Source organism: Nelumbo nucifera, chromosome 3 (assembly GCF_055504915.1).
Source record: "Nelumbo nucifera cultivar China Antique chromosome 3, China Antique-T2T, whole genome shotgun sequence".
NCBI lineage: Eukaryota > Viridiplantae > Streptophyta > Magnoliopsida > Proteales > Nelumbonaceae > Nelumbo > Nelumbo nucifera.
The window spans coordinates 100,861,377-101,149,734 of record NC_142651.1 but is presented as its reverse complement, the minus strand read 5'-3'; the positions used below and the strand labels follow the sequence as shown (position 1 = coordinate 101,149,734).

The 288,358-nt window shown below is 39.1% G+C and overlaps 8 protein-coding genes and 3 non-coding genes across 31 annotated transcripts; 7 read left to right on the top strand and 4 right to left on the bottom strand.

Moving 5' to 3' along the window:
- Positions 1-10,829: 10,829 nt before the first annotated feature.
- LOC104599025 (cysteine-tryptophan domain-containing zinc finger protein 7-like) lies at positions 10,830-35,088 on the bottom strand. Of its 4 annotated transcripts, none has more exons than XM_088900940.1 (14): positions 34,549-35,088; positions 33,453-33,525; positions 33,204-33,337; positions 32,656-33,063; positions 31,164-32,551; positions 29,748-30,211; positions 27,648-29,650; positions 27,389-27,546; positions 23,637-23,797; positions 15,538-15,698; positions 13,206-13,640; positions 12,506-12,684; positions 12,285-12,398; positions 10,830-11,156 (listed from the first exon to the last, which is right to left on the bottom strand). In XM_088900940.1, the coding sequence occupies exons 1-11, from the start codon at positions 34,702-34,704 to the stop codon at positions 13,446-13,448; spliced, it is 5,301 nt and encodes a 1,766-aa protein (XP_088757066.1). In that variant the 5' UTR covers positions 34,705-35,088; the 3' UTR covers positions 10,830-11,156; positions 12,285-12,398; positions 12,506-12,684; positions 13,206-13,445. The 4 variants fall into 4 exon arrangements, with proteins under 4 accessions (XP_088757066.1, XP_088757067.1, XP_088757064.1 ...); XM_088900941.1 differs by having other exon boundaries at positions 12,575-12,684; XM_088900939.1 differs by having other exon boundaries at positions 10,918-11,156; positions 12,506-13,640.
- Positions 35,089-49,729: 14,641 nt separating this feature from the next.
- LOC104599026 (sucrose nonfermenting 4-like protein) lies at positions 49,730-90,540 on the top strand. Of its 4 annotated transcripts, none has more exons than XM_088900765.1 (14): positions 49,963-50,964; positions 51,135-51,222; positions 55,766-55,808; positions 55,949-56,140; positions 57,627-57,734; positions 57,843-57,902; positions 64,180-64,269; positions 75,391-75,525; positions 77,158-77,302; positions 77,375-77,545; positions 86,458-86,521; positions 86,635-86,704; positions 89,686-89,803; positions 89,908-90,540. In XM_088900765.1, exons 3-14 carry the CDS (start codon positions 55,806-55,808, stop codon positions 89,997-89,999), a joined length of 1,248 nt encoding a protein of 415 aa, XP_088756891.1. In that variant the 5' UTR covers positions 49,963-50,964; positions 51,135-51,222; positions 55,766-55,805; the 3' UTR covers positions 90,000-90,540. The 4 variants fall into 4 exon arrangements, with proteins under 4 accessions (XP_010259698.1, XP_010259697.1, XP_088756891.1 ...); XM_088900764.1 differs by having other exon boundaries at positions 50,022-50,964; positions 57,600-57,734; XM_010261396.3 differs by lacking the exon at positions 55,766-55,808 and having other exon boundaries at positions 49,730-50,964.
- Positions 90,541-103,786: 13,246 nt separating this feature from the next.
- TBL13 (TRICHOME BIREFRINGENCE-LIKE 13) lies at positions 103,787-217,280 on the bottom strand. Of its 6 annotated transcripts, none has more exons than XM_088901570.1 (8): positions 216,750-217,227; positions 216,274-216,591; positions 215,632-215,809; positions 198,678-198,818; positions 176,672-176,792; positions 145,829-145,963; positions 107,852-108,110; positions 103,888-104,455 (listed from the first exon to the last, which is right to left on the bottom strand). In XM_088901570.1, the coding sequence occupies exons 2-8, from the start codon at positions 216,566-216,568 to the stop codon at positions 104,415-104,417; spliced, it is 1,170 nt and encodes a 389-aa protein (XP_088757696.1). In that variant the 5' UTR covers positions 216,569-216,591; positions 216,750-217,227; the 3' UTR covers positions 103,888-104,414. The 6 variants fall into 6 exon arrangements, with proteins under 6 accessions (XP_088757694.1, XP_088757696.1, XP_088757697.1 ...); XM_088901571.1 differs by having other exon boundaries at positions 216,755-216,895; XM_088901568.1 differs by having other exon boundaries at positions 103,787-104,455; positions 107,848-108,110; positions 216,274-217,280.
- Positions 217,281-226,531: 9,251 nt separating this feature from the next.
- Positions 226,532-239,590, top strand: EMB269 (GTP1/OBG family protein). 8 transcript variants are annotated; one of them, XR_734171.3, is made up of 8 exons: positions 226,534-227,627; positions 229,347-229,620; positions 233,056-233,344; positions 234,814-234,973; positions 236,368-236,476; positions 236,781-236,922; positions 237,028-237,117; positions 239,122-239,590. XR_734171.3 is itself a non-coding variant. In XM_010249560.3 (7 exons), exons 1-6 carry the CDS (start codon positions 226,621-226,623, stop codon positions 236,874-236,876), a joined length of 1,935 nt encoding a protein of 644 aa, XP_010247862.1. In that variant the 5' UTR covers positions 226,534-226,620; the 3' UTR covers positions 236,877-236,922; positions 239,122-239,590. The 8 variants fall into 8 exon arrangements, 5 of the variants coding, with proteins under 5 accessions (XP_088755691.1, XP_010247862.1, XP_088755690.1 ...); XR_016083389.1 differs by lacking the exon at positions 239,122-239,590 and adding an exon at positions 237,648-238,139; XR_016083388.1 differs by having other exon boundaries at positions 236,781-237,117.
- A 3,970-nt stretch (positions 239,591-243,560) lies between these two features.
- Positions 243,561-243,634, top strand: TRNAN-GUU (transfer RNA asparagine (anticodon GUU)). The gene has a single exon. It is a non-coding gene; the product is annotated as a tRNA-Asn (tRNA).
- Positions 243,635-243,714: 80 nt separating this feature from the next.
- Positions 243,715-243,786, top strand: TRNAQ-CUG (transfer RNA glutamine (anticodon CUG)). The gene has a single exon. It is a non-coding gene; the product is annotated as a tRNA-Gln (tRNA).
- A 5,313-nt stretch (positions 243,787-249,099) lies between these two features.
- TRNAQ-CUG (transfer RNA glutamine (anticodon CUG)) lies at positions 249,100-249,171 on the top strand. Its single transcript has one exon. It is a non-coding gene; the product is annotated as a tRNA-Gln (tRNA).
- Positions 249,172-254,236: 5,065 nt separating this feature from the next.
- Positions 254,237-255,596, top strand: LOC148801782 (BTB/POZ domain-containing protein At1g03010-like). Its single transcript, XM_088902040.1, has 2 exons — positions 254,237-254,880; positions 254,972-255,596. The coding sequence occupies exons 1-2, from the start codon at positions 254,461-254,463 to the stop codon at positions 255,509-255,511; spliced, it is 960 nt and encodes a 319-aa protein (XP_088758166.1). The 5' UTR covers positions 254,237-254,460; the 3' UTR covers positions 255,512-255,596.
- Positions 255,597-268,611: 13,015 nt separating this feature from the next.
- Positions 268,612-270,234, top strand: LOC148801781 (pectinesterase PPME1-like). Its single transcript, XM_088901106.1, has 4 exons — positions 268,612-269,068; positions 269,183-269,395; positions 269,509-269,741; positions 269,866-270,234. Exons 1-4 carry the CDS (start codon positions 268,649-268,651, stop codon positions 270,026-270,028), a joined length of 1,029 nt encoding a protein of 342 aa, XP_088757232.1. The 5' UTR covers positions 268,612-268,648; the 3' UTR covers positions 270,029-270,234.
- Positions 270,235-274,645: 4,411 nt separating this feature from the next.
- Positions 274,646-276,228, bottom strand: LOC104587615 (pectinesterase PPME1-like). The gene is made up of 4 exons (XM_010245299.2): positions 275,771-276,228; positions 275,444-275,656; positions 275,098-275,330; positions 274,646-274,973 (listed from the first exon to the last, which is right to left on the bottom strand). The coding sequence occupies exons 1-4, from the start codon at positions 276,188-276,190 to the stop codon at positions 274,811-274,813; spliced, it is 1,029 nt and encodes a 342-aa protein (XP_010243601.2). The 5' UTR covers positions 276,191-276,228; the 3' UTR covers positions 274,646-274,810.
- Positions 276,229-279,662: 3,434 nt separating this feature from the next.
- Positions 279,663-283,778, bottom strand: LOC104587574 (BTB/POZ domain-containing protein At1g03010-like). Of its 3 annotated transcripts, none has more exons than XM_088901341.1 (4): positions 283,567-283,778; positions 281,781-281,847; positions 280,382-281,575; positions 279,663-280,290 (listed from the first exon to the last, which is right to left on the bottom strand). In XM_088901341.1, exons 1-4 carry the CDS (start codon positions 283,656-283,658, stop codon positions 279,751-279,753), a joined length of 1,893 nt encoding a protein of 630 aa, XP_088757467.1. In that variant the 5' UTR covers positions 283,659-283,778; the 3' UTR covers positions 279,663-279,750. The 3 variants fall into 3 exon arrangements, with proteins under 3 accessions (XP_088757467.1, XP_088757468.1, XP_088757470.1); XM_088901342.1 differs by lacking the exon at positions 283,567-283,778 and adding an exon at positions 281,955-282,394; XM_088901344.1 differs by lacking the exon at positions 283,567-283,778 and adding an exon at positions 282,044-282,095.
- Between the last annotated feature and the right edge of the window lie 4,580 nt (positions 283,779-288,358).

Sequence of the window (288,358 nt, the reverse complement as noted above, 5' to 3'; positions counted from 1 at the left end):
ACCTCATCCAACGAAGGCCCTCCTCCTCGTTCTCCATCTCGGCACCTGCACCAAAAGCGAGAACTCAGTCAGGACAAGTTGCAAGCTCGGAGAAGAGAAAATCAACAAGTGAACTGAAGTGACAAAATAGACTGACCTCCCCGTTCATTATCTCGGCACGGATCAACATCAAGAAGGATGTATAGAGCATTACGTTGATCTCTTCAATCACGTTTATGGTCGCACTCTCCTCCCCGGTAAGTCAAGACCACTTGAGCTGTGGCACCTTAGTCCTTGACTCCTAGAGTGCAGCCGGAAGGGGTGAACCCCCGGGGCAGCACACAAAGAAGAACCCCTCCCTCCAGTGCTTCACCGAGGATGGGGCCCCGACCAATACATTGATGCGCTGCCTGGCTGAGAAATAGTAGTAGCCCTACTGGTGATGCTTTAGTTAGAGGAAATAGCTCACCATCTCCAGGGTAAGCTCGACATCATGGACAAAGCAGTACGACATAAGGCCGATCAAAAATCTAAAAGAGTTTGGCATCAACTGCACTGGCAGTACCCGATTCCATTGGAACACCTCGACAACTCCCTCATGCACAGGGAACCTCAACCTAGCCTCCAGACTCTTCTCATACACACAAAGCTCGCCTGGTTGAGCGTCTATGGGCCGCTCACCAGCCCGTGGACACCTTAGCTCGCACCGTCGGGAATGCAATACAAGGCTCGAATCCAAACCATGTCCCCGGGATTAAAACAACAAGGCGTGGTCCCAAATCAGCGGCTAACCCGCGTAGGAAGCTCTACATCCACGCTCAATGGCCCAGCCTCAGCCACCTCAGCCTCGGTGACTCTCCTAGAATCTACCCCCTCAAAGTCTTCAGCCACAGTCCCCTGATCCCCGACTATGCCACGGTCCCCTTTGAAATCATGTGTGATGCCTCTGATTATGCCATCGGAGCTATTTTGGGACAAAGGGTGAATAAACGTCCTGTAGTAATCTATTATGCAAGTCGTACCCTCTCGAAAGCCCAATTGAATTATAACACCATAGAGAAAGAACTATTAGCTATTGTATTTGCTCTGCAAAAATTTTGCCCTTACCTATTAGGCATTTTGGTTGTTGTATACTCTGATCACTCGGCCCTAAGACATCTGCTGTCAAAAAACGAGGCCAAACCCAGGCTCATCAGATGGATCCTTCTATTGTAAGAATTTGACCTTGAGAATCGGGACAAAAAGGGGTCCGAAAATGTGGTAGCTGACCATCTGTCCCAAATTTAAATTGAAAAAAGCGAGCCCGTTCATGACTATTCCTTCCCAGATGAGCACCTCTTAATTGTCTCTCACAATGCTCCCCCGTGGTATGCTCATATTGTCAATTACTTAGCAGTAGGTAAAATTCCCGAGGGGTGGTCTAAGAATGAGAAAGATAGATTCTTTTCTCAACTCAAATACTACCTCTGGGAAGATACCGAGCTATTTCGTATCTGTTCGGATCAAGTAATCCGGCGTTGTGTCCCCGAGTTTGAACACCAAAGCATCCTCAACTTTTATCACACTCTCGCTTGTAGGGGCACTTTTTGGGAAAGAAAACTGTGGCCAAGGTTCTACAGAGTGGTTTTTACTAGCCAAGTTTATTTAAAGATGCCCATGTCTTTAGCCAAAATTGCCTAAGATGCCAATCTGTCGGGAATATGTTCCGTAGAGACATGATGGCACTTAACTCTATTCTAGCTGTAGAAATCTTTGATGTTTGGGTTATTGATTTCATGGGACCATACCTGCCATCATCTGGTCACGAATACATCTTAGTGGCCGTTGATTATGTATCAAAATGGATTGAGGCGATGGAAAGTCGAACCAATGATCACAAAGTCGTCATGAAATTTGTTCAAAAGAATATTTTCTCTAGATTTGGGTGTTCGTGGGCAATCATCAGTGATGGGGGATTGCACTTTACTAATGCGCAATTTCGTGCTTTGCTCCGCAAATACAGAATCACCCATAAGATAGCAACCCCCTACCATCCCCAAACAAATGGTCAAGTGGAAGTGTCCAATAGGGAAATTAAAAGTATTCTACAAAAGTCCATTAGGCCCGACTGAATCAGCCCCTTTGTCGGACAAAGGTAATGATCGGGGATGCACTCTCTCTAATGGAAACCAATATTGTTGGCAGCTGATTTCAATCGTTGAAAATTGTTTTGCAAAATATATTTTATATACGGATATAAATATATATATATATTATGGTTTCAAAATGTTTGCAAAAGGTTTTAATTCCCGGGATCCATGTGAGTAGAGAGTGCAACACTGTTCCTTGCAGCCGAGGGAGAGGTCCTCCCTTGTCAGGCAGTATTTGATCATTATTTGATGAGAGGTTAAGTGTAAGACCATTGAAGGTAATACCTGATGGGCTAATCTTGCATTTTCCCACAGTCCCTGGGTTTTTATAAGGTGACTTGGCCTAGGGACCACTTAGTGTAAGTGTTGGGCCCATTAGGAGTCCATGTGATGGGCTTCAGGGGGTTCACTGTCTTTTCAGTGAATTCAGCCAAGCCTTGTAACAAAAGCTGGGCTGAACCCATGTGGCTGATGTGTAGATCAATGTTTGGGTCCCACGCCATACAAAGAAGCCCAACTGGGTAGCAGGTTGGAAGCAATTTTAGCACTTAGACTTACTGGGCCTAATGCCCATTTCGAACTGGCCTAGTTTGACTAGTTAAATAAGGGGGTGGATCCAGGATTAAATCAGCAGATAGGATAGGGTCTTACCCTATCCACTCAGAGAGTCCATATCTGAATTCAGATATGGAAACCTCCTAACGAGATTAGGAGAGAGCTGATCTAATCTGCAGATAAGATAAGGGCTTATCCTTATCTCTTAAAGAGAACTCCTTATCCAAATACAGATTTGGATTAGGAAACTCCTAATGAGATTAGGAGCTCTCTTTAAGGCTATAAAAGGAGGAGGGGGTGAACCATTCAGATCATCCTCAACATCCCAAGCTTCTAGAGATCAGATCTCTAGAACACCTATAGAGAAGACAGCAACAGTGTGACTATGCCATCTTCTCCCTGTGTTTCCTCCAGTTGCCGCCATACTGGCAGTTCAATCTCCTTCCTTTGTAGGAGCGATCAAGAGGTGTCTTGATATCAGCCTTTGGAGAAAGGTTGGCCAGAAGTCGTGCTCACTGCCTCCATTGAATTCTTGTTGAAGAATTTGGTTTGTTGGATGGACCCTGCTGATTCTGCTCCACCATACGTTGTATCATCTTTAGCGGTAGCAGTCTTTGGAGTCTTTCTTTGGGCGTGAACACCTTCTTTGGGAGATATTGCATCTTCTTATTAGGTATATCCCTCTCCTACTGTTCTGGTTCAGATCTGGTTCGGTTCTTGGTTCAAGATTGATCCTTGAAAAATACAGTTTTTCTAAAACATGGAATGTGATTCCCATATGGGAGAGAGAAAATTTTTGAAATTTCACCCTACCTTCCTGCAGGGTTTGGCCATCCATATGATGGATCTCTCATCCCTTCAGGTGGGACGGGTCGTTTATTGTAGAAAAAGTGTTTCCGTATGGTGCAGTTAAAATTGTTGATCCAAAGAATGGAAGCACATTCAAAGTCAATGGTCAAAGACTTAAACCAAATGTGGAAGGAGTCTCTAAGAGTGGAAAGGTTGAGAACTTTAGTCTGAGTGATCCAATTGCGTCTGGCTGAAGACGTTAAACTTAGCACTGGTTGGGAGGCAACCCAATGAAATTTTATTTTAGTTGTCTTGTTAGAGTTTTGTCTTTTCTTTTGAATAAGTTTTAGAATTCAGTTGGCAAATCCTGAACCCCTGTTGAATCCTAACCTCTTGACTGTTTCCTTTGGCCCAAGTCCCTTTACAGTCATGCCACTAGGGACAATGGCACTTAAGTTGGGGTAAGGAAAGAGGGAGAAAAAAATAATAAAATTAATAAGAGCTAAGCCTTTAGAAATGCTGAACTAAAAATTTTACTGAGAAAATTTTTAAGTTTTTCCATTAAAAGAGATTCCTAAACCGAAAAAGTTGAGGAAACTGATAGAAGAATATTGAATTTTGTAAAAATTGGTACCAAGTTATAGGAGTCAAAATTGGTTTTATTTGAATATTGTCAAAACCGTTTAGAAATTGGAAAATACTCCCAAATTTGCCCCCGGTAGGATAAGAAGAGAAAGATTGAGAAATTAGACAAAACTTCTTCAAGTCATTAGAGACAGTGGACTACCTTGAATAGTGTTTCCAAAAAAAATAAAAATAAAAGGTCAATGAACACCCTAAACTTAGTAACCAGGTTTCTTCATCTAAGTCAAGTGTTGAGATTCGCGCCAAACGGAAAAGGGAATGCCAATGACAATCATTTAACACTTAGTAATAAGGTCTCTTCACCTAAGGCAAGTGTCGAGACTCGCGTCAAACGGTAGAAGGTAGCAATAAAAATAAGTGTGTGTCTCAAACTTCAAGGGTAGAAATCCATTGTCAGAAATGATAAGAAGAATACCTGTCCAATTTTGAAATCAATCTCAAATTCTCTTGACAAACTACAAATGGAAGAGTATACAAGATTTTTAAGCTAACTTTCTGAAATATTCAAAACAAGACAGTTTTACCCCTTCAGCCCAATACTTATTTATACAAAGTTTGAGAATTCTGGAATCATGACACTTGGCTGATTTTGTCAAGGATGATCTTGCTTTGGTAATGACTTCTTTTTATACTCAATAGGATTTTAAGGCTACGTTGCTAAGGGACTAGCAATGATCAAGTTGGGGGTGTGATAACTCTGTATTTTGATGCCTTAAGGGCATCATTTCAGAGGTATTTTAGGCCTTAGAATAGTCAACATGTGCCCTTTTCCCAATTAAATTCAATATTGTGACATCTGAGAGTCCCTGTACAAATCCTGGGGAAAAATAGGAAAGTTTCAGGGCAGAAATGCAGTTTTTGGGAAGCTGGTGTGAATTCCAGCTGAGAGATATTTTCCAAACCCAGATAGGTGCCCCTCCTACTGTATTAGCATACTCCCCTCTCCTTAGCAAACCCAAGGGCGCTTCCCCACTCATTCTTTTCACCTCTAACAAACACTATCCGACCAAGTGTCCCGGGGGTAGTTCTACAACAGAAGAAACCCGTGCGGCGTTCAGGCCAAGGCAGGCCAGGACAAGCCTTAAGTGTACTTGGAGGGTAGGAGTTGCCCGATGAGATGGCTCCACCAAGGTCAGTAGCACTGGATCATTGACCTCAAGTCGCATGGCCAGGGCACTCGGCTGGCTCTGGGCGGTCCACGGGATGCGCCACTTACGTACTAAAGGGGGACGGCCATGATGTGACACAACTATGCGCCGAAGAGGTGACTGGGCACCGTTGTGATGGGTCTCCTGTACGCCGATAATGTAGGCACCTGTGTGCCATGATGATAGGCAACCGCTGGACCAGAATACAGCCGTGCGCTAGGGGCAACAGGATAGCTCATTCAGCTTGGGCAAGGTGCTGGCGTGGTGAAGGGTCATGGTTGAGCCAGGCCCGCATGCCAAGCCTCCCTTGAGTGTTGGTAGCGCAGTGCCGGTCCATGCACTGTCCCCATGAACATGTGTGCGCCCATGAGGAACCCTGGTACCCATGCTAGCCATTAACCAGGGCCGCCCCGCAAGGGAAGTTGGTCTAGGAGTGCCAAGGTTAGGCACCCAAGGAGGTCGACCACCCCTCCTCAAAGAGTACATTAAGCTTTTGGTGGTCTGCCTGAAGATAACATCAATTCTCTCAAAAATCTTATAAGCGAAAATGACGGTGATGTCCCTTAACGTAAGCCTGCCAAGCGTAGGCAAGGCTAAGCCTGTGTCAGACCGTAACAGGCTCCCCCACTCAATCCATTGTCGTCCTTGACAATGGCTCTTTTTGTGAATGGGCGTTTGTGTCCCGCGCCATCCACTTTTGTGCCAGTTCCTAGGCTCGCCTGGCCAACCCGGGTCTCGCCTATATTGGTGTCCACTTATGGGGACGGAACCATTTCACCATGCCGGCCTACCTGGACTTCACCCCCTGTGTTGAGGTTACTCAAACCGCGCAATTGCTATGCCGTTGAACTGTGTGAAAGAAGGGCCCTCAAAGAAATTGGATGTGTGTGCTTCGCGGAGGTCCGCCCCATGTATCATCTTTACCTCAAGGCTCGACCGTCTTCTTGGTAGCTTTTCGGTGGTGCTACCGAACACGCTGATAGGTCTACTCCTGCTGTTGGTGATGTGTCATGGGTACCCTTTCACCATGCTGGCCTGCAGACTTCACCTCGCCATGTGCGGGTTACTCAAACCTAGTCAATGGCTTATGCTCTCTTGGCCCTCGAAAGTACAATTCACCTCGCCGGTTCGGGCTACATCTTCTCTCCGAGGGGGCCCCAATGTGCTATTGCCTCAAGGAGATCTGACCGCTTTGTGTGCGAGTGTGGCAACTTTTACCCATGATGTTGTCGAACATGCACTCGCCTTGTGATGTGCGATGTTGCTGCGAATGTTCCGCCTGTTGATGAACTGAGCATGTCCTCCGATGCATTGCCGATGTAGGGCCGCCATGCTCCAACGGCTAGTGTACCCACATTCCTATCATTCCAATATTGTGGCTTCAACCGATGACCCATTCTGTGCAAAACTGCCACTTCAATGATATTCCTTGGCCAACCATCGACACCAACCAATTTCGGACTATTGTCCCCGCCTTAGTAGTGCCTCAGACAAAGCTATGGAACAATGGCTCATCTGTCATGAAACCAAGATGTAGGCGCACCGCCCACAACTCACTAAAATGAACAGCAACTGATGTCCGTGAGGAAGCATGGCACTCCCCCACTCAAACCACCACAATATGCCTTCCACAAAAAGGCTTACGCGTCTGCCCCCGCATGAGCACATCAACCAATGCATCTGCCCCCGCAAGGGTGTTGTTTTGGGGTCATTGGAATGGGAACACAATGAATGGCCTCTTACCAGGCCTGATGTGCATTGCTTGCTTGAACCCAAGTGGAAGTGCCTAGGGACCGCACCCCACGATGTGCTGCTTGTCAAGATGACCGCTTCAACTGGCTCTTGGCTAATCTGCTCTGATACCAACTGCGGAAGCAATTGGCTAACTTGTTCTGATACCAACTATCACGAGGATAGTTCTACAACGGAAGAAACTCGTGCGGCGTCCAGGACAAGCCTTAATTGTGCTTGGAGGCTAGGAGTTGCCCGATGAGATGGCTTCACCAAGGTCAGTAGCACTGGATCATGACCTCAAGTCGCATGGCCGGGGCACTCGGCTGGCTCTGGCCGATCCATGGGAGGCGTCACTTACGTGCTAAAGGGGGACGGCCATGATGTGAGCCGACTGTGCGCCAAAGAGGTGACTGGGCATCATTGTGATGGGTCTCCTGTATGCCGATGATGTAGGCACCTATGTGCCATGATGATAGGCAACCATTGGGCCGGAACACACCCGTGCGCTAGGGTCAACGGGATAGCTCATTCAACTTGGACAAGGGGTTGGCGTGGTGAAGGGTCATGGTTGAGACAGGTCTGCATGCCAAGCCTCCCTTGAGTGTCGGTAGCGTAGTGCCGGTCCATGCACTGTCCCCATGAGCATGTGTGCGCCCATGAGGAACCCTGGTAGTCATGCTAGCCATTAACCAGGGCCGCCCCGCAAGGGAAGTTGGTCTAGGAGTGCCAAGGTTAGGCACCCAAGGAGGTCGACCACCCCTCCTCAAAGAGTACATTAAGCTTTTGGTTATCTGCCTGAAGATAACATGAATTCTCCCAAAAATCTTACAGGCAAAAATGACGATGATGTCCCTTAACGTAAGCCTGCCAAGCGTAGGCAAGGCTAAGCCTGTGTCAGACCGTAACACTAAGCTATCAAATCTCCACCCTCCACTCTCTCCTAATCTCTAATCTCAACCATCCAAGCCTTGGCAGCCCCTCATACCCTTAGATCACTCCCTATACAGCATCCTAGCCTTACACGTCACTCCTTAAACACCAACCAATCACATTTCTCTATCTCTAGGCGCCCAAATCTACTCCCTCCATTCTGGGCGCCCAAATCTCAACCCTACATAATATTGGGCACCCTCTCCTTCTCTTCTCAGCCTTATGATCACCTTAGGGCAATCCTAACCCTCCATTCTCAACCCTAGGGCGCCCATACCTCTACAAAAACCCAGTTGCCGCCCCTCTCTTTCTCACAAATCCCAGTTTTGTCCACCCCTCTCTATAAAATGGACCACAAGGGCCCTGGAGAAGGGTTTGTCAATTCACCCAGTTCACAAGGCTAAGGTTTCTTGAGGAGTTCAAGGGCTATAGATGGGAAGAACGCCCAGATCTTGTCAGGAAGGGTTCCTGCAAGCAATCCAGCCAATCTGCAACTATAGCCATTGGATTTAATCAACCATCCATTTCGTTTTCTTTATTTTCTTTTATGTTATTTTGGTTGGATTCTGCCCCCAGGTAAGACGGAAGGTTGTTCTTGAGAAGTTCAAGGGTAGAGGAAGAGGAGAATGCCCAGGCAAGAGGAGGGGTTCCTGCTTGCAGTTCGCCTAGCCACTACTACCACCTCTGGATCCAGATCCCAACCAGTTTCCCATAGTTTTAGATTTACTTTTTACGCGTGTTTTTATTTTCCGTTCTTTAATTTCTAGTTTTTATTTTATTTCTGCAATTTATTTTTATCAAATTTAATTTTTGTCTTCCTTTCTGCAGATCTGAAATTCGGTCAGGTAAGATGGAAGGCCCAGCTCGAGGAGTTCGAGGGTCAAAGGATAGATCCGGAGACTACTACCTCTAACCGAGTTGCAATTTTTTTATTTAGTTCTTTTATTTTTGTTACTTATTTATTTTTCTACAATTTTTATTTTCAGCATTGTTAGAATTTTATTTTAATGGATTCAAATTCAGTTAATTAAATTTTGTGTTTCTACAATCTCAAATCTTGTTATTTTGTCTGGATTGAAGTACGTAACAATTTTTCCCTGCTTCCCTGTGGATACAACCCATTTCTCACCATTAACTGCGTTTTGTAATTATTTTGAGAATTGGAAAATTTATAAATATTGAAACTGGTGTTCTGAAGTGGTTAACGACACGCTTCCGGACACACCAAGCACTCTTAAGTGATTTCTCTTACAAATGACGAAGGAGAAATGCTCTTCTCCCCATATTTATAGGACCCCCAATGGTCTTGATCAAAGCAAGATTGATGGCGGAGATCAAACGCCGCTCTGACAAGCCTGGGAAGACCAATCGACACCTCTGCCCTTCGCACGCGCATAACCTTGGGAAGCAAAGTGACACTTCTGACAACCCGTTTCAGAGATAGTGCGACCATCAACCTGGTCGGATCATCCTAGAAGAACCGGTCCAACCTTGGGCCACACGAACCGGACTAGAAGCTCAACCAGACTTCAACTTTGAGTTCCTCAGCCGAGGACTAAAGCTCTCTTCCAACACGAACCGGACCAGAAGCTCAACCATACTTCAACTTTGAGTTCCTCAGCCGAGGACTAAAGCTCTCTTCCGTGCTACACCTTGGCCGAGCACTTTACTCCTCGACTTCGGAACTGGGGGAGTGGCGTTCGGGTTATGGTTGAGATGGCTCTGGATGCCACGTGGCACCTACGTGATTGCCTCATCTCCCCGGCCATGTCAGCACCACACCGCATCCGCGACCCACATTATCTCCTTGGCCACGTCAGTATCATGTCATCTCCGCGGCCCCACTCTACCTTTCCAGCCATGACGACTCCACATCAAGTGGATAAGCACGACCAAGACAGAAGAGCAGATGAGGACAACTCTACTGGAGATTAGGCCTTATCCCGAAGACCCCAACGGTTAACCTCATCCCAACAAGGTAAAGGATTTTCGGCTATAAAAAGGTACCTCCCACTCAAGGTAAAGGATCCGACTTTTGACTCCCATACTATTACTCTGCTCAGACTAGCACTGTTTTATAACTACTCAGCCCGACCGCCCACTTCGTCTACTGACTTGAGCGTCGGAGTACCTACCCGGGGATAAGTCCTTGGGCCTCTGACTTGTTTCTTACTTGTAGATTTTGGTGCATGGCTTCATTTTTCTACCTCGGCTCTGCCCAGTTGGCAAGGATTATCTGACCATAACCTCAGTTCTTGCACTAGCTAGGATCGAACAGCATCAGTTAGCTAATTTCAATAACTCCAAAAGACATTACTCCAATCCATAAGAGAAGACAACAGCCCCTACATAAGATATCACATCTATGAGTAGAACAAAGGATTGCAACTGAACAGTTGACAACAACCAATTTTCCTAGTAGGTAAGTAAGCTAAATGTGATTTCACGAAACAGGTGTGGCGAATTGTGAGCGAGTGGCTTTCAATTCCACCAAATAATGGTTCTTCTTTTAACCAATGGTGGTTAAGCTTTGACGATGTGCACCACTCTAATTTTAATAGTGAGGGCAGAGAAAAGATTGCTTGTTTACTTTTGTTCATCTGGAAAAACAAGAATGAAAAGTGCTTTAATGATAAAACTACTAATCCCCAATTATAAGTAGATAGAGCTGTGAATTATTGGCATGAGTTGAAGAGTAATGCTTTAGTGAGAACAATGCCAATAGTAAGAAATGTCTTTGTATTGGCTGGTCCAGTCCAAATCAAACCGAGTCTTGTCTAATTGTATCTTTAGTGGTCTTGATCTCATTTGTCTAGCTGATTTGTGGGGAAGAGCTACCCCCCCCCCCCCGGTCTTGTGTAGCTACTCTGATTTCCCATTAAAAATAAATAAATAAAAACGTAAGCTAAACCTCAGGTTCACATCCTTCAATAAACATGGTGTATGCGTATGAAACAACCAAGCTACAGAATGTATCATACAGAAATGGTGGCACAATTGCAAACATCTTCACAAAAGTAGATCCAGATTTTCTTTTCTTGTTATATAAAAATAAATAAAAAATAAAAAATCAATATTGTTGGCTTGTTGCTATGATACATAGGCAGAGGAGAGCGATCAAAATCATAGTAGTGCTTTCTCGTACACAAATCATACAAAGGAAACACTTTATGGAGGTCCACCAAGGCAACAATCGCACTTTGCTACTGCCTACTGCCACCATCGTCACTGCAATCCATTTTCCTTCCTGAAACAAAAACTTAGACATGTCAGTAATATCTTTGCTCACTTCAGAGAAGCATTATATAAGGAGTTAATATTTGTAGAAGACTAATACTAAGCTTAACAAGATTCAGCAGTCACATATCCAAATTCAGCAATCACGTGTTCAACTTGTAGATGCTTAATAGACGTCAGATTGGAATTATCTAGTATATTTGGTTCCAGTTGTTTTGATTAGGGAGGAGAAAGAGTATCCAACTTTCCACCAGCTTCTTTCCAACATGAACATGTTACAAAGAGGATTGAACATGTTGAACATGTTGAAGGTTCATTTGTCCAGTCAATGGGATGATAACCAAATCAACAGTTTTTAAGGACCTGATGGACTGGAGTTGAACCAGCCTGGCTATTCTTCCAAGTTACGTATTGAAAAGTCCGACCTTCCAGGACAAAGACACTCTGAAAACTATGTATGGTAGACAGGATTTACATCAACTTTCCAAGTCTCTTCACACATAAATACAATTATGGGTGGTAGCAATAGTTTCTAACTTTCTATTGCAGCTGCTATCTAAAGGAATGGCAATAGAGCACATTAATCCAGTATAATGTTCATATATAGTGTTTCTAGTATTTAAGGGGTAAACAACCGCTATCCGCCCCTGAAGGCCTTCACTTTGCCTCCTCTCCGACAAAAAAGGACCCCCTGATTGCACACTTCCCAATACCATCCACTAACAGCCGGACCAATAGTTGGTCCCACTACACAAGTCCTCATGCTTGTAGGACAAAACAACAAAGTGCACTACATAAATAAACCAACTTTACATACAAAGAACACACATGTTTCATTGTCAGGTTATCCCTACAAAAGGTCACCTACGGGAAAAACTTTGGCTTTGTAAAAAAACAGCATGGGCTGTTTTGGGAGCCTGATGTGAATGACCTCTCATAATGAGTGTGGGTAAAATAGTATTTACACCCAATACTTTTTTGGTTGAAAAAACAAATGAGGACCTGAATTAGCTAAGGTGTCATGCGTAGAGGCTTCCAAAACAGCCCGGGCAGTTTTTTTCCAAAGAGCCAAAGTGATCTAGGTACTACAGAATTTCAGCAAGTTCGGAATAATGTCAATAGGAAGTGCAGATTTTACCTCTTTTATCATCACAACCAATCATTGTCAGGTTATCCACACCAATGGAACAGTTGTGTGGCATCAGCATGTCTCGAATAGAGTATAATGATATACAAGTAGAGAGAAATTACCCTGAAAAAAACAAAATAATTAAAAGTTAGCACATGAATTATGCTGGTGGAGAGAAAAAAATATCTAAAGACGCCACCAATTGCACAGTTGTTAGAGTTCCGCTAAACCTCTAGTTGAAGAGCAAGACTCGAGTGCTACCAGTGAGTTCTCCTATAACCTAAACATCATACTCGTACCTACAAAGCCCTCCCTCTCTCTCTAATACGAATGTATATTTACAATCCTACTCTCTTTTATCATCAGAACCAATCATTTGGATTGCAACAACAGATGGTCATAAGGCAACCTACAGACAAATAAAAAAACAGTTAATAGTAAATAAAACAGGCAGATAAAAAGATAGAAAGCACCAGCATAGAGAATTACATGTTAAAGCAACATACTCAAGGTCACCTCTTCTATTGCCTTTGGGCATGCAAGATATGGTACAACAAGAATTCAAAAGCAAGAATTTATACATCTACGCTTGGAAATTCTTAACAGGTAGGCAACCTCTACTGAATCATTCATTTTTTCATTCTCAAATAAATTCAAAAATACAAAAAAGGGACAAAATTTGACACCCTTCACGGATGGTGAGAAAAATGGCAAAAATCAGAACTAGCTAAATCAGTGTTCAGGCCACCTTTAGCTGATTTCCTAAATCCTAATGGGTTTAGAATCTGTCAATCATCTACAGCTATGACCCAGATGGAGCCATAAAACATCATTTCTGCATCTCCTCCAACCCTTGTGGCAGAAGCTTTGACATATAAACAGAGAAATTTGCCCTCCCAATCTTCAAAACTTATTGGTTGACATCCTTACCCTTGTGAAAAACCAGCCAAAGGCTCACAAAGAATATGAAAACTGCAAATCAAAGTCATTTTGTACACATTGTACAGAGAAGCTCAGTCAGAAGAACCCTTTCCTCCACAAAGAATTGCTTTATATGGCCAGGGGGTCCAGCTCCGCTTCTTTTCTTTTCCTCAAGGCTTATGGAGGAAACAGATCAAAGAAGCTCAATATATTCACAGAGATGAAATAATCTCTACCACCACTAACACATCAATGGTTAATAGCCTCCATGGAAACCCGTACAAGACGTAGAAAACCCTCCACATCATGAAAGCTGAAATCAAGGACTCGCTTAACAGAGGAAATAGCTTCCACATATTGTCCCTCTTCCCCGTGTACACTAGCAGCTGCAAAAGCATTCTGTGCCTTCCTTGATGCTTCCATTGCTGATGCTGCTTCTTTAGCCTACAATTGAATTTCAAGGCAATTAAACACTTAACAAACATAAAGAGCAGAGTTTATATATATAAAGCAATCTTCTTTTTTGGATCAGTATATCAATGAAGCAATCAAAATTAACCATTGAGTCAAAAACCTTACCAACAGGACGAGTGGATTTTGTGAAAGTGCATGGGGATGGGATCCAATATTTAGTGATTCCACCTAAGTTTAATAATATAGTGCAAATACTATGGTTTCAGCAGAAAACATTTCGCTGCCCAGACTGCAGAGAATGATACTGTTAACATACAGCCAAAATAAACATGGGTTGTTTTTTATTTTTTAATTAAAAAATTACAAAACCTTTGGATGAAAATGAAAAGACATCTGTCATGACATCATGTTGTGCACTCTGAGTGGGCAACGAAGTTTATCCCTGACATAAGTTATTACATCCAATTAGATAGTCCAGAAAATACTATGAATCTTGTAACACATCTTGGCATGACAACAGGTGCCAGAATGGAAAGTAAAGAAAGGAGGTTTAAGAACCCTTCAGAAATGTCCAATGCTCGCAGAGATTAAAGGATAGAAACCTCAAGGTGCCCAAATTTGTACTCCATTTTGCAACTTTACTCAAATTTTAGTATGAGATGCAAGTTAATACTCGTTTATTCAACATTGTTCCACTCACTTGTACAAGTTACGCATGTCAAATGTTCTCCAATCAGTAAAGCTACACATATATACAAGCAAAAAGGGTTAGTCTTAGGCCTTGGTCTTGTGCAAGCAGGGGGTAAGGTGCTTTCTCAACTCCCCCCCCCCAGTAGTTTTCACCCTTCCACTTGGTAGAAGAAGGCAAACAAAAGTTGCCCTTGTTTTCTTCACCTATTTTTTTTTATGAATAAATTGGATAAATTTTCTTCACCTATTTTAGTATCAGAGTTTCTCTTCACTATGGTCAAATTATTCAAGTCACTTCACATCATATACTAGACAAATTGTTCCACCTCCCAAACCCACTTAAAAACATTTATTCCACCATCAAGGTAAAATGCAACAATACGTAAGAACATCAAACACAAAGATTCAACCCACCAACCAACCTACTAAGCAGAAATTTTTCCCCTTTTTGCTATACCAAAGGCATAACTTTTTTTTATAATTACCTTAAATTTTTTTTCCTTGGATAAGAAGGGATTAGTGATAAAAAGATTTTAATTAAGTATATACAGCCCCCTACACCCTACACTTGTGCTCCCCTAGACAGAAAATCTCTGAGCCTCAGCCCCCTAAACCCCTTAAGCACAAGAAAGTCCAAACCATCAAAAAACTACCAACAGCCACAAACAATTAATACAGGCCATTACTCTCAAAATTTCTCCTGTAGTTTTTTGAAATCTAAAATTTCCCAGTTATGTTCCTTCTATGAGGCCCAACAAATAGGTAATAAGGCCAAACAAACCATAAGATGGCATCCTTACTGCAAAAGGGTGGTAGGACATGAAAAAGAAAATAATCTTAAAAGGAAGAAAGCGGTTGTACAGGAAATAAATAAATAATTCACTAATTACACGGATGCTTGCCAGATTAACACAATAATCATGGAGTTGCACCGACTACCCCTATGGTTTAGATGATCTAAGAAGAACCCCTATTTAACAAGAATAACCACATAAATCTTCAACCTGAGGAATCTCTCACCCAAATAGACCTAGAATACCCCCCTTTTCTCTATTGATAATGACCCTTTTAGCCCAATGCATTTAGTGTTCAAGATATCCATGTGAACTGGCATCTCTAAAGGGACTGGATTCACATATTTCTATCAAATCTCCTCTTCTTCCATGAAGCTCTACATATATAGACTGTAGAGATGAAGTAAAGACCATAGAACATAAATGACAATGAGTATACTTACAAAGTTGAGAAGCCCCTCAAATCTTGGACGGTTGCGTGCAACAATCACATGGTTTCCACCAAAATGAGGTGAATTAGTACTCTTGGTTGAAGCAATTTTATCCTGCACCCCTTGGTGGGTTAAATTATCAACATCTGAAGCAGATGATGAGGGAGATTCTCCTGAAGAATAAACAAAAATGTAATATAGGTGGCAATAATACCAATAAAATCCTTAAACTTATTGCATAAAAGAAAAAGAGAATGGCACATATTACAGATGAATAGACGTGAATATTGAACAAATATAGAATCTCTTTTATGGTTTTTTTTGTTCTAACAACCCTTAAACTTCGCAGAAAAAACACTTTAGACCCTAAACAATTAGAAGGGCCATTTTTTAAGAGAAGATAAAGTATAAATGTATTAATATGAACAAAACACAGCAAGATGGTATACTCAGGGACCCTCAAAACATGTCCCCTCTGACCTTGACCCCCCCATCCGGCTCTACAAAAAGATTGTCATTTACAAAAAAGGAATCAAAACCCACACCCTTAAACAACCTATGATCAGCCAACCATGAATACATCTTTCCCAAATTATTCTGAGAATAGCATCAGCAGAACTAGACTTGTTTTTGAAGACCCTTGCATTCCTCTCTTGCCAAAGACACCAAAATACCACTGCTGGGGTATCATCTTTCCTCTTTGGTGCAGACCTTCCACCCTCCAGCCTCTTACAAACTCAATTGATCCTGGACAACAATTTTGTTCTTCAAATAAACATGAAATTCTGCTCCAAATCCCATGAGAGAAACTATGATGCAGCAAAAGATGATCTACAGTTTCCTGCTGTCCTTCACACATTACACACCCGTCTGAATCCAACACAAAGACTTTCTTATCAGCAACACAGAATTGATTCATTAATTAAAAAATCAAGTACAACAAGAAGTTGTGGGCGGACAGGCAGTCCAAATTGTCCCACTAAATACATTGCAGACACAAGTAAACCCAAAAGAAAATCCCATTAATTAAAACACAGTCCAAAGGGTAACCCAACAGAAACATCTCTGATCCCTTGTTTGTTTTCTGAAAACAGGATTTGGCTCAGGATTGCCCATTTTTACTTCCAGGGTTTCTCTGCCTACTAAATAGAACATAGCCCAAAACATAGATTGTCTTTGAACTCCTTGCTTAGCTAGTCCATCAGCCATGCTGTTAGCTGATCTTCTAATCCATCTTATTTGAATCACCATGTCTTTTTAGGCCTGTTTGAAGCGCCTGAACTCATTCCTTAAATACCAAATTATTCCTTCCCCTTTCTTCAGCCAGTTCACCACAGTTTTTGAATCCCCTTCAACAATCAACCTATCAGTGCCCATTTCTTTGGCTTTTTCAACACCAAACACAGCTGCCTTCATTTCTGAGCTCACCACACAACCATGCAGAAAAGGACCTGAGAACATGGCTAGCATATTTCCATTCTCTTACCTTATTATCCCACCAATTCCCAATGGCCCCAGATTTCCCAAACAGCTGCCATCAAAATTTAGTTTCTTCCACCCAACATCTGGAGGGGAACAGGATTCATTCACAATGGGTTTCCTAGGTGCAGTCTTTGCAATTGTTCCCCATAACCTGAAAAAGTCTTATGTCTTAAAATCAGCAAAAAAAAATTAGTGTTTTCACCCAATGCACCACCCTTGGAGTTATCACTTCAATCACAGTTTCTTTGCTTCTTTCTGTCATCAAAGATGCTCATAGCTCTTTCTTCCCAAATTGTCCAAGCAACTGCTGCTCTAGTGCATCATCCCATAATTCTGCCCCTCCTTTTAGAACACCTGAATAAGTGACAGCTAAAGAAGCTTTCCAGATTAGTAGGAGGAGACCAGCTGCATCCAAACAGAGAGGACAACCACTCCCAAATGAAATTAGCAGAAGGACAAGATATTAAAAGATGAAAGGCAGTCTCACCATGCACCTTACATAAGGAGCACCAATTTGGTCTTTTCTCTGAAGCAATTCACAGGTATTGATGGAGCCAAGGAACACTTCCCAACAAAAAGCACTGACTTTAGGAGGAATGGGTCGAAGCCAAATCTCCTTGATAGGGAAAGAATGAGATGAGAATGTGGCAACAAGAGAGTTCAAGAAAGATTTGCAAGAGAAGGACCCGGACTGATTGAGTGCCCAAACTCTAGAATTTGAGCCACTGTCCCCCAAAACCACTGAGTTCAGCAAATTAACCAAAGCAGAGACACTAGACAATTCAGCTTCTCTCAGATTTCTAACAACATCCAGATTCCAATTCAAGTTTGAAGGTGAAGAGGAAGAGCTAATAAAATCACTAATGGTTTTTCCTTCAAGACTGGAAAGAGCAAAAAGGGAGGGGAACACCTCGGACAGGGGGGAATCCCCAACACAAAGCCTTTCCGTGCCAGGTTGTCCCGTGTGAGTAATCTGTTAAGGTAGGCGGACAATACAAAAAAGGAAATCTTTGAACGCAGATTTTTACTCCAAATGATGTGAGCTGGGACTGGATGTCCTTCTGCATTATCCATTGCCTTAAAAAAGAACTTAAAAAGTGAAAACTCCAAACTTCTCCCATTTCCAAATTCTTCTGTCAGACCTGTCAGCCTCCACCTGTGTATCATACTGCTGTAGTAACTATGACTGAGCATTAATCAGTTAAAACCAACCCCAAAATTTTGGTTTCGGTTTTCAGGTTTAGAAATTCGGTTAACCAAAACAAACCGAATTTTATTATCTATAATATATATTAACATATAATACATATATAATATGTATAAAATTTATTATATTGTACTATATTATGTATTAAAATATATCATTTATTATATACATTATATAATATATATTTTTTAATATATAATATATCATACATTAAAATATACACTATAATATATATTAAAATATATAGTGTTGAACTTCGGTTTAACCAAAATAACCGAAAACCGAAAAAAATCAGTTTCAGTTATTTTGTTTTTCTATTTCGGTTTCGGTTCGGTTTTTCATTTAAAATTTCAGTTTTAAAAATTTTGATTTATTCGGTTCGGTTTTTAACCAAATAAACCGCTTGCTCACCACTAGTAGTAACCCCATCCACACATCCACTTCCCAATCATTTAAATTCCTCCTGAATTGTGGAGCCTAAACTATGTTACCTTCTTGAATCTGCAAGCAATCAGAAATTTTGACTTCTCTGTTCATTGCAATTTCAAACAGAGCTGGGAAACTCTCAGGGCATGTTCGTTTGCTCTGAAGTCTGACATCTGAAAGTGCAATAATTAAATTAAGAGGTATATTGGTATTGGTGAACTTTTCTTTCCTCTGAACTCTGAATGCAGAGAATGTTGTTCTAAATTCTGAATTCTAAAAATTATCAAATATCCATTTTGACCCTATATTGGTATTGGTGAATTATTCTCTTTTTTGGGGTATCATTGGAAAACAAAAAGTTGTATGATTGCACCTTAAGAGATGAGAGATAAGAGGAAACGAAAAACCATTTTTCTCTTAAAGTTAAAAGAATCCTTTTAAGAAATAAGAGTTAAGAGGAAACGAACAGGCCCTCAGCCAAGGACCTCTCTCCATACCATACATCCTTGCAAACTTTGACATGTTCCACATTTCCTATTTTGAATTTCACTCCATTTACAAACAAGTTATATGCCTTTTCATTCCTTCCAAGCTGAGCACCCATAGGATTGGTTTGAACCGGCTCCCACCCCAAATCCTTTCACCATATTTGGCCTGCACCACTTTTTTCCACAGCCCTCCTTCCCCAAATCTCCAAAACCACTTCCCTAGCAGAGCAGCATTAACATTCTTCACCCTTTTAACACCCAGCCCCCCTTGAGATTTGGGCCTGCAGAATTCACCAAGTGGTATTTCTTTCCCCCTTTCCAACCTCTCCAAAGAAAATCCCTCATTTTCTTTTCAAATGCATGCCATTTCTTCCAGGATTGGATATAAAGATATAAAATATAAAGGGATTTAAGATAACACACTTTTTGCCAAGGTAATTTTGTCTTCGTAGGGCAGGTACTTGGCTTTCCAGGAGGCCAATCTTTGTTCATGTCTTTTCACAATTGGCTCCCAAATTGTTTTAGAGTTGCATCTTGCTTCCAGAGAAATTCCCAAGAATTCTAAGGTCAACTTCCCCACTATGCAACCCCAGATCTCTGCCCAACTAGTCACCCCATGCACCTCTCCCACAGCTACTAGCTCACTTCTGCGCTAGTTTACTTGCAGCCCCAAGACTACTTCAAAACATTTCAACATAAGCATTACAAATTGCAACTATTAGCATCACAAAAAATGAGTGGGTCATCAGCATATCTATACTATTATTAAAAGTACGAATGAGGGTGTGGAACTTGTCATGAATAAAATGCCCATATTTATGTATTTAGTCCATCTCTAATTATAAGGGTTGAAAATGTAATTTCGATTAATGCTTTTCTCCTCATTTAATCTCCTCTCATTAAGTCTTATATTTAAGTTAGTAACTCCCATTCTCTCTTATTAAATCCTATATTTAAGTTATTTTTCACTAACAAATGCTACAAATTAAATCTCTGTCCAATACTTTTAACAATATAAACCCGTAGATTTTAAAACTTACTCAAAAATAAACCATTCTTTATCGAAGTGATGACTAAGACTTTCAACCATCCGAATCAAAATGGTCAACCCATGAAGTCATAGCTAGATAATAAAATTTGTAAATAGGAATAGATATAGAAAATGTCAAAAATCTAAAAAAATTACACATTTATGATATTTTTATTAATCAAATTAAAAAAAAGTGTAATAAACAAGTATTATTTTTACTAACGATAAAAATGAAAAACATAATCTAAAACTAACCAATAATGAAATTATTTTCCTTATTGACGGAAACCAATAGTTCAACTTTTGGGTCAAATATGTCAATGTATAATGTCATAATCAATTAATAAAAACTAATAAAATATAAAGCCCAAAAATGAAAAAAAAATACATAAACTTCACAAAAAAAGTTTTGGGCATATTATAGAAAAATTGAATACATTTAAAATTCTATATTTACATTACTATTAATCCCCATATAATTGTGAGGTTTAAAATGTAATTTGAACTACTTTTCACCTCATTCAATTCCCTCTCTTTAAATCGTACACTTTTTTATCAATCAAAAAAAAAAATCTTACACTTTTTTTTTATAAATGAACAAAAAAAAAGATACACTAGGAAGATAAAACATTACAAAAGAAGAGTCCAACCAACCTAGTAGACTCAGTGTTTTAAAAGCACAAGGTGCAAAAAAGGCGCAAGGGCCATTTTGCGCCTGAGGCGCAAGGCGAGGCACGCGCCTTTTTGAGGCAAGGTGCACAATTTAAAAAAAAATGCAAAAAAATCAAAAAATTATAAAACATAATATTAATAAAAATATTAACTTAAGTTTTAAAATAAATGTTTTAAAAAACCTATTATATAAAATTAAAATACATAAATATAATATGTAAAGCATATTCAAATGAGAATTTAAAAATGAAATCAAACATATAAAACATTTTCAAGCATATAAAACCCACAATCTCTTTTTTTTTCTCAATTGCATCAAGTAGCCAATGTGATATATTACATTCCTAATTCCATGCCCCAACGGCCAAACTCAAAAAAAGGGAAAAATAGGCAAATTTTCAAAAGGCACACGCCTGGGCTAAGCCGCAAGGCGCACCAGGCATGCGCCTTTTGAATGGGCTGCGCCTAGGACCTGGGCGAGGCACCTACCCTAAAATGCGCCTCACCTAAGCGCCTAGGCACGCCTTTTAAATCACTGGGTAGACTTCTCAACAATACCCAAACCTTTGCACACCAATATGAGGTGTTTACATATTTTGGATTCAGATTTTAGAAATTGCATCCGATTAATAATGAAACACAAAAAATAAAAAATTACATGAATTTGATAGAAAATTTTGGATACATTATTACTATCATTATCATCATCCAGAATTGTCACGTGCACACTTACTAGTTAAAGTAAATTCACCTCAACCTTCTCATTGCCTACTAAAAGTCATTCTATGAATCCACCAACACCACCCATTTCCACCAATTTGCAGAGGCCTTCCATGACACAAAGAAAAAGGAAAGGGGGTAGTGGATCCCCTTGCCCAATTCCCCTCAAGCTTCTAAAATTCCCATGCCGTCTTCCATTCACCTAAACTAAGAAGGAAGGAGTGTTAATACATACCTTCATCCAGTTTTTCCATTTGAAGCCAAAATTCATCCTCCTAAGTACGTAGTTCAAGAAGCTCCAATTCACATGATAATACGCTTTCTCTAAATCCATCTTACAAAGCAGGCCACCCCTCCCACTTCTTAGCCTTGAATCGATTAAGTCATTTGCTATTAAAACCCCATCAACCATCAATCTATTTTCCACAAACGCCCCTTGGCATTCTGAAATTATCAATGTTTTAAAAGCGCAAGGCGCAAAAAAGGCGTAGGGATCAATTTGCGCCCGAGGTGCAAGGCACAAAAGTTAAAAAAAATGCCAATTTTTTAAAAATGCCCAAAAAAATTCAAAAAAAAATGCAAAAGAAATTAAACATAGTATTAGTAAAGAATATAAACTAAAATTTTAAAATAAATGTTTTAAAAAAGTAAAAAAAAGACCTATTGTCTAAAATTAAAATACAAAATACATAAACGAAACATGTAAAGCATATTCAAATGAGAATTTAAAAATAAAATCAAACATATAAAACATTTTCAAGCATGTAAAACCCACAATCTCTTTTATACCTCAATTGCATTACTTCAAATAGCTAATGTGATGTAAAACATATTACATTCCTGATGCTACAAGCCACCTAGGTCCTATGGAAAAGGTCAATAAGTAACCGAAAACGTGTACTCAAACCCATGGATTCAGCAACATTAGAATCACATTTAGCCAAAACCTAGTTCTTAATTCGTGAAATCATTAAAGAAGAAGAAGAAGCCACAAAAACCAAGAGCATTGAAGAACAAAATTTAAAAACCTTTACGACAGTGGTTTTCTATTCACTTACAGACACCATGTGAACGAATCAGTGGTTTTCAATTAGAAGAATAATTTCCTAAAGCAATTGCAGCTAATTATGATTCTGGGATCGTAAAGAGTATGAAACCCAAGTTCAATGTGAACATAATCCTCTAGAACTCTAAAAGTCACTACCTGCACATGAGAGATAACTTGGGTTGTTCAAGCTTTCGATAGATTTGTTATTGCTTAGAACATGCTGGGTATTGTGGATAGGTGTTTTACCAAAGAGAAGCTTTTATTCTTCATCAAGTATGAACATATGAGAATTTCAAGTGGGACCAACCTATAATTTCCCAGATTTTTTACTTAAGCAATGCCACATAACCAGACCTTATTATTTTAATATTTGTCTAAATAGCCGTCAACAATGTCTCTAACATCATACGTTTTTTACTTGACATGGCCTTCCATCATAGTTTGAGGGCAAAATGGCCCTTTTAATTCTTAAGGGTTTAAAGTGGTGTTTTTGGGCAAAATTCAAGGGTTGTCAGAGGAAAAAAATCCGAAAAGAAAACAAGTAAAAAACCATCGCCGGCAATCACAACAAGGCAATGACTGTTTGAACTTATACTTTTTTCCAGTAACTGGTGAATTTCATTAAAGCAATCAGTGTATAGATTATAGAATATAAAACATATTATATATTTCTAAGATTTGAACCTTGGTCACCTAGGTCACTAATGGAACAACCCAACCGTTGCACCAAGGCCCACCCTCGTACTAAGAGGGAAACAATCTCAGAATTTTTAAACCATTGCCAACTTCTAACTATATAATCAATATCTGATATTCTTCTTTTGTATCAGCCAATTATATGAGCAGTGACATGTTTGAAAAGAAAAAAGATCTTTTATGAGCTGTGTATCATCACACTTTTTATTTTCTAGGCATTTCCTCTTTTTGGCACCCCAATTTTTAGGTGAGAGGACTATACGGTACTCCTTAAAATAATAAAAAGGCCAAAAAAGACATGGTATATTGTAAGTTCCAAAATCATGGGAGTAGTTTAAATACCTGGAGGAACCATTTGCAGAGCACCATGCAACTCAGTTTGGTCTTTACTTGCAGTAGAGTGTTTGAAATAAATGACCTTCATGTATGCCACCTCCATACACTTGTAAGCCAGAGAGGCAGCAGCCATGTCTTTGTATTTTTCATATTCACGAGCACAAAATCTAGAATTTATAAAAATAGACTGCCAGTGAGGAGACAAGTACTGATATGTAATGATGCAGAAATATAAACTTCTGATTACAATAAATTGAGTTCTTTATCTGAATTTGACCAATTGCAAAGCATAGAATTATCTCTTTCTACTATATAGCCTTAATAATTGGAACTAAAACTGAGTCAAGGATGTCAGATTATCTAGTTCCATTCTTTCGATACATACTATACACAAAATTCACATGATCTAACCAACTAGCTACACATATAAGAACTTCTAAATCACTAACTAAGAATTTATCCTCATTTCAAATCTGGTGAAATCAATATCTAAGAATTTGTTAAACCATTGCTAACTTCTAAATATATAATACAAGGTAAATGAAGAGAAGTTCCACTGGTTGTCCCACAAGAACTGACAAGAGGATGAAAATGAGCTTAAATGGAGCTTACAAGTTTGGGCTGGTAAGAATGGTTTTTTGACTACTTAGAGAGGACTGAAGAAATTAGGAATGAAAAAAATCCCTAGGGAAATCAAGGAAAACATCAAAAAAGGAAGATGAGGAAAAAATTTTAGAATATAATATACAAAAAACACAAATACAAGAAGAAAACAAACCAGAATTATAAGGCAATTAGAAAGAATTTTGACCTTAGGACCACCCTGAATTCTTGGCCATTACCCAAAAATTTCAGCTGAATCTGATGCTGACCACATGTCCACCTTAAACAGCTTGAAGAAATAGGAACAAATTGGGTTTATAAAACTGCATTGGAACAACAGGTGACTAATATTTTCTTCTCCAGCCCAGTGTTTTAAAAGCGCAAGGTGCAAAATTATAAAAAAAAATGCTAAAAAATAAAAAAAAGTCCAAAAAATTCAAAAAAATACTAAACATAATATTAATAAAAAAATATAAACTTAAATTCTAAAATAATGTTTTAAAAAACCTATTATCTAAAATTAAAGTACATAAACATAAGATGTAATTTTGTAAAGCATATTCAAATGAGAATTTAAAAATAAAATCAAACATATAAAACATTTTCAAGCATTTAAAACCTCTAATCTCTTTTTTCACTCAATTGCATTACTTCACGTAGCTAATGTAATGTAAAACATATAGCATTCCTGATTCTACGGGCCGCCTTCGTGCCACGCCCCTCCAGGCAAGCCTAAACAAGTCCACATTAGCTCTTAAATTCTTAGTTTTCACACAAAAAAATAATGATTTTATAGTTTTACTTGTTTTTTAAGAAGACATTTTATTAGGATGAATGAATGAACAACATTACCAATGAGGCGCGAGGCGCATCAGGTGCACGCCTAGGCACACCAGGCGGGCGCCTTTTGAAAGGACTGCGCCTAGGACCTAGGCGAGCCGCATGCCCTGAAATGCGCCTCACCTATGCGCCTAGGCACACCTGAGCCACACCTTTTAAATCACTGCTCCAGCCAAACACAACACATCTGCTTGAAAACTGAAATCACTGTTTTCAAAACCGGACAGTCAAACCGGAAAAACCGGGAACCGGTCACCTGACCGGTTCCGTTTTCCTCCAAAACCGCTTTATCCCCCAAAACCGTTGATTTTGGTCAGCAAACCACTGAACCGGCTGGTTAACCGATTGAACCATTCGAACGGTTTTGACCGTTTTCCAATTTTTTAATTTTTATTTTTCTGTCAGAACAGCCGACCGTTCGGATCCGTTCGAACCGGTAACCGGACCCCTGACCGGTTCGTTTTTAAAAACCTCTGGCGCCAGGCAAAGGCTTCCACTCTTGGGGGCACTGGTTTCCCCCACACTCCCCGAATTGAATCAACTTCCACCGGATTTCTGATCAATATAGAGTACATCAACTTGACTGTAAACTTCCCATCCTTGCACTCTTTCCACCACCTGATGTCTGCAGCTGAGGGATTAATTTCCATTCACTGCAATTTTGACAGTAGTTACAAACACTCCTCTGGCTACATCTCCCAGTTGAATAGAGGCCTTCTAAAATTTGAAGTCCAAACCACTGATCCATTAATTGTTTCGTAACAATCAGAAATAGGCACTCCCTTCTGACCCAAATTGTATAGTCTTGGGCATATCCCACCAAAATTCCCAATTCCTGACCAATCAACCTCCCAAAACTTTGTGCTAGACCCACTCCCCACCTTCCAAGAATAAAAAAAAAACATCAAAGAGTTGAAACTCGTTATCTCTTTCCATACACTAACTCCATAAGATTGTCTCACTTCCTTTGAATCCCACCAAAAATTCACCACCCAATACTTACAAGGAACCACTCTCCTCCAAAGTGCCCCTCTCTCCCTCCCAAACCTCACACCCACTTCCCCAACAAAGCTTTGATGAAAACTCCCACCCTCCTCACCCCAAGACCCCCCTCTGTTTTAGGTTTACACACCACCTCCCATTTGACCAAATGAAGTTTCTATTTTTCAGTCCTAACACTCCATAGAAACTCGCTCTGTGGAGTATTTAGAGATTGTGAAAAAATGATTTTAGCCTTAATCTAGACCTGTTGAAAGTAACGGCAGTTGTACACAGACTGAAACTGGCCAAATCTCTAGGTATAGAAATCTAATGGTGAAAGGGGACGGTCAATTGTCATGGGCTGGCTAAACAAGAGGAGGATGGAATCATGGAAATACTAATACATAAGAAACAGGTTGAATAGCTATGGAGATGAATATAAGCCACACATAGGTTGCAAAATCTGCTAATAGATTAGCTGATAGGTTAGCAAGACAAGGGATTAACAGAAATCAGTTGTACTAGCGATTGATCTACCAGGAAGGGTTGGTAATAAAAGGAAACAAGTTCATGGTTAGTGCGGGCTGGGCACATTTATGGATGCTATATTCTTTCTTTCATATTAATAAAATTTTAACACTTACTGGAGAAAACAATGCTAAGCACGCTTACATTTTTTCACTAAGCAAAACTAAAGTAGAAGATGTGGAAAACCGGCAAAAGAAAGAATTCAAGGGTGTTAAACCATGCCTATTATCCTACCACAGTACCACAACAGAGGAAAATTAGTGAACATAGGCGAGCAGCACATGAATGTCCCATGAAAATTAGTGAACCATGCCTATTGTCTTTTTTACTGCAAATCAATGTCCCATGGAGGGGACAACTAAATAGCATACAACTCTATACCATGATTCAAAAGAAATTACGAAGTTTAAGTCAGATATCAGACAAATAGTTTCAGATTTTTGCCAAGATATGCTCAATTTCAATGAATTTACTACGGCAAGAAACTAAAAATACAGATACAACCTACGAGTACAACGAAAATGCAAATTTCTAGCCTCGGAAGCAATTTACAATAATATCAGGAAGGATGATTTGCAAAGATTTTTTTCAAGTAGGTAAGGTATTGTCTATAAATTTAGAGAACAACAATCAACCTTACAGGCCAGTGCAAAGGGTTTAGTTGCAAAGATGCAAGGCAAACCAAACAAAAACAGAAGTTGTCAATAACATTGACTATGAACCCTATTCATTTTTTCAGAAGCAAAATGTTAAAAATTACACACAAGAAGCAAACAATTTCCTGCAGTATTGACAATTAAACTTACTCGCACAGTGCAGCAGTAGAACTATAAATATGCATGGACTGATTCTGCTCCCCATATCTTATATTCTCAATGCTACACTCCAAAAGGGAGGCCCCATGAAGAAACTTCAGAGCTGCCTGGAAGTATAACCCAGTAGCTTCAACGTATGATGCAGAGTTCTACAGAAGATAGTTTAATCAGAAGTTAGAACAAAGGAAACGGACATAAAATAATGAAGCTTGCAGCAAAGAAAAATGACACAGGATTTAGTGTAAAACACCTTAAGCCTATCAGCAGTGTGTTTAAGATTCTTGGCTTCTTTCAAGGCATTAATAGCAGCAGCCTGACTGGAAGAATCCTTTCGAAGCGGACTTGGAGCATCAAGATCCCTGACTCCAATTCCATTAGGTGTGGCATACCTCACATTATTAGAATGAGACCCATTCTGGTTATCAGGTTTCCTGGGGTGTTTTGGAGCTTTCAATGCCTCGCCACCACCAGAGGCATCAACTGGAAACACCACTGATCCACTTCCTGTCTGGGAACCAGGTGCAATTCGACCACACAGAGACTGTGGTTCTTGTTTATCTCCAGAATGTGTTAACAAGTGTGACTTCCCTCTCCCTGACGGAATTTCCATTCGGTCAGTTCTATCTGAGGAAATCCAGTTTGAAGATCGTTCGCCCTCACGCTCCTGCAGCATGTTCTGCTGGATGATTGGCTTCCCATCCTTGCTGCCATTAGGATCCAATTTTGCACCTGAACCTTCATGGACACCATGTTTTGACTGGTTCTCTCTTCTACTACTTTCACTAGACCATTTTCCTACATGATCATGCTTACCTGAGTGACCTTTCTCATCCTTGTCAGGTTTCATGCCACACTTCTCCATAAAGTTGTATTTCCCATCCCTCATTTCTTCGTGGGAAGGTGAACAATCATGAGATTCAGGCTCTCCCACATATCTAGAGCTTTTCATTGAATATAATTCTTCCTGCTCACTGAAAGAATCAGGGACCCTGACCTTTCCTTTTTCGAAATCAGATTTTGAATTTCTATGCTTGTCTTTAGACCGAGAAGAGCCTTTACCAGATTTCCGTGGGACCAAACCATTTGAATGGTAGTGACTATTATTAGCTCTCTCCTCATGGCAATGGTTATCCTGGTCTAGGTTATCAGGACCGCCATTGACCAAATGGGTGCTTCCAAATTTGGAAGAAGGTTCAGCCTGGTTTTTTATTTTGCCACTCAAAGCATCCCTATCCTGCTGCACAGAAGATTCCAATGATCTATGATGAGTGCCAGAGGAAGTTTTCTCCTTCTTTACTATTCCAGATCGATGACTCCCACCATCACCACCCTCACCATCAGAGCATCTTCTCGGGCTACCCATGCCAGAAACCCCAAAATTAGATGTTTCATCTTTCAAAGAAACATTTCTTTTTACTGGCATAAGTTTGTCAGGATTAAAAATCCTCAAAGGGGATGAAGAAACAGACTCCACAGGAGAGCCTTTAACTTCTTGGAAGTTGCTTTTAGTTTTACGTGAGCCTGAGACCTTTGATGAGCTAGAAGTGGCAGCAACAGAAGGTTGTCCAAACCCTGAATCCCTTTTCAATGAATCTTGTTGACCCTGTAGTGGTTCCTTTTCAATACAACTTATGCCTTCCTCTTCCATTCCATCAACTGGTTGATCTCGACTTCCAGACAAGATTATCCGGGTCACCTTTCCTTTTTTATCTTTTCTGCCTTCGCTCTTACTTGTACTGGATTCCCTTCCATCAGATTTGGACAACCTAATTTTCTTGTCCTTTCTCAGTTCACTCTCACTAGTTTCCACCTTCATAGGAACCCCACTGTCTTGTGGATGATGTGCACTAGTTGGCAGTGCCTCTGAGTAACTCTGACTCCCTTGCCACTCTTTCCCTTTCCTCTTCTTTGCAGCCATATCCATTTTATTGTTTTTGCCCATATCCAAAGATCCTCCATCCAAAGAAACCTGAAAATGGTCATTTGGTTTCTTTACAGAAGCTAGTGAACCATCTTTTGCATTACACTTTGAGTCCTTAGAAGATGAAAATTTGTTGTATTTCTGTAGATCCTTTCCAAGCACCTTTGTTGGTAAACTACCACTTGAGCATGGGAACACTCTCCCCATGGCCCCACCATGGTCAGAATTTCTATCTTCATCAGCATAATATGCACCTTCTTTCTTGGTTTTTTTAGAAGCTCTAAGACCCTCTTGATCAGACTCCCTCTTATTTTTCATGTGCTTGCCATCACCTGCCGTAATATATAATATCAAAAAGTAATTACATAACTGCAAGTAAGGGGGATTAAATTTAAGTGTGTCAAAGAAATGCAAGCTTCTAGGGCATACCTCCATCTGAATAGTGTTCCGGTAGTTTGTACTTCTCTTTCTGTTTATGCATATGCTTTTCTCCAGCAAAGTCACCTGACTTATTTGATTGCTGAAATCCAGGCCTGTTTGCCAGACTGGATTCCAAAGGAGAGTTGGTCACATCATTTAAGCTTCTGCTTTTCACAGAGGACTGCTGATTCTTCTTTGATGAATTTGAAAAGTTTATGACACTTGTACTGTTAGATATACTAGCTTCTTTTAGCCCATGTTTCTTCTTACCCCCAGCAGATAAACCAACCAAACTAGAATCCTGATTGTTTTGACCAAGATTCTGCACATCAACCAAGTTTACACCTGTTGCCACTATATTGGGCTGAGCTTGCAAATTGTTTTGGTTTCCAAGGAGAGCAAAGGGGGCTTGGTATGCTTGCACAGCTTTTGTTGTCTCTTCTTCACTGATGTTACATCGGTTCATTCCAGGCCTAGAAACCAAGTTTAATAGTGTAATAGTTAGTCCAAATTGGAAAAGGAACAAGGGGGGAAGGCAGTCCAATAAACGAATTTATCACTAGGGAAAATAAACTAACTGCTGCACATGAATGATTTCATAGACCTTTTAACCATAAAATAGGATTCAAGATTCTCTGGTGGAACATCTCTAGAATATATGGCATTAGAAAAATAACAATCAAACTGGGTATGGAACATCTCTAGAATATATGGCATTAGCAAAATAACAATCAAACTGGGTACTCCCAACCATCCAACCAAATGGCAAAAAAAAAATCATTAACAGCTGAAATTTTATTAATATGGATAATTCCTCACCACATGAACAATTTTGGCAATACAAAATGCCAATATTGTTGCTTGGTGAGGACCACAGCACCACTACTGAGGTAGCCAGACCTTAATTGTTCCCCTGCTCTTGAAGAACTAACTTTAGGTCTAACTGCTGATCAGTATTTTTAAAACACCTAGTAAGCCTTGGCACTAGTGCAGTCAAAACGCAAACCAAGAAGCTAAGCAGTAAGCACCAAGCAATATCCAATGACTTGAACAAATAGAACAAAATATATTATAATTATGTAAGATATATACTGAACTAAAACAAGTGCACATACATAATAAAAGTAAATATGTATATGTTTATGCATGTTTAACAGTTAAATCATAAATATTACAGTGTGAAGAGCCCCTAGGGAACAAATTGAGAGCAACACACTGAAGGCCATTTCAGTGTTCAATTTGAGGACAAGGAAAATATAAGTCTTGAACTTCGGAGTGGAATTTTATATAAACTAACTTAAAATGTTTTTATTTGATATTCCCATCATATTACTCAGTTCCAGACTAACCCTTACATTTATTAATCCGGGCATGCAGGTTACAATATAATAATGGAGCCTAGAACACTATTAGAAAGGAACTTACAGCCAGGTAAGCATGCTACACTTCCACTTCTTGGGAAGGTGTTCAGGCTCAATACCATATGGCAAGAGTCGCCACTTCTGACATTTATCACAACAAACCCAGTTATCTTGTATAAGCACAGCAGCTACAGTTGCAGAAGCCCCATCAGAAATGGGTCCATTTTCTACCAAAGCAGGAGCAGTCATTGGAGCTGCCTTCTGATGTTCAACATGGGTCAGTGAGCTATCAGGTTTTTTACCAATTGATCGCTCTTTTGTTTTGTCAGCAGATGTTTGGAATTCCTTATCAAAAGCCTCGGTTTTTTTATTCTTCTGCCTATCTTTAAAAGGCATTTCTACTGAGTCCAATCTGCACTCTGATTGTTCCACTTTTACATCACCAAGTACATCTCTATAACCATCTCTTATCTTTCCCTTTTCCTTGTGCAATTTTGTACCATCTATTTTACTTTTAGATGAGTAATCACCAGTGGAAGTATTCTTCCTTTTCTCTTTTACTACAGAACCAGAATCAACCCTTAATCTTTCTTTATGGAGATCTGCAGGTGGGATGCCATTACTTTGGCTTCCCTTTGATTTCCTTTTGCCCCCAGAGGATGATTGCTCCTTCCATTGAGGTATATTAGCCCCATCCTGCTCCTGGGATGTAGATTTCAGACCAACTTTTTGTTTTGGAGGATTTACAGATCCACCATTTAGATCTTTCCCTCCCTTCAATGCATCAGATTCAACTTTAGATGTGCCACATACACTCTCATCTTTGCTCCTATCCTTCTTACGTTCAAATGAAGCATCCTTGTAAAAGCTGTCTTTTTTATCTTCGCAAACTTTGTCTGTTGAAGACATTTTTAAACTGCGCTTCTCAACCCTGTTTAGATCCTGACTGGAAGCCAATTCCAATCCTTCCTCCTTCGCAAAATCAGGTGAGAAGTACTTGTCCTTTACCACATCCTTATTGGCTTCTCTGGAAATATCAGATGCCTTAAAAACACCTTTTGCTGTTTCTCCAATAGGGCATTTTAAATTGGATATAATTGAAATCTTCAAGGCATTAGAAACAAGCTCCCTTCCTGCAGGGGTCTCTATATCTATTTCTTTCTTCAAGAGAGCACTAATATCATTGCTAGAATCCTTAGCGTTCTCATTTTTCACTTCTACAGATCTCCCATTTTTCTCCACTGGCTTCATTTTCTTATCACCCAATAATTTCCCATCCCGCCTCATGGAAGAAGGGTCATCTGCTTCCATCAAAGAATTATCTCTGCTACCCTTCCGGGCAGGCCCAACTCTACCATCTCCAAGAAGCTTTTCCTTTTCCATCAGGTGGAGCAGACTATCAGGAAGAGGTGACAACAATTGGCCACCAGGGACTGAAAAAGATGTCATGATCTGCTTGCAAAATCAATAAGGCCAAGAAAAGAAAAACTTCCTGATCACTTGAATGCCACCCACAAACCTGTATAATAAAGACAAGAAAATGCAAGAACATTTACCTGAAGTATTCTCATGGGAGATTTGTCGAGAGAGTCGTGAGACTCTGGAGATATACCTCCACTTTCAGCAGGACTGTCCTCAAATGATGAAGATGGAGAAATATCAAGGCCAAGGCCACTGTAGATTTCAGCATTTTTTCGAGCAGCCAAGTTATCAGGGCCCACTTTAATGCGAACCTTTAGTGTTTTCTGGTCACTTGAATTAATCGGAACCGACCTATGCGGAGGTTCTTGGTTTGGAGTATGTTCCCCTGCATCCCTTGTAGAATATGAGCATGGATCTCTTTTGACTGAATTATCAACAGATGAAGCCCTTGAAATGGATGGTGGTACAGTGCTCAAGGAAGCACGTTCAGGCCTCTCCTGGGAGGATGCACTTGATGGGACTGTGGAGTTTTGACAGCCAACCTGTATGGTAGCATGACATGCAGTGCTCCAATAAAATTGAAATTGCTCATCCAGCAAAGGTACCAATCTCATATATCTCATTCCTATGGAATGAAAAAAATAAATGGAAGAAATTTCATTGCAAATTTAAAAACTTATACCTCCGACAGGAAGTTGTTTGGTGACCTTGGAGCACTATAATTCTGAACTTTCTCTGGACTCCTTGGATGAGACAAGATAGAAGGAGAGCGCTGATATGTAGGTAAGAATGAACCATAACCACCAAATTTTGCCCCTGTCAAAATGAATAAAAATCATAAATTCCAAACCATCATCAAGAAGTATGAAGAAAATAACTATGCTAGTATTTGGGTTCTGTACAATCTATACTTCAGTCATGGGTGACTTACCCAAATTCTCTGCAGAAACTCCACCTTCAAAATCTTTTTGAAAATGTCCCAAAACATCTTGAAGTTTCTCATCCTTCATATTATACATCCAAAAAAACAATTTCTTAATGTTGCCAGTGAAAAAATGCAAATGAATAGTGACCAAAAAAAACCATATTCAGAAATAGATAAATGCCAATCAGACGTCCAGAAGACCATGTATATTAAAAAACTGAAATTGCATTCATTAAAACTTCAATCCTGACAGAAGTAAACTAGTCAAGCTCACTGCTTCACGAATACCACCATGCACATGGAATACGAAATGGCACACCAGTAGGCGTATAAAGAAGCAATACATATTTGATGTGCCTCTTAAGTAGAAAGGAAAAATAAATAAATAAATGACAAAGCATTTAAAAATCTGGCACAGAGAACCATAAAAGTCTCCATAGTTCTAGAAGAAAAGCGCATAATTCATTTTGGGTGTCAGATAGAGGGCGCTACACGTTATGGTTTGATTTTGTAAACATCAGTTCTAATGATGCTTAAACCAAACAAAATTGTTTCCCTAACTTCAACACTGATTGAAGAGAGGACATTTCCGAAATTGTTTTCTCTGACTCCATAACTAAGCAAAGAAAGAACTTGTTCTGATGATTCTCGATAAAACCACAGAGAGGAGCATTTGCGGAACTTAACGAGAAAAGCAAAGTAAGAGCTCGCATGTTCCATTTCCAGGACATTATCGTTTTAAATAACTCTAATGCCTAAACTTCAAAAAAATAAAACAAACAACAATGAATTATTTCAATACATTAGGAAAGAGAAAAAAAAAAACTCTAAACTTGTGAAAAAAGAAAGCAGACCTTGTATAACCAGAAAACATGAATCAAAATATCAAACAATGGGTCAAAAGTTTGAAAACGTGAGAAAACATCATCCAAGACGATATGAAGAATTCAATGTTTTACGAGATCAATCCAGAGCATTCAAAAAGGGGAAGCAAAAACAAGTTCTTAGCAAAACAGAGATATTCAATCGTGGAATTCCCGTAAAAAAAAATAAGAAAATAATCAAACTATCTTCGAAGTAGAGACATGAATAATCTTCTTACGATGTAAGAGAGAGCCACATCAGGGTCGATGCTTGTGTCGCCGCCCTGATAATAGCAAGCCTCGCCTTCTTCAAGCTCAGTCTCTTCCATCTCCCCTCCAACACCAAAACCCAAACCTAACCCCTTCCTCCCATCCCTACTCCCCACGGAGAGCATCAAAAATCCGCTCCGTAAACCCTCAATTTCCCTCAAAAGTAACCCCCTTCCCTAAAATCCGACATCACTCAAATGTGTAAAATATCTCGAACCTACCACAGAAAACCAAAACCCATAAAAACCCATCAAAGAAATCTTCCAAATCCTGCATGATCGGAAAGAATCGTAATCCCTCATCGGAACCACCAAACCCACCGGCAGATACCAAAAAACAACCGAGATCACGATCTCTGTCAACACCCGATTAGTTCCAAATCCCCTCCTCGCCAAAGATTGTCCCAAACGGTCTCGCGAGCTCTAATCGGTTCGCGTAATACTCTGGTTGAGTTTTGACGTCCAACAAAGGAACAGCCGAAGAGCCGTCTTTTCTTTTTGTTTATTTCCTTTTTCTCTTCTTTTCCGCTCCGAGGAAATTAACCCCGCAGAGAGCAACAGACCGATCTAACCAGGAGACAAAAGGGGAAAATAGGGTTTTTACCATTTTTTTTGTTTTTCCTCTATTTCCTTAATCCCTATTTTATTTCCCATCGACTTTGCCTCTTTTTTTCTTTATTTATTTATTATTTATTTTATATTTTTTCCGTTTCCGTTGAACCGTGATCTTTGACGGAGATGTCTGAGACACTCGCTAACTCAAATTGACGAAAACACCCTCGCAATTGTGCGATTCTATGTGGAATAGCCGCCTTTGACAAAAAAGAGGACAATAGTGTCATCATGTCATCAAAAAGGTTTATGGTTTTTTATCGTAATAATCGAAAGATTTATGGGCGAATTTGTTCCGTCACCCTCCTAACTTCTAAGTCCTGACTTGTGGAACACTTTAGTTGTTGTATATGTGCATGCCTAAATTACTATAGTCTGATCCGCATGGGCTGAACTCTATGTCAGACTCATCTGGTCAACGGGTCAACCCCTGGAAACAAATATTTATCAATTAGTTTATCTGATTGATCACATGTTATTCCAAGTTCCAGTGAAATCCAAATGAAATGTCATATAATATATATATACAAATATTTTAATGAGTATTGACAAGTTTTTCTAAAAATATCTATACATCAAAAGAAAATGTTTGAGCTTTTAGGAGATTGTTTTTAGATATTATTGGAATCATCCAAATCAAAATCAATTTGAATGGACCAACAGGAGATATTGAATTGGACCAACTCAGACTTAATGGTCCAAAGTATTGGGTTGGATTGGACCTAGTTCATTTATAATGAATTTATAGTAGATTGAGTTGGATTGAGCCAATACGTGGTTCATTGATAAAAGATAAGAATATAAGTGTCAACAAAGTTAGAACTTAGAATTAATCTAAATTAAAATAAAATTGAATAGATAGAACAGTCCAAACATTTAATTGAACCAGTCCAAAATGGTTCATAATATTTATTGGATTGAATTGATCCTAGTTCATTTGTAATAGATTCATATTGGACTGGATCGGATTAGACCAAATACATTCCAATTGACATCTCTAGCACGTGCAATTAAATCGCAATGATATAAATCAATATTGCATATCAACTTTAACTTTGGTGGATGTAAAATTTAAAGAATAAATGTTAGTCCTATATCATACATACAAATATGAATTGAGCCACACTAACATGTGTGGACCAATCATTAAGCTAAAGCATTTAAATAAGTAAAGTAAAAACATATTTTTAAACTTTAATGTCTCTTCTTATTTTCATCCTTTTTTATGTAGACATATAAATATCATGTGCCATTGTATTGATGAAGCTAATGGCAACTAATCCATCAAATGATGATGATAAGAAATATGCATCATTTGCGTGGAATGTAAGGGGACGATAAGGTGGTGGGGTTTGGAAGTATTGGTGAGAATGATGGCTATTCTGGCTATTCCACTAATCGGTATGGTTTGTTTGGTTTGTCCTTTTGATTGGCCTGTTTATAACTAATTTTGCTTTAATTATTAATTTGTTCATTCACCATTTGTCATTTGTTAGATGTTTACAAAAGTTTTATTTGCTTTTTGTTATCTCTTCCAAGACTTTTAATAAAATCCCTTACATACATATTTAAATTGAAACTATGAACTGTGATGGTTACTATACCGTGTTAACGTGTTAATGTAATAAAGCCAGGGATTAAACTATTCAACTATTTTACCCAACTAAGAGATCACAATGGATTTAAAATTTCCATAGGACACCTAAGTAATTGCTATGAAATACAATGCAATGTAGCAAAATAAAAAGGTTCAGTTTCATTAGAATATTTTTTCTTGTGACCATTTTTGTATGCACCTCACCTTCTAAAATTGAAAGAAAAAAAATGATACATGTAGTTTGAATGCATATATATTTGCAAAATCCATAAGATGTATCTAAAACTCTTGTTTATGCCTCTACAATCCCACTATAAAGGCTTTTACCATTTTGGTTTGGATAAGAAGAAAATGATAGATAATTAAACAATCAAGCATACATATAACTATTGTGACTATGTGGTATGATAAATTTCAAATTAAATCATATAAATTGCTTGATTTAAATAATAAATGTATATTTGAACCATGATTTGTCGTTGTATTTAAATTTTATATGCTTTAAGTTTTGCCTTAAATATTCATCTTGTTTATCCCAACCCAAGCCCGAGCCTGACCTGATGATGTTTTATATAATAAAAATAGATATTACATATTTTTCTTTATTCCTCTTATCTTTTTTCAAGCCATAGTGATATTCTTTTAGTACTTTGTTGGGTTTTGAGGGCACTTAATGTAAATAATTTAGTTTTATTGTTGAGTAAAAAAAAACGTCTTCTTTAGGCTGATCAAGATATAGGTCCAACTCGTGAGCATGTTTAATTGTTAACCAATAAAATAAAAATTATTGACATATAATAGGTGTTTTGTTAAATTGATTCATTAAGTTTCAGTATCTTAATTCAATTGGCGTACAAGATTGCAATTGTACAAGTATAATCCTACCTAACAAGGCATCTCCTAATGCTTTCAATCAATAATTGACCTAACTAGCCAAACTAATGGTTTTATGATCATGTCATAAGTTTAATTAAAGTTCACATCCAACTCACTAGATTACCTAAAAAATAGACTATTGTCTTGGTCAATGGCATATCATCTCTAAACAACTGAATTAATGACTCATTTAACTTTCTCAATGAGTTATAGAGTTTCATTTCTATGTAACTAAGTAATGTTTATTAAAATGGATCTCTCAAACCCTAAGAGTCCATGTATATTGTATTTATATAAAAATGATTTACATGTGCGGACTATAAAATTTGAATTTGAATTTGAACATCTATAATATATGACAAAGGTTAAGTCTATCTATATGAAGAGGGTTGAGCCAAACTAGTGGTTTTATGAACATGCCATAATTTTGATTAAAGTTCACATCAAACTCACTAAATTACCTAAAAAAGAGACTATGGTTTGGGTCAATGGCATGGCATCTCTAAACAATTGAACTAATGACTCATTTGAATTTCTCAATGAGTTGTAGAGTTTCATGTCTATGTAATAGGGTAATGTTTATTGAAATAGATCTCTCAAACCTCGAGAATCCATATATATTGTATTTATATAAATATGATTTACATGCGGGGACTATACAATTTGAATTCAAATTTGAACATATATAATATGTGACAATGAGATAAGGTTAAGCCTATCTATATGAAGATGGTTGAATTGGTGTAAGAGTCCCATAGAAATTGGTGACTTCATTGTGATCCCTAACACTCCAACTGAAACTAGGTTGGGCTAATCATAAATTTAGACTAAAGGAAATCAAATAGAGAACCATTGGGCAATTTAATGAAAACCTCAACAATTTAAGCTTAAACGCGTGAATTTTGGACCTAAATAGAAACAAATGCAACATGCTCTTAAACAAAATGGTTATCTAGCTCAATGTTTTTAATGTGAGTGTGAACTACTAGTTGGTAGAGAGGAATATGGCACCCAAATTGTCATAACACAACTCGAAGAGCATAAGAAAGTGGAAAACCAATCCCTTTGAGCAACATTTTAATCCAAAGAAAATCAATATGCATTAACTATACTTTAATACTTCGACTCTATATTGGAGCAAGTGATGTTGTTTTGTTTTATTGAATTTTATGCAATTATATTTGTTGGAAAACGTGGGGTTACAGGTTCAGATATGAAAATAGAATTGTATATATTCTTAGGATTGTGGAATGATTGATTTATAAAGTTTTTTCTTTCTATTTTTGTACTTTCTATTTTCTCTTCTTTCTATTTTTTCTTCTTTCTATTTTATTTTCTTTCTTTCTATTTATTGCAGCAGCTTATTGTATAAATATGCCATTCTACCATTCCAAAACATGGTATCAGAGCTCTAGGTTTGTCAACCTTGAGATTTTTTCAGCCTTCATTGCCAGTTTTTTGTGTTTTTCTCTTATGGCCTTTAGTGTTGATCTGTAACCAGAAGTGTTCCTTTATTCTCCTTTCCTGCTGGTCTTATTTTTCCTCCATTAACAATGTCCGACATGATTGCAACAAGTGTTCCCGTCCAAACCGATGAAAGAGCAACAAACTCTCATCCTCACACTGGTGATTTACAGAATATTCAGGCAACATATAGACTGAATGGCCAGAATTACTTGAAGTGGTCACAACTAGTGCGTACCTATTTGAAGGGAAAAGGAAAAATTAGTCACCTCCTTGGAACATGAGACTAGGTATGGGCATGAAGTAACAAAAAACATGTTTAATTGTAGTCCAATGTTCATATCAACCTTCATTAATTGGCACGCTTTATTTACAAAGAAGTGTAAACTTAAGTATGTAATGAGTAGTAATAGTAGTAGTAGTAAGCTTAGTAATGGCCATTATGGAAGAAGAACAAAGCTTTGCTTCATGCATGTTAATGCAATCAAGTAGGTCATTTGAATATTTGTGTTGAGATAAATGTAACTCTTCATAGGAATGGTGAGATTTGATTCCAAGAAATAAAATGACATGTCTACATTATGGAAAAAAGGTTAAGATAAATTCTAAAATAATAGAAGCAACAACAATAAAAAAAAGAGGAAAATCTCATGTTGATATTGTCATCAACATAGACTAATAATAAAATAGAGTTAGTAGATGTGTGCTTGTAAAAAAGTATTGTTTCTGTCAATTCTAAAATTATAGAAGCAGCAACAATAAAAAAAAATCTCATTATGATATTATCATCAACATAGAGCTATAATAAAACAAAGTCAATAGATGTGTGCTCGTAAAAGATTACTACTTTAGCCCTTGAACCAAAAAATCTTGTCGAGCTTATAAACATGGTGTGAGAAGTGAGGGTTGATAAAACCAATTAATTGCTCCATATAAGCATTATTCTCTAGCATGCCATGAAGTCTATTCATAATTAACTTTGTCTTATTGAGTAAATCCCTTTTTCACCAAATATGTCTTGAAGCGCTCAACATTGCCATTGCATTTTCGTTTAATGCATAACCCTTTTTTTTCAAATGATATTGAGTTTGGAATGAAAAGGCACCAAACTCCACATGTGATTATTTATAATAGCTTTATATTCTTCAAGCATGAAAAGTTTCCATCAAAGGTTACATTGTGTCTAGGTATAAGAGGAGACTTAAGCTTCTAAGAGATGGGAAACAATCATGACATAACCATGAATTTGGTTTAATAATACATAAACCGGGCTAGAGTAACCATGGGGTGGTTAACTATGGAAAGTAGTTATTGGTTTGATGGGAGGAGCCATGGACAAGGGAGGACTCAATGCAACAAGTCTAGCTAATAGTGGAATGGATAGGCTAAGGTATAATGTGAGTGACTAGTGGTGGAACTAATGAAGTGAAAGGGCAATAAGAAGGTTCAATTGTGTTTGTTGAATGGAAAACCAACTTCATTGAATGTGACATTGTGAAAAAATGTAAACCCTAGTAGATGATAGATAGAGAAACTCGTAACATATATTTAAAGGATAACAACTAAAAAATACACAATGTAAACACCTGAAAACTAACTTGTTTGATATGTAAGTGTATATGTATATGTAGTAAGTACACCCAAATACAAGAAGCAAGGAGTAATCGTGTTCATTGTGAAATAAGGGCCCATTTGGTTCACAAGAAGTTAGGGTATAGAATCATAATCAAAATGGCTCATTCCAATTCCAATTGTTTGGTTGGGCAAAATTGGAATACCATTCCCATTCCTAATGGAAGGGCATTCCCCCAATTGATGGAATGGCCATTCCCTTCCTCTCCCTTGGGAATGAATTACCTTTTTAGTTGATACCAATTCTCATTCTGATTCCTGTATGAACCAAACAGGTTATGGGAATAAACAATTACAATTCTAAGACTGTAAGACTTTGATTCCAATTTTGATTCTAATGGATTTCAATTCTGACTATGAACTAAACAAATCCATGTCCATAATAGGGATAAGAAGCCAAATGATAAGGTAAATAATAGTAAAGAAAGCAACAACCTCATAAAAAAGGTGGCACATGACCATTGGCCAGTAAAATCAACCCAATTTCAACGGCACCATGGTGCATACATTTAAAACAACACCATTCTACTCATGCATATGGAGACATAATAGATGATTTGAAATACCAATATTGGATAATAAAAAAGCAAAGTGGTTTATATTTGGTACCACTATTAGTTTGTATGCATTTGATATTGCAACTAAACATGTAATACATCTAATAGATATTTCATACTCCATTATAGCCATCATAAGAATGCAATTTGTTGAGACTAGAGGTTATATAATGTGTTAATCTAGAGTCTTGGTACCAATTTGGGGTCATGTGCATTGTTAATGCAGTTATTTAAAGCCATTAATACAAGCCTATTAATGTTAGTACAATGATTTTTTTTTGTGAAAGTTGGAAACCAATCATTTATTTCATGGCTAAGCAATAAAATATTTAGAATTAATAATAACTTTACACAATCCATCTAAGACAAGGCCAATCTAAGTAAGTTAAGAAAGAAAGAGATGTAATGGATTAGCCACCCCTCTCTTGAGTCATTGTCAATGCCAATTTCCCTTCCTACCTTTTCAACAACTAAAATTTAGGGATTAGATTGAGAACTTGCATTCTTTGATGACATGAATATGCAAGGTGACTATGAAATCCTCCCTCTCCACTTCTAGGCCAGGCCCTTTTTAGATGTAAGGGCATAAGCAAAAGGGTGACAAAGTACATCCTCATCCATTTTCTACCAGGACTCCCACATTTGGATTCGACTGTCTAACTAGAGCAATTGAGAGAGTAAAGGTGTCACCTCCGTCAAATATATGAGAATGTAGATACTCCCAAACTTAAAGGAATGAAGCAAAAAGTAAGCATAACACCAAATACCAAATGGAAAAATTATAGTTTGAAATAAAAAACTATGTGCTGGAGAGCATTAAAGCTATCAATTGGAAGTGACATGGTGAAGTAATAATAGACATTCCTTTAACTTTAGAACAAGGGAATAATAGAATGCCAAAACAGTGAAACTAGTAAAGTGGTCATATTAAAGATATCAAGAAATGAAAATAATTTATTAGCGGAACTAAGAACTTGAGCACCACAACTTATTCTAAATGTGAATTAAAAAGAAAGAAAAATGTATGAAGTCAAAAGTTTACGTCTTATTGCCTTTGACCAAAACGAAAACATTGTTGAGGGCTAAATTGAATGCTAGTGAGATGTCACCAATAACAATAGCAAGATAAACAATGGGTTTAACAACTGTAACTAAATGAATATAATCTTTATTTCCGTTACCTCTATATTATATCTTTGTTGCTCTCTTCAATATGGAGCCTTTTCTCCACTCTTTCTCTCTCACTCTGCAATTTATCTCGACCTCTATATTCCTTCATCTGCTCAATAACCCCTCTAGACTTCTCTTCGCTATCAGTATCTCCCTTTTCTCTTCACTCTTTATTCTTTCCATTTCAACTTCACAAACCCCTTTTGCTCCTATTCAAGAGCCTCTCTTGCTTCTCCTCACCCAAGAACCTCTTTTATTGGGAATGATGCATCCCGTTTATAATGAGAAGGGGGATTAAAAAACATTCAAAACAATAAGGGAGGATTTTGGTGGGTTAGTATTTTGAGAGGTAAGGGGGGGTTTGATAACTTGAGGTTTGAAAATTGTGATTTAGAGTTAAAAGGGTAACTTGGTAATTTATGATTCAAACGACAATTAGGTAATTTAGTGTTTGAACAAATATTTTGATAATATGGGCTTAGAGGGGTGTTTTGTAATTTAGGGTTTTACATGGTATTTTTATCATTTGAATTTGGAGTGTAGGGGTGCAAATGGATCGGATCATGATCTAATCTGAAAACTGGTCATATTTTTTGTCATATTTAGATAGCCCTCCATCGGATTTTTGGATCAGGTCAGATCGGATTTGAATGCCCCCGTCCGACCCACCTGTAGATATGTATATATTTATAAACATATTTACTTATAAAAAGGCATGTATATATTAATATATTTATCTATAAATATCTTTATATTGCATTTTTTTGTAAATTTTTTAAAAAGACACGTACATATTAATATATATGATGAAAATAGTTTAAAAATACATGTATTTGTTTGTTTTTTATATGAATGCTTATGTTATTTTAACAGTTTATAATTTTTTTTATAATCTAAATTGGATCAGATCATGTGCAAATATCCAACGTCCTCAACGGATTCATATTCGACTACAATTTATGAGATCTGGTCAAATCTTTGAATCAAATTGTATTTGGGTATACCATGATTTGAATCTGATCCAATTTATTTTTCATCCCTTCTGGATGGTGTTTGATAATTCGGGTTCATAGAGGGTATTTTGGGGGGTTCAAAGGGTAATTTCATAATTTGGGTTTAGAATGGTATTTTCATAATTTTAGCTTGGAGGGTGTTTTGATAATTTGGAATGAGGGGGTATTTTTGGCTTTAAGGGTTTCGGATAAACTAGGTCACTAAATTGAATCTTTAGTTGGTTGTAACAAAAGTATGGACTTTAGATTTAATGTTTGATGCGAAAATTTTAAGGTTTTAAGTTTGATGATCATGGTGTGGAGGGGGTCGATCAGGGTCATTAGATTGGACATCATGCAATGTCAACGATGAATTTTGAGAACTTTGGGTTAAGAATTGGAATCTTAACCCAACTCCGGGGATGAGTTGGGGATCATATAGTGGATCGATAAAAAATCGGGCGCTAAGCAAATTTGGAACACAATAGATCCATCTTGAGAGTCTTGACTTAGTCCATTATTTGGCCGATGTCCATTATAGTTGCCATTGTGCTGGTTCATTTGGTTGGAATTTTGCTACTTGTAGTTAGGGGAGTTACCACCATAATGCAAGTTACTAGTAGCTTCTTATTAGATGTCATCACATGTTTCGCTTCTTTAGAATATAGGTCATCAACTGTAGATGCGATGAAGACCCTTGAAGATATAATGTATAAGGTTAGTTTTCAAATGTCAAGTAGTGTACTACAACTAATGAATTTAATATGCTCTTAATCTTCTGCCTACAATCAACCATGGACTATGAGCCCTTCTTAACATGTATCAATTTCAATATCAGGTTGTGGATATATGTCACTTACTTGTCCTTATTACTGATCATATTTTTGTTGGCAAAACAAATTAGTGGTGATTGTCACTTCTTGATATTGATTTTAATGGATTTTTCACACGTGTATATCCATCTATAAAGACTATAACATAAAATGATCAAAACCAATACAAACCGAAGTTATGTATATGAGGTAAAAGGGATTTATTAAAGAAAAGATTGATGCATTAGCACTCTCAAAGCATTAATTGGATCAAATAAAACTAAACATATCACACTTCATCACGCACAAGCAAGTATAAGCTAGTTCTGATCTAAAATCACTAACTTAAAGAAAAATAAAATAAAATAAAATAAACTAAAAAAAAACAAACAAGGCTACGAGAAAATGTGACAATGGAAATCATGCCTCTGTAATCAAATTTGAAGAAACCTACACCCAACTGAGGACCAAAATCAAAGTTGTGCAGAACTAAACAATTATATCCTAAACAATATTAACTTTAACAACACATGAAGCATAGTAAAATCTAGGTTAGATTGGGCTGAAGAACAGATATACTGGGGTGAGTTTGATGGAACCTACTCCATCGGTCTGTTCCCCAACCTCTAATCGTCTTTGATAGAGATGAAACAAGAAGATTGAGTTTGTAGTTACCTGAGAATGTATTGGCCGATTGGTTAATGCTACAGATGGGAATTCCAGTGAAATCGATGTACTCTAGGGTCGTTATCAGATTATAGAGGTCAAGTGGATCCTGCTTCCGCTTTCTAAGTACGAGCAAGCTGAAAATGGGTTCTGCAACTTGCTTGATTCAGGCTCATGGAATCGGGAAGGTCTTGGTTTGCTACCTAATGCGAGAGCAGGACAAGAGAAGAAACCACCGTAAATAGTGGAGAAAGGAGAAGCGATGCCGAAAATGACGGGGTCTTTACTAGATCTGGTAGAAAACGATGTTTTGCCGATGACTGTATGCTCTGTCGGATTCGTAGGTAGCGACGACCGTAGCAAGGAAGGACGATTTTGTTGGATTCGTAAGTAGAAGCATAGAGAGATCTAATGGAGGGGGTTTTGCCGCTACAACTGGTTCGAATCCGCCGCTGCGGTGATGAACGGAAATAGAGAAAGGAGGAGGAAGAAGAAGAAAGAAGAAAAAAGAAAAAAGAAGAATGAAGAATGAAAAGAGAGAGGTCGGAGTGAAGAGGAGAGGCATGGGGATTGTCGCTTGCCGCTCACTAGTTTCGTTTGAATAGGGGAGAGAATAGGGAAATGAATGACAATGGAAGAAGAAGAAGGATAAGAAGAATAATAATAATAAGAAGAAGATGATGATGATGAAGGGGGAGGAGGATAAGGAGAAGAAGAAAACAGAGAGAGAGCAATAGACAGGGATCAGTGGAGAGAGATTTCCGCCGCTCCGCCACTATATATCTAAGGGTCAGGGAGAGTGAACAGTGTATTAGCCTTAGTGAGAAAGATAGGTTCAATCTTATATTAGGGCTAAGGGGCAATTTTGTAAATTCAGGAAAATTTAAGGGTGTTTTAGTAATTTGAAAAAAGTGAGGTCAAACCGGGTCTAAAAGGGTTAGGCTGGGTTTTTGGTTCAATGGTGGGGATTTATGGGTTAAAACAAAAGGGTTGAGATGGGTCTGAGTGTTGAAGAGGTTTGTGTGAGCGGATTAACGAGATAAACCAAAATGGAATCTTTTTAGATGGAAGGGTAAATGAGGGTATTTTTGAATGAAATTTCTTTGGATGGGGTTTTTGGGCATTATGAGTTGATTGGTGGGGTTAGATTGGCCCAACTGGGCTCGGATTGGGCAGATCTGGAAATGGTTCAATTCGGTTAATCTAGGGGCCTCGAAATATAATCTTTGTGTGATCGAGGGGCAAACAAGGTTTGTTTTGGATGAAATTTCATATGGTAGGGTTTTTGGGCAATCTAATGTGATTGGTAAGGTTAAATTAGGCCAACTAGGCCCGAATTGGGCTGATTTTGAATCTGGTCCATCTGGAGCCTTAAAATTGAATCTTGGTGCGATAGAGGGTACGCAAAGGTGTTTTTGGATGAAATTTTTATAGGTGGGTATTTGGAGGTGTCTTGGATCTAATGATAGGTCTGATCAGTCTTAGAGGGTCAGGATCGTAAGAATTTGGGTCAATGGGATGTTTCGGAGTGGAATCTTAGTTTAATAGAGGGACAAATGTGGGAATCTAGGGTTAAAATTTCATGGGCAGGTGTTTTGGTGTGTCCGGAGTCTAAAGGTGTGGTCTGATTGGTTCGGGTGTGTTAAGATCAAGGTAATCTGTGTTCTGAGTGTTTAGGATAACGAGGGTCGGGTGCAGACACCATGTTTGTACATTGGACATGGGCACACGTGTTCGAAAAATGAATAGTGCTCGTAACAATAATTATTGTGAGGAGATTTCTCATCATAAAAAACGACAAATTTTCACTTCATAGAATCACTCATATTGGGTTGGGATTTTATCTAGGACTGAACTAATTCTAAAAAGCAATCGAACCTAAACATGATTTTCATCTCGATAATTGTGGGAATCGCTAGAAACGATTCTCCAGATGGATGCCAAACATGAAATCACTTATAGCTACTTCCACCCATGTACTTTTTTGGGCCATCTCTTGCCCATATAGTTCATCTTTAAATTACAACATATTAAGTTATTTCTAATGACTTCATTTCTTTAACCCTACCCTTTGTGCTTTTTCCACTCATCCATCTTAACATACATATTTTAGCCATACTTATTTGTTGACATGTTATTTCTTGATTGCTGAACTTTATACTCCATACAACATAGGCTACATACCAAACCATATAAATGTTTTATAAAACTTTCATTTTATCTAATTGGTATTCATCTATTACATAAGATTTTACGTGCGCCCCTTCATATTATCCACCCACCTTATTTCTATGGATAAACATCATCTTCAATCTCTTATTTATTGGTAAGAATTATTGAGACAAGGTATTAGAAAAATGTCATATTGTACTATTGACATGCAATCATAAGTATATTATTATCATATTAATCTCCATTTCAATAACAAGAAGAATAAAGGAAAATGATTATTCTTTTTTAGGCTGCATTTGGAAGCAATCTAAAATGTCATCGATGTAAAAGTTGATGCCAGTTTGGTTTTGTCGACGATTGGATGGAATGTAAATTAAGATAAATGTAAAACTCCAATTCGGTTTAGATTTGTTGGCATTTGGATGTAGTGGGGTTTTACGTCGTAAATTGATGTAAAACCTCATCAAAGGTAAAGTTTTACATCGATTATCGATGTAAATACTACATCAATATAAGCAATGTTAAAATTCAACACATTTCTCCATGCTTTTTTAAGCTTAATGGTAAACTTTTTTACGGTTCGGTGTAAAACCTCATCGATGTACTTTTACATCAATGAGGTTTTACATCGCTTCCAAACGCAACCTTATGTGTTGTATTTAGTTGTAAACATATTTTTTTCCTTAAAAAATGAGTATTAATTGTAACCAAGGATTAAAATATTGGCACGATATGCACAATACGGGGCGTATGTATCGATATGGAAGGATATGAGATACGCCACCGTATTGGCACGTAGCGCATAGTATCGGCCGATACGATACTATACCGTGTTTAGTTGTAAACATTTTTTTCCTAAAAATTGAGTACTAATTGTAACCAAGGATTAAAATATCAACACGATATGCACGATACAGGGTGTATGTATCGGTATTGGTATGGGAGGTTACAAGATGCGACAAAACTGGTGGCACTATATAGTACCAGTCGTGCGTATCGGTCCGATACGCCACCATATCGGCATGTAGCGCATAGTATTGACCAATATAGAGCGTATACAAAATTGCTTCATTAGAAAAGGGGATTAATGTGATTCGATCCTTGAAACCCAAATCGCCTAGCATCCAATGATAATAAGTGAAATCAATTATTTTTATTAAAATTAATTCTTACATTTAATCAAAACAAATAGTATATTCAATAACTCAAAGTACAAATTGACAAGAATAATATTGAAAATTACTATTTTATAGACTAATTAAATAAAAAAATTATGAAATCTGCATATATATAAATGATTTTTAAGTTCAATAAATTTATACAAATAAAAATATTATTAATAGAATAATTATCTTAATACTTTATTTTTGTAGACTTGATAAATTATAATATTAATTTTATAAATTATTAATTATTATTTTAATTTGCATTAAATAACAAATTATTTATTATTACAAAGGAAAAACATTGTTTACAAAATATTTGAGAATATAATATAAATTGAATAATTAATACTAGAATAATTATTTTAGTAATTAAAATTTATGAATTTTCATATGATATGCATCATCAAAATTTTAATCAATTTGGTATGTTTTAAGTTAAGATTACATATTTTTATAAATTATTAATTGATAATTTCATTTAGATTTTTATATAAACACTTTTGTTGTTTAAAAAAATGCAAGTATTATTTACTGAAAATTTGTAAATTAATTTTTAGTTTATTTTTTGTTGATGTTAAAAATAAAAAATAATAAAATAAAAATAATTGATATAATAATTAAAATATAATGGTTGCATATGTTTTATGCCTTTGATTTTAATAAAAATAAAAATTGATGCATTATCAATAAAATTGTATAATATCTATGCATCCCATTATATCAACAATAATATATTTATTTAGATATACCATTAAAATATACAATTTTTTTTATGTATTTATACATTGTTCAGTCATTTTAACATTAAACTTGAAGTTATTAATATAATTATTGAAATTGTATGCATTTCCTTAGCGTATCCAAGCATTTCTATATTTTTTGTTTGTATTTATGTGTTTCTCAAGCATATTCATATCCAAATTATCCGATATGATACCCAATATCGATACTTTAATCCTTAATTGTAACAAAAGCCACTTTGTATTGAATAGAAGATGTTGCATTTCATTCATATTTTACAACATAGTGTGTTTATAACAATTATTCCGGTGGGAACGTGGGATCTTTTATCCATTGCAAAAAAAGAAAAAAAAATCCAGTGGCAGAAGTGTAGCCTACATTAACTAAATGATCCAATCCAACGGTTTAAAATTAAGGGCAGCTCCTTTAGCCCTGATGCTCTCATCAGAACCTTTTTATTTTTCCTTAGCGGAGCTGCCCGGGAATCACGGTCAGTCTAACATGGACAGGGTCGAGGCTTGTATACTTTAGGGTCCCATCGATGGGCCGAGCTTGGAAGTGCACAACAACGGTACGATGAGATTGATGTCTGCCCAACCAGGTCTGTTTTTCATTGCCCGCTGCCCGTTCTCAAACCCTCAGTCTATTTTTTTGGCCCTAGTATTTATTCTCCCTCTCACTGGACGTTTTGTTTTGGGAAAGGGGGTTGAGAAGAGAAAGACATCGATTTTTTTTTAAATATATATTTTTTCTAAATCACTTTTTAATTTGCATATATTTACTGCTGTTGTTCTTTGCTTTTTTAATTTAATAATTTTAATTTCCACGTCTTTATTTTGTCATCTCTTCTTATTAATACTAATATTAATATTCATATTATTATTTGACATCTCTTCTTATTAATACTAATATTAATATTCATATTATTATTCTTATTATTATGTTCTTATTTTCACTAAGAATCAGCAGAGCTTTGAGATCCAACAATGTCGAATATCCAGTGAGATTTCTCTATCGTCTTCCTCTGGGTTAGCTTATTCTAGGGTTAGGGTTCTTCGTTCTGCTTTTTGGGCGTTTTCCTAAAAGGGAAACTTTTTCTTCGCATATTTTTCATTGGGGTGGGGGTTCGGATGCCGGTATTTTAGGGTTTGAGATTTGGTTGCCTGGGCCTGGGTACGGTGCAGATCAAGAGAGTATTCTCTTTGGCTGATTTAAACTGATTCAGTTTCGTGGATTGGCTATATAGTGGTTACAGAGCTTTTGCAAATCGAGGGTCGTGCGTGGTTCAGGTGTTTGATTTGGTGGGCTTTGGGATGAATCCGGAAGGGAAAACGGGGGAATTAGGGTTATCGGATGTTTGATATGAACTGTTTGTATGACAGGAATTGTAGGGTTTGACGCGCTGCTGTCGTTTTTTCGGTGTTCCGGCGTTGAAGTTCGCGGGTTTGACTGTGATTGTTGGTTGCGTTAGAAGTTTTCTGGCGAGACCGGTTCGATTTGCTGGCCCGTAATGTATCATTACTGAGGGGTCCTCTGCGGTGGTGTGGAGGATCCCTGTTGGACGGAGTTAAGATCACTGTTTTTAATCGTGGGATTGGACTTTGGATGGGCTTTGCTTATACAGTTGACATGGGGGGTGTTTAATTTTTGGCAGTTTATTAATGTGAAAAGGTTGTATATGTCTACAAGATGGTTGTGTGAATTGGGTGTTTCTGCATTTTACGGAGAGCAACCAAAATAAGGGGACTATTGATTTGTCTTTTTGAGGATTGGTTTTCGCATATTTCTGCATAAGATTGGAGAAATGTACTCTTCGGGTACAGATTCTGTGCCGGAAGCTAGTGGGGTTGCTGGTACAACCTTAGTTCCCATGAGGTTTGTGTGGCCTTATGGGGGAAGAAGAGTATTCCTCAGCGGTTCTTTCACTAGGTGAGATTTGAATAATCATATTTTTGTATTAATTTGGGGTTTCTTGTTGTTCCAGATTTGATGCGGTTTCAACTTGGTTATCCAGCAGAAAATTGTTCATCTGAAGCCAATGAGTATTTTTTGTTCTGTTATCTGTTTAAGAGGTTATAATCGGTAACTATCCCTTTCAGGTGGTCTGAACATTTGCTGATGTCCCCTGTCGAGGGTTGTCCCACTGTATTTCAGGCTATTTGCAGTTTAACACCAGGACATCACCAGGTAATTTTACATGAGCATGTTCTTAATTATTGTCACGATTCCTCCATTTAATGCAAGGTAGCTGCTCTCTATCAAATCTAATAATAAGTATGAAAACTTAAGAGAGTTGGCAGTTTGATCTTGTTCTTAACCGTTTGCAATTGTATAGACTTTTCCTTGTAAATCCTGTACCCGTGTGGATTCTTCAAGACACTCAATTGTTGTTCTTCTATAGTTGCTTATTTACAATTTCACTGGATGAACATACCACGTTCATACATCACCTTAATGGAAAAACTTAAATCAAATAAAACATAATTTGCAAAAACGATAATGGTTTATGGTAGATTGCTCACATAAAAGTATTCCCATTACTTAAAACTTAAAACAACTTATCGTATTTATTAGGGCCATGAAAATTGATTCATTTGGTTTACCTTAAAAGACATGGTATGATACTCTGTATCAAGATGATAACTAGATTTTGGGTCCAGAATATCTTATAGAATTGAATCAACATACTTTGATAAGGAAGAAAAGATTTGGGAATTATTATGAAGAACTTCACATAATCACACTTGTCAAGAAACAACATGCCCAATAAAAAAATGAGTGTGGCAGAATTCCATATGCTAACATGGATGAACAGAAAAACTAGAAAGGATAGGGTCAGAAACGAAGTAATTCGAAGGAACCTAGGAGTCACTCCAATTGGCAATAAAATGAGAGAAAGTAGACTTAGATGGTTTGATCACATGTATAAAAGACCACCTACAGCAGCTGTAATAAAAGAGTGATCTGTTACAAGTTGAAGGAGCTAGAAGGACTTGGGGCAGACCAAAAAGGACATGGGTCAAGGTAGTGAGAAATGATTTAAGCGCTCATAATTTAACAATGGATATGTACTTACGTGGGTAAGGAGATCAGCAAATGGTTTTTCTGATGCCCTAGCAAAACAAGGAACTGCAAGGGAGAGTCTTTTTTGGGCAGTGCTGTAATGTTTGATGTTTATTGGATCAACCTTTTCTAATAAGGGTTGAATTTTGTATTTCAGGTTAATTTATCTCTAATGAAAGTTATCGTTTCTGATAAAAAAAATGAATATGTACTGACAAAAAAGAAAAAAAAAACAATGGGTATGCCATTAAGCAGGTCAGAATTTCGAAACAGGATCCATGTAGCCGACCATACATAGTTGGGCTAATAAGGTTTAAATAATGATGATGATGTTATTTTTAAAGAAAAAGGCCTAGATGATGATGACAGCAATGATTATCAAGAACTTCACATTCTTTATTGTAGCCTGAACTTGAAAAGTTGTTATCATTCCTTTTTTTTAAGATGAAATGTTGAATTATACCAATTTAATTAGCTGCTAAATATAAATCAAGGATTAAGGTATCGATATCGGGTATCATATCAGACCACTTGGATTCGGATATGGATACATTTTGGAAGTGCATGGATACGGACGGAAAAATATGGATACGCCAAAAAATGCATATAAATTCCATAAACATATTAATAACATTATTTTTAAGATCACCATTCATTCATAAAAAAAATATTTTTAAGATCAAAATAGCCATAATTAATGTATAGATACACAAAAAATGTATATTCTAAAGGTATATGTGAAGAAATATACTACAATTCATATAGTGGGATGCATAAAAATCATAAAATTTTATTGATATTATATCAATCAAGAATCCGGGAACATATTATATATATTTTTTAAAAATTAATACATGCGCAAAGCTATTATTATGTTATTTTCTATTGAACTTCAAGGCACAAAACATATGCAACTATTATATGTGAATTATTATATTGATTATTTTCTATTTTACTATTTTTAATTTTGATTATTAACCAAAAGTCAACTAAAAATTAATTCTCAAATGTTTAGTTAACAATATTTTTATTTTTGTAAACAATAAACACATTATTATAAAATGTAATTAAAATATAAATTAAAAATTTATAAAAATATATAATATTAACTTAAAATATATCAAATATATTAAATTTTCTAAGATACACATCATATGCAAATTCATAATTTTTAATTGCTAAAATAATTATTCCATTATTTATATTTTTATTTCCATAAATTTTGAGATAAAAATCATTTTTTGGTATAAATTTAGATTAATGGATTTGACAAATTCAATTGATATTATATTCTCGAGGTTTTTGTAAATAATATTTTTATTTTTAAAAATAATATATATATATATATACTTTTACTTAGTTCAAATTAAAATATTAATTAATAATTTATAAAATTTTAAGATGCATGTCATGCTCAAATTTATAAATATTAAGTACTAAAATAATTATTCTATTATTAATATCTTTTTTTTGTATAAATTCTTGATATTTTACAAATTTTTGATATAAATGTGGACTTAAGAAATTATTTATTCTATTAGTTTATAAAATATTAGTTTTGAATATTTTTTTTTATTTTGTTGGAATTGTTAAACACAAATGTAATTTTTCCGCATTACATGTGGACACTAGAATAGAAAAAAGTTATTTTATTTCATCAAATTTGATAAGTTGAAACGTGGCTTAGTGGATCAAGCGCGCAGTTGAGTCTTTAACGCTTGGTGATTTTTGTCCGAATCACGCCAGGCACATTTTTATAGAAAACGCATACGCAGAAAATATGCCGATCCGTATCGGCCATATCGGTGTGTATCGGTCGATACAACACGATACGAGCCGGTACAAATGCGTATCTCTCTGATATGCGTGATTCGGGATACAGGTTCAGTCATAACATATCCCGTATCCCCTCAGGTACCAATATAATACGCCCCGTATCAGACGTATCATATCGATATTTAAATCCTTGATTTAAATATGCTCATTACAAGCAAATTACTTTAACATCTTAGATGCGTTCCCTTATTATTATTTTTTGGATGGATAACTTGAAAAATTTATTAAAATAAGGCAAAAGAATAGGGAATAATCTACTAGTGGAAAATTGGCAAAACACCCCTCAACTACAATGTGAGACCCCACTCCGCAATCAAATAGGAAATATCAGCAATATAGGAATGCAAAAATAGACTTGTAAGATGGCAATTGTAACTCAAGATATATCAATTTATTGAAGATCCATATTACATTTTTTTTTTCATAAAAGAGAAAATTACTAATTTGTCAAATAAAACAGATATTATCTATATCAGGTTTCCCCAAAGAGGGTAGTTAGCCACAACCAACCAAGTAACAAGATACAATAACAGCCCTTTTAACTCCTTAACCCCAATATATTTGATCCCTAGACATATTACATGAGATTGGGGGGGGGGGCATTCCTGTTTTGCAATTGTGTGTAGTCAAGCTTCAATTACTAATTTGCAAACTATTGTTTTAATTGTAACTTGTCCAGGGTGAATGCCCAGTCACTCAAAACATAGTTCTGGAGTCTGGACATATTACAGCCCTTTTAACTCCCTTAATCCCAATACATTTGATCCCTAGACATATTACATGACATTATGGGGGGCATTCCTGTTTTGCAATTGTGTGCAGTCAAGCTTCAATTACTAATTTGCAAACTATTGTTTTAATTATTAACTTGCGCAGGGTGAGTGCCCAGTCAATCAAAACATAGTTCTGGACAAATCGATATGGGTTTGTCCAATCCGGGAAATATCTCATATTCATGCCTCTTTCTTGTATTCTCTGAAATGGGTACCTTGGGTAAAATGAAGGGCCCCTGTGCCATAGGTCAAAGGTAGAAGGATTTGTTGAAGTCAGTTCAAAATGTTCTAAACTTTTGGGGCTACTCAGGGGTTTCAGGGATCTTGATCAAACATTATATTTTTGACTGATCAGTTCAAAATGATTTAATTGGAATTGCTGATAAAAATGCTTTAATTGGAATTAATTCATACATTGGATTCCAAATAGTGAGCTCCTAAAGCTCTTTTCCCTGACATACTATCTAAACATTATCCTAAATGACACATCTAAGTTTGTCTCTTAATTGGCATGATTGGGTGAAGAAAAAAGGTGGTCCTTGTGTAAATAATAGTAGGTTTTAAAATTTTTATCCTGAACAAAGTGCTTAACAGCACTTGGTAGCAAAATTTAGTCTCTGTGAATTTGATGGATGTACCAGATATGCATTACTATGATGATATGTGGTGGCTTTCATTGATATGATTTGTCAGTTGTGGTGATTAATAACAATCTTGTAGTATTCCCCTATGGATGTACATTTTTGCAGTCACTGATTCTTTTGTTTTTTTTGTTTTTAATTTGGTTATATATGTTTCATAATGCTCAGTTAAATCGGAATTGCAATACATACTAATAAAAGTCCATGTTACTATCTTCTAAAACCTTACTTTTATTTCTTTTTACCCAACTTTTCTTGTATAATATTTATGGGATGATTAAATCAACTCAACAAATCCAGATGCCAATTATCTGGTGTTGGGTTGATGGGATGGGTCTCACTTGTTGTCATTTATATTCAATAAAATGATATGCTTATGAACTGGTAGAAATTCTTTGAATTTATTTAACCATACAGGATTCTCTCAATTTCATAAGCTGCTGGGGTATTGCCAAGAATGGTGAGTAGTACTACGACAAGATCATTATATCTGGTGATTTTGATGGATAGGATGATGTCTGCATGCATATACATTTCTGTGCCTTTGTGCACATCTAATTCTCAAAGTTTCTTTTCTTTTTAAATGCCCTTTACATGCAGTACAAGTTTTTAGTCGATGAAGAATGGCGGCATGATGAACATCAACCTTATATAAATGGAATTTATGGGATAGTGAATACTGTTACTGTCCTATTATCTAGGGAGCCTGACTCTATTCCTTCAATCTTAAGTCCTGACATGCCTGGAACCAGGACCCACATGGATGTGGATAATGATGTGTTTCAGCGTGTGGTAAGTATATTATAACACTTCATTTGTTGAGGTTGTAACTAGATAGATGGAACTCTTAGCCTCCATTTCGGATCCCCTACAAGATTGTACTCTAGATTTCATTCTGGATTTTTTTTTGGTATTTTCTGTGTTCTTTATTTTAAACAATAATGATGAAGTTTGAATTATATGCATGATAGAAATACAACAACAGGGATGATTCAAGGTGAGAATTAATAGAAAAAAGGTTCATCTCAAAGCTGCAGCTTGTAGAAAGATACATGGCAATGATGACTGGCTGTACATCTTTTCTTTGCAAACTCTGATCTTCAAATTCATCAGCTACTAGCAAGTAAACCCATGCAATGCGTGGGGTTGAATAGAGATTTGGTTAGGTTTGGGTTGGAAAATTTAGGTTTTGACATCAGTTTGGGTCCAAGCCAGGGTCCATTTGTAGGGTTAGTCTTGAGTTGGCCTTTAGCTCAACCCAACCTATTATAAACCCATTCTTTATTGAGAGAGTCAAAAGGGGTCAAGAGAAACTTAAGAGGAAAGAAGGGATTTAATGGAGGAGGGGAGATGTTACAGACATTAATTATTGGGAGATAGAGAGATGTCAGAGTGATCTTATTACAGAGAACAATGATGAGTTTTATTAGAGAAAATTAAGATCTTAGAGGATTTTTATTGTGACTTATTATGTTTTTACTATTTAGCAATTTAATTTAGAAATAGATAACTGCATGTGTGAAAAATGAGCAGAGAAGGAAGTACATGCGAGCTCTATGGTGAGAGGACTCTTGGCTTGCCCTATTTCTTCTTTCTAATATAGATATAGATAGCTTTTCGTTCCTTTGGAATCCATTTCAAAATAGTGCCACTTCATCCAAAAACTGTCTTATTTTGTTGTGTATAAGATAATCACTTTGGATGTTTTCCAAGTCCTTTGTTCCATATAATAAAGTTAGCTAAATTATTATCCCAAAGCACTTTTGGTTTTTATTCTTTCTGTTCAGTGTTTATAGTAACCATTTACCATGTACATCATTGTTCTCATTAAGAGTTGAAGGTAATCGCAGTCCATTTGTGGTTCTGAGGTAATTGGACTTAAAATTTGCAACTCTAGGTGTGTATTATAAAATCCAACATTTTTTGTTAAGATTTCTATGACATAAGTTACACGTTTTGTCTTTTCTTCCTGACTAGTAACTACATTCAACCTCTGTTGTAATTTCATTATATTCCCATTACTTAAATTAGTTCAAGGTAAACATATAGTTTATGATCAAAAGAAGGATAAAAGAAGTAATTGCATGTGTTAGCACACAAATTTTCACAACCAATGGAAGGTATTTTTTTAATATATGATAAGATTACCTTATTTTTGATAGAAGGCTGAAAATGTGGACAACGGTGGTTAAAATGTGTCAAATAATTTATTTTGTTATTTTTCTGTATGTTATTATGCGATACGGAACAGGTCACATTGTCAGATGGTGCCCTGCAGGAGGCAGTGCCAAGGATTTCGGAGGCTGATATAGAGGTCTCTCGGCAACGTATTTCTTTATTCTTGTCTACACATACAGCGTATGAGTTGCTTCCTGAGTCAGGCAAGGTTTGGATACTTCACCCATCTTTATGACCTTTCATTTTGAAATTTGAATCTGCCTGCTTCAAACTGGTCAGGATTCATTATTATCTGATTACATGTCCAATATCACAGGTCATTGCCTTGGAAGTGAATTTGCCTGTGAAACAAGCATTCCATATTCTCTATGAGCAGGTATTTTTCTCATTGTTTCAAGGTTGGAATTATGTAGTTGTACTTTTTCTAAGTTGTTCTCTGCTGCCTTTCCCCTTACATGGTATGAATGCTTCTTTTTTTGAATGAAAAACAACTGTTTTCTACCATATATTAAAAGAAAAGATTGTAGATGAGGGGATGTACAAGCATGCACAGTATATGAACAATAAGACAGCTCACTCCTAAACAAAAAACTATCCAAGCAAGGTGTTATCTGTATGCAAAAAGTCCCTCTGTGTCTTTCTATTGGCTTTGATTTTGTCAGAACCCTCCATTTCTTCAAGTGTTAGAGAAACACAACCTTGAGAACAGGAACATTTTTCGTGGAGCATTTGGAGTAAACGATATGCAAGGATATTTGATAATGAGAATTGACAGGTGGAGGCTGTAAAGCTGATAGAGACATGGGTTTCTCACTTGGATTTTAAAGGAACTTCCTAAAACTTCATTGTTGCTTATCTCTCTGCTAAACTCAATCACCAAGACCTTCAGCTGTTAGGATAAGAGATGAAAGAGGAATAAGGCAGTTTTTGAGTGTGGACAAGGAATAGAGATTAGAGAATAGGAAATCTCAAAGAAAGAGGTGATTCTCACCGCCAAAGGTCCTCCCAAAAATTGATGTAGTCACCCTTTCCAGGGGACATGGTGAGTTTCCGCTCACCTCAGAAACCTCTTCGAGGGAGGCTTGACCTTCTGAAACAGAATATGGAGAGAAAAGAGAGAAGGGAGGGAAGGAAGAAACTGGAATCAGGGAGAGGAAAATTAAGGGAGAATCATTCATTTCTTTCATTATGTGATGATGGCCTTATATAGCTGGCCTACAGGTGTAATATCAGAGGGAATATCCTCTGATTTCTGAATAACTAACTCTGGCAGATAACATGGGTGGAATATCTTTAGGTGGCAGAGTAACCAACTCTGAGTGTAACTAATTCTGGGGCTCTGCCGCCTGGCTCCTCTGTCTTCTTGTGAATGGCTGATAGGTGGTGGCTTGCTCCACTCCCCTAGTGGGTTCTGGAGGGGGTGTTTGGGTCTCAACGTTCCTCCCCCCTTAGCACTGACCTTGCCCTCAAGGTCTAGGTTGGGAAACCTCTCATTCAGCCTTAGATAAGGTTCCCATGTGGCCTCTTCTGGAGGCAGACCGGCCCATTCAACCTTGGCTTTTGGCACCACCTGCCCTCCTCGCCGAACCCATTGGAAATCCACAATCTTGACAGGCTCCGTGTAAATGTCCCCTTCATCTGTAAATTGGGGTAAGTTGGGTGAGATAGGAGTATGATTCCCCACAGCTTTCCTGAGAAGTGAGATGTGAAACACCGGGTGTAGCTTCGAGGTAGCAGGGAGGTTCAATCTGTAAGCAACAAGGCCCACTCTCTCCAGCACCTTATAGGGCCCATAATATCTGGGAGCTAGCTTGTGCCAAGCCCGTCTCATCACTGAGACCTGGCGGTAAGGTTGGAGCTTAAGGTGGACAAAATCACCTACCTGAAACTCTAGTGGGCGGTGGTGAGAGTCATAGTAGGCCTTCATCTTTTGCTGGGCTTTAGTCAAGTTGGCCTTGAGCAGTCTAAGGATCTCATCTCTTGCCAGTAGGCGAGTCTCTACTTCTGCCATCTTAGCCGACCCAAATTCATAAGGTAATATGGGAGGAGGTTCTCTGCCATATAGAGCCTTGAAGGGTGTCATTCCTGCTGCTGACTGATAAGTTGTGTTGTACCAGTATTCTGCCCACGGAAGCCAGTGAGCCCACTGTTTGGGCTTCTCCCCTATGAAGCACCTTAGGTAGGCTTCTAAGCACCGATTAAGAACTTCAGTCTGTCCATCCGTCTGGGGGTGGTAACTTGTGGATGGGTGCAGTTGGGTTCCTTGCAATCGGAAGTATTCCTTCCAGAATGAACTCAGGAAGGCAGGGTCACGGTCCGATACAATGGATCTTTTGTCCTATGCAATTTGGCGACGTACCGTATGAAGATGTCAGCCATCGTTGCTGCGGTGTAAGGGTGAGGCAGGGCAGAGAAATGGCTATACTTGGTGAGATGGTCAACTACTACCATGATAACTTCCTTCCCTAAAGAACGGGGAAGTTCGGTGATGTAGTCCATGGAGAGGTCTTCCCATACTTGCTTTGGAATCTTGAGGGGCTGTAGGAGGCCCACGGGAGACTGTGAGGAGTATTTCTGCCGTTGACAAGTCTGGCATTCAGATACATAGTGTAACACGTCCTTGCGCATACTTACCCAATGGTAGTGGCTGCTGAGCCTCTTTAGAGTCCTTAGCACTCCTGAATGTTTTCCCAAGGAGGAATCATGAAACAACTTCAATAGTTCAGTTTTGTGCCTGGAATTTGGAGCAATCACGAACCATCCCTTAAAGAAGAGGTCTGGTCCCACAATTTGGTACCCTGCAACCTGGGAAGGGTTATGCCTCAATTTTTTACTAATGTCCTGCAGCTGCGGATCAGTCCTTGCTTTTTGCCTTATGGTTTCAAACAAGGGAAAACTGGGCTGAGGGTAGGTTAGTTGAGCCAGCTCTTCTACTCGTGATAAGGCATCAGCTACCCTGTTAGCAGGCCCAGGTTTGCACTCTATTCGGTAGTCGAAGCCCATCAGTTTACTAAGCCACTTTTGCTGCTCTGGGGTGTGCACTCTTTGTTCTGCTATACACTTCAGACTTCGTTGGTCTGACCTTATGATAAATTGGCGTCCCAATAGATATGTACGCCATTTATGGACTGCCATTACCACTGCCATCATCTCCTTGACATAAGTGGACTGGTTCTGGTGGGCGGCTGATAAGGCCTTGCTGAAGTAAGCAATGGGCTGTCCCTTCTGCATCAGGACGACCCCCACTCCTGCACCTGAGGCATCACACTCAATCTCAAAGGGCTGAGTGAAATCTGGAAGAGTAAGGACTGCAGGGCTCGAAACTGCTGTCTTCAAGTCTTCAAAGGCCCATTGGGCTTCATCAGCCCATCTGAAAGAATCCTTCTTCAACAGGCGCGTTAGAGGGGCGGCCATGAGCCCATACCCCTTAATGAAACGCCTATAATACCCTGTAAGCCCAAGGAAACCCCTGAGAGCTTTTACAGTAGTGGGCTTGGGCCATTTTTGGATGGCATTTATCTTTTCTGGGTCTGCCATGACCCGCCCTGCTGCAACCACATGGCCTAAGTATTGTATCTGTTTTTGTCCAAAAGAACACTTGGTCATTTTGGCATGTAACTGATGTTCCTTTAGAGTGGTGAGGGTAAGTTTCAGATGTTCCATATGGGTGCCCCAGTCCTTGCTATAAACCAGAATGTCATCGAAGAATACTAAAACAAATTGCCTTAAGAAAGGCCTGAAAATGTCATTCATAAGGGCCTGGAAGGTGGAGGGCGTTGGTGAGCCCAACTACCATTCTTCTTTTTTATTAGGAGTACAGGGGATGAAAATGGGCTGGTGCTGGTTTGTATATGCCCTTTGTTCATTAGCTCTCTTACCGCCTTCTCAATTTCTAGCTTCTGGAAATAGGGGTATCTATATGGCCTCACATTGGCCGGTTTAGAATTTGGTAAGAGGGGTAACTGATGGTCATGGGCCCGGGGTGGAGGTAATTGGCTTGGTTCCTTGAACACATCAACAAACTGATCGAGTATCGATCGTAGTGCCTCGTGTTGGGCTTCCGTGGGTTGGTCACAGCCTTGATTGTTTAAAGTTGGAACTGTGGGCTGCATGCCTAAGTGCATAAATAAGGGCTGTCTAGTATCCTTGGAGGCCCGTAATATGGAAGCTACAGTATCACCGTGGGGACTCGGAGGCCGCACCCCTTGTAGATGGCAAGTCTGACCATCCTGATAAAAGTCCATTGTCATTTTGGCCCAATCACACAGTGCCGGCCCTAGGCCACGTAACCAATGAATTCACAGAATAATATCAGCCCCTGAGAAATCCAATGGGTGGAGATCTACCACGAAATAGTGGCCTTGTATAAGGATCTTTTCCTTCTTGCACACACCATCACATGTCAACTGACTTCCATTAGCCACATAGATCGAAAAGAGTGGAGTGGGTTGTATAGACATACCTAGTTGCCTTGCTAATCGGCAAGTGATGAAATTCAGGGTAGAGCCACTGTCAATCAAGATCATCACAGATCGGCCCACCAACCTTCCTTCTACTCGCATGGACTGAAGAGGGTTGAGGCCCATGAGGGCGTGTAAGGAGATCTCGGCTCCCACCGGTTCTGGTTCAACTGAGATCAGTTCACAGTCTTCTACGTTTTCTTCCGGTTCTTCCTCTGTCTGAAGGAGAAACACTCGCTGGACGCAACACTTATGGCTCGGTCCAAACTTGTCATCACAATTGTAACAGAGGCCCTTCTCGCGTCGGGCCTGCATCTCAGCCCATGAGAGGCGCTTGAAGGGCACAGTGGGCCTGGGCAAAATGGGCTTCTGAGAATCCCCAACTTGTTTCATGGGTTGCTGTTCGGTTCGCTGGGGAGCCCTCACATTCGGGTAGGAAGGCTTGCTGGTTCTGCGCATGCTATCCATCTTCTCTTCTTGTAGGCGAGCAATACCCACCGCCGCCATGACTGTCGCTGGTCGAAGAGCTCTCACTTCCAGGCGGATGTCTTCTCTGAGACCTCCCACGAAACACCCTACCAAGGCCTTCTCCGGCCATCCATGTACCCTGGTCGCCATTCTTTCGAACTCGAGCTGGTAGTCTGCTACTGTCCCGGTCTGTTTTAGTCGAGTGAGGAGTTCGTCGTAATCCACGAACGCCGTCGGCCCAAAACGGATGCACAGGGCTTTCGTGAACTCCGCCCAAGTTACCTGAGGATGGGTTTGTCGATACCATTGGAGCCAGAGAATAGCGCCTCCTTCTAGGTGAATGGAAGCGATGGCGACGCGCTGGTGTGCAGGGGTTTCATGATACTCGAAGAATCTCTCTGCTCTGAAAATCCAAGGAATGGGATCTCCACCGGAATAGTTGGGAAAATTGATTTTAGTAACCTTTCCGGCGGGGTAACCCCCAGTTCCCTTGCTATCGGAAACAAAGGCGTCGGCCCCTGTTGGATGACTGGTCTCGCCGGATTGTTGTTGGGAGGCGAGGTTAGAGATGTCCACCTTGAGATCCCTGAGTCCGTTCAGTACCTGATGGAACCCAATCTCAAGTTGGTCGACTCTATCTTCCACGGTAGAGGATCTTGTCTGTGGCATAGCTGGTCTGCAACCTTGCTCTGATACCAACTTGGTGAGTTTCCGCTCACCTCGGAGACCTCTTCGAGGGAGGCTTGACCTCCTGAAACAGAAGATGGAGAGAAAAGAGAGAAGGGAGGGAAGGAAGAAACTGGAATCAGGGAGAGGAAAATTAAGGGAGAATCATTCATTCCTTTCATTATGTGATGATGGCCTTGTATAGCTGGCCTACAGGTGTAATATCAGAGGGAATATCCTCTGATTTCTGAATAACTAACTCTGGCAGATAACATGGGTGGAATATCTTCAGGTGGCAGAGTAACCAACTCTGAGTGTAACTAATTCTGGGGCTCTGCCGCCTGGCTCCTCTGTCTTCTTGTGAATGGCTGATAGGTGGTGGCCTGCTCCACTCCCCTAGTGGGTTCTGGAGGGGGTGTTTGGGTCTCAACAGGACATGTGTTTTCTGGTGAGTGTTGGGCTGTTTTTTTTTGTACCATGCCCGTATAACTACAATCTGGGAATGAGGTTTCTTTGCATTTATTGATCTGGTTTCAGCATTACTAATACTAAGGATTAGTCTTAGAAAGAACAAGATCATTTTTTAGTGGATAATGAAAAATTTGGAACAAATTCAGTATATGAAGGTCTGGTTTGCTAAAAAGCTGAAAATTGTTATAGAAGGATCAAGGCCTTTTACATTTCTGTAGAATTGGACTTCCGCCATTGCTTCACTCCTGACACTACATTCCACTTTGTGTTCACGTTTGTGCACTGGATGTTTGTTTTCCTTGTTCTCTTGGTTCTTCCTTTCCACGTTAGAGTAGGATGGTATGATGTATCTGTAATTTGGAGTTTGGATCCTTATTAAAAAGTGCTGGATGCATCACAGTTCTTGGAACTAATATCATTGCCAATGGGTTCATCTAGGGTTCTGAAGCCCTTTTATTTATATTCTGATCTGGTTTGTAAGGCTTTCTTTTCCATTTTATCTTTTTAAGCTTTAGATATGTTTTTTACATATATATTTTGCTAATAAATAGCTTAGGTATAATTTTTTCTGAGTTAAGCAATTTCCAGGGAATTTCTGTGGCGCCTCTATGGGACTTCTCCAAGGGGCAATTTGTTGGAGTTCTTAGTGCATCTGACTTCATCTTGATTTTGAAAGAGGTATGCTTAAAAATTTCTCATTCTGTTTCTTCAGATGCAATTTGTATGGAAAATACAAATCTTTCCAACTGACTGTATTTTTACTTTTGAGGTGTCCCATAGACTTCATTACTGATAATGAAGTTTAACTTGACTTATATTTTACCTAGCTATGGTAGCATACATACTTCAGAAAATTGCTTTCCTTGATGGAAAATGATAATGTTCTTTTATGGTTGTGGGGATCAACAAATTTTGGAAGTATGATTGTTTGTTTATTGCAAAATTTTGTCTTAGTTTGTGAGAAACCCTTTTGTTTGATGATCTATTTGGATCACTTCTTAAAAATTAAAATTGTACTGAAAGGGTATGCATAGAATTGAAGGCAGAAGTCTAGCCATGCTCAAGTACATCATCATGAAGATTATTCAGTTTGATAACAATTTGTTTGCTTATTGCAAAACTTTGCCTTAGTTCTTGAGAAATTCTTTTGTTTGATGATCTATTTGGATCACTTCTTAAAGTTCTCTTAATAGGATAAATTTAGAATTGAAAGCAGAAATGTAGTCATGCTGAAGTACAACATCATGAAGATAATTCAGTTTGATAACGAGGTGTTGGGATTATTGGGATGTGAATAGACCTGTTCATGGGCCGGGCCGGGCTCGGGCCGAGCTTTTACTTGTCATTAAGGGAAATATGCTAGGCCCGAGCCCGAGCAACGGGCCTATAACTTGGGCCCGAGCCCGGCTCTAATAAAAAGCCCGAAGCCCAACCTAATAAAAAAAAACAATTTTCCCTATTCAAATTAGAATTAAAAATTCAGATAGTTTTTTTTCCTATTTAAATGAACAATGGGCCTACAAGATGGTTTTTTTCCCCTTTCTTTTATATTTTAAAACATAGTTTTACATTCTTAAATAAAAAAATTTATTCAAATGGACATAATCACATTACTCACTTTAAGTCTAATATTAGGTCGGGCTGGGCCGGGCTATTTTGACAAAACCCGAGCCTGGCTCGAATTTATTGTGGGCCAGGCTTTTTGGCCCGAATTTAAGCCCGCGGGCCTATAACCATGTTCAAGCCCATTTGGGGGTCGGGCCGGGCCGGGCCACCCGGCCCATGAACAGGTCTAGATGTGAAGTGTTAATCCTTATTTAGTACTTGCCAGTTATTCATTCCTTGTGTTTGTTTTGTTTTGAAGCTATTTGTTTTTCTATTGTTCTCCTAAAGCTAATTAACTTATTTCTGGTAGAGTCAGATCGAGACAGAGAGAGCAACACTTGGTGGGTTTGTCAAAAGTGACAGTCGACACCCAAAGAATGATATTTATATTAGAAAGATAAAAAGGCAAATCTGCCCCTAGTATACATAGGTTAGTGTACAAAACAAGCTATTATACAAGAAAGAAAGTAAAAGTACAAAAATTGCCCCCGGCTAACTCTCTTTATCTCTACACTTCCCCTCAAATTGATGCCTAGGAATAAGCATCAGTTTGTCCATGAGAAATATATGTTGAGTTCGGGTCGTTGCCTTTGTCAATAAACTTGCAAGTTGGAGGACGGAGGACAAATGTGGAAGAGAGATAATACTCGCAAGAAGTAGATTGCAAATGAAGTGGCATTCAACTTCGATATGTTTTGTACTCTCATGGAATACAGAGTTGGGTGCAATTTTGATTGCACTTACATTGTTTGCAAAGAGAGGAACTAAGGGTGATGGCTCATCGAGAATGTCTTGTAGGAGAGAGCCCGGAGCCATATAATTTCACTACACACTGAGGACATGGCACTGTATTCAGCTTTAGTGGAAGATTTGGATACGGTGGATTGTTTCTTGCACTTTCATGAGATGAGGGAGTTCCACAAGAATACACACCAACCTATAGTGGATTGTCGGGTGTTTGGGCATCCGGTCCTATCAGAATCCGCATAAGCAATGAGGCTAATGTAGGATGGAGAGGAGAAGAATATGCCGTGAGATAAAGTCCCCCTCACATACCTAATAATCCGATGGACTGCAAGCAAATGTGGTTTTCTTGGTGATGACACAAATTAGCTCACAAGTTGGACTGCATAAAATATATCTGACTGAGTCATGGTAAGATAGATTAGATTGCCTACTAGTTGATGATAGAGAGTAGGGTCTTTAAGGGGAGAACCATCATCCTTACTAAAGTTTAGATTTCGTTCCAATGTAGTATCAACCATCTTGGAATCACTGAGGTTGGCTCTAACAAGATCAGCCGCATATTTATGTTGGTTGACAAAGTAATCCTGAGAATTACAACTTAAAGCCCCAAAAAATAAATTAGAGGACCCAAGTACTTCATCTTTAAAGATTCACTGAGTAGTTGTTTCAAATCAACAACTCCTACATCATTCCCCATATTGAGTATATCGTCAACATAGAGAAGTAGGACTGCCACCCCTGCTGCCGGTGTAAGTTACAGAGAGAATGATCTGAAGAGCTTTGGATAAAGTTGGCATTAGTGATAACAGATCTGAATCTCTCAAACCAGGCTCTAGGAGCTTGTTTGAGACCACATATGGACTTATTTAGGCGGCAAACAAGCTGTGGATCTGTGCAATATCTAGGAGGAGGCTTCATATACAATATCTCCTTCAATTCCACATGTAGGAATGCATTCTTTACGTCCATCTGATCAATTGTCCACTGTTTTGCAACAGATATAGCGAACAAGAGTCGTACAATGGTCATTTTTGCTATAGGAGCAGTCTCCTCATAATCTATCCCATACTCTTGTTTATAACCTTGTGTAACAAGCCTATCGTTGTACCTATCTAGGCTTCCATCAAACTTCAATTTCACAGAGTAAACCCAATGACTCACAATGAGAGAGGCTTCAGGTGGAGCTTTTAACCAGGTCCTAGGTGTCATTATCAAGAAGGGCTTGGATCTCAGAGTCCATGGTATCCTTCTAGTGTGGAATTGCTACAACTTGTTGGTAAGACCTGAGAATGTTTGTGGTGGATAAAACAACAGAAAAAGAGCTATAGTTTGGTGAAAAACCATAGTGATCAGGTGGGCGAAAAATTCTAGAGGAATGGTGCAAAGTGGGTGCAATGGGTTCAGGTGGAGGTTCAGATGAACTTACACAGGTATAGATGGAGTGATTGGATCAGTAGCTGGCGGTAGAGAGGAGAGGGGCATTGAGACTGATGTAGACTGTTGCCTCCTGAAGTAAGTCTAAAGTTTCTACATAGGTGATGCTGGTGCACTTGGAATATCTGTAGAATCAAAGCTGTGCAACAAAGAGGTAGATGAAGCAGGGAATTTAACATGTTCAAAGAACGACACATTCTCAAGAAAAATTACATTACGAGAAATTCGAATGCGACGAGTTGAAGGATCATAACAAAGAAATCCCTTGTGATTAGGGCTGTACACCACAAAGGCACACAAAGCTGGTTGTGCAGTTAGCTGTGTGTGTTCATGGGGTGGAAGGTGAACAAACTAGACAACCAAAAACTCTGAGCATAGATATGGTTGGAGGTTTGTGAAAGAGGGACTGAAAAGGTGAAGTGTTGTTTAGGACAATTGAAGGAAGATAGTTTATGAGATACACAACAATATTGGTTGCCTGCACCCAAAACCAAGAGGGTTCTGACTACACAAAATATTTTTTGGATTGAATTCCTTGTTGTTTCAAGTAGGTTTGAAAATCTCCATCAAAGTACTCTCCCCCTGAATCAGACTGTAGTACACATATCTTGGCATCAAACTAGGTAGCAACATAAGCCTAACATTGTTTGAAACTTTGAATGCAGAATAAACTTCTGATTTCTTGCAAAGAAAGTAAACAAAGTGCAATCATCAATAAAAGTTACAAAATATTTGTATCCCAATCTAGAAATAACTGTAGACGACCATACATCACTATGCATTAAATAAAAAGGAACTGTAGGATGTTTTGAATGAGCAAGAAATGGTAAGATATGGCTCTTTTTTTGATGAATGGTAAAATATAGCTCTTGCATAAACCACAAGTAATGCATGATTTATTAACATTTTTAAAAGTAGCAATAGAAATTGGTAAACTGCTAGAAGCAAACAACTGATCAAGTTTCTTAGAGAAAGGGTGACTAAGGCATTTATGCCACAAGTGCCAATCATTATTATAATTAAAAGACTCAAAACCAGAAGTAGTAGAAAGCAAGCAAGAAGTAAAAATAGAATCGACCTTCTTCTTCTTCTCAAACTCCCGAGTAAATAGCTGACCCCATCTAAGGCCCTTCCCCTTTACCTCCCAGTTTGCTGGTCCTGTATCAAACAATCATTAGAGGAAAACAAAGACAGTGTTACCATCTTTTATAAGTTGGCTAACAAAAATCAAATTAGTAGTTAACTTGGGTACAGATAAGGTTTTGGGTAGGTGAAAAGAGGAACACTTAAAGGTAGATAAATGTAAATCACCACAACTAACTATATCTAATTTTTCACCATTTGTAGTAACAATGTGTTTATTAGGGAGATGGGGTTTGGGATAATGACCAAAAGTGGCTCCCGTCATGTAGTTAGAGGCGCTAGATTCAATAGTCCAAGGATGATTTGATGAAGGGTAGTAGGTAGGAGATTTACCAGACAGACCAATAGCAGAAAAGGTGGAAGAGGTGATTGAGGACATGAGCTGCCGAAACCTTTCTTTAGACATACCACTAGAAGTATCATTCTGTCCAGCCACTAAAGCAATAGAAGAGGAGGCATCTGAACTCTCTATAGAAGTCTGATAGGCCTCATAGGTTACTTTTTTCTGATTTGATCCACCCCTTTTTTGGGGTTGAGTGGGACATTCTGTAATGATATGTTCGGACTGTTTGCAATAAGTACATGTGTTCTTCTTCTTATAGTGTGAGTCAACACGCTCAAACTCCTTGCATTCATAGCATTGTACTCGGGGAAAATCCTTCTTCCCCTTAGGTTTTGTTGCAAGAAAAACAATATCTTTATTTGAATCCTTCCTTCCATCAAGAGTAGTCGTGTAACAAACTTGGTTTTTGCTCTCATGATTTCCCCAGGGATGATATCTAGATCAGGAAGAGTCCCTCGACTAAGAATATTGGATATGACAACTTCAAATTAAGGTTTGAGATGCATTAGGAAATGTAGAGGTGTAAATTGGGCCGTGCCACCCGCTCCTTGCCATCGCCCGACATGACGGACTTGAGGTTTCAGGTCCTTGTGCTGGCCCAGCTTAGCCTATAGGCCATCCCATATATAATTTTATATATATTATAATATGTTTGTTATATTATACAATGTATTAATATATATAGTTTTATTTTCAATTTTGTTATATTATTTGATTTTATTATTGCATATATGAATAGTTGTAAACATCAAAATTCATATAAAATAAAATAGATATTTTTTAATTTTTTGTCTATTTTTTAATTTATGTTAAAATTTTCATTACTTTTTTCAAAATAAAAAAAAAGGCTTGGCTTGGTTCGTGGCCTGACCTTGCCCAAGACTTGGCCCATAGACTAGCCTGACCCATGGCCCGGCACGGGCCCACATGGGCTTAGGCTGTGGGCCATGCCAGACCGACCCCCCAAAGTATCCCAGGGGAGGGAAAGCACGATCTGTCTCGGCCCGCGGGTCGGCACGACACGACCCGCACTTTGCACGAGCCGCAGGCGGGCCATGATGTGCCGGCCTAGCATGACCTGATTTACACCTCTAAGGAAATGCATGATCTTCCTTCTATCAAAGCTCTTTCATAAACTTAACACAACAATCTAAGGGATCCTTTCCCACATCCCATGCGCACTAGCTCATACTCCATCCATAGATTAATAAATCCTGCATGGTATTCCTGGACTTCCCTTTTTGCTTGATGATATGAAAATATATCAACTTCTATTTGGTACTGTCTAGAGGTGTTTGATTGTTGACATATTTTCTCAAGGTACTCGTACATTGAAGGGATGAGAGATCCATCCCATGGACGCCCAAAGATTGCGGAATAAGGGGCGAATTTCAAAAATTTTCTCTCCCTTCAAATGGGAATCACATTCCCTATTTTAGAAAATCATATTTTCAAGGATCATTCTTGAACCACGAACTAAACTAGATCTGAACCAAAAGGTGTAGGAGAGGATTATACTTGATACGGAGAAGTAGTATCTCCCAACGAAGGTGTTCACGCCCAAGGAAGGATAAAAAAACTGTTCCCATTGAAGATGGCGCAGTGCAGGATGGAGCAGAATCAACAGTGTTCTTTTCCAAGAACTCTATCCTTCGCAAGGATCCGCAGGATGGCACGTGAGCACAACTTCCTATCAAATCTTCCTCCAAGAACTGATGTCAAGATCCAATCTTGACTTCTCCCACAACTGGAGATTGAACTGGCAAACAGGGCAGCAAGAGCAGGGAGGCGGCAAGAGAGTATTCGCAGGGTGCAGAATTCTCTCTTCTTGATTTCAGCACTAAAGAAAATCTGATGTTATGTCTAAAGGCTGCCGCCCCCTCCTTTTGTTAACCTAAAAGATCAGCTCCTAATCCCATTAGGAGCTGCTTATCCAAATCATATTTGGATCAGCCTTCTCTTCAGGTGATAAGGATAAACCCTTATCTTATCCGCAGATTAGATTAGCTTTCTCCTAATCTCATTAGGAGGTTTCTAGATCTGAATCACATTCAGATCTGGACTCTCTGAGTGGATAGGGTCAAGACCCAATCCTATCTGCTAATTCATCTCAGAATTCACCCCTTTAATTAACTAGATAAATAGCCCAGTTCGAAATGGGCTTTAGGCCCATTAAGCTTATGTGCTCACTTAACCTTCCTAACTGCTGCCCAGTTGGGCTTCCTTGTATGGCGTGGGACCCAAGCATTGATCTACACATCAGCCACATGGGTTTGGCCCAGCCTTTGTTACAAGGCCTGGCCGAATACACTGTTAAGGACAGTGCACCCATGAAACCCATCAAATGGGCTCTATGGGCGCAACACTTACCCTAAGTGGTCCCTGGGCCAAGTCACCTTGTAACACCTAGGGACTGTGGGCAGATGCAAGATTAGCCCATCAGGTATTATCCTCAATGGTCTTACACTTTACCTCTCAGCCCATAATGATCAAACACTGCCCGACAAGGGAGGACTTCTCCCTCGACTGCAAGGAACAGTGTTGCATTCTCTACTTGTATGGATCCCGGGAATTAAAACCTTTTTGCAAACATTTGAGAAATCATAATATATATACTTTTATATCTCATATAAAATATACTTTGCAAAACAAATCTCAACGGTTGAAATCGGTTGCTGGCAGTCTTGGTTTCCATCAGTGAGAGTGCAGCCCCGATCATTACCTTTGTCCGACAAAGGGGCTGATCCTGTCACTATGATCACCCACTCAGATGAATCCTTGGACTGTCCCAACATACCCAGGTTTTGACCCTTGCTAAGGATCTCATTGATTGGTACATCAAAGACAGCCCAATCCGACACTTAGTGCAGTATCATAATCGAGTCTAGGGGTCGGGTGTAACTTTCCAGTTTTGCCCATCAATCTCCAAGGTCCAGGGCAATACTAGAAATCTGGTCCAGTTCAAAGATTCAATTAATCCTACATTGTATGTGCCTAGGGTCTCACCCTGGCAGCTGAGACAGGCTACTCCAACCGACTTGGTGGCACCACAGTGTCAGCCTTGTCAGGATAGGTCTCCTCAGACCGATCCACTGGCTGTGAACATTCTAAACTAACACGAGTCTCATTAAGTGTTTAGTTTAAGGGTATTACACAGAAACATACCAAGGGAACATGAATCAAATATGCACTTTTATTCATTTACAATAAACTAATAAAGTACATCATTCTGATTGAAGCTAAGGGCATAAAAACTGTCTAACATAATCTCACATGCAGTTCGGTATCCCCTCATACGCAAGGTTTAAAATTTTGATACAGTACGCTTGATACGGGGCGTATCATATCGTATCTTTCAAAGTAAGATACGAGATACGGTAGGAAATCGAGAGTTGCATCTCTTTTCTTCCGTATCGACACCGTATCGCCCGTTTCGGTGCCATATTGGTTGATACGCTACCGATACAGGGGGCATATCGACTGATACACACCCAAAACGATATAGGCGGAGTTTAAAATCTTCGAAGTGGAGAAAGGAGGCTTTTTTCTACCGAAAAAAGCCTTCTCTCCCTCCCAAACCACTCCAAACCTCTCACATACTTACCTAGACTGCTAGATCTACAAAAAAAAAAAAACAACAACAAAAACACATCAAACTTGAAGATTTGGGAAAATTTTTGAAGTTTTGGAAAGTATTGCGAAAAAAGGTGAGTTTTTCATTTTTTTTTTCATTTAGTCTCTTTGATTTGTTATTTCTTTCTTGGTTGAATTCTTGGAAGTGCTCTAAACTTACTTGATCTACATTTCCCATGTCAAAAATCACAATTTTTTTTATTATATGTGTAGATCTATGGATTTTTATGAATAAATATGGAAAAATAAAAATAAAGAAAAAAATAAAAAAAAAATGTTTGTTTTTTTATTTGAATGTAAGCACTTAATATGTTAGAAACCTATGGATGATCTACCATATCCATGTAAGATTTGAAATTTTCTATGTAATATTTGTTTTTTTAATTTTTTGTAATTTTCGGAAATAAAAAATAATATTAATTAATTAATTTTTTTTTGTCCATAATGATTGAATGTGTTGTAGATCAATGGCTAATCTATCATATCCATAGATCATTTGTTATTTTGGCATTTATTCTTTAAATATATTATTTTTTTTGAATTTTTTTGTAATTTTCAGAATTAAAAATAAATATTAATTAATTATTTTTTATTATGATTTGTCCATTAACACTGAATATATTCTTAATATATGGCTGATCTATCATATCCATAGATCATTTTACATTTATCATTCAAATATGATTTTTTTTTGTAATTTTCAGAATTAAAAATAAATATTAATTAATTATTTTTTATTATGATTTGTCCATAAACACTGAATATATTCTTAATATATGGCTGATCTATCATATTCATAGATCATTTTACATTTATCATTCAAATATGTTTATTTTATTTTATTTTGTAATTTTCCGAATTAATAATAAATATTAATTAATTATTTTTTATTATGATTTGTCCATAAACACTGAATATATTCTTAATATATGGCTGGTCTATCATGTCCATAGATCATTTGACATTTATATGATTTTGTTTTGTAATTTTCAGAATTAAAAATAGAAATTAATTAATTATTTTTTATTATGACTTGTCCATAAACCACTGAATATATTCTTAATATATGGCTGATCTATCATATCCATAGATCATTTGACATTTTTCATTCAAATATGATTTTTTTGAATTTTTTTATTTTCAGAATTAAAAGTAAATATTAATTACTTATTTTTATTATGATTTATCCATAAACACTGAATATATTCTTAATATATGGCTGATCTATCATATCCATAGATCATTTGACATTTATCTTTCAAATATGATTTTTTTTGTAATTTTCAGAATTAAAAATAATATTAATTAATTATTTTTTTATTATGACTTGTCCATAAACACTGAATATATTCTTAATATATGGCTGATCTATCATATCCATAGTTCATTTGACATTTATTATTAAAATATAATTTTTTTTGTAATTTTCAGAAAATAATAATAAATAATATTTAATTACATTTTGTTATGATATAGCCCTAACTCTAAGGACTGAATATATTTTTAATATATGGCTGATCCATCAATTTTATAATTAAAAAATGAAGGTATGTTTTACACTTCTGTTACTAAATTTTTTTTCTTTAATTTTAGATATTAATATTTTGTGTTGAATTGAGTTATTAAATATTGATGTAATTATAATTTTAATAAACATTGTTTAGATGTTCACATATGTTGAGTACTTGAGTATGATGCGGTTCCTCATAAATTCTATTAAAATATATTAATTTAATGTATATATCTTATTAAAGCCTTATATTTAGTGTTATTACTGTATTTTTATGCTATATTGAAGTTTTTATAGTGTTCCTATGCGTATCTTAATTTTTCTTCGATATGCATTCGTATTCAAAGCGTATCTCGACACGTATCTTAAAATTGCCTTCTTGATACGCTAAGCGTATCTGATACTTTGAACCTTGCTCATAGAAATTGCAATATCAGTTTCAACTGATCCTAGGATCCATGATGCAATTTTTTGCATTATCAATTTTCCATTGATTAAGAGTCTTAATATCTGAATCATCAGGTTTAGCTACAGTACAGATCCATCCAAGTATCCCCAAAGTCCCTTTGCCTTAACATGGAATTGAAAGTTAAACTTCCACAAAACATATTTCATACCATTGAACTTGATAGGGAGAACATCCATTCTTTCTGACACCATTAAAAAGGACAAAGAACAGCAGTGCACACTTCCAAAATAGTAGATAGACTTCAAGTCAGAAGGTAGAGAGACAGAGAGAAGTACCTTTCAATAGATGTTTAGAAAAGGAAATTGTGATAGTCTGCTGAACCCAGAAGTAGATCGAAACCCTTCTAGATCAAAACTGATCCAAACCAAACCAAAGAACATCAATCAATCTCCTATAGACAACACCAGATCTAAAGATTCAGGCCAATCTGATGGCACAGCAGTCCAGAGAACTGGTCTGTATAGTTGTGATCAAAGCAGCCCTTGAAAAGGGATTCAAGGGCACTCGAAGGCTTCCCAAATACTGTTAGGGAGGCCCAAAATGGACAGAGAGAACGCTAATAAAAAAGAAGCTTTATGCAAATCAGATCGTGGCTTTCTCTGATACCATGCCAGAGAGAGAGAGAGAGAGAGGCAGGGGCTTCCCTCCCTGCTCCTCTTTTTGCTTCTCGTTTTGAATGCATGAGCAAGTTTTAACACTTTTATGTTTGCTCGTTTTACATGTCAGATGGGCTAATATTCTTGGAAGATGCTTGAATATTTTGGCTGCTGTTTTTTCTGAAAATAGCATTCTTTTTATTCTTTGTTATATAGATTATTTTTATCCTTTATATTGCCTCTTTACTATTTTCATTGTGTGCCATTCAGAAGGTCAAAGTCCTTGATGTGTAGTGCTATGTAACCTTTTCAATTGCAGCTTGGAAGTCATGGATCGAATCTGACCGAGGAAGAACTTGAGACACACACTATATCTGCTTGGAAAGAAGGAAAGATGTTTCTTGATAGACAGGTTGATGGGCATGGGAGAGCATTACCAAGGCGTCTAATCCATGTGAGTGCTTAAGCCTTGATGTGGTATTAATCCCGCATTCTTTATTATTCATATGGTTTTCACTGGTGCAGGACAATGGAACTTAAAATTGATTTTATTCTAGGCTTAAGCAATTTCATTTTTTACATAAATTTTAATAAGTATGCATAAATTTTATGATCACCAAAAATTGGTGGTGTAACCTCACAATAGTTTTTGTGATTTTATACATTTCATTAAGAGCAAATATTTTCTCATAGTTGTGTCTGTGTTGATGAATAATTGAATGTATGTCATTAATAAGAAACCACCATGCCGCTCACCAAGGTGGGCAGCAGGCCAAAGAGTACATAATAACTTTCCACAAATGGATCCTCAAAACAGAAAAAATGAAAACAAGTTTTTATGGATTACAACGTCTTGTTCCCTCATCCAACAGATAATAGTTTGACAATCTCCCTCCACTTCCACATCCTCCATTCCATAGTTGTCAAGGCGACAAGGCGCCCTTGGAGGCTCGCCTCGCCCAGGCACCAAGCAGTTTTGCATACTGTGTAATAAAATACTTTTTTTATATTGTTATTTATTTTGAGATTATAATTATAAAATAGACATTATTAAAGAAAAACATTCATTTTTTGTGTTTATAAACTAATTTTTTTTATTATTTTCTTATTTGGTAGGGTTTAATCAACACAAACATTCCTAACTGCTGTATTGAACCCTCAATGACTTCAAAATCTGAACCAATAAGTAAGGGAAGAACTTAAAATTTTGTCTAATCAACACATTTCTTCTTCTTCTTCCACCTTTTCTTTTCTTCTTTTCCTATAACAAAAATAGGGGTTCAGCCCCTATATTTTTTGAATTTTTTTTCCTTTCTTCTCATAAATATGTTGATTTTCTAGACTTAAACATGAAGTTTATAATTTTCTTATGAAAATTATGGATAGTTATTAAAGAAAGTTGGTTATGGAACCTAGGGAACTACCCTAGGATATGTGGTTTTTACTTAAAAAAATCCTGGCGCCTTGAAAACTATGTTTTATTTCCATGCAGCACCATCAGTTTTAACCCTTGAATTAGACCCAACATTTCAGCCAGCTAAGCTGAGAAGCTAAGAATTATGATGCCACAATGATCCCTAACAGCTCTCCCTACACCAATGGGTTCACCCCTGAGGGGTGAGGCAGAGATCAATGGATATACCTCTGAGTGACTTGATGCAAATTGAAGGTTCTTAAGGTAAAATGCAATAGATGAAGCTTGATAGTTGATTCAGGTGTTGAGAAGAGAGCAAACTTCTGATACTGTGTTAACAGAGGATGGTCTTTAGATATAGTGAAACACGGTGACTTAAATCCTGCTTAAATGGGGTATGGCAGATGACAATGATATTCCAGCTGAATGTGGTCTTTAGATATAGTGGAATATAGGGAAGGACTTTTACAACAATTCCTGCTTAAGTGAGGTATGTTAGATGATTATGATATTCCAACTGAATGCCAAGTTAGTAAAATATGAAATGTTGGAGAAATTTTCTTTGCTCATTTTCTGTAAAATTCATTAGCTATGTTCTATTTCTGGAATATGAACATGTGGTATTTTCAATGGAATATTCAAAGTTCTTCTGGCATGTTTATGTATGTACAGGCTGGACCATATGATTCTTTAAAAGATGTTGCCTTGAAACTTCTAAGAAATGAGGTGGCAACAGTTCCTATTATCCATTCTACTTCTCAGGATGGTTCATTTCCACAACTATTGCATCTTGCTTCCTTGTCAGGAATACTGAAATGTAAGTTTTATTTTTTGGTTTACTAATTGATGAGGAATGCTCTATTGCTGACTTAAAACTTGTAATTTGCAGGTATTTGCAGGCATTTTAGACACTCTTCCAGCTCCTTGCCAATCCTGCAACAGCCTATTTGTTCAATTCCTTTGGGTACATGGGTTCCAAAAATTGGGGAATCAAGACGGCCATTAGCAATGTTGAGACCAAATGCATCTCTTAGTGCTGCATTATCTCTATTAATTCAAGGTAGCTTTCTCTTTTTCTTGTTTTTTTTACCTATGCTTATGGTTATTAATTTGTTAAATTCTTGGAGTTTAATGCGCTGAATTCTGTTTCATGTCTCATATACTTGTGTCTTTTCATCAAACACCTTACTACCAGTTGGGTTTATGGTGCTTCACTTCAAGTTATACAACAATGTTTTTTTGGTTTTTCTGTGTACATTTTTTATGCTTTAAAAGAATTAAGGACTAGTTTTTTCATTTTTCTTTGATCAATAACTGTAATTTTCATTCAAGTATAAGAGTAGGAGTACAAGACAGAGAAGGCAGTGAGAGATAAGCTCTCTTGTCTTTCCCCTCAAAGTAAAAACAAAAGTTTACAACTGTGCTCAAAATAATTGATTTCTCTCCACTCTTTGTTTGGCTAGAGCGTCAGTCATAGAGTTTGCAGTTCTTTTCACCCATTGAAACCTAAAATCCATATTCCTAGTAATCCATCAAAGTTTCTTCTTCTCATTGTTGTTATGTTGTACCTCCACATCCTAGCTTCTTCTCTCTGTAACACTGAAACACTAGTGGCTCTGGTTGGGAACTAGTAGCGAATTGGGTTTGGGTGCTACCAGATTTTGATCTAATCAGTAGATCAGAGATGGGGGAGAATGATTGATCTTGAAATTTATTTGCTGTAATATGGAGTAGTTTTTGTTCTTAGTTAGAGTTTGTTTTGATGTGTCTAGTGAGGTTCCATCTTGTCACTTATGGATTGTAACTCACTTTTTTTTTGATTAATGAATTTTCACTCTCTTCAAAAAAAGAAAAAAAGCTTCCTCTCTCTGCAGCCACATCACAACCCTTTTGGAATCCTGCCCTCTGTAGTACCCCTTCCATCAAAGCCATTACTTCAGCCCTTAAAGAGTCTTCCTCACCAGCTGGGCCCAAAAATAAAGCAATAACCTTATCTTCGTTATCCCCGAGAACCCCTCCAATTCTAGACAAAGTCAGATTGCCCTAGTTCAATCAAAGTTTAATGTGATAAATCCTCTTTCTGATGGTGACCAAACAGAACTGATAACTTGCTTATTAGAAGTTGAATCCGCCACCTCCTTCCAATTTCTAATGATATCATCGAAGGACATATGTGAGAAAGCATCCATGGATTTAAGCTAGAGAGCCACTCTAATCAAAATAGTTTCAATTAAAGCTTCCTTTCTTCTTTCCTTTTCCTTAAAAATTCTTGCGTTCCTTTCTATCCACAGTGGCCAGCAAATTGCTGCTCTACCCCACCTCCACATATGTTTTCCTTTTTTTGTTGGACATGGAAATGCTGTTGTGGCAAAGAGATCTTTTGACATTATTCGGAGGAGTCCACTTGCACCCAAATAGAGAGTAAAGCCATTCCCAAATTCCTATAACAAAGGAACAGGTATTAAATAAATGATTACAATTCTCACTGTTAGCCTTGTAGAGGGTACAACAACGAGGAGATAATCAATTATTTTTCATTGAACACACTCCTTTTGAGAATAGTGTGAATGATGTTTGTTATTGTGAAGTCATATTCTCTACTTGTATAGCAACGAGTTCATGGCTTGATGAATCTTACCAGAGTGATGTTTTTTCTGTTTATTTCTTTCGATAGTTAAGTGAGGTAGTGTATACTAAATAATCAGGAAAAGGGCCATTTGAACTTGTATATGGGGACTATGGTTAATGAAACAGAACTATATACAATGAATCCATGTTTTGCCTTTTATACATCAAAGGAGGGATTAAAAAAGGTTTATATTTATTTTTACAATTGGAATGCTTGTTTGATATGAAGGAAGTTTAATGGGCTCTTTCTGTGCTTGATAGGCTAGTTACAATCAATATATTTAGGCTTAGATTTGATTTGGATGTTATTCTATCACCTTTGAAGCTAGCATTGAGAATTGGCAGATAATCCCAATTGTTCGCACTTACAGAGGTAAGTTTGAACAACTCAAGGGGGTTTGGGGGAGCCTTCGAAGGCACTTGGGGTGAGGCGGTGGAAGTAAGGTTTAAAATGTTCATGTTGGTGGAAATATCTATCATTAAATGGAGAGGTTCGTGGAAGCAAAGCAAGATGGAAGAAAGTTCTGAAAGTTGAAGCTAAGGACTTTTTATTTGAAGAGATGGGGATCAAAGGGTTGCTGAGCATGAAGATCCCAGGAGGTAAAGAAGGCTACTGTCTTGCTGGTGGGACTTGAAGTGATAGAATGGCTTAAGGAGTTTGTGATGGGAGCAAGCTCCAAAGGTAAGCAAACAAACTATAGGGCGCTTAGTTTAGAAGGAAGAAGAAGGTACGGGGTGTAATGTAAAAAGAATGCCAAAGGTTTGTTTATTGCACTTCAGGAACGTTTTTGGGAAGGATGCAGCTAGGGTGCTTCCATGAAGGAAGAAAGGGTCAAGGCTGGAAGCAAGTTGCAGGGTTGCTTGGTGATTTCCTACTCCAATTGGAAAAGATTGAAACACTAGTAGGGAAGGAGCAAAGTCTGGTAGTTGTAGAGAAGGAAGAGGAAACTTCAAATTGATAACAAATGGTGGAAAGGAGGAATAGGGAAGAAAGTTTGTGGTCAAGAAATCAGCCCAACTGGAAGATTGGTAGAGGTGATCTTGTGAGAGTTAAAGTTGAAAGAATCAATTGTTATTACCCCTTTTAATAAGTGTAAGGCTTTGCTTGAAGTGGATGAAATTAAAGTTGAAGCCATGGCGTTAAGTTTTTAGTTGGAGGCAGGTGCCTTCACAGTTTCAAAGTGGGTTCCTCTTTCAAATACTAAAAACCATAGTATTGAGGACGGTGTTATTGTTCTTTTTCTAGGTCTGCCATTCCACCTTTGGAGGGATGATGTGTTACAGTCAAGAGCTTCGATTTGTATTTGCTAGATTAGATTGAGTCTTCAATTACGATCTCCACTCTATAGCTCTCAAGTTAAGTGGAGTTAAACCTAATGATATCCCAAGAAGGGTAGTGGTAGTAAACTAGTAATAGATGGACTTTCTTACCTTGTTTGGATGGTGTTCTCCATTGAAGTGCAACTGTGGAAGGAGGGCCGCGGGGTGGAAGAATAAGAGACCTAAATTGAGGAACTTGATGGGAAGGAAGCCCAAAGATCAATGGGTGAGTTAGAGCGAGAGGTGTGCTGGAAACTCAAGAAGAATTGGAAGAAGTCCTATTAAGAGATGAGTTTTCATGGAGGCAAAAATAATAGACATAAGTGGATTAAGGAAGGGGATGGGTACACTAAGTACTTCCATGCCTTGGCCAATGGAAGGAGGAAGAACTTTGTGGGTAAGTTAGAGGTCAATGGGGAAGAGTTCACTTCAAGTGGAGATAGCTAGAATCTTTGTGTAACACTTCAACTCTTGCTTTAGACGACCCTTGAACTCTAGGCAAAGCCTGGAAGATCCGGAGTGGTCAAGGTTGGATGAAGAAAGTTCTCGATGGCTTGAGAGAAGTTTTGAGAAAGAAGAGATAAAAAGCGGTTTTCTCAATGGACAAATAAAGCTCTAGATCCAGATGGTTTCACGATGGCCTAATACCAAGATTGTTGGGATGTGATTAAAGATTATCTGCTTGAGGTCTTTTCAGAGTTTGCCAAGGTTTTTAAAACCGAATCGGACAACGAACTGTTAAGGGGTCTGGTTCTCGGGTCGAATGGTCCGACTGTTCGAACCGAACGGATGACCCATTTTGACAAAAGAAAAAAATAATAAAAGGCGGACAAAAACCGCTGGACGGTTCGAACAATTTGATCTCTCGGGTCAGCGATTTGCTGACCAAATCAATGGTTTTTGGCCAAAAAGACAGTTCTGGGGTAAAACGGAACCGGTTAGGTGACCGGTTCCTGGTTTTTCCAGTCCGGTCCGGTTTTGAAAACCATGGAGTTTGTAGATAGGCATAGAGTTAGTGTAGGGGTCAATGCTACCTTCTTAGTGCTCATCCCTAAGAAATCTAAAGCCACACCCTAAGGATTTAGGCCCATTAGTTTAGTTACTAGTATCTAAAAAGTTTTGGCTAAGGTATTGTCCTTGAGGTTTAGAAAGGTGCTTCCCAATTTAATTAGTCAAGCTCAAGGAGTGTTTGTGCAAGGAAAACAAATTTATAATCATATCTTTATTGCTAATGAGTGCATGGAGGATATGAGGAGATTTGGTTGTCAGGGACTTGTGTGTAAGCTTGACTTAGAAAAAGACTATGGCCTGCTGGATTGATTCTTTCTCCTAGAGTTGCTTGAGTTTTGTGGTTTCGGGGATAGATGGTGTGATTACTCAGTTCTGGTCAATGGTGTGGGCAAGGATTACTCAGTTCTGGTCAATGGTGTGGCCAAGAAAAAGACTTGGGGTGCTTAAATTCTTGTCATTACTCAGTTCTGGTCAATGGTGTGGGCAAGGATTTTTTTTTTTCAAACGTGTAGAGGTTTGACACAAGGTGACACACTCCCTCCCTTCCTTTTTACCCTGGTAGCTGATGTGTTTAGTCACCTAATCTCAAAAGTTGATAGGGTGGAAGTTATTAGGGTATTCGCAAATCCAAAGGAGAGTCACTTTTGGATTCTGGTACTCACAAAATTTGAAAAAAGGTTGGCAACATGGAAAAAGAACTACATCTTTGTGGGAGGGAGTTACCTTGATTAAAGCCACACTAGCTAACTTACCAATGTACTTTCTCTGTCTTCAAAATCACTTCTAGGGAAGTTGATGAAAAATTTCCTATGTGAGTCGGGGATCAGAAGAAGGATCACTTGATAAAGTGGAAGGTTGTTTGTCAACCTAAAGAGGAGGGTGGACTTGGATTTGGGAATCTAACTTGCAAAAATGTGGCCTTGTTGGAGAAATGGTTATGGAGGTGGCCATTGGGGGGGGGGGGGAGAGAGAGAGAGAGAGGTGTTATGGCAGGTACTTGATAGTATTTATGGTCGTTCAAATAATGGCTGGAACCTGGGACGCTGGTGTATCTCAACAGGCTACTTTGGCTTTGCCTTGGAAAACTATTGCTATTATCCTTAGTTTCACAACTTCATAAGGTCTGGTGTTTGCTTTGGAAGTTTAGTATTGTTTTAGGATGATGTTTGGGTGGGCAGTTGAGCTCTAAAGGATCGTTTTCCCTCCCTATACTTTATTTCTCTTTACAAAAAAAGAAACTGTCTCTATTCCAGAGAGGATTAAAAGATGATGAGCTTGTTAGTGTTTTAGATCTTCTACTTACTCTTGGTGATGTTTGTCTAGAATCTTCCAAATCAGATGGAAGAGTTTGGTCTCCCTCTCCGAACGGTTCGTTTTCAGTTGCTTCCTTCATCAAGTCCCTTTGTTCTAACCCAACCTCCTTGGGTTTTCCAGTAAATGAAGTTTGGCATAGGCCTATCCCCCTAAGGTTTCTGTTTTTTGTTGGGGAGTTTTTCATGGGAAAATTAATACTTTAGATAATGTGTAGAGGAAGGGACTTTTTATGTGTTTGTCTCTGATCTAGTGTGTTCTTTGCAAATCAACTGGTGAAGACTACTATTATTTACTAATTTCCTGCTCCTTTGCTGTGGCTATTTGGAATTGGGATTTTTATCTTTTTGGGTGTAGGTGGAATCTGTCATTAGAAGCCAGACTATTGCTCGAGTCCTCAACTTTTGCTTGGCGTACAAAAAGAGGGAGGGTAATGGTAGAAATGCATTAGATCAGCTTCTTTGTGGACACTTTGGGAGGAAAGGAATGCAAGGATTTTTCATGATAAGGAAAGAACTTTGACAAAGGTTAAGGATTGTAGTTTGACTAGGACAATACACTGGTTATAGACTACAACTTCTTTTCAGTCCTACTCCTTTGATGAGTTGTGGAGAAGTTGGACAGAAGTGTTTAGTAGCTCCTCTTGCAAGAGGAGTATCATTATAGATTGGTCTCATCTGCCTGAAGGTTTTATCAAATTAAACTTTGATGAAATAATCAAGGTAACCCTAGTTTGTTTGGTATTGGAGGGGTTCTAAGAGATAAGGATGGCAATATCTTAGTTTTGTTCTCGTGACTTGTGGGTAGAGGCACCTTTAAAAGGGCTGAATTAATGGCAGTCTTACAAGGGGTTTGACTAGCTAGTCAACTTACTCTGGAAAATCTAATAATTGAAGGTGACTCTAAGGTGGTTATTCGATGGTTGTTGGCTCCGGACTTGGCTGCTTGGGTTTCTAGTGATATTACAAAGAAAGGCAGTTGGCTAACAAGACCTATGAATGTGAGATGCCAATGGGTGAGAAGACCTCTGTTCTGGTGTAATAGACTTTTCTTTGTTTCTTAATGGATGTATTTTTAGCCTTTGTTTTAGAGTAAGACTGCATCTCGTGCCTTACTATGGGATGCTTGTAACAGTCCTATCTTTTGATTATTGAATTAATATTTTTTCAATTATCAAAAAAATCCAATTTCCTATGATTTATGCACTTTCCAACTACATCTGAATCCATATCTAAGTTTGTGGCTTTCTTTGCTTCAGGTTTAAATTGGGAGTTTGGATTTAGAAGAGGTCTTGGGGAAGTTGAATGTGAATCCCTCATCCTTCTTTTGGTCAGACTTGATTCAATGTTTTTTTTTTGGATCAAAGTGTGGAGGACAGTAGGGTGTGTTCAATTTCTCCGGTTGGCTCTTTTACCCATATTTAGTCAACTTTTTAATACAGCCTAATACATTGGGGGTTAACTTTCCAGTGAAAGAAATTTGGAGCAAGCCTATCCCTCCTAAAATTTAGGCCCTTTGTTGGGAGGTCTTCCTTGGAAAGATTAACACCTATGATGTGCTGTAGAAAAGAAGGCCAAACAAGTGCCTTTACCCTACCCTCACATGTGTACCCTTTGGAAAGACAATGGTGAAACTATTACCCATATTTTTATATCCTGTCCTTTTGTGCTTTTTATTTGGGAGTGTCTTTGTTCATTCTTTGGGTGTGAGGAATCCTCCTCAGGATGTGGTGGGTCTCTTTTATCCAATTTTCTTGAATATTACTATGGGAAGCAATGAGGGCGGCTGTGATATGGACTATTTTGGAAGAAAGAGATGGGAGAATTTTAAATGAAAGGAGTAGGCCTGAGGCTGAAATCATTGACATAATTAAAATAGAAGCTGCACACTCCCGACTACCAATTATATAAAAGCTGCTCACTCAAGAAAAGGAAAGACTAGTTATGGACTGGAAACTCCCGACTACCAATTTTATTTAACTTTGATGTAAAGTTTTATAAGTAATCTTGGTGTGGCTGGGCTAGGAGGCGTCTTTTGAGATCCATAAGGAAATGTGCTAGCTTTGTACTCAGGATCTACAGGGTATGGTGACACACTGACAGTATAAGTGCTCAGCTTAGTACATGGATTAAAGTTTGCTAAGCAATTTGGATTCCACAATCTAGAGGTGGAAGGGGATTCTTAGGTGGTCATTTTTTGGACAAAAGATGCAGCACCCAAATCCCTTGGGTCTTTAGACATATGTTTTGGGGGATTCAAAACATTAAAGGGGACTAAATGTTTCTTTCAACTGTCTGAGAACAACAAATGGAGTGGTAGATACACTAGCTAAACAAGGGTCTATTAGACAATAAATGTTTTGGGAAAAATTGTAAACTGCTGTTGCTTGGGGTGGAAAATTACTCCCACCCTGTTCTAATCTTGACGTTTGCCTAAATAAATTTCTTTCTAATGATAAAAAAACGATGCATAGGTAGACCCTTCTAAATTATCATCTTGTTCTAAATAATCAAAACTACATGATAGAGTGAGTTCAAGCAAATTTAAATTCATAGAAAGTGCAAACGATTCTAATAAACCAACCAAATAATGCATCATACAATAGAAGACTAAGACTTAACTTCATGTTTGAACTTTGAAAGAATTTCAAGCTGGCTCAAAGTGATGATCGTATCCATTAGGTGGCCAATAACATTGATACCAAAAACCTAAAATATTGTTGCCAACTTTTGTTATAATACTATTGGGGGGAACATGCCGATTCTAGTAATATTTGTTGTCAGTAACCTATGAAGCAAAAAAATGCCAAAAAAAGCAAAAGAATATTAAACATAATATTAATAAGAAATATAACTTAAATTTTAAAATTAATGTTTTAAAAAACCTATTACCAAAAATTAAAATACATAAACATAACATGTAAAGCATATTCAAATGAAAATTTAAAAATAAAATCAAACACATACAACATTTTCAATTATGTAAAGCCCACAATCTCTTTTTTTTTTCCCTCAATTGCATTACTTCAAGTAGCTAATGTGATGTAAAACATATTACATTCCTGATTCTATGAGCCACCATTGTGCCATGCCGCTCAAGGCAAGCCCAAACAAGTCCATGTTAAGGTCTTAAATTCTTTTTTTTTTTTTTTCTTTCAATTGCATTACTTCAAGTAGCTAATGTGATGTAAAACATATTACATTCCTGATTCTATGAGCCACCATTGTGCCATGCCCTTTGAGGCAAGCCCAAACAAGTCCATGTTAAGGTCTTAAATTCTTAGTTCTCAAACAAAAATTAATGATTTTATGATTTTAATTGCTTTTTAAGAAGATATTTTAGTTGGATGAATGAATGAACAACATTAGCAAATAGGGGGTTCTTGGAGCTTTGGTGCGTGGCACAGGGGTCTGGGGTGGAGCCCTTGGCCCAATGGCTAGGTTCAGAAATAGCAAAAAAGCGTAAAATTTTCAAAAGGGGCACGCCTAGGCTAAGGTGCATCAGGCACACACCTAGGCGTACCAGGCGTGTGCCTTTTGAACGTGCTGCGCCTAGGAGCTAGGACATGGGCGAGGCACCTACCCTAAAATGTGCCTTGCCTGTGCGCCTAGGCACGCCTTTTAAATCACTGTTTAGCAGGGTGTCTTATCATAGTTTTTCTGTTTCTGCTTTTCTTATGTCACTGTATTTTTCTCTTTGCAGCTCAAGTTAGTTCAATACCAATAGTTGATGATAATGACTCACTACTAGATATATATTCTCGAAGGTAATCTCTCTTTCCTACTTATAAGATGTTGCTTTTTCTTTTGTGCCTAAGCTCTAGATTCAGTCTTCAGCTATTCTTCTGTATTAATCGATATTTCTTTATTTCCTTTACAGTGATATAACTGCTTTGGCCAAAGATAGAGCTTATGCACAGATCCAGCTTGATGAAATGACTATCCATCAGGTATTTGGAATACCTTACAGTCTACTCCATCTTAATTGCTTTGATTCATCTTGAAAGTGGGTAGATTGTGAAGGAGTATTGTCATCAATCATAAAAGAAGATTATAATTTTCTTGTGCCATGCCAATTGCAGTCATTTTATAGGGTTATGAATCTAGACTCGGACTTTTTTACATGCCTACGAGAGGAAGGGCATTCTTCAGACAATGTTAAATTTATGAGATGCTACTTCCATGTGCTGTGTGACCTTGCACTGGCTCCTTAAGCATCCAAGGATCCCCCTTGGTTGCAGCCATTAGGTCTATGGTTTTCTGGAATGTGGTGATGTAGAGGTTCTCTTAGATGCTATTTGCATGTAAAAAGAACTGAATTTCCTTTGTGAAATCCATATTGTTGCATCTCCTGTTCCACATTTTTCCTGGTTAAGTGACCCAATTAAAATGATTGAGGACCCGTTTGGTTTGCAGGAATAGGGGTATGCAATCGGAATCGGAATGGACTATTTCGGTTCCAACTGTTTGCTTGTGCAGAATCGGAATCCCATTCCCATTCCCATTCCTGCTGGAGTGGCATTCCCCCATTTGAGGGAATGGTCATTCCCTGCCCCTCCCTTGGGAATGAAATCCCATTCCTGCTGATTTTAATTTTCATTCCCATTCCTGTCTGAACCAAACAGACTATGGGAATAGACCATTCCAATTCCGACTGTGAACCAAACGGACCCTGAGAAAGTGGAGGAAATAATTAGGTACTTTTTTGGAATCAGGGAACCAAGAAGCACTACATGGTTGGCTTAGAGCTTTGGTTAGGGAAGGCAAATCCATTGGAATCAGCCTGAACTGCTCATTCAGGTGGATCCCTAGATCGGCTAACACCCTAGCTGACAGCTTAGCTATAGCATGAGTAGACCTGTTCATGGGCCGGGCCGGTCTCGGGCCGGGCTTTTACTGTGTATTAACAAATTTTTCTAAGGCCCGAGCCCGAGCCTGGCCCTCATAAAAAGCTCAAAGCCCGAGCCTGGGCCTGGGCCCGAAATTTAGCCTATTCTATTACTATTATTAATGTTGAAGCGGCTGAATAGAGAGAGAGATTGAAATTATAAAGAAAAGAATAAAAATATATATATATTAAATTATAAATATATATTTTAATAAATATTATATTATTTATATATTTTATATAATATATAAAATACATATTATATATTTTATAAAATATATAATACTAAGTTGGGCTCGGGCTGGGCTTTTTTGACAAATCCTGAGCCCGGCCCGGAACACAGTTGGGCTTACTGTGTTAGGCCCGAGGTCAGGCCCGCGGGCCTTATTATATGACCAAGCCCGGCCGGGGTGCAGGCCGGGCCAGGCTGGGCTGTCTGGCTACCCGGCCCATGAACAGGTCTAAGCATGTACACGGATTCATTTGGGGAATTCCAGGGTCAGGAGTTTATCTGTAACTCTAAAATGTAGAGATTCTCACTGTACATGTGTGCTTTGATGTGTCAGTTTTCTTTAGATTTGGTGGTTTATTTATACCATCCATATAAAGAACATGAAGCATGTAAATTTAGAGGGGATATTAGGTGCCAATCTCAACTTTTAAGGGAATGAATCCATGTCATCATAGATTAGACAAGTGTAGAATGATTTACTAGTGAAAGTTTTGCGAAAGTTTGGTGTCCAAACCTTCTCATCTTCCTCTCCTGGTTCTGTAGTAGTCTAATTTAGTTTCAAAAGAGAACCTCTAGAGGATGGTCTTCCCAATTGGTAACATGGAGTTGAAGACCACAGTATCTTCTATCATGTTGATATGAGAAGCTTTCTTTGCTGACCATCAACCATTTTCACTGTCAAAACTTAACTTAAGAGTCAAAAAGGTCCAGTCCATCCCTATCCTTAGCAAGATCAAACTTATTATTTGGGCTTTACATTATGGCAGTAAGAAGATGATGCCACTATTATATTGATGATTAAATCCTTTTATGCTTATCTCGGGAAACTTGGACCGGTAGAAGCTTTTCTGGTGCTGTCAGGCCCTTATCCATGCCAAAATGTGCCTAGCTTATTCTCTGAACAGAGAGAGCATGCTCAGCTTAGAAATCCAATGATCCCGTGCTGATATTTGTCAGCCTTTCATGGTTATATTGTTCCTGATCAAGTATTTGGGATGTTTTGAGATCGATAGTTGGGGTATGTTAAATTATAGTGTTTATTGCAGGGTCCTTTTAGTCTTTTTCTATTCATTTATGTTTCTCATTGTTTCTTTCTTAGCTCACTTAATCAAGGGTAATAATGTAATTATGAATATTCATTAACATAAATAATAAAATGGGTTGCAGTTGAGACTCTCAAATTCTTCTGTCTTCAGCCCTATTTCCTTTTCAATCTTCTTCTCTTCTATTTCTCTTTGTCCTGGGATTCTCCTAGGATTTTTCTCCATTTATTTTGTGTTTTTTACAGGTCTGATCACAGGGTGTTCTCTGCTGCAATATCTTTCTTTCATTAATGATTTGTTTTAATTTTTATTATCAAAAAAGGGTAGCATCCCTGACTGCTATTATATTGTGTTCGATGGCATCCATTCTTTTTGTTGTTGCATTCAAATAGAAGAAAAATGTTGGATGTCATTCTAGATATTTGTTTTTTCTTTAGTCTCGTATGCTTTTGGTGGGTAAAAACTATATTGTCTTAATGCATTCCAAATATCAAAGGTTATTGGACCTCTAAGGAGCCAAATTACTAGGATCATGGGAATCATGGTCTGAACTACGAAATTAGCTGTGTACTATGAACTATTTACAGCTTAGTTGCCTCTGGTTGGTGTTCACATTGTTTTAGATATTCTGAATTGTCTAATTTCAGAATACTTGTTTCTTTGGTGAGATGAAGAAATTGAAGTTTAGTCCTAATAACAAGGAATAGATATAAACAATTAACCATGTATCTGAGAACTCGATTCCTTTCTTGCCCTTGTTTATTGTAGGCGCTGCAACTGGGACAAGATGGAAATTCTCCTTATGGCTTCTTCAACGGCCAGAGATGTCAAATGTGTCTGCGTACTGATCCTCTGCATAAAGTGATGGAACGGTTGTCAAATCCAGGTGAACCTTTTTCATACTTTTTTTTCTATTATTTCCCAAGTGTTAATTGTTCATGACTGGCTCTTTATTGGAATCTTCAACCCCCAAATTATTTGTGGGTTCAGGAGTGAGGCGGCTTGTAATTGTCGAGGCTGGCAGCAAACGTGTAGAAGGTATTGTTTCCTTGAGTGACGTGTTCAGGCTGTTGCTTGGTTAGCTGGAAGTACCGTGTAAGAATTTCATAATAGGAGTGCCCTGGTGTTAATTGGAGAACCTACAATCTATGGTGTCATTCATTACTCGTCCTGGCCTTTTTCTGTGCATGCCTCACTGTTGTTCGTGGGCGATGGATGGTCTCATTTATTTTGGAATCTTTGATTGGATGGGCCTCAGGTTCGAGAGCCTGGTCTTTATTAGGATAAAAGGCTGTAGAGGTCTGTAACTTGAGGGGATTCATTTTTTTTTTCCTTTTTTCCCTTCCCTTTTTCATTCTCCCCTAACCCTAATTATTATCAACTCAATTCTGCTGCTGATATGGTTGCCCTGTCTGCTCATAGTTTACCTACTACTAACAGAAAGTAGGAAGAAATGTGAAAACAAACTCAACGACATTGGTGACGGGTTGTCATGATGCTATCTATGCCATTCACTGTAGTAGTGGTCATGGTTTATGCCGTTACATGGGAATTAATATTGTGGGTAAAGGGATCATTTGTCTATTCATTACAAGTCAGGTGTTTTGTGCTTCTTTTGTTTTCTCCAGTATGAGTATGATAATGAATTGCTTGCAACTTTGAATTTGGAAATCACGAGGAGGCCGACTACGGGAAAAAAAGGAACATGGGTCACTTGACATTTAATGCAGTATTATTACCCAATATTTTTCTTTCATGTTGAATTCAATCTCCCCCAAGCGTTGTGTAGTTTATAACCTCATTTCCTGTGATTCAGGCAAGTCTCAAGTTATAACCAAGTAACAGAAAGCAATTTTATGACATGTATCACAATTCTCGTTATGTTTTGAATGCGCATGGATACCTGGGAAACATTAAGAAAATTGAAATAAATTTAAAAAATATAACATTAAGTATTAATTTTAGATGATCATGAGTAAGTCTACACGCACAAGGATAAATACTTTTCGTCGAGGTTCAACGTGGCCATGCGCAATGGTCTTGGTTAAAAAAAATTGAAGTTTCAAGAACTGAGCCATGGCAATTTTAGGAAGGTTATTACTTATTAATCTAATTTCTAGCATTTCATTTATCTGTTGATTACAAAACCTATACGCATCCTATGATACCCACCGATATGGTGCAATACATTTTATTTTTTTTCCTCCAAGGGGCTACACCCATCCCCCAAACCCATAAAACCCCCAACTCAAGTGCAGGCAGCATTGAATGCTGCTTTTAATAGTTTACGTTAAATGTGAACTTGTGGGTGGCACTTGATAAACATTGAAGAAAATTACATTATTAAAGAAGGTTACACTATTTGATGTGATAATCTTGTAATCCCTATAGGGGATATCTTCCTGAAAGCAAAGTTTCAGGAAGAGAGTGAGAAAGGTCCTTCATTAGAGGTGAGTGAGAGGATGGGAAGAGGAAGCGACACAGTTTTAGGTGGCGAGTAGGTGGAAGTCAGTACTGGACATTGAAGTGAAGAAACTTCTCCTGGAAAGCGGAAAGGCAAGAGGTAGAAATCTCTTAAAGGTAAGAGAAGGTAGGAGGGCGACGATAATTCAACTGGAGGAAGCATTCCCCTGGCTGAAAGGTTTCATCGATGGAGTACTCCAATCCGTAAAAAATGTAGGGTGGAGAAATCTATTGGAATTGGAAAGGAAGAAATTTGTAGTGGAACTAAGATGCAATAGGAAAGGATGGTTCATTACCATCATCGAGTATTTTGGGGACCGGAAACAAATGGTCTGCTTACCGGAAGGGAAGAATACACGAGGTTTGATAAATTTCGCGGCTGAGTTACAAAAGTACTTGGCTATGATCGATAACCATCTGCAAATGAAACACAAACAAGAACAGAGCAAAGATGAGAGTATGCATAAGACCTCGAGTCAGGCACTGAAATAGGACTCCTTCAGCTACGGAAAGGTAGTAGCATTCTTAGGCAAGGGTTTGAAAGTCTGGTTTAAGGCTGAGAAGGATGAGTGGGAGAAGAAGATGGTGATTACAACCAGCAATAATGTACAGGATTGGAGGAAGGTGTTGGAAGCTGTGGTGTGTTACACAGTTATGCCCTTAGCTCCAATCAGATTGATGTATCTTTTGACATTTATTGTAAATGAATAAAGTACATAATTGATTCATGTTATTGTGGTGTGTTTCTGTGTAATACCCTTTAACTAGACACTTATGCCCTTAGTTCCAATCAGAAGATTGATGTATCTTTTGACATTTATTGTCGATGAATAAAGTACATAATTGATTCATGTCATTGTGGTGTGTTTCTGTGTAATACCCTTAAACTGAATACTTATGAGACTCATGTTAGTTTAGAAACTTCACATCCGTTGGATAGATTTGGGGAGATTTATCCTGCCAAGGCTGACACTAATGTACCGCCAAGTTGGTTGGGGTGGCTTGTCTCAGCTACCAGGGTGAGACCTGAGGTACATGTAGTGTGATTTTTCTTGAAACCCTGAACCAGACCAAATTCCAGTATTGTCCTGGACTTTGGAGATAGATGGGCAAAACTGAAATGTTACAACTGACCCTTAGACTCGATTATGGTACTGCACTGGGTGTCAGATTGGGCTGTCTTTGATATGCCAATTAGTGAGATCCTTAGAGGGGGTTAAAACTTGGGTATGTTGGGACAGTCTGAGAATTCACTTGAGTGAATGATCATAGTGACAGGATCATCCCCTTTGTCGGACAAAGTGAATGATCGGGGAAGGCACTATCTCTGATGGAAACCTAAATTGCTAGTAGTTTAGGTTTTAATATATATATATATATATATATATATATATATATAATGTTTGCAAAATGTTTTAATTCCCGAGATCCATGTGAGTAGAGAGTACAACACTGTACCTTGCAGCCGAGGGAGAGGTCCTCTCTTGTTGGGTAGTGTTTGATCATTATGGGCTGAGAGGTTAAGTGTAAGACCATTGAGGGTAATACCTGATGGGCTAATCTTGCATCTGCCCACAGTTCTTGGGTTTTATAAGGTGGCTGGATCCAAGAACCTTTTAGGGTAAATGTTGGGCCCATTAAGAGCACATGGTGATGGACTCAAGGGTTCACTGTCTTTTATAGTGAATTCGGCCAGGCCTTGTAACAGAGGCTAGGCTGAACCCATGTGGCTGATGTGTAGATCAATATTAGGATCCCATGCCATACAAAGAGAGCCAACTGGGCAGCAGGTTAAAGAGTAAGTGAGAAAATAAGCTTAATGGGCTTAAGGTCCAATTCGAACTAGGCTTAATTTAGTTAATTAAAAGGGGGTTAATTTAGTTTTAAACTGATTAGGATTAGCTTAAGGATAAGATAAGTCTTATCCATTTAAGAGTCTAGATCCAAATATATGATTTGGATTAGGAAACTCTCTCATAATTAGATTACGAGGCTGATCTAGAGAAGTCTATAAATAGGGGGCGAATTCTTTAGATTACACACAACAGTAAACTGCAGAATTCTTCCCTAGTTATTGTCGCCCCTACCTAGTTCAATCTCCATTTGTGGATCTGATCAAGAAGAGTTCTTGATATTGCTTATTGGTAGAAGAGGCAATATGAAGTCATGCTCACCAGCCCTTGCTTAATTCTTGCTGAAGAATTCAGGTTCTTGGTAAAGAACCATGTTGCTGATCCTGCTTCACTACACACTCTGTCATCTACAATGAAAGCGGGTTTTGGTTTTATCTTTGGGCGTGAACACCTACCTGCATTGGGAGTTACTGCTACTTCATATCAAGTATATCCCTCACTTCCTATTGGTTTCATATTTGGTCCGTTTTGGATTCAAGAACAAATGTTGAAAATGCAACTTTCTAAATTAGGGAATGTGATTCCTGGATGGGAGAAAAGAAATTTTTTGAAATTTTGCCCAACCTTCCTGCAAGGTTTGGCCATCCATATGATGGATCTCCCATCCCTTCATGGTGAACAATCTGAAGCTAGATGTGAAGGTATCCTTAAAGCCATTTTCAAACCGGAATGCAGTCTTAGAAATTGAAGACCGAAAAAATAGAGTTTTCACAGCTTTTGAATGGGAAGATGGGTTGATATACGTACAAAAATAGAAACCTATGTGTAATGAGTTGGTGCCTCCCAGAGGGAGCTTCACACTAAAAATGGTTGGACTCCCATTTCACCTCTGGAATGAATCTAACCTGGACAATATAGTAAAGATGTTGGGTGGGGTGGTGGAGGAAATCAATATGGAAAATTTTCGAGCTGTGGAGGTTAGGGTTAAGGGGGTGGAACCAGAATCAGTCCCAAGGGTAGTCAAAATGTTGGTTGATGAAGTCTGGTATAAGATCTGACTGGTTTTAGAGAAGGAAGTGGAGCTCTAGGGGCGAAGCACGATGGAAGAAGATGAAGGTGACGTGGCGGGATGGTTCACAGGTGGCAACCATGGGTTGGAGGGAATGGAGGTTGACCAGCAGCGGTCTAAGGAGGAAACTGGAAAGGCGTAGGTGGGAAATCAAGAGACACACAAACTAATTAAGGAAAATATTTTAAAAAATGCAAGAGAGTCCATCCGAGGCTACATCAAGCGGTTCAACGATGCATGCATGCAGATACCGTGCCTAGACCCTGTAGTGCGCCTTGCAGCAGCCAAGAAGGGCGTGACGCACAAGGAATTCAAGTGGCACATGGTTGTCAACCAACCGGCGACCATAACTGAATTCCTCAAGCTCGCAGACAGGTTCATAGCCACGGAAGAGGAGATCAACCAGAAGGGCGAGAGTGCGCCCGAAAAGAGAAAGAGAAAAGGGGAACTTTCCAGCCAAGGAGACAGCTGAAAGAAGAAGGATTTAGCTCGGGGGGCAAAGCCGAGTCAGCCATTCCAAGCCCCTGTAGCGGACCGAACTGACTACACCCCATTGAATGCTAAGCAGGCCGAAATCCTGATGGCAATCAAGGATGCCCCGTACGTGAAGTGGCCACCCCACCTGAGGGGGAATCCTAATGAAAGAAATAAAAATTTATATTGCAGATTTCATAGAGACCACGGTCATAGTACTGAGAACTGTAAGAATCTCTGCGACGAGATAGAGGAAATCATTCGTCGTGGATATCTAAGGAATTTTGTACAAAGTAATAGTAATAATAATAATAATAATAATAATAATAATAATAATAATAATAATAATAATAATAATAATAATAATAATAATAATAATAATAAAGCAGGTTGGCAAGGGAAGCACGGTAAGGATGCTCCCGAGTCCAGCAGCAGGCCGGCAGAGCAGTCACAGAGGCAGCCCCCAGAAGAGAGGCCAGTTCAGGGCACCATTCACATGATAGTTGGAGGCTCGATCGTTGCGGGTTGTACCTCGGCGGCAGCTCGAACATCAGTTCGCGAAGCTACCAGAGAAGAACATAATCCTCCGAAATGGCCAAAGACAGAGGAGCCGATCTTCTTCATGGAGGACGATGCGCACGGGGTCCACTACCCCCACGATGATGCGCTCGTCATAAAAGTAAAGATCAATGATTTCGAGGTCAGGCGTGTCCTCGTTAATTCAGGTAGCTCGGCGGATATCCTCTTCAAAGTCACGTTCGACCAGCTTCAGCTGCAGGGAAGTAACTTGAGGCCCGCGAATACTCCCTTGGTAGGCTTCAGCGGAGAAGAAGTTAGGCCCTTGGGGAAAATAACAATACCAATGGAAGTCGACACATGGCCCAACGTAGTAAGACTCAACCATGACTTCTTAGTGGTCGCGACCCCCTCCCCTACAACGCCATAATAGGCCGGCCGATCACCCATGCCCTATGGGCGGTGGTCTCCACTTATTATTTGGCGATGAAGTTCCCTACAGACTTCGGAGTGGGGGTAGCGTGGGGCGACCAACTTGAGTCTCGCAAGTGCTATGTCGCCGCCCTCAAGGGAAAGACCATGGTAGCCGAAAACCTCGAACTGGAGTGAACTATAGAGCAAGACGAAGAACGAGCTGCACCCATGGAAGAAACAATTGCTATTCCAACCTCAACAGAAGACCCAGCTCGGAAACTTCAGATCGGTGTTTCAGTCCAAGAACCCCTACGATCAGAACTAGTAAGTTTCCTACTTCAAAACTTAGATGTTTTTGCATGGTTCGTGACAGAGATGCCTGGCATAGACCCTAATCTCATAACTCACAAACTCAATACTGGTCCTGTAGTTAGGCCCGTTAGACAAAAGAAACACAACCTAGCCCCAGATCAGGATGGACCCGGCGGACGAAGAAAAGACTGCCTTCATAACAGAGTTTGGTATGTATTGTTATGTAGACGACATGGTCGTCAAAACCCAATTCTCACATGAATTAATACAAGACTTACATTCTATCTTTCAAATTCTACGACAATTTAACATGAAGTTAAATTCAAACAAGTGTGTCTTTGATGTTACCTCGGGTAAATTCCTAGGGTACATCGTCAACCGGCGCGGCATTGAAGCCAACCCGGATAAAATTAAGGCCACCCTAGATATGAGACCACCCTGGAAATTGAAGAAGGTTCAGAGGTTGAATGGCCGCATAGCCACCTTGAGCCGCTTTATGTCCAAATTGGCAGACCACTGTCTGCCTTTCTTTAAGGCAATTAAAAGCAAAGGGTTTGAGTGGACCCAAGACTGCTAGCTCGTGTTTGACGAGCTCAAGAAATACCTCACTAGTGTACCAATCTTAACCCGGCCCGAAGAGGGCGATGTTTTAGAGTTGTACCTCTCGGCAAGTGACGAAGTGTAAGCTCGGTACTGATAAAGGAAGTAGATCGGGTCCAACGACCCATCTACTATGTTAGTAAAGTATTGCAGGGAGCAGAGACGAGATACCCAGAGATAGAGAAGCTAACCTACGCACTAGTCATCACAGCTCGAAATCTCCGCCCGTACTTTCAAGCTCATACTGTTATCGTCCTCACCAACAAACCTCTGAGGCAAGTCTTAGTTAAGCCCGAGGTCTCTGGTCGACTGACGAAGTGGGCCGTTGAGCTCAGCGAGTACGACCTCCAATACAAGCCGCGAACTGCTATTAAGGCCTGAAGTGCACTTTTAGCAGATTTCATTGCAGAGTGCACTTTCAGCTCCAAAGTCCCCAGGCCGGTTGAGCACGAGGCCCCCAGTTCGGGCAAGCCCAGAGCTCCCAAGCTGGTTGAGTCCGAGCCCCGTGAGGTAGCAGCTAGTGCGGCATCTCTTCTAGTTAGGCCAAGCGCGAACTGGGATGAGGAGCCCTGGATCCTTCACGTAGATGGCTCCTCTAACTAGCAGGGCAACGGAGCCGGAATAGTTCTGCATGGCCCAAGTGGCACAAAATTGGAGTACGCACTACGCTTCGAGTTCGCAGCTTCCAACAATGAAGCGGAGTACGAAGCGTTGATAGCCGGGCTAGCTTTATCCAGAGAAGTAAGAGCCAAGCATATCGTCATCTGTAGTGATTCCCAGCTCGTAGTCAACCAAGTCACAGGAGATTACGAAGCTCGTGAACCAACCATGATCCTGATCTGCAGATAAGATAAGGGATAAGCCTTATCACTTAAAGAGTCCGGATCCCAATAAAGATTTGGATCAAGAAACTCCTAATCAGATTAGGAGATTAACTCTTTAAGGTATATATAAAGGAGGAGGGTGAACTAGAATAAGACACACAGTTTGACTGACTTTTCTACATTCAGTTCTCTCTTTGCTTTTACCGCCCTATCCTATTTGATCTCCACCTCTTGGAGTGATCAAGATTGGATCTTGATATTGTTTCTTGGTGGAAGAAACAATCTTGAAGCTGTGCTCACATCCCTACACAATTCTTGCTGAAGAATCCCCTTGCTAATCCTGTTTCACCCTAAGTTGTGCCATGTTCAGTGGAGGAAGGATCTGGTACCCTCTTTGGGCGTGAACACCTACGTTGGGAGGAGATTTTTGCATGGATTCCGTATCAGTAGACCTGTTCATGGGCTAGGCCAGGCCGGGCTCAAGCTGGGCTTTCATTCTGTATTAACAAATTTTTCTAAGGCCCGAGCCCGGGCCGACCATCGGGCCTACAACTTGGGCCCAAGCCCAAAGCCTGGGCCTGGGCCCGAGCCCGAAATTTAGCCCATGCTGTTACTATTGCTAAAGCGGCTGAATAGAGATAGATAGATAGATAGATAGATAGAGAGAGAGAGAGAGAGAGAGAGAGAGAGAGATTATAAAAAGAAAAATAAAAAATGTATATATTAAATTATAAATATATATTTCAATAAATATTATATTATTTATATATTTTATATAATATATAAAATAAATATTATGTATTTTATAAAACATATAAAATACATATTATGTATTTTATAAAATATATAATGTTGAGTCGGGCCGGGCTTTTTTGACAAATCCCGAGCCCGGCCCGAAACATAGTCAGTCTTACTATGTTAGGCCCGAGGTTAGGCCCGCGGGCCTAATTACATGACCAAGCCTGACCGGGGTGCGGGCCGAGCCATCGGGCTACCCGACCCATGAATAGGTCTACGTATCAGGTATTCCTCTCCCTAATCTTGGTTTCAGATTTGGTCCAGTTTGTTTCTAGAATGAAACTTGAAAAATGCAGTTTTTCTAAATCAGGGATTAGGATTCCCAGATGGGAGAAAGAAATTTTGAAATTTCGCCCAGCCACCCTGCATAGTTCGGCCATCCATATGATGGATCTCCCATCCCTTCAATTAGCTGGAATGTGAGGGGACTGGGTAGTGCAAGGAAGAGAGCAGTAATAAAGGAGGCAATCCGGAAAATAAACCCATATGTGGTACTCCTACAGGAAACTAAAAGAGCAGAGTTTGACATTAAACGGGCTAAGAGTTTGTGGCGAGGTAGGGGATAAGTTGGGCGGGTTTACCTTCATGGGGCTCAATAGGGGGTATTGTGACAATGTGGAAGGAGGCAGTTAAAGGGTTAGAGGAATTGAGAGGATATCAAATTTAGGCAAGTGAAAGACGGATTTGAATGGGTGATAACCAATGTGTGTGGGCCAAATGATTACAGAGAAAAGAGGTTACTATGGGAAGAGCTAACTGACATAAGGGGTCTGTGGGATGGGCCGTGGTGCTTAGGAGGTGATTTCAATGTAATCAGATTTGTGGAAAAAAGAAACAACCCAAGATAGAGAACTACCACAAGTATGAGGAGATTTAACCAATTCATCGAGGCCTTTGATCTAAAGGAAATCCCATTATCACAAAGGTGTTATACATGGTCCAATCTTCAAACCAATCCAATTTTCTCTAAGTTGGATAGATTCCTATTTTCAAATGATTTAGAGGAATATTGGGGGGAATCTGAACTCTAAAGCACTTCCGAGGGTGACCTCCGATCATTGGCCTATTGTACTTTGCAAGGAGGAGGTGAGAAATGCAGGTCCTGCTCCATTTAGATTTGAAAACATGTGGTTAGAGCACTCGGAGTTCATTAAGAAAGTAGAAGAGTGGTGGTCTGAAAGTAATCCTGTAGTGGTGTGGTGTGGAATGCAGTTTCATGAAAAACTCCAATACCTAAAAGGAAGAATCAAGGAATGGAATCTATTAGAGTTCGGGAGATTGGAGGAAAGAAAGTAGAGTGCGATCTTAGAAATCGAAGATCTGGACAACAAAGAAGGGAAAGGCAACCTAACTGTAGAGGATAACAAAGATGGAGATTGCGTAAACAGTTAGAGGATTATAGTCTTTAGGAGGAAATAAGTTGGAGGTAGAAGTCAAGATGCAAGTGGCTAAAAGAGGGGGATAGGAACACTAGGTTCTTTCATGCCTTGGCAAGTGGCAGAAGGAGAAGAAATTTCACTACAAGTTTGGAGATTGAAGGGGAATCTATCACAAGTCAAAGAGAAATTGCAAAAGCATTTGCAGATCATTTTAGGCATATATTTAGAAGGCCCCTGAATAAAAGGGTGTGGCTGGAAGGATTGGATTGGCCAACACTAAAGAGAGAAGATAGGGAGTGGCTGGAAAAGAAGTTTGAGTTGGAAGAAATAAAAGAGATGGTTTTCTCAATGGATAGATCAAAGGCTCCAGGCCCAAATGGTTTTACGATGGCTTTTTACCAGGACTGATGGGAGATAATAATGGAGGACTTAATGTTGGTATTTGATGAATTCCATACCAGAGGAGTAATCAACCCTGGGTTAAACTCCACCTTCCTTGCTTTGGTCCCCAAGAAAAGTGATGCAAATACTCCAAATGATTACAGGCCGATCAGTCTAGTAAATAGCCTTTACAAGATCATCACTAAGGTGCTGTCCCTTAGAGTTAGAAAGGTGCTTCCAGCTATCATATCTAGCAATAAAGAAGCGTTTGTGAAGGGGAGGCAAATAATAAATCAGATACTGGTAGCAAATGAGAGTTTAGAGGACTATAAGAGATCGAGGAGAAGAGGTGTGGTCTGTAAATTAGATCTGGAAAAGGTGTATGACTTGGTTGATTGGTCTTTTTTATTGGAGGTGATGATTAACTTTGGCTTTGGAGATATCTGGTGTAAATGGGTGATGGGTTTCATTAAAGATTGCCATTATTCCATTTTGGTGAATGGGACAACAGTGGACTATTTCCTAGCCTTGAGGGGGACTAGACAAGGTGACCCCTTATCCCCTTTCTTGTTTACATTGGTAGCAAAAGTGTTGGGGGGACTAATTTCTAAAGCAGATTCCAGGGGGTTAATAAGAGGGTGGAGAGTTGGAAGAGATAGTATACCATTTACACATCTACCATTTGCAGATGACATAATTTTGTTTTGTGAAGGAGGGGATATCAATTGGATTAGGAACTTGAAGCTCACTATACAACTTGTTGAGCAGATGTCAAACCTGAGGGTGAACTTTGAGAAAAGTTGTATAGTTGGAGTCAATATGGGGGAAGGGGAGATTGGTGAGTATGCAAACATGCTGGAATGTGTAGTCTCTAATTGGCCATTAAATTACCTTGGTCTACCTTTGGGGGATAATCCTCAGAAAGGTGATTTTTGGGCCCCTGTTGTGGAGAAATTTGAAAAGAGACTTGCTAATTGGAAGAAAAACTATTTGTCTCTTGGAGGGAGAATCACTTTAATAAGGTTTACTCTGGCTAACCTCCATGTTTATTTTTTGTTAGTTTTTAAGATTCTGGCTAAGGTGGCTAGTAGACTGGATAAACTAATGAGAGACTTTCTTTGGGAGCCAGGGGAGGAGAAGAAGGTTCATAGGGTTAGGTGGAAGATAGTATGTAGGGGCAAAAAGGAGGGAGGTTTGGGGATTGGGAACATTAGAGCTAGGAATTTAGCATTACTAGGGAAATGGTTGTGGAGGTTCTCGGTGGAGAAAGAAAAATTGTGGGTTAAGATAATGTGAAGTATACATGGGCTGGTAGACAATGGATGAGATTCTGGGATTCTAGTTAGGGCCACAACAACTTCTCCTTGGAAAGCAATTCAAGCCATTTTGCCCTTGTTCTCTCCATGGATCAAGTATGATTTGCACTCGGGTAACCTCATTAAATTTTGGGAACATGTCTGGGTTTGGGACTTCTCATTGAAAGATAAATTTTTAAGCCTTTATGCTATCTCTACCTTTAAAAATGAACCAGTTTCCTCATTTCTTGTTCCTTCTAATTCACCTTCTGGGTTTGGATGGAATTTCAGTCTGAGAAGAGATGTCAGGGACACTGAGTTAGCCTGTACTTTAGCCTTACTTTCCATTCTTGAAGGAGTTTTCATTGAGCCAGTAAAGCCTGATAGCAGAATATGGACACTCACTCCCTCGGGTTATTACACTTGTGCCTCCTTCTTTAGAGCACTGTTACCCTCTCCTCTGGTTGGATTATCTTTTCCTGTCAAAGATGTATGGTGTCGACCTATACCTCCAAAGGTTGGGAGCTTCTGTTGGGAAGCTTTTTTGGAAAGAGTTAATACAAGGGATCTACTCCAAAGAAAAAGACCCAACAATTGTTTATCTCCTCACTGGTGTGTTCTCTGTAAATCTGATGGTGAGTCTAGATACCATTTACTAATTTCTTGTCAGTTTGTTAAGGTTATTTGGGAATGGTTTACTTCTTTGTTTGGGTGCAGATGGACTCCTCCTTTGAATGTGCAAAGCTTATTTACTTCCATGCCCAACTAGCCAACCAAAATGGCCAAGATCATGTGGAGATGTGGTAGGGTTGCGATATATTGGACTGTTTGGGAGGAAAGAAACTCAAGAATATTCTTAGATAAGGAGAGAAGTATGGATGAAATCCTTGAGACAATCCACATCAGGATGATACATTGGTTGATAACATTGAAATTGTTTAAAGTGTTCTCAGTTGATAAGATGATAAGGAGCTGGAAGGAGATTGCAAAAACAGGCTCAAGCAGGAAGAACATAAACTTTTACTGGACACCTCCACCTCATGGGTTCACCAAATTGAATTTCGATGGTAATAGCATAAGCAATTCAGAGCCTTTTGGAATAGGGGGAGTAATAAGGGATGAAGCAGGAAATTTGTTGGCTATGTACTTTGGTCCGATTGGGGTAGGAGACTCTTTGAGGGCTGAGATTCTAAGAGCTATTGAAGGGATACAAAGGGCCAAATAACAAAATATTAAAAAGCTGATTATAGAAGGTGATTCTAAAATTGAGGTGAATTGGCTATCAGAGGACAGTTCTATGCTCTGGAGATACAACAATGAAAAGAAGAAATTCAAGTGGTTCACAAGGACATGAAAATACATTATACATGGATAAAGAGAATTACAAATGCATTGATAGATGGTTTAGCTAAACAAGGGGTAAACAGGAATATTATGTTCTGGGCTGTTTTGTAATTGTAATTGTAATTGCTTCATGGTCAGAATGTACCTTAGGTAGTTGGGAGTTAAAGACTATTTAGCTCCCTCCTTTGTAATTCTGATTATCTAATTCCTTACTAATAAAAGTTCATTGTTATTGATAAAAAAAGGATAAACATCGAAGAAAATAGAGTAACTAAAATAGTTATTTATATATCTTTAGGGTACACTTTTGGGTGGCACTTGGTAAACATTGAAGAAAATGGAGTAACTAAAATAGTTATTTATACATCTTTAGGGTAAATCTATGACGCTGGAAAGGTATGATACTGGAAGTGCTTTGACCAATCAAGAACCTCTGAACTTTGATGATTATCACCTGGTATGGTTTCCACCTTTATGATACTGGTTGGCAGTTTATTAAGCTCTTCTGTTATTATGTGTTTTTGGTATCATGGTTGAACCCACCATATTAAATTTCTAAAATGTGATGGTATAATAATAGAAGACCAGATCTGCTGATTACAACACATTAGCCACATTCACAAAACCACACATCAGGAATATTGAAGATCTGAATTACAATAGATGTTCTTGATGCGCGGCTGTATGCGGCTAGCAATGTGTTGTGGTTAGCAGATTCAACTCTTATAATAGAACTTCGATCAATCAATAGCCCCGTAACTTTTATTGAATACAGACTAAGTTGCTACCGACTTTATGAGTTTGGTTCATCGGTTTTTGTTTTTTGGGTATCATGCTTTTTCAGTATCATAATTGGGCTTTTGTTTTGATATTTATAAATAAAATTTGTAATAATTTTTTAACATTTATTAATAGACATAGTCCAAGAAGAGAAAATGGTTGAATGCTAAGATTTTTATTGGTTTTAAAACAAAGAAAACTAAAACTTTTTTATTTTTTAAATTAATTACTTTTAACTTTTAAAATACATGTTCTAAAAAACCATGGATAGTTGGATTCAGGACTAGGTTATCGTTTATCATTGTCGTTGCTTTCTGCTTGTAATTGGGCAAGGTCACTCATCTGGGTCAGACAATATACACCAAAATAAAAAAGAAGCCATAAATGAATTGACAAAAACATTTGAAGAGACAAAATTCTTCTACAAATCAAAAAACAAAACAGAAAAATAGTGAATCAAACTTGGGGTTGTAGTACAAGCAGCAGCAGGAATAATCCCGCCTTTGCATTTTTCTTTTGATAAGTAAAAGAAGATTTCATTAACTTAAGAGGCATTATAAGCATCCCAAGAAGAGGCGTGAGATGCAGCCTCTCGCAAAAGTCTATAACAAAACAATTACAATTGATCCCAGTACAAACAACCCCTATTGGCCTCTTGTTTGGCTAGTGTATCAGCGCAAACATTGTCCAACCTTCTCATCCATTGTATTCTCAATACTCCCACCTCTGCATTACATCATAGATGCTATATTATCCGTATTCCTCTTTGAGCAAGTGGAACATACCGGCAGTTGTCTTCTGCTCTTTCCAGTTAATGTTGGATAATCTCTGTAGGTGTTTGATCATGATGCAAAACAACTTCCAGACTTCCAATTTCCACATCTCCCTTGTTGCTTTGTGGGTCAGAGTGGTCACTCCACACCACTAAGAAACTCAACTCTTCAAGACATTGAGTGGGTCATGTCTAATACAGTCTGATTTATCTTGCAAATCTTTCACCAAGCAGACATTTCCAGATGAGGATTATTCTTGATATCTGTGAAGGAAAGCAACATCATAACTGAAGATTGAAGATCATTCTCAAATATAGCATTGTGTGGCAGTGGCAATAGGTGGATCAAACATGTCCAGTGGAGATGATGGCAAGGTCTTTTGTCAATTCTAGATAGAGACATTGTGTTAATAAAAAAAATTTCCTTGTGCCACTCGGGGAACCTGGGATGACACAACGTTCCAGATATGTGGTGGATAATGCTCTATTGTCTGAAATCTTTTTTCTTCCATTTTTTTACATGGATATGTTGATTTTCTATGTTTTAAATGAAGTATATATATATATATATATATATATATATATATTATGGAGATTCTAGACAATTAATAGTAAAAGATGGCTCTTTCTTGCTATGGAACTTGAGGATTACCCTAAGGGCCTGTTCGTTTCCTCTTAACTCTCATCTCTTAAGAGGAATCTTTTAACTTTAAGAGAAAAATGGTTGTTCGTTTCCTCTTATCTCTTACCTCTTAAAGTGCAACCATACAACTTATTGTTTTTCAATGATACCCCCAAAAAAGACAACAAAAAACTCTCATATGGGGTCAAAATAGATATATGATAATTTTCAGAATTCAGAACATTCTCTGCATCCAGAGAGGAAAGAAAAATTCACCAATACCAATATACCTCTGAATGTAATTATTGCACTTTCAGATGTCAGATTTCAGAGCAAACAAACAGGCTCTAAGATTCATAGTTTTTATTCACAAAAACCCATCACCTAAGTTAATAGGCGACACTTAATAGTGAAAGATGGGTTTTATTAAAAAAAAAAAACCTCATCACCTAGCCTTGCCTCGATTCCTTGAAAGCTATGCCTCTAAGGTCCACTCCCTTTGACAATCAAGAAATAAAAATATAGCTTAGCATGTAGAGCAATGAGTTCACATGGTCACAACACTTTCTTTTGCCCCTCCAATGAAACACAACATGATATCAACCAAATGAATAACCAAATCACTCACTGAGTGCTTGCATGGGTGATTTGGCTTCAATATGTTCACATGGTCACAATACTTACTTGCAGCCCTCTAACAAGACATAGACAAGCTATTAAAAACAAAAAATCAAATTATCTAGTGAGTGCATCCTACTGTTGCTACCCCAAATGAACTCGCTAACAAATGAAACAATAGAGGTTACCTCTAGGGTTTACCGCCTTACTATTTTTTTTTGATCAATAACTGAAAACTTGCATTAAATAAAATTATCATAGTAAGGTTTACTGCCTTACTATGACAATTTAGAAATACCAAGGTAGCCTAACATGTTGAATGATGGGTTAACACAACCACAATACTTTAATTCAACCCTCCAATGAAATGCAAGCATGCTATCAATCAAATGAAAAGAAAAAGAAAAAACAAAATCACTGAATGAGTGCATGCCTAGGTGATTTGATTTTGATGAGTTCACATAGCCAAAACACTTCCTTGAAACCCTACAATCAAACATAAGCGTTTTAAGAACGACCCACTAGCCTAGGAAGAAAAATAGAAGGTATACTACCTTATTATGTCAATCATGAAATGCCAAGGTATCCTAACATGTGTTGTGATGTGTTCACATAGTCACAATACCCTAACATGATATCAATCAAAAGAAAAACCAAATCACTCATGCCTGGGAGAATTGATTTCAATGAGTTCATGTAGCCACAACACTTTCTTGTGACCCTTAAAGAAGTCATGGACATGCTAATAATCAAATTTAAAACCAAATCACCTTGTGAGTGCATGCCTTGGTGATTTGGTTTTGATTAGTCTGCATGGTCACAACACTTTTTTGCAACCCTCCAATAAAATGTAAACATTCTATCAATCAAATGAAAGACAAATTACTCATTGAGTGCATGCTTATTGTTGTTACCCCAAATGATACATGAACTACCCGCTTATCATATGAAAAAATGGAGATTACCTCTAGGATTCACTACCTCACTAGGAATATCAAGAAATATAAAGGTAGCCTAACATGTGGAGCAATGCGTTCAAATAATCACAACACTTTCTTGTGGCCTCTAAAAAAACCCAGACATACTAAAGTCAAAGGATAAATCAAATCACCCTTTGAGTACATGCCTAGGTGATTTGGTTTTCATGAATTCACATAGTCACAACAATTTCTTGTGACCATCCAATAAAACTCAAACATGTTGGTATCAATCAAATGAAAAACCAAATAACCCAACAAAGGCATGTCTGTTAGTGAAACACCACATGATACAAGAACAATCCACTATCATATAAAATAGACTACTTCTAGGATATACTATGACAATTAGGTAATACCAAGGTAGCTTAACATGTTTAAGTGACGCCTAGGCAATAAGATGCTCATGGAGGGTTGCCTCAATTGCCAAGATATTTTTACACGGTGCTCTTGGATATTTTTATATTCTAATTTTCTTTTTATTATTTTTCTTATTTGTTAGGGTTTAATCAAGATGTATACTATCCTGAACCTCGAAGACTTCAAAACATGAACTAATAAGCATGGAAGAACTCAAAATTTTGTCCAATCAACACATTGATTTTTCTTCTTCTTTCATCTTTTTTCACCATTCTTCTTTTCCTAGGACAAAAGTAGAAGCTTAGACCCTCTATTTTCTGAAACTTCTTTTTTTTTTGATAACTATTTTTCTGAATTTTCTTTTCTTTCTCCCACTTTTTTCATGAATATGTTGATTTTCCATGTTTTAAATGAAGTTTATACTTTTTTTTATGAAGATTATAGACAATTAGTAGTGAAATATGGTTGTTACTTGCTATGGAGCCTAGGGAATTACCCTAGGGTTCATGATTTTTATTCAAAAAATCCCATTTGCCTAGGCAAAGGCAACAAGCCCCCCCACCTAGCCTCGCCTTGGCACCTTGAAAACTATGATTGGGACTTGGAATTTGATCAGTCCATCTTAAGATCTACAAAGCTAATAATTAAAATAATCATCGTCATTTAAGCCTTATCCCAACTATATGGGGTCAGCTATTGGCCTATGGATAACAGTTCACATAACTTTTTCCATGCAGTCTTCAAGCATCTTATATATACCAACTTCCAATGGTAGGCTGAACCTATATTGCAATTAGACACTTGTGGAAGATCACCATGTTAGATACTCCAAAAAAGGTGATAGGGTTCACTTAAGCAGGGGATTTTTCATGGTTCAGTTTAGCAGGTCATCATCTTTTCAGTGTTTGACACATTGGTACACCCCATTTTAAATTTCATCAAGCTTCAAAAGCTTGAGGAAAGATCCAAAGGTGCTTCCAAACTTCCAAATCATCCCACTAAGTAAAAGAAAAGACAAAAGAAAATAATTACTTTCAAACAACATGATCAACTAGGATGCAAAAGAAATAGCATTTTACCTACTTCCACCATGAATGCTGTTCAAATGTGCCACAAGCAAGTCATTCCAAGAATCTGTAATTCCTGGCAAGCACCAATGCATGCAATCATCATGTTTCTTGCCACCTGTAGTTGATGGATGGGCATCTGCTCTGAACTCACTCATGTGGGTGATATCCAGGATGTGGAAACTGGAACCTTCTAAGGCCTTGAACAAATGCTGGTTCACCAGGCGTGCCTCCACATTTGTTCCATTGTTCTCTAAGGAGAAAAGTTGTTCAACCTGCAATAGAGATTCTCAAAGGTTCAAATACTTGGGTAAACATTCTTTTTCAGGTTTCTTCCTTCCAGCAATAAATTTAGAAGATGTAAGATATATATATATATATATATATATATATATATATATTATATATATATATATACACACACATATGTGTATGTATGTATGTATGTATGTCTGTGTGTGTGTGTGTGTGTGTGTGGTTAGGTAAGAAAGGTCTCAAGGCTTAATCACAAGAATTGTAGATTTATCCCAAAATGGTGAAAGTTTTCAAATTGTGGAAAATAGGTCTAGGTTGGAATTTATCAATGAAATTTGTATGTAGTTTTGTCTTAAGATAGAATGTAAGGGGTGACCAAGTTTGGTTAGGTCTGTCCTTTTATGCATGATATATTCCAGACCTAACCAAACTTGGTCACCCCTTACATTCTATCTAAGGCAAAACTACATACAAAATTCCCTGCGAGTTTGGGAGCTCCCTTAGCCCATCAGGTTGAGTTAACCAATTGGGCCTATCCAACACCACTGGCCCAGGCAACCTTTCCACATTTCTCACCTTGGGGCCCCTAAACCACTACTCATTTGGGGTCACCCGAGCTTGGAGAGCAAACTAGACCTTGCGCTCCCAACCTCGAAGAGACCTTCCTTTCAGCACTTGAGAAGGCCCGACCCAACCTCTCCTCTTGACCACCCACTTCAGTAGACCTCCCCAAACCCTTCAGACCAGCACCACCTGGAGAAGAAATGTGTCCCACTCCCAACTCCTTTAAGCAGTTCTTAATCTTTAAGCAAATTTAGTGCTTCTCCCCCTTTGGCCACCAAATTTAACATTTGAATTGCTTGTCTCTCCCTGATCGCCTCCAAACTGTTTGATGTAAATTTTATCGAATGGCTGGAAGCCTGGAACTAGTTTCCTTCAAAGAACACCCCACCTCCATAGGAGTAGCCCTACCCATCCAGTACTTTTCCAGTACAGAAATCTCTGCCACCACCAGACCATCTTCCTTCCTTCCGGCACCTCCAAGGTTGCACTCTCCCCGCATAGAATTAGCCAATGTTCACCTTTGAAAATTACGGCCAACGTAGCCCACCCAAAGCACCTGACTGCAAACCTCCCTTAGAAGGCATGTGCTTCTTCAGATTAACACATGGTCTTTTTTCCTACCAAATCCACATCGAGAAGACAACATCACCTGCCACAAGGTCCACTTTCTTTAGGACAGCACTGCCCATTTTTGCCCTTATTCTAACCCATTCAAAAGTGCAAAGCTCCTCTGGTCAAGGTTTAAAGTATTGATATGTCTGATATGCACGGATAGGCGTATTGGGCGTTTCGATACTTCATAACCTTTGTTTTTAGTTTTTCTTTTCAAAGTTGTGGGGGTCGGTTTTATGCTTGCCTACCCCTTGAAAGTGGCCAGATTCTGAAAGACCCCTTATTTGGGGTTTCAGGGAGCTACTGATACGATACAAATATACAATACACCCAATACGGGGTGTATCATATTGAAGTTTTGAACCTTGCCTCTGGTGAATCATCAATCTCAAGGAAGCCCCCACAGAGATCTCCTAATGCCTTCATAACACCCAAACACCATAGAACTAGAGGAGCCCAAAAACACTAGTCCAGATAGAGTCTAGTTTGTCTTCCACTCCTTCAGATTCTAGTAAGAAACAACCTGCACTTACTCCCACAGATCTAATAGTAAGGAATTCTCCCCCATTTTTCAGGGACCGTCCTGTAACACCTAGTTTGACTTCCAAACCAAAGGCAAAATAAACAAAAAGAGGCCCTGAATCAACTTTTTAACTTGAACTCCAGGCACTTGCACCCACACTCGATTGGCCCAGTTCTTCACTTCCTCTACCCCTACTACGGTTTCAAACCTTCCCACTAAACAACCTTTGAGAAACTCCCTCCTTGCCTCCACTCTCCTCTTCATTGTTTCAAGGAACCAATTTTCTCCATCCATTCAAATAAACATCTCCCCAAAATCCGACCAAGCACCAACGATAACGATTAACTGCATAAATAAAAGAAAAGTTTTGCCTCATTCCTACTCCACTTCTACCCTTGTTGTACCATGAGTCTACCCCCAACCATATCTTTTTTGGGCCCCCCGAAACCTCCCCTACCCACCATATCTTTCCTCCTGAAAAAACCTTATCGCCAAAACCCCCCACACAAAGCTACTGTCCTCCAAGACAACATTAACTTCTCTCAACCAAGCAAGATGACAAAGAGCATTCCCTGCAACGTTTGTCTGACTAGCTTCCATTGGTCTTTGGTCATCGATCATATCAAGCACAAACCTTGCTAGTTGCTACAATACCACAAGCCCCATAGAGAACATGCTGTTAGAATGCTCGAGTCAGGGGTATTTTGGTCATTCTGGTGTATCTTCTTGAAAGTGAAAGGTCTATTGTATCTGAGTTTAAGTTATGTGTCCCATCTTCTATGAGGGACAAAATTGTCTTTCTTGTAACTCTAAGTTTATGAATAAAATTCAAGTGGGTCGGCTAGGAGAGTGAATTTTCACATTCTCTCTAGTCTGGCCGAATACACTTCTTCTCTCCTTCCTCTTCTTCTTTCTCTTTTCTTTCTTCTTTCTTCTTCTCTACTTTGACCTAGAATCAACTAGGGTTTATTCACATGGTATCAGAGCTGTAAGGTCGTATCCTCACTTCTTTCTTGCTGCTGTTCTCTTTCTGGGTTCGCCGCCAACCTTCACAGTCATCTTCTTCTTTCCGGACTGACCTGAGTGGAGGTTCGATAAGGGGCTGAAAAGGAGCTGTCGTTTTGTGGGCCTGGAGGTGAGAATGCCTCCGGTCTTTGCTGTGGTAGTCGTTGGAGTGGTATATTAAACCCTCTATTCAGTATCGAAGAGGGCTGAATGTGGACATGTATGAACACTACTGTTGCTTGTCCAAGTAAGGGACTGTGAATGTTTTCTTTTTGCTTCAAAAGTTGGTTGTGGTGATACTTGGTGTGACTGATATGCATTTCAGTCGTGTTCCTCTGCATTTCTCTTCATATGTATGCTGAAAGAAGAGTTGTCGACTGCTGAAGTTCACAACAGCAGTAGATTGGTGGTGGTTGTGTCGTGGTGATTGGTGTATCTATGTTTCTAAATATTTAAAAGTTGATCTCCGGGACCTTGTGTGTAATTAGTTCTGCAGTGTGCAGCCCAAGTGTTTGATGTGAAGACTGAGTGATTTCAGCCTTAGTGTGTGGTGTGTAATGTGTATTTAAAGAAGCTGGAGTTAGTGGTGTTATAAGTGAGATAAGCCTTGTGAAAGAGTGTGAGGTTGTGTTGTGTATTTGAAGGTGAAATAATTAAGATGGCTTCATTTGAAAATGGGAATGATAACAAAACAGGTGTCATGCTTTCTCCTGACTATCTAAGTGTTCAAATGACATCCATCAAGTCGAATGGTGAGAATTATGTACCATGGGCAAAATCTGTGGAGGTGTTCTTGAAGGCCAAGAGGAAGGTAAAACATGTAAGAGAGGAGAAACCTTCCTCTGATTCCCCTGGGTTCGGTGACTGGGAACAAGAAGATGCACAAATAATGACATGGCTCTGGAACAACATGGAACCAAAGATTAGTGTGAACTTCATGTTCCTAGATACAACTAAGGAAATCTGGGATGATGCTAAGAAGTTGTACTCTGGACAAGACAATACAACTAGGGTGTATTCAATTTGAAGCAAGGAGTCAAAGCTTGGAAGAGTACTATGCAAGTTTGAGGAACATTCGTAATGAGCTCTGTTAGTAAACCCTAGCAGATTCTAGGTTGACGTAGAGAAGATGAAAGAAAAGAGAAAGAAGAAGAAGAAGAAGAAGAAGAAGAAGAAGAAGAAGAAGAAGAAAGAAAGGTTCGGCCAGATTAGAAGAGAGTCAAAATCACACTCCCCTAGCTGACCCACTTGTATTTATTCAAAAACATAGAGTTACAGGAAAGACCATTTTGTCCCTCATAGAAGATGGGACACATAACTTAAACTCAGATACAATAGACCTTTCACTCTCAAGCAAATAATCCAGAATGACCAAAATACCCCTGACTCGAGCATTCTAACACTCCCCCTCAAGCTAGAGAGTATATATCATATAGTCCCAGCTTGTTACAAATGTAATCTATTCTTCCCCGAGACAATCCCTTTGTGAGGAGATCTGCCCACTGATTTCCTGAGCTCACATGAGATGTGGTTATCACCTCACTTATCACTTTATCTCTTACAAAGTGATAATCAACCTCAATATGCTTAGTTCTCTCATGAAAGACGGGATTGGAAGAGATGTGAACAGCAGCTTGGTTATCACAGTATAATTTCATGGGTTTGTCAATTGAGAATCCCATCTCTTGAAGCAAGTTCTTCAACCATACTAGCTCACATGTGGTATGGGCCATAGCCCTGTACTCTGCTTCTGCACTACTTGCCACCACTGTTTGTTTCTTGCTCTTCCAAGTTACAAGATTGCCACCGAGGAAGGTACAATACCTTGTAGTTGATCTCCTGTCTGATATAGAACCAGCCCAGTCAGCATCTGTGTACCCTATTATCTCAAGAGTTCCTCCACTTTGGTATAACAAACCACGACCTGGAGCACCTTTTAGGTACCTAACAATTCTCAGAGGATGTTGCATAAACTAGCTCACCACACTCACAGCAAATGATATATCTGGTCGGGTAATGGTCAGGTAGTTCAATTTGCCCACCAACCTTCTGTATCTTCCAGGATCATCAAACTCTTCACCCGCATCAACACTCAGCTTGGCATTGAGTTCCATAGGAGTCTCTGCTGGTTTAGCACCTAACAACCCTGTTTCTTCAAGTAGATCAAGAACATATTTTCTCTGACATAGGTTGATCCCATGTTTTGACCTCGCAACCTCTATTCCCAGGAAATATTTCAGCTTCCCCAAATCTTTCGTATTGAAGTGATCCTGTAAGAATTTCTTCAACCTGTTGATTCCATTGCTATCACTCCCAGTTATGACAATATCATCCACGTACACGACTAGCAAGATTTTCCCATCCTTTTGAGTTATAGCTGAACACAGAATGATCAACCTGACATTGTTTCATCCCAAAGGCTTTCATCACTTCACTGAACCTGCCAAACCAAGCACGTGGAGATTGTTTCAGTCCATAAGCCTACACACTTTGCCAGACTCCCCCTGAGCAACAAACCCTGGTGGTTGCTCCATATACACCTTCTCAACTAGATCACCATGCAGGAAGGCATTTTTGATGTCAAGTTGTACAAGAGGCCAATCATACATAGCAGCTAATGAAATCAGCACCCGAACTGAACCAATCTTAGCCACAGGAGAAAATGTCTCCATATAGTCCACACCATACATCTGAGAATAACCCTTGGCCACCAACCTCGCTTTCAATCGCTCCACACTGCCATCAGGAAGATACTTCACTGTGTAGACCCATTTACACCCAACTGTGTGCTTACCGGAAGGAAGGGTGGTGAGTTCCCACGTGTGATTATGTTGTAGAGCAGAGAGTTCTTCTTCCATGGCTTGCCGCCACCCTGGGGAGGCAAGAGCTTCCTGGACAGTCTTGGGAATGGGAACAGATGAGAGTAATGATATAAATTTGCAATGAGAAGCAGAAAGGTGAGCAGTAGAAACATAGTGTGAAATGGGGTGAGAAGTACACGTACACTTACCTTTTCGCAAAGCAATAGGAAGATCAGGATCTGAAGGAGAAGGAGTAGTAGCAGGATCTGTCGACAGGGGCTGAAGTGGAGGAGGGCCCGATGCACTTCTGCGGGTATACACTTGAGTGATTGGCGGCTTCTCAGTAGTAACAGGCATAGGATGTGTATCTGCAGTAGAAACAGGAGCTACTGGAAGGATGTCCACAACAGGTACAGGAAGGGGAACCACAGAGGGAGAGGAAGAGACCCTAGCATCTGAGAAGAACGGAACTGACTCAAAGAAGGTGACATCAGAGCACACAAACGATTTATGGGATTTTGGGTTATAACACTTATACCCTTTCTGAATCATTGAGTAGCCAAGAAAGATACACTTAGTAGCTCAAGCATCTAGCTTGTCTAATCCAGGCCCCAAGTGTTGAACAAAACAAACACAGCCAAAGATTCTTGGGGTAAGAGAAAATGGAGATAAAGTGGGAAACAACACGGAGAAAGGGGATTGACTTCCAAGGATTGACATGGGCATCCGATTAATCAGAAAACAGGATGTAAGAACAGCATCACTCCAAAAATGTTTTGGGACATTCATATTAATCATCAAGGATCGAGCAGTTTCAAGAAGATGTCGATTTTTTTCGTTCAGCTACACCGTTCTGTTGTGGGGTGTAGGCACAAGAAGTTTGATGAATGATCCCATGATGTTCTAGGTATTGCTGAAATGGTAGGAGTTGTATTCTTTGGCATTATCGGAGCGAAGAATTTTAATATGAACACCAAATTGAGTGCGTATTTTAGCATAAAATTTTTGAAAAATAGGGAACAACTCACTACGATCTTTCATAAGATAAATCCATGTCATCCTTGAAAAGTCATCAACAAAGATTACAAAATACTTATACCCATTGTATGACACCACTTTAATTGGACCCCATACATCGGAATGAACTAAAGAGAAAGGACTTGAGACACGACTATCAACTCTTGGACTAAATGAGACTCTATGATGTTTACCCAATTGACATGACTCACAATCTAATGATGAAAGATGACTCAAGAAAGGAACCAGTAACTTCAAGGCCTTGAGAGAAGGATGACCAAGTTTGCAGTGCCATTGAAGAGGAGTAAGTGATGACTGAAAAGCTATTGGAGGACCACCACCATCAAGGTAATATAATCCACCCGCTTCATGCCCTCCACCAATCTTCCTCCCCGTCTTGAGATCCTGAAACACACAAGAAGGGTAGAAGGTTACAGAACAATTAAAAGACTTGGTTAATCTGCTGAGAGACATAAGGTTAAAAGGAAACTTAGGAACATATAAAACAGATGATAAAGGCAAGGGGGAGAGATTAACATCACCAACACCACAGATAGGAGATGTAGAACCATTAGCAAGTGTAACTGTTTGAGGTGTGGAGGAGTGGGAAAGGGAAGAAAATACATCATGAGTTCCAGACATATGGTCGAGGCCCCGGAGTCAATGATCCAGTGTGAGTCTTTGGAAGCTAAGCAAGCCATACCTGAATGGGCAAGTGTAGCAGTGTTCTGCTGAGATGTTTGAATGAACTGCTCATATACTGCACGTGGTACACTCACCATTTCCTTCTCAGAAGCACAAGTAGATGTGGAGGGGATTGGGTCAGTTTGCTGACTTTCAGTAATTGTGTCACTACCCTTAGTCCTAGCATGGTTAGCCCAAGTGTTGGGTGCACCACGCAAATCATAGCAGAAATTAACTGTGTGCCCCTCTAAACCACAATGTGTACACTTTCTCTGAGTATTACTCCTTCCTCTTCCCCGACCTCCCCCTGAGTCTCGGCCTCCAGTCCGACCACTAGCCCTGCTAAACATGTGACCACCACGGTTGCTTGGGAGTCCACTCCTGACACCACCACTTCTATTTCCACGACCACCCCCTTTAGTCACTACCAAACCAGATCTGTCAGAGAGAGAAGAATGTTCTACCGACTCAATGGATGTCCTCTTAAGACGAGCAAAAACTTCTTCAAGTGAGGGAAGAGCAGATCCTCCCAATATTTGTGCTCTGACAGGCTCATTCTCAGCCTTCAACCCCACAAGAAACCTTGTCACATCAAGCTACTCACGTTGCTGTTGTTGGATTTGAACATCTGATGTTAGAGGATGATACACATTAAGCTCATTACGAATGTTCCTCAAACTTGCATAGTACTCTTCTAAGCTTTGACTCCCTTGCTTCAAATTGAAATACTCTTGGTACAACTGATACACCCTAGTTGTATTGTCTTGTCCAGAGTACAACTTCTTGGCATGATCCCAGATTTCCTTAGCTGTATCTAGGAACATGAAGTTCACACTAATCTTTGGTTCCATGCTGTTCCAGAGCCATGTCATTATCTGTGCATCTACTTGTTCCCAGTCACAGAACCCAAGGGAATCAGAGGGAGGTTTCTCATCTCTTACATGTTTTACCTTCCTCTTGGCCTTCAAGAACACCTCCACAGATTTTGCCCATGGTACATAATTCTCACCATTCAACTCGATGGATGTCATTTGAACACTTAGATAGTCTGGAGAAAGCATGACACCTGTTTTGTTATCATTCCCATTTTCAAATGAAGCCATCTTAATTATTTCACCTTCAAATATACAACACAACCTCACACTCTTTCACAAGACTTATCTCACTTATAACACCACCAATTCCAGCTTCTTTAAATACACATTACACACCACACACTAAGGCTGAAATCACTCAGTCTTCACATCAAACACCTGGGCTGCACACTGCAGAACCAATCACCATCAACACACTAAGACTGAAATCACTCAGTCCTCACATCAAACACTTGGGCTACACACTGCAGAACTGATTACACACAAGGTATAGGAGATCACTTTTAAATATTTTGAAACATAGATACACCAATCACCACGACACAACCACCACCAATCTACTGCTGTTGTGAACTTTAGCAGTCGACAACTCTTCTTTCAACATACATACGAAGAGAAATGCAGAGGAACACGACTGAGATGCATTTCAGTCACACTGAGCACCACCACAACCAACTTTTGAAACAAAAAAAAAAACATTCACAGTCCCTTACTTGGACAAACAACAGTAGTGTTCATACCTGTCCACATTCAGCCCTCTTCGATACTGAATAGAGGGTTTAGTATACCACTCCAACGACCTCCACAGCAACGACCAGAGGCATCCTCACCTCCAGGCCCACAAAACGACAGCTCCTTTTCAGCCCCTTATCGAACCTCCACTCAGGTCAGTCGAAAAGGAAGAAGATGACTGTGAAAGTTGGCGGCGAACCCAGAAAGAGAACAGCAGCAAGAAAGAAATGAGGATACGACCTTACAGCTCTGATACCATGTTAGTAAACCCTATAAGAAGGTTCGGCCAGACTAGAAGAGAGTCAAATCACACTCCCCTAGCTGACCCACTTGTATTTATTCAAAAACATAGAGTTACAGGAAGACCATTTTGTCCCTCATAGAAGATGGGACACATAACTTAAACTCAGATACAATAGACCTTTCACTCTCAAGCAGATAATCCGGAATGACCAAAATACCCCTGACTCGAGCATTCTAACAAGCTCAATGTGTATCACCCTCTAACATCAGATGTCCAGATCCAACAACAACAACGTGAACAGCTTGATGTGACTAGGTTTCTTGTGGGCTTGAAGGCTGAGTATGAGCCTGTCAGAGCACAGATATTGGGGGGATCAGTTCTCCCCTCACTTGAAGAAGTTTTTGCCCGTCTTAAGAGGACATTCATTGAGCCGGTGGAACATTCTTCCTTCTCTGATAGATCTGGTTTGGTAGTGACTAAAGGGAGTGGCCGTGGAAGTAGAAGTGGTGGTGGCAGTAGTGGCCCTCCAAGCAACCGTGGTGGACACATGTTTAACCGGGCTAGTGGTCGGACTAGAGGCCGTGGAAAAGGAAGGAGTAGTGCTCAGAGAAAATGTACACATTGTGGCTTAGAGGGGCACACAGTTAATTTCTGCTATGATTTGCGTGGTCCACCCAACACTTGGGCTAACCATGCTACATCTAAGAGTAGTAGCACAATTACTGAAAGCCAGCAAACTGCCCCAACCCCCTCCACACCCGCTTGTGCTTCCGGGCAGGAAATGGTGTGTACCACGGGTAGTATATGAGCAGTTCCTTCAAACATCTCAGCAGAACACAGCTACACTTGCCCATTCAGGTATGACTTGCTTAGCTTCCAAAGCCTCACCCTGGATCATTGATTCTGGAGTCTCGGACCATATGTCTGGGACTCTTGATGTATTTTCTTCCCTTTCTCGCTCCTCTGCATCTCAGACAGTTACACTTGCTAATGGTTCTACATCTCCTATTTGTGGTGTTGGTGATGTTGATCTCTCCTCCTTGTCTTTAGCATCTGTTTTATATGTTCCTAAGTTCCCTTTTAACCTTATGTTTGTTAGCAGATTAACCAAGTCCCTTAATTGTTCTGTAACCTTCTATCCTTCTTCTTGTGTGTTTCAGGATCTCAAGACGGGGAAGAAGATTGGTGGAGGGCATGAAGCAGGTAGTTTGTATTACCTTGATGGTGGTGGCCCCCCAGTGGCTTTTCAGTCGTCTCTTACTCCTCTCCAATGGCACTGCAGACTTGGTCATCCCTCTCTCAAGGCTTTGAAGCTGCTAGTTCCTTCCTTGAGTCATCTTTCATCATTAGATTGTGAGTCATATCAGTTGGGAAAAATCATCGAGTCTCATTTAGTCCAAGAATTGATAGTCGTGTCTCAAGTCCTTTTGCTTTAGTTCATTCTGATGTATGGGGTCCAGTTAAAGTGGTGTCATACAATGGGTTTAAGTATTTTGTAATCTTTGTTGATGACTTTTCAAGGATGACATGGATCTATCTTATGAAAGACCGTAGTGAATTGTTCTCTATTTTTCAGAAATTTCATGCTGAAATACGCACTCAATTTGGTGTTCATATGAAAATACTTCGCTCCGATAATGGCAAAGAATACACAGTTTAGGGAAGAGGGGGCTTGGTTTTAGTAGTGTCAAATCGCTAGGGTTTGAAGAATTTGACAGAAGCCAGGGCTGATATTCTCTGCTCTGTGCAGGAGAATAGAGAAGAGAAAATCCAAAGGAAAAAAAAAACTTCGTTTATTCTTTCCAGAAATAACTGCCTTACTAATTGAGAGAAAGGAGGAAGAGGAGGGACACACAGTTAAGAAAACAAATGCAGTGACATTGATGAGAGAACAGATAGTTGCTGAGAGGGTGAGAGGGTGAAGCAAAGAGAAGGTTGCTGAGAGGTTGAGAGGGGGAGGAGCTGAGATGGGAGAATTTGTGAAGGTAGGTCGTTGGAAAAAAGTTTTGAAGATTGAATCTAAGGAACTCCTATTTGAGGAGCAAAGATTAAATGGTCAGCTGAGTTTGAAGATCAGGGAAGCAAAGAGAGGGATGGTGCTGTTAGAAGGACTGGGGGTAATTGAAGGGATCAAGGAGTTTGTGGAGGGTGCGAGTAACAAAGGCAAGCAAAATAGTTGGAAAGAGCTTTTCTCAGAATCTGGAAGAAGGGTTGTTGTAGAGTGTAAGAGAAACCTTAAAGGTTATTTTATCTCCTTGACATAATTTTTTGTCAAGGGTAGAAAGCAGATGATCTGCTTTCCAGAAGGAAGAGTCAGGGCTGGAAGGCAGTTCTTGGCGCCTTATGTGAACTGCTGAAACGCATGAGTGTAAAAAGAGAAGCAATAGTAAAAAGGAAGATAAGCAGGTCTAGTAGTATGGTGAACAAGACTAAGCAAGAGACTCCTTTAGTGTTTGCTGGGGCAGGCAATTACAGAATGGGAGTAAACATACAGAGAGGGGATTGGGAAAGTAAATTGATAGTTGAAGCTTCAACTCCCATTCTTGACTGGAGGAAAGTTGCAGATCTGTTAACAACAAGGTTAAAGTTGAAGAGCACATTTATTTTAACATCCTTTGAGAAGAATGAGGCTTTGCTGGATTTGCTTGAGAACAGAGTAGAAGTTGAGACTTTAAACATCCAAGCTAAGCTTGGAAATTTCACAGTATCAAGATGGTGTCCAGGATCAAACTCCAAAGATTTCTTTGTTGAAGATGGAGTGGTGGTGCGTCTGTTAGGTCTTCCCTTTCATTTGTGGAAGCAAGAAACTGCTGAAGCCATTGCTTTGATGTGTGGAGGATCACTAGGAGGGACCTTTTGGGGAGACCTTCGTTCAGCTTCTATTTTATTGAATGGAGTAAAACCTGAGGAGATACCTCGGAAGATAGAGGTGCTAGTCGAAAGGCAGTGCTACTCAGTGTGGCTGGCTTCATCCACTGAATCGATGCTCTGGAGAGAGGCTCGTATGAAGGGAGATGAGAAGGTTGAAGAAAAAGAGCTGCGTGGCAAGAAAGGGTTGGAGGATTCAAACAAGAAAAGCACTTTCACTAAATTGGAAAAACATTTGCTGGAGAAACAAAAGGGTAGTAGGCAGGGGGTGGGATTTTTGCGTGTGGAAGAAGTGAGCAGTCTGGAGGGTGGCAGGTCCTTTGCACAGGTTGTAACTGGCGCCAAGACTGTTCTGAACAGGGAAAAGGGGTTGGGCCAAGGAAGATTTGAACTTAAACCTGTTAGAACCAAATCGGGGTCGGGGCTGGACGCGCGTGACCTTCTTAAAAGTCACGTGAGCTCGCGGGTGCTTACAAATGGGCCAAAGCAAAAGCCCATCTGGGCTGCTAATGGTATTCTTAAAGACCCAAACAGAACAGCGGGCCCGACCCAGTTTGTTTATAAGGCGCATGAGCCACTAAAGAAACACGTGACTGGGGTTTCAACTATGATAGACATCGGTTTCGGCCTATCATCGTCCCCAGCCGCGAGCCAAAAGGGGAAATGCGCGCAGCGTCGGAAACCAGGAAAGAAGAGGGTGTTACAGTGGGTCTCCCGACGTAGCTTGAAGGAGCTTAGCCCCGTGCAAGGCTTCTCAGAGAGGCCGGAGCTAAGTTTCACTAAGGGAAGAACTGAAGAGAAGAAAGAGAAGTTTGAAGGGTGGGTGCAGTGCGGTGAAGACGATGGTGAACCGGAGGACCTTTCTGTCGATGGCTCTAGCGTGGGCAGTGTAAACGATGAAGGCAGCTGTGTTGGAGGTGATATGGAAGGGTGGAATATTGCAAGATTATTCCAGGGTGAAGTCTGCAATCGGATTATCTCATTCCCAAGACCATAGAGTGCACAAGGTTTTTCAGAAGGGGAAAACCAGGAGAACCGGAAGCAGAGCAGGAATATGCTATCTAGGGGTGACCCAGGGGTAGAGTGGAAAATCACCAGGTTGACCAAAGGACAGAAGTACTTCCCAACCAACTCGGGAAGACAATTGGTTACCAACCTTCGGAACAAGAGAAGGAGGCCGGGAGCAGTCCTATTCTAGCTTGTCCTTCAGTCCCAGGTAACCATGTGATTTCGGTTTGTGATACTAATGTGTTTCCTGTGTCTTTGGTTCCAGATTCCGTTCCTGTACCATGTCCTGTAGCCCATGAATATAAAGCCGAGCTAGTAGGCGGACTCTTTGAGGAGGGGAAGAGGGGAAGGAAGGATTGTGGGAAGGTGTGGGAAGAAAGGTATAGAAGTGGACAAGTGTGGGAAATCATTGAAAGAGTGTTTAAGGATGTGGAAGGGCAGCTGATATGGAGGAGGGAAGGGGAGGAAGGAAGAGAGGAGGGGTTAATGGAGAGGAGGGATAGGAATGAGGGTAGAGATGGAAAGGGTTACGGGGAGAAAGCAAGGAAGGAGGGAGGTAACAGAAAGGGGAGGAAGGTTGGAGAGGAAAGAACTTGTTAGACAGTTTTGTATGCCCTTAGCTTCAATCAGAATGATGTACTTTATGAGTTTATTGTAAATGAATAAAAGTGCATATTTGATTCATGTTCCCTTGGTTTGTTTCTGTGCAATACCCTTAAACTGGACACTTAATGAGACTCGTGTTAGTTTAGAATGTTCACAGCCAGTGGGTCGGTCTGGGGAGACCTATCCTGACAAGGCTAACACTGTGGTGCCACCAAGTCGGTTGGGGTGGCCTGTCTCAGCTGCCAGGGTGAGACCCTAGGCACATACAATGTAGGATTAATTGAATCTTTGAACTGGACCAGATTTCCAGTATTGCCCTGGACCTTGGAGATTGATGGGCAAAACTGGAAAGTTACACCCGACCCCTAGACTCGATTATGATACTGCACTAGGTGTCGGATTGGGCTGTCTTTGATGTATTAATCAGTGAGATCCTTAGCGGGGGTCAAAACCTGGGTATGTTGGGACAGTCTGAGAATTCATCTGAGTGGGTGATCATAGTGACAGGATCAACCCCTTTGTCGGACAAAGGTAATGATCGGGGATGCACTCTCACTGATGGAAACCAAGACTGCCGGCAGCCGATTTCAATCGTTGAGATTTGTTTTGCAAAATATATTTTATATGAGATATAAAAGTATATATATTATGGTTTCTAAAATGTTTGCAAGAAGGTTTTAATTCCCGGGATCCATATAAGCAGAGAGTGCAACACTGTTCCTTGCAGCCGAGGGAGAGGTCCTCTCTTGTCGGGCAGTGTATGATCATTATGGGCTGAGAGGTTAAGTGTAAGACCATTGAGGATAATACGGAAGAAAATTGAAGAGAAGAGAGTTGAGGGTTCAGCAATGAGGGTCTGAGAAGAGGATTTCAAACTCACTCTCTCTCAGCCCCCTAACACTGTTTTATTAGAAATATTTGAATAATTACATGGAGGCCCTTAGTTGGGCAAGAATTTACACAGAACTTAATATTGACAGGATGGACCCAGAATAAGGCCCATTACAGAAAAGAAACATAAATAACAAGAAGGAATAAGCAACCTATGGGCCATTCGGCCCATCTTCTCTACACTCCCCCTCAAGCTGAGCATAGATGTCAATCATACCAAGCTTGCTGGTATCATGCCGAAGTTTTGCCTTGGGAATGCCTTTGGTGAGAAAATCTGCCAACTGTCCTTCAGATGTGATGAAAGGAAGACACACTTCACCCGAAGAGACCCTTTCCCTAATGAAGTGTCGATCAACTTCAATATGCTTGGTTCTATCATGTTGCACTGGGTTGTGAGCAATGTTGATGGCAGCTTGATTATCACAGTACAACATTATTGGCTTGTCATATTCAACTCCAAGTTCTTCCATCAAAGATTTTAGCCATAATAATTCAGAAACCCCATGTGCCATGGCCCTGAATTCTGCTTCAGCAGAAGACCGAGCAACAACCGATTGTTTCTTGCTTCTCCAAGAAACAACATTACCAGCTACCAAGTTGCAATACCCAGAGGTAGATCTTCTGTCATCAATGTTCCCGGCCCAGTCAACATCGATGTAGGCTTCAAGTTTCATATGACCATGCTTGGCAAACAGAATATCCTTTCCTGGAGAGCCCTTCAAAAAACATAGGATTCTCTCTGCAGCTGCCATATGAGTGTCTCGGAGAACATGCATGAATTGGCTAATGCAACTGACTGCATATGCAATATCTGGCCGAGTCATGCATAGGTACAAAAGTTTCCCAAGAAGTCTCTGAAAGATTCCTTTGTCTTCTAACAATGTCCCTTCTGAGGCTGAGAGTTTATGACTCATATCAATAGGAGTAGCAACTGGTCTAGCACCCATCTTTCCAGTTTCAGAGAGTAAGTCAAGAACATACTTCCTTTGGGAGATAAGAATCCCGTCCTTGGATCGAGCCACTTCTATGCCAAGAAAGTATCTCAATTCCCCCAAATCTTTAATCTCAAACTCTGTATGTAGAAAAGATTTTAGATCATGAATTCCTGAAGCATCATCACTAGTCACTACAATATCATCTACATACACAATGAGGTATACTGCCAGAGGTCCACTCCTCTTCACAAAAAGAGTATGATCGGACTGTGTCTGCACATATCCAAAGTTAACAAGTGCTGTTCTAAATCTCTCAAACCGTGCTCTAGGGGACTGTTTCAATCCATAAAGAGATTTTTTCAGCCTGCATACCTTCCCTTTCATATCAGTTCCATACATCCCTAGAGGAAGAGACATGTAAACCTCCTCATGTAACTCACCATTCAGAAATGCATTCTTCACATCCAATTGATAAAGGGGCCAGTCAAAGTGAGCAGCTAAAGATAGAAGAACCCTCACAGATGTCATCTTGGCAACAAGTGCAAAAGTCTAAATAATCAATAAACAGGATAAAATATTTGTAGCCACCCATGGAGGGTAAGTGGTAAGGTCCCCACACATCAGAATGCACAATATTAAAAGGAATAGAAGATCTTTTATTGCTCAAAGGATAATTGCTTCTACAATGCTTTGACAATTCACAAGACTCACAATGTAGACTGGACAGGCTAATTTCCTTAAACAGTTCAGGGAATAGATGACTCAACGCAGAAAAAGACAGATGACCAAAACGATAATGACACAACATAATCCGACTAACAGACTCTGAAGAGACAGATCCAAGAGCAACATTCCCAAGATGATTAGTGCATTGTCCCGGAGTATCAAGCAAGTAAATTCCGTTCGCCTCATGGCCACTCCCAATCACCTTCTGAGACTCCAGATCCTGAAAAAACACAGTAGGAAGGAAAAAAAGTTACACAATAGTTTAGTGACTTGGTTAAACTACTCACAGACGACAGATTTGTATTTAGTTTAGGTACATGAAGGGCAGAAAGAAGGTACAAGGAATTCGTAGCCTTGATGGTTCCCTTAACAGAGATAAGGGCAAGTGAACCATCAGCTAAAGTGATTTTATCACGTCCAGGAAGTAAGCCATATGAAACAAACAAGGTAGACAGATTGGTCATATGGTCAGAAGCACCTGAGTCAATAATCCAAGGGATCTTGAGATTACCTGAAGAGGTAGCATGATTGGCAGAAGCCCTTATACCTGAATGAGCAAATGCTGAAGTAGTAGAATTTCCTGAAGGGTTGGAAGGAGAGGTCACATCACTCAGCTGACTGATCATCTTCCCAAACATTTCATATTCTGCTATCATGGCTGCCAACTGTGCAGAAGCAGACATCTCTTCACTATCTGGCCTGGCAGCTACATTTGCACTTCCTGATCTTTTACTATCATGTTTTTTCTGAAACCGAATGGGAACAAGATTAGGATGTAACTTCCAACACTTGTCTTTGGTGTGCTTCGGCTTCTTGCAATACTCACATATAACTTCTTTCTTTCCTGTGCCACTAGAAGTTCCAGCATTACCTTTAGGTTTAATCCCCATATTGGCAAAGTGATCATTAATATCAGCCCCGTGAACCTGAACAGCCCTTCTGTTCTCTTCACTACTCACCAATGCATAAGCTTGTGACAAAGAGACACACTCCTTAGAAAGAATATTCTGTTTTGTGATATCATATTCTGGGTTTAGTCCAGTTAAGAAATCAAAAACCCTGTTCCTTTCAACCAATTTTCTGTAGGTCTCTGCATCATTGGTGGTGTCCCAAGTTACAGCTTCTATTAGGTCAATCTTTTGCCATAGGGACTTAAGGGTTGAGAAATATACAGCAAGAGGTTTCTCTCCTTGCCTTAAATTCTTTACATCACTTCTCAATTTATATGCCCGGGCCACATTGAGTTTTTGGGAATAGGTTTTTGCAACACTGTCCCAAATTTCCTTTGTTGAATTCATCCATAGGTAGTGTTGACTGATTTGTGGCTGCATTGAGTTCACAAGCCACCTAATGACAGTGTAATTTTCTTGCATCCACTTCTCGTAGGATGGATCATCTTCTGGGGGAGCTTTCTTACTCCCGGAAAAGAACCCCCACTTTCCTCTACTACATACATGAATCTTTACTGATTGTGACCATGCCAGATAATTAGTTCCATCTAGTTTAACTGTGGTCATAGTCAATAAGGAGTCACTTGGAGTCCCCTGAACCAGTCCATATTCAGCACCACCTTTGTTTTCAAACTCTGAGGAGTACATCATGTAAACACTCCAAATATGATTTCAGATGATTTCTACAAGTATACTGAATAAGGACAAGCAAGAATAGAGTTCAGCCGATCACAATAAGGCAATACACTGAGTTCAGCCTTCAAGAAGTAAAACAAAAACTTCTAGATACTCAGCCGAAGTACACTTTTCAAAATCTGGACTTCAAAGTAAATACCACTTGGCACTCAGCCGAAGTACCCTTTTTACAAACACAGTGTGGGCAATAGAGACAACCCCACTGTCAAGAGGAGAAAAAAGGCCTCAAGAACAGTTCGTACAGCCCCCCAAAAAACAGTCAGATATAAGCAACAATCCGCAGCCTTGTTACAGGGATGTTTCGGCTGTTTGACAGTCCAATAAGGAGTGAAAAACAGCCCAGAAATTTCTGGGTTAAACTAGATTCAATGGCAGCCGAAGGTAGTACAGAACAACCAAAGCTTTCGGACAGTTCAACAGTCCAAACACAGTCGAAAGCAATACAGAACAACCGAAAGAAAACTGAACCCAGAAATCTGAGTACAACTTACAGTTTCGAACCAGAAGAAACTGAATCCAGAAATCTGAGTACAATTTACAGTTTCGAACCAGAAATCTGAGTACAACTTACAGTTTCGAACAAGAAGAAAACTGAACCTAGAAATCTGAGTACAACTTACAGTTTTGAGCTTCAACAGAACCGAACTGTTCCTCTTCCCCTTTTTCTTTTCTCTGATTCTTCCTGGCCACCGAACCACTTCTCCAAGAGATTCAAGTCTTGGGCACTTCCAATGACCTCAAAGAATCAGGCAACACGAGTCAAGCTTCCAGCCCTAGGATACTGAAGTTCAGGTATGCTCTGATACCATGAAGAAAACTGAAGAGAAGAGAGTTGAGGGTTCAGCAATGAGGGTCTGAGAAGAGGATTTCGAACTCACTCTCTCTCAGCCCCCTAAGACTGTTTTATTATAAATATTTGAATAATTACAAGGAGGCCCTTAGTTGGGCAAGAATTTACACAGAACTTAATATTGACAGGATGGACCCAGAATAAGGCCCATTACAGAAAAGAAACATAAATAACAAGAAGGAATAAGCAACCTATGGGCCATTCGGCCCATCTTCTCTACAAATACCTGATGGGCTAATCTTGCATCTACCCACAGTCCCTGGGTGTTACAAGGTGGTTGGCCTAGGGACCACTTAGGGTAAGTGTTGCGCCCATAGAGCCCATTTGATGGGTTTTCAGGGGGTGCACCGTCCATAACAGTGTATTCGGCCAGGCCTTGTAACAAAGGCTGGGCCAAACCCATGTGGCTGATGTGTAGATCAATGCTTGGGTCCCACGCCATACAAGGAAGCCCAACTGGGCAGCAGTTAGGAAGGTTAAGTGAGTACATAAGCTTAATGGGCCTAAAGCCCATTTCGAACTGGGCTATTTAATTAGTTAATTATGGGGGCTGAGATGGATTAGCAGATAGGATAGGGACTTGACCCTATCCACTCAAAGAGTCCAGATCTGAATGTGATTCAAATCTAGAAACCTCCTAATGAGATTAGGAGAAAGCTAATCTAATCTGTAGATAAGATAAGGGTTTATCCTTATCACCAAAAGAGAGGGCTGATCCAAATATGATTTGGATAAGCAACTCCTAATTGGATTAGGAGCTGATCTTTTAGGTTAACAAAAGGAGGGGGCGGCAGCCTTTAGATGAATGAGATATTCACATCCTCTTGAGTGCTAAAATCACAGAAGGAAGAATTAAGCATCCCTGCAGAATTCTTTCTTGCCGCTTCCCTGTTCTTGCAACCCCTGTTTGCCAGTTCGATCTCTAGTTGTGGGAGAAGTCAAGATTCGATCTTGACATCAGTTCTTTCAGAAAGAATTGATAGGAAGCTGTGCTCACGTGCCATCCTGCTGATTCTTGCGAAGGACAGAGTTCTTGGAGAAGAACACTGCTGATTCTGCTCCATCCTACACTGCGCCAACTTCAGTGGGAGCAGTCTTTGGATCCTTCCTTGGGCGTGAACACCTTCGTTGGGAGATATTATTTCTCCGTATCAGGTATAATCCTCTCCTACTCCTTTTGGTTCAGATCTGGTTCAGTTTATGGTTCAAGAATGGTCATTGAAAATATGATTTTCTAAATAGGGAATGCGATTCCCAGTTTATGGTCCATACGATGGATCTCTCATCCCTTCAGTGGTATCAGAGCCATGGTTCAAATCTTGAACCATTTTGTTTCAGATCTGAACCTGCGCAAATGGGTAGAAGGTGTTCTACCCGATTTGCGCAGATATGGGTTTTGGGAAATCTGTTCCCAAAATTAATGGGCGAATAATCTGAAATTAATTTTATATAAATCTGATTATTATTTAGAACTGTTCTTTATGATTTTCTTGATTTATGGGCTGTTTGTACAAGAGGAGATCGAAATCTTGATTTGCGCAGGGAACCTGCGATTTTGCAGTTTTTGGATTGTTTTATTACATTTGGTCTGTAAAATATTTTTTTTTATTATTTTTAGACTGAATGTATAGGTATTCGATCTGATGTAATTATTAATAGAAATAGGATTTTTATTTATTTTATTTTTGGATCAAAGATGGCGGCGCAGAAAAGGAGATTTCGCAGAGAAAGAGATTTCGCAGATGGGAGAAATACAATCTGCGATTTGCAGCTTATGAAACTGCAAACTGTGATCTAACCTCTGTTTTGCAGGATGGATTGTGCGATCAGCCCTGATTGACTGATTCTTGATTTTCTTTTATCAGTATTTAATTTCAGATTATTTTCATGAATTAAAGATTTAATTAAAGATCAAACCCTAGACCCATTTGAACCAAGATTGGTTCAAACTGTTTGGACCGAATCTAGGGTTTAATCAAGGCTGAAAGTCAGCCCTAATTTTCACACTGATGGGCCTGAGGATTGATATTTAATTAAATGGTTAATTCGGCCCAACCTGTAAAGGCCCAGTTTTAAATAGTTAAAACTGCTAAAAGCCCATTTAAAACATAAAGCTATATGGGCTGAACCGTTTGGCCCATATACCTAGATAATATTAATGGTTAATATTATGGATTTAAAATGGGCTTCAAATGGGCCTTACAGATGATTAATTGATTGGATCAATTTATCCCTGCATGAGATGTATGGATGTGTGATGTGCTACGTACATGGGCCATAAGTGCTTGGCCCATGCCCAATCGACAGTGGCTCTTGCGCATACCATGGCTGAATGCACATCATTGCCATGGTGTCCCTTTTGGTCATTGGATGACCTCCCTCAGTGGTGGGCCCCACACCTAATCAAGAGGTTACGTGCGGAACCCTAGCCGATTTAGGCCCACCGAAATCTAGCTTTATGAAAGTCAATGGGAGCCACTTTGGTTTGACCTAAAATTAGAACTAGGGCATAATTAACTGTTCCCTCCAACTAATATGAGTGCATGTGATAGGGAGATTCATATGATGAACTCTCTAAAGGCCTTCCATCATTAGCATGAGGATGGGTCCTTCAATAATGAGGAAACGCACCAGAAAATGGGCTATCCATTTGCTGTTGGGCTTGTCTAAGTGTTTCATAAGATGATAGGGGCGTCATAGACCGATGTGGGAGGGGCTTCACCAGAAAATGGGAACTCTCTCATGGTACCTTGGCGTTCACGAATATGATGGGTAAGCACTCACTGGACAGAAAGGTTTACCTGAAAACGGCTCTGAACCTTGTCTGACAGAGGCCAAAGGGAAAACTCATATGATGAGTGGATAAGATCCTTCACAGAAAGGTGGTGGGGTTTTGCAGCTGAAATAGTTGGCTCCATGCACCCTATGTGATTTCCCACATTTCCAGAGACAACCCGTAGTCTCCATCACTGAGAAAGGAGGGAAATCTCAGAGATGAATAAATGGAAATGGAACGTAGATTAAAATCCATATCTATGAAATGAACATGAATCAAATATGGTTGTGGATTGATGTTTGCTCTTTTATCAGAAAATGGCAAACGGATCATTTGCAAAATTACTTGATGACAACAAGTTGAAGGGCCCAAACTATGCCAACTGGTACAGGAACCTTATGTTGGTCCTAGCTTCTGAAAAGCTAGACAAAGTGGCAAAGAATCCTGCCCCGGAGCGTCCGGGTGATAGGGCTTCTGAGGCCCGAAGGAGAGACTACCAGGAATGGGAGGAGAAAAACTCCCTTGCTCGGTGTTACATCATTGCCTCCTTGGACAACCCAATACAGAGACAGTTCGATTAGATCGAACTTGCCAAGGACATATTGAACAGTCTCAGGACGATGTATGAAGAGTAGAATCATTCTACTTGACAAAAGGTCTTGAAACAGTTCATGACCGCACAAATGACCAAGGGCCAACAAGTTCACGACCATTGTCTTCGGATGATGGGATATATCAACGAACTGGAGGCTCTTGGATCCGAGCTGGACCTTGCGACCCAGATAGATGCTATCCTTAATTCTTTGCCTCCTTCCTTCAATCCGTTCATCATGAACTATAACATGAACAAGCTGAATGTCAGCTTGCAAGAGCTCAGCAATATGTTGCAAAGAGCTAAAGAACTGATTAGAAAGGATGAGCCTGTAGCTATGCTTGTTGAAGCTGGCAAGACAGACAAGAGAAAGGGAAGGCAAAGAATCCTCAGAAGAAAGCCACTAAGGGCAAGAAGCAGAAGAAAGACAAAGCATTGGATGCCTGTCACTTCTACAAGAAGACCGACCATTGGAAAAGGAACTGTCCTGCCTACCTGTAATCCAAGAAAGGTAATTTCGAAACTTGTGTTACTGAAACCAATTTATTGGTAGCTTCTGCGTCCTGGTGTATTGACTCTGGGGCTTCAACTCATGCGTGTAACTCACTGCAGGGGTTCAAGGTAAGCAGAAGGCTGAGTGAAGGAGAAGTCACACTTTACTTGGGGACTAATGCAACTGTTGCAGCCGCGGCCATAGGAACCATGGAGTTACTTTTTAGAGAAGGAACTATTGTACTGAGAGATTGTCTTTATGTACAAAATTTAAGGAGAAATTTGATTTCTGTCTCAAAACTGTGTGCAGATGGTTATTCTGTCTTCTTTAGTAATACGATTACTATTAAAAGAAATAACAGATTCATCGCATATGGGGAACTGGAGAACCGTCTCTTTGTTCTACATCCTTATCTAGAAACTAACATAATCGAAACTACGTTGGCTGAAATCCCCAAGAAGAGAGCCCGTGATACAGTTAATCCCACGTGTTTGTGGCATTACCGACTTGGCCACATCGGTGTTGACCGAATCACAAGGTTGGTAAAGGATGGTCCTTTGGATTTTCTAACGGTAGAAGATCTTCCCACCTATGAGCCTTGCCTACAAGGCAAGATAACGAAACGACCATTTAACGGTAAGCCTGAAAGATGTACAGGCACACTTGACCTAATACATATTGATGTATGTGGTCCCCTGAGTGTTAGGACACGGAATCAACACGTGTATTTCATCACTTTTACAGATGATTTTTCACGATATGGTTACGTGTACCTAATGAGACACAAGTCTGAATCCTTTGAAAAGTTCAAAGAGTTTAGACAAGAGGTCGAGAAACAGTTAGGGAGAGAAATTAAAGCCCTTCGATCAAATCGAGGTGGCGAGTATCTCTTTGACGAATTCAGGGACTACTTAAAAGAAAATGGGATAGTATCACAATTAGCTCCTCCTGCTACACCACAACTTAACGGTGTTTGAGAGAGGAGGAATAGGACCTTATTGGATATGGTCCGGTCACTTCTCATACACTCAAAGTTGCCCACATCCTTTTGGGGTTATGCATTAGAGACTGCGATACACGTGCTGAATCGGGTTCCAACCAAATCGGTTCCGAATACTCCATATGAACTTTGGACTGGAAAGAAACCAAATGTCAGACACTTGAAGATTTGGTGTTGTGCAGCACACGTTAAAAGAACGAGTGCAGACAAGTTGGAATCCAAGACCAGCCGTTGCCTATTTGTAGGCTACCCAAAAGGCTCTGTAGGTTACCTATTCTATGACCCAAGTGAGCAGAAAGTGTTCTGCAGTCGAAATGCACAATTCTTGGAAACTGACTATATTCTGGACACCCATCGTCAGGAAGTTGTTCTTGATGAGGAGAGCTCAGGAGCAGTGGGAGATGTCCCACAAGTTCCAGGTAGTGACCAACCTAGAAGATCCACTCGGGTATCCAGGCCACCAATCCGTTATGGTTATGACCAGGATAGTTACCTGGTGGAAACCTTGACTAGTGAGGAGGATCCTGTGACTTACGCGGAAGTTATGTTGGATATAGATTCCCAGAAGTGGGTGGAGGCCATGAGAGCAGAGATGGACTCAATGGAGACCAATGGAGTCTGGACTCTGCTACATCCGCCCTCCGGAGTAAAAGCAATCGGTTGCAAATGGATTTACAAGAGGAAGAAGGGCCCCGATGGTAGGATTGAGACCTTCAAGGCTCGTCTAGTGGCGAAAGGGTACACTCGGAAAGAGGGCATCGAGTATGAGGAAACCTTTTCGCCTGTGGCCATGCTTAAATCCATTAGGATCCTGCTAGCTGTAGCAGCATACCATGATTATGAGATTTGGCAGATGGATGTCAAAACTGCATTCCTGAATGGAGATCTTACTAAAGATATCTATATGCAGCAGCCACAAGGCTTCATTGCTGCAGGTCAGAAAAACATGGTATGTAAACTTAATAGATCCATTTATGGAATTAAGCAAGCTTCTAGAAGTTGGAACATCCGTTTTGACTCTGCCGTCAAATCGTTTGACTTCGAGCAGAATCCGGATGAACCCTGTGTCTACAGGAAGTACAGTGGAGATAAGGTTACCTTCTTGGTTCTGTATGTAGATGACATTCTACTCATTGGGAATGATGTAGGAATGCCATTCATGACCTGCTTCCAGTTTTCATTCCTAATATCAGGTATGACTTGAATTCCGGTAACTACATAAAATTTTGGGAACAAACCTGGGTGGGGAGCGCCCTTCTAAAGGATCAGTTTCCGTCTTTGTATGCTCTTTCTGATTTGAAAAATGAGCCGATCTCGTCTTTCACCACCCTGTCCTCTTCCACTTCTGGGATTGGGTGGAACTTGGGTCTAAGAAGGGATTTGAGGGATTCAGACTTCGACTGTATTTCGAGCCTTCTTGCACTTCTTAATAACGTTATCTTAGACCCCACTAGGGCGGATTCTAGAATTTGGACACCTAACCCCAATGGCATTTTCTCTTGTGCTTCGTTCTTCAAAGTCTTAAGTCAGTCCACCAGTCCTACCCTGTCCCCTTTTCCTGTTGGTGAGGTTTGGTGCAGAGCTATACCTCCTAGGGTTGGTAGTTTTTGTTGGGAAGCCTATCTGGAAAGAATCAACACTGGTAATCTATTCCAAAAGAAGAGACCCAATACTTGCTTGTCACCTCAGTGGTGTGTTCTGTGTAAAGCAGATGGGGAGACTGGTTTTCACCTAATGGTGTTGTGCCACTTCGCGAGGTCATTGTGGGATTGGGCTTTCTCTTTATTTGAATGCAGCTGGAATCCCCCATCAGACATGCAGGGCCTTTTCGCCCCCTCCTTCAGGTGGCGATTAAAAAGGGGAAGGACAATGTGGAGAGGACTAAGGGCTGCAGTATGTTGGACATTGTGGGAAGAAAGGAACTCCAGGATATTCTCAGAAACTCAGAGAGGGACAGCAGATTTGAGGGCTATCATACAGTTTAGAGCGGTACAGTGGCTGAAATCTCTGGAAATATTCACAAGTTACACTGTGGATGACATGTTGAGGAAGTGGGGTGAAATTGCAAGTTGCACGCAGACCAAGTCAGTAATGAGTGTGGCTTGGACCCCCCCACCTAGTGGATTCTTGAAATTAAACTTTGATGGATGCAGTAGGGGAAACCCGGGACAATCAAGGATCAGGGGTGTTTTTAGAGATGAAAATGGGGTCATCTCTGCTATGTTCTCAGGCCCAATTGGAGTGGGTGACTCCCTTAGAGCTGAGATATGTGTAGTTATGGAAGGAGCCCGGAAAGCTAAGGAATTGAACATCAAGAAACTTATAATTGAAGGGGATTTAGAGGTGGTGATAGGGTGGTTGACCAAAGAACAAAATGATCTTTGGAAGTATAACAATGAGAAGAGGAAATTCAAATGGCTGGTGCGGGAGATGGAAATTAAGACATGTTGGATTAAGAGATCAGCTAATTCCCTAGCTGACGGTTTAGCAAAACAAGGGGCATAAAGGGATTCCTTGTTTTGGGCTAAGTTGTAATGTTAGTGTCCTTGTATCTTTGTATTTTCTTCTTTCCTTTCTTGAAGTTCTTTGTGACTCTTGGAAGATAAGTGTGTTTGTCTTCCACTTGTAAATTTTCTACTGATGAATTAATGAAAGTGTTATTGATCAAAAAAAAAAAATAAATAATGCCAAAGAATACATCTCCTCACCATTTCAGCAATACCTAGAACATCATGGAATAATTCATCAAACTTCTTGTGCTTACACCCCACAACAAAACGGTGTAGCTGAACGGAAAAATAGACATCTTCTTGAAACTGCTCGGTCCTTGATGATCAATATGCATGTCCCAAAGCATTTTTGGAGTGTTGCTGTTCTTACATTTTGTTTTCTGATAAATCGGATGCCCATGTCAATCCTTGGAAGTCAATCCCCTTTCTCCGTGTTGTTTCCCACTTTGTCTCCATTTCCTCTCACCCCAAGAGTCTTTGGCTGTGTTTGTTTTGTTCAACACTTGGGGCCTGGAGTAGACAAGCTAGATGCTCGAGCTACGAAGCGTATTTTTCTTGGCTACTCGAGGACTCAGAAAGGGTATAAGTGTTATAACCCAAAATTTCATAAATCATTTGTGTGTTCTGATGTCACCTTCTTTGAATCAGTTCCATTTTTCTCAGATGTCGGGGTCTCTTCTTCTTCCTCTGTGGTTCCTCTTCCTGTACCGGTTGTGGACCCTCTTCCCGTAGCTCCCATTCCTATTGCAGATACACATCATATGCCTGTTACTACAGAGAGGCCGCCAATTACTCAAGTGTATACCCACAGAAGTGCTTCGGCTCCTCCTCCACTTCAGCACCTGTCGACAGATCCTGCTACTGCTCCTTCTCCCTCAGATCTTGATCTCCCTATTGCTTTGCGGAAAGGGAAACGTACTTGTACTTCTCATCCCATTTCGGACTATGTTTCCACTGCTCGCCTTTCTGCTTCTCATTGCAAGTTTATATCATTACTCTCATCGGTTCCCATTCCCAGGACTGTACAGGAAGCCCTTACCTCCCCAGGGTGGCGGCAAGCCATGGAAGAAGAACTCTCTGCTCTACAACATAATCACATGTGGGAACTCACCACCCTTCCTCCTGGTAAACACACTGTTGGGTGTAAATGGGTCTATACAGTGAAGCATCTTCCTGATGGCAATGTGGAACGATTGAAGGCACGGTTAGTGGCCAAGGCCTATTCTCAGTTATATGGTGTGGACTATATGGAGACATTCTCTCCTGTGGCTAAAATTGGTTCAATTCGGGTGTTGATCTCATTAGCTGCTATGTATGATTGGCCTCTCGTACAACTTGACATAAAAAATGCCTTCCTACATGGTGATCTTGTTGAGGAGGTGTATATGGAGCAACCACCAGGGTTTGTTGTTCAGGGGGAGGCTGGTAAGGTGTGTAGGCTCAAAAAGGCAATCTATGGACTGAAACAATCTCCACGTGCATGGTTTGGCAGGTTCAGTGAAGTGGTGAAGGCCTTTGGGATGAAACAGTGTCAGGTTGATCATTCTGTGTTCAGCTATAACTCAAAGGATGGGAAAATCTTGCTAGTTGTGTATGTGGATGATATTGTCATACTGGAAGTGACAACAATGGAATTGACAGGCTGAAAAAATTCTTACAGGACCACTTCAATATGAAAGATCTGGGGAAGCTAAAGTATTTCCTAGGAATAGAGGTTGCGAGGTCAAAACAGGGGATCAATCTATGTCAGAGAAAGTATGTTCTTGATCTACTTGAAGAAACAGGGTTGTTAGGTGTTAAACCAGCAAAAACTCCTATGGAACTCAATGCCAAGTTAAGTGTGGATGCAGGTGAAGAGTTTGATGATCCTGGAAGATACAAAAGGTTGGTGGGAAAGCTAAACTACCTGACCATTACCCGACCAGATATATCATTTGCTGTGAGTGTGGTGAGTCAGTTTATGCAACATCCCTGGGTTCCTCACTAGGAAGTTGTTATGAGAATTGTTAGGTACCTAAAGGGTGCTCCAGGTCGTGGTTTGTTATACCAAAAGGGAGGAACTCTTGAGATAGTAGGGTACACAGATGCTGACTGGGCTGGCTCTATATCAGACAGGAGGTCAACCACAAGGTATTGTACCTTCCTGGGTGGCAATCTTGTAACTTGGAAGAGCAAGAAACAAACAGTGGTGGCAAGGAGTAGTGTAGAAGCTGAGTACAGGGCTATGGCTCATACCACATGTGAACTAGTATGGTTGAAGAACTTGCTACAAGAGATGGAGTTCTCAGTTGATAAACCCATGAAACTATACTGTGATAACCAAGCTGCTGTTCACATCTCTTCCAACCCAGTCTTCCATGAGAGAACTAAGTATATTGAGGTGGATTGTCACTTTGTGAGAGAGAAAGTAATAAGTGGGGTAATAACTACAATTCATGTGAGCTCAGGAAATCAATGGGCAGATCTCTTCACAAAAGGATTGTCTCGGGGAAGAATAGATTACATTTGTAACAAGCTGGGACTATATGATATATACTCTCCAGCTTGAGGAGTGTTAGAATGCTCGAGTCAGGGGTATTTTGGTCATTCTGGTGTATCTTCTTGAAATGAAAAGTCTATTGTATCTGAGTTTAGGTTATGTGTCCCATCTTCTATGAGGGACAAAATTGTCTTTCTTGTAACTCTAAGTTTATGAATAAAATTCAGGTGGGTCGGCTAGGAGAGTGAATTTTCACATTCTCTCTAGTCTGGCCGAATACTCTTCTTCTCTCCTTCTTTCTCTTTTCTTTCTTCTTTCTTCTTCTCTCCTTCTTTCTCTTTTCTTTCTTCTTTCTTCTTCTCTACTTTGACCTAGAATCAACTAGGGTTTATTCACACATGCAAAATGACCAAAATATTGCTTTTGCCCAATATTACAAAAAAAAAAAACATATACATAAAAGATCAGAAGTTTCTATTTGACTCTTGGCTCCTGCATCAAGAAGTCAAAAAACAATATTTCCTATGACCAATGTAATAAAACTGGGATAAAGACATCAACCACATAGATCCTTGATTCCTTGTAGTCCACATTGAATGGCTACCTCTCCAACCACCCCATGAACAAGGACATCAGCCCCATAGGAACAACGACGGAACAAGTAACTAAAGAGCTTTAAGAGATGGATGGCCAAGTTTGCAGTGCCACTGAAGATGAGAAAGAGATGTCTGAAGGGTTGTTGTCGAACCACCTCCATCAAGGTAATACAGTCCACCAGCTTCATGCCCTCCACCAATCTTCATCCCCTTCTTGAGATCCTAAAACACACAAGAAGGGTAAAAAGTGATAGAGCAATTAAGAGACTTAGTCAATTTACTAACAGACATCAAGTTAAAGGGAAACTTGGGAACATATAAAACCACATATGGAAGATGTAGAACCATTGGCAAGAGTAACAAATTGTGATGTGAAGGACGAAGAAAAGGATGAAAACACACCTGGAGTCCTAGTCATATGATTGGAAGCTCCAGAATCTATAATCCAATGGGAAGGTTTGGATGCCAGACAAGCCATATTTGAGTGTGCAAGGGTAACCGTGTTCTGCTGAGACGTACCCTGAATGAACCGCTCATATTCATCCCGTGGAACACTCATCATCTCCTTTCTGGAGGCATCTGTAGATGTAGAGGGTATCTGATCAGTTTGCTGAGATTCCTGTCTCGAACCACCACCAGTTACAGCTGCATGATTTGCCCAGGTTGAAGGTGGGCCATGTAGATCATAGCATAAGTTGATAGTATGTCCCTCCATACCACAATGTGTACACCTCCTCTGACCATTACTACATCCTCTACCATGGGCTCCCCCTAAGTCTCGACCTCCAACACGACCATCACAATGACCATTCATAGGTCCACCACCACTACCACGGCCAGGTTGACCTTCTCGAGCTCCTCTACCTCCACGGCCTCCCCCTCTCGTTACTGCAAATGTAGACCTATCTTATATAGTGAGTTCTCCGTGGGTCCAACTGAGATCCTCTAGAGACGAGAAAACACTTCCTCAAGAGAGAGAAGAGCAAACCCACCTAGTATTTGTGCCCTTATCGGTTCATATTCAGACTTCAACCCTACTAAAAATCTGGTCACATCCAATTGTTCTCTCTATTGTTGCTGAATTTTGACATCAGGTGTAAGAGGGTGATATACATTCAACTCATTTCGCAGATTTCTCATACTTGCATAATAGTCTTCAAGACTCTGATTCCCCTATTGCAAATTGAAATACTCTTGGTACAGTTGGTAAACCCTAGTAGTGTTGTCTTCTCTAGAATAAAACTTCCTTGCATGATCCCAAACCTCCTTGGCTGTATCTAAAAAACATGTTCACACTGATTTTGGGTTCCATACTGTTTCATAGCCATGTCATAATTTGTGCATCATCTTGCTCCCACTCATCATATCCCTGATAATCAGTTGGGTGTTTATCTTCCCTCACATGCTTCACTTTCTTCTTAGATTTTAGGAAAACTTCAACAGATTTAGCCCAAGGCACATAATTCTCACCATTCAATTTGATAGATGTCATCTGTGCACATTCAGATAATCAGAAGGGACCATCACACTAGACTTGCATTCACTGTTGTCACCCATGACTGCACAAGGAAAAAGGGAAGAAATTGTACCACTAGTTTGTCACCCTACTTCACTAATTAGTCACCACACCACACACCAACAACTGATTACTACTAGGGTACCTACTATCATAGGTTTCAGCAACAACACTCACAGTTGTTCACTTTTAGCAACAACACCACTGCTGTCTTCCACTTTCAGCACCATAAAACCTCACAATACACCTCGCGAACAGGAAATTTGGTTCAGCAACACATCGCAATCTGTTTCTCACTGCTACACTCATGTAATCTAACTATCTCACTGCTACACATCAGAATTTGGTTCAGCAATCATGTAATCTGTTTCACCAAACCTGCACTGTCACCATCCTCACACCTGAAATCAGCCCTCTTTGAACTGCCGAGTAGAGGGTTTTCTACCATCCACACAAAACCACAACAACTTCATTCATTGGAGGCATGACCTCCAGAACAAGAAAACGATTGGTCCTTTTTTTTTCTTTCTGTGAAGAAAGAAAAAGAAGAGAAAACTGTTCTGGTCGAACTAGAGAGAAAATTCTTTCTATGCCCTCAATTAAGTGAGAGACACATCAGTTAACTTAAGATCTGCTCATAATTACATTTAACATATAACTTAATGTAAAATCCCTATACTACCCTTCAACAGCCGACTCTAATAGGTAGTGACATGAAATTTTACTAGAATCAACATATTTCCCAAAGAACACTACAGGTATTATGTAGAGTACAAGAGATAGTATTATAACATAAGTTGGTGACAATGTTGTAGATATGTGAAGTAACAAGTTATTGTCCACCTAACTTACATGATTACCACTTTGAGCTAGCTCAATATTCATTTCAAACATGAAGTCAAATATTAACTTTTATTAGTTTTTGTTTGTGTAATAGATTTTTTGGTTGATTTATTACAACCATTTATTTACACTTTCTGAGCTTAAATTTTGCTTTAACTCATTCTATGATTCTATCATGAAGCTCTGAATCTTAAGGTTTATAGGGCAACTACAGAACATACTTTTTTTTGTCAATAACCTTAGTTTCTTAGCTTTGATTAATGATTTGGAACAAGATAATAATTTAAAAAGGTGTCTATACCTCTTTTATCATTTCATAAAATATCATTCTATATCTTGCATATTTTACAATGTTTCCACCATGTCTATAAATTTTACAATATTTCCATATGATGTTTACAACATTTCTGACATGTTTCTTATATTTGGATCAGTGTTTTCAAAACGACCTGGAGGCTGGATCTGATATATGTATTATTTTATATTTAATTTATGTTTTTAATTTTTTATTTATAAAAATATTACAAATTGCAATTTGAGGCCAAAAATGGTTTTTTTTTTCGCAAAAATAGTAGGGCAAGGTGCCTACGTCTCCTTGGGATGCATAGATCTTGAAAGGTTACCCAAAATAAAAAAAAAATCACCTCAGTCGAACATCAGGGTGCAAAGTTATGGCGTCTTGAAGTTTGCATACACGGTATGCAACCCACGACCTGGTCACCTGGTCGACTAGGTCAACGGTCCAACCGTTCGGGTTGGACGGTTTTTGACCGATTCAACGGGTTTTGACTTTCTCTGGGTTTTACTCAAATCAAACCCGAAATCTTGACTAGGTGACAGTTCGAGCAGTTCAACCAGTTAGGTCTACGACGGGTTTAAAAAACTAATTTGGATGATCGACATCGACATTTTAAACCTTGGTTTCCTATACAAGGAAGGGCCTGTAACAACTTGACATCATACCACCATAAAATCTTATGAGAGAGAGAGCCTTGCCTAGATTCTAGAAGTTAAATATCATTTAAATGATATAAATTTAAATTACTTAATAAATGATATTTAACTTAAACAAATAAGTATAGACACATGATATCAACATTTTAAACGGTATATTTGTGCCCATATCGTGTTGTAGATTTGAAGAAGAACCTGACATTGCGCTCTCTCTCTCTCATAAGATTTTATGGTGGGATGATGTCAGATTGTTGCAGGTCCCCCCCCCCCCCCCAAACTTGCTCCACATTGGATAGGTTCCTCTTCTCTTATGATTGGGAGGAGTTATAGGGGACATTAGTGCAAGAGCCTTGCATGGAGTTACTTCAAATCACTGTCCTATATGTATAGAGAAAGTTCTTTTTGGTGGTCCTACTCCCTTTAGGTTTGAAAATGTGGTTTGAGGATCCTTATTTTAAGGAAAGATTAAAGACATGGTGAGGAGAACTTGGAGGTCTAGAGAGAAAGAAAATAGGAAGTTTCTATTGGAAGTTAAAGAGCTTAAAAGAGAACATAAAGGCATGGAATTTAGAGCATTTCGAAAGAGTTGAAGATATCAAAGGAAACTTTTCCACTAGAATTGAAGAATTGGATAGAAAAGAAGTTCTTATGACCTTGGAAGAGGAGGAAAAAGAGGAAAAATGGAAGTTAAAGGTAGAATTGGAGACTTTAAGGAGAGAAGAGATTTGTTAGAGACAAAAGTCAAGATGTAAATGGATTGCAAAAGGGAATGGTACACTAAATTCTTTCACTCACTTGCAAATGGTAGAAGAAGGAAAAACACTATTCATAGTGTGGAAGTGGAAGGTTAGGAAATAAGAGAGCTCCAGGAGATTGTAAGTGTCTTTATAAATCACTTTAAGAATATCTTAGTTCCAGTTGGGAATAGGATAAGCTTACCAAAGTTGGATTGGAATATAGTTTCAGAGGAACAGTCGCGGTTGTTGGAAAAAAGATTTTCTTTGGAAGAAATCAAAGAAACCATATTCTCAATGGATAGGTCTAAAGCCCCCAGGCCTGATGGATTTTCCATGGCTTTTTACTAGGAGTACTGGGATTTCCTGAAGGGATTTTGTAAGTGTTTGAGGAATTTTTTCATAAAGGGGAAATCCCCTTTGGAGCAAATGCTACATTCATATAATTAGTGACTAAAAAGGAGCCAAAAGCACCATAAGATTTTAGACCGATTAGCCTGATGGGGAGCATTTATTAGATCATCTCAATGGTCTTGTTTGACAGGCTTAAGTAGGTGTTACCCTCAATGATATCACCTTTTCAAGGGGCTTTTGTGGAAGGTAAACAAATTGTGGACCAGATCTTAGTGACAAATGAATGTATTGTTAAAAGAGAAAGAGAAGAGAAAAAGAGTTTGGTGTGTAAACTAGATTCAGAGAAGACTTACAATTTAATTGATTGGAGTTTTTTGATAAAAATCTTAGAAAGTCTTGGGTTTGGTGCAATGGATGTTGTGGGAGTGTAGAATTTGTTAATTAAGGGAGACTTTAAGGTGGTTGTGGGTTGGTTGGCGAATCCAGATACTGTTAATTGGGATTATAGGGATCTCCTAAGAAGAGTTAATTGATTTACAAGAAACATGTCAGTTAATTTTCAGTGGGTTAGCAAATCAACAAATGTTTTGGTTGATTCTCTTGCTAAACAAGGGGTTTCAAGGGTTTCTTTGTATTGGGCTACTTTGCAAACTGATTTCTGTTTAGTGTTTAGTGTGAGTTTTTTGCTTTCATCATTAAAGAGGTCACATCTTGTGCCTCTTCTTAGGTTGTTTGTATGCTCATTGTTTCTCTATTAATAACAATTTCATTCATTTATCAAAAAAAAAAAAATGGAGGTTGAGTCAAAGGATGTGTTAGCTTAGTCCACTGTTCAATTCTCATAAATGGGGTGGCAAAAGACTTCTTCCCAGCAAAAAGAGGAGTAAGACAAGGGGACCCTCAATGACCCTCTATCCCCTTTCCTTTTCACCCTAGTGGTAGAGGTGTTAGGTAGAATGGTTGTGGATGCAAACACACAGGGACTACTTAGGGGTTGGAGAGTGGGTAGAAATCAAATTGTAGTATCTCATCTTCAATTTGTTGATGATACAATTCTGTTCTGCAAGAGGGTTGACTTGGAAATGGTTTGAAATTTGAAGGCTTTGATTGACAGATTCGTGAGTATCTCAAGGCTAAGTATCAATTGGAACAAAAGTGGAATTGTGGGAATTAACTTGGAATTTAGAAGAGGGGGAAATCCTAAGGTTTGCGGAGATTTTGGGTTATAAGATTAAGATTAGGAGCTGGCCTATTACCCACCTAGGACTATGGGGGAAACCCAAGAGCTGATAGCTTTTGGAAGCTAGTGGTGGAGAGGTTTGCCAAGAAACTAGGCCTTTGGAAAAGAAACTATATTTCTCTAGGAGGAAGAATCACTTTGATTAGAGCCAATGTTAGCAAACCTACCCATTTGCTTCCTTTCCACATTCTGAATCCCAAAAGAGAAATATATGAGGAACTTCCTTTGGGAACCAGGAGAGGAAAAAAAAGAACCACTTTAATGGGAATAGATTTGTAAACCAAAAGAGAAAGGGGCCTAGGACTAGGAAACATTAGTCTTAGGAACACCACATTACTGGGAAAATGGATGTGGAGATTTCCTTTTGAAAGAAACAGGCTGTGGCACAAGGTAATTGTTAGCATTCATGGCTTGGAGGGTAATGGTTAGGATGATAAAATTGCTCCTAACGCAACTTCAGCTTCTCCCTGGAAAGCAATTCATGAGGTATATCCTCTCTTTTTCAATTCTGTCCATTCTGATGTGGGGAGATGTGATAAAATTTGTTTCTAGGAAAATCTTTGGGTAGGGGAATTACCTCTAAAAGATCAGTTTCCTAAACCCTTTGCCCTCTCTAACCTCCAGAATGAAAGCATTTCTAGTTCGGGTACACTCTCCCCTTCAGGCCTTAATTGGAACCTTGGTTTCAAAAGAGGCCTAAGAGAAAGTGAGTGCAACTCTTTGACTGACCTGCTTGACATTTTAGAGCCAACTTTTTTGGATCCCAATTTGGAATATTCTAGAATTTTGGATACATTCACCAGATTGGTTCGTTACTTGCTTTACTTTTTTAATTTCCTTTTGTTACCTAGCTCTCAAGGTAAGCCTATTCCACCTAAAATTCAAGCTTTCTATTGGAAAATTTCCTTGGAAAGGTAAATATTTGTGATATGTTGCAAAAAAGAAGGTCCTCTTCTTGCCTCTCTCCTCATATGTGCTTCTTATGTAGGCATAGTGGAGAGACCCTATCTCACTTGTTAATCTCCTGCTCCTTTGTAAGTCATATTTTGGGAGTTTTTCTGTTCTCTTTTTGGCTGCAGGTAAGACCCTCAGAGGTTGTGGACATCTTCAATCTGAACCTTTTGAGGCAACCAAAGAAGAGAGGAAGGGCAATGTGGAGAGATACTAAAGCAGCAATTGTATGGACCATGTGGAAGGGGACGAATAACAGAATTTTTTCTGCAAAGAACAGGACTTTGGAGGAGGTTCGAGATAGTATTGAAGTGAAGGTAGCTTTTCAGGTAAAAACCATGGACAACTTCCACAACATCTCAGTGTTTGACATTATAAGAACCTGGAGGGAAGTAGCACAATCCTCTAAGGAAAAAGAATAAGAATGGAATGAAAACCCCTAGTACGTGATAAAGTAAAACTGAACTTTGATGGGAGCTCTTTGGGCAACCCCGGTTGGCAGGAAAAGGTGGTGCAATTTGAAATTCGGAGAGTAGGATACTGACATTATATTCAGGACCAATTGGTACTGCCAAGTCGGTGAAGGCTGAATTACTGGTATTACTACTACAAGGGCTCAAGCTTGCTAAACAATTGAGATTCAGACAAGTGGAGGTGGAAGGGGACTCAAAAGTAATTATTTCGTGGGCAAGATGTAATAGACATATACCATGGACTCTCAAACATGTTTTTAGGGAAGTGGACAGGATTGAAAACCTAAATGCTGAATTCAAATGGGTTAGTTGACACCCTAGAAAAACAAGGGGCTGTAAGGCAGCATTTGTACTGGGCTTCTTTGTAAATCAGCTTATGTATTGCAAAGACATTTTGTACTTTCTCACTTACAATTAATATAATAATATAAATTTCTGCAGATCAGAGAGAGAGAGAGACTTGTAGAGGGCCATACATACAGCCATGGACTACTAAAGAGAAACTTGAACTGATACCAAAATCCAAATCCTAGGGACATATCCAGAATAGATGATGAGAAAATAGTTCATAACTTTCCCATTTTCTTGCAAAGGATGAATACCTGAGAGGATAACTTTGCAAAGGACAAAAAGTGTGCGAGCAATGTATTGCAAGAAGTCCTAAAAGAAAGAAGGAAAGGAAAAAACAAACCAGTGGGAGTGGTAACAAAACAAAAAATTAAGAAAAAAGGGCTTCAGGATGAGAGTTCCAGAAAGTCCACCCTGAACTCCTCTCCAGACAGTTCAGCTTTTCTAGCCACATGGAAATATGACATGATCAGTTCAAGCAGTCCATCTGGAGTGGGACCTTAATAGATCTGGCCACATGTACAATATCATTGCCAATGATTATTATATCTGGACTACTAACAAATCTTGAAGTTCTTTTTGGAGAGGAAAAATGATTAGAAAAAACAACTCTCCTTTTGCCATGTAACAGAGATCTGTTGCTAAAGAGGGTGAAATAGAAAATCCATAGCTATTAAGAACCTATCCACTCCAAAATGCAATGTTCTCCTTACTTGCATTAAAGAGGAACAGCCCAGGTTCTGAGGTTGAACTTACCGAAATGTCCTATACCTGTATTAAACAGAAAGAGATTGAAGTCTGGGATGACATTCATCTAGACTAGTCTTGGGGTCAAGGATTTTGAGAACAGGTTAGGCTAACTTTGGACCTTCATCATTAGTGTTGAAGGAGGCTGGTCCTCACCTGGCTATGGGTGCAATACATACAATTAGTTCTGAGACTAAATTGTCCTTTTATTTTGTTCTTCCTGGCCTTATCCCGAAGACTATTATAATATTAAATGTGCATTGTGTCATGCCATTTTTATGCAAGAAGTGACACTTTTTGTTTTATTAAAATAGTTTACTTAATCTTTCTCACTGATATCTTTCTGGGTGGTTTTAACCAATCTTTTATCCCACATAAAAAATATAGGACATATTGTCACTGAGAACCTCAGAAAGGATGATGAACTCCATAATATTGCAGGAATAGAAGGAAATTGTCATGGATTAGCACACAGACAAAAATGGACAAATGTTCTATGCAACCAAGGATGACCTGTCAATGACAAAATCATGGAACAAGAGTACCTGTTCTTGCAACAAAGGCTGTAATCTTTGACAAGAACCACCTTTGTCCCAATCACCTCCTTCAAAATGCCTTGGGGATTGTGTCCGGAAGATCTTGATTGCAGTTGGCCGCATTGTTTTCTCCACAAAAAGTATCTGTTGTCAAAGGAGCATAAACATTGCATGAGACAATCTGGCATGAACTTGAGACTGAAACCCGTTTTTCTAATGCCATGTAATAACTTTTTTTCTAGTGTTAACTATCAATTTCATTAATTATAGAAAAAGGATGTATCTACATATACAAGAGTGTGCTTGCCCAGCATCCCTGGTGGTCCCTGCTGCCAACCCAGATGCACCCTTTAAGCAATCATTTTAGTTGTCCGGGTTTCCAATTTTGTTAGTTTGTTATCCCCAATACATATTGGTCGCATCACCTATGTACCTCTTGCCTTTTTTTTTTTTGAATAAGGTAAAGTATTACATTATATTAATATGCTATTAAGGAAATACATCAGCCCATGTACATTGAAAGACTGTACATTGGGAATATACAAAAATAAACATATAGGTTAATCATAAAAGGCCCAACTCCCGAAAAAGAATCAAGCTGGATGCTGTGAAAATTCCCCTCTACACCTAACCAAGAACATAATAGCCCTTTAAGATTTCTTTCTTACATCCACTTCAGTGCATTTGTTAACAAAATGTGATGATTATTTTCCCTCCAGATTGTCCAAATGATAGTTGCTGGTAAAGTATTCCATCCTTCTATTTAGATCTTGTGTGTCCCTTACTTAGCTAGCATGTCTACCAGATTTTTGTAATGGTCAAATCATCATCATCATCCATGCCTTATCCCAACTATATGGGATCGGCTACATAATCCTGTTTCACCAATCCGTTCTATTTAAAGCCATATCCACTATTAAATTATTAGTGCTTAAATCATTTCTTACTACTTCTACCCATGTCTATCCTGAGCTCTTCTAGTCCCTTCAATGTGTAACAAATCACTTCTTCTAACTGGCACAGTTGGTGGTCTCCTATGCACGTGCCCAAACCATCTTAATCTACTCTCTCTCATTTTATCACCTATTAAAGCTATTCCTAGGTTCCTACGGATAACTTCATTCCTAATACTATCCTTTCTAGTTTTTCCACTCATTCATCTTAGCATTCGCATTTCTGCCACATTCATTTTCTAGACATGTTTCTTGATTGCCCAACACTCTGCTTCATACCACATAGCTTGCCTTACAATTGTTTTATAGAATTTTCCTTTTAATCTACATGATATTCACCTATCACATAAAAGTCCAGATGCACCCCTCCATTTTGCCCATCTTGCTCTAATTCTTTGGTGGCATTCACCTATCACTCTTTTGAAGCCCAAGGCCCACAAAGGGAGCTTGAACCAAACTCCTTAAGCCCACCAGAGACTCCCTCTTATTCTGGCCAATCCATTCTAGAAACACCCCCTAGCTTGGGTCGGTACAAGTGAAATGCATTCAGGGCTCCTACTCCTTCAGAGAGCTCTGGTTCTTATTCTGCCAACAAAGAAGATGATTCAGAGGAAGACCTTAGCTCGTATGCAACGAAAGCAGAACCAGATCCTCAAGAAAAAGCTTTCGAAAGGGCGAAGGAATTGTTCACAGGGAAAGATCCTTCGGGGAAGTGTGAAGATACTCGAGCAGACACAATTAACCAATCCAGAATATGGATCGACTTCAGACTCAGACATCCATGTTTGTAGACAAGGAAGACTTTTGCCAACCCCCTTTCACAGTCCGCGCCAAAATCCTCAGCAACCCTCAGGGAGATCATCCACTCCTTTTTTTTTTTTTTGATTCTCCTAATCCTCAGACTCATTTTCTCCCCATTGTCTCTCATCGTCCTTCTTCTCCATCTTGTTTTTCAGGTTCAAATGGAATGTCATCCCACCCAAAGCAGAATGATCCGCTTCAGACAGATGCGCAATCTAGCATTGGTAGGAAGGTGGCAGAGAATACAGGAGATGTTAACATTGCTAGAGCTTTGGGAATTGAAAGAAGAGAGGAAGGAGAAGAGAAACAGAAAATAACTAAGAAAGAACATATCAAATTGGGAAAGCATCAGGAGGAAAGCAGAAAAAAGGGTCCCAAAAAGAGAAATTAAAAGGCTTCAGTGGGGATTAATGGATCACATCTCAGTAAGAGTGACTCAATGAAGGTCTTAAGTTGGAATGTCATAGGTTTGGGAGGTTAGCTCAAAAGAAGTATAGTGAAAGAAACTTTAAAAAGAGAAAACCCAGACATAATTATACTCCAAGAATCAAAAAAGGAAATAATTGATAGAAAACTTATGAAATCCATTTGGGGAATAAGGGGAAGAAAATGGGCTGCTGTTCCAGCAGTGGGTTCTGCAGGTGGAATCATCCTAGCTTGGAAGGAAGAAGAAATATCGGGTCTGGAGATTGATAAAGGGGAACTCTCAATCTCAGTTTTGTCACTAATATCAAAGATGGTTTTAGTTGGATTCTAACTGGAGTGTATGAGCCCAACTCCCCATCTGATAGAGAAAGATTTTGGGACGAACTGGACTCTCTGCATGAGGAAGATATCCCATGGTGCGTAGCAGGAGACTTCAATGCCATCAGATTTAGTCAAGAACACTCCAATGATAGAGTCCCGACCTTTAGTATGAGGAATTTTTCTAACTTCATATCTAGACACAATCTGTGTGACTTCCCCCTTAATAATGGACTCTTCACTTGGTTAAATATGCAAGAAAATGCCATAAGCTGCAGACTGGACAGATTTCTGCTCTCTCAGGACTGGATGGAGAGATTCTCCAACCTGTTCCAAGAACTTCACCCACGGTGCACTTCAGATCACTGGCCTATCCTGCTGAACACTGAAAGGATCATCAAAGGAAAGGCCCCATTCAGATTGGAAAAATTCTGGTTATCTCACAAAGACTTCAACAAGAAGGTTGCTGCTTGGTGGGAAGAATGCAAAGTAGAGGGCTGGGCTGGATTCAGGTTGTTACAAAAATTAAAAGTCCTAAAGAGAAATCTCAAAGCTTGGGGAAGAGAGGAATTTAAAGCATCTGAAGAAGAGAAGAGAAAAATTCTCATGGAGTTAGAGGAGTTAGATAGCAGAGAACAAAATGGCACCCTAGATGAGCTAAGCAGAGGTAGAAGAGCTGATTTGAGGAAGGTTTGGGAGCAGCTGATCAGAAGAGGAGAAATCTATTGGAGACAGAGATCGAGAATGAGATGGCTGAAAGAAGGAGACAACAACTCCAGATTTTTCCACACTTGTGCTTCGGGAAGGTGCAGAAAAAACTTCATCTCTAAGCTGAAAGTGAATCAAAAGGAAGTGGAGAACCCCAAGGAAATTAAGGAAGCCTTTCTCTCCTACTTCAAAGGCCTGCACTCCAAGGAAAGTAATAGCCAATTTACTTTGAACAAATGGGAAGGCTCGACTTTATCAGATGATAAGAGAGCTTGGCCGGAAAGAAGCTTTGAAGAGGAAGAAGTTAAAGAGGCAGTCTTTAGTATGAATGGAGATAGGGCTCCTGGGCCGGATGGCTTTCCCATTTTTTTCTTCCAGAAGTGTTGGGAAATAGTAAAGTCAGATCTGATGGATTTTTTCAGGGACTTCCGCCATTGTCAATAAAGGCCTAAACTCAACCTTTCTTTGTCTCATCCCAAAGATAGCGGGAGTCTTGGAAGTTAAAGACTTCATACTAGTAAGTCTGATAGAGAGCACTTATAAAATTTTGGCTAAGGTTTTGGCAAGAAGACAAAACGAAGTCCTAGAAGACCTAATCTCTCCAAATCAATTTGCTTTTGTAAAAGGGAGACAAATTGTTGATAGAATTCTAATTGCAAACGAGTGTGTGGAAGATAGGAAAAATTCTGGGAATCCAGGGGTCCTTGTCATACTAGATCTGGAAAAGGCTTATGATAAAGTGGATTGGGAGTGTATTTTAGATTGCCTGAAGATGAGAGGCTTTGGCAGAAATGAATCAAGTGGATCAAAGGATATATTGGTTCTTCATGGTTTTCAATATTGATAAACGGTGAACCGAAGGGCTACTTCAAGACTAGCAGGGATCTCAGACAAGGTTGCCCACTCTCCTCTTTTCTATTCACTCTGGTGATGGACATATTCTATCATCTGTTTAATAAGGCTACTCTTCTTAATTTGGTGAAAGGTTTTGAAGTGGGAAGGGACAAGATTCATGTTTCGCATTTACAGTTTGTTGATGACATAACCTTGTTCCTGGATGCCTCCCTAGTTAACATCATAAACACCAAAAGGATAATTGAATGCTTCGAGCTCATCACGGGCTTAAGGGTTAACTTTGCAAAAGTATAAGTAGCTCTAAACTCAGTGGAAGAGTAGCTTCTAGAAAGCTTTAAATTCTTGTTGGGTTGCAAAGTGGAGAATCTTCCTATTTCCTATTTAGGTATGCCTCTAGGAGGGAATCCAAAATCTGTCAACTTCTGGGGGCTAGTGGTGGAGAAATGTGAGAAGAAATTAGCATCTTGGAAGAAATGCTATCTTTCAAAAGGGGGTAGGCTTACCCTTTTAAAGGCCTCATTAGCAAACTTGCCAGTCTACTTCCTTTCAGTCTTCCAAACCCCAACTAAAGTCAAAAATCAGATTGAGAAGCTTCAAAGGAACTTTCTTTGGGAAGGAGGTGGGGAAGCCACTTAGTCAGTTGGGCACAGGTTTGCAAGCCTAAAGAGGAAGGAGGCTTGGGAATTGGACACTTTAAAGAAAAAAATTCCTCTCTCTTGGGAAAATGGCTTTGGAGGTTTCCTAAAGAATCCAATGCTCTTTGGGCAGCTGTCATTTCAAGCAAATACAGGTCAAACACAAATGGGTGGGATAGCAATCTCCACTTGAACAGGATAAAGTCAATAAATCCTTGGAAAGGTATAATCTCAACTCACTCTTTTTTCTTTCCCTTTATAAGATATAAAGTGGATAATGGATCTAAAATAAAATTCTGGAAAAACCTCGGGTGGGGAGAAACTACCCTTGCAGCCTCATTCCCCAGACTTTTTAACCTCACCCTTGACCAAGAAGCCATTGTCTCTTCTTGCCTTCCAGACCAAACTGCTGAGAACACCCTAAACCTTCACCTCAGAAGACCTCTAAGGGACCCGGAGATTTCTGAACTAATTGCCTTACTTCAGACCCTAAAAGAAGCCTACATCACCCCCTCCTCCCCTGATACCCGAATCTGGACACCCCATCCTACTGGCGAATTTTCTTCTAAGTCTATGTTCAAGGTTCTGATTGCTGGTGAACAACACTCCTCCTTCCCCTTCAAGAAGATCTGGTGCAGCCATATCCCTTCAAGAGTCTGCTTCTTTGTATGGGAAGCTTGTCTTCAGAGACTAAACACTTGTGATCTCTTTTTTTTTGATAAATGAAGTAAAATTTTATTAAGGCAGAAAATATATAATCAGTACAAGCTTCTCTTGAAGAGGCACGAGGAGCTACTATTACAACAAAACAAAATAAAAAATATATATATTATAACTGCACTGAATACAACTAATTTATGTTTACCCCTTGCTTAGCTAGAGCATCTGCCATCCCATTAGTTGTCTAGTTGATATCCTCCCCCAAAATATTCGCATTCATATTAGTTGAAAAACAGTTCACTTGATGTATGGAACTGTTTGAGATTAGATGCAAAACAGCAAAACAGCAAACAAGAGAGGAAGAGAAGAGAGAGAGAGCTGCTGCAATGAGTGTTAGAGAATGAGAGGTTCGAACATTACCTCTCTCTAACACTCTAAACATCTTATTAATAAGTTAATCTTTGACAAATTACAGAGAGGTCCTTGAGTGAGCAGGAAAATACAAAAAACAGAATATTACAGAGTATGGGCCCAGAATAAGGCCCACAATAGAGAGAAACATAACATAACATAAAATGACAGTCTATGGGCCATTCGGCCCATCTTCTCTACACTCCCCTTCAAGCTGAGCATAGATGTTAATCATGCCCAGCTTGCCAGTGTCATGTTGAAGCCTTGCCTTGGAAATGCCCTTGGTGAGAAAATCTGCCAATTGTCCTTCAGAAGTAATGAATGGAAGACACACTTCACCGGAGGAGACTCTTTCACGAATAAAGTGTCTATCAACCTCAATATGTTTGGTTCTATCATGTTGTACCGGGTTGTGAGCAATGTTGATGGCAGCCTGATTATCACAGTACAACATCATGGGTTTGTCATGATCTACCCCAAGTTCTTCCATTAAGGACCTTAGCCACAACAATTCCGAGACTCCATGTGCCATGGCTCTATATTCTGCTTCTGTGGAGGATCGAGCCACAACTGTTTGTTTCTTACTCCTCCAAGAGACAACATTACCAGCCACCAGACTGTAATACCCTGAAGTAGATCTCCTATCATCAATATTTTCAGCCCAATCAGCATCAGTATAGGCTTCAAGTTTCAGATGACCATGTTTGGCAAATAGAAGTCCTTTTCCTGGAGAGCCTTTCAGATAGCACAAAATCCGTTCTGCTGCTGCCATATGGGTATCTCTAGGAGCATGCATGAACTGGCTAATGCAACTGACAGCATACGCAATATCTGGCCTAGTCATGCACAGGTACAAAAGCTTCCCAAGAAGTCTCTGGAAGACCCCTTTGTCTTCTAACAAAGTTCCATCCGAAGCTGAAAGTTTGTGACTCATATCAATAGGAGTTGCAGCTGGTCTTGCACCTAATTTGCCAGTTTCAGACAACAAATCAAGGACATATTTCCTCTGGGAAATAAGAATCCCATCCCTGGATCTGACAACTTCTATGCCAAGGAAATATCTCAACTCCCCCAGATCCTTAATCTCAAATTCTGTACGGAGGAAAGACTTAAGGCCCAGAATGCCTGAGGCATCATCACCAGTCACTATAATGTCATCAACATACACAATGAGATACACTGCTAGAGACCCACTTTTCTTCACAAAAAGAGTATGATCTGACTGTGAACATAGCCAAATTTAACAAGTGCAGCTCTAAATCTCTCAAACCAGGCTCTAGGAGATTGTTTGAGGCCATAAAGAGATTTCTTCAGTTTACATACCTTTCCTTGCATATCTTTCCCATACATTCCTGGAGGAAGACACATGTAGACCTCCTCATGTAAGTCACCATTCAGAAATGCATTCTTTACATCTAACTGATAGAGAGGCCAATCAAAGTGAGCTGCCAGAGATAAAAGAACCCTCACAGATGTCATCTTAGCAACAGGAGCAAAAGTTTCCAGATAGTCAATCCCATATGTCTGTGTGTAGCCCTTTGCAATAAGTCTGGCCTTGTACCTCTCAATAGTCCCATCTGCCCTGTATTTAATGGTAAACACCCACTTGCATCCAACTGGATCCTTCCCTTCAGGCAAATCCACCACCTCCCAAGTACCATTTTCATGTAGAGCATCCATTTCAGCCTACATGGCATCTCTCCATTCTGGAATCCCAAGAGCTTCTGATACAGACCTAGGAATGGGGTTAGAAGCAACTGAAGAGAGGTAGGCACAATATGAAGGGGAAAGTAGGTCGTAAGAAAGGTGTTTGGAAATGCAGTGTGCAGTACACTTCCGCTTTCCTTTCCTAACAGCAATGGGGACATCAAGATCTGGGAAGGAGGATTCCAAGGGAGCTAAAGCAATACCTGTTATCTCATCTGTGATTGGGAGGGTATGAGCCTCATCTGTTGTAAGGGAAACCACTTGCTCATTCCTGGGTCTCTGCCTTTGATACACTTTGGGATTATGGGTAGGACGAGGAGGTAAAGAGATAGGAGCACTAGGACAAGAAGAATGAAGTGGCTGATCCTCCTTTGATTCATTTTGTGAGGATACAGATTTGTCAAGAGATTGAACTGGGACAGGAAGGGGAAGAGCAAAAACTTGTGACAGACTCTCCCCCTGTTGACAATGTCCTTCATGAGAGGAACCATAAAAAGGAGAAAGTTCATCAAAGGTAACATCCATAGAGACATGTCTGGTGCCATTCTTTGGATCAAAACAACAATAACCCTTTTGTGTGGGGGAGTAACCAAGGAAGATGCATTTGTGGGCTTTTGGTTCAAACTTGTGTCTCTGCACACTTGGAATGTGAACATAACAGGTACAACCAAACACACGAAGAGGAATTGGGAAGAGATCCTTATCTGGATGAAGAAGACTGAAGGGGGATTTAAACCCTAAAACCCTGGATGGCATATGGTTTATTAGATAGGTAGCAGTAAGTACAGCATCACCCCAAAATCTTGTGGGAACATGTGAGGCAAATAAAAGGCTCCTTGCAACCTCAACAATATGTCTATTTTTCAGGGGTTCTAACACAGGAGCTTTGGTGAATAACCCCCATGTCAGAGAGATACAAGGATAAGCTCTTCTCAAAATACTCTTTTGCATTGTCAGATCTGAAAACCTTAATTCTGGTACCAAATTGAGTTAAAACAAGCTCATGAAATTGCCTCACAAGTCTCGGGACTTCGTCTCGGGATTTCATTAAGTATATCCAAGTGAATCTAGAAAAGTCATCAATAAACAGGATAAAGTATTTGTAGCCCCCCATAGAGGGTAAGTAGTAAGGCCCCCACACATCAGAGTGTACAATATGAAAAAGAAAAGAGGATCTTTTATTGCTCACAGGGTAATTTTTTCTACAATGCTTTGACAACTGACATGACTCACAACTGAGACTGGACACACTGACTCCCTTAAACAGTTTGGGAAACAAATGACTTAAAGCAGAAAAAGGTAAATGACCCAACCGACAATGACTCAACATAATTTGACTGACAGACTCTGAAGAAGTAGAACCAAAAGCAACATTCTTGGGATGATCAAAGCTTTGGCCAGGGGTGTCAAGCAAGTATATTCCATTCGCTTCATGGCCACTCCCAATCACCTTCCGAGACTTCAGGTCCTGAAACACACAGTGAGAAGGGAAAAAGGTTACACAACAATCCAATGACTTGGTCAAGCTACTTACAGATAACAAGTTGGTATTTAACTTAGGTACATGAAGAGTGGAAGATAAAAGTAAAGAGTCTGTAGGCTTGACAGTTCCCTTGCCAGAAATGGGGGCAAGAGAACCATCAGCTAAGGTGATTTTGTCACGACCAGGAAGCAAATCATATGACACAAACAAAGTGGAAAGGTTGGTCATGTGATCAGAAGCACCTGAGTCAATGATCCAAGGGGTCTTGGGATTACCTGAGGTAGATGCATGGTTAGCAGAAGCCCTTATACCTGAGTGAGCAAATGCAGTGGTGGCTGGACTTCCAGAAGGGTTGGATGATGAAGTTACACCTTCAAGCTGGCTGATCATCCTTCCAAACTTCTCATATTCAGCTTTCATGGCTGCCAATTGTGCACTTGCAGACTCAAACTCTGTATCTGTACTTGTGGCAGTATGTGCACTTCCTGTCTTTCTATTGTCATTCTTCTTCTGGAATCGGATAGGAACAAGACTGGGATGCAATTTCCAGCACTTGTCCTTAGTGTGTTTCGGCTTCTTGCAATATTCACACACCACCTCCTTCTTTCCTGTGCCACTGGGAGCTCCTGTAACCCCTTTGGGTTTAATTCCCATATTTGCAAAATGATCATTGATACTGACCCCTTGAACCTGCACTTTCCTCCTACTTTCCTCATTGCTGACCAAAGCATATGCTTGGGACAATGAAACATCTTCCTTGGACAAGATGTTTTGCTTTGTAATGTCATATTCAGAATTGAGCCCTATCAAGAACTCAAAGACCCTATTCCTTTCAACCAATTTCCTATATGTTTTAGCATCCTTAGGGGTATCCCATGTCACGGCCTCTATCAAGTCAATTTCTTGCCATATAGATTTTAGGGCTGAGAAGTATGCTGCAAGTGACTTCTCCCCCTGTCTTAGAATCTTCACATCACTTCTCAGCTTGTAAGCTCTGGCAACATTCAACTTCTGGGAGTAAGTTTCTGCAACACTATCCCAGATTTCTTTAGCCGAGTTCATCCACAAGTAATGTTGGCTAATCTGTGGCTGCATTGAGTTCACAAGCCACCCAATCACTGTGTAATTCTCCTGCACCCATTTCTCATAAGAGGGATCCTCCTCTGGGGGAGTTTTCTTGCTCCCAGAGATAAACCCCCACTTTCCTCTACTGCAAATATGAATTTTTACGGATTGTGACAAGGCCAAATAATTGGTTCCATCCAATTTAACTGTAGTTACAGCCAACAAGGAATCAGTTGTAGTTCCCAAATTATGTCCATATTCAGCAGTGCTCTTGTTCTCAATTTCTGAGAAGTCCATTATGTAACAGCTTCAATTAGGGTTTCGGCAGGCCTTTAAAAGTGATTTGATTTCAAAGAACTCAGATTGATTTGAAACAGTAGCAAACACAGCAGCACACAAACTCAGTTCAGAACTGACAGCCGTGAGAACCAAGTTCGGTGGCAGCACTTTCAAAGAGAAGAAACCCTGATTTAGCCTTCAAGGAACAATCAGCAGGCCTCCAAACAATATGTATTCTTGGTTCCCAACAGTAATTTTCCAAGGAGAACATAGAAAACAGTCCACAGTACCTAAGAGGACTTTTTACAAACAATATGTATGCAACAGTCAACACTTCACTGTTAACAAGCAGAAATCACTTCAAGAACACTTTGTCTAGGTCCAAGAAGCAGCTGAACTAAAGTAGAGGCTTGTACCACTTAATTTAGATCAGTTTTTCAGCAGTTTGGAAGCCCAATAATAGCCGAACCACACTTCTAGAATAACCCAGAAATCAGTCCAGCAACAGTGGGCCGAATGGAGGTGTGCTTTGAATGCTTTAACAGTCCTCCCAAATAACAAAAATAACTCAGCAAAGAACTGAGAAAAACAACTTACAGTATCTCTGGTTTGAACTTCAAACCAGGCTGAACACTTTGCTCTCTGAGCTAGCTTCGAAATCCCTTTTCTCTGATTTCAAATCAGGCTAAAAACTTGCTCTCTGATTCCTCCTGGTCACCGAACCCTTCTCCAAGTGTATAGAAACTTGGGCACCCTCCAATGACCTCCAAGAACCAGGCGAATGACTGTAAACATTCAGCCCTAGAACCTCCTCATGCAGTTGGCTGAACTAGAACCACATGAGGGACACGCCAAGCAACGACCCGCTCTGATACCAAGTTGAAAAACAGTTCACTTGATGTATGGAACTGTTTGAGATTAGATGCAAAACAGCAAAACAGCAAACAAGAGAGGAAGAGAAGAGAGAGAGAGCTGCTGCAACGAGTGTTAGAGAATGAGAGGTTCGAACATTACCTCTCTCTAACACTCTAAACATCTTATTAATAAGTTAATCTTTGACAAATTACAGAGAGGCCCTTGAGTGAGCAGGAAAATACAAAAAACAGAATATTACAGAGTATGGGCCCAGAATAAGGCCCACAATAGAGAGAAACATAACATAACATAAAATGACAGTCTATGGGCCATTCGGCCCATCTTCTCTACAATATTTCTGGCAAACCATTTAAATTCCTTCATCTCATTTCAAAAACACCATAAAATAGACTCTCGTTCCTGCAGCCATCACCAGTTTTGGATCCCCTTCAATCTTCAAGTTATATTCAGTAAATATGCAATCTGTATATACTCCTTGCAAGGCAGCCAACATTTCAGCCTTGACGGAATCATCCACTCCCACTGGACTGGAAAAATGAAGCTACGACACAACTGCCTTTATCTCTCATCACCCTTCCAATTCTAGAGGCATCTGGTTTCCTTGACTGCTCCCATTAGAATTTAGCTTCATATAGCCTCCAGAAAGAGGCATCCACATTGCATTTATTCTATAATTCTTAGATGAATTCCTAGCCACCTCCTTCCAGTTCCTCTATACATCATCAAAGGAGAACTGTGAGAAGTGATCCAAAGTTCTAATCCAGTGTTTTACCCTTGTGATCAAACATTTTTGATGAATAATAATAAGTTTATTGATTCAGAAGCAACTTTAGAGTGAGTTCATACATCATCCCAACGAGAGGCACGAGCTGCAGCCCCTCCTTGAATCTTACAAGTAAACTAGGAAAGAAAAACAAGAATCACAACTGAGCCCAAAATAATTCTTCCCTATTTACCCCTTGCTTAGCTAACACTTGTGATCTCTTACAGAAGAAGTATTTGGGAAGACTGTCTATCTCTCCTCATGTTTGCATTTTATGTTTCAGTGAATGGTGAATCAACAGATCACATCCTCCTTCACTGTAAGTTCACCCAAAACATTTGGTTTCATTTTTCGAGAATGGCAGGATACAGCTGGGTTATATCAGAGCACATTCTGGACTTCTTGCATCAGTGGCAAGGCATAGGCTTAAGTAAAAGGGGTAAAGTTTATTGGAAATCCGTGTTACATGCAGTAATGTGAGGAGTTTGGGATGAAAGAACTAAATGCCTCTTTGACAATAAATTCAGGCCCCTTGAAGAGTTAATTTCAGACACTTCTTACCTTTACAACCTCTGGACTGTCAATTCAGATCTGTTCAAAGGACTCTGAGTCAATGACCTCAATAGAGATGCTCGCCCCTTTCTGTTTCTCCCTCACCCTCATCAAATAATCTTGAGACAACCAGATTTTCTCAGTGATGGAGTGGTGACCCTAAACTTCGATGGAAGTGCTTTGGGAAATCCTGGCTTTTCTGGAATTGGAGGCATAGTAAGGGACGAAAGGGGTAACATATGCAGGACCTTCAGTGGTCCAATCGGACTGGATGACTCCACAAAGGCCAAAGTGATGGCAGCTCTCACAGGAATCGGAATAATAAAATTTGGGAATCCAGAACTTAATCATTGCAGGTGACTCAGCAAATACCATAAAATGGTTGAGGGATAAGGAAGGGGGACCTTGGAGACTGAACCGCTACTTGGCAGAGGCTTGGGACTCCTTGGACTGTTTAAATGCAATATTAGCTTGGATTCCTAGGGAACTAAATCATATAGCAGATGGCTTAGCAAAATGTGGTGTGTTTTTGGATCATTTGTATATGACAAGCTTCCTCCTCTGTAATCTTTTGGGGTTCTTTCCCTGTTTTGTACATCTTCTCATGTATCCTTTATTCCTTCAATGAAATCTGGTTAAATTTCTCTCAAAAAATGTTTAACTTTGTCCTGAATATGTTTTGTAATGCTTGAGTAGTAACTCAAAATTCAAAGCAAGTATTGCAGAAAGCATGAGTACTTTATTGTCGTTGCTTATTTTAGTTGTGCCAACATGAAATACTTTATACCTTTAATCATGGTTTTGAAAACTGGACTGGACTGGACGGTCTGATCGGTTGACCCAGGAACCAGTCAGGCTACCGGTACTGTTTCACCATAAAACTGCTCTTGGGCCAAAAACTGTTGATTTGGTCAGTGACCAGCTGACCTAGGCAGTTGAACTGTCAACCCGTCGACCTGGACAACGGTTTTTGGCCTTTTATTTTAATTATTTTTTTAATTTTTAATTTTTTAAATCAGAACAGGCCATCCATCTGAACCAGACGGTCGGACCGTTCGACCCGAGAACCGGTCCCCAAAATAGTTTCGTGTCCGTTCGGGTTTTTAAAACCTTGCCTTTAATACCTTGATTAGCCAAAGGAGGAATGAGGAAGAATACCTTTTATCATGAGGCGACTATCCTGGGCTGGCTTGTTCATTGTTTATGTATGTTTTATTTTTAGTAAGAGTTGTCAACCTTCATTGCTATTTTCCCTTATTTCAAACCCTTTTAAGGGATTAGGGATTCTACTTTATTTTACCTTTTCATTAATGAAACTCTTCTCATATTGCTACTGATAAAAGAAAAAAAAAATGAATAGAATCCAATTACCAAGGAAACAATTTATTTCCTTTACCCCAAATTTCTTCATGTTAGCCCTCTATTCATCTTACTTCCACTTGTTGTCAAGGTAAACTTAGTGTATGTGATGGTAACATATAATCAGAGTCCTTCCCTTATTCTTGTTCAAGATAAACAAGCCCTTGTCTCCTCAACCATCTTTAGGGATAACCACAACCTCTCCTGCAACTTCAACTTCCATAGAGCTTTGAGAGAAACAAAAATCTTGGATATCTCTCTACTTTTATCTTCAATTTCAGAGGCCTTCTTATCCCCTTCCTCACAAGATAAGCTAATTTGGTCCCTCACCCCAACAGGCCAGTTCTCCACCAGCTCTTACTTCCATAAGCGTATAGCTGACCCTACCGCTCCTGCTTTCTCGGGCAAAAGGATCTCTTCTGTTTCCCCAGAATTGCCTTCTTTGTTTGGGAAGCTGCATGTGGAAAATTGGACACTTTTTATGCCTTTCAAAAGGTGCATCTCTCCCCATGTTTGTGCCTTATGCTATGTGGATGGAGAATCAATAAGACACCTCCTTATGAATAGCCATTTTGCAAGAAACCTGTGGCATTTTTTTCTGAATTCAACTCATAAGGGTAGCTATCGTTGGACCCAGGCCCCCAAACTCAATTTGCGAGTTCATTGCTCAGTGAAACAACATTAGACTGGGAAAAAAAAGGAAAACTCTTTTGAAAAACTGTCATCCATGCTGTGATGTCGGGAATTTGGGAAGAAAGCAATAGAAGATTATTTGAAGATAGATCTTCCCCCTCAGGAAGTGTACGAGAGAGGATCCTATCCTTAATTTTCTCCTGGATGTTGCTAACATTCCCAGTTCCCCCCCCCCCCCCAACTGAAGCTACCCTCCCCCCAGGAGGGAGTAAGTTCTGCCTGAAGTTGATGGCAGTTTTAGAAGATCTATTGTCTCCCCATCAGCAGCAGGGATGGTGGTATCGTCCAAAACATAAAGGGAGACGCTGTGTGGATTTATAGTGGCCCTGTAACAATTGCAGATGCCTTAGAAGCAGAGACCTGCTCCCTTCTTGAGGGCTCAAGGACCACCAATAGATTAAACATTAGCTCCTTAGCAGTTGAAGAAGATTTCAGAAACACCATCAAGTGGGCTAAAGGCACGGAAGAAGGACCTTGGAGGATTGCCCGCCTTTTGTCAGAGGTTCGTGAGCTATCTTCTTTGCTGAACTGCAATTTTAGATGGATCCCTCCTGAGCTTTAATCATGCAGCAGATGGTTTAGCCAAGTTAGGTTTGGGAAGGGATTTTTTGTTTAGTGCCGATACAATGCTTAATTGCTTGGGCTTTCTTTTTGTCTTTTAGACCTTTTTGTACATCTCTTATGTACATCCTTCCCTTTTTTTGAATACAAGTTACCTTTTCTCCTTATATTTCAAAAATAAAATTATGGGATCCTAGGATTTTAAAAATTTAGGGAAAACTTAGAGATATTTTAAATATCAATATTAAACCTAGAGATATTTTACTAATTTACCTTGGGATTCAAGGCGGGTTCGAGGAATTATATACAAAACCCATCCCCACCCCGTACCCGGTTAGGGGAAAAATTATTTTCCCCATTCCCGCCCCATCCTTGTTTAGGGTCAGGGAAAACACGCCCCGTTCGGGGCAGGGCGGGGTGGGGCCCCGGTTTTACGGGGGAAATTGCCACCCCTAGTGGTCATTTAAGGGTGGGCTTCTATGGCAGAAAGGTGAGATTTTGGAAGGATGTACTATGTGGTTAGACTCCCTTTAAGATGTTGTTCCTTGATATTATAGTTTGGTGGTGGGTAATGCTAATCAGCTAACTACCTTGAAACAGAATCAGAGATTGTCATTTGGATGCTAAGACCATGAAAGAACTTAAATGATGGCAGACACCTTTTGATACTGGACAACAAGGTCATCTATAATAGATTTATTCATGTATATAGAACTTTTCTGCCAAAGAAAGGTATATTGTTAAACCCTTCTTTTGCTACTTATAGGGTTTACTTCATTCCTTTCCATGGAAGCTGAAAACACCTGCCTATTTCTACTTTATAATGTGTACCTTAACATCTTGCCTTGACAATTATTTATTATTCATAACTATTATAAACCTAATCTGCACTAGAATTCTGTTAGAATTAGAATTGAAGAAGTAATAGAAAGACTAGAAGAAGAAGTAGAAGGAGAAGAGAGGAGAATAGAGAAGAAGAAGAATTCTGGTTCGAACAAGAGAGATTAATCACCTCTCTAGTCAACCAGATTTAATTTATATGTTTCTATTCAAAAGACAAAAGACTCCTTTGCCCCTACTTAAGTATGGGACACAACAACTAACAAAACATTACACATCAGCTTTGAAATATAACTATAAATACTAAAATACCCCTACATAGTCGACACTAACACTCCCCCTCAAGCTGGTGAGTATATATCATATACTTCCAACTTGTTACATATGTAGTCCACTCTCCCCCGACTCAACCCTTTGGTGAACAGATCTGCCCATTGATTTCCTATGTTAACATATGCAATATCTATCACTCCACTCAGCACCTTGTTAGACAGATCTGCCCTTAGCTCCAATCAGAATGATGTACATTATGACATTTAATGTAAATGAATAAAATACATATTTGATTCATGTTATCATGGTGTGTTTCTGTGTAATACCCTTAAACTGGACACGTATGAGACTCGTGTTAGTTTAGAATCTTCACAGCGTTGGATAGATCTGGGGAGATTTATCTTGCCAAGGCTGACACTGATGTGCCGCCAAGTTGGTTGGGGTGGCTTGTCTCAACTGCTAGGGTGAGACCTGAGGTACATGCAGTGTGGGTTTTCTTGAAACCCTGAACCGGACCAAAATTCCAGTATTGCCTTGGACCTTGGAGATAGATGGGCAAAACTGGAATGTTACACCTGACCCCTAGACTCGACTATGATACTACACTAGGTGTCGGATTGGGTTGTCTTTGATATGCCAATCAGTGAGATCCTTAGAGGGGATCAAAACTTGGGTATGTTGGGACAGTCCGAGAATTCATCTGAGTGGGTGATCATAGTGATAGGATCAGCCCCTTTGTCAAACAAAATGAATGATCGGGGGTGCACTCTATTTGATGGAAACCAAAACTGCCGGCAGTTGATTTCAACTGTTGAAATTTGTTTTTGCAAAATATATTTATATAGAGATATACATATATATATATTATGGTTTCAAAATGTTTGCAAAAGGTTTTAATTCCCGGGATCCATGTGAGTAGAGAGTGCAGCACTGTACCTTGCAGCCAAGGGAGAGGTCCTTTCTTGTCGGGCAGTGTTTGATCATTACGGGCTGAGAGGTTAAGTTTAAGACCATTGAGGGTAATACCTGATGGGCTAATCTTGCATCTGCCCACAGTCCTTGGGTTTTTATAAAGTGGCTTGACCCAATGACCATTTAGTGTAAATGTTGGGCCCATTAAGAGCCCATGGTGATGGACTCAGGGGTTTACTGTCTCCTACAGTGAATTCGGCCAGGCCTTGTAACAAAGGTTGGGCTGAACCCATGTGGCTGATGTGTAGATCAATGTTTGGGTCCCACGCCATACAAGGATAGCCAACTGGGCAGCAGATTAAGAGGGCTAGTGAGCACATAGACTTAATGGGCCTAAAGCCCAATTCGAACTGGCTTAATAAGATTAATTAAATGAGGGTGGTTCTGGGATTTGGATCAGCAGATAGGATAAGGGATTATCTCTATCCACTTAAAGAGTCCAAATCCAAATAAAGATTTGGATAAGGAAACTCCTAATTTGATTAGGAAGGTTGATCTTTATCTGCAGATAAGATAAGGGATTATCCTTATCTCTTAAAGAGAGTCCAGATCCAAATATAAGATTTGGATTAGGAAATGCCTAATAGGATTAGGAGAACCTCTCTTTAGTCGTGCTCACCAGCCCTCCATCATATTCTTGCTGAAGAATTTGGTTCTTGTTGAAGAATCGTCCTGCTGATTCTGCTTCACCTCACACCGTGTCATCTTCGGTGAAAGCAATCTTTGGTTTTCTCCTTGGGCGTGAACACCTTAATTGGGAGTTATTATTACTTCGTATCAGGTACATCCCTCTCCTACCCTTTTGGTTTCAGATCTGGTCTGGTTTGTTTCAAGATTGATCATTGAAAATGCAGTTTTTTAAAATAGGGAATGCGATCCCCACATGGGAGAGAGAAATTTTTGAAATTTCGCCCAACCTTCCTGCAGGGTTCGGCCATCCATATGATGGATCTCTCATCCCTTCACACCTCTCTCACAAAGTGACAGTCAACTTCTATATGCTTTGTTCTCTCATGAAACACCGGATTAGAAGAGATGTGGACTACAGCTTGGTTGTCACAGTAGAGCTTCATTGGAGTGTCAATAGAATATCCCATCTCCAGTAGAAGATTTCTCAGCCACACTAATTCACAAGTGGTATGTGCCATAGCTCTATATTTTGCTTCTACACTGCTTCTTGCCACAATTGTTTGTTTCTTACTTTTCCATGTCACCAGATTACCCCCAAGAAACGTACAATAGCCTGTAGTGGATCTCCTGTCAGATATAGAGCTAGCCCAATCAGCATCAGTATATCCCTCTATTTCAAGTTTTCCTCCACTCTTTTATATCAAGCCACGACCAAGAGCCCCCTTTAAATACCTTAATCCTCAGAATTGCATCCCGAGGTTTTTGCATGAACTGACTCACCACACTAACTGCAAATGAAATATCTAGCCGGGTAATGGTTAGGTAGTTTAGTTTACCCACCAACTGCCTATACCTTCCAGGATCTTTAAACTCTTCACCCAAATCACTGCTCAGCTTAGTATTTGATTCCATAGGTGTTTCAGCTAGTTTGGCACCTAATAATCATGTTTCTTCAAACAAATCAAGAACATATTTCCTCTGACACAAATTAATACCATGCTTAGACCTTGCTACTTCTATCCCCAAGAAGTATTTTAGTTTACCAAGGTCCTTTGTTTGAAAGTGTTCTTGTAGAAAGATCTTCAACCTATCAATTCCCAATTATCACTCCCAATAATGGCAATATCATCTACATATACCACCAATAAGGTCTTTCTAGCCTGTGAGTCATGACTAAAGATTGAGTGATCAACCTGACACAAGTTCATACCAAACTTCTTTACCACCTCATTGAACCTACCAAACCATGCACGAGGAGACTGTTTAAGTCCATAAATGGCCTTCTTTAGTCTACACACCTTACCATCCTCCCCCTGAGCAACAAACCTCGGTGGTTGCTCCATATAGACTTCCTCAAGTAGATCACCATGTAAGAAAGTATTCTTGATGTCAAGTTGAAAGAGAGGTCAATCATACATAGCAGCTAGAGATATCACAACACGAATTGAACCAATCTTAACAACAAGAGAGAAGGTCTCCGTGTAGTCAATACTATATGTTTGGGAATACCCTTTGGCAACTAGTCTAGCTTTTAACCGCTCTACACTACCATCAGGTAAATACTTAACAATGTATACCCACTTACAATCGACAACCTGCTTACCAGGAGGAAGTGTGGTGAGGTCCCACGTATGATTATGAGTTAAGACAGAGAGTTCTTCTTCCATTGCGTGGCTCCACCCTGGAGAGGCAAGGGCTTCCTAGACATCCATAGGAACAACAATAGAAGATAACAAGGAGATAAACTGGTCATGGGAAGCAGAAAAGTGAGTGACAAAAACATAATTAGAAATAGGATGAAGAGTGCAACTGCGTTTACCTTTCCGCAAGGCAATCGGAAGATCAAGTTTAGAAACTAGGATTGGAGCTAGTGTGGGAACAACTATCGGATCTGTCAACGGTGATGGAGCTGGAGGAGGAGCTAGTACATGTTGTTGATGTGTATACACTTGACAGATAGGTGGTTGTTCAATAGGAAGTTGCATCAGAGGCAAAGACTTGGTCACAACCGGAACAAGTGGAATGGGATCCGCAACTGGAACTGGAAGAGGAGGTGGTGAGGAGAGGAAGAAGAAATATCAGCACACACATCGGGAGCTAGGATTATAACACTTATAACCTTTCTGGGTCCGAGAATAGCCAAGGAAGATACACTTAATGGATTGTGCATCTAACTTTTCCCTTCCCGGTCCTAGATTATGAACAAAACAAACACCCAAAAACCCGAGGAGAAAGGGGAAACAGAGACAAGCTAGGAAACAAAGTGGTGAAAGGAGAATGACCTTCTAGGATGGACGTGGGCATCCGATTAATAAGTAAGCAATATGTAAGCATATCACTTCAAAAAGGTTTGGGTACATTCATATGGTGCATAAGGGATCGAGCAGTTTCCAAAAGGCGACGGTTCTTTCTCTCGTCTACCCCATTTTGTTGTGGGGTGTAGGTACATGAAGTATGATGGATAATGCCATATTGTTCCAAATACTCCTGAAATGGTGTATAAAAGTATTCACGGCCATTATCGGAATGAAGAATCTTAATGTGTACACCAAATTGGTTGCAAATTTTAGCATAAAATTTTTGGAAAATGGTAAATAATTCACTCCTTTCTTTCATTAGGAAAAGCCATGTCATCCTTGAATAATCATCAACGGAAACAACAAAGTATCTACAATCATTGTATGACATTATTTTATTTGGACCCCAAACATCTAAAAGAACTAAAGAAAAGGAATCGACATACGATTATCAACCCTAGGACTAAAGGGAACACGATGATGTTTCTCAACTAACATGACTCACAATCCAAAACAGAAAGATGACTCAACGACAGAACAGGAGATTTCAAAACTTTAAGTGATGGATGACCAAATCGACAGTGCCACTGAAGAGGAGAAAGAGATGTCTGAAGATTTGATAATGCACTTCCACCATCATTAAGGTAATACAGTCCACCAGCTTCATGCCCTCCACCAATCTTCATCCCCATCTTGAGATCCTGAAAAATACAAGAAGGGCAAAAAGTGATAGAGCAATTAAGGGACTTGGTCAACTTACTAACAGACATAAGGTCAAAAGGAAACTTGGGAACATACAAAACTGAGGATAAAGATAAAGGGTCTATGTTAACATTACCAACACCACAAATGGAAGATGTGGAAACATTAGCAAGGGTAGCAGAGTGTGGTGTTGGGCACTGGGAGAGAGGAAAACACATATGGAGTTCCAGTCATGTGATCGGAGGCTCCAGAGTCAATAATCCAAGGGTTGGGTTTGGATGCCATACAAGCCATACCTGAGTGTGCAAGAGTGGTTGTATTCTGTTGAGATGTGGCTTGAACAAACTTCTCATACTCATCATGTGGAACACTCATCATCTCCTTCCCGGGAACATCTGTGGATATAGAGGGCATCTAATCAGCTGGATGGCCCTCTTGTCTGGAACTACTATCACTGGTTACCACATGATTTGCCCAAGTTGAAGGTGGACCATGCAAATCATAACAATAATTGATGGTATGTTCATCCATACCACAGTGTGTACATCTTCTTGGACCAAAACTACGTCCTCTACCACAAACTCTCCTGAATCTTGACCTCCAATACGTCTACCACCACCACTAGGACCATACACCGGTCCATTGCTACCACTACGGCCAGATTGAGCTCCCCGAGCTCTACCACTAACACCACGGCCTCTTGATACTGCACAGGCCTACCTATCAGAGATACTAGAATTCTCTGTAGGTCCAATAGAAATCCTCCGAAGCCAAGCAAACACCTCTTCTAAGGATGGAAGAACTGACCCTCCTAGTATTTGTGCCCTCACTGGTTCGTATTCAGATTTTAGTCCTACCAAAAATCGGTCACATCTAGTTGCTCTCTCTGCTGTTGCTGAATTTTAACATCAGAGGTGAGAGGATGGTTCACATTCAGCTCATTGTGAAGTGAAGAAAACTGAAGAGAAGAAAGTTGAGGGTTCGACAATGAGGGTCTGAGAAGAGGATTTCGAACTCACACTCTCTCAGCCCCCTAACACTGTTTTATTAGAAATATCTGAATATTTACAAGGAGGCCCTTAGTTGGGCAAGAATTTACACAGAAATTAATATTGACAGAATGGACCCAGAATAAGGCCCATTACAGAAAAGAAACATAAATAACAAGAAGGAATAAGCAACCTATGGGCCATTCGGCCCATCTTCTCTACACTCCCCCTCAAGCTGAGCATAGATGTCAATCATGCCAAGCTTGCTGGTATCATGCTGAAGTTTTGCCTTGGGAATGCCTTTGGTGAGAAAATCTGCCAACTGTCCTTCAGATGTGATGAAAGGAAGACACACATCACCCAAAGAGACCCTTTCCCTAATGAAGTGTCGATCAACTTCAATATGCTTGGTTCTATCATGTTGCACTAGGTTGTGAGCAATGTTGATGGCAGCCTGATTATCACAGTACAACATCATTGGCTTGTCATATTCAACTCCAAGTTCTTCCATCAAAGATTTTAGCCATAATAATTCAGAAACCCCATGTGCCATGGCCCTGTATTCTGCTTCAGCAGAAGACCGACCAACAACCGATTGTTTCTTGCTTCTCCAAGAAACAACATTACCAGCTACCAAGCTGCAATACCCAGAGGTAGATCTTCTGTCATCAATGTTCCCGGCCCAGTCAGCATCGGTGTAGGCTTCAAGTTTCATATGACCATGCTTGGCAAACAGAATACCCTTTCCTGGGGAGCCCTTCAAATAACATAGGATTCTCTCTGCAGCTGCCATATGAGTGTCTCGGAGAGCATGCATGAATTGGCTAATGCAACTGACTGCATATGTAATATCTGGCCGAGTCATGCATAGGTACAAAAGTTGCCCAAGAAGTCTCTGAAAGATTCCTTTGTCTTCTAACAATGTCCCTTCTGAGGCTGAGAGTTTATGACTCGTATCAATAGGAGTAGCAACTGGTCTAGCACCCATCTTTCCAGTTTCAGAGAGCAAGTCAAGAACATACTTCCTTTGGGAGATAAGAATCCCGTCCTTGGATCGAGCCACTTCTATGCCAAGAAAGTATCTCAATTCCCCCAAATCTTTAATCTCAAACTCTGTATGTAGAAAAGATTTTAGATCATGAATTCCTGAGGCGTCATTACCAGAGGTCCACTCCTCTTCACAAAAGGAGTATGATCGGACTGTGTCTGCACATAACCAAAATTAACAAGTGTTGTTCTAAATCTCTCAAACTATTCTCTAGGGGACTGTTTTAGTCTATAAAGAGAATTTTTTAGCCTGCATACCTTCCCTTTCATATCAGTTCCATACAACCCTGGAGGAAGAGACATGTAAACCTCCTCATGTAATTCACCATTCAGAAATGCATTCTTCACATCCAACTGATAGAGGGGCCAATCAAACTGAGCAGCTAAAGATAAAAGTACTCTCACAGATGTCATCTTGGCAACAGGTGCAAAAGTCTCTAAATAATCAAACCCATATGTCTGTGTATAGCCTTTTGCAATCAGCCTGGCCTTGTACCTTTCAATGGTGCCATCAGCTCTGTATTTGATAGTAAAGACCCACTTGCAATCAACAGGATCCTTCCCTTTAGGCAAATCCACCACTTCCCATGTGTCATTCTTGTGTAGGGCATCGATTTCAGATCTCATAGCATCCCTCCATTCTGAAACTTAAGAGCTTCTGACACAGACCTGGGAATAGGATGAGAAGCAACAAAGGAGAGATAGGCAAAGTATGAAGGTGAAAGCAAACGGTAAGAAAGGTGCTTGGAAATGCAGTGTGCAGTGCACTTCCGTTTTCCTTTCCTAAAAGCAATGGGAATATCAAGGTCAGGGAAGGATGAATCCAAAGGTTCTGAAACAGTACCCGTTGTCTCTTCTGTGACTGGAAGTGTATGAGGCTCATGTGTTGTAGGAGAAACAACCTGCACATTTCTGGATCTTTGCCTGTGATACACCTTGGGATTGAGGATAGGACGAGGAGGTAGAGTACTAGGACAAGGAGAATGGAGCGACTGATCCACCCTTGATTCATTTGAATGAGAGGCAGACACATCAAGAGACTCAACAGGGACAAGAAGAGGAAGAGCAAACACCTGTGTCAAATTCTCCCCCTATGGACAATGTCCTTCTGGAGAGGAACCATAAAAGGGGGAAAGCACATCAAAGGTGACATCCATTGAGACATACCGATTGCCAGACTTTGGATCAAAACAACAATAACCCTTCTGTGTGGGGGAATAACCAAGGAAGATACACTTTTGAGCTTTGGGTTCAAATTTATTCCTTTGGACACTTGGAACATGTGCATAACAGGTGCAGCCAAAGACACGAATAGGAACAGGAAAAAGATCCTTGTCCGAATGAAGAAGAGTGAAGGGAGACTTAAACCCCAAAACCCTGGATGGCATGCGGTTTATAAGGTAGGTAGCAGTAAGTACAGCATCACCCCAAAACCAGGTAGGAACATGTGAGGCAAATAAGATACTTCTTGCAACCTCAACAATATGCCTGTTTTTCCTCTCAGCAACCCCATTCTATTCTGGGGTCCTAGCACATGAGCTTTAATGAGTAACCCCCATGTCAGAAAGATAGCAGGATAGGTTTTTCTCAAAGTATTCTTTTGCATTGTCCGATCTGAAGATCTTAATCCTGGTATCAAATTGGATTAGAACAAATTCATGGAATTGTTTTACAAGTCTTGGAACTTCATCACGGGATTTCATCAGGAATATCCAAGTGAACCGTGAAAAATCATCAATAAATAGGATAAAATATTTGTAGCCACCCATGGAGGGTAAGTGGTAAGGTCCCCACACATCAAAATGCACAATATTAAAAGGAACAGAAGATCTTTATTGCTCAAAGGATAATTGCTTCTACAATGCTTTGACAATTCACAAGACTCACAATGTAGACTAGACAGACTAATTCCCTTAAACAGTTCAAGGAATAGATGACTCAAGGCAGAAAAAGATAGATGACCAAAACGATAATGACACAACATAATCCGACTAACAGACTCTGAAGAGACAGATCCAAGAGCAACATTCCCAAGATGATCAGTGCATTGTCCCGGAGTATCAAGCAGGTATATTCCGTTCGCCTCATGGCCACTCCCAATCACCTTCTGAGACTCCAGATCCTGAAAAACATAGTAGGAAGGAAAAAAAGTTACACAATAGTTTAGTGACTTGGTTAAACTACTCATAGACAACAGATTTGTATTTAGTTTAGGTACATGAAGGGCAGAAGGTAGGTACAAGGAATTCGTAGCCTTGATGGTTCCCTTACCAGAGATAGGGGCAAGTGAACCATCAACTAAAGTGATTTTATCACGTCCAGGAAGTAAGTCATATGAAACAAACAAGGTAGACAGATTGGTCATATGGTCAGAAGCACCTGAGTCAATAATCCAAGGGATCTTGAGATTACCTGAAGAGGTAGCATGATTGGCAGAAGCCCTTATACCTGAATAAGCAAATGCTGAAGTAGTAGAATTTCCTGAAGGGTTGGAAGGAGAGGTCACATCACTCAGCTGACTGATCATCTTCCCAAACTTTTCATATTCTGCTCTCATGGCTGCCAACTGTGCAGAAGCAGACATCTCTTCACTATCTGAAAACGGCAGCTACATTTGCACTTCCTGATCTTTTACTATCATGTTTTTTCTGAAACCAAATGGGAACAAGATTAGGATGTAACTTCCAGCACTTGTCTTTGGTGTGCTTCGACTTCTTGCAGTACTCACATATAACTTCTTTCTTTCCTGTGCCACTAGAAGTTCCAGCATTACCTTTAGGTTTAATCCCCATATTGGCAAAGTAATCATTAATATAAACCCTTGAACCTGAACAGCCCTTCTGCTCTCTTCACTACTCATCAATGCATAAGCTTGTGACAAAGAGACACACTCCTTGGAAAGAATATTTTGTTTTGCGATATCATATTCTGGGTTTAGTCCAGTTAATAACTCAAAAACTCTGTTCCTTTCAACCAATTTTCTGTAGGTCTCTGCATCATTGGTGGTGTCCCAAGTTACAGTTTCTATTAGGTCAATCTCTTGCCATAGGGACTTAAGGGTTGAGAACTATACAGCAAGAGGTTTCTCTCCTTGCCTTAAATTCTTTACATCACTTCTCAATTTATATGCCCGGGCCACATTGAGTTTTTGGGAATAGGTTTCTGCAACACTGTCCCAAATTTCCTTTGCTGAATTCATCCATAGGTAGTGTTGACTGATTTGCGGCTGCATTGAGTTCACAAGCCACCCAATGACGGTGTAATTTTCTTGCATCCACTTCTCGTAGGATGGATCATCTTCTGGGGGAGCCTTCTTACTCCCGGAAATGAACCCCCACTTTCCTCTACTACATACATGAATCTTTACCGATTGTGACCATGCCAGATAATTAGTTCCATCTAGTTTAATTGTGGTCACAGTCAATAAGGAGTCACTTGGAGTCCCCTGAACCAGTCCATATTCAGCACCACTTTTGTTTTCAAACTCTGAGGAATACATCATGTAAACACTCCAAATATGATTTCAGATGACTTCTACAAGTATACTGAATAAGGACAAGCAAGAACAGAGTTCAGCCGACCACAAGAAGGCAATACACTAAGTTCAGCCTTCAAGAAGTAAAACAGAAACTTCTAGATACTCAGCCGAAGTACCCTTTTCAAATATGGACTTCAAAGTAAATACCACTTGGCACTCAGCCGAAGTACCCTTTTTACAAACACAGTGTGGGCAATAGAGACAACCCCACTGTCAAGAGGAGAAAAAAATGCCTCAAGAACAGTTCGTACAGCCCCCCAAAAACATCCAGATATAAGCAACAATCCACAGCCTTGTTACAGGGATGTTTCGGCTGTTTGACAGTCCAATAAGGAGTGAAAAACTGCCCAGAAATTTCAGGGTTAAACCAGATTCAATGGCAGCCGAAGGTAGTACAGAACAACCAAAGCTTTCGGACAGTTCAACAGTCCAAACACAGTCGAAAGCAATACAGAACAACCGAAAGAAAACTGAACCCAGAAATCTGAGTACAACTTACAGTTTCGAACCAGAAGAAAACTGAACCCAGAAATCTGAATACAACTTACAGTTTCGAACCAGAAATCTGAGTACAACTTACAATTTCGAACTAGAAGAAAATTGAACCCAGAAATCTGAGTACAACTTACAGTTTTGAGCTTAAACAGAACCGAACTGTTCCTCTTCCCCTTTTCTTTTCTCTGATTCTTCCTGGCCACCGAACCACTTCTCCAAGAGATTCAAGTCTTGGGCACTTCCAATGACCTCCAAGAATCAGGCAACACGAGTCAAGCTTCCAGCCCTAGGATACTAAAGTTCAGGTATGCTCTGATACCATGAAGAAAACTGAAGAGAAGAGAGTTGAGGGTTCGGCAATGAGGGTCTGAGAAGAGGATTTCGAACTCACATTCTCTCAGCCCCCTAACACTGTTTTATTAGAAATATTTGAATAATTACAAGGAGGCCCTTAGTTGGGCAAGAATTTACACAAAACTTAATATTGACAGGATGGACCTAGAATAAGGCCCATTACAGAAAAGAAACATAAATAACAAGAAGGAATAAGCAGCCTATGGGCCATTCGGCCCATCTTCTCTACACGAAGGTTTCTCATGCTAGCATAGTACTCCTCAAGACTCTGATTACCCTGTTGCTGATTAAAGTATTCTTGATAAAGCTGATACATTCTAGTTGTGTTGTCTTGTCCCAAATACAGCTTCTTAGCATGGTCCCAAACTTTTTTGGTTGTATCAAGAAACATGAAATTCATACTAATCTTGGGTTCCATACTATTCCATAACCAGGTTATAATCTATGCATCTTCTTGTTCTCAATCACCATACTCATGAGACTCAGTAGAGGTTTTTTCTTCCCTTATATGCTTCACTTTCTTCTTAGCTTTAAGAAAGACTTCTACAGATTTCGCCCAAGGCACATAGTTTTCTCCATTCAATTTAATAGAAGTCATCTAAACATTCAGGTAGTCGGTGGGAACCATCACACTAGTTTTGTTTTCACTATTATCTCCCATGGCTGAAAAAAAAAAATTCTTCCTAATTCACCTCTCACCACATTGCACTCAACACCACACTACTCGGAACACACTAACCCTTCGATCCACATTGAAATCTGCACAAAACCCTAATACATGACAACCTGAATTTTCACAACACTACTTGGAACTCACCAACCATTTGGTTCACACTGAAATCTGCACAAAACCACTTACCTAATCACCAAAAAATCAATCTGCACTCGACACTCCACTGCATCACTCGAATCAGCCCTCTTCTTGCCATCGATTAGGGGGGGCTTCCTACGAATCACTGCAAACACCCACAAACTTGCTGACCGGAGGCATAGAAACCTCCAAGGGAAGAGGGTGATCACTCCTTTTCAGCCCCTTTCCTTATCTCCAACCGATGATGAAGAAAAAAATTAAAAAACCCTAGGCTGGATGCAAGAAAATCAGAGTTCTGGGTGGATTCGATTTTGTTACAGTTGCTCTGATACCATATTATAAACCTAATCTGCACTAAAATTCTGTTAGAACTAGAATTGAAGAAGTAATAGAAAGACTAGAAGAAGAAGTAGAAGAAGAGAGGAGAATAGAGAAGAAGAAGAATTCTGGTTCAAACAAGAGAGATTAATCACCTCTCTAGTCGGCCAGATTTAATTTATATGTTTCTATTCAAAAGACAAATGACTCATTTGCCCCTACCTAAGTATGGGTCACAACAACTAACAAAACATTACACATCAGCTTTGAAATATAACTATAAAGACTAAAATACCCCTACACAGTCGACACTAACAATGATGAAATGAACTTAACTAATGTATGCTCTTTGTGTAAAATTTATACAAGATGTCACCATCATCTTCTAATGCATTCTGCATCTACTCAGGTCTTGTCTTATCATTTGGGTGCTTCCTAGAAACATCACGGATCTCATAACAGGTAGACTGTTGGGATCTCTTTTTCCCTTGAAGGTGCAGTTAGAAACTTTGAAGGATGCTCCCTTTCTCTATATGTTGAAGGACCTAGGATGAAATGAACAATGAACATTTGAGGATAAGTTTTCTTCAGCAGCTAGGGTGGTTTTTGGAGCTAGGGATATGATGTTTCTCTGGTCCTAAATTCTTCTCGAATTCAGCAGTATTCAGCAATATCCTTATGTGGTTTTATAACCAGAGCAAATTAGACTTTACATCATTAAGCTGTGGATTTTGTGTTTTGGGTCCCTCAATTCATTCTCTTTCCCAAAATAAATCCCTGTCTTGCAAAGAAACGAGTAAGTTCCTTTTTCTATAACTAACAGATTTTATGAATGAAACAGAAAAAATATGTACAAGTACAACTTCCCAAGGAGAGGTAGACTGTCCTACCTAACCCCAGTATAAGTAATTACAACCATGCCCAATACAATTGCCCCCTGTTTACCCCTTGGTTAGCTAATGTGTCAGCCAACCCGTTTACAGATTATGGTACCCACTGTATTCTTATCAGCATATACTGTGATAGCCCTTTAATCCTTTTTAGCACCTCCCTGTGAGCCCATACTGCCTTTTTCTCATCTTTTAGCCACCCAACCACCACTTGAGAATCACCTTCAATAATTACCCTGTCAACATTCATTTCTTTTTCCTTTTGTATTCCAACCAATACAGCAAGGAGTTCAGTTCTTGTAGAGTCCCCAACCCAATAGGGTCCGAGAACAATGCTAAGATATGGCCTTCCTTCTCTCTGAAAACCCCTCCTACACCTGAAGGACCCAGATTACCACAGATACTCCTGTCAAAATTTAACTTGATAAAACTCTCCTCTAGCAGTACCCATTCCAGCTGAATTTTAATATTCCTTGATGAGGATGCAGCCTTTCTTTACATTTTCTTCTAATGTCATCAGAGGAGTAACAAGAGAACAAATCCAGTGATATGATCCAATTTGTCACCCTTATCAAAATACATTCCAACACTGCTTTGTTGCTTCTCTCTTTTTCATTAAAGATTCTTGTATTTCTTTCTTCCCATATTGACCATACAACAGCAGCCCTTGTGCATCTCCACATCAACCTTCCTCTCTTCCTTGATGGGCGCCTGAGTGATGCCTAGGCAACAAGGTGCCCATGGAGGACCATTTCGCTTAAGCACCTAGCTGTTTTGTACATGGTGCCATAAAATATTTTATATTTTTATTATTTTAGATTACAATAATAAATAGGCATTATTACACTATGCATCTTGTGGGGTTAGATACTAGTTTCTTTTTATTCTTTTCTTATCTGTTAGAGTTCAATCAACACACATGTTGGTGTATGTTGTCTTTTGAAGACTTCAAAACCTGAACCAAGAGGCAAGGAAGAACTTAAAATTGTGTCCAATCAATACATTCTTCTTCCTCTTCTTCCACCCTTTCTTTTCCTATTTTCCTAGGATAAAAATAGGGGCTCAACCTTTATATTTTCTGAATTTTCTTTTATTTCTTCTTTTTCTTATCATGAATATGTTGATTTTCTATGTTTTAACCTGAATTTTCTTTTTCTTATCATCCCCTTCACTATTGCCTAGCCTCACCTTGGCTCCTTGAAAACTATGAAACAGATTATAGTGATAAATGAAATAAAATCATTTTTATAATATAACTAAAGCATCACTTAAGTTTGCAAAACTCAATTCAATTAGGGAAAAGCATTTATATTAAAGAAAAACTTCTGTAGTATCTGTGAATATACACATTTATAATCAATCATTCTCTACAAAGTGGACGGCCGATAAGTGAAACGTGACTATTACAAAATTACTGATGTGGAATCATATACATCTGTAAAACAGCAGCTATTTTTCCCTGTTTCAACACCCTTTAAAAAAACCATTTAGGCCAATTGTTTAGTTTGCAAGTATGATGTTAGACTGTCTTAACCAATGCAGCTATTCCATTTATTTCTTGTATAAAGTACAAAATCAGTAAATGTCATACCATGTGCTTTAGAACCATATCTAGGCCAATCTCAGGAGTTATGGGAGGTAGAACAGGCAAACCCTTCTCAAAAAAGAGCATTGGTGATTTAATTGGGTCAAACTTTGAAGGTGCCCACCACCTAAACATAAAAAACCACCGAAGAATTAATGAAATTTACATGCATGCAAAGGAGAACTCGAACTCATTATACACAATTAAGATTTTATGCATACTAGAAACTAGTAAATGTTGTTGACAATACTATGTTCATTATTTTCTAATGCTTTTCCATCACCGATAATTAAACATCAAGCAACATAATTTTGCTGTAATCTTCACTGGTTCATAAGTCAAAGTGGCAATTAATTGCATTGGGTCAATTCAAAACTGACTGGTCAAGCAAAACTAGATAATTAATTGAGATATGTTGCAACTTGAAATGAGGAAGGAACAGGAAGAGTAATAGACTGTGAGCTCTCTTCCCCAAAACACTCCCCCTAAGGAGAACCACCAAAGAAAAAATATGTAGACACAAAAAAAGCAACATCCATAGTGACAAACCTACTCCTTGACACAGGATCATAACAATAGTATTCTTTCTAGTTTTGAGCATACCCAAGGAAGACACATTTTTTGGCCTCAAGGTCCAACTTTCTATGATGAGAACCAAGAATATGAACAAAACAAACACACCCGAAGACTCTCAAATGTATGTGAAATATCTCCCCTCTAGAAAAAGAAGATTATATGGCACCTTAAACCCAAGAATGTGTGAATGTACATGGTTGATCAAGCAAAAAGTTGTGAGAACTGCATCACCCCAAAACGAAACTAGAACTAAAGCACACACCATAAGACTTCTTACCACCTTTACAACAAGTCTATTTTTTCTCTTTGCTACCCCATTCTACTACGGTGTATAAACACAACTGCTCTGATGAATCAACCCATGTTTTGGGGAAGAGAGCTCATATTCTATTCCTCTTCCTGATCCTTCCTCTGTTCCTTTACTTGCACCAATTACACCATCAATTTCATCAATTACACCATCCCAAATCTCCTTTGCAGTATTAGCCTACAAAAAATTTTTACCTGTTGTTAGAATTAGTTTTTTTATTTCTGCTGTTAGGGTGCTGCCAGTCTAGGATGCTGTCAGCATGTTCTTTTCTTTGTTTAAGTTCTTATTATTAAGGTGGGCCACCAGGGGCATGCTTGTAATTTCTGTTTCTTTTATTTTAAATCATGTTAATACAAATAGGAAGCTGGTAGCCGCCAGCTTGAGTTTTTTGACTCTCAAACACTTTTTGTGAACTGAATTCGGATCTAAGAGAAAATAGATTTAGGGGTGTCCAGAATAGTCGACCACCACCCCAAAGAGACTCTTATATATATATATATATATATATATTGATAAATAACATCAATTCCATTAAAATAATGAATAGATACAAGAAGATCCCCTTAGAGGCGCGAGGAGCAGCCTCTCCAAACAGCAAATACACAAACTACAACAGAGAAAACATGAATGTTGAAATTAAAACAATAGTTACAATTGTGCCCAGAACAATGTTTCCCCAGTTATCCCTTGTTTTGCCAAGACATCAGCAAAAGCATTAGCTGATCTCCCAACCCATTGTACTGTTATAGACATATTTCTTGTCAGCCATTTGAATTTCTTTAACTCATTTTTGTAGCCCCAAGTGACATCCTCCGGATTATTTAACCAGTCCACCACTGTCTTAAGTCTCCTTCAATCAGAAGCTGCTCCACGCCCACTTCTTTTGCAAGAAATATTCCTTGTATTGCAGCTAGCAGTTCTGCCTGGATAGAGTTCCCAACTCCTAAAGGACAAGAGTAGATTAAGACAACCTCTCCAGCCTCATTCCTCAGTACACCTCCCATCCCAGAGGGACCCGGGTTACCCTGGCTACTCCCATCAAAATTCAGCTTCAAAGAACCAAGAGGAGGGGGGACCCAGCTAGTCACTGCCCTTCCCTTGTAGGAGGAACAGCTTGCTACCAACTTCCAATCCTTCCAACAATCAGCAAAAGTAACATGGTTAAATAATTCTAGAGTCTTTAACCAATGTAAAGACCTGGACAAAATGCAGTCCTTTAAGGTTTGACTGCTTCTTCCTTTTTCTTGGAAGATTCTGGCATTCCTTTCTTCCCATACTGTCCATAACAATGCTGCTCGTGAGCATTTCCACATTTTCCTTCCTCTTTTATGGGGCCAAGAGAAGAAAGAAGGGTTAAAGATTGTGCTTACTTCTGCTGGCATATCCCAACTAGACCCAAACAAAGATAGAAGCCAAGCCCAGAGCTCTGCAGTGACACTACAAGATAAAAATAGATGATTACAATCCTCACCGTGAGATCTGCAAAGAATGCACCAGTTTGGTGAAATACAAAGGACGGGTCTTCTCTTTTGTAGGTTGTCCATTGTGTTTACATTTACCATGACACACTTCCCAACACAAAGCCATAACCATGGGGGTGATCGGCCTACACCAGACTTCTTTGAAAGGGAAACTCTTATGAGAGGGAGATTGGCAGAGGAACTTGAAAAAGGAACCACAAGAAAAAGACCCTTTAGGGTGAATGGCCCAAATCCTTTTATCAGGTTTCAAGGGATCCAACCAAACCTAATCAAGGAGACATAGAAGAGTAGATAAACACTCAATTTCCTCATCCCTTAATCCTCTACGGAAACCAAAATCCCAAGACAAAGTTGGTAAGGATAAATTCAACGGAAGGAATTTTGAGATCACATCATTTTTATACAAGGAAACAGAGTACAATGAAGGAAAAAGGTCTTCCAAAGGGAGATCTCCAACCCAAATGTCCTCCCAAAACCGAATAGAATTACCTGAACAAGCATCATACCTGGCACAGCTAAGGAACTGCGGAAGAACTTTGTGAATTGCTTTCCAAGGTGCGGCTAGGTTAGCCCTCCTTGATGCACCAGCATCCCAACCACTCTCTAAACATCCATGAATACTCTTCACTACTTCGTGCCAGAGTCTATCCCGCTCCAAGGGCCATCTCCGCAACCACTTCCCTAACAAAGCTGAGTTCTTTTCAAGCACATTCCCGAGCCCTAATCCTCCCTCCTCTTTGCTTCTACCCACAACCCCCCACTTAATTAAATGGTCTTTTTTACCTTCTCCCGGTTCCCACAGAAAATCTCTATCAATTTTTCCAACTTCTTCGCTTCCCTAGACGGTAACCTAAAGGCAGAGAGATAATAGGTAGGTAGATTCATGAGGGTGGCTTTTATCAAAGTGATCCTCCCACCCAAAGAGATATAATTTTTCTTCCAAACAGCTAGTCTCTTTTCTAACTTCTCCAAGATGGAGGTCCAGAACCTACTCTCCCTAGGGTTTGCTCCCAACGGAAGCCCTAAGTAAGACAAAGACTAGGAGGAAATGGAGCACTCAAGACAGCCTGCAATCGCCTCAACCTCCTCAAAAACTAAATTTACTCCGGCTATGTAGCTTTTTCCTAGATTGATTTTCAAATAAGAGACTCCTTCAAAAACTGTAATCAATTCTTTCAAATTTTCCACCTTCTCACCAAAACCTCCCTCACAGAAGATCATCAAGTCATTTGCAAACTGAAGGTGAGTGACTGGAATTTGGTTTGTGCCTACTCTCCAACCCCTTATCACATTTTCCCTATCAGCCCTAGTGATAATTCGACTAAACACATCAGCTACCAAGGTAAAGAGGAAGGGTGAAAGTAGGTCCCCTTGTCTGATTCCCCTACTAGCTGGAAAAAAATCCCTCACCACCCCGTTTACTAGGAAGGAATAGTGACAAGAGCTAACACAACTAGTCATCCAACTACACCATCTTTCCCCAAACCCACACTTCCTCAAAACCTCTAGTAGGAACTGCCAGTTCACCAAATCATAGGCTTTCTCCAGATCAAGCTTACAAACAAAGCCTCTCTGCTTGGACCTCTTCATCTCTTCCACACATTCATTGGCAATCAGAATCTGATCAATTATCTGATGCCCTTGGATGAAAGCCCCTTGAGCCTGACTAATAATGAAGAGGAGGATTTCTTTAATCCTTAAAGACAAGACCTTGGCCAAGATTTTATAAATACTAGTCACCAAACTAATTGGCCTAAAATCTTTAGGATGGAGAGCATCAGCTTTCTCGGAACTAGGGCCAAGAATGTGGAATTAATGCCTCGACTGACTATATGCTTCTCTGTGAACTCATTAAAAACCTCACAAAGATCATCTTTTATCTCCTCCCAACAATCCTGGTAAAAATCCATTGTAAAACCATCTGGTCCTGGAGCTTTGGACCTGTCCATCAAAAACATCGCCTTCCTAATCTCTTCTTCCTCAAAGTTTCTTTCCAACCACCTAACCTGATCTTCCTCCAACCTTAACCAATCAATTCCTTCGATTTCCCTCCTCTCATCCAAGGGTCTTCTGTAAATCGATTTGAAATGTTCCACAAACTTCCTAGCAATATCATCCTGGTTAGTGAATTCCTCCCCCCCCTCCCTCCTCTCTTCCAAGAGCCTCGTTTATATTAAAGAGATAAAAGGTATGTACAGTTACAAGAATTCCCTTATCGGGCTGAAAGATAAAAAGAACAAATAAAATAATAAGAACTATGATATAGTACAACAAGGACTACTCTAATAATGTACATCAAGATATATCTTCACACTCCCCCTCAAACTGATGCATAGACATTAGCATCAGTTTGCCCATAAGAATGAGATGTCGACTCTTAGTCATGGCCTTGGTGAAGATGTCGGCAATCTGCATGTGAGAGGCAACATGAGGAAGAGATATAGAGCCTGCAACAAGGAGGTCTCTAATAAAGTGACAATCCACCTTGATATGTTTAGTCCTCTCATGAAAGATTGGATTAGATGCGATCTTGATAGCGCTGGTGTTGTCGGCATATAGAGGGATAGGAGTAGGAAGAGAAATCCCAAGATCAATGAAAAGTGACTTCAGCCAAACAATCTCGCTACATGTAGAAGACATAGCTTTATACTCGGCTTTAGTGGAAGACTTAAAGACAGTTTGTTGTTTCTTGCACTTCCAGGAGATGAGAAAGTCACCCATGAAGACACACCACCCAGTAGTGGATCAGCGAGTGTCAGGGCAACCAGCCCAATCAGCATCAGCATAAACCCTCAATTGTATGGATGATGAGGAAGAGAAAAACAATCCCGGAGAGGTTGTGTCTCGAACATAACGAATGATGCGGCGAGCTGCAGTCATATGAGGTTGTCTTGGGGCAGAGACAAATTAACTGACGACCTAAACAACATGTGAAATATCAGGCCTGGTCATAGTAAGATAGATCAAAGAGCCCACAAGCTGACAGTACAGGGTGGCATCAGGAAGGATGAGGCCTTCGGATTTGGATAGCTTGACATTCAGCTCCAGGGGGGTATCAACATGTTTCTCATTAGTGATTTCAGCTAGTTTGACAATATCAGAGGCGTATTTTTGTTGACAAATAAAATACCCTCGACTGGTACGATGAACCTCCAAACCCAAGAAGTAAGTGAGAGGACCCAGGTCTTTCATATGAAATGAGTTATGAAGTAAGGACTTCAGCTCACAAATGCCGTCATAGTCATCCCTCGTTAGGAGCATGTCATCAACATATAATAGAAGAATAGTAATACCCTGGGGTCTTCTCTTAACAAAGAGGGAGTAGTCAGAGGAACACTGGTTATACCTGGCTGCAACAACATCCCGGAAGCGCTCAAACCAAGCCTTGGGTGCTTGCTTCAAGCCATATAAAGACTTCTTCAAGCGACAGACACGTGAAGGATCACTACAATATCCAGGTGGAGGTTTCATGTAGACTATCTCCTTTAATTCGCCATGAGGGAACGCATTCTTCACATCTAATTGATAAATAGTCCAAGAATAAACAACAGAAATGGCCATAAGAGTCCAAACTATGGTGATCTTAGCAACCGGGGCAAATGTTTCTTCATAATCAATCCCATATTCCTGACTGTATCCTTGGGCAACTAACTGGGCCTTATATCGATCAAGAGAGCCATATGATTTTAGTTTGATCATAAAGACCCAATGGCTTCCAACAATAGAAGCATCTAGAGAAGCAGGCACAAAATCCCAAGTGTCATTCTCATGGAAGGCTTGAATTTTGACATCTAGAGCTTCTTTCCACTGAGAACTTCTAATGGCTTGTTGATAAGATCTAGGGATATATGTGGAAGAAAGTACAGCAGTAAAGGAACTATGGTTTGAAGGAAAACCATAGCGGTCAGGAGGTCTAGAGATACGGGTAGAACGACGAAATGGAATAACTGAACTATTATCTGAAAAAAGAGGATCTTAGGTCAAGGTATCACTTACAGAGGATATCTGAGATGAATGCTCTGGACCGGGTGGAAGGGGGGTTGTAGGCACAGGAACCGGGACATGTAGCCGCTTGTGGGTGAAGACAAGAAGACCTCTCTTGGTTGAGGAAGTAGTAGTGTCATTTGAATCAAAGTCCTACAAAACAACGATGGAAGGAGCAGACAATCTAGCAACCCCAGCAAAGAAGGAGATATGTTCAAGAAACACAACATTCCGAGAAATCCGAATACAACGAATAGAAGGATCATAACGCAAAAATCCTTTGTGGTCAGGACTATATCCCACAAAGGCACACATAGCAAACTGAGCAGTTAATTTAGATCGTTCACGAACAGGAAGATGAACAAAACAAAGACATCCAAAAACATGAAAGCTAGAGAAATCTGGGGGATAACCAAAAAGTTTTTGGAAGGGAGAGGTGTTGCCTAGAATAGACGATGGAAGAAAATTGATCAAATACACGGCTGTACTGGCTACTTCTACCCAAAATGAAGTTGGAGTATGAGACTCCTTTAGTAATGTCCGCACAACACTGAGAATGTGTCCGTTCTTCCGTTCAGCTACACCATTCTGTTGTGGAGTTTCTAGGCAGCTATGCTAAGACTGAATTCCATGACTCCTTAAATATGCCAAGAAGTCTCCATCTCTATATTCTACCCCTGAATTTGAGCGGAGGATAGTCACACTGCACTTGAATCGATTTTGCACCATAGTATGAAACAATTTAAATGCACCAAAAACTTTTGATTTGTATCGCAAAAAATAAATCCAAGTATATCTGGTACAATCATCTATAAATAATACGAAATTTCTATACCCCAAGCGTGAAGTAATAGAAGCAGACCAAACATCACTATGTAACATCTCAAAAGGTTTAGTGGCATGTTCAGATTTATGAAGAAATGGTAAAACATGACTTTTACTCAAACAACACATAGTGCAAGAAACATCAAAAGTATCAACAAGAGGAATTTTATTCTTAATCAAACCAGAGTCAAACAAAAGTTTTAATTTTTGGGAATATGGATGACCCAATCGTTTATGCCATAAATCCCAAATATTATTTCTATAACTCAACATAGAATCAGACAAAGAAGAACTAAGTAAAGTAGAGGATGCCCCCGGTTGAGACCTCTCGAACTCCAGCGCAAACAAACGACCCAGCCTACGCCCCTTCCCTTTCACCTTCCTAGTGTAACGGTCCTGTATCAAGCAACCATCATGAGAAAAAGTGAGAACATTTACTTCATCAACAAGTTGACCAACAGAAATCAGATTAGTAGTAAGGTTGGGTACTAAGAGGGTTTTGGAGAGAGGAAAGGATCTGGTTGGTGACAGTTGAAGGGACAGATTATTATTACCAATGATGTCTAACTTTTCACCATTAGCAGTAATAATATGTTTATAGTGAGTTTTAGTGGAAGGGATTGGGTGGTTGAGGTAGGCTCCTGTCATATGGTTGGTGGCACCTGAATCTATAATCCAAGCATGTGAAGGGGAAGAACAATATGCAGAGAACTTACCAGACAAGCCAATAGCAAAGGAAGCAGAGGAAATAGCAAAAGATACCAGTTGTTGAACCCTTTCTTCAGCCATGACACTTGTTGATTCACCTTTCATTGAGGACTCACCCTTGGTAGATACAGTGTCTGTTGCTGGTCCATCTGTTGCCTGATAGGCCCAGTGCTGAGAGCCCTTAGCTGGTCGAACTGGATAGTCTGGAATGATGTGACCATGTTGCTTGCAATAGGTACACACATTCTTCTTCTTACAGTGAGATGTTATATGTTCAAAACCCTTACACTCATAGCACTGGATTTTGGAGAGGTCCTTGGAGGTTGGCTTCTTACCCCCATGAGCAACAAAGGCTGTTTCAGCCCCAACTTCAGCCATCTTCTCATCAAACCCAGCTGCAGTGAGAAGTCTAGTCTCTTCTCTCAGAGGTTCCCCTAAAACAGAATCCATATCTGGAAGTGTTCCCCTACTCAGAATGTTGGACCTGATTATCTCATATTCAGGTCTAAGTCTCATCAAGAACTGAATCACCTTTCTCTTCTCAAAGTGCTTCTAATGATATTTTACACACTCCACTGGATCCGAGGGTTCAATGTGAACAATCTCATATTCAGCCCATAAATCAAGAAAACTAGAATAATACTCTTGTATCCTCCTATCTCCTTGGCTGTAAGAGAATATTTATGATTCTATCTGATATTGCTTAGATACATTGGACTGTTGATAAACCTTTTCTAGGTACATATACATCTCATGTGTTGTTTTCATTCTCCTCATGGGAACAGATATATGATAGTCAATAGAACTCAGAATCCAAGAAACAAGTCTACCGTTGTTGTAAAGCTTTGGCCTCGGTCTCAGCTGGTTTGGTGACCATTCCATTCAGATATCCTCCTAAACCCTTTCCCTTAACATAAAAGTCGAAGTGAAACTTTCACATCCCATAGTTCTGTCCATTCATCTTTACAGGGATGACATCACCTCTGTTTGAAGCCATTTCAGCAAGAAAATAGCACAAATAGGGTTCGGCTGAAGTTTAAAGAAATTAATTTGAAGCAAAACTTGATCCAAAGACAAGAAAAATAGACTGTAATCAATCCAAGAGAGTCAAAAAACTGAGATAGAAACCCCTTACTTACACCGGAGATTGTTCAAGATCCAAAACGAAGAGAGGCTGAACACACAGTCCAGAAAAGGAAAGTCTGGGCGCAGCAGCCAAGAAGAAGAGTCCAGATCTCTCTCAAAACTTCACAGATCTCCGTGAAATTTTCAGAATATGTTGAGAAGGGTTGGGCGACAACTCCTTTCAATTCTTACTGCAAAAGGAGATCAAACAAGAGAGATCCAATAAAATCTATCTCTCTGGGTGCGCAGAAAACAGAAGAGGAGTTCCTAGATAGATCAAAACAGTCCAGGACCACTCGGCAGAGATGTAGGTTTTCAATAAATCACGAGGGCAAAACAGATCAGAGAGAAGGAAGATCAAAGAGCAACCTGCTCTGATACCATGTGAACTGAATTCAGATCTAGGAGAAAACAGATTTAGGGGTGTCCAGAATAGTCGACCCCCACTCCAAAGAGCCTCTTTATATTAAAGAGATAAAAGGTATGTACAATTACAAGAATGCCCTTACCGGGCTGAAAGATAAAAAGAACAAATAAAATAATAACTATGATACTGTACAACAAGGACTACTCTAATAATGTACATCAAGATATATCTTCACACTTTTTCTCTTCTCTTCTCTTCGTATCTCTCTTCTCTCCTCTCCTCTCCTCTCTCTCCTCTCTGTTCTAGAAAGAAAATATGGTATCAGAGCATAACTCTAGGCAATAGGAATCTCTTTTCTCCTCTGAATCACATTCCTTCCACCCAGTTTTCTGACTCTTGGACAGTGAAGGCAGAAACCCTAATCGGACTAATCAGAACCATCAACTGTTGCTGTTTTTTTTTTGGGTTCTTCCTTGGTCATAGCACCAAGGTAACCCTAGTAGGAGGGGGTCGATGCTGTGAAGGCTCTCTTCTTTTGGCTGATGCTGTGAAGACTCAGTCTTGGAACTGCACCTTTGTACAGATGCTGTACAGGGATGTGTGGTTCCCTTTTTTGTCACAGGTATGTGTTGTGATTGGTTGATGTGTGTGTGTGTGTGTGTGTGTGTGTGTTTTGGGTCTGTGTTGTACATAGACCAAATGATTACTTAAGTATAATTTTTTGGACTTTTCTTGGACGGTTTGAGTGCTGCTAGAGGATGTCAGCAGTGTAGTTTGTTATTTCTGGACTGTTTTCTGAACTGTTTGGTTGAAGTCCAATTTCCTGGACGGCTTGAACCATTCTTGGATGGTTTGATTATTGCTAGAGGATTTCAGCAGTGTTTTTTGGACTGTTTTTTGAACTGTTTAGTGGCTGCCATTAGATTTCAGCTTGGTCCTTTGTTTCAGAAGCAGATTTCTGAGTGTTCAGTGCCCTAATTATAACTGTGGGAGTTAGTAATTGAGTGGGGATTGTCTTGTAGCCTTTGTTTCTGTCAATGGCAAATGATGATTCTGCCTCATCTGGGGTTACATCAACCCGTAGTACAGCTGGTATGGGACAGCTGGTATGGGAACTGAAAATATGATATTTCCTATGCCAATTACTCTTTTGAATGGCCTGAACTACCTGGAGTAGGCTAAAGGTGTAAAACTTTACATAACAGTTAGGGGAAAAGCTAGGTACATAAATGGAAGAGTGAAAGAACCCAAGAATGGGACAGCTGAACATGATAGGTGGGACCAAGAGAACAGTATGGTGATGTCCTGGCTTCTAGCAGCCATGGAACCTGATGTGAAGAACTTTACGTGGGCAGACACCGCTAGTGAAATATACGAACAGGCCAAAACCACTTATTCTGAGCAGAGGCACCATGCTAAGATTTACCAAATTACAAGCTGAATCCTCAACTTGTAAACAGGGGAATCGTAGTTGTAGAGAAGATGGGCCGAATGGCCCATAGGTTGTTTATTCTTTCTTGTTATTTATGTTTCTTTTCTGTAATGGATCGTATTCTGGGCCCATCCTGTCAATACTAAGTTCTTTGTAAATTTTTGCCCAACTAAGGGCCTCCTTGTAATTATTCAAATATATCTAATAAAACAGTGTTAGGGGGCTAAGAGAGCAAGAGTTTGAAAACCCTCTTCTCAGACCCTCATTGTCGAACCCTCAATTCTCTTCTCTTCAGTTTTCTTCATGGTATCAGAGCATACCTAAACTTCAATATCTTAGGGCTGGAAGCTTGACTCGTGTTGCCTGATTCTTGGAGGTCATTGAAAGTGCCCAAGACTTGAATCTCTTGGAGAAGTGGTTCGGTGGCCAGGAAGAATCAGAGAAAAGAAGGGGAAGAGGAACAGTTCGGTTCTATTGAAGCTCGAAACTGTAAGTTGTACTCAGATTTCTGGGTTCAGTTTTCTTATGGTTCGAAACTGAAAGTTGCACTCAGATTTCTGGGTTCAGTTTTCTTCTGGTTGTTCTGTATTGCTTTCGAATGTGTTTGGACTGTTGAACTGTCCGAAAAACTTTGGTTGTTTTGTACTACCTTCGGCTGCCATTGAATCTGGTTTAACCCAAAAATTTCTGGGCTGTTTTTCACTCCTTATTGGACTGTCAAACTGCCGAAACATCCCTGTAACAAGGTTGTGGATTGTTGCTTATACCTGGCTGTTTTTGAGGGGTTGTACGAACTATTCTTGAGGCCTTTTCTCTTTTGACAGTGGGGTTGTCTCTATTGCCCACACTGTGTTTGTGAAAATGGTACTTCGGTTGAGTGCCAAGTGGTATTTACTTTGAAGTTCAGATTTGAAAAGGGTACTTCGGCCGAGTGCCTAGAAGTTTCTGTTTACTTCTTGGAGGCTGAACTCGGTGTATTGCCTTCTTGTGGTCGGCTGAACTCTGTTATTGCTTGTCCTTATTCAGTATACTTGTAGAAGTCATCTGAAATCATATTTGAAGTGTTTACATGATGTACTCCTCAGAGTTTGAAAACAAAAGTGGTGGTGAATATGGACTTGTTCAGGGGACTCCAAGTGATTCCTTATTGACTGTGACCACAGTTAAACTAGATGGAACTAATTATCTGGCATGGTCACAATCAGTAAAGATTCATGTATGTAGTAGAGGAAAGTGGGGGTTCATTTCCGGGAGTAAGAAGGCTCCCCCAGAAGATGATCCATCCTACGAAAAGTGGATGCAAGAATATTACACTGTCATTGGGTGGCTTGTGAACTCAATGCAGCCACAAATCAGTCAACACTACCTATGGATGAATTCAGCAAAGGAAATTTGGGACAGTGTTGCAGAAACCTATTTCCAAAAACTCAATGTGGCCCAGGCATATAAATTGAGAAGTGATGTAAAGAATTTAAGGCAAGGAGAGGAACCTCTTGTTGTATATTTCTCAACCCTTAAGTCCCTATGGCAAGAGATTGACCTAATAGAAAGTGTAACTTGGGACACCACCAATGATGTAGAGACCTATAGAAAATTGGTTGAAAGGAACAGGGTTTTTGAGTTCTTAACTGGACTAAACCCAGAATATGATATCACAAAACAGAATATTCTTTCCAAGGAGTGTGTCTCTTTGTCACAAGCTTATGCATTGGTGAGTAGTGAAGAGAGAAGAAGGGTTGTCCAGGTTCAAGGGGCTGATATTAATGATCACTTTGCCAATATGGGGATTAAACCTAAAGGGAATGCAGGAACTTCTAGTGGCACAGGAAAGAAAGAAGTTATATATGAGTACTACAAGAAGCCGAAGCACACCAAAGACAAGTGCTGGAAGTTACATCCTAATCTTGTTCCCATTCGGTTTCAGAAAAAACATGATAGTAAAAGATCAGGAAGTGCAAATATAGCTGTCGGGCCAGATAGTGAAGAGATGTCTGCTTCTGAACAGTTGGCAGCCATGAGAGTAGAATATGAAAAGTTTGGGAAGATGATCAGTCAGCTGAGTGATGTGACCTCTCCTTCCAACCCTTCAAGAAAATTCTACTACTTCAGCATTTGCTCATTCAGGTATAAGGGCTTCTGCCAATCATGCTACCTCTTCAGGTAATCTCAAGATCCTTTGGATTATTGACTCAGGTGCTTCTGACCATATGACCAATCTGTCTACCTTGTTTGTTTCATATGACTTACTTCCTGGACGTGATAAAATCACTTTAGCTGATGGTTCACTTGCCCCTATCTCTGGTAAGGGAACCATCAAGGCTACGGATTCCTTGTACCTACTTTCTGCCCTTCATGTACCTAAACTAAATACAAATTTGTTGTCTGTGAGTAGTTTAACCAAGTCACTAAATTGTTGTGTAACATTTTTTCCTTCCTATTGTGTTTTTCAGGATCTGGAGTCTCAGAAGGTGATTGGGAGTGGCCATGAGGCGAACGGAATATACCTGCTTGATACTCAGGGACAATGCACTGATCATCTTGGGAATGTTGCTCTCGGATCTGTCTCTTCAGAGTCTGTTAGTCGGATTATGTTGTGTCATTGTCGTTTTGGTCATCTGTCTTTTTCTGCCTTGAGTCATCTATTCCCTGAACTGTTTAAGGAAATTAGTTTATCCAGTCTTCATTGTGAGTCTTGTGAATTGTCAAAGCATTGTAGAAACAATTATCCTTTGAGCTATAAAAGATCTTCTATTCCTTTTAATATTGTGCATTCTGATGTGTGGGGACCTTACCACTTACCCTCCATGGGTGGCTACAAATATTTTATCCTGTTTATTGATGACTTTTCACGGTTCACTTGGATATTCCTGATGAAATCCCGTGATGAAGTTCCAAGACTTGTAAAACAATTCCATGAATTTGTTCTAACCCAATTTGATACCAGGATTAAAATCTTCAGATCGGACAATGCAAAAGAATACTTTGAAAAAAACCTATCCTGCTATCTTTCTGACATGGGGTTATTCATCAAAGCTCATGTTCTAGGACCCCAGAACAGAATGGGGTTGCTAAGTATCTTATTTGCCTCACATGTTTCTACCAGGTTTTGGGGTGATATTGTTCTTACTGCTACCTACCTTATAAACCGCATGCCATCCAAGGTTTTGGGGTTTAAGTCTCCCTTCACTCTTCTTCATCCGGACAAGGACCTTTTTCCTGTTCCTATTCGTGTCTTTGGTTGCACCTGTTATGTAAATGTTCCAAGTGTCCAAAGGCATAAATTTGAACCCAAAGCTCAAAAGTGTATTTTCCTTGGTTATTCCCCCACACAGAAGGGTTATTGTTGTTTTGATCCAAACTCTGGCAATCGGTATGTCTCAATGGATGTCACCTTTGATGAGCTTTCCCCCTTTTATGGTTCCTCTCCAGAAGGACATTGTCCACAGCGGGAGGATTTGACACAGGTGTTTTCTCTTCCTCTTCCTGTCCTTGTTGAGTCTCTTGATGTGTCTGCCTCTCCTTCAAATGTATCAAGGGTGGATCAGTCGTTCCATTCTCCTTGTCCCAGTACTCTACCTCCTCGTCCTATCCTCAATCCCAAGGTGTATCAAAGGCAAAGATCCAGAAATGTGCAGGTTGTTTCTCCTACAACACATGAGCCTCATACACTTCCAGTCACAGAAGAGACAACAGGTACTGTTTCAGCACCTTTGGATTCATCCTTCCCTGACCTTGATATTCCCATTGATGTTAGAAAAGGAAAACGGAAGTGCACTGCACACTGCATTTTCAAGCATCTTTCTTACAGTTTGTTTTCACCTTCATACTTTGCCTATCTCTCCTCTGTTGCTTCTCATCCTATTCCCATGTCTGTGTCAGAAGCTCTTAAGTTCCAGAATGGAGGGATGCTATGAGATCTGAAATCGATGCCCTACACAAGAATGACACATGGGAAGTGGTGGATTTGCCTAAAGGGAAGGATCCTGTTGGTTGCAAGTGGGTCTTTACTATCAAATACAGAGCTGATGGCACCATTGAAAGGTACAAGGCCAGGCTGGTTGCAAAAGGCTATACACAGACATATGGGTTTGATTATTTAGAGACTTTTGCACCTGTTGCCAAGAAGACATCTGTGAGAGTACTTTTATCTTTAGCTGCTCACTTTGACTGGCCCCTCTATCAGTTGGATGTGAATAATGTATTTCTGAATGGTGAATTACATGAGGAGGTTTACATGTCTCTTCCTCCAGGGATGTATGGAACTGATATGAAAGGGAAGGTATGCAGGCTGAAGAAATCTCTTTATGGACTAAAACAGTCCCCTAGAGCATGGTTTGAGAGATTTAGAACAGCACTTGTTAATTTTGGTTATGTGCAGACACAGTCCGATCATACTCTTTTTGTGAAGAGGAGTGGACCTCTGGCAGTATACCTCATTGTGTATGTAGATGATATTGTAGTGACTGGTAGTGATGCCTCGGGAATTCATGATTTAAAATTTTTTCTCCATATAGAGTTTGAGATTAAAGATTTGGGGGAATTGAGATACTTTTTGGCATAGAAGTGGCTTGATCCAAGGATGGGATTCTTATCTCCCAAATGAAGTATGTTCTTGACTTGCTCTCTGAAACTGGAAAGATGGGTGCTAGACCAGTTGCAACTCCTATTGATATGAGTCATAAACTCTTAGCCTCAGAAGGGACATTGTTAGAAGACAAAGGAATCTTTCAGAGACTTCTTGGGAAACATTTGTACCTATGCATGACTCGGCCAAATATTGCATATGCAGTCAGTTGCATTAGCCAATTCATGCATGCTCCCCGAGACATTCATATGGCAACTGCAGAGAGAATCCTATGTTATTTGAAGGGCTCCCCAGGAAAGGGTATTCTGTTTGCCAAGCATGGTCATATGAAACTTGAAGCCTACACCGATGCTGATTGGGCCGGGAACATTGATGACAAAAGATCTACCTCTGGGTATTGCAGCTTGGTAGCTGGTAATGTTGTTTCTTGGAGAAGCAAGAAACAATCGGTTGTTGGTCGGTCTTCTGCTGAAGCAGAATACAGGGCCATGGCACATGGGGTTTCTGAATTATTATGGCTAAAATCTTTGATGGAAGAACTTGGAGTTGAATATGACAAGACAATGATGTTGTACTGTGATAATCAGGCTGCCATCAACATTGCTCACAACCCGGTGCAACATGATAGAACCAAGCATATTGAAGTTGATCGACACTTCATTAGGGAAAGGGTCTCTTCGGGTGAAGTGTGTCTTCCTTTCATCACATCTGAAGGACAGTTGGCAGATTTTCTCACCAAAGGCATTCCCAAGGCAAAACTTCAGCATGATACCAGCAAGCTTGGCATGATTGACATCTATGCTCAGCTTGAGGGGGAGTGTAGAGAAGATGGGCCGAATGGCCCATAGGTTGTTTATTCTTTCTTGTTATTTATGTTTCTTTTCTGTAATGGGCCTTATTCTGGGCCCATCCTGTCAATACTAAGTTCTTTGTAAATTCTTGCCCAACTAAGGGCCTCCTTGTAATTATTCAAATATATTTAATAAAACAGTGTTAGGGGCTGAGAGAGCAAGAGTTCGAAAACCCTCTTCTCAGACCCTCATTGTCGAACCCTCAACTCTCTTCTCTTTAGTTTTCTTCAGTAGTTTGTCAGCCTATTATTCAGCCCTTACTTTAGTACAGAAGGAGTTGGACCACTATCAAGCTATAGAATGGAAACATGACGATGATGCTAAAGCCTATAAGAAGTTGGTTTCTCAGTAGCGGGTTTTTGCTTTCTTGTTGGGACTAGACCTGTATATGAACCTCTTAGAGTTCAGATTTTAGGGAGTAAAGAGTTGCTTTCAGTTCAAGAAGTTTATGCCCTGGTTCAATCTGAGGAAAGTAGGAGTGTGATGGTTACAACTGAGGGGGAGCAACATGTGGCATTAGCTGCAATGGGTGGTAACAATATGGGAAAGAAAAATGACTCCAAGAAAGCTGATGATAAGGACAAGTTGTTTTGTAGCCCTTGCCGACGTTCAAGACATACACGGGACACATGTTGGGATCTCCATGGGAGGCCAAAGTGGGCTATAAAGAACCAAGAACAGGGTAAGGTGCAGGGTTAGAAGAAGCCTAATACAGCACATAATGGGGCAAACGTGGCAACCCAAGATACTCAGTCTGGTGGAGTGTTGACTGGTACTGCTCGAGAGTACTTCACTGGTTCTGACCCCAAGGAAGATATCATGAATTCCTTCTGAAATCACTTGGAATCATATGATGGGGCCTTGCACCAGATGGACAGTTTAGTCATTGGTACCCCTTCCACTTCATTTGCGTCTACATCAGGTAATGCAGCCTCTGCCTTCCATGTATCCATAACTCCTGATTCCCCCTGGATCGTTGACTCAGGGGCCTCCAACCACATGACCGGTAAGCCAAACCTTTTTCAGTCTTATAACCTTTTGTTAGGAAGGGATAAGGTGAGACTTGCAGATGGATCATTCTCCTCCATTGCAGGCCAAGGATCAATATCCCTTCCTCATGGACATGAATAATGTTTCGCATGTTCCTCAACTTCCCATCAATCTACTTTCCATTAGTAGTATCACAAACTCTTTAAACTGCAGTGTGACCTTTTTTCCTGGTTCATGTGTTTGTTAGGATCTAACTTCTGGGAGGACGATTGGTAGAGGAAGCTTAGTGGATGGTCTCTACACTCTTGACAACAATGACGGTTTCTCTGTGTCATCTTCAGAGTCGCATAGTCAATAAAATAAGAGTCTAATTTTTTTGTGGCATAATCGGTTAGGTCATGTGTCTTTTGAAATAATGAAGTCTTTGTTTATTTAAGTCATGTTTAGTATCAGATTTCCAATGTCAAGCATGTCAATTGAGTAAGCAATGTAGAGCAACATTTCATTCAAGTAATAAAAGATCAAATTTCCCTTTCCATATTGTGTATTTTGATGTGTGGGGGCCTACTACTATAACTTCGGAGGGCGGGTATAAGTACTTTATCACATTGATTGATGATTTCTCCCGTTATACATGGGTGTTTCCCATGCGTAGTAGAAATGAAGTTCCAAAGGTTGTGCGGGATTTCCAAAGGATGGTGTTTACACAATTTCATGTTGAAATTCAAAATTTTCAATCAGATAATGCAAAGGAGTATTTCCATAGTGAGCTCAATGAGTTCTTTGCTTCCCATGGATCCATTCATAGGAGCTCATATGCAAGAACACCGCAACAAAATTGTGTTGTAGAGAGAAAGAACAGACACCTCCTTGAGGTTGCATGAGGGATGATGTTACACATGAATGTACCAAAACGTTTTTGGATAGATGTTGTATTGACTGCTGCTTATGTCATCAATCGCATGCCTTCCAGAGTGCTGAACTACAAGGCTCCTCATCAGTTGTTGTTTCCCCAATCTCCTTTGTTCTCCATTCCCATGAGAGTTTTTGGTTGTTGTGCTTTTGTCCATGATTTATCTCCATCTCGTGGTAAGTTAGACCCTCGGTCTATTCCATGTATCTTTCTGGGGTATCCCTCTACTCAAAAGGGTTATCGGTGCTTTGATCCCATTGCTCATAAGTTCTTTGTCTCTATGGATGTCTCATTTTTTGAGTCTAAACCATTCTTCCCTACTTCCCCTTAGGGGGAGAGTAGCATGGAAGAGGAGAAGCAAGTCCAGGTCCAGGTCCGTCAAGTCTCTCTTCCTTCTATTCCGGATCCTACTCCTTTTAGTGTCTTCCAACGTACACGCCGTAGAGATCAGCAATGTGACAAAGATGTAGAGCCACCAAACACAGAGCAACCAACACCTTCAAACTCCTAGGAGGTAAGTCCAAATGAACTAGGTACTATCCCACCTGTTGATACCCCAGCTCCCTCTTCAGTTGTGGATGACCTTGACATTCCTATTGCTCAAAGAAAGGGAATCAGGTCATGCACTACCAAACACCCCATTACCCAGTATGTCTCCTATGACCAAATTTCCCCCCTCTTATCATGCTTTCCTATCTGCAATTGATAACATACCTATACCCAGAAATGTTGCAGAGGCTTTAAAATACCCTGAATGGACAGATGCTATGAAGGAGGAGATTAATGCCCTCCATAAGAATTAGATTTGGGAGTTGGTGGATCTTCCATGGGGGAAGGACCCAGTAGGGTGCAAGTGGGTGTTTACAGTGAAACACAAGGCGGACGGGACAGTTGAAAGGTACAAAGCAAGGTTGGTAGCAAAAGGGTACACTCAAGTCTATGGTGTTGACTATGATGAGACGTTTGCTCCAGTAGCTAAGATGAACTCAATTCAGGTTCTTCTATCATTGGCTGCAAACCTTGACTGGGAATTACATCAGTTGGATATAAAGAATGCCTTCTTAAATGGTGACTTGGAGGAGGAGGTCTATATGGTTCAACCCCCAGGGTTCTATGCCAAAGGGAGTGAAAATAAGGTGTGCAAGCTAAGAAAGTCTCTCTATGGTTTAAAACAATCTCTCAGGGCATGGTTCAGTAAATTTCATATGGTGGTCCAGCAAGTAGGATTCAAACAATGTCAGTCTGATCACACTCTCTTTGTGAAGAGATGTCAGGAACAGGTTATTGTACTGATAGTGTATGTGGATGATATCATCATTACAGGAAACTGGAGCTCAGAAATACAAAGGTTGAAGACATTCCTAGCCTCTAAACTTGAAGTGAAAGATCTGGGTCCACTAAAGTACTTTCTTGGAATTGAAGTTGCCCGCTCAAAAAGGGGCATCTTTATTTCTCAAATGAAGTATGTCCTTGATTTGTTACAAGACACAGGCAAGTTAGGAGCAAAGCCAGCAGATACTCCTATGGATGTAGATCATCAACTGGGTGATTGTGATGGTGAACCTCTAAAAGATGTGAAACAATTTCAAAGGTTAGTAGGAAGGTTGCTCTATTTGTCCATGACACATTCAGACATTGCTTATTCAGTTGGGGTCCTAAGCCAGTTCATGCATTCCCCTAAGAGACCACACATGGAGGCAGCAGAGAGGATTCTTAGGTATTTGAAGAAGTATCGACAAATAGGATTGTTATTCAGTAAACATAATCATCTAAAGGTGGAAGTCTATACAGAAGCTAATTGGACAGGTGATGTGGATGATAGAAAGTCAACAAGTAGATACTGCACATTTGTGGGAGGAAATCTAGTGACATGGAGAAGCAAAAAACAAAGTGTAGTTGCAAGGTCAAATGCTGAAGCAGAGTATAGGGCTATGGTAGTGGCACATGGGGTCGCTGAAGTACTTTGGCTGAAGAATCTTCTAAGGGAACTTGGGATAAATATTCACAATCCTATGTCTCTTTACTGTAACAACAAGGCAGCTATAAATATTGCTAGCAATCATGTCCTACACGATAGGACCAAGCATATTGAAGTGGACAAGCACTTCATAAGAGAAAAACTGGAGAAGGGAGAAATTTGTACTCCTTATGTCAACTCCAAGGAGCAGCTAGCTGATGTTCTCACAAAAAGGCTTCCATACTTGCGGCATAATGAGTTGTGTGACAAGTTGGGCATGATAGATATATTCAGCCCAACTTGAGGGGGAGTGTTGTTAGAATTAGTTTTTTTATTTCTGCTGTTAGGGTGCTGCTAGTCTAGGATGTTGTCAACATGTTCTTTTCTTTGTTTAAGTTCTTATTATTAGGGTGGGCCACTAGGGGCATGCTTGTAATTTTTGTTTCTTTTATTTTACATCATGTTAATACAAATAGGAAGCCGGTAGCCGCCAACTTGAGTTTTTTTGACTCTCAAACACTTGTTCTCTTCTCTTCTCTCCTCTCCTCTCTCTCTTCTCTCTGTTCAGGAAAGAAAAGACAATGTGAGGTAATATAGAATTACACAGCCAAGACATCACCATGTAATTCTCCTACACCCACAGGGAAGAATTTGTATCATTTCTTCTCCTCCCCAATAATATACCCCAGTTTTCCACAAGCACCAATAGCCATCTTGGCCGGTTGTGCCCATTCTAAATAGTTTGTACCATCCATATTGATTGTAGAAATAACCCCAAATCCAAATGGACCACTAGCACTTCCTACACCCAGACCTAGGTCACTGGCTGATTTCTGCTCAGCACTACAACCCCCCATATCAACTCAAACAGCTTAAAACAACAAAAGGATCAAGTAGAGCACTCTAAGATCAAATCAATCTCACAAAAAAAGGTGGGGAGCTTTTTCGAAAGAAGAAAGCCCTACCAAAGAGAATTCTCCCTTCCCAAAACTGAGAGAAGGAGAACAAGGTGTTGATCTCTCCAGAAGGCTTAGAAAAGCCCAAAAACTGAACCGTCCCCTATAGAAAACTCAAATTTATCTAGGAAAGTCTGAGCGCCCAACACCAAGTCAAAAACAATGAGTCCAACTTGACTAGAACTCTTCCCCGCACTCTAGTCCTTCCTGATTTTGATGCCAAACCATAAATCACCTTCTTGATGACTGAAATCCACCAAAAAATCCAAGAATTGAGCAATCTGAAGCAAATCGATCAGCCCTCTATTCGCTCATGCAGTCGGCTGATCTAGGGCTGCATGAATCAGCATTGAAGGAAGCCTAACTTGGCTCTGATACCAAGTAGAAATCAGCAGAAAAATAATATATATATAGAAAGAAATGAAAGAAAGGAAGAGTTTTGTGTGTGAGAGAGAGAGAAGAGGACTAGAAGGTGATAATGCTGTCCGGCCCTCTACAATTAGTATTTGTACTTTAAACAAAAAAAGGCATGCACAAAGACAAATATGCCCTTAACAGGGCAGCTAATGCTAACAACTTAAAAAGAAGAAAAAAAAAACACTACTTTAACAACTTCTAAATGATGGGCTGTGGTCCCAACTAATTAACTAAACAAATAATAAATAGAAAACAGGTTATTAACAGTAAAATCCTCTACAGGGACAAGGGAGGCGGTGGTTGGATTGGTCAGGTTGTCATAAGAAAATAGTAGTTCAGCTTAAGAAAATGACCAATACAGATATGGCACTATTACTAATTTTACCAAATTATGTTCAACAAATGCCAGGTAGATGGCAGGTTGTGAGGCAACCAACTCTGCTCATAAAATTCAGGTTTTATATTCATAATGTAGTCATTGGCATAAGGAAATGTGTGTTACAAATTGAGGTGACAAGGTGGGAATTACTATTACCAGTGGCCTGTATTTAAGATAAGAATATCATGGAAGCTTGGAGCTTTTGCCCAAGTGCCTTCTGGAACATCAACATCCACCCTGAAACCTTCTTTATACCCAAAGGATTCTAGCACACCACCATTAGCATCAGCTGACCATCTAAGTAGAAATCATTAAGTTAGTATCAATGAATGAAAGCAGCATATTAGATTTTCTTTAATATAACAAGATTTTCTCAATAGAATGGTAGAATTAAAAAAATGAAACAAACTTAGAAAAAAATTATGTTTCTGAGTTTTCATCACACATAGGAAAGAGGAAGAATTCCCAATGCTGCTCATGATTAGTGACTCCCGGTCCCATATAGAGAAGCCCGAAGAATTTTATGCAACAGAAAATATGTCAAACACTGCACACCATATCAATGATGGAATAATTTCCCACCATGCCACATTTTTAGTTTGATGATGGATTTCCTTTTCCCCAGTGGTTATTTTGTCATTTTCCTTTCTTAATTTCATTTTAGATTTTTTTCTTGGGAGGTTAATATAGATTAAGATTTAATAAAAGTCTCATAAGCAATTAGATTTCCAATTAGGATCCATGGCACAGTAATGGCCAATATATCATTGACCATGGTGTTGCTTTCCCAAATGACCAAGTGCAACACATACAAAAATAAAAATGCACAGACAGATATGTACAAATTTATGTTACAGAACAGGGCATGCACTTCCTTCAGATTCCCCAGAACAGCATAAAACATGATTCAGATTCAATTGGATATTTATTACACTACAGAAAATTATAATTTAATATTTTACATATAAAATTATCTGTTTAGTTTGTAAAGTTGTACCCCAGTAGTTGAAAGGTCTGTGCTCACACACATAACAAGACACTCAGGCATACATCAATGTATATATGTATGGAGAAACAGACTGATCACAAGAAAGGCTTACTTATTATACACATAAATGAGATGTGTGTTAAATATGCCACTTCATTCTTATTGATTAAGATAGGTTTAAATGACCTTAAATACAATGCACCTTTTGACCTAAACTGCAAATTCAATTCCAATCTTCTCTCAGGGACTTGTTCTCCTCTCTGTATTCTTTCTCTACTTTACCAAAAAAAAAAAAATTCAAAATTTGTGGCTTCTATTTCCCCTTCCTCATCATGGGTTAACTGGGATTTGGGGTTTTGAAGAGGTTTGAGGGATGAGGAAACTACCAACATAATCAACTTGTTAAAGATCCTAGATGAAATGTGCTTAGGCCTTTCAAAACCAGATAGGCGAATTTGATCTCCTTACCCCTTGGGTCTTTTCACTTGTGCTTCTTTCTTTAGGGCTCTTGGACATCCCCCTAACCCTCAATTTTCTTTCCCTATCAAATAAGTGTGGGATATGCCCATTCCTCTTAAAATCGGGGCACTTTGCTGGGAGGTAGATCATGAAAAGATCAATACTTTAGACCTGCTACAAAATAGAAGACTGAACTGGTGTTTATCCCCAAATTGGTATATACTTTGCAAGACTAATGGTGAGACTTGTTTTCATTTACTAATATCTTGCCTTTTTGTTGCTTGTATTTGAGAAAGTTTTTTTTTTTATAGTTGAAATTGATTTCATTAATCAAGCATAATAAAACTTTACAGATGTGATTCAGACCAATAAAACATAGTAAAATATTTCAGATTATAGCAGAAGAGGAAGAGAAGAAGAAGAAGACAGCAAGAAGAAGGAGTTCGATAATCTCCTCTTTCTCCTCTCTAATCTTTTATTAATCTCACTAAGATTAAATAAATTACAAGTCTGCCCTTAAGTGGGCGTCCACCTCATCAGCATACTAAGAAAACATAAAAAGAATTAAAGGCCCATTAAGACCAAATAACAAGAAAGAACTAATCACTAAGATAGTAATGGGCTAGGGCCCATTCGGCCCAGCCTCTCTACACTCCCCCTCAAGCTGAGCATAGATATCAATCATGCCCAGCTTGCCTATATAGTGAACCAACTTTCCTTTGGGAACACCTTTTGTCAAAACATCAGTCAACTGTTATTCATAAGCAATAAATGGCAGGTAGACTTCTCCTAAAGCAACTCTCTCCCATATAAAGTGTCTATTAACTTCTATGTGCTTAGTTCCGTCATGCTGAACAGGATTATGTGCAATGTTGATAGCGGCTTGGTTGTCACAATATAACATCATTGGCTTCTCATAGTCTATACCCAATTCTTCTAAAAGTAATCTCAACCACAAAAGTTATGAAACTTCGTGTGCCATTGCCCTATACTCTCCTTCAGTCGAGGATCTAGCTGCTATAAACCGCTTCTTACTCCTCCATGATACAATGTTCCCTGCCACCATAGCACAATAACCTGAAGTGGACCTCCTATCATCAATACATACAGCCCAACCAGCATCAGTGTATGCTTCCAGCTTCATGTGTCCATGCTTAGCAAACAAGATACCTTTCCTTGGAGTCCCTTTTAGAAAACACAGAATCCTCTTAGCAGCTGCTAAATGTGTATCTCTAGGAGAATGCATGAACTGATTAATTACATTAACTGCATAGGAAATACCTGATCGAGTCATGCAAAGATATAATAACTTCCCAACCAGTCTCTAGAACACTCCCCTATCAGTTGACAATTCACCATCAATAGCTGACAACTTATGATTTAGGTTTATAGGAGTAGAAGTTGGTTGAGCACCCAATTCGCCAGTCTCTGCAAGAAAATCAAGAACATACATTGAGAAATGAAAATACCATCCTTAGACCTGGCAACTTCAAATCCCAAGAAATATCTGAGTTCACCCAAGTCTTTAATCTCAAACTCAATGTTAAGAAATCTTTTGAGATGAGTAACTTCCTGAGTATCACTACCAGTAACCACAATATCATAAACATAGACAATTAGAAAGGTCATTAAGGAATCTCTCCTCTTAACAAACAAGGTATGATCAAACTGAGTTTGTGCGTACCCAAAAGTAACAAGGGCAACTCGAAATCTGTCAAACCATGCTCTACGAGATTGCTTAAGGCCATAAAGGGACTTCTTCAATTTATAAACTTACCCTTGCATCTCCTTCCCATACACCCCTGGAGGTAAAGACATAAACCTCTTCATGTAGGTCCCCATTCAAGAAAGCATTTTTAACATCGAATTGATTAAGTGGCCAACCAAAAGTAGCAGCTAAAGATAACAAAACTCGAATTGAAGTCATTTTGGCCACTGGGGCAAAAGTCTCTAGGTAATCAATACCATACATCTGAGTGTATCCTTTAGCAACCACACAGGCTTTAAATCTTTCAATAGTACCATCTAAATGATACTTGATAGTGAATACCCACTTACAGCCAACCAATTCCTTTCCCTCAGGCAAATCCACAATTTCCTAGGTATTGTTCTTATGCAAAGCATCTAATTCAATCATCATAGCATCCCTTCATTCTAGTTTGGATAAGGCTTCTAGGACAAATTTGAGAGTCACATGTGTGGAAACAGAGGCAAGAAATGAATAGTAGGTAGGGGAAAGAAGGTTGTAGGACAGGTGTTTGGAAATGCAATGAGTTGTACATTTCCATTTGCCTTTGCGAAAAATAGAAGTGGTAGAAGAGGGCTGACCTATTACCTCAATAGTGATGAGAGGTGCAAGAGGATCATCTGAAGATGTGGAAATAACTTGCACATCATTGAGTCTTTGTCTCTAGTACCATCTGTGGAGAATAGGATGGGAAGAAAATGTGGGAGGATGAGCAGGACGAGGGGGAGCAAGAACATGAGAACAAGACCCAATAGAAGACTCGATGAGAGGAGACTCAATAGAAGACTCAATGAGGATTGGAAGAGGGACAAATGGTGACAACGCACACAACTCTTCTAAATGCTCCCCCTTAGGAGAAGTACCAAAGAAAGGAACAGATTCAGCAAATGTGACATCTCTAGAAACAAAGCGAGTACCACGAACCAGATCAAAACAACAATACCCCTTTTGTGTGGAGGCATATCCCAAGAAGACACACTTGTGTGCTTTAGGCTTAAACTTATGTCTTTGTCTCTCTAATGACTGTGAACATTAACATAACAAGTGCACCCAAACACTCGGATAGGAAGAGAGAAGATATCCTCATTTGGAAATAGAAGGTTAAAAGGGGTTTTAAAACCCAAAACTTAGGAAGGCATCTGGTTTATCAAGTATGTAGTTGTAAGGATAGGTTGGACATCATCCCCCCAAAACATAACAACTGTAATCTTAGGAGTTGTACTCGAAGTAGCAAAGGAGAGAAGAGAAACTCTGAAATGCAGTGAATGTCGAACTGTACTAGTCAGTCGACCATGCTATTATTTATATATGAATGTAGTACAAAGTACAAGAAATTACTGGGATGCCCCTGATTAGTGATAGGACACCCAAATGACTTAAATCATTAAACAGGATTAGACCCATTAACACAGGCCCAATTACAAGATAAGTTAAACACAAGTATGGGCTAATAAGAACTCTTATCATCCGAACATCACTCTAACATTCTAACACTCCCCCTCAAGCTAAGCATGGATATCAATCATGTTTAGCTTACCAAGTAAGTCCCTGAACTTTGTTGTTGACAGCCCTTTAGTTAATACATCTGCAATCTGCATCTCTGATGGAGTATAAGGCACACAGAGTTCTCCTGAAATAATTCTCTCTCTGACAAAGTGTCGATCAATTTCAATATGTTTTGTCCTGTCATGCTGCACGGGATTGTTGGCAATGTTGATAGCAGCTTTATTATCACAATACAGCCTGAGAGGACCCTCAGTTTTGATACCAAGCTCATTAAGAAGAGTTCTGAGCCATAAGAGTTCAGCAACACCGTGTGCCATAGCTCGGTATTCTGCTTCTGCACTTGATCTAACCACAACATTCTGCTTCTTACTGCACCATGTGACTAGGTTTCCTCCCAAGAATGTACAGTAACCTGAGGTTGATTTTCTGTCTCCAACAGACCCAGCCCAATCAGCATCAGTGTAGGCTTCAATTTCAAGTCTGTTGTTTTTCCTGAATAGAATTCCTTTCCCTGGGCAAGTCTTCAAGTATTTGAGAATTCTTTCCACTGCTCTCATATGAGGGGTCTTTGGTGAATGCATGAATTGACTGACAACATGCACTGCATAAGCAATGCCTGGCCGAGTAAGGGATAAGTATATCAATTTTCCTACCAATTTTTGGTACCTTTCTTTATCACAGTATTCCTCACCCATTGATTCTTGTAATCCATGGTTCGGTTCTATTGGAGTGTCTACTGGCCTGCACCCCATCATGCCTGTTTCCTCTAGGAGATCTAGCACATATTTTCGTTGACATATGTAGATTCCTTTTCTTGATCTAGCAATTTCAATCCCAAGAAAATATCTTAGATTTCCCAGGTCTTTGATCTCAAATTCTGAAGCTAAGAACTCCTTCAGCCTCTTCATCTCTTTCACATCATTTCCAGTAATCACCATATCATCCACATAAACAATGAGTGTTGTAAGTTTGTTATCCTATCTCCTTGTAAACAATATATGATCTGCACTGCTCTGAGTGTACCCCACTTTCTTCATGGCCATACAAAGTCTCTCAAACCATGCCCGGGGAGACTACTTCAAACCATATAATGCTTTCCTTAGTTTACACACCTTCTTTCCAACATCATATCCAGGTGGGGGTTCCATGAATACCTCTTCATGAAGATCACCATTTAGGAAGGCATTCTTCACATCCAGCTGATGGAGTTCCCAAGAGAATTTTGCTGCTAGTGACAATAGAACCCTGATTGTGTTGAGCTTTGCTACTGGGGCAAAGGTTTCCTTGTAGTCAATTCCTTTCTTTTGTGTAAATCCCTTTGCCACAAGTCTGACCTTGTACCTCTCAATTGACCCATCTTCCCTGTGTTTTACTGTGAATACCCACTTGCACCCAACAGTGCCTTTCCCCTCTGGCAAGTCCACCAATTCCCACATTCTTGCTTTCATTAGGGCTTTCATCTCTTCATTCATGGCTTCTTTCCACCTTGGATCAGATGCCGCCTCTGAGTACCTGGAAGGGACACAAAACAGAGAAAGGAGTCTTCATACCCAGTACCTTAGATGGCATCCAGTTTATCAGGTATGATGCAGTGAGAACAGCTTGAGACCAATATTGCTTGGGCACATTATGCTGGAAAAGTAGAGCTCGAGCTATCTCCAATAGGTGTCTGTTCTTGCGCTCAGCAACCCCATTTTGCTGAGGGGTGTAAGCACACGATGATTGGTGTAACATGCCTGCATCTTCCATGAATGAGCTCAGGGATCTTTCAAAGTATTCAGATGCATTGTCTGAACGGAATTGCTTAATCTTCTTATCAAATTGTGTTTCAACCATCTTGCAAAACATCATAGTTATCCGTGGAACTTCATCACGTCCATTTAACAGATAAATCCCAGTGCACCGAGAATAATGGTCAATAAAACTGATAAAGTAACGGAAGCCATCAATGGAAACAATGGGTGAAGGACCCCAAACATCAGAATGAACCAAATCAAAAGGGGCTTGAATTTCATTACTAGAAATTGGATACATTGATCTGCATTGTTTTGACATTTGACACACATCACAAATTAAACTCTGACTTGGAATGCCCTTACATAATTCGGGAAACAACATTGCTAAAGAAGAAAAAGACAAATGACCTAGCCTAGCATGCCACAGGTGCAGCCTAGCTATTGACTCCACACTTTTCGGACTAGTTGGAGCAGGTGCAGCCTAGCTCCGGAATCAATCACCCAAGAGGTAGAATTAATGGAACTAGTTGCACTAAATGCAGAGGTTGTACCTGATTTGGCAAGAGAGGTGGAAGCTAAAGGATTATTCTTCAGACGGGCTAATGCCCGGCTGAGAACCTCTACCTCACTAGCTGTGAAGCGCAAAGTACTTGGTCCAGAGGAGTCGGCAGCCTGCCTTGTGGTGGAAGAGGACACTGTCTGAGTACTCTGTGAGTTGTCACTACTATTGTTGGTGACAAGATTCCCACTTGTTGTGTGGCCCTTATGTTGCCTTCTGTCCTTTCTCAGAGCAACTGGCTTCAGATGAGGGTACAAGACCCAACATTTCTCCTTTGTGTGTTTCTCACCACCACAATGGGTACACTTGAGGGACTTCTTGTCTGAAAATCTATTTCCCTTAGTGGAGACTAGGGTTGAATGTTCTCCAAATAGTTCTGTGGACCGTGTTTGGGAGTCAACTTGCACCTCCTTTCTCCTTACTTCTTCATTCCTCACCAGGTAGTAGACATGGTGAAGCTCGGGTAATTCATCTCTCCCTAGAATCTGTGACCTTATACCTTCATATACAGGATCTAGGCCCGCCAGAAACTTGAAGGCTCTGCTCTCCTCAATCTGCTTGTCATGCCTCTCCTTATCCTTGGCATTTTCCCAATCCAAAATCAAGTGATGGTCAAGCTCTTCCCAGAGGCCTTCCAATGTTGCAAAGTATGTTCACGGACATGTCTCCTTGCCTTAGGGCTGCAATATCTTGGTTCAGCCTGTAGATTCTAGCATTGTTCTTTTTCTGATCGTATGTCTTGGATACTTTCTCCCAAATTTTAGTGGCTGTAGGAAAATGATGAACAGTTCTGGCCACCCGAGGAGTCATGGAGGCCAGCAACCAAGACATGACTATGGCATTTTCCTTGCGCCACACAGTGTATTCAGGACTGCCAACTTCTGGTTCTTTCTTGTCTCCATCCAAATAGCATGTGAGTTCACGAGAGGTAATGAACAACCTTGCTAAGACGGACCACTCTCTGAAGTTATACTCATCCAGCAGCACACTTGTAATCTGCAAGCTGTGCAGATTAGGGTTTTCCAGGTTTGAGGACCTTGCGACAGGTCTGTTATCTCTAGAGGAAACTTCAACGGATAGTGAGGACATCCTGACTTCAGTCCTAGAGTTGTTCACAGTGCTGTAGGTGGTTCTGTTTAGGGCTGGCCGAAGTGGTCACAGTGTTCACAGTGCTGGTAGAAGTGTTCACAGTGCTGGTAGCACACTAGATAAACTTCACTTAGACTGAACCAGTTCGGGTACAGTAGCAAGTAAAATATTCGAGGCTGCAACTGTGCAATGTAAGTCTTTACCACTGTGCTGTGCAAGGCTAAAGTAGGGCTGGTAACCGACCTGAAAATAGGGCTATTTACCACTGTTCTGTAAGAGTCTTGCTGGAGTACCGAAGCTACAACTGTAGAAGAGGCCAAGTCTTTACCACTGTTCTGCGCAAGTCTTTCTGGAGCACCGAAGCTGCAACTGTAGAGGAAGCTCTCCCCCTTTCGGCTAGTGCTAGGACTGTTGAAATCAGTCCTCAACTAGGTCTGTCCTATACAGACCTCTCTTAGTAGCCAAATAGCTACTACTTACTGGAAACAACCTAGTAGGACATCTACTTCTGGGTCTTACTTCCCTTGAGTCCTACAACCAAGAGAAACCCTAGGTTCGAACTTGCTTTACTCTCTTACACCCCTAGGTCTTTACTACAGCAACCCAGAAAAGGAAGAGAGAAGATGAAAAGACAGCAAGAGAAGAGAGTGCGCCTGCTGAAACCTTAGGTTCGAACTTGCTCTGATACCATGTAATCTTAGGAGCTGTACTCAAAGTAGCAAAGGAGAGAAGAGAAACTCTGAAATGCAGTGAATGTCGAACTGTACTAGTCAGTTGACCATGCTATTATTTATATATGAATGTAGTACAAAGTACAAGAAATTACTAGGATGCCCCTGATTAGTGATGGGACACCCAGATGACTTAAATCATTAAACAGGATTAGGCCCATTAACACAGGCCCAGTTACAAGATAAGTTAAACATAAGTATGGGCTAATAAGAACTCTTATCAGCCGAACATCACTCTAACATTCTAACAACAAGAACATGAGAAGCAAAAAAGAGGCTCCTCGCAACCTCAACCACATGTCGGTTTTTCCTTTCTGCCACTCCATTTTGTTATGGAGTGTTCAGATCGAAATATTTTGATCCGAGTATTAAATTGGGTAAGAATAAGTTTATGAAATTTTTGGACAATATTTGGCACTTCATCCCGGGATCTCATAAGGTAAATCCAAGTGTAACGAGAGAACTCATCAATGAAAAGGATGAAATACTTGTAACCCCCCATAGCAGATAAATGATATGTGGCCCCCACACATCAGAGTGCACAATATGGAAAGGAGAAACTGATCTTTTATTACTCACTGAAAAAGATTGTCTATAATGTTTTGCAAGTTCACATGACTCACAGTGAAGACTCGATAGGGATATTTTCTTAAACATTTCTGGAAACAAATGACTCAAAGCTGAAAAAGACAAATGACCAAATCTCAAATGACATAACATGATTCTATCAACTAACTATGATGAGATAGACTCCAAAGCTGCTCCACTAGGTGGTCCAGAACTTTGATCAAAGATATCCAGCAAATATATTCCATTCGCCTCATGGCCACTCCCAATCATTCTCTGAGTTTTCAGGTCCTGAAAAACACAATGAGTAGGAAAGGTTACACTGCAATTAATTGATTTAGTTAAGCTACTAACAGATAAAAGGTTCATGTTAAGTTTGGGAACATGAAGGACAGAGGATAAAGCAAGGGAATCAAAGGCTTTAATATTCCCTTTGCCAGAGATAGGAGCAAGAGACCCATCGGCAAGGGAAATCTTCTCTCTACCAGAGAGGAACTGTGATATGAATAAAAAAGGTTAGATATATTGGTCATATGGCCTGATGCACCAGAATCTATAATCCAAGGAATTATACGATTACCTGAGGCTGTAGCATGATTTACAAAAGTACAAATACCTAAATGGGAAAATGCAAATGAAGAGGTGTTGCCTAAGGAGGAAGCTGCAATAGTAGTCTCCAAGTGATTAATTAACCTCCCATATCTCTCAAATTCTGCCTTCATTGCTGCCAACTGCTCCATAGCAGATTTTTCTTCACTTTCTCTATTTACACCTTCAGATGCTGTAGCAACATTTGCATTATTGGGCTTTCCAGACTGACCACCTTTCTTAAAGTTGTAATTATCATTGTTGTTGTTGTTCCGAAACCTATCTGGGAGAAGATCTGGATGAAGCTTCCAACAAGTATCCTTAGTATGTTTTGGTTTCTTGTAGTATTCACATATCACAACTTTCTTCTCGATTGGCCCCTTTGGTTTTATTCCAGCATGTGCAAAATGTTCTGAAGGTAACGGGCCCTGTAATTGTACATGTCGCCTACTCTCTTCACTGCTCACCATAGGATATGCATGAGCAAGTGTTACTTCATCCTTGGCCAGAATATTCTGTCTCATAATATCAAACACCCTGTTTCTTTCCACAAATTTCCTGAATGTCTCTGCATCCTTGGTGCTTTCCCATACAACTGCTTCCATAACATCAATCTCCTGCCATAGTGACTTCAACATTTTTTTTTATGAATATAGTGACTTCAACATTGAGTACTAGACAACTACACTCTTCTCCCCCTGTTTTAGATTTTTCATATCATCCTTAGTTTGTAGACCCTTGCAACATTCAATTTCTATGAATGTTTTTATAACACTATCCCAAATCTCCTTGGTTGAAATCCAAAGATAATGTTGATTTATGTGGGGCTGCATAGAATTTATCAACCATCCAATAACTGTGTAGTTAACCTGCATCCATTTCTCATATGTAGGATCAATCTGTTCCGGTTTCTCCTTACTGCCCGTGATAAACCCTAGTTTACCTCTACTACAGACATGAATATTTATAGATAGTGCCCAAGCTAAATAATTTGTTCCATCAAGTTTGATTGTAGTCACTCCTATCAAAATGGAACCTATGAGACCAACCACCGGCACTGGGATATGCTTCATCTCATTTCCAGATTGCTCCATTGGTCAAACGAAAATCAAAAAACAAGGTTTTCAAGCTTTATAGACCTAACTAAGGTCAGTCCAACACTTAAAAATCCCAAAACTAGGGTTTCACTATACCTGGCCTCCAGAGAGAAAGAGAAAAGAAGTAGTCGCTCCAACTAGAGCTTCCCAAACCTCTTCCAACTACAACCGCCCACTTTTAGAGATCAAAAGGAACCCTCCATGCCTTGAGTGTCACACCCAAATAGTCTCTTTAACCTGTAACTAGAAACTCTCTAGTCAGCTAGGGTTTCGGGCAAAAAATCAGCACCCCCACTTTCTAGGCAATCTATAGCTAAATTCTAACTCTCTAAACCCTCTACCAACTAGGCATACAAGTTCTCTGAATAATCAGCAACCTATCTCTCCATACACTCTTCTAATCGAAAGGTGTATGGGAAAAGAAAAGAAAAATAAAAGAGGAGGAAGACCTACTCTAATACCAAGATGTGATTCAGACCAATAAAAAATAGTAAAATATTTCAGGTTATAGCACAATAGGAAGAGAAGAAGAAGAAGACAGCAAGAAGAAGAAGGAAGAATTGAGAAGAAGGGGTTTGATAATCTCCTCTTTCTCCTCTCTAACCTTTTATTAATCTTAATAAGATTATATAAATTACAAGTCTGCCCTTAAGTGGGCGTCCACCTCATCAGCATACTTAGAAAACATAAAAAGAATTGAAGGCCCATAAAGAAAAGGCCCATTAAGGCCTAATAACAAGAAAGAACTAATCACTAAGATAGTAATGGGCTAGGGCCCATTCGGCCAAGTCTCTCTACATTTACAAGCATCCCTTGGGGAGGCACGAGATGCAGCCTCCCCTAAACATTACAAGTGGTCAGATAAAAAAGATTTACAGCCAAAGCATTTGCCTCCCTACCCACCCACTGGTATCTACACGAAATGTGTCTCATTAAACATTTAACCTTTTTTATGTAATCCCTATAACTCCTAACAACTGAGTCTGGATTTGACAACTAGCCCACAATCACCTTAGAATCCCCTTCAACTAATAGGTTTTCCACTTGTACTTGATTAGCAATCTGAATTCCTTGTACTGCAGCCAACAACTCAGCTCTTGTGGAATCCCCTATTCCCATTGGGCTTGAGAATAAGGATACAACATTGCCATTCTCATTCCTCTGGACTCCTATGCTAGACGGTCCTGGGTTACCTTGACTGCTTCCGTCAAAACTTAGTTTAATTACCCCTTTCATAGGAGTTACCCAAACTGTTGCAGCCCTGGTTTTCCTAACCGAAGTGTGTGCAACTGCAGCCCAATTCCTCCAAATGTCATCAAAAGAGAAAGAGTTGAACAAAGCCAAGGATTTCAGCCAGTAAATAGCCCTGGTTAAAATGCGCTTCTTCACTTCTGTAAAGGGTCTCTCCTTGTCTTGGAGGATTCTAGCATTTCTTTCTTCCCAAATTGTCCATAGGGTGGCTGCTCTAAAACATCTTCACATACTGCTCCCTTTTTTTGTTGGGCAAGCAAAGGTAGATGAAGAAAACAAAGATTTTACCTATGTTGGCTGATCCCACCTATATCTAAACAAACCAAACATCCAATCCCAAAGAACCGCAACAAACTACGAGATTTGCAAAACACACACCAATTTAGGGATAAACACAGAAAAGGCTTTTTCTTTTGTAAGTTCTCCAAAGTATTGATCTTACCAAGGTACACTTCCCAGCAAAAAACAGCAATTTTGGGGGGAAGAGGCTTAGTCCAGACTTCTTTTACAAGGAAAGGCTCAAGGGAAGTACTAGAACAAAGGAATTTGAAGAATGATGCAAATGTGAAGGAACCTTTTGGGATAGAGGGTCCACACTCTTCTATCAAGAGAAGAGGAATCCAAACAAAAATTTTCTAAGATGGAAAGAAGTTTCGTAACACAAACAAACTCAGCCTCCCTTAATCCCCTACGAAAACCAAAATCCCAGTTCAAGGATAAAGGTAATACTGGAGAGGGGAAAAAGATAACCTCCTTTTTATAAAGGGAAAGAGAATAAAGGGAAGGAAAGAGATCTTTTAGAGGTTGATTGCCCACCCAAGTGTCTTCCCAAAAAAGAACTGAATTCCCAAAGCGTCATACCTTACAAATTGAAGGAATTTGGGGAGGATGCCATGTATTGCCTTACAAGGTGTTGTTTGGGTAGCCCAACAAGATACTCCAATATCCCAACTAGAGGCGGAATAACCATGAATACTAACCACCATAGTTGTCAAGGTGAAGCCTAGGCGACAAGGCACCCTTTGAGGCTCCCCTCGCCTAATCGCCAAGCAGTTTTGTACTATGTATTGTAAAATACTTTTTTATTCTTTATTTTTTTGACATTATAATTATAAAATAGGCACCGTTAAACTAAAATATTCATTTTATGTGTTTATATAATAATTTATTTTTATTATTTTCTTATTTGTTAGGATTTAATCAATACAAACATTGCTAAATGCTGTATTGAACCCTCAAAGAGTTTAAAACCTGAACCAATAAGTAAGGAAGAACTTAAAATTTTGTCTAATCAGCACATTGTCTATACTTTAACATGAACTCTATACTTTTCTTACGAAAATTATGAATAATTATTAAGGAAATATGGATATGGTACCTAGGAAACTACCCTAGGATCTATGTTTTCTATATAAAAAAATCCATCGCCTAGGCGACTAGGCAACAAGGTGCCCCCCTAATGCCCAGCCTTGCCTTGGCGCCTTGAAAACTATGCTAACCACCACCCTATGCCACAAACTTTCTCTTTCTAGGGGCCATCTCCACAACCACTTCCCCAATAACGCTTCATTTTTAAGGACCGAATTCCCTAATCCCAAACTCCCTGCCTCTTTACTCCAATAGACTGTCTCCCAATTAACTAAGTGATCCTTTTTCTCTTCCCTTGGTTCCCAAAGAAAATTTCTCATCAATTTTTCTAATTTCCTAGCCTCCCTACAGGGGATCCTAAACACAAAAAGAAAATAAACTGGTAGATTGGCAAGCGTAGCCCTAATTAAGGTTACCCTTCCTCCCAAAGTTATATAATTCTTTTTCCAAGCTGCCAATTTTCTTTGAAATTTCTCCACAACTGGATACCAAAAGCTGCTTTCCCTAGGATTCCCACCCAAAGGTAAGCTCAAGTAAGTCAAGGGCCAAGAAGAACTAGAGCAATCCAAAAGAGTTGCAATAGACTCAACTTCATTGTGATCCAAATTGACCCCTACTACACAACTTTTTTCAAAATTGATCTTTAGATTGGAAACTCTCTCAAAGCCTAATATTAGGTCCTTAAGGTTTCTCACCTTCCTCGACTCGCTTCCTTCATAGAAAATGATAATATCATTTGCAAACTGGAGACGGGTTATAGAGACAATATTCCTTCCAATCTTCCAACCATCTATTACCCCTTCCCTATCTGCCTTCAATATCAATATGCTAAGCACATCCACCACCAAAGTAAAGAAAAAAGGAGAGAGAGGATCACCCTATCTCAAACCTCTGGAAGCCGGAAAGGAAATCCTTTACCACTCCATTCGCTAACACTGAGTAATGAACCGGAGTGAGGCAGCCAATCATCCATAAGCACCATCTTTCCCCAAACCCACAAGTCCTAAGTATCCCCAAGAGGAAACTTTGGTCCACCATATCATATGCCTTCTCAAGGTCCAATTGCAAGCAAAGCCTTGACTTCCTGATTTCCTCATATCCTCCACACACTCATTTGCTATTAGGATTTGATCGGTTATCTGCCTGCCTTGTACAAAGGCTCCTTGAGCTTGACTAATGAGAGGAAATAAAGTCACTTTGACCCTTAAGGACAACATCTTTGCCAAGATTTTATAGATGCTAGTCACCAAACTAATGGGCTTGTAATATTTTAGGTGTTTAGCATTATTCTTTTTAGGAATGAGAGCTAAAAAAATGGCATTTATTCCTAGGGGTGGCCACAAGCCAAGCTTTTCATGAGTTGTTTGAGCTTAGCTCATGAAAAGCTATGCTTGGCTCGGTTTAAACCGAGCTTCAAGCCAACTCGAGCCTAGTATATAGGCTTGATTAGGTTCGCATACATATTAATATATATACATATAAAAATAATATATATAAAAAATTTTATTTTTTATATATAATAATAATAATTAATTTTTATGTCAAATTATTTTTATAAAACATTTAATTCATAGTCGAGCTCAAACTTCCAAGCTTTTGACTTGAGCCGAATTCGAGCTCAAGTCTTTAGCTCAAATCGAGCTCGAGCTTGATAGTTTATTAGCGAGTTCAACTCAAATCCACCCCTATTTATTCTAGAGCTAATTACATGTCTCTCTTCAAATTCCTTGAAAACCTCAACCAGATCCTCCTTGATTATTCCCCAATAATCTTGGTAAAAAGCCATAGTGAAGCCATCTGGACTGGAGCCTTTGATCTATCCATAGAGAACACCACTTGTTTGATTTCTTCTTCTTCAAAATTCCTTTCCATCCAACCTGGAGTACTATCATCTAACCTTGGCCACTCTAAGTCTTCCGACCTCTCTTTATTGTCTATAGGTCTTCTCAACCTTGATTTGAAGTGGTCCACAAAAATCCTTGCAATCTCTTCTTTAGAAAAAACATTTCTCCATCAATTTTTAATTTGGTCACAAAGTTCTTTCTCTGTCTCCCATTGGCCAGTGCATGAAAATATTTGGTATTCCCATCACTTTCCTTGATCCACTCATCCACCTGTGCCTAGACTTTTGCCTCCAAGCATGGGAAAGGTTTTTCTTCCTCTTTGGCTACAAGTGGATAGAACCCTCAAGCATGGCAAGTTTGCTTTGTGTAGAAACCTTCACTTAGCCAAGAAAAAGAAGGACATTATGGAGATGTACAAGGGCAATAATTGTGTGGACAATTTGGGAAGAAAGAAATGCTAGAATCTTTAAGGCGGAAGGAAGAAGCTAGGAAGCAGTCTTTGAATGTATAATGGCTAAGGTGATGCATTGGGCTAAAAGCATGGAGCTATTTTCATCCTACCCACATGATGATTTGTGGAGAAACTGGGGACAGATGGTTACATCATCCTCAAAGAAACCAAAGATCCATAAACAATGGATACCACCGGAGGAGGGATTCATTAAGCTAAACCTTGATGGGAGCAGTGTAGGAAATTTGGGCCCCTCGGGTATGGGAGGTGTTTTCAAAAGCATGGAAGGACATATCGCAGATAAGTTTTCAGGACCCACTGGCATTGGGGACTCCACAAGGGTTGATCTCTATGTGCTTCATGGACTACAATGGGCAAAGGAAATTAATCTCACCAATTTGGTGATAGAGGATGATTCCAAAGTTGACACGAGGCATGGAAGTAAGAGTACATTGAGTTAAAAGAACTGCTAATGGGTTTGTCAATGCTTTGGCAAAATAAGGGGTGGGAAGAAATCAGTTGCTTTGGGCTCAATTGTAATGGTTTTGTAACTGGATGGCTGAAAAATGGTGAGTGTAGTATGGGGTTACGGAAATGAACTTAAACGGATTGAATGGCTCACAAGGAGCATGAATGTAAAGATACAATGTGTACAAAGATCTGCCAACGGGCTGGCTGATGCTCTAGCTAAGCAACGGGTTAACAGAAATCAATTGTATTGGGCATGCTTGTAATCTATTTTGATTCTGTAGGGTACGGTAGTGATTGCTACCCTATCCAAGAGATGCACTGTAATATTGCTGTTTTCTATTAATAATTTTTTTCAGTTATTTATCCCAAAAAAACAATAATGACTTTTTTATTCAGTAAAAATCCATTCTAATTCTAATTTTAGAAAAAACAACCATACAAATTGTTTAAATAAAATCATCTCAATTAGAGAATGACTAAATTTTCAAAAAACACCCATGCACCTACTTGAAAGAAAAAAAAAACATGGGGTGATTATTTTCTCCCAAAATGCAAAGGTGTAAAAATAAAAGAGCATCAAAGACAAATGGATAAGTAAATATTGGAACAAAATTACTTGGTAAGAATGAATTTATCGTGGCAAAATAAAGAAAATTACCTAGAATAACGTGCCAAAAGATTAGTTCGATGATATGCAACTGTAAGGTTGTACTGCAGAAAGGTGAACCCACGATCTGCTCCAGCAGGCCGCCACTTTTTTACTTCTAGTGACACTTGTTTTAGAGTGCAAACAAGAGAAACGAACATGTTTCTATTTAATGAATCACCAACAAATCCTGCACTATTGACAACGTCATGAGGGCTAAAATACTGAAATCTGAAGTATGAACATGAAAAACAAACATTTTTCTGTTGAACATATGACCAACAAATCCTCATACTGTTGAAATTTTCATGAAGACTAAAGGACTGAAAATATTAGAAAGCATAACTAAGTAATAATTTCAACTAATATGTGTGACAGATATCTCCTTTTCTCAACCTGGGAAACATCAGTATGCATCTTATTAGAGACTATTCTACTAAAGTCGCTGTAACTTTTAAGCAGGGATTACACCAGCAATCTAATATTTGAGGTAACATACATCCACCAATTGGATTAAATGGCTGAGCCCTTTACCTGTAATAATTTTCTTTAGGTTTATGTTAGCACTTTTCAAGTTCCAATCATAATTAGGCATTTATTAAGGATTAAAGGGAAATGGTAAAACATTAAGACTAAGGAAAACGAAACATTTACCGATGTTGGTGTTGCTGAAGCGCTTGAGAAACCAAACCGGATCAAATGGTGGAAGATCACAACCTTTTGGCTGCCAACGCCAGTTCATGATATCTTGGGCGTTGGATTTATTGTTGGAAATGCAATTCCAGCCTTTAAAGACCTCCTTACATGAGTTGGCATACAGTGAAGTTCTAAACTTTGGATCATAGATCCACTTCCCATCTGAATAATCACATAATCCTGAATTCTCAATTTGTGGGATTCCTCTCTCTTTGATTTCAAAATCTCGATTATTTTTGTACGAAACAAGCATCTTGGTGGTAGAACCTCTGAAATCTGAGAAAACGAGGGCAAGCGAAACAAAGCAGAAGACAGAGATAAAGAGAAAGAATGTGTAGCGACGTAATGAAAGATTACTATTCTTCTTGATGTGGTGATCTTTCATGGCCATATTTGATGTCCCCACTCTATTTAGTTTAGTTTGTACAACATACCTCACCTCAAACAAATGGAAAAGAGATTGAAGAAATCCTTCAGGAACCAGATCCCATGCAGGTGTTGCAACCAACAAGTTGAAAGTCAATCAACCACAATATATATCATCAATGTCTGTCTTCTAAGTTCTAATTAACCATAGCTTCCAATAGGCGGTGCCAAAAGAAGTGGCCAGAAGCACTTTTATCATTCCCACCACCGGGCTAAGCAGTTGGAACTTGGAAGCGACCCTGCATCGCAATAAAATGAAGGGTAAAATACAAAAAACCTTTCCTAAAGTTTCTTACAATAATAAAAAATCTCTTTTTGGTCTCGTTGTGCAATTAGATGTCACACTTATCTTCCCCACTTGGCATTTCTTTGAGTTTTTTCTTCTATAATTTGGAAAGAAAATGATTCATTTTTGAAGCTCATCTATCATTGCAGAGACAAAGCATACATGATCATGGTACTTGAGGTTCCTGAAGTGTTGGACATTGGGGTAAGGGGGGTTCATTTTTTTGGATTTTGAGAGCAGGAAGTTGGTCAATGGGATTTTGGTTCTCATTAACTAAGAATTTTATGTTCTTTTTTCAAAATCCAAAAAAATTTATTTTCTTGGGTAAGTGATACCTATATCTTAGGTAAATAAATAACTTTTCCACTCAGGGGAAAGTTGTCAATACTTAAATGTGACAAAAATACTCCTTTAATAATAAAATTTTATGACTAAAATGGTCATTGCCTTATTTACAATGAAAGAACATTGATAAATGCACTTACCTGAATAAGTGTTTCCCATAAAAAACTTATCTAATTAATAACATTTATCTGAGTAAGTAACTTGTTGAAAAACAAAAGGGGCCTAAGTGTAAATCTGTTAGGACCAGCGGGTCTAAAGTCTCCGAAATTGGAGGTGAACCAAGCAAGGGTGTTGTCATCACTTTGTGGCTCATGGACACCGCCATGGAGATGGACGATAGTAGAGACACCAGCGTTCTTGGGAATGGCAATGGGGACGGTTGGATCCCATGGGAATATGTGATTTTGAGGGAGATGATTTTGCCACGTCACGTAAGTTGGTACTCCACAGAATGTCTCAATTGTGGGACCAGGAATAGTGGCGCCCATTCGAGAGAGTGTCTGAATTGTGGGACCAGGAACAGTAGCGGTCATTCAGGAATTAGGAGGTCCCATGTGTGAAGACAAGATAAAGAAGCAAGAGGGAGGAGTACTGTGGATCAAAAATTAATTAGCATCCATTTCTTTTGATACATGCCGATGGTAAGACTTGAAGGAATGGGAAGGCGATATAGCATGGAATAACTAGGGGTGAGCAAGAAAAACCAAAAAACTGAATCGAAAAATCGATTGAAATTGAATCAATAATTTGTTTAATTGAATCAATTGATTCGGTATTTTAAAAAATCAAAGGTATCGTTTGGTTTCGATTAATCAAAATAGAAGACCAACAATTAACCAAACTAATCGATATACATATGTTTATATATATATTTTATGCATATTTGTGTATATTATATTATATATTATATTTTCTATACATTATAAATTAATAAATATGCATTATATATTTATAATATATAATTTATAATTTATTATTTATTATTTCAAAATATAATATTGTATATATATTATTAATTTTTTTATTATATATTTATATATTTTTCTATTATATATTATAAATAATAAAAAGCCAAAAAACCATCGAACTGAACTAATCAATCGATTAATCAGTTGGCTTCGATTCAATTTTAATTACAGATTGTCCAAAAACTAGTAACCCTAATTCAATTTCAAAAATAAGCCCACGATTTGAATAATCAAACTATAAGCACCCCTAAGAATAACCATAGAGCTTTGGCATTTGTGGGGAGTTCATCGACGAACAATTGCAAAGAAGCAAATACTTGTTGAAGATCAGTTGTTTTGGTTATCAGAGGATAAGGAGGAGGAGCCTATGCTTGGGCTTGATAAAAAATATTGGAGACAATTATTAACGCTATCGTGATTTGTGAGAGATAATAATAAAAAAGTGTGGTTTTGATGTAACCCAGTTTGTGAAATCGGATAGGAAGGAGAAGAAGGTGGGAGAGTCATTGATGTCGGTAAGTATTAGTTTTGGACCGTAGGTGAGGATGAGTGCCGCCAGTCTATAACTCCAAAGGATCCACTGCAAAAAACTTAAAAAACACCCTGACATTAACAGGGGTAATTTTATAACTTTTTAATTTTCTATCGGGGTCAAGAATGAAGGGAGGTTTCTGTTGATTTTTTTTTTTAAGTTTAGAGGAGGTGTTTGTTAAAATGAAACTAAAGGGGAGATTTTTATTATTGTCAAAAACTTCTAGTGAGGTTTTTGTATTTCACCCTAAAACATTTTTTTTACATCCGCTACAAGAATCTTATCCATATACTCAATGCAATAAAGATAATAATCCTATAATTTGTAATTTAAATGCACTAGTAATTAAGCACGTGCCTGATATGTATGACTTTTTTTCCATATTAATATAAAATTAATAAAAGTAACAATATGATTAAAATAAACTTAAATACTTGTACTAAATGTGTACTAAATACTTGTACTAAACTTAAATTACAATAACAATTATTATTATTACTACTACTACTACTATAAAATTTTGTATTCCATTTATGCCTTAAATAAAAATAAATTTTATTTTAACAATTATTTTTATTTAATATGATGATTATATAGCATTAGAAATGTTCTTAAATGTCTTTATTTTTTTAAATATTTATTATTCAATTATGACATCATGAATTTCTTTGAAAAGTTGGATCATTGACTCACCATTTAAATAAGAAAATAGCTTTGCTTTCGGATCAGTTTTAAATTATATATTTCATCTACATCATATACATAATTTTTACTTATCACACTTAATTTTTGTTTGACATAATTAATATATAATTTTTTATATATTCTTTTGATTACTTATTATTTTTTAAATATTTATTATTTAACTATTATATCATCGATTAATCCATTTGACCCAAACCACTAACCATGACCCAAAAAGAAAAATGTTTGATTTCTAGGTTGACAAAATTTTGTATTACATTTCCATTATTGATAAAATTATATCTTATGTATAGTATTTATTTTATGATTCTTTGTATTTTCTATTTTTTAAAATTCTATTATTTGACTATGGCATCATTTCATTTCTAGGTTGATTTTAATTTTGGAATTCTATTTTCATTTACAAAAATACTTCTTACATTTCATACTTATTTTTGTTCAATATAATGAATATACTATATTAATGACATGCTCAGTTCTTTTATTTGTTTGTATTATATATTTAATTTATTTATTTTTTATTATTTGATTATGGCATTATTAAAATTAGTGTTGTGGATTTAATCAGTAGAATTTAATGATGAGAAAATATATCTTTAATATAGGATTTAATAAGAGAATATGCCTTAGATATGAGATTTAATGAGAGATAATATGAAAATAGTTTTACTTCTAATTAGTTTTAAATTTTACATTTGATTTCCATCATTAATAAAAACATTTCTTATTTATCATCAATGTTTTCAACTTGTTGTTGACCTGGCTAATTGAACCGTTTGAACCGTCACTTGACCTTGATTCTAGGTTTGGTTGTGTTGAAATTCCCCATTTTGGTTAAAAATAGTCTAACTTGGGTGATTCAACTATTGACCCATTCGACCCAGTAACCAAGTCACAAGTTGTGCACTTAATTATATGCAAACTTTTGGAAGCCATAGATTTGCACTCTGATGTTTGATTGGGGTTATCTTTTTTTTTGAGTAACTTTTCAAAATCTATACGTCCCAAGGACATTATGCACCTCGCCTTGCTATTTTTGCAAAAAAAACCTTTTTTGGCCCCAAATTATAAGTTTTAATATTTATATAAATAAAAATTTTAAAATAAAATTAAAAAGCATAAATAAATAAATGTAACATAATACATATATTATATGTAATATATGCAAAACATAACTATGATATATGTAAAACATAATTATACTATTTATTGATAAAATATGTATTTTTACACAAACACACATAGTGTTGATGTAGAGCGGTTTGACCTTGATAGTCGAATTAGTGACTTATGACCCGAAGGCAAAAGTGGTTCGGCCTCCGGGTCAGTTTTTAAAACATTGTTTATCATACTTATTATTGTTTATGTCAAATATATGATGTTAAAAAAGTTCCCTTTTGTAATTTCTATATTTTTGCATTTTATATATTTTTGAATTTTATTATTTAATTGTGACAAAATAGATTGGCCCATTTGACTTAAATGGTTTAATTTCTTACCACCAACTATAGGAAAACACTATTTTTCCATGTAGATTTTAAAAGTATAAGTTTTTATGTTATTAAAATTATTAATTTATTATGTATGTATTTAATTATAGAATTTAATAATGAGAAGAAACGAAGAAGCCTTAAATATATGATTCAATGAAGGTAAATGCAAATTAATACCTTAAATGTTTGATTTGATGAGATATAATTGAATGTATTGAATATCTTAAAATTACAAATTATCATATTCACTTTCATTTTAAATCAATAAATTTAAATATAAAGGGGTAAATTTTGTCATCACAAAATTCCAGAAAATATTATTAAGGCTATTGTACTTTTTTAAAGTAGTATAGATTTCTGTAAAATCTTGGCTCATTGTTATTTAACCCAACCCGCCACCTTTATTCCATTGTTTTATCCTTTTTGTAATAAAAGGAGTACTGGTGAGGATACAAGCTTTAGGCAAGTAAACATTGTACCTTGTGCCTTATATGGACCATATGGTCATATGAAGATGGTCTACTTATACTCTAATGGAATCCCATGGTCTACTTGTTTATAGCTGAAATGCCTAATATGAGATTTTTCTTGTTGAATGATATAAAAGAAGTGGAAGCAACTGAAAATTGGGTCTAGAATGCTTTCAAATCGAAAACCCAAAAAGGATTTATTAAGATGATGATGATGAAATAGATGATGTGTCCAAGTGTTAATTTAGATGTCAAATAAAGTATTATGTAGTTTAATGGAATTTTGGTTGACAATATCGCAATTGTAAAACTCCTATTTTTGTTTAATTCAAAATGGGAGCCATTAAAAATATGACTGGCAATTTTGACCCCAACCCATTTGACCCACCCACCTTGGAATCCATCCATACCCACCCAATTTATTGGCGGGTCAATATGGGTCGAGTAATGCATTAGGGTCAATGGAAAAGGGTCAGGGTGGGTTGGGCCAAGGGTACCCATTAGGGTCAGGATGGGTTGGACCGTGCGGGTTAGGATGGGTTGGGTGTAAATCAGCTCTATCCATACTTGCCAAATATATAAAAAAACAATAGTTAATGTGACTCGAACTCAAGTACTTTTATGAAAGCATTTTTATAAAAGTACTTACACGAAAGCACTTTATGAAAGCCCCCACGCTCAATCTCCTTTGAGGATGGTGGCAACATGAAAATGCTCTTCACTACTCTTTTATAAGACCCTTAGCGTCCTAGATCAAGTCAGATCAAAGGTTGTGATTCAGTGCTGCCCTCTAATAGCTCGGGAAGACGAAGCGATGCCACCGCCCCTCGCACGCACGTAGCCTCGGGGAAACGAAACGACGCCCCTATTGACCCATCTCGAAAACGGTACGGACGTCGAATTGGTCGATTCACCCAAATTGGTTGCACCCCGGGTCATTAAGCTCGGAAAGATACACTTCGAAGAGTTCCTTAGTCGAATACCTCATAGCTCTTCCACGCCACACCACGGTTGAGCACTACACTCATCGACTTTGGAACTGGGGGAGGGGTGTTTGGGTTATGGTTGAGCTGGCCCCGGGTGCCATGTGTCACCTCCATGGCCGTCTTATCTCTTCAACCACATCGGTACCATGTAGGATGAAGAAGCGCGACTAAGAGGAGCCTTGTACGGATAAGGAGGACAGTTTCGTCGAGGATTATGACTTATCCCGAAGACCTCGGTGGACAACCTCATCCTGATAACCCTGGAAGCCCCATCCGAATAGGACACAGATCCTTGGCTATAAATAGGTAACCCCCGCTTAAGGTACGAGATTTTTGACTCTTCGGACTTCATACTATTATTCTACCTCTGCTCGGACCAGTATGTTTCTCTCAACTGCTTAGCCCGGCCACTCATCTTTCATTAATGACTTGAACGTCAGAGTGCCTACCTGGGGAACAACTCCTTGGGCATCTGATCACTTTCTTGTTTCAGATCTTGTTGTGCGGCTCCGTCCTTCCACCTCAGCTTTGCCAGTTGGCAAGATTATTTGACTACGATCTTGGTTTGAGACACCTTGAATTGGACATCATCAATATATATATTTGTGTTAATCAAGCCAGACTTGTGAGCTTTCGATCTAAACTTTTTATTAGTTGAGCTCAAGTTCAAATAACTAATCAAGCTTACCTCAAGGTTCAAACTCAACTAGAATTGAATTCAAACCAAGCCTAATTAAGCTTGAGCTCGAATGATTCAACTAGAGCTTGATTTGCAGCCCTATGATTGAGTCCAAATCTGATATGCCCGTTACGTTCATATACGAGGTGTAGTAGCAACTGTTATCCTCAATGCAATTGGGACCGTTGGACCTTACTCATTATGTTAATTTTGCTTGTGTGAACACTAGTGGAGGGTATTAAAGCTATTCGCCTACTTGTCATTATTTTCTTTTTTTTTTTATGTTTTTTACACTCCAATTTCAACACATCCTGCACCTCAACTATCAACAGCTCGGGTTTGGATCATGTCAAGGTAGAACCAGTTTTGAATTGATTATTAATTGGGACAAAATTACAAACCCCAAACTGTCCCGGCTAATAGTCAAGTCTATCAGCATAGACCCAATTATACTAACAATTATATTTATTTATTAAAACAATAAGTTATATTAAAAACTTTCATATTATAACCTTAATAAAAATGATAAGATTACTAAATTATTTAGGGCAAAAGACTTAGAGATACCTTAAGTTTTCATAAATTGACTTAAATCTTGTGGGTTGACCCCACTGGACCTAAACATACCATCCACTAATGAAATGTCACATGTGAACTGATTTAAAATTTTAAAATTTTTTTCCTTTCTAGGCATAAGGATGACAAGGGAGCAGTTCAGGGAGGTTTTGTAAATTCTATACCATACATGTCTCCTTGAACCTCCTGTTGTACCCATTCTAAAACTCATAGTGGGTTGGATTTTGAGAATCAAACCCCTCCTTGCACATGAACATGCAACACCCCTCCCCCCGAGCATCCAAGAGAGAGTGTGTGTGTGTGTGGGGGGGGGGGGGTTGGGTTTAGAATCTGCATCTAATTTCCTATTATTTCTTAACTAGTAAATATGCATATGCGTTTGCACATGGTAGATTCATTATAACAACAACAGCTAAGGCACAATAATATGGTGACCTAAGTATATGAACCATTGAACGATTTGACTTAGTTAGTAGGGTCACAAGTTAGACATTAATTCTCCATTTCCATTGATTTTTGTATTCCATTCCCATCATTAATAAAAAACAATTTTTATTTATTACATTTATACTCTTGATATGATAAATATATAAAAATAAATTTTATTTTTAATTTTTTTACAATTCACTATATTTCTATTTAGCTTTTTTTTATTATTTAATTATGACATCATGATATACCCATTTGACTTAGAAGGTTGAACCATTGTCTCACTACTTGTATGGATAGAAAAACTGGTTTACCCTTTGGTCAATTTTATTGCATTCCATTTTCATCATTAGTAAAAACAAATCTTATTTTTCATACTTATTTTTTTGTTTAATATTAGAGATGTGCTGACATGTTTTCTACAAAATTTGTATATATTTTTTTGTAACTTTTGTGTTGCTATCTTTTTAAATATTTATTATTTAATTATGACATAATGGGTTAACCTATTTGGTCCAAAAGGTTGGACCATTGATTCACTATCTTGATAGGAAAATGGTTTCATGTTTAGATAATTTTGAAAATTTGTATTTCATTTATATTATTAATAATAATTATTTATCATACTTTTTTTTTGTTTATTATGATTAATATATATTAGAGATGTGTATTTTTTTATTATTTGTATTTTTAGTATTTAATTGTGTTATAATGGGTTTACAAACTTGACTCAAATGGATTAAATTGATTACCCACCACTTTAATGTTTTGTAGGGAGTTTGCAAATGATTTTTTTTTAATCCAATCTTAGCCGTCAAAAACACTACATAAACTATTGGGCAAATCTCTTACAGTACTCCTAAGTTTTAGGAGTTGGCTTACTTTGCCCTAATGTTTAGAAACTGCTTTTAGGTACTCCCAAGTTTTCGAGCTACTGACTAAATCCTCCCATGCCGTTAGTGTTTATGTAGTGAAAATGTGGAAAAGACTATTTTTATCCATCATTATTCTTTAAAATTTTAAAGTGAAACATTTGAATAAACCTGTTGTAATACAAATGCAAGTACCAAACCTCCCGTCCCACACCTGCACCCCCAAGTTTTTGAGCTATTGACTAAATCCTCCCATGCCGTTAGTGTTTTTGTAATGAAAAGATGGAAAAGACTATTTTACTCATCGTTATTCTTTAAAACTTTAAAATGAAACTTTTGAATAAACCTGTTGTACTTGCACCCCGACAATCATCTCTACTAGTTTTACTATTCAATTTTACCATCATCAATGCTAAATAAGAAATGCACCCTGTACTTTGGGTGTTGTGTGAAGTTAGTCTCCGAACTTTAAAATGTCTCTATAGTACTTGAACTTTCAAATTGTGTCTAATAGTTCCTTACCATTAGTTGACCGTCAGTCAATACCATCACGTGACATCAGATGCATATTCAATAATTTCAAATTGACAAAACTACCCTTTATGATATTTTTTGACCATTTTACCCATTTCGTAATGGGTGTTATAAGAATGAAAGGAAAAAAAGGGTTGTGAAACCAGACACTGATCAATTGTTGGTCTGAAAAATACATTCTAGATTGTCTATCTAATGAATAAAAAACCAAAATCAAACCATAATCATATAACAAAAGTGAAGAGGACAAAAAATATGGTTAAAAATGTGATTTTTTAACCTTTCTTCTTCGACGACGACAAGGGTTAGATAACCTTTACTGTAGATAGAAGAGAATGCTATCTTAAGCGTTGGCAATGACTTTTAAATGATCGGTAAGAGGTCTACGACGGTGTTTTCCCGAGCAATCACACCGGCGACGACCACTACAACCTTGATACGAAACCAAGGTGTTGAGTGAGCACTGAGCAGTGTTGGCATCCGATGCACAAAGGGTTTTTAGGTGAGGGCAGTTCTGCCATTTTCTAAAAAAAGTCTCTCTTCCTCGGAATATGATGGGTATTTCAGTCATTTGGCTCAATCGTTAACGATAAGGGCCTATTAAACACAATTTGAAATATATACATGTTTTGAAGTTTGGGACTGACTTGACACAACCCCAAAGTTCAAGATACTGTTTGAATTTTTCAAAAAAAAAATCTATACCTGGTCTACATGTAAAAGGATTATGATGAAATGTTAATACCAACGGCATGAGAAGATTTATTCAATTGTCGGAAAATTTGGAGGTAATTTTGAAATTTCGTAAAACTTGGGATGCTATAAGAGATTTGCTAAGCTATCCACGATAGGCTAATATCCAGATTCCACAGAGTCAAAATACGTGCCAACTGTCAAAATTATATGTGATTATCTTCTTTAGAAGTACCTGCCGGGAACCGTTTAATTAACGAACTCATCCTTTTTTCTGTTTAGCGCCATTTTTTCCCATTCTGAAACCGATAATGGCATCTCTATCCGTATGTGCTTCTTCTCATCGTTTTTGTCCAACTCAAGCTCGCCTGAACACACGAAACCCTCGTGTTAGCTCTCCGAGAAGGCTATCCCGCAGCTCGAACTCTAAACCCAAACCTCGACTCAACTCTGATAGGTTGCCACCGCGGCCGCCACCACCCATTAATCGATCCGGCGGTGGGGAAGCCACGACTTACACCCGTCTTCCACCTAAGGAAGATTTCTTCGAGTATTCCTTCGAGTCCCCAAATCGGATTCCAAGCGAAGTAAAGCTCTCCGAGTCGACTTTGGAGAATATTGCAGAGAAAAAGATCTCGACTCATGAAAATGCGTATGCGATGGATGAGTCAGACATTGAGGAGGATGCCTTTGATACCGAATTAGGGTTTGATTATGAAGAAATTGAGTTTATCGACGAGGAGTTTGCTTCTGCTGATGATGACAACAGTGGCGAAGTGATGGGGTTCGAATGCGACAAATCCGACAGTGAGAGAGATTTGACAGAGGGAGAGAAGGAGAAAGGAGTACCGGCAGTGATGAGATGCTTTGACCGGGCAAAAATTTATGTGAAGGCTGGAAATGGCGGGAATGGCGTTGTGGCCTTTCGGCGTGAGAAATATGTGCCATTTGGTGGGCCGTCGGGTGGAGATGGGGGTACGGGAGGAAATGTTTATGTTGAGGTTGATGGTTCAATGAATTCTCTGTTACCATTTCGCAAAAGCATCCATTTTAGGGCTGGGAGAGGGCACCATGGACAAGGAAGGAAACAGGATGGGGCAAAAGGAGAGGATGTAGTGGTAAAGGTGCCTCCAGGGACTGTGATTAGAGAAGCAGGGAAAGAAGGACCCGAAGGGCAACTGCTTCTGGAGCTTCTGAATCCTGGGCAGAGGGCACTGTTGTTACCTGGTGGGCGGGGTGGGAGAGGGAATGCTTCCTTTAAGTCAGGAACAAACAAAGTACCAAAGATTGCTGAGAATGGTGAAGAGGGTGCAGAAATGTAAGTTAAACATGTTATTATTGTTTTGGATGTTCTTATTAACATATTTGAGATATTGCATTTGTTTAGTACATGCTATTCTTGTTGTGGCTTATAACTCCTCCATGACTCATTCTTATAAGATAATGATAATTCCTGCAGTCGTTTAGACAATCAGCAGTTCAGCACGAGTCTCTTAGAAATATAAAAGTTTCCCTTTGTTCTTTGCTGTGTTTGGTTGCAGTGCAATCTTATTTGCATTAGTACACATGCATGGAAGTGCAAATGAAAAGAATGCAAATTCTGGTTTCATCATTTTATTCTGCTTCAGGTCTTATTTTACTTTATTTGTACTGCAATCAAACAAAATAAGATAACTTTTGAAAAAAAAAATCATAATTTGCACCAAAATCATTTGCACTACCATGGTTTTACATCAGTGTAAATAAATTTGCATTGCAACCAAACACAGCCTTAATTTCATTTGCTGACAGCATTGTGCAGTTTTGGGCCTTTGAAATTTGATTGTTATCTATATGAATTTGGCACTTGAGTTGCACTTTTCGTATCCCATTGTAATGTTTGACTTCTAATTCCTTAGAAAAGCCTCATAGGGATCACTTGAAATCTCACTAAGTTGTTTAAAAGATGACTTAATATGTCATGAAATGTTTTACCAAAGTTTCGTAAAACAGAATCTTATGAGGAGCATGGTGTTGGATAATAATGGCTGTGTTTTATGCTCTGATGAGCTGGAAACAGCATCCATCTATTCCTATACTACCAGTCTACCATTTTTTCAGGAACCATGGGAAATTGTGTTTGCTTCTTTTGGCTGGAAAGGATGTTTCCCAGCAACAACTGAAAATTTCTTTCAATGTTGGTATCTATAAAGTTTAAGTGAGAAATGAAAAGTTACATGGGAAATTCTGCTTGCAGCTATTTTTTGGTACATTTGAGCTGAGAGAAATGCAGCTATTTTAAGAACAAATCAAGCACAGAAGAATCAGTAAAGTCAAAGGAACTTTATGTTCATGGTTGTCCATATATAAGTTGTTTTCAGATGTTCCTCATATAGTGTTGTCAATGGGTTGGGCAGACCTGACAGAACTAAATCAATCCAATTATATAGGGTCTGGATCTGCATTATGTGTCTTGATTATAAATGGGTCTGGATTGGTTTTGGCTGTTCCGGACCAATTAAGACCAGAGCTCGCTATGTGTATAATTATGTAATACCTATTTTTTCTCATGATATACTTGTAATATTATCATATTATGATGTCCAAAATTCCAAATGCGTTGATTTAACAAATGAGTGGGTTTATTGTCAAGTTACAGGTTAAAAGAATAACTGTCAATTATAATCGGGTTTTATTTAGTCAGACCAGATAGCCCTGATTAATAACTGGGCCGGTTCTTTGTCTGTTATCGTCAGACCCTATAGGGTGTGGTATGGAACTGGTTCTACACATTTGTTTATTGGCTGAGGACTGAGTCTATCCTAATCCTGACCCAACCTGACGACCCATTGACAGCACTATCCTTGTAGCCTGTTGTTTGAAAAGATTACACTGTTTAGGGCATTTTGTCATACTGAATTATACTTTTTGTACATGTCCATTGAACAGATCCTTGGTGTACATGGGTTCTAATGTGATGACAAAATTTTCAGTTTATACAACAAATTGAAGAATTAGTTTAGTCTACCAATTTCAGCCTGACAGTTTGCTTCATCAGGTGGTTAGAATTGGAGCTGAAACTTGTTGCTGATGTTGGAATAGTTGGTGCTCCAAATGCAGGAAAGAGCACCCTCCTCAGCATCATAAGTGCTGCTCAGCCAACAATAGCTAACTATCCCTTTACAACTTTACTTCCTAATCTGGGAGTGGTTTCATTTGACTATGATGCAACAATGGTTGTAGCAGATCTGCCAGGTTTACTTGAAGGAGCACACCGAGGTTTTGGTTTAGGCCATGAGTTTCTAAGACACACTGAAAGATGTTCTGTTCTGGTTAGACCATCTCATGTTGAAATGAATGTAGTTTAATATTCTTTTAAGTCAAACGAGGCATAATTTATCAAATTTGCTGATATTACTCTTTTGATTATTTGGTTTCTCCTTGTCAAATGTCTAATTCCTTCCTGTCTTATGAAGCTAGAAAATTACTTTTTGTATGCTTCCTTAATCAAGATCTAGAGTTCACATGTTTCTAACACTGGTCTGTTGGCATGTAGTACCTTATATTCCTGTAAAGGTGTGAATTGGCATTTTGATGGGTAAGTTGAGATGGAAACTGTCCTTGTTTGATCATACTTGGGGTGGGTAATGGTCAGAAAATAAAATTTTGGATGGACCTATCGTGGGGCTGGAATTTACACTTAAATGCCCCTTTAGGACTGTCTAGATGGAAAGGGTTGTTGCTCTAATCAACAGTCTTAAGGATGTTTACATCTCTCCCTCCAAACCCTCACTAGAAATCTAGAATTTGGGTTGCCCTAACGATTAGGTTTCTTCACCCCAATCTATTTTTCCAAGCATTGATTTCTGACCCTGGTGAACATGTATTCACAGAAAAGACTGGGTTTCTTTTGATCTGCACAGTGTATCCGTCTATTTAAAGGAGGCAGTAAAAGGAAAGATCAATACTTTTGATGTTATTTGTATGTAATAAGTGTGGGATGTCCCTCTTCTCTGTTTATGCCTGTATTATATGTCTAAAGAAAGTAGAATCAGCTCCACATTTAATCGTTCACTACCAAGGAGATTATGGCATTTATTTTTGGGCCTAATTGGGATGGATTCAGTGGCTCTTGGAATTGTCCTATTGCAACAATGGAGATATTTGGGAAGAAGTTCCATGGTGCATGTTGTTTGTGGATGACATTGTTTTAGTTAATGAAACTAATGAAGGATTAAATGCAAAATTAAGATTATAGATAAATGCCTTAGAAATAAGAGGTTTTAAAATAAGTAGGACTAAAACAAAGTATATGACATGTAAATTTAGTAATAATAGGAGTATAAATGAGGATACACTTAGGATTGGAGGTCAAGAGATAACTCAATGTGACCATTTATGGTACCTTGGTTCAATAATTATTAACAAGGGAGAGATTTAGGAGGATATCACCCAAAGAATTAGAGCAGATGGGCAAAATGGAGGGGTGCGTCTGGACTTTTATGTGATAGGTAGATACCACTTAGATTAAAAGGAAAATTCTATAAAATAGTTGTAAGGGCAGCTATGGTGTATGGAGCAGAATGTTAGGCAGTCAAGAAACTTGCATGTTTGGAAAAATGAATGTAGCAGAACTACAAATGTTAGGATGGATGAGTGGAAAAACTAGAAAGAATAGGATTAGGAGTGAAGTCATTTGTAGGAACTTAGGAGTAGCTCTAGTAGGGTGATAAAATGATAGAGTGGACTAAGATGGTTTGTTCATGAGCATAGACAACCACCAACAACTCTAGTAAGAAGAAGAAGTGATTTGTTATGAGTTGAAGGGGCTAGAAGATCTAGGGGTAGACCAAAAAGGACATGGGTAGAAATAGTAAAAAATGATTTAGGAACTAATAATTTAACAGTAGATATATAGAATGGATTGGCAAAACAGGATTCATGTAGCCGACCCCATATAGTTGGGATAAGGCATGGATGATGATGATGAGTTATAAGTTGTCATGTGGGGGTCTAGGGAGAGAGAAAAAATAAGGTGTTTGAAGGTGGTAGTGCCTCTTTTGTAGCTTAAGAGGCCCCCTTCTTTTACCAATATTTCCTTCAACCTTTCACTTTTCTCAATCAAGGAGTCCTATTCCTCCATGGGTGGTTGGGCAGATTTCAGTTTATTTTGATGGCAACTTTCTTGGTAGCCAAGGTTCATTCAAGATGGGAGAGATATTCAAATCTCAATGGATCTCCATTTTGGTAGTTATTATTTGGTCTTATTGGGAACATTGAAGCAATTAAAGCTAGTGTTGGCATTGCTCATGGATTCAAGATTTTGTTTTGATGAATAAATCACTGATTCATGATTTCCTTGGGGCATACGCCTTTTTGTGCTTTATACATGAGGCATATGCCTCATTTGCTTTTACATTTTTAGGTAGTTTTTTATAATTAAAATGTTGTAAATAAAAGTGGGGGAACCATTTTATCATGCTCCCAATTGTAAATTGACATTATATTGAGGATGAAAGCCCTCGAAATTTGTTTATTGCAAAATTACAATAAAGGGCAGCCCAATGCACGAGGCTCCTGTTGTTGTGGGGTCTGGGGAGGGACATACAGAGAGGCTGTTTCCAATATTTTAACATTTATCACCCAAGTCACAATGGATCAACCCAATCGTTGTGCCAAGGCCCGCCCTCTTATTGCAATATTACAATAAAATGCCAAAATAGAAGTGGGGGAACTGTAGCTTTGATTTCTTTTAATGCATTGCATTTATTTGAATATGAGATGACATATTTGTTTATGTTAATTTTGTGCTATTTTGAATTGTTAATTCTGAAAATTTGATTTGAAACTATGCAAGTGATTTATTGATTGCTGATGATACTTATATATAACTATGAATAACGATACATTCATAAAAAAACTATGAATAACGATACTTAATGTGATAAATTGATGATACTTCAATTTCTATATTTAAATGTGATGGTTATATTATTAGAAATTAGAAATTTTCTAATTTCTCATAAATTTTCCTGTTTTTAATTTATTTATCTTATTTATTATATCTTTAAATTATTTTAACTTATTTTTTATTATTTATTAATTAAAAAAAGTCAATGCTTAGGAGGCTTATGCCTCTGGCATCTTGGTTTATACTTAATGCCTTAGGATGGTAGAATGCTTCACATCATGCCTCTGTGTTTTAAAACATTGGTAATGCATAGTCTATTGACCATCCATAATCCTTACATCCCTGTTTATGTTTAAACTTTATATTGTTCATGTATTTTTGCCTACCAGAAGTCCACCAGTAGGGTCTAAAAGTCATATTTTTTAATGCATTTGACATTTCCATAAAAAGGAGTGACAGGGCATCTGGATAACTTGAGGTGTTATTTGTGACGCTTGTCATGAGATCTAGTTTCACATAAGTGGGAGCTTTGGCAATGTTCCATTTGTCTAGCCTTTCATAAGTAGTTTAACCCTGAGTGCATTTTATTACATCCTCCTGATTCCAAAATCCAGAGTGGATTGGTATGGCCCCTGAACCCCCCCCCCCCCCCCCCCCATGTACCTGTCTTTACATACCTATATAAACAGGATTCATGTAGCTGTCCCATATTGTTGGGATAAGGCTTGGATGATGATGATGACGATGATGACACTTCTGATCCTCTAAGAGTACATATGTGATGATATATTTCTTGTTTTGCATGTGGAGTTGTTGTAACATGCTAATGTAACTCCACCTTTTGTTGGACTTTTAGGTGCATGTTGTTGATGGTTCAGGACAACATCCAGAGTATGAATTTGATGCAGTTCGTCTGGAGTTGGAGTTGTTTAGCCCAGAGCTTGCTGAAAAGCCCTATATAGTTGCCTATAACAAAATGGATCTTCCAGAGGCATCTGAAAAGTGGAATACATTCCAAGAAAGCCTACAAAGACGTGGTATTGAACCTTTCTGCATGAGTGCAGCAAACGGACAGGGCACTCATGAAGTAGCTTGTGCTGCTTATGAGCTACGAAAAAAAGCAGAGGCAAACAAGGAAGTTGAAGGTTAGAACTTTATCTCATTTCCTTTAAAGTGGCAAGTAACAATGCAAACATTTTGGGTGATTTCAACTATGAATAATTTGAGGCAAAATCTATGGTGCAGAACGTGCATCATGAAGCAAAAAAAGTGAACCAATGGTAAAGTGATATGTCACATGTGACATCTTTAAAATTGTTGAAGTCACAGTTCAAAATTTCGTTACAATATGCCCCGTATCCAGCGTATTGTATTGTTAGGGACTCCTTTTTTAAGGGTTTTCTAGAAACACTCTTTTTTAACTGTTAAATAATAATTAAACAAGCCTCCTGTAAAAATATGAAGTAAAAAATATAAAAAAGGTTTTTTGACAAGGTCTAAACACCCGATACACGTGTTTTTGTGCATATTGGGTGTATTGATACTTTAAAACTTGGTTAAAATCTTTAACATGATTAATAAGTAGACCTTGTGAAATGTGAACCAATGAAAAATAAGTAAAACATGTGACATCTTTAACTTGATTGATTACTTTTTTTTATTGATTTACTGTGCAACTTCTGCATCATAGTTGGACTCATAATTTGATGGCCTTTTGGATCCACATTAGTTATCAAGATGGAAAGACAATCCTTGTTTCCTTGTATTGCCTGAAATTATTCACAATGATGGAACTAGTTCTTCTTGGTCAAGGTGACATGAACACATTGTCTTACAAGATGAACTTATCATAGATGAAGTGTTCTGAGGGACTTATGGAAGCTATGTTCATTACTGTAAATGGAATATGCAGAATGCATTTAACATACATTTCTATCCCAGACATTGTGGTTTCAAATTTGAGAAATTTTTGAAATTGTTCTCTTAATATCTCGAAAATCCTGTATTTGTCAGCTTGTCTCTTGATGAATGCCTATTGAACTGTATTTCACCTTGGATTCTGAATGTGGTACCCCAATCATGAAAATGTACTTCTCAGTATTGCATGGGCACAGGCACAAGAGTCTGACTTGGCAAGACAACAAACATGGACTCACAGACACATCTATAGAAAAGTGAATATGCTATTAAAGTAGTCTTTTTTTTTCTTGAATTCTAACATTATATACCTACAAAAAATGGGTCTAAAATGTTGCCTTTGTTACTAAGTAATGCTTGATATGAAAAATGGCATTCATTTCGCACTTAGTTCTTCATTTATGTCAAATAATCTAGGCGATAAAAATGAAATATTACATAGAAGTGCCCCTCAAGAATCTTGGAGTGTCAGAATCCTACATGTGTCTGACATAGACATGGCATCTATTCAGAAGAGTCCATGCAACACTGGTACTGCCACTTAATTCCAACTAGTCCATAAAAAATTCAGTTTCTTCAACTCCTTTGCTCAGTCGGTATGTGTTTCAGTTTCTTCAAATTCTTATGCGTGTCAAGAGGGTTTTCTTATGTCCTTATGTGGTCTTGGCATTTTTTTGACATATTCCATGAATTTCAGGTCGGGCTGATCCAGTAAACTTGAATCATGTAGCTGACATGGTACATAAGCAAAGAAGTGCTTCCATTAATAACTTCGAGATCTTTCATGATAGCGGTTCCAATACTTGGCATGTAGTCGGTGCAGGCATACAACGTTTTGTTCAAATGACAAACTGGCAGTATGCTATCTTTGCCTTATTTCTTCATCCCATTATATTAATGTGAACTTATTCCAGTTGTCACAATACCTATTTAGTTTTTCATCTCTTTTTGAGCATCTTTTGGCATATTTTGTTGGATTTATTTTATCCTGCAAAGGTATTACTGAAGAATTGTATTGTAACTACATAATCATAGATGTTGCTTATTGCCATCCTGCAATTGTAATTGCACTATTTTTTACTATCCTCATTCCTTGATCTTACTTTAATTAATTTAAAAAATTGTGCTATCAATGTTTTAAAATGTGGATGCATAACCTGAGGCATTTCATTGCCTGGAGGCATGAGGTGTAGTTCAGAATGTAAGAGGTGTAAATCTCCCAAGCACAAGGAGGTGTAAGCTTCCTTACGTGGAGGGGGATGAGGAGGAAGAAGGAGGATGAGAAGGAAGAAGGGGGTCTGGGGGCAGAGCCCCCAGCCCAAACTTTCTTTCCTTCCCTTCCTTTTACTTTTCTTTGATTTATTTTCTCTTGTTTTTTTCTCCTATTTCTTTTTTTTTCTCTTTCTCTTTCCCTTTCCTTTTTTTCTTTCTTTCTACCTTTTTTGTATGAGGCATGTGCCTCATGAATCTGAGGAGTACCCCTTCAGCCCTCTGGAATATGCCTTTTAAAACACTGCGTGCAATATATCCCAAGGGGTAACATGAGAATAGAGAAGATATGATATGACAACAAAGTTATAATTTATAACTGCATGAACTGCAAAAATGGGGTTTTTTTCATTATGCAGAATCTTGACTCTTGTTTTTGAATTTTGACTTAAATCCTCCCTTGTTGGCAATAAACTTCAACTGGTCTATGGTGGTGGGATATGGAAATGGACACTTATGAGAAAAGTGAGGATATGATCTTTATCTCTGAAATTCTAGGATACAAATATGGATACAGGTATCCCGGTCAATTGTGCAAAATTGATGACTACACCAGTCAGTGATACAAGTATTCCATTCAGGATATGAATGGGGGCAAAATCCTTCATTTTCCAAAATTCCAGGAGATTAATCTGGATACAAGTATACCATTGTATGCGAACCCATTCAAGCTGAAATTACATTATAACAAATTTAATGAAATATCTAGAACATACAGATTCCTGCAATTAGATTTATTGTGATACACCATATGCATATTTTCTTTAACAATTAAGGACCAATAACTGATAAAAAAACAGATAAATATGTTTCTCTTTCTTCTGGTCCTTGAATTTAGAAAAATGTAGAGCCCACACTCCACAGTTTCTTTGCTGTGATTGACCAATTTGATTGAAGATAGAGTAATATTCCTTTATTCCTGTTTCCATCTTATCCTTGCTGATGCCTATCTGGAATACTGATAATTGGAAGTTCTGAACAGGTATTCAGAATCTATGAGGAGGTTCCAACATGTCTTGGAGGCATGTGGTGTGAACAAATCTCTTGTTAAACTTGGTGTTAAAGAAGGAGATACGGTGATTGTTGGTGAGGTATGTTAATAATATTTTCAGGTTTTCCTTTGGCAACATCGTCTAGGATTGTTTTCCATTAACATGAAACATGCAATAAGCGTCGACAATAGTCAAGAAAAAAAATAATTAATAACATAAAAGGACAAATTCCAACTTTAATGGCCATCTAAGTTTTTCCTCTCTTTTTTATTTGTTCTTTTTACTCCCATCCTTTTGGTTTTCAAGATTGGACCAGTGGCCTGCATTTGTATTCTGTATTTCTGCTATAATTCCATTGATAAACCTGGATGCATTGCTGATGATTTCTATTGCTTACTGCCAGATTGAAATGGTATGGCATGATTCCAATGACAAATTTGGACTGTCAAATATGAAGAAGGGGCCACAAGGTTCTGTCAAATGGCCTGAGTGGAAGTAGTTAACCTATTTCTATGCTCACGCTGACTACTTGCTGGTAAAACAAGGTAAAAGTCACACCTTGTTGGAGTAACCTAGTTCAGCATATGAGATAAAAAGACCATAGAAAGTTATTTTTGACATTATCTACATCTATATTTACATATATATAGGTAGCGGGTTATTAGTCAGGCTGAAGGTCCAAGGAATCTTCCATTGCAAACTGTTCTGCGGCCCAAAATGGCCTACATGCTGTTAATTGGGTAAATTTGAGCCCCTAATCCCTTGCCATATGTTCAGAATAAACCCATCTTTTTAGGCAAGTTTAACATTAAAGCATTAATACTTTTAGCAGCCAATATTACTTGTGGAAAATACCAATAATGGATGGGGTTCAGGGCTGGTATGGACTGGAGGATTGAATAGGTGGGATGTCCAGACGGTTTCCTACTTGGTGTTCTCAGATTGACCAAATCATCTCTCCACGTAGCAAGCAAGATATGACAGGTCATGTAGGGAAGCGCCCTACTTTACCCAACTAGGGAACCCTTACATATTCTTGTATGGAGAAAATCACAAATGGCTGATAAACATGAGAGTTCAGCTTGGTACCAATGTCTCCAGTCTCCGTCACCCTGTGATTCCATCTGAGAAGTTATCTTTGGTTTAGTTTGAAAATAATCCTTTAGAGCATATAGTGGGATTTTCCAGTTGAGGTTTTTCTTTATATATATATATATATTCAAGCATTCTATGTTTATATCCCAATAGTTGTATTTTAATTGCACAACAGATATAAATTGGGAAGGCTTTGTTGGATTTAGTTTATTGATTTGGAAGCAAACCAAAGTGGGCCTCCTGACCAAAAAGTTTCATTTGGAGACATTTTCGAGATCTCATAAGAACCTATTATCTTAGGTCAGATCATCTTGGAATGGCTAAAAAGCTTATAACAAGACAATAGTCTTAAACTCATTTGTAGGGTAGGATCCTATAAATCTGGATGCTAATTTCTGTATTCTACACAGAAGATTGAATGCTATGCCTAAATTTTCTCTCTAACGCAGAAATAACAACTGCAACCTTGGGGGGAAATACTTTTCTTGTTTTCCTTCTTTTTTCTCTTTGGGAAAGGAGAAGTTTGCAAGTTTAGATATACAGCTTGATAGGAGTTGTTTATTATATTTTATAGGAAGTTTCTGAACATTTCACTGTAATTTAAACTTCTGTACCGTAAATAAACTGGCGAAATTATGATACTTGTTCCATGAATTTCTGAATTTAATTGCCTTTTTTGTATGCCTAATATTTGATATGAGAACTCGGTTGGTATTTGGTAATGGACCAATGCTACCTTAGACCCTTGTAGATTTGCCTACTCCAATCAAAATTTTGCCATAGGGTTCAAAACTTGTGGAAAAACTGACCTTTTTACGGCGGATTATGTAGACTTGTTGTAGGGAGATCCATGGGCTGGGCCGAGGATAGGTTTAGGGGTATAGCCCAAGTCTAATTAGTCTGGGCTTTCGGGCCCACAACTTCAAATATAGTATGTTTAATATTAGGGTAAATCCCTTAAACCTCCCCTGGGTTTTCTGAAAAGGTCTTAAGCTTCCCCTCAAGTTTGACATGCCCTTAAACCTCCCTGACTTTTGGAGGTATAGGGACTCATACACCCTTTCTGTTGCTTTACGGTTAGAAATCTAACAGCAACTGTTGATGTCTTGGATTTAAATATACTATAATACCAATTTTGCCCTTATATAAAATCATCAAATGTTTTATTTGGCTACCATGGTGGCAATTGGCAAGTTAGATCATAGATGAACCGAAATTCAAATCTAAAAGGTGACAAATTTCCACGATGACCATTTTATTAAAGTAAATTTTAATGCTTCAATTTTGATAAAAAAAATAATGCTTCAATTGGCTAGTTGGCTCAATATGAAATGCGTCTTTTGGATGCATTATTAGAAATTACATTACTTGGGGCAACACGTGAGTGGTAAAGCTCACAACATGGGACTTTTAACTAACCAATCTCATCATCGATTTCATTTTGGGCAAGACAGACTCTCTGCGGAGCATTGGGTTGTTAATTCTTGACATCGAAAAACTGGCTATTGTATGCTGAAGATTGATATGATTAAAGCCTATGATAGAATGGAATGAGATTTTTTCTTCAAGATTTTTAGGTGTTTTGATTTCTCATCTAAGTTGTGCAACCTTAATAGTCCACCATATTTCATCTCCTTGTGAAACTCCAGGGAGCTATTCTTTCAACAGAGGGATTTGAGGCAAGGATACCCTACGTCTGAAGTGAATGGCAATCAAACAGCAAAGGGTTTGAGGCAAGGATGCCCCATATCAAATATCACCAAACAGCCCTTCATTCTTGGTCAATAAAGTGAAGAAACATCTAACCAGTTGGAAGTCTTTTGGTGTTATCTCATGCGGCCACCAGAACAATATCGTGCCTTCTGCCCTATTCGATCTCCAATCAGTTGAATGGTATTAATTAGAGACTTTTGGCGGGGGAGTTATGAGCATGAAAAGAAAGGCATTTTCGCACTCTACATATTTGTGTTTGTATTCCTTTCAAATTGAGTCTTAGCAAATAAGGTGGTTTGGGTATCTAAGATATAGAAAAGAACCAATAAAACTCTAATTTTGAAACTCCTTTGGAGATATTTAACAGAACCTACAATGTTGTGGTTGCAAACTTGCAACTGTCAATATCAGTTGTATTTGGCATATGGTTTTTGAGCCGCTGTTGACCTGGACGGTTGGATTGTTTGACTCAGGAATCATCCAGGCAACCAGTTTCATTTTACCCCAAACCTCGTCCTTGGCAAAAGACCGTTGAATCGGTCAACGAATTGTTGACCTGGGTGGTTGAATCGTCGACCCATTCAACAGTTTTTGGCTGTTTTTAAATTTTAATTATTTTTTTATTTTTTTTTAATTTATTTTGTTAGAACGGACCGTTCATTTGGACCAGATAGTTGAACCATTGACCTAGAAATTGGTGGCCAGAATGGTTCCGGTTCTGAGTCGTTTTTTAAAACATTGATATTTGATACCATTGTCACTTTTACTTACAACGTTTTAGGTTGGTTAATACAAATTTTATAAGAATACGTTTTTTTTTTCTACCACAAATAATGTGAGTTATCAATACCACATTAGATATTCAAGTTTAATGTTTTTATCATAAATACCAATACTTAATCCAATGCCTATATTTTTTTAATGAAATTAATTATTTGACATGATGTGATAAGACAATTTTTCAATAATTTGTACAAGTAAAAATGGCAATGATACAAAAGACAGCCTTCATTGATGCCACCCAAAAATCTTAGTGGGTTGATCTCATTATTTCATTGTTCAATCAGTTCTAGGAGCATCTATTCTTAACACTAGGCTTAGTACTTCTCCAGTTCCAACAGCACCCATTCATTGTTCGATCCAATCTCTTGGAGTGGTTGTGGAAGTTGTTGCTTCCTATTCCAACTATTCCTATAGAGAGTATTACGTATGTAGACTCCACTTGTCCATTGTGCATTGCCTCCATTGAGTAGACAAAATCCTTATTACATTTATTTTTTTACTTGTTCGGGCACTAGCACAAGCTGTTTGGTTTGGGTCCAACTTGTCATTAAGATCCTTGGAACCAAACTTCACCTCTATTGCTGAATAGCTGGAATAATGGTGGGACCTTGATCAACAAGATTATGGTCTTTGTGGGACCGTGTCTCCGGAAGCATTGAAATAATGTTGCTTTATTTAAGATTGTGCGGCTGATCCCCAGTAGGTAATTCTATCATACAAATGTCATGTCTTTTGGTATCATTGTCTTTAGGACATATTTATTTTAATTTGATTATATTTTAAATCTTTTCATTTTACTAACAAGTAACCGGTGCTGTTACTGGATTTATCATTAAATTCTTTCAAGATATTCTTTGCTATTTTTGTGTTGTTTGTCATTTTAAGCCAAATAATTAATTTTTCTATTTAAATTTTAATTCCCTTTTATTATCAATTTGTTTTTAAAATAAACTAACTTTTTTCCTTTTAGGTTTTCCATTTAATTCTAGGACACCGATTACTTTTTCATTTCTTAATGTGCATATCTACTATCATTAGTCTATGTTCTGTTGTTTTTGGAATAACTTTTCAATCTTTGCACATTATTGGTTCTAATCTTCTGGTGAGGAAAAAATCTATTTGATATATGTTTAATCTACTTTTAAATGTTATCAAGTGTTCATCATTCTTTTGAAAAAAGATATTTAAAATTGTCATATCATAAGCTAATGCAAAATTTAATATTGTACCTCCCGGATTATTCTTCTCTCCAAATCCAAATCCTCCATGCGTCATATCATTTCATATACTTCTTTTTCCTATATATCCATTTAAATCTCTTATAAAAATCTCTTTTTATTTGGATTTTTTCAATTAATCCTTCTAGTTTTTTCTAAAATCATTTTTTACTATTTTTTTCTTAAATGCACTTAAGGTAAATAAGCACTAATTATGTTACTAATTTCCTCACGCAAAACAAGTCTAATTAAAATTACTTTATCCCCAATTCTTTTAGCATTTACAATGTTATTTTTAAACCCCATATATTATTATCGTTACACCATTCTATTATTCACCTCTCTTGTATATCATAATTTGTAGCCATCAATATCTTTAGCTTCTTTTACTCTTCCATTTAGTTTCTTGTACTGCAATATTAATCTTTATTTTCTTCATAGTGTATACTAATTTCATAGTTTTTTTCTATTAATGTTCTTGCATTCTAAGTGGATAAATGAAGTTGTGTTTCTTGTAATAGTTTCGTTACCCACCCCATCGAAAAGGATGTGGGAACCCTTGCTTATTTGCCACTATAGTTGAACATTGCCATAGCAGGTCAGTTAAGGGGACCATCATAGCAAACCCTTGCCTATTTAACACTACACTTGGATTAGAGTATAGCGTGTCATTTTTGGAGAATGCCTTAACATGAGCATGAAAAGGCAAATCATGATCCATACTTATGAGGGTTTCGCAAAAGTTTTAATGCTAGCTACCAACCTAACACAACCCTCCTCCTTTATTGGGCATGGGACTGACAATGTATAACAAGCTCTGGTGGAATTACTAAGCTTATTTAATTTATGCCTTTTAATCCTAATACCCAATCTTCCCCTCTTCCATGGCCTTACATATTTGTACTACATTGATTGACTAAGTCATTTTCATAACTTTTACCCATGGATGGATTACCCTTGATAAAAAAAGATGAAAAAAAAACAGTTGCACAAGTTCTAAATGTATTTTATAATTACCAAAGAAAAGAATCAGAATTTCCTCATAAAATTTTCCTCACAACACTTATAGTCATACATCAGGAACATCTCTCATGAATGAAAACATACAAGTATGGGAGATATTCTTAACGTGCGACTAACATTCTGTGATGTGGGTGTGAGGGGGAAATCCGAACTTAAAAGAAAAATATGATCATGTAAAATATAAGAAAAAGAATCGATCTCTCCCATAACCATATCAACCACCACCAGTATCCCTTCACACACACAAACACAAGAAAAAAGGGGGAAATTGGGAAAGGAAAATAAAGTGATCCAACGCATGCTATTCAATCAAAATTTGAGTTTGAAGAACATTTATCCAATTCTACTAATAGTCCGATCCCAATCATATGCTTTGAATAGATTGGATTATTGTAACCTTTTTATTCCTTAGCCCTTGGATCTAAGTAGGGATTTACCAAAAATGAAATGATCCAAGCAAGGTTCAAAATATCGATATGCTTGATGCGCCGGTATGGGTGTCTTGAGCGAATCAATACTGTTTTTTTTAGTTTTTATTTTTTTTTTCTGAAACCGGTTCAAGGGGGCCGATTTAGGTCTCCTCCACCCCCTGAACCGGTCAGACCCCCAATACACCCACTATAGGGGCATATCAAAGGGGTCTTGGAATGATACATATCGGCCGATACGTGTCAATACTTTGAACCTTGGATTCAAGTAGGGGTGTAAATGAACCGAGTTAAGGGGAGCTTTGTCAAATCAGGCTCATGAACCTCTTGAGGTGGCTTCAGCTTTCATTATTCTAATAATTGAACCTTAAGAGGGAAAGAGAAAGTTGACTTGCATTTGGATATACTACCCACACCTACCCACAATATATTTCCCATATTTGTATGTTATAATTTATGGGGAGATATTCTCCACATGAGGCTATAGTGTCCCGTGGCTATGGGTAAGAGATTTCGACACCCCAAACTTATGAAATTGGATTTGATATTCACAAAATTGTGTTTACACCGTTTTCATAGCCTTTTTTAGCTATGAATTTAAAATATCTTCCCATGAATAAAAAGATGTTCCCAATGCACAGCTCAAAAAGACCGTGAGAACGGTGTGAGCATAATTTTTGTGAGGACTGAATCCACCCTCCAAATTTATAAGCGTGGATCTCCTAAAACAAACAATGTTAGGAACATCACAATTGTGTCATCTGTCTTCAGCATATGTGAATCGAAAAAGGTGTCATAAAATGATGATGCGTCCACTTTTTTCGGATTGCTGAAAAAAAATTAACATTAAAATCTAAAGGATTAATGACTGTGGGGATGGGTGGATACACATTTGAAATAATTGAAAGGAAATTAAACGTGGTAGCTGGAGTAGCTCAGTTGGTTAGAGCGTGTGGCTGTTAACCACAAGGTCGAAGGTTCAAACCCTTCCTCTAGCGTAATTTTAAATCTAAAATTTGTAGATAGCTTTTCTTCTTCATTATTCTTTTAAGTTCTTATTCGCAACAAATGTACATGTGGTCCCATGGTCTAGTGGTCAGGACATTGGACTCTGAATCCAGTAACCCGAGTTCAAATCTCGGTGGGACCTTTTCTTTTTAAATTCCTTTCAATCACGTACGAGAGTTTATGTGCACGAATGGGCTTCGCAAAAGCAAGGGCCCGGCCCATTATAAATCCATCATCAGCCTAATTAGGCCCCATTCAATACTTGCTGGTCATAACCGTTCAACTTTGATTTGATACATTTCATCATGCACTCAAGTTCATTTTTGCTACAATGAAGCCTGTTGTCTGAAAAAAGTACTTTGGGCCTTCCTCTTTACTGGTGTTTATACAAACTCCTTTTTTTATGAAATTTGAAAGAAAAAAACAAAGAATATGAAATTTGAAAAGAAAAAAAACTAAAAGAAATATAAGGCATATTGGTTAAAGTATTGATACAGAGGTGTATGATGCTTTGAACCGTGCCTTCAACCTTTAAACTCGTCAATTCTAACGATCCGTTTGGTTTGTAGGTGGAATTAGAATTAGAATCGAAATTGATATTCTTTTCAAATCAGAATAGGAATGGTTTATTCTCATAGTCTGTTTTATGGTTTTTAAAAATAAATTGGTGATCGAATCGATCAGAGGTCTGGTTACCGATTCGAACGGTCCGACTGTTCGATCCGAATGGCCGGCCCGTGCTGACAAAAAAATTAAAAAATTGAAAAACGGTTAAAATCGTTTGAACGGTTAACCGGCCGGTTCAGCGGTTTGCTGACCAAAATCAATTTTGAGAGAAAAAGCGGTTTTAGAGGAAAACGGAACCGGTCAGGTGACCGGTTCCCGGTTTTTCCGGTCCGGCCATCCGGTTTTGAAAACAGTGGTCTGTTTACTTCAGATAGGAATCTGATTGAGAACTGGAATCAACTGGAATAGAATTCCCAAGGGAGGGGGAAGAATGACCATTCCCTCAAAAGGGGGAATGCCATTCCACCAGGAATGGGAATGAGATTCCAATTCCATCCAATCAAACATTTGAAATCAAAATGAACCATTCTAATTCCAATTCCAAACCTCTATTCCCGCAAACCAAACTGGACTTAAACTTCATCCAACTCAAAACCTTCTAACAGTAACACAATAACTTTCTTCTGTCCTCTGACTTTTAAGGCTAACAATCCCCTAGTTCTCGTTTCCTCCTGAAAAAAAAAACGCTTCTTTTTTTCACTCTTAGTTCATCTCCACCCTGTATCTTCTAATACCTTTTAACGTTCAAACCTTAAGTTAGCATGCTCTGTTCTGTTGATTTTTTTAGGGCTGAATTGTAAAATGCCAACCCTTACTAAAAATTTAAAATTAGTCTTTTAGTTATATGTCTTTGTTCTTGTTTCCATCTTAACCTTGTTGATGCCTAACTAGAAAATTGATAATTGGAAATTCCGAACAGATATTTAGAATCTAGGAGGTTCCAACATGTTTTGGAGGCGTGTGGTGTGGACCCCACAACTTTTATTCCACTGTACACTTACAACAATTTAAAACTTCCAACACTCGTTCCCGAGTTGGAATCTCCTGCCAATAAAACACGTCCCAACACCTTATCAACTTGATCTGATACCACACATCTCACTATGAAATTGTGGCCCACCATAAAAGTGGGAGCTACCATGCATGAGATGTGCAGTGTCAGATGATATTGGCAGGGTGATGGAGCGTATTTTGTTGGCAGGTGATCCAGATTCCTCATACCCCTTATATGACTCCGGATCTCCTGCCCGCATCTACCCACAACACACTACCCCCGTGAATTGGGAACATCTCCCTCTGCATATACTATGCAGAGGTTGAGATGTTCTCCATGTGGCTGTGATAAACATGGGCAGAGTTTGTGTGAGCAGCAGATCTGGACTCCCCTTGTATTGGCATTAATTCCCCTATTACCACTATTCCCATATGTACAATGAAGTAAAAAACTTATGAGGTGGAGGTAAATGAAGATTCCCCCAATAGTTGATAGTTGATGAGACCGGATTTGCTCCTCACACAAGGCGCTTCACTCACACCTCACACGCACATGGTACCACGCACTGGGAACATCTCTCATACTTTTAAGTTATTATTCACGGGAGATGTTCCCAATGCACGGTGGATGTGCATGTGAGGCGCTCCCGTGTGAGGAGCAGATCCCATTCCATAGTTGATAACATGAAAGGACAGATCCCACCTTTAATGGCCATCTAAATTTTTCCTCTCTTCTTTTATTGTTTTATCTCCCATCCTTTGGTTGTCAAGATTGGACGAATGGCCTGCATTTGTATTCTGTATTTCTGCTATAATTCCATTGACAGGACGCGTTGCTGATGGTTTCTATCGCTTACTGCCACATTGAAATGGTATGGCATGATTCCAAATGATAACTTTGGCCCATCAAATATGAATAGGGGTGTCAATTGGTCTGGATTTGGTCCAATCCGATCCAGTTCAATGTGAATCCATTACAAATGGATCAGGTCCAATTCAATTCAATGAATATTTTGGACCAGTCCAATTTAAAGTATGGATCATCTAATCTGTTCAAATTTGTTTTAATTTAGGTTGATTTCAACCCAAACCCGGTCCATTGACACCTATATTCTTATCTTATATCAATGGACTAAATATTGGATTAATTTAACCTAATCCAATATAAATTTATTACGGATGGACCAGGTCCAATCCAATCTAATAAATATTTTGGACCAGATTGATCCAATCCAATATATCTTGTTGATCCATCCAATCGGTCCAAATTGATTTTAGACTGGACAACATCCAGTACAAAACCGGTCCATTGACACCCTTAAATATGAAAAAAGGGTCAGAAGATTCTGTCAAATGACCTGACTGGTAGTAGTTAACCTATTTCTATGCTGATGCTGCTGGTAAGACAAGGTAAAATTCACACTTTGTTGGAGGAACCTAGATCACTTTTTGGTATACATCTCACTCTCTGGTCCTATCCCTTGCCACGTGTTCAGAATAAACCATCGAATAGGTAGGCATGCCCAGAGGGTTCCCTACTTGGTATTCTCATATTGGCCAAATCATTCCTTCATGTAGCATGATGTCCAGGTCAGAGTATGGATTCAGTCCTCACTGAACTATCTTCACACCGTGCTCATAGCCATTTAGAGCTATTCATCGGGAACATTTTTGTACTTGTATGTTTTATTCATAGGGAAATATTCCCAATACACAACTGCAAGTGGCTGTGAGCACGGTATGAAGACAGTTATTTAAGTAGTAGACCTGTTCATGGGCCGGGCTGGACTTTTACTCTTCATAAACAGGATTTTGTTAACCCGAGCCCGAGCCTGGCTCGACCAATGGGCCTACAACGCACTCTCTGGTCCTATCCCTTGCCACGTGTTCAGAATAAACCATCGAATAGGTAGGCATGCCCAAAGGGTTCCCTACTTGGTATTCTCATATTGGCCAAATCATTCCTTCATGTAGCATGATGTCCAGGTCAGAGTATGGATTCAGTCCTCACTGAACTATCTTCACACCGTGCTCATAGCCATTTAGAGCTATTCATCGGGAACATTTTTGTACTTGTATGTTTTATTCATAGGGAAATATTCCCAATACACAACTGCAAGTGGCTGTGAGCACGGTATGAAGACAGTTATTTAAGTAGTAGACCTGTTCATGGGCCGGGCTGGACTTTTACTCTTCATAAACAGGATTTTGTTAACCCGAGCCCGAGCCTGGCTCGACCAATGGGCCTACAACATGGGCCCGAGCCCCGCCCTAATAAAAAGCCCGAAACCCGGGCCCGAGTCAGAAGTCTAACCTAAAAAAAAGAAAGGAATCACTGCCGATGAATGTGTTCGTTGGTATTGAGAGAGAGAGAGAGAGAGAGAGAGAGAGGACATACCGCCGGTCCGCCGGAGTTCACTGGTTGCACTGGTGAGTGTTTGCCTGTTCTGTCTACTTGAGGTGAGTGTTCGACTACTGAGATGAGAGGTTCGGCTAGAAAGAGATGAATGAGAGGAGAGGGGTTAGGAACTTAGGATATCTAGGGTTTTTGGTTTAACCTAAAAGTTGGGCCAGGCCGGGCTCAAGTCAGGATTTTTTAACAAATCTCAAGCCCGACCTGTAAAATAGTTGGGCTCAGGCTTTTAGGCTCGAGATCAAGCCTGCGGGCTCAAATTTGTGTTCAAGCCCATTCGAGGGCCAGGCCGGGCCGGGCTGGCCCGTTGGGTTACCCGACCCATGAACAAGTCTAGTAAGTAGTAAGTACTGAATCCGATTTCATCCAAGTCATGTAGGGAAGCACCCTACTTTACGTGTTTACCCTTACGGGCCTTACCCAATTACAAAACCCTTGTATAGAAATAAACATGAGAGTTCAGATGGGTACCAATCTCTCCTGTCTCCACCGTCCCAACTCTGATTATATATTAAATACATATTATATATAATAATATATTATATTCAAATATTATTTATATTGTAATTTTTTCTTTGGGAATGCTTATGTTAAAAATAAGTGCTTATTTGAATAAACACTTATTTGCATTTGGCATGCGATTTTTTCAAGTGCTTATTTATTTTATATTAGGTGTTTGGTAGTCTTTTTCTCTAATAAGCACTTAAATAAGCATCTGCAACTATTTTTTCCTTCATTTTTTTCAAATTTTACAAAAGCACTTTTATAAAAGTTACAGAAGTACTTTTATAAAAATATTTTTATAAAGTACTTTTATGAAAACACTTTTATTAAAGCACTTTTATGAAAGCGCTTTTACGAAAACACTTATAAAAGTACTTTTATGAAAGCACTTTTACGAAAATACTTTTATAAAATTCAACTAGGGGTGTCTCTATAAGTGGTATTTTAAAATTCAACTAGAGATAAATTTGGAAGAAAAAAATTGAATAAGTACTTATTATATAAACACTTAAAAAAAGTTGGAAATTTGAGCTTAAAAAACAAGCCCTTATTTTTAAAATAAACACTTATTTCGGATTTATTTCCCAAACACCAATAAGTGCTTAATGGTGTGGTCTTGAGTGAAATAAACACTTATTTTTAAGCACCCCTAAACATGGCCTTATTTCAAAATCAAAATCAAAGTTGGGGATGGAGAGTATGGACTCTGCTCCCATATGGCTTCTTGTCATTTCATGGTGGAGGTTAGTGGCTCAATTTTGAATCAGATCATATATAATAAAATTAAAACAAAACTAACATGTGATTGTTGGAATAATTCAGTTGGTTAGAGCGTGTGATTATTAATCGCAAGTCGAAGGTTCAAACCCTTCTTTTACCATTGTCAATGCAATTTTTATTGTTTGAATTGCTTTTAGATTTTTCTTCTTTGAGTCGCTAAAAATCCTTATTGGCGAATCGCAAGCGTATGAACGTAATGGTCCCATGGTCTAGTGGTTAGGACATTGGACTCTGAATCCAGTAACCCGAGTTCAAATCTCGGTGGGACCTTAATCAAAGGCTTTAATTTTATTCTTTAAATATAAAAGTGATATTGGGATTTGTCTTCTATCTCAGACCTCACAACACATTTCCTGATGTGCGGATGAAACATGTTGTACATTGCATATTTATCCTCTTTTCGGTTCATGAATGCAAACACAATTCAGATTTTAAACTGTTTTTGTACTCATATTGTTTGTTTGAAATCGGTGCTAAGTGTGGGCCTCATCATTAAATGCTCCAACTACCTTATGCTCCAATGCCTTAACTTTGGTTAAAAAGTTGATTATCAAAAGAATACAAAATTGTATCCAAAAAAGAGGCACTGTAATACTCTCTTTCCAAAGTATTTGATCTGATAATAATTACATTTTTACGTGTCAAACAAACGCTCGCAAACACGAACCGTAGTACATAAATACCTCAGTTCGATGGCATTTGTATTGCAAACAAAAGGAGCCTAAAATCCATCAAACTAGGTGTAAACCATTAGGTTAAACCATTATATGATACACCTGATACTGGGCATATCCTATCAGAATTTTGATCATTTGGTTAAACCATAAGTTGGCTGCAGGGAAAAAGATAAGAAGAAATTAGAAAAATCAATCAATTGTTTACTGTCCCATTTGAGCATCACTGGAGAAATTTCTTAGTTCTAAGATGAACTAGGGGTGTCAATCAACCAGTTTTGCTTTGGATTCAATCCGGTCCAAACCTTATCAAATCGGATTTGGATAGTCCATTATAATTATTGGATTAAGCTAATCCAAAATAAATTGGTCCATATTCTTATTGGTCTGAATTGGACCTAAACCAAATTTCCAATAATTTGATCATGAGGCCAAACCCTTGTCCAATTTGAAACGAATCAAAATTGAATCCATCATAAAATTACTTTTATGGAAGTACTTTTACGAAATCACTTTTATGAAAACACTTTTACAAAAGCACTTTTATAAAAGTAATTTTATGAAAAGTACTTTTATGAAAATACTTTAATAAAAGTAATTTTATGAAAAGTACTTTTACGAAAATACTTTAACAAAAGTACTTTTATAAAAGTACTTTTACACAAAAGCACTTTTATGAAATCACTTTTACAAAAGAACTTATACAGTTCTTTTATAAAAGCACTTTTAAAAAGTACTTTTATAAAAGTACTTTTATGAAAACACTTTTATGAAAGTACTTTTACACAAGCACTTTTATGAAATCACTTTTACAAAAGAACTTATACAGTTCTTTTATAAAAGCACTTTTAAAAAGTACTTTTATAAAAGTACTTTTATGAAAGCACTTTTAAAAAGTACTTTTATGAAAGCACTTTTAAAAAGTACTTTTATAAAAGTACTTTTATAAAAGTACTTTTATGAAAGCACTTTTATGAAAGTACTTTTATGAAAGTACTTTTACGAAAACACTTTGTGGAATTATTTTTATAAAAGCACTTTTATTAAGAAACTTTTATGAAAGTACTTTTATAAAAACATTTTTAAGAAAGCACTTTTAGGGAAGTACTTGATACTTTTATAAAAGCACTTTAAAATTACTTTCATACAAGTGCTTTATGGAAGTACTTCTATTTGCAAAAATGCTTTTTCAATGCTAAAAGGGTATATTTTTTTTTGTAATTTTCAGATTTTCTTCATTTTAATATATTATTATAATTTTTATTTATTCTGTTTTTTATATTTCATCTGGTTTAGATTGGATCCAATCCAGTCCATTTACATTTTAATGGATTGGATTGGATTCAGTCCAGTTGTAAGTGGACTCACATTGGATCGGATTGAATTGGACTAAATCCACTTCAATTGACACCTCTAAGATGAACCACTTTTTTTTTTTTAAATTCAATTAAAAACAATAAAGTTCATTGGGTTGGCCAAGCTAATGTAGTTTAAAAACAAAGAAGTTTTTTTTTTTTAAAATAAAAATACATAAAACATATGCTCTTGATTGATTTTATTGGTGCTTTTAATTCTTAATTTCTAAAACTGACAAGTGAGAAGACACTAAACCACTTACGCCCCAAGGGAACCTATGACCTAGGCCTTATTGTGAAGGCCATGGTATTTTAAATAAAAAAGGGACATTTGTTCAGATTTATGAATAAATTTTCCACTATTTTTGGGCTGCAAGCAGATCAGATCAGATTCGATAAAGGGTATACCTGATTTGATTCAATAAGAAATCTGACCGATCCAAATTTGATAAGAATCCATTGGATTTCCAAAATTATGATTTGAATTTAAATTTGAATATTTTATGGGATATCCAATTTATTTATTTTTATTTTTTTTAAGTATTAATCACTGCTTGACACGCTGAGACAATTCATCCATCACACCAACTGGGCTACCCCTCAGTTGGTGGGATTTGGATTGTAGTAAAAAATTTGATTAAATAATATATTATCTTATTTATATAATATAAGATAAATAAGGGACATAAGTGGTTTATACGCTCCCTTGGGGCGTAAGTGGTTTATCTCAGACCTCACAGCACATCCCACTGTTTATTCAATATATATATATATATATATATATATATATATATATATATATATATATATATATATATATATATATATATATATATATATATTATGTCACTTTATCTAATTCAATGTGGGGTCATATTAATACATCAAAGGATTTGGCTTGCACTCAGTCTTGGGTTGTAAAATTGAGTCGGGATTTGCTCTCTATCTCAGATCTCACAGCACATCTCACTGTTTATTTAGAACTTCTCCTATGAATAAACAACACACAAGAAAAAAAAGTGGGCCAATCGTTGGATAAAAAAAAGTGGCACGAAGGTCTGTGCTGTGTTGGGTCGGGGGTTCGAGGCCTATGGGCCGACATGACAGCACGTGCCGTGCCGCCCGTGGCCCGCGTACTGGCATGACCCAGCTTGTGGCACGACACGAAGCACGGCCCGCCAGGCCCATAGTGGGCCGCACTCAGCCTGCCCGGGAATATAGTTGTTGGGCGGTTGGCCCCCCTCCCAAAGGGGCCCAATGGCTAGTTTTAACTTTTGGGGGGGGTTTATAGAAATACCCCTCAACAACTATTAACAACCATATTAGGGGGGTATTTCTGTATTTTGCTTATGGGGGGTTGAAAAAGTGAAATAAATGCCCCCCAACAACTATGTGACAACTAGTTTAGGGGGGCATTTTGGGTAAAGTTATACATAACTTTACAATGACCAAAATACACCTCCCAATAACTAAATAACAGATAGTTTTTTTGGGTATTTTGGGCAATTAAATTATATTCAATTCCTATAAATAGCCTTATCCTCCACCATTCTCATCACACCAATTTAACAATTCTCTTAATCTCTTCTCTCTCTCTCTCTCTCCCTCTCTCTCTCTCGTACTCATACATTCTCAATTATCTGCAATTTGAGAAATTCTGATTAATTGATTGTCTGATTCTGCATTCTCCAATTCTCAAGTCTCAACTTTATAGAAGTTTTGACTTTCAACAAGGAGGCTTGGACGTTGAAAGGCTTCAATCGTTGAAATCAAGTTGGGGTTTTGAACTGGCAATCCAGGTAAGTCGAATTAGATTAGTTTTTTATCTTTTTAGAATTAAAAAAATGGCTGGCTCTTCTGAAAACCGATTCCCCAACATGTTCACCATGGATGACATTCAATCGTATCATGATAGTGTTACCACAGGTGCAATTGATGTCGATGGAAGTGGAACTTTCACTCCCGATAGTAGTGATATTAGGGGAAAAAGGAGGGCTTCTAAGCTACGTAGCCCGGTTTGGAAAGTTTTCAAAATAGAGGATATTGATGGGAAGGGGAAAATGGCCGTTTACCAAAAATGTAGGAAGGACTTTAGTTATTGTAGCAAGGGTGGTAAGGGTCATTTGAGCAGACATCTACTCACACATGAGCGAGAGGAAGATGAAGAGAGAGAAACAACCCAAACACAGATTGAGAGGGGAACTAGTTTTGGTACTTTTGGATATTCACAAGAAAAAATGAGACAAGAACTTGCTAAGTATATTGTACATGCAAAACAACCATTTATATTAGCTGAAGATCCAAAGCTAGAAAAATGGTTGCATAGTTCTGTAAACCCACAATATAAAAAGTTTCTAGGAATACTATAAGAATTGATGCTTTGAAAATTTTTTATTCATATAAACGAAATTTAATTTCTTTGTTAGAAAATCTTAATTATAAAGTTGCAATTAGTTCAAATGTTTGGACATCCAAATTTAATATTAGTTATATTTTTGTTACTGGCCATTTCATTGGTGAAAATTGGCTTTTGAATTAAAGAATTTTAATTTTTACTAGGCTTGAACGGACACATAGTGACCCAACTATTGCTGCAAGTATTTTAAATACTTTGCATGCTTATGGAAATTGTTTTCTATTCATTTTGATAATGCCAGCAATAATGATTCTGCAATAAATATTTTAAAATCTCAATTAAAATCATGCTTAAATGGTAAATTATTTCACATTAGGTGTGCATGTCACATCTTAAATTTATGTATTCAAGATGCCTTGAAAATTATTTCTACTCATATTTCAAAAATTAGAAATTGTATTATATATATATAAAAAGTTAAGGGGCAAGAAAATAAAAATTTAAATATTTATGCCAACATTATGGTTTAAAATATAAACATTTTATATTAGATGTAAAGAATATGTGGAATTCTACCTATACTATGCTAGAAAGTTGTATATCTCATAAACAAATTCTTTATGATTTTTATAATTCAAAAATGTCTAATGATATGATATTTGAGGAAGATTGGGAAATTGCAGTCTGTATAAGAGATTTTTTAAAACATTTTTATGATGCAACAAATGAATTATCTGGAATTTATTATCCAACTAGTTGTAATTTACCATAATGGTAGTTACTGATTGTTTTTCTAAATATAGAAATAATCCACAATTTCAATGTATTGTTGAAATTACGGAAAATAAATTTAAAAAAATATTGGGAGAACATTTCTCTCATTATTGTTTAGCTACAATATTAGACCCTAGGATTAGAAAAGATGGTTTAGATACTTAAGTCGAAGGGCCTTAAGCAGGACATAATCAGCAGGATCCTGATAAACTACACACATAACTCTCTTCAGGGTGTCGTAGTCAAAGACCCTCAATCGATTAAAGGAAGCTCGTTGGATGCAGAGTTGCAGAAGAAACAAAGAGTGATTGTAGAAGCAATCGTAAGTTTGCTACCAACTCAGTCAAGAAAGAGTTCAGTACCGATAGCCTTCCTTTCCAGTCTGTTGAAAACTGCAATAATGGGGTCGGCTTCTGCAGCTTGCAGAGCTGATTTAGAGAGGCGGATTGGTCTGCAGCTGGATCAAGCTATCCTTGAAGACATCCTTATACCTGCAAACTCACACGGCAACAACTACCATCCACTGTATGATACAGATACGATACTGAGAATCTTCTCCATCTTCCTGAACTTGGATGAGGACGACGAGGAGAACAACTTGAGGGATGAAAGTGAGATGGTTTATGACTTCGACAGTCCTGGATCTCATAAACAGAGCTCAATCCTTAAGGTGTCAAAGCTCTTGGACAACTATCTAGCAGAAATCGCACTGGATCCAAACTTGATGCCATCGAAGTTCATCGTTCTAGCAGAGCTACTCCCAGATCATGCCCGGATCGTGAATGATGGGTTATACAGATCTGTTGATATCTTCCTCAAGGTAAGGCACTAAGATCCAGTTTTGATCCTCATGGTTTAAGACTTTGTCTGTGACGTTTTCGAGTTTCAGACAGCATTTGTGCTTCTCACAGGTTCATCCCAACATCAAGGAATCTGAACGCTACCGACTGTGTAAAACCATCGATTGTCAAAAGCTATCTCAGGAAGCCTGCAGCCATGCAGCTCAGAATGAAAGACTGCTGGTGCAAATGGCCGTCCAGGTGCTGTACTTCGAGCAGATCAGGCTTCGAAATGCAATGAATGGAGGCCACACTCATTTCTTCTTCGGTTCAATTAACGGCCAATTCCCCCAACGCTCAAGCAGTGGCGCCGGCAGCGGGACGATCTCCCCAAGAGATAACTACGCCTCTGTGAGAAGAGAGAACAGGGAGCTGAGGCTCGAAGTAGCTCGAATGAGAATGAGGCTGACCGACCTGGAGAAAGATCATGTCTCCATGAAACAGGAGCTCGTTCGATCAAACCCAGCAAATAAGATACTTAGATCATTCACCAAAAATCTAAGCAAGCTCAACTCCCTTTTCCGGATAAAAGACGTTAAGCCCATTGGTTCCAAGGCTAATTCAGAAGCACGGTTTCTGTTTCAGAAGCGAAGGCGCTACTCTGTTTCCTGATTTTTATACACAACTGCATGCATAAGAATTAATGTATAGCATAAATGTTGTGATTGTGTCTAAAAATCTCAATTTTATAGTTCTACTAAAAATGAATCCTGTGTTCAATGAGATGACATTCTTGATTCTCGACTTTCTTACATCAGAATTACACATTCTTTTACCGTATTTTAAGAAGGGGAAAGTTGGTCAATGGGATTGAACAAGAATCTCATGCTTTTTATTTTTTTCAGATTTATTTATTTTACTGGGTATCACTAGGTGGTTAAATAACTTCCCCATCTAGGGGGAAGTTTACAACACTCTTATGAGATAAAAATGTCCCTTTTAATAATGAAATTTTATGGCTAAAATGGTCATTGTCTTATTTATACAAGAAAGAAAAAAACATGGGTAAATGTACTTACCTTACCCTAACTTAATGAATAACAAACATGGCCTAAATCTAATAGCTGTAATCTGTTAGCTTGGTTGGACTCATTTTCATTCCAGCTAGCTCTACTGTCTGATAAGGTCCTAAATTTAAAATTGGATTTGGTGCTCACAAAATTATGCTTGCAGTGTTCTCACAGCTCTTTCCAGTCATGCATTGAGAACATTTCCCTAAATAAAAAGATAAATATAGAGATGTTCCCAATGGGTGGCTGAAAATGGTTGTGAGAACAATGTGAGCACCGAATCTCCAAATGTAAGACTGAAAATGACTGTGAGAATAGTGTGAGCACAATTTTGTGAGCATTGAATCCGCTGTCCCTAAATTTATAACCATTAGTCCCCATTGGCTTGTGGACGAAGGTTATAAAAAGTAGGTATGGCCACCGTGCAAGCAAATAGTTCGGATTGCAACCTTTGGACTTAAGGATTTTGCCCCTATTCTCATTGGAATGGGTTCAAACACCAGGGCACCACTGTATGATCAACCCTCTAGCCTAGCTATCTCTCTAATAGCCTTTTAAATTCCAGCATTCAACTACCAAGTTCTCTACATTACCTTATCTCTTCTTTATAGAAGGATGTTTGGAACATTTTGCATATTGGTCACCTTATGGGCAAAGAAGACTTGTAATGCTTTACTAAAGGCTTAGGGGTGGCAAAGATGACTGGTGGAATTAAAGAGATGGCCAGAATGAGCCACAAGATCTGTGAAAGAAAAGATGCTCTGAATGCTGCAGGAAACCCAACTATGCTGCTATTGGAAAGGTAGGGCCAATTCAATCCCAGAAAGTATTTAGTTTGAGAGCATATGCTGTATCACTCTAGCACAGCCCAACTATGCTGATGATGTCCTACCTATTGCAGTTTGTGCATCTGTTTATCACAATCACATAATGGTTGGGTCACACCCCATGGATGATTTCTTACCCAAATTTATTCGAATTGGACATTTAACTCCCCATTGTTTTGGGTAGCAATCAATATCTAGAAGGCAGGAATCTTACTTGAAACTTCAGGTCCTTCTAATCCAAGTGAACATTTACCTTCTGTTGTGTACCTTGGGCATGATGGTTCCGGTTGATTTTCAATGAAAAAGCTACAAGTACTAGGTCAGTGTTTTTGATACAGGAGAAAAAAAAAACAACACAAAAAATAGGAGGTTTATAGACTAGTTAGCAAGGAAAACAAACAAGCAAATAGACCAACAAAGGGAAGCCTGATTAATGGTTAAGTAAATCAACCCCATAAATTATAACCAAACGAATGATTAAGTTCAAAGGCTTACTACCAAGTAAAACATCCATATCACGTTTGAGTATTTTATACCTAGACAACACTAGAGACAAATCAAAGAACATCAACTTTCAGCCAACCATGTTTATTTAGGTAGGAACCAGCACCATTGTTAATCTTTTAATCCGTGGATTCCTCTGTTTGAAAGAATGGTAGTATCCATCTAATGGACGCCAAAAATGTTACGGAATGGGTGGGCGAATTTCAAAAATTTTTTTACCTTCTTCCAACTGGGAATCATATTCCCTAAATTTAGAATACCATATTCAAGAATCTTACTTGAACCATAATCGAACCAGATCTTAACCAAAAGGTAAAAGGGAGGAATATACTTGATCTAGAGAAGCAGTATCTCCCAAAATTGGTGTTCACGCCCAAAGAATACACCAAAATCCGTTCCTACTGAAGATGACACAGCTGTGGATGGAACAAAACCAGCAGGGTGTGTCCTACACATTGGATCCTTCGCAAGAACCCTCTGTAAACACTAAACACTGAGTCTTTTCAATCTTTCTTGCAAGACTAATGTCAAGAACTGATTTCTTGACTTCCTTTTGTTGCAAAGATCAAATCTTGCAAGAGGGAATGGTGGCGGTTGGAGGAGAACTCCTAGGACGAAGATGGCTGAACTTGCTTCTCTTCTCTCTGGAGTACAATTGAGATCTGATCTCTATTCGCAGGAGGTATCCCTTGTGTATCAAAATGTGGTTCGAAATCTGATATTTCTCCACTGTTTTTCTCCTCCTTTCTTCTTGATTAAGAAAACTCCTAATTAGGAGTTATCCGAATCCAAATCAGTATTTGGATAGGGGATAATCTTAATCCTATCTGCAGATTAAGTTAGCTTACTCCTGATCTTATCAGGAGATTACCAGATTCAAATCTAATTTGAATTTGGTCTCCTAGAGTGGATAAGGTTAAAGGCCCTATCCTTTTTGCTAACATTAATCTCAGATTCGCCCCATAAGTGTGATCATATCAGCCCACCTCGAAATGGGCTTTTGGCCCATTAAGTGTTCAGTGTTTAATTTCATTCCAATCTGCTGCCCAGTTGGGCTTCTTTGTATGGCGTGGGACCCAAGCATTGATCTACAAACTAGCCACATGGGTTCGGCCCAACCTTTAATACAAGGCCCAACCGAATTCACTAAAAAACTCAGTAAACCCCTGAGCCCATCATATGGACCCTATGGGCCCAACACTTACATTAAGTGGTCCCTGGGCCAAGCCATCTTATAAAAACCCAGGGACTGTGGGCAGGTGCAAGATTAGCTCATCAGGTACTATCCTAAATGGTTTACACTTAACCTCTCAGCCCTTAATGATCAAGCATTGCCCGACAAGAGAGAACATCTCCCTCGGCTGCAAGGAACAGTGCTGCACTCTCCACTCACATGGATCTCGAGAATTAAAACCATTTGCAAACATTTTGAAACCGTACATATATAAATATATATATATATATAAATTTTTCAAAACAAAATTCCAACGATTGAAATTAACTGCCGGCAGTTTGGTTTCCATCAGAGAGAGTGCATTCCCGATCATTACCCTTTGTCCGACAAAGTGGCTGATCTTGTCACTATGATCACCCACTCAGATGAATTCTCAAACTGCCCCAACATACCCCGGTTTTGACCCCCATATAAGGATCTCATTGATTGGCATATCAAAGACAGCCCGATCCGACATCTAGTGAAGTGTCATAATCGAGTCTAGGGGTCAGGTGTAACTTTCCAGTTTTGCCCATCTATCTCCAAGGTCCAGGGCAATACTGGAAATCTGGTCCGGTTCAAGGATTCGAGTAATCCCATACTGCATGTGCCTTGGGTCTTACCTTGGTGGCCGAGACAGGCCATCCCAACACTTGGTGGCACACCAGTATCAGCCTTGGCAGGATAAATCTCCTCAGACTTATCCAATGGCTGTGAACATTTAAAACTAACACGAGTCTCTATTAGTGTCCAGTTTTTGGGTCTTACACAGAATTAAACCAAACAACATGAATCAAACATGCACTTTATTTATTTCCACTAAATAACAAAAGTACATCAAATCGAATTGAAGCTAAGGGCATACAAAAACTGTCTAACAACTCCCACTTGCACTTAGGTCCAATCTGGTACAAGCCGGAGTCCCATACTTTCCACGTGTTTCTCAAACACTTTCTGTGTCAGTGGCTTAGTCAATGGGTCTGCCACATTATCCGCTGATGCTACCTTCTGAATTAGGACGTCCCATCTACCAACGATCTCCCGCAGTACATGGTACTTTCTCTCGATGTGCTTTGACTTCGAGCGAGCCCGAGGCTCTTTAGCCTGGGCTATCGCTCTATTGTTGTCACACAACAACGGGATTGGTGATGTGCTGGATGGAATCGCTCCCAATTCGTGTATGAATTTCTTCATCCACACGGCTTCCTTGGCAGCTTCACTTGCGGCAATGTACTCGGCCTCGGTTGTGGAGTCTGCAGTGGACCCCTGTTTGTTGCTTTTCCAGCAAACAACACACGATTCTATCGTGAAAACATACCCAGATGTAGAGTTTCTATCATCTGGATCCGACTGGAAATCAGCATCGGTATACCCTAGAACTTGCAGTGAACTACCATCAAATACTAGACAAAACTCTTTTGTCCTTCGAAGGTATTTGAGTATGTTCTTCACAGCAGTCCAATGCTCCTACCCTGGGTTTGCCTGAAATCTGCTTACCACACTCACCGCCTGAGCAATGTCCGGGCAAGTGCACAGCATGGCATACATGATGCTCCCTACGGCTGAGGCATAGGGAACGTCTCTCATGTTCTCAATCTCCTCAGAAGTCTTGGGAGATATCTTCTTGGAGACAGTGACTCCGTGCCTGAAAGGAACGTTTCCTTTCTTGGAGTTCTCCATGCTGTATCTTTTGACAATTTTGTCAATATAAGCAGCTTGGGATAATCCAATTATCCGCTTCGATCTATCTCTATAGAGTCGAAGACCCAATATGTATGAAGCTTCTCCAAGATCTTTCATGGAGAACTGCTGTGATGGCCATACCTTGACCGAAGTCAACATTCCTACATCATTCCCAATGAGTAGGATTTCGTCCACGTACAACACCAAAAAGCTGATCTTATCCCCACTGGATTTCTTGTAAACACAGGGCTCATCCGAATTCTGCTCAAAGTCAAACGTTTTGACTGCAGAATCAAAACGGATGTTCAAACTCCTAGAAGCTTGCTTAAGTCCATATATGGATCTGTTAAGTTTACATACCATGTGTTCCTGACCACCAGCAATGAAGCCTTGTGGCTACTGCATGTAGATATCTTCACTAAGATCTCCATTCAAGAATGCGGTTTTGACATCCATTTGCCAAATCTCGTTGTCATGGTATGCTGCTACAGCTAGCAGGATCCTAATGGATTTAAGCATTGCCATGAGCGAAAAGGTTTCCTCATAGTCGATGCCCTCTTTCTGAGTGTACCCTTTCGCCACCAGACAAGCTTTGAAGGTCTCAACCTTACCATCGGGGCCCTTCTTCCTCTTGTAAATCCATTTGCAACTGATTGCTTTTACCCCGGAGGGTGGATCTACTAGAGTCCAGACTCCATTGGTCTCCGTCGAGTCCATCTCGGCTCTCATGGCCTCCACCCACTTCTGGGAATCTATGTCTAACATAGCTTCCGTGTAAGTCACGGGATCCTCTTCACTAATAAGGCTTCCACCAGGTAACTATCCTGGTCATAACCATATCGGGCTGGTGGTCTGGAGACCCAGGTGGACCTTCTAGGTTGGTCATTACCGGGAACTTGTGGGATATCTCCCACAGCTCCCGAGCTCTCCTCATCAAGAACTATTTCCTGACGATGGGTGTCCAGGATGTATTCGGGTTCTAAGAATTGGGCGTTTCGACTGCAGAACACTTTCTGCTCACTTGGGTCATAGAATAGATAACCCACCGAATCCTTTGGGTAGCCTATAAACAGGCAACGACTGGTTTTAGAATCCAACTTGTCCGCACTTGTTCTTTTAACGTGTGCAGGACAACCCCAAATCTTCAAGTGTCTTACACTTGGCTTCCATCCGGTCCAAAGTTCATATGGAGTTTTCGGAACTGATTTGGTTGAAACCCGATTCAGCACATAGATAGCAGTCTCTAATGCGTATCCCCAAAAGGATGTGGGTAATTCTGAGCGTACGAGAAGTGACCGGACCATGTCCAACAAGGTCCTATTCCTCCTCTCTAAAACACCGTTGAGTTGAGGTGTAGCAGGAGGAGCTAATTGTGACACTATCCCATTGACCCTTAAGTAGTCCCTGAATTCGTCAGAGAGATACTCGCCACCTCGATCTGATCGAATGGCCTTAATTTCTCTCCCTAACTGTTTCTTGACTTCCTGTCTGAACTCTTTGAACTTTTCAAAGGATTCAGACTTATGTCTCATTAGGTACACGTAACCATATCGTGAAAAATCATCTGTAAAGGTGATGAAATACACGTGTTGATTCTGTGTCCTAACACTCAGGGGACCACATACATCAGTATGTATTAAGTCTAGTGTGCCTTCAGATCTTTCAGGCTTACCGTCAAATGGCCGCTTAGACATCTTACCTTCAAGGCAAGGTTCACAAGTGGGAAGATTTTCTACGGTTAGAAAATTCAAAGGACCATCCTTTACCAGCCTTGCGATTCGGTCAACACCGATATGGCCAAGTCGGTAATGCTAGAGGCACGTGGGATTTACTGTATCACGATTCCTTTTCTTGGGATTTTTGACCGACATAGTTTCGGTTAAGTTAGTTTCTAGAGAAGGATGTAGAACGTAGAGACCATTCTCCAGTTCCCCGCATGCGCTGAATTTGTTATTCCGTTTAACAGTAATCATATTACTAAAATAAATAGTATATCCATCAGCACACAGTTTGGAAACAGAAATTAAATTTCTTCTCAAGTTCTGTACATAAAGACAATCTTTAAGTACAAGTACTCTTTTTCTAAAAACTAATTCTACGGTTCTTATTGCCGTAGCTGCAACACTTGCAGTCGTTCCCAAGAACAGTGTCACTTCACCTTCACTCAACCTTCTGCTAACTTTGAACCCCTACAGTGAGTTACACACATGAGTTGAAGCCCCAGATTCAACACACCAGGACACAGAAGTAACTAACATATTAGTTTCTATGACACAAGTTTCGATGTTACCTTTCTTAGATTCCAGGTATGCAGGACAATTCCTCTTCCAGTGGCCGGTCTGCTTGCAGAAGTGACAAACATCAGATGCCTTATTCTTCTTTTGCTTCTTAGGTTTGGTAGTTTTCTTCTAGGGCTTCTTTGCCTTTCTCTTTTTCTTGCCCGATTTGTTAGCTTCAGCAAGCATAACCACAGGCTCATCCTTCTTGAGTAGATCCTCGGCTCTCTGCAACATATTGCTGAGTTCCTAGACGCTGACATTCAGCTTATTCATATAGTAGTTCATTGTGAACGCATTGAAGGAAGAGGGAAAAGAATTTAGGATGGCATTCACTTGCGTGCCAAGATCTAGCCCGGATCCAAGAGCTTCTAGTTCGTTAATGTATCCCATCATACGAAGACAATGGTCATGAACTTTCTGCCCTTTGGACATCTGCGCGGTCATGAACAATTTCAAGACCTTCTGTCGAGTAGAACGGTTCTGCTCTTCATACATTGTTCTTAGACTGTCCAATATGTCTTTGGCTAGTTCGATCTGATCGAACTGCCTCTGTATTGAGTTGTCTAATTAGGCAATGACAAAGCAGCGGGCTAGGGAGTTCTTATCCTCCCAATCTTGGTAGTCCCTCCTACGGGCCTCAGAAGCCCTATCACCCGGACGTTCTGGGGCAGGATTTTTCACCACCTTGTCTAACTTTTCGGAAGTTAGGACCAGCATAAGATTTCTGTACCAGTCAGCATAGTTTGGGCCCTTAAGCTTGTTATCGTCTAGAAGCTTTGCAAATTGACCGTTTGCCATTTTCTGATAAAACAGCAAAGACGTTAGTCCACAACCTTAGTTTGATTCATGTTACCTACATAGATATGGTTTTTAATCTATGTTCCATTCCCATTTGTTCATCTCTGAGATTTCCCTCCTTTCTCAGTGACGGAGACGACGAAATGTCTCTGGAAATGTAGGAAATCACATGGGGTGCGTGAATCCAACTGTTTCAGCTGCATAACCCCACCACCTTTCTGTCATGGATCATATCCACTCATCAAATGAGCTTCCCTTTGGCCTCTGTCAGACAAGGTTCAGAGCCGTTTTCAGGTAAACCTTTCTGTCTAGTGAGTGCTTACCCATCATATTTAGGTTACGCCAAGGTACCGTGAGAGAGTTCCCATTTTATGGTGAAGCCCCTCCCACATCGGTCTATGATGCCCCTATCATCTTATGAAACACTCTGACAGATCCAACAACAAATGGATAGCCCAATTTTATGGTGTGTTTCGTCATTACTAAAGGACCATCATTGTGCTAATGACGGAAGGCCTTTAGAGAGTCCATCATATGGATCTCCCTATCACATGCACTCATATTTGCTGGAGGGAACAAAATTACGCCCTTGTTCTAATTTAGGTCAAACCAGAGTGGCTCCCACTGACTTTCATAAAGTCAGATTTCTGGTGGGCCTTAATCGGCTAGGGGTTCCGTACGCATCCCTTTTCAGGGTTGTGGGGCCCACCAAGCAAAGAGGGGTCATCCAATGACCTTAAGGGACACTATGGCAATGATGTGCATTCAACCATGGTGTGCGCAAGAGCCACTAACGAGTCTTCATGGGCCAAGTGCTTATGGTCCATGGTCGCAGCACATCAATCATCCAAACATCACATGTAAAGGAGGAATTGATCCAATCCATTAACTGCTGTAAAGCCCATCGAATAGCCCATTTAAAATCTAAATCATTAACAATTAATGTTTACTAGGTGTATGGGCTGAATCGCAGTTAGCAGTTCGGCCCATACAACTTATCTCACAATAATGGGCTTTTGTAGTTTTAACCCTTTAAAACTGAGCTTTACAGGTGGGCCGAATTAATCCCTGTAATTGAACATCAGATTTGGAACAACAAGTGTGAGAAATATGGACTGAATAACAGTCCCTTTCGAACCCCAGATTCGGTCCAAACTGTTTTGGTCCAATCTAGTCCGAAATGGTCCAAAACTAATTTTCAATTCAAGAATTAATTCATGAAAGATCTGAAATTAACAAACTTGATTTTAAACAAACACAAATCAATTATAGACTGTTCACATCACCTGCAAAACAGAGGTTAATCACTAATGTTGCAGTTTCATAAACTGCAAATCGCAGGAAGTGATTTCTCCATCTACAAATCTCCAGCGCCGCCATCTTCTTCCTTCTTCTTTAATCAAGAAAAAATAACAGAAAACCTATTTCTATTAATTAATTACATTCTTGATCAAATCCTATACATTCAGTCTATAAAAAAATAAAAAAAAATTATTTACAGATCGAATTGAATAAAATAAAAGAAAAAGGGTGCGCAGACCATCTGCGCCAAAACCGCACTGCGATCTCCAGGTTCGAACATTCCATTAAAACAAAATAAATAAAGAACAATTCTAAATAAATTTTGGATTTAACAAAAATTAATTTCAGATCAATCGCCCTTAACAAGAAACCATTTCTTGAAAAAAAAAAAGCAATCTACGCAAATCTTGGAAACACAACTTCTATCCATCCGCGCAGGGTCAGCTCTGATTTTCTTTTGGTTCAAGATTCGAACCTGTGGCTCTAATACCACTGAAAGAATGGTATGATCCATCTAATGGATGCCAAAAACGTTGTGGAATGGGTGGGCGAATTTCAAAAATTTTCTTACCTTCTTCCAATTGGGAATCGTATTCCCTAAATTTAGAATACCATATTCAAGGATCTTACTTGAACCATAATCGAACCAGATCTGAACCAAAAGGTAAAAGGGAGGAATATACTAGATCCAGAGAAGCAGTATCACCCAAAGTTGGTGTTCACGGCTAAAGAATACACCAAGATCCGTTCCTGCTGAAGATGACACAACTGTGGATGGAACAGAACCAGCAGGGTGTGTCCTACACACTGGATCCTTCGCAAGAACCCTCTGTAAACACTAAACACTGAGTCTTTTCAGTCTTTCTTGCAAGACTAATGTCAAGAACTGATTTCTTGACTTCCTTTTGTTGCAAAAATCGAATCTTGCAAGAGGGAATGGTGGCTGCTAGAGGAGAACTCCTGGGACGAAAATGGCTGAACTTGCTTCTCTTCTCTCTGGAGTACAATTGAGATCTTATCTCTATTCGCAGGAGGTATCCCTTATGTATCAAAAGGTGGTTCGAAATCTGATATTTCTCCACTGCTTTTTCTCCTCCTTTCTTCTTGATAAAGAAAACTCCTAATTAGGAGTTATCCGAATCCAAATCAGTATTTGGATAGGGGATAATCTTAATCCTATCTGCAAATTAAGTTAGCTTACTCCTGATCTTATCAGGAGGTTACCAGATTCAAATCTAATTTCAATTTGGTCTCCTAGAGTGGATAAGGTTAAAGGCCCTATCATTTTTGCTAACATTAATCTCAGATTCGCCCCATAAGGGTGATCATATAAGCCCACCTCGAAATGGGCTTTTGGCCCATTAAGTGTTCAGTGTTTAATTACATTCCAATCTGCTGCCCAGTTGGGCTTCTTTGTATGGCGTGGGACCCAAGCATTGATCTACACACTAGCCACATGGGTTCGGCCCAACCTTTAATACAAGGCCCAACCGAATTCACTAAAAAACTCAGTAAACCCCTGAGCCCATCATATGGACCCTATGGGCCCAACACTTACATTAAGTGGTCCCTGGGCCAAGCCATCTTATAAAAACCCAGGGACTGTGGGCAGGTGCAAGATTAGCTCATCAGGTACTATCCTAAATGGTTTACACTTAACCTCTCAGCCCTTAATGATCAAGCACTGCCCGGCAAGAGAGGACCTCTCCCTCGGCTGCAAGGAACAGTGCTGCACTCTCCACTCACATGGATCTCGGGAATTAAAACCATTTGCAAACATTTTAAAACCGTACATATATAAATATATATATATATATAAATTTTTCAAAACAAAATTCCAACGATTGAAATTAACTGCCGGCAGTTTGGTTTCCATCAGAGAGAGTGCATTCCCGATCATTACCCTTTGTCCGACAAAGTGGCTGATCTTGTCACTATGATCACCCACTCAGATGAATTCTCAAACTGCCCCAACATACCCCGGTTTTGACCCCCATATAAGGATCTCATTGATTGGCATATCAAAGACAGCCCGATCCGACATCTAGTGAAGTGTCATAATCGAGTCTAGGGGTCAGGTGTAACTTTCCAGTTTTGCCCATCTATCTCCAAGGTCCAGGGCAATACTGGAAATCTGGTCCGGTTCAAGGATTCGAGTAATCCCATACTGCATGTGCCTTGGGTCTTACCTTGGTGGCCGAGACAGGCCATCCCAACACTTGGTGGCACACCAGTATCAGCCTTGGCAGGATAAATCTCCTCAGACTTATCCAATGGCTGTGAACATTTAAAACTAACACGAGTCTCTATTAGTGTCCAGTTTTTGGGTCTTACACAGAATTAAACCAAACAACATTAATCAAACATGCACTTTATTTATTTCCACTAAATAACAAAAGTACATCAAATCGAATTGAAGCTAAGGGCATACAAAAACTGTCTAACACTGTTTTGGATCAATGCAAGCTATTCCTGACATGATGTTTCTTTAATGTGCAAGGGTTTTGCAATTGGATCGGCTGCTCTCGTCTCTCTTGCATTATTTGGTGCCTTTGTAAGTAGGGCTGGCATCACGGCTGTTGATGTGTTGAGCCCAAAAGTTTTCAGTAATTGATGGGTGTTGTCTCATTCATTTTGTGATTAACTGTTTAATTCAAACTGACATGCAATCTTGGACTAATTGAAAAGCTGATCTAACTTTATAGGGATATTCAAAGTTGATCAGTTCAGCTGAGAGATTGATTCAGGCATGTTTTCTTGGACATTCTACAAGAAGAAACCATACTCAGCTTCCACCAGTTGATGATAGAGATTCCAATTCTAGTATTGGAGCCATTATACAGTTGGGAAGCCAAAACAGTAGATGGTGCTGCAGAAATAGATTCTATTGGTTCTAGAAGAGAAGCTGATGCTCCAAGGGCATCAGATGGGGATATTGGAATGTTCCATGCAACTAGACGGCAAAGGTTGAATTGATACGAATCTGTATCTAGTTATTGCCTTCTAGGACTTTAGAATCTAGGTTTCCTGTAAAATTCGGTACAATTAATGTATATTGTTGATACATGGGTAAGTGTTAGTTTTTGTTTTGAGTTTTGGCTTCAAGCTGTTTTCTCTTTTTCATTTCCCCTCCTCAGTTTGCAATTATTATTGAGTTAATGCAAACAGTGTATTAAAATGTTTGCTGTATACACAGGGGTTGGTTTGCTATGGATGACTCTGTCGTTCACGTTCTCCTTAAAAGAGGTTACCTATGTTATTTGTATGTCAAGTCAATTTGTATATAACCAAGCAAGTCAGGTTATTGGTAAGTTCTATAAATTCATAGTTCCATATACATATGTTTTTCAGGATACACATAATTTTGGTGTTCTGAGGCACTTAATTGTTTCAAGTGACAGGCTTAGCTGCTGCAAGTGTTAAGCGGGTGTATTTGTTTGGTGAAAGTTTAATCGACCTCACAGATGCACCAACTCCTATTCCAACAGAAACAAATACTGTTAATAGCAGTAACACAGAAGATGTTGATCTGTTTGCAGATGCAACTTCATGTAGAAGCAGGGGTGGTTCCTCAAAAACATGGATGATGAAATTTGTATTAGAGATTAATGTATCAATTTGAAACTAAGATGTATATTAAAAAGAAATTATGGATTATATGAACAAAAAATTGACTTAACGGCAATCCCGAGCGCGCCAAACTTATAGCGGCAGCCGTATCAGTATTAGTGGCAGCTTATTCTTAAAGCCTAATGGTGGATTCTATTAAGTAAACCACACATGAGAAGACCAACACCCGTGCAAAGAACAGGTGGTGATGGGTCATTGAGTATACAGAGAAAGTCATTAGCTATAGGTCTACATCAGATCCGAGTTCACAGTCATCATGCATCGGAGGACCTATTCCACAAGTTCACTCTCTTCCTCCAGATCCGCATCTCATCGGAAGGAAATTGCTTTTCATTGCACATGTAAAACAGAACCAACAACCAAGAATAGAACGAGGATGAATGCATGGAATTTGCTATCGACTCTCTCTCTCTCTCTCTCTCTCTCTCTCTCTCATTATAAAAAGGACCATGTCCCTCTTCCTCCCACTCACTCAGTGAATTCTAAACAACTAAACCGACAACATGGCCCAAAGTATGAAAAGCACCACTGGTCGTATTCCGATGAAATATATGATGGTCATGATGATGATTGTCCTTCCCACTTGGGGAGACGCTCTTGATGCTGCTTTGGCTGATGCTGAGAAAAACAAAAAAGTGATCAAGGTTAATGCAGATGGTAGCGGCGATTTCAAGACAATGACAGATGCCATCAACAGTATTCCTGCGGGAAATAAAGATCGCATTGTCCTTTCGATAGGACCTGGGGAGTATGTAGAGAAGATCAAGGTGGATGGAAACAAGCCATTCGTCACCTTCTACGGAGCACCCGGCAGCATGCCCACCTTGTCCTTTCATGGTACGTCCGGCGAGTACGGGACTGTCGATAGTGCTTCTGTAATTGTGTTGTCCGACTACTTTGTGGCTGCCAATATAATCTTCAAGGTTCGATATCTTCTAGTCTTAACTCTTCTATATATTATTGTTATTTAACTTGTTGACGAACAACAAGTGTAGTCTATGCTACGTGAAATTAAGTATTCCTTTTAATTTTTCCAGAACACGGCTCCACCACCCAGTGGCCAAGGTAGCGGACAAGGAGGTCAGGCGGTGGCAATGAGAATCTCCGGTGACATGGCGGCATTTTACAATTGCAAATTCATTGGCTTTCAAGACACATTGTTGGATGACAAGGGCAGGCATTACTTCAAGGATTGTTATATTGAAGGCACCGTCGATTTCATCTTTGGCTCCGGAAAATCTCTCTACATGGTATTGTGTGCGTTAGTGTTTAATTGTGTAAGGTTACAATGATTAATTCTCATCACAGTATGGTTAAAGAAAGGCTTTATATTCATCAATGGGTTTCTATTGCATGCTTGCAGAACACCGAGCTACATTCGGTGGCAAAGGATCTTGCAGTGATCACAGCACAAGCGAGAAAATCTGATAGTGAAGATGACGGATACTCTTTCGTTCATTGCACCGTTACAGGAACCGGAGACATATATCTAGGCCGGCCATGGTTTCCCTTCGGAAAGGTTATCTTTGCCAACACCGAATTGTGTGACAAGGTCAATCCTGTAGGCTGGCACGTAGGAGTTGGAGTTGCCACTGAGTATGCAACTAATCATTTAATCGAATCTAACTTCTTGATTCATGACTTCTAAGATATTTCTTAGTGTAACAATAATCTTAATTGTTATCCCATGTTCTAAAATTTTGTTATAATCTTTCTGCAGCAACGTATTCTTCGTAGAGTATCAGAACACCGGACCGGGATCAAATACAGATAAGCGCCCAACATGGGTGAAGACGAAGCTATCTGACGCAGAAGTTCAACCATTCTTGAGCACGAAGTACATTGATGGCGATAATTGGCTTCAACCTCCTCCAACTGTATAAACCAGTCCACTGTCATACCAATACCATTCTACAATTTTGACCTGAACTTTATTTTTTTCTTTTGTTCTTCTACCTCCGTTGATCAAGGAGATGTTTTCTTACCTGTGCAAGTGTAAATTCCCTTGGTTTCATTTCTTTTGATGATGAATAATCTTCTTTTTAGTAGTTTTGGAGTTTTATTACCAGACATATAACCACAGTTATTTGAAGACTCATCTCTACTATTTGTTTTGAATATAGAAGAGTTTCACATTTTTACATTACAAAAAAAGGACCCATGCTTCCAAATCTTCACTGGTAGTCGTTAGTAGGAAAATACGTAAAGAGGTATTTTATTATAAATGAAACATTACTCACTCATTTATATACGCTGAATGATGGAAATTAATGTTTTTTTTTATCAGATAAAGAGTGTCAATGTTAGTAAAAGAGTATTTGATCACCCAAAGACGCACACATACCACGATTGTATGGAAACCATCCTTTTTCATGGGTTTCAACTCTAGTATATATCTTCCTGGTGGGGAGGTTTGATACCCAATGGTCTAGTTCGGAAACAAGTCATGTTCAAAGAATCTTCAAACAAAATTACCAAAGCCAAAATAAATAAGAAAAACAATACTTAAGAGAAAATCAACCAAAACTCCCTTAGATTTGTCATATCTGTTCTTTATATAGATTTTCTTTATTCCAAAATATCCAAAGTCCTCTTAAAAATCCTACAGAATCTATAAGTAGAAACTCATCAGAAGAAAATGATTTAGCAATCATTTTTGATCGCTCAAGATTTCTTCTAGTTTCCATTGAAAAACAGATTCCGGGTTTATGCACTCACTTCAATTCTTTAACTTGTCTTTATAGGGTTGGTCTCCCTACGTCTCTCCTGTTCCAGCTAATTAGTTTCTATTAGTGAAATAACATGAATCTCAGAAGGACTCTATCACTCAGTTATCCTCTTATTAGTAGTTCGTTTCCTAATCGTGTTATCTAGTTAGGAATTTGTTCTTTACCAGAACTCTATCACTTTATGTAATCTGTCATGGTACCAGAACCACCACAATGGCTTCTTTCTCTTCTTCTACCTCTCCTCCCATTTCATCCTTCTCTAACCTAGAAACCACGTCCTTGGTCTTCCTGGATCAAGATTGACCAGTTCATCCTCAGTTGGATAATCTCCCCGCCTCTAAGAGCATGACCAAACAAATTATTGGACTCAAGACATAGCATGTTGTATGGAAAGCTCCTGAGCAAGCTTTCTCTTCTCCATCGCCAGCCTGGGTTCTCCAGCTTCGTTTTCAACTCATGAAACTCAAAAAGGGCTCTGCCTTTGTTATAGAATATGTTCGACATGTCAAAAACATTGCTGACCAACTGCTAGCTGCATCAGAACCGGTCCCAACGCGTGATCTGCTTCTTAGTATTCTCGACGGATTGGGATCCGATTTTGATTCCCTCATCACTTCAATCACCACCGGTCCCAATCGACGGATTGGACACGTTTCTATTATTATATATTTTTTATATTAAAAAATAAGTATGATATGATAAAGTAGACATGATTTTATTACTGATGGACATCAAATATACAACTTAAAACCGGTGAGAAATTAAACAATCTTCCTATCTAGGGGTGGGTTAGTGGTTCAACCTTTCAGGTTAAATAGGTTAACCCATGATGTATAATATTTCAAAATAATTTTTTTTAAATAGAATAGTACCAAAAAATATGAAACAATTTTGGGCACATCTAATATTATATACTAATGATATAAATAAAAATAAGTATGATAAGCAATAATTATTTTATCAATGATATTCATGATGACATAAATAAATAATACAAATTTAGAAATATAAAAATACAAAAAATATAGAAAAAAATTGAAAAAGTATGATAAAATAAACATAATTTAATTAATGATGGACATCAAATATACAACTTAAAACTAGGCAATTAAACCATCTTCCTATCTAGGGGGTGGGTTAGTGATTCAACCTTTCAGCTCAAATAGGTTAACCCATGATGTATAATTAAAAATAATTTTTTTTTAAAAACAGAATAGTACAAAAAAATATGAAACAATTTTGGATACATCTATAATGTTACATACTAATAATATAAACAAAAATAAGTATGATAAATAGTAAGTATTTTATCAATGATGTAAAATACAAATTTTAAAACCAATTTCAAAATGAGACCATTTTCATATATAGATGGTAGGTAGGTCAATGATCTAACATTCCGGGTCAAATGGGTCAATCTATGATGTCATAACTAAGTAACGGATATTATATATATATATATATATATATATATATATATATATATATATATATACATACATATGTATATAGGAGGATACTCCCCGAAGGGGAGGATGAAGGAGAAGATTTCTAAGGAGGATACAAACATACATACATACATACATACTAGTCAGTGGCTCTCAGAGACTAAACATCTAAGGAGGTCGTACCAACAAAAGATGAAGGAGAAAGACAAATGATAGAGACCATCTTTAAGGGTGTCCTGTAAGAGGATACTCTCTGAAGATTGATCCTTCACAAGAAAGAAAGTAAGAAGGGTGAAACTCAAAGAAGCAATTGTGGTCACGAGTAAACTAACTGACTGAGAGCAGATTTTTAGTAATGAAGGGCACATAAAACTAAGGATTTAAAAGAAAACTACGATCTTTGTATGTGAAATGGGAAGAACCGATGTGAGCAATACCCAAACCTGTTTCGTTTGCGATGTGAATTTGGTCTGAGCCAGTACGGTCTGAGCGAGTCTGAAAATTGTTAAAATCCAATGTGATATGGGTGGTGGCTCCTAAGTCGGGATACCAAGCGAAATCATAGGACTGATGTTGGGGTAATGCAGCCTGAGAGCCAGAAATGGATGTTCTGTTGTTGCTGTTGAAACCACTAGAGAGAACAATCTCATGATGCCGGTGACATTGCATGGCTGTGTGATTGGCCTTATTGCATTGTTGAAGCCAAGCGGGCAAGTTATCAACCCGTTCGTACTAAAAATTCTGCGGCCTTTCCAGATTGAACTGCGGGAATGGTTGAAAGTTTTGGGTAGAGTTAATAAAGTTGTAACAGCCGCACCCCCCTAGATCCCCGACCATGGCCTCTGTTGGAGTTGAATTGGGGCTGTTGCTGTTGCTAAGGTTGTGACTAAGTTGTAATATTGGTCGTGGGAGCAAGAGGTTCAAGACTGGGGAGATGGCACTGTTGAAGCCAAACCTCGTGGTTACGTAGGAATCCGTGAAGGTCTTCAATAGTTAGGGAGGAGAAATCGGGTCTGGTGGTGATTGAAGTGATGAGGGAATCAAAATCGGATCCCAATCCGTCGAGAATACTAAGAAGCAGATCACGCGTTGGGACCGGTTCTGATGCAGCTAGCAGTTGGTCAGCAATGTTTTTGACATGTCGAACATATTCTATAACAAAGGCAGAGCCCTTTTTGAGTTTCATGAGTTGAAAACGAAGCTGGAGAACCCAGGCTGGCGATGGAGAAGAGAAAGCTTGCTCAGGAGCTTTCCATACAACATGCTATGTCTTGAGTCCAATAATTTGTTTGGTCATGCTCTTAGAGGCGGGGAGATTATCCAACTGAGGATGAACTGGTCAATCTTGATCCAGGAAGACCAAGGACGTGGTTTCTAGGTTAGAGAAGGATGAAATGGGAGGAGAGGTAGAAGAAGAGAAAGAAGCCATTGTGGTGGTTCTGGTACCATGACAGATTACATAAAGTGATAGAGTTCTGGTAAAGAACAAATTCCTAACTAGATAACACGATTAGGAAACGAACTACTAATAAGAGGATAACTGAGTGATAGAGTCCTTCTGAGATTCATGTTATTTCACTAATAGAAACTAATTAGCTGGAACAGGAGAGACGTAGGGAGACCAACCCTATAAAGACAAGTTAAAGAATTGAAGTGAGTGCATAAACCCGGAATCTGTTTTTCAATGGAAACTAGAAGAAATCTTGAGCGATCAAAAATGATTGCTAAATCATTTTCTTCTGATGAGTTTCTACTTATAGATTCTGTAGGATTTTTAAGAGGACTTTGGATATTTTGGAATAAAGAAAATCTATATAAAGAACAGATATGACAAATCTAAGGGAGTTTTGGTTGATTTTCTCTTAAGTATTGTTTTTCTTATTTATTTTGGCTTTGGTAATTTTGTTTGAAGATTCTTTGAACATGACTTGTTTCCGAACTAGACCATTGGGTATCAAACCTCCCCACCAGGAAGATATATACTAGAGTTGAAACCCATGAAAAAGGATGGTTTCCATACAATCGTGGTATGTGTGCGTCTTTGGGTGATCAAATACTCTTTTACTAACATTGACACTCTTTATCTGATAAAAAAAAACATTAATTTCCATCATTCAGCGTATATAAATGAGTGAGTAATGTTTCATTTATAATAAAATACCTCTTTACGTATTTTCCTACTAACGACTACCAGTGAAGATTTGGAAGCATGGGTCCTTTTTTTGTAATGTAAAAATGTGAAACTCTTCTATATTCAAAACAAATAGTAGAGATGAGTCTTCAAATAACTGTGGTTATATGTCTGGTAATAAAACTCCAAAACTACTAAAAAGAAGATTATTCATCATCAAAAGAAATGAAACCAAGGGAATTTACACTTGCACAGGTAAGAAAACATCTCCTTGATCAACGGAGGTAGAAGAACAAAAGAAAAAAATAAAGTTCAGGTCAAAATTGTAGAATGGTATTGGTATGACAGTGGACTGGTTTATACAGTTGGAGGAGGTTGAAGCCAATTATCGCCATCAATGTACTTCGTGCTCAAGAATGGTTGAACTTCTGCGTCAGATAGCTTCGTCTTCACCCATGTTGGGCGCTTATCTGTATTTGATCCCGGTCCGGTGTTCTGATACTCTACGAAGAATACGTTGCTGCAGAAAGATTATAACAAAATTTTAGAACATGGGATAACAATTAAGATTATTGTTACACTAAGAAATATCTTAGAAGTCATGAATCAAGAAGTTAGATTCGATTAAATGATTAGTTGCATACTCAGTGGCAACTCCAACTCCTACGTGCCAGCCTACAGGATTGACCTTGTCACACAATTCGGTGTTGGCAAAGATAACCTTTCCGAAGGGAAACCATGGCCGGCCTAGATATATGTCTCCGGTTCCTGTAACGGTGCAATGAACGAAAGAGTATCCGTCATCTTCACTATCAGATTTTCTCGCTTGTGCTGTGATCACTGCAAGATCCTTTGCCACCGAATGTAGCTCGGTGTTCTGCAAGCATGCAATAGAAACCCATTGATGAATATAAAGCCTTTCTTTAACCATACTGTGATGAGAATTAATCATTGTAACCTTACACAATTAAACACTAACGCACACAATACCATGTAGAGAGATTTTCCGGAGCCAAAGATGAAATCGACGGTGCCTTCAATATAACAATCCTTGAAGTAATGCCTGCCCTTGTCATCCAACAATGTGTCTTGAAAGCCAATGAATTTGCAATTGTAAAATGCCGCCATGTCACCGGAGATTCTCATTGCCACCGCCTGACCTCCTTGTCCGCTACCTTGGCCACTGGGTGGTGGAGCCGTGTTCTGGAAAAATTAAAAGGAATACTTAATTTCACGTAGCATAGACTACACTTGTTGTTCGTCAACAAGTTAAATAACAATAATATATAGAAGAGTTAAGACTAGAAGATATCGAACCTTGAAGATTATATTGGCAGCCACAAAGTAGTCGGACAACACAATTACAGAAGCACTATCGACAGTCCCGTACTCGCCGGACGTACCATGAAAGGACAAGGTGGGCATGCTGCCGGGTGCTCCGTAGAAGGTGACGAATGGCTTGTTTCCATCCACCTTGATCTTCTCTACATACTCCCCAGGTCCTATCGAAAGGACAATGCGATCTTTATTTCCCGCAGGAATACTGTTGATGGCATCTGTCATTGTCTTGAAATCGCCGCTACCATCTGCATTAACCTTGATCACTTTTTTGTTTTTCTCAGCATCAGCCAAAGCAGCATCAAGAGCGTCTCCCCAAGTGGGAAGGACAATCATCATCATGACCATCATATATTTCATCGGAATACGACCAGTGGTGCTTTTCATACTTTGGGCCATGTTGTCGGTTTAGTTGTTTAGAATTCACTGAGTGAGTGGGAGGAAGAGGGACATGGTCCTTTTTATAATGAGAGAGAGAGAGAGAGAGAGAGAGAGAGAGAGAGTCGATAGCAAATTCCATGCATTCATCCTCGTTCTATTCTTGGTTGTTGGTTCTGTTTTACATGTGCAATGAAAAGCAATTTCCTTCCGATGAGATGCGGATCTGGAGGAAGAGAGTGAACTTGTGGAATAGGTCCTCCGATGCATGATGACTGTGAACTCGGATCTGATGTAGACCTATAGCTAATGACTTTCTCTGTATACTCAATGACCCATCACCACCTGTTCTTTGCACGGGTGTTGGTCTTCTCATGTGTGGTTTACTTAATAGAATCCACCATTAGGCTTTAAGAATAAGCTGCCACTAATACTGATACGGCTGCCGCTATAAGTTTGGCGCGCTCGGGATTGCCGTTAAGTCAATTTTTTGTTCATATAATCCATAATTTCTTTTTAATATACATCTTAGTTTCAAATTGATACATTAATCTCTAATACAAATTTCATCATCCATGTTTTTGAGGAACCACCCCTGCTTCTACATGAAGTTGCATCTGCAAACAGATCAACATCTTCTGTGTTGATCTGTGAGGTCGATTAAACTTTCACCAAACAAATACACCCGCTTAACACTTGCAGCAGCTAAGCCTGTCACTTGAAACAATTAAGTGCCTCAGAACACCAAAATTATGTGTATCCTGAAAAACATATGTATATGGAACTATGAATTTATAGAACTTACCAATAACCTGACTTGCTTGGTTATATACAAATTGACTTGACATACAAATAACATAGGTAACCTCTTTTAAGGAGAACGTGAACGACAGAGTCATCCATAGCAAACCAACCCCTGTGTATACAGCAAACATTTTAATACACTGTTTGCATTAACTCAATAATAATTGCAAACTGAGGAGGGGAAATGAAAAAGAGAAAACAGCTTGAAGCCAAAACTCAAAACAAAAACTAACACTTACCCATGTATCAACAATATACATTAATTGTACCGAATTTTACAGGAAACCTAGATTCTAAAGTCCTAGAAGGCAATAACTAGATACAGATTCGTATCAATTCAACCTTTGCCGTCTAGTTGCATGGAACATTCCAATATCCCCATCTGATGCCCTTGGAGCATCAGCTTCTCTTCTAGAACCAATAGAATCTATTTCTGCAGCACCATCTACTGTTTTGGCTTCCCAACTGTATAATGGCTCCAATACTAGAATTGGAATCTCTATCATCAACTGGTGGAAGCTGAGTATGGTTTCTTCTTGTAGAATGTCCAAGAAAACATGCCTGAATCAATCTCTCAGCTGAACTGATCAACTTTGAATATCCCTATAAAGTTAGATCAGCTTTTCAATTAGTCCAAGATTGCATGTCAGTTTGAATTAAACAGTTAATCACAAAATGAATGAGACAACACCCATCAATTACTGAAAACTTTTGGGCTCAACACATCAACAGCCGTGATGCCAGCCCTACTTACAAAGGCACCAAATAATGCAAGAGAGACGAGAGCAGCCGATCCAATTGCAAAACCCTTGCACATTAAAGAAACATCATGTCAAGAATAGCTTGCATTGATCCAAAACAGAGGAATCCACGGATTAAAAGATTAACAATGGTGCTGGTTCCCACCTAAATAAACATGGTTGGCTGAAAGTTGGTGTTCTTTGATTTGTCTCTTATGTTGTCTAGGTATAAAATACTCAAACGTGATATGGATGCTTTACATAGTAGTAAGCCTTCGAACTTAATCATTAGTTAGGTTATAATGTATGGAGTTGATTTACTTAACCATTAATCAGGCTTCCCTTTGTTGGTCTATTTGCTTGTTTGTTTTCCTTGCTAACTAGTCTGTAAACCTCCTAAATTTTGTGTTGTTTTTTTTTTTTTTCTCCTGTATCAAAAACACTGACCTAGTACTAGTAGCTTTTTCATTGAAAATCAACAGGAACCATCATGCCCAAGGTACACAACAGAAGGTAAATGTTCACTTGGATTAGAAGGACCTGAAGTTTCAAGTAAGATTCCTGCCTTCTAGATATTGATTGCTACCCAAAACAATGGGGAGTTAAATATCCAATTCGAATAACTTTGGGTAAGAAATCACCCATGGGGTGTGACCCAACCATTATGTGATTGTGATAAACAGATGCACAAACTGCAATAGGTAGGACATCATCAGCATAGTTGGGTTGTGCTAGAGTGATACAGCATATGCTCTCAAACTAAATACTTTCTGGGATTGAATTGGCCCTACCTTTCCAATAGCAGCATAGTTGGGTTTCCTGCAGCATTCAGAGCCTCTGTTCTTTCACAGATCTTGTGGCTCATTCCGGCCATCTCTGCAATTCCACCAGTCATCTTTGCCACCCCTAAGCCTTTCGTAAAGCATTACAAGTCTTCTTTGCCCATAAGGTGACCAATATGCAAATTGTTCCAAACATCCTTCTATAAAGAAGAGATAAGGTAATGTAGAGAACTTGGTAGTTGAATGCTGGAATTTAAAAGGCTATTAGAGAGATAGCTAGGCTAGAGGGTTGATCATATAGTGGTCCCCTGGTGTTTGAACCCCATTCCAATGAGAATAGGGGAAAAATCCTTAAGTCCAAAGGTTGCAATCCCAACTATTTGCTTGCACGGTGGCCATACCTACTTTTTATAACCTTCATCCACAAGCCAATGGGGACTAATGGTTATAAATTTAGGGATGGCGGATTCAATGCTCACACTATTCATACACCCATTTTCTGTCTTACATTTGGAGAATCAGTGCTCACATTGTTCTCACAACCATTTTCAGCCACGCATTGGGAATATCTCTATATTTATCTTTTTATTTATGGGGAAATGTTCCCAATGCATGACTGGAAAGAGCTGTGAGAATACTGCAAGCATAATTTTGTGAGCACCAAATCCAATTTTAAATTTAGGACCTTATCAGACAGTAGAGCTAGCTGGAATGAGAATGAGTCCAACCAAGCTAACTGATTACTGCTATTAGATTTAAGCCATGTTTGTTATTCACTAAGTTAGGGTAAGTGCATTTACCCATGTTCTTTTATTTCTCATATAAATAAGACAATGACCATTTTAGCTATAAAATTTCATTATTAAAAGGGGCATTTTTGTCTCATACGAGTATAGTAAACTTCCCCCTAGATGGGAAAGTTATTTAGCCACCTATTGATACCCAGGAAAATAAACTTTTCCTTATCTCCACATAAATCTGAAAAAAGAATATGAGATTCTTGGTCAATGGGAACCAAAATCCCATTGGCCAACTTTCCCCTTCTTAAAATACGATAAAAGAATGTGTAATTCTTATGTAAGAAAGTCGAGAATCAAGAATGTGTAATTCTTATGTAAGAAAGTCGAGAATCAAGAATGTCATCTCATTGAACACAGGATTGAGTTTTAGTAGAACTATAAAATTGAGATTTTTAGACACAATCACAACATTTATGCTATACATTAATTCTTATGCATGCAGTTATGTATAAAAATCAGGAAACAGAGTAGCGCCTTCGCTTCTGAAACAGAAACCGTGCTTCTGAATTAGCCTTGGAACCAATGGGCTTAACGTCTTTTATCCGGAAAAGGGAGTTGAGCTTGCTTAGATTTTTGGTGAATGATCTAAGTATCTTATTTGCTGGGTTTGATCGAACGAGCTCCTGTTTCATGGAGACATGATCTTTCTCCAGGTCGGTCAGCCTCATTCTCATTCGAGCTACTTCGAGCCTCAGCTCCCTGTTCTCTCTTCTCACAGAGGCGTAGTTATCTCTTGGGGAGATCGTCCCGCTGCCGGCGCCACTGCTTGAGCGTTGGGGGAATTGGCCGTTAATTGAACCGAAGAAGAAATGAGTGTGGCCTCCATTCATTGCATTTCGAAGCCTGATCTGCTCGAAGTACAGCACCTGGACGGCCATTTGCACCGGCAGTCTTTCATTCTGAGCTGCATGACTGCAGGCTTCCTGAGATAGCTTTTGACAATCGATGGTTTTACACAGTCGGTAGCGTTCAGATTCCTTGATGTTGGGATGAACCTGTGAGAAGCACAAATGCTGTCTGAAACTCGAAAACGTCTCAGACAAAGTCATAAACCATGAGGATGAAAACTGGGTCTTAGTGCCTTACCTTGAGGAAGATATCAACAGATCTGTATAACCCATCATTCACGATCCGGGCATGATCTGGGAGTAGCTCTGCTAGAACGATGAACTTCGATGGCATCAAGTTTGGATCCAGTGCGATTTCTGCTAGATAGTTGTCCAAGAGCTTTGACACCTTAAGGATTGAGCTCTGTTTAGGAGATCCAGGACTGTCGAAGTCATAAACCATCTCACTTTCATCCCTCAAGTTGTTCTCCTCGTCATCCTCATCCAAGTTCAGGAAGATGGAGAAGATTCTCAGTATCGTATCTGTATCATACAGTGGATGGTAGTTGTTGCCGTGTGAGTTTGCGGGTATAAGGATGTCTTCAAGGATAGCTTGATCCAGCTGCAGACCAATCCGCCTCTCTAAATCAGCTCTGCAAGCTGCAGAAGCCGACCCCATTATTGCAGTTTTCAACAGACTGGAAAGGAAGGCTATCGGTACTGAACTCTTTCTTGACAGAGTTGGTAGCAAACTTACGATTGCTTCTACAATTACTCTTTGTTTCTTCTGCAACTCTGCATCCAACGAGCTTCCTTTAATCGATTGAGGGTCTTTGAATACGACACCCTGAAGAGAGTTATGTGTGTAGTTTATCAGGATCCTGCTGATTATGTCCTGCTTAAGGCCCTTCGACTTTACTGCAGACAGAACCCGTTGGAAGAAATCCAGGCTCAGAATCGTGATTGATTTTCCCCACCAGTCCGATGGGGTCTCTGGTTCAATGTCCACGATGGGTTTGATGGCGAAGTTCTGCTCGAGTTTTGATAGCCCAGATGTCAGCTGCTCTTTACAGGCATTAGTTGCAATTCCACTGATAATTCTGCTAACCAGGTTGATATCTTCTGCTGCGGGAAGGAGGGTTTCACAGCAGTGAAGAACAGAAATGGAGTTTGGGATGTTAGACAACACCGTCTCCTTCAGATAAATTTCTGTTCTCAGCTCCAAGTTCTTCTCAGAAAACTCCTCTGTCATCTCCAGGTAATGAGCTGCACAGCGTAGCATGGAAACATTTGACAGTGTGATTTCTATGTTTACCCCGTAGCAGAATTTTACTGTTAGTTCGAATGCCTCCGATCCACCTGGAATGGAAGGCAGATTTATCCTTGAAACTTTTGAATCCTTCGCTTCCAGCAACAGTTTCCGAATCTTCCCACTCCGAGAAACCAGAGGGAACTGCAAAAACAAAAAAAAATAGAAAAAAGATTGTGATGAGATGCTGTCGATACAATTTTTCTAAGGATGAATTCGAAACAGAAACCCAGGTTTTTATCAGCACCCATAAAGAACAAAACTTGGAAAGAAACTAGAACACAAAGAATGATTAATAACTGATCAGAATTACAGATTCCTAGCTAACAACAGAGATTTCAGTTATCACCTTGTGGAGTGGAAAGCTTGATCCTCCTACTTCAATAATAAGGTCACTAGAAACATCAGAGATTGGCCTGAAAAAGAAGAATTAAACAATGTTAGATTTGTCGTCAGCAACAAAAAAAAAAAAAAAAAAAAAAAAGAGGAAACTGTGAAATGACTGAAAGACATAATAGCCTACATATTCGTTAATGAAAAGAGCATTTTCAACAACTCTTTATAAAATCTATATATGCTGACTACTGCATCACAACGTTTGGAAACTGTAACCTTGAAACTGATTCAGGCCAGTGGCAAGGAGCTTGCTCAGGTGGTCGACTGAAAACAATATTGGAAAGTGTGATCAATAATCAGGATTTTATGATTCTACATAGATGGCCCCAGATAGGAAAAGGTTCAGGAATCTTAAGAAATGCATTCCTGAGATGATTTTCACAGGGGAATAAGTACAGAAAGGATAAGAATATGAGTCACAGGAGGTGGAAAGCTTTATTCAAGGATGCGAAATTTGGAATTTCTGGAGGTAGAAAGTGCATGGAGGAGGCAATTCACATGAAATTGAAGGGAAAGGGACACAGAAGCCATCTGGGTTCGTTTGGGTTTATTAGGACACCCACGTATGGTTGTTGTGTTCTGATTTCTGAATTAATGGTCTACTGCAGATTGAGGTGAGGATTGTAGAGTCAAGTCTCATGTTGGTGTGAGCAAGGTTTAGCTGAACGCTTTACCTGTTCAGAAGTCTGTGGAACCAATGATAAGGTTCCACGCCAGTATTTAAATGGGGTCCATTAATAAACTTCATCATTGGTTCCACAGCCCGCTGAACAGCTAAAGCATTCAGCTAATTCGAATTCGGTTAGAACGTAACTGTCAGTCTTTCTTGTAGCTAGCTGTGCCGATCAGGAACATGGGTGCTCAGGTAAAACAAAGTTGATATAATCATAGAAAGTCAGAGATTCACGGCCTTCCAGGATTGGGCTTTAACATTTGCAGCTCCCCAGAATCACAGTTTCTGTTTAATTAAGAGGTTTTCATTTAGATCATAGTGCCTTAATTTGTATGTTTTTTTCTGCGTCCCCGAAAGGAACCATATATCATCATACGAACCCATTTGGGGTGAATTAAGTGGCGAAATTAGGCCATCTGATAATAAAGGCCCAAATTGCAAACAGACACCACTAATCATGCATTATTGTTTCAGTACGATTTCCAACAAACCCAAATCCAAAATGTTGGTGACCCATCAAACACATCCATGAAACTTCAACTTCTCCGGCCAATAAAGACATAAAAATTCTGATGAACAGTAGTATCTCTATTGCAGTATAGCAGTACATTACTGACTGAGTGTAGTTGTAACATGATCTTGTGATTTTCTTTTTCTTTAATTAGTTCCTAATTAAGAAAAGGAATTTACTAAGCATGGAATAGAAATTGGCAGAGAAAAAAAAACAAATAAGACAGCAACCCAGAATCTAAACATGGCGTCAGTGAAGCTAAATATCAAACTACTAGCTAGCAGCAAGAAAATTTTGTTATTGCACTTGTATGATCATGTCTATCACGGTTCTGGAAGAACTCCATTAGTACACTAGTATCAATATGAGTGTCACCCTATATTCATATTATCAGCATCTTAAACAAAAGAACAATTAATTATTGTACTTGTATCATGATTTCTCTTGTTCTTCATCAGTTTCTCAGAAGTTAAAACAACCACTATTATAATTCAAAATTTCTAAAACCCAAACCCAAAGCATTTGTTTAATTCAAAGAAGAAGAAGCTAGAATACCATTCAGTGGCGTGACGAATACTTGAATTGGGGCGAAACAGTCTCTTTCCTGAAATACTTGGCTTCAGTTCACCAACGGTAGCAACAACCATCTCGTCAGACTCAGACACAGAGACACTCACAACTCCTACTAGCTAGACAATCTCTACCACTTCCCCACCAGAGAAGAAGTCTGCCTCTCTCCCTTAAGGACTAACTGATCCATATTTAGTTGAAGAGCAAACAACAGAGGTTTGTTATGAGTGGATAATTAAAGGCTCTCTCTCTCTAAAGCTGGAGTGAGCTGAAAGTTATAAGAACCCATGCAGGAATAGAGGTGAGAGATGATTTTGTATTGTGCTTGAAGTGTGTATTTAATTTGCTGAAGTCAAGAAAATGTGGCAACCCCTTGCACTACTTTTCGGTGAAAGTGGGGTGCAATGCCTTTTAATTCGATTTTCTTTTTCGGATTTGCAGGAATACTAAAGGCTTGCACTGCTTTTGGGGTCTCTATAATCATGTCTAGCGAAAGCTACCCAAATAAAGATTGGATTAAAACAGCTTCATATTATGTGTAAAGTTCATTAAAGTGGCTATTAAGATGATGGCTTGGATTGGATTACAAGATATAATAACCAAAAAAATTATCTCCAAAGTAAGCTTTCGATCTATATACTAATTAACAATTAATTTACCAAAGCTCTTGTACCCACATAATTTTGACAGACTGTTTGATCACTAAGACCTTCTTTCATTGGTCGGACCGGCCATGACCATTCCATGATTTGGGCGGTCTGGTAATATTAATTTTAGTAGGGAAGAGGGAGTCAATTTGCTAATAGTGAAGGTGGTTTTGGCCATTAGGATCATGGGGTGGTAATTGAGTCGAGTTTTGGGTGGCTTGAGCTTGAGTTTGACTCAAAATCTTGGAGCTCAATTGACTTGAGTTCGATTGAGTTATAGTTTCATACTTGAACTCAATTTGAGTCAATAATTACGAGTTACTCGAGCTGGCTCGAGCCAATTATAAATAAATTGCTATTAAAAATTATAAATAATCGATTTTATAAATAAAATATATATATATTAAAAAACTTGATTATAAATTTATTTATCTATATTATAAATAAAAATATATTAAGAAATAATATTTTATTAGAAACAATAAGTTCAATTATAATCATGAACTATTCGAAACAATAAGTTCAAACTTGACTCAACTCGATAATCTTCAAGTCAAATTTGGGTATTTAGATCCCTAGCCCACCAATTGGCTCGACTCACATCCCTTTGGAGAAGGGTGTCATTGTATCAGATTTTTCTTAACAAGTTGTTTGGGTGAAGGAAATGGGATTAGGATGAACTTTGATCTATATTAAACATGGGCGGGACCAAAGGATGAACAAAGGACTTTTCACATGAAGGAGAATTGATGCTAAATCATTAGGGCAGGTGAGCAAAGCTAGTGGTCACAATTATAGTGTAGAGAAAACATGTGAGGCCCCCACCTTCAAATTCTATGGAGAATGACAGTATATAATTCACCATTATATTGTACATATCCTGCAGTTTTGGATGATAATGCAACAAATTGGTGGAACCTGCATGCCTGAAAGTGCATTCCACAAGTTCCTTAGCTGCAACCCAAACCGACCTGGTCGATCGAGTTGCTGAAGTTGAAGAACTACAAGCACTTTGGACTCGGATCCATTCAAAATTTAATAAATGCTCAACCCAACCCAACACCTCACCCAAGTTGCACCCCTCTTAGCAAGTCCCTATGCATTGAAAGAAAAGAAAGAGATGGGTTGGGCCGGGAAATGGTCGGACCAGACTCGAATATGAATTGGTGGGGAGTCAATTCAAGGATTGCAACCTTTTAGTTGTAGGGAATAACACTTTGTACCTTATGACTTTTGGACAATCACATAAAACATGGAGAACGATTCATTGAATAGAGAAGGGGAAAATATGTTTGTCTCTTAATTAGGGTTGATGGGCCAACATCTCGACCTTGGAATTTCATTGGTAAGATCCATTGGATGGTGAGTCAAATATCCAACTTGTTACAATGCATAAGGCATGTAGGGAAGCTTCTTTAGGTCATTTCTCTGTATGTAATTCAATATGAACAGGGGGAGGGAGGAGGGAGGAGGGAGGGGGGAGGGGGGAGGAGTACTAATTCTAGGGCTTACGCCCCACGAAAATGCAACTGAATTAGCTGCACCTGATGGCTGTGTTAGGGGCGGTTTAACCAATAATAACACTCCACATCATCGATTCAAGTGTATATGTCCCACAATCATTTCAATCTCTCACTTTGCATGCATGGCTGACACGGAATATTATTCTTCGTTAATTAAACAGCCCTTAACACAGCCATCAAGTGCAGCTAATCTGACCTCCGGGAAAATAATCTGAACAGTACTGTTCAGGATGGAAACATGGGCAACAGAGGCTGGAGCTTGGAGCCAAATGGGGCCTAAGCAAAGGACAACTGTGAGACCAATTCTGAGCAAATTATTCAGAAAGCTTATTGAAAAAGCCTAGCTTATCTATTGACAATGCCAAGATTCCAAACCTAAGCCCATTTGAAAAGTGTTAATATACCTAGTAGAACCCATGAAAATAGCAAGCATGCATAGGCATTAGGCATAGCAGTACAGTAGATACATTTATTTTAAGAATTTGATGTCTTGTGTTATGTTGTGGAAACACAGATGATGCTTGGCTGAGTTTTTGCTTTTTCACTTTTTGCAATGCACAATGTCACATTGTCTGCTCTCACTAGTATATATATATATATATATAATTTCTTTTTCTTGCAAAGGAACCATGATACACTAAAAACTTTGGAGTGGATCTATACTTGTTTCAGAAACCAGAGGTGGGCATCTCCACTTAGCTGTGTTTGATGATTATGATGTGCCTTAATATATTAAAATTGAAATGTACTCAAAGAAACCAAGAAGAAAGAAGATAAAAGCAATAAAAACAGCTGGTTTGTTCAATAACACCATTGTTTTGCTTTTCTTTGTTTCCTGTATGTCTTAAAATGAGACTATATAAAAGGGGGGAGTGATGGGGATAAGAAGAGAAATGGGACTTGATTATCTTTTGACTTTCCTATATTTAATTATCATTGATTGTTACTTTACTCTGTTTTCCAAAAAAAAAAGGTAACTTTACCAGGGTTAAGTGGGAGATTAGGGGGTTGGCCATCTAGGGTAGGAATCACTTTTTATCTTTTTAAATTAATTAACAAATTGATAAAAAACTAATGATAATAGGTCGGATAGAGGTTTAAAATTTCTTAACATATCAGTCCGTATTGTATGACATGTATTGCTTTTCAAGGTTACTAATACTTATTGGTATTGAATTGTACGCCTCTGTGCCCCAATAGGGGCCATAATTCATATTGTAACTCAATCACTGTGGTTATAAACAGAGTGGTATTCGCTCGGGATTTGAATCTGCATCTCTTCTGGGACAACCTAGTTTACTACCAACTGAGACACCACTCAGTTGATACTGTGTATATCAAGAGTTGGTTGATTTTAAATGTTTTGAATGCTATCATATGATGTAGTGTATCCCCTGACAAAATATTAGAACGAAATAATATAAAAATATAATGAAACTCTCTATACACAAATTTTGCATATCAAGAATGTTGATCAGACTTTGAACCATTTCAGGTTCTATACGTTTTTTCATTCAACTTGAGCCTGACCCAAATCCAACCTGGCTATCAAATGGAGGATTCAACTGTGATATCAGAAACGCATGTATTGTAAGCACATTCAATGAGCACTTAATAAATATTCTGATAGGTATATCAAAGGTTGTTTTTAATCTTTTTCAAGGGTAAGTTGAGGATATTTTAATGGACAGGTGTTAAAAAAAATTCTAAATGCTTATTCAATGTGTTCATCATGTGTGCTTACCTGATCCAGACTGGTGGATGCGGTGGGGGTTCTGATTAGTCTAAACTTGATCCTCCCCATCCCACAGATATTGCCCCTATACTCAACAAAATGGTATAGTCACAAATGTTTCAGTGTTATTAACCAATGGGCCGGATCAGGTTCACCAACATAATTAAGGTCGAAACAAATCAGGCCAAACTAGGTTCAAAAATTCAACACATATTAGCCCGTATTAGTCTCGAGAGCATCCCGATATGTCCCTACAGAGAGTATATCAGGATTTTGACCGATTCATGGGGTGGAGGAACCTTAAACCAGCCCCCCCTGAATCGATACGCTTCTACCGACATATCGGGCGTTTCAATATTTAGAACCTTGCACTAAACTTGACCCACTGACACTTCAAATAGTAGATGATCAAAAAAATTGAAAATGTTCAAACCACCATAGACAGCTAATCTTGATTGTGTGTGTGAGAGAGAAAGATAACCACTTTTAAAACTAAATTATCATTAAATTAAAAGATAGTAAAAGTGAGAAGCACTTTTAAAATGTGGATTGCGCGTGACATGTAAGATCTACTTCTGGTTTCTCTACAGGAAGAGCAGCTTGGGACCATTTCTTGGAGGTAGAGAGGCGATGACATGTGGCAATTCCATTTTAGCCCACTGGACCAATCCTAAGCTCACATGGGCCTGAGTTGGACCCAGTATTGCTGCAGCATGGCCCAAGGGCCAAAAGATGTTTCCCCCTGGCAAGACACTGAACCTACCCTTTTGTAAGAACGCTGAGAGAAGAAGGTTGGACTTGGACCCAGTGCAAATTGATTTCAAGTTTGAACCATGCAATTCCTGTCCATGCAAGCAATTTGGTGCATGCAT

What these genes read in the sequence shown, in the direction of transcription:
- LOC104599025 (XM_088900938.1), bottom strand. Translation starts at nt 34,704, where the DNA reads ATGCTCTCCGTGGGGAGTAGGGATGGGAGGAAGGGGTTAGGTTTGGGT. An exon ending in TGTAGCATGCTTACCTGGCT is followed by an intron (nt 30,212 to 31,163) that starts GTAAGTTCCTTT and finishes CTTGGTTTCTAG; the next exon opens with GCCTGGAATGAACCGATGTA. An exon ending in TCTACTGCTGCACTGTGCGA is followed by an intron (nt 23,798 to 27,388) that starts GTAAGTTTAATT and finishes TATAAATTCTAG; the next exon opens with ATTTTGTGCTCGTGAATATG.
- LOC104599026 (XM_010261395.3), top strand. Translation starts at nt 50,840, where the DNA reads ATGTACTCTTCGGGTACAGATTCTGTGCCGGAAGCTAGTGGGGTTGCT. An exon ending in TAACACCAGGACATCACCAG is followed by an intron (nt 51,223 to 55,948) that starts GTAATTTTACAT and finishes CTTTACATGCAG; the next exon opens with TACAAGTTTTTAGTCGATGA. An exon ending in TGCTTCCTGAGTCAGGCAAG is followed by an intron (nt 57,735 to 57,842) that starts GTTTGGATACTT and finishes CCAATATCACAG; the next exon opens with GTCATTGCCTTGGAAGTGAA.
- TBL13 (XM_088901567.1), bottom strand. Translation starts at nt 216,706, where the DNA reads ATGGCCATGAAAGATCACCACATCAAGAAGAATAGTAATCTTTCATTA. An exon ending in AGCCTTTGTTGCAAGAACAG is followed by an intron (nt 108,111 to 145,828) that starts GTACTCTTGTTC and finishes TCTCTATTGCAG; the next exon opens with GTTGAACAACTTTTCTCCTT. An exon ending in GAACAGCATTCATGGTGGAA is followed by an intron (nt 104,456 to 107,851) that starts GTAGGTAAAATG and finishes TTTCCTTCACAG; the next exon opens with ATATCAAGAATAATCCTCAT.
- EMB269 (XM_010249560.3), top strand. Translation starts at nt 226,621, where the DNA reads ATGGCATCTCTATCCGTATGTGCTTCTTCTCATCGTTTTTGTCCAACT. An exon ending in GTTCAAATGACAAACTGGCA is followed by an intron (nt 234,974 to 236,367) that starts GTATGCTATCTT and finishes AGTTCTGAACAG; the next exon opens with GTATTCAGAATCTATGAGGA. An exon ending in ATACGGTGATTGTTGGTGAG is followed by an intron (nt 236,477 to 236,780) that starts GTATGTTAATAA and finishes GCTTACTGCCAG; the next exon opens with ATTGAAATGGTATGGCATGA.
- LOC148801782 (XM_088902040.1), top strand. Translation starts at nt 254,461, where the DNA reads ATGGGGTCGGCTTCTGCAGCTTGCAGAGCTGATTTAGAGAGGCGGATT. An exon ending in CTGTTGATATCTTCCTCAAG is followed by an intron (nt 254,881 to 254,971) that starts GTAAGGCACTAA and finishes TGCTTCTCACAG; the next exon opens with GTTCATCCCAACATCAAGGA.
- LOC148801781 (XM_088901106.1), top strand. Translation starts at nt 268,649, where the DNA reads ATGGCCCAAAGTATGAAAAGCACCACTGGTCGTATTCCGATGAAATAT. An exon ending in CTGCCAATATAATCTTCAAG is followed by an intron (nt 269,069 to 269,182) that starts GTTCGATATCTT and finishes TAATTTTTCCAG; the next exon opens with AACACGGCTCCACCACCCAG. An exon ending in GGAGTTGGAGTTGCCACTGA is followed by an intron (nt 269,742 to 269,865) that starts GTATGCAACTAA and finishes ATCTTTCTGCAG; the next exon opens with CAACGTATTCTTCGTAGAGT.
- LOC104587615 (XM_010245299.2), bottom strand. Translation starts at nt 276,190, where the DNA reads ATGGCCCAAAGTATGAAAAGCACCACTGGTCGTATTCCGATGAAATAT. An exon ending in CTGCCAATATAATCTTCAAG is followed by an intron (nt 275,657 to 275,770) that starts GTTCGATATCTT and finishes TAATTTTTCCAG; the next exon opens with AACACGGCTCCACCACCCAG. An exon ending in CCGGAAAATCTCTCTACATG is followed by an intron (nt 275,331 to 275,443) that starts GTATTGTGTGCG and finishes GCATGCTTGCAG; the next exon opens with AACACCGAGCTACATTCGGT.
- LOC104587574 (XM_088901341.1), bottom strand. Translation starts at nt 283,658, where the DNA reads ATGGTTGTTGCTACCGTTGGTGAACTGAAGCCAAGTATTTCAGGAAAG. An exon ending in ATTCGTCACGCCACTGAATG is followed by an intron (nt 281,848 to 283,566) that starts GTATTCTAGCTT and finishes CTTCTTTTTCAG; the next exon opens with GCCAATCTCTGATGTTTCTA. An exon ending in CAAGCTTTCCACTCCACAAG is followed by an intron (nt 281,576 to 281,780) that starts GTGATAACTGAA and finishes TTGTTTTTGCAG; the next exon opens with TTCCCTCTGGTTTCTCGGAG.